Source organism: Leptodactylus fuscus, chromosome 1 (genome assembly GCF_031893055.1).
Source record: "Leptodactylus fuscus isolate aLepFus1 chromosome 1, aLepFus1.hap2, whole genome shotgun sequence".
In the NCBI taxonomy this organism is placed as follows: Eukaryota; Metazoa; Chordata; class Amphibia; order Anura; family Leptodactylidae; genus Leptodactylus; species Leptodactylus fuscus.
This window is the reverse complement of record NC_134265.1, coordinates 258,117,283-258,373,429: the sequence shown is the minus strand read 5'-3', so window position 1 is coordinate 258,373,429 and position 256,147 is coordinate 258,117,283. Positions and strand designations below refer to the sequence as shown.

The 256,147-nt window shown below is 41.0% G+C and overlaps 2 protein-coding genes and 1 long non-coding RNA gene across 5 annotated transcripts; all 3 read right to left on the bottom strand.

Moving 5' to 3' along the window:
* Window positions 1–5,158: 5,158 nt before the first annotated feature.
* Window positions 5,159–9,841, bottom strand: LOC142195492 (uncharacterized). The gene is made up of 2 exons (XR_012715093.1): window positions 9,492–9,841; window positions 5,159–5,965 (listed from the first exon to the last, which is right to left on the bottom strand). It is a non-coding gene; the product is annotated as an uncharacterized LOC142195492 (long non-coding RNA).
* Window positions 9,842–19,984: 10,143 nt separating this feature from the next.
* FABP2 (fatty acid binding protein 2) lies at window positions 19,985–22,962 on the bottom strand. Its single transcript, XM_075265320.1, has 4 exons — window positions 22,833–22,962; window positions 22,482–22,654; window positions 20,972–21,079; window positions 19,985–20,147 (listed from the first exon to the last, which is right to left on the bottom strand). Exons 1-4 carry the CDS (start codon window positions 22,897–22,899, stop codon window positions 20,097–20,099), a joined length of 399 nt encoding a protein of 132 aa, XP_075121421.1. The 5' UTR covers window positions 22,900–22,962; the 3' UTR covers window positions 19,985–20,096.
* A 34,456-nt stretch (window positions 22,963–57,418) lies between these two features.
* Window positions 57,419–198,104, bottom strand: PDE5A (phosphodiesterase 5A). Of its 3 annotated transcripts, none has more exons than XM_075286121.1 (21): window positions 197,826–198,104; window positions 167,490–168,063; window positions 149,433–149,522; window positions 123,377–123,448; window positions 117,033–117,122; window positions 108,537–108,674; window positions 105,122–105,189; window positions 100,661–100,769; window positions 96,427–96,511; window positions 93,576–93,751; window positions 90,793–90,852; window positions 86,967–87,113; window positions 86,399–86,524; window positions 84,728–84,822; window positions 78,981–79,068; window positions 75,553–75,653; window positions 75,167–75,244; window positions 71,264–71,327; window positions 60,896–60,970; window positions 59,968–60,051; window positions 57,419–58,004 (listed from the first exon to the last, which is right to left on the bottom strand). In XM_075286121.1, exons 1-21 carry the CDS (start codon window positions 197,948–197,950, stop codon window positions 57,855–57,857), a joined length of 2,595 nt encoding a protein of 864 aa, XP_075142222.1. In that variant the 5' UTR covers window positions 197,951–198,104; the 3' UTR covers window positions 57,419–57,854. The 3 variants fall into 3 exon arrangements, with proteins under 3 accessions (XP_075142222.1, XP_075142230.1, XP_075142215.1); XM_075286129.1 differs by having other exon boundaries at window positions 90,802–90,852; XM_075286114.1 differs by lacking the exon at window positions 197,826–198,104 and adding an exon at window positions 197,255–197,315.
* Between the last annotated feature and the right edge of the window lie 58,043 nt (window positions 198,105–256,147).

The window sequence follows — 256,147 nt, the reverse complement described above, 5'->3', positions numbered from 1 at the left end:
CGCAAATTTGAACTAAGCAACTAATGTACTGATAACTTGTCAAAGCCAAATTACAGGCTATAGAAATTTATTAAAGAGGACCTTTCACCACTTTTGGGCACATGCAGTGTTATATACTGCCAGAAAGCCGACAGTGCGCTGATTTCGGCGCACTGTCGGCTTTCCCGATCTGTGCCCGGTGTAAAGAGCTTACGGTGCCGGTACCGTAGTGCTCTATGGTCAGAAGAGCGTTTCTGACCATTAGCCAGAGATGTCCTTCTGCCTCGCGGCGCCTATCGCGCTGTGCTGTGGAGCGGGGAGGAACGCCCCCTCCCTCTGCTCGCACAGCTCGTCCATAGACGAGAACTATCAGGTGCGTGAGGGGGGAGTTCCTCCCCGCTCCACAGCACAGCGCGATTGGCGCCGCGAGGCAGAAGGACGTCTCTGGCTAATGGTCAGAAACGCTCTTCTGACCATAGAGCACTACGGTACTGGCACCGTAAGCTCTTTACACCGGGCACAGATCGGGAAAGCCAACAGTGCGCTGAAATCAGCGCACTGTCGGCTTTCTGGCAGTATATAACACTGCATGTGCCCAAAAGTGGTGAAAGGTCCTCTTTAAGTGTTAAAGCACATGTCTGTATTACATCTGTTCTGTATAAAGTGCAACACAATATTATAGAGGTGCATGAACCATCTACTGTATCTTCATATGACTCAAATTTTATAAGGTTTGCTTTGTTGGACTTTGTACAGAGATTTTCCTAAAAAATGCCGCCCTTAGGGTGTACTATCTGGCTTTTGATGGTAATATGTGAAGTTCATAAATCTCCATAAGGAACCTTATAGCTTACAGGCTGCCTGCAGAAGCCTCTATTGTGTGCATGAGCCCTAAGGCTTCATTCAGATGAGGATGTTATGATTTTACTTAGTTCTTTGTATTTCCAAATAAAACACAACTAGAAAAGATAATTCTACTTAGGCTGGGTTCACAGCTGCGCTCAGTGACCGTTCAGGGACTCCATCCCCCGTTCTGCTTTAAAAAAAAAAAAAAAAAAAAAAAGAAAAGACCTGAAGGACTTATATCTGAATTTTTAGAGCCGAAACTTGGCAGAACCCATTATAGTGTTATGGGATCTGCGGATAATTACTCTTAAAGCCGGGGCCGGACAGGACAGAAATGCTGCGATTTGCCTGCGGCGGAAACACCATGGGAAAAAGCGCAGTGTTTTACAGTAAGGACAAAGAGGATGGGGTTCCAGTGAATCACATGCCCAGTTTGCATTAAAAACCGCGGTGTGATTTCCACATCCAGCACAGTTTGGGAAATCCCAGCATGTCAATTATATCTATGGAAATGCTGGTGGTTTCCCCATAGGTATAATTGTAACAGAAAATCCACGGAGGAAAACTCTGCGCTTTCTGTCTAAAGCGCTGTGGGAAGAATTGTGATGCTTTGCCTATTTGAAGAGTGACCTGGCTGCAACCTTTCTAGTTCATCCCAAAGTGGTTCAGTTGGGTTAAGGTCATGGCTCTGTGCAGGAGTCCATTTCTTCCACACCAAACTTGTTCTGAGATTATGAACGTTTCCCTTCACTTGAGCTAAGGCGTCTAGGCCAATCCCCGAATAACAAACCCATAATCATTATTTCTTCTCCACCTACCAGCCTTTACAGTTGGCACAATGTAGTCAGACAGGTAATGTTGTTCTGACATCTGCCAAACCCAGACTTGTTCCTCAGAATGCTAGATATGATTTGTCACTCAACAGAACACTTTTGGAGAACGAGGTTTGAATAGTACAAAAATAGTCCTCCGCTCTGCTACTTCACTCTGGAGTTCCCAAACGCCGGTTATCTATGTCAGCCAACACAAAAAGTTCTAAGTTGAAGGCAGGCTGCCCCTCTAATAGCTCAAGTTACAGCTAAAGATAAATGTATTCCATTTATGATGTATTTCCGACCACTCACTGACTCTTGGGTGGTGACCACCAATGTAACCCTAAAAACATGAATACAGGATCAGATTAAACATTCAGGCTGGAAATGATGTATCGTGCAGCAATGTAGTTTCATAATTCTATACGTGGTAATTTCATCTACTGCGGAACCTCTGAAACATATAGTGACTATGCTATACACCACTACATTGCCCGTATACCCCACTATTATCTTTTATTATGTGCTATTCTCCAGCTTATTTGTGAACGTAACTGATTTGCCACGAACTACAGATCTACAAGTTTCATCTGAACCAAAGGTACAGTAGAGTTCTTGAGAGATGCGGAATTGTGAATATTCTTTGACTATATTGTATAGACCCTTTCCAATGGATTCCAGGGAGACTCTGCAATTACCACTCAAATTATTTGGATCCAATATTTGTGCAGTGGTTGAGCCCTAACCTAGCTAATCTAATGTGCCCAATTAGCATGTAGTTATGTCTTAAGTCAATATGTAACTTATTGTTGACTACACGAAGAGGTTGTATACAGTAAGTGCTTCCCCTGCTGACTTATCATAAGCTGTTCAGAGGCTGCTTTTGGGTAGTGAACCTCTTGGTGACAAACAGTTCACTGGTAGATATGCCTGTATGATGCACTGGACATTTCGCCCAGTGACACACTTTGAGAAGGTGGCACTTCCTTGGACTGAGAGCAGGATGGTAATTTTGATGAATTGTCTACCATCTAAACTACTATAGCCTAGCTGCTAGGTGCAGAGATTGTGAGGGCAGGCACACAGCAGGAAGGATACTCTGCTGACAAGCACAAGCAGCTCTGTTTCCTTGTCCATCATTTACACCAGTGTTTTCCAACCTTTTCAGGGCACCTGTTAGGAATTGCTGACATGGGTGGTGGCACCTTCAATACATTCCTGTCTCTGTCCAGACAGTCTCCAGGCACTTAGCAGGAGAAAACTTGGTGTCACAGTGCCCATTACATGTCCTGCCTTTGACGGTCAAAAACTGTTGCCTTCATTTGCAGTGGTGTCATGATTGAGAAACCTGATATGGATTAGAATTTTATGCGTTAGCAATGAATCCTTGTTCTGTTCAGGATCCAACAGTCAGGCTTGAGTATGGAAGCCTTGTAGTGAGAGGTACAATCCTATCTTTGCTATGGAGTATCACACTGCCCTGACTGCTGGTTTGCTGTTTTCCGGGGCCATCTCATATAACCGTTTGTCACCCCAATGGTAAGAGGAAAACTACCAGTTTTGACTGGCATTTTTCAGGAGGATTATGCATTTTTCACCTTCCCTGTACTAAATTATATATATATATATATATATATATATATATATACACACACACACACACACATTCCTGCATACAATATGGGTCTGGAAGCATACAAACTCTGCACACTGCATACTAGCCAGGCACCTTCTCTGCATCTCAGCGTATTGATCTGCAGTGAAGGCACTGGGCTACTATACATAAGATGGCGGTTTCTGCTTCCAACCCTATGCTGTGTACAGAACGTGCCCTGGAAGTAGTTCCGTACAGTGGAGCGCCAGGGACAGCTGAGTTTGCGTTTTTATTTATTTTACACTTCCTGCTTGTAACGGTAACAATTCTTGGAGCCATGCTGTTCACTTACCATGCAGACTGCAGTAGTGCACATCGTATGGTAGGTGAGTAGCATGGCATTATTACTTGTAGCCACACAATCTCAGTATCGCTGATCTGCAGGGGTCCTTGCAGTGGGCCCTAGCCATCCCAGTCCGACACTGCATACAGCAGGGGTTACTCAAAAATGTCTCTGCCACTTTCATGGCCCGTGTAATTGCCATATTTATCAGCAATTGGGGAATTATGGGACCGGCGGTGATGGCAGCTTTGGCAATTTACAAGTGTATAGGTCCTACAGCCACTGCTGTAACATCTGTGCGCAAATGTGCCACAAGATACCATGTAGAACCTACTCATCTATATATCATTTTGTATTCAGACTAGGAGTGGCCCAACAGAGCACTAGAGCTTTCGTTAAAATGCAATTTTCCCTAATAAACTTATCCTCTTGCTCTAATATTGTAATTATTTACATATATCATTACATATATACAGCATGATTTTATTTATTTTTTTAATTTGTGTCACCTTCCCTGACCCCTGGATCAGCACTGAAAATCCTGTACAATCCCTTTAACTGTGAACTTACAAATTATGCTTACCGCATTATCTCTAGGATCATCCAGAGCCTTTGGGGTCTTTTTGTATCCGTTTACATGTTTGTGCAAGGCAATGATCTCTTAACTCTTTAGAGCACTCTCCCACAATATTTCTAACACACAATCACACATTACAGTCAACTAAACTCCAGCCAGGCCAGGCAATTCATGTGTTTTATTGCAAGCACGCCTGATATCATTTACAAAGTACTTCATTACTTGCATCGGATGTCCTTGACAAGAATGGTGCCACAGGATATATCGCTATACCGGGCCACAAAGGTTTTTCACTTCTCTAAGGATTGATTAACATCTGCGTTGGAATTCCATTCGGGAAAGTCCGCATGGAGACCCCTCGAACGGAATACCAAACTCAATTGCAAGCGCTGGTACAGTAAAAGCACACGTACCCCATAGACTATAATGGAGTCCATGTACTTGCTGCCAGATCTCCGCACAGAACATTCGGACAATCTACTTTCCTGTCCGCATAATTTGTGCGGGCAGCACATGGACCCTATTATAGTCTATGGGGTCCGTGTGCTTTTACTGCACAGCGCCTGCAATTGCATTAAGTATTCTGTTCGGGGGGGGGGAGGAGAATACCAATGCAGTTGTGAACAAGAGGTAAGTGAAACAACATTCCCAGAAATGATATCTGTACAGCTGAAATGAATCGGCATTTCACTAAATAGGAAATTGCACCGGTGGCCCCAAGATTGGATGTGGCTACAGCAGCAGTAAGTATATTTTGTGGCGCTACCCTTAATGTGTTATGACGGATTTTGTTCAGAGTTGAATAATTCTGAGACTACGGTGGTCAATAATGGCAATATTTTGTGTTTAATATAGGGAAACCACTTCTTATATTTATGTGGACATATCTACAGCTGAACTAGAGTCAGAAAAACCATGTTCTAGTTTTATATAATGGTGGTGAGCATGGGGTCTTTATCTATAAAGAAAAACATAAAAGCCAAAATCAAAGTCACAGACAGTTAATATAATAGAATAATTTTATATTTTAATAGTAGTTATGTAATTCAATATTAATATTCTTTTATATCCTTCACACAATATCTGTAAATTTATCTTGTATTTTTATTGTATAACCTTACTTTTTATGTAATTATTTAACAATTACACTCCATCATTCTTGTCAAGCAATAATGCCAGGTTTTTTTCTGTGGCCTACAATAATTTATAACCCAAAGACAAATATAGTAAGAAATACAAAGTCATCACAGAGATTCTTAATGAGAACCTTTTTGGTCATTTTACAGTGCAATTCTCAAAACTTTAAGAAAAAAATACCAGCCATTACAATCAAAAACCGCAGCTATCAAACAAACATTCATGGCATGTGTTACAGATATGCCATAGATGCCTCAGATGATACCCCATTACGTTCTGCCAGTCTGTTGTGGGCTCACTGCCAGGAAGTTCTTTGAATAAAGTTCCTTCAGGTCAAACTGGATCATACTGGGAATTAAGGTAAGAAAGTTGTTCACTTTGCTGGAGTCTTCCTACAGTGATGCACACACTTTACAAGGGGACTTAGAAGTAATGACGGATACACTTTGAAAGAACAAATGAATTATGACTTTTGGTTTTCTTAGTTCTCGTGATTCTGAACAACATGAGAAAATAAATATTTCATAACAGGAAGGAAAAGCAACTCTTAGTTTGAGAAGCCATCTTTACAAAATCTGCATGTTCAGTTGAGGAAGCCTTGTAGAAATCAGGGTCATACTTTCTTCAGAGTTTCAGGCAAGTAGAAGACAACTTCTATTAGAAAGTTCCTGAGAGTCCTGCAGAAACAAAATTCAGTACTGAATTAACTTCAAGTCTCCTTATCAGTAATCCAACTCAAGACTGATCTGCTCATACTCTTATTCTGAGCTTGATCTAAACAACATTGTGTAAAACCAGTTTATCCTGCTTTTCAGTTCCAAGGTGCATTAGTAATGAAGACATTATCTAAGGCACAAATGTCTGTTTAAGGCTCAGTTCACAACTGCACCAGATTATCCATTGCAGAACCTGCCGAAAGTCGTTGGAGAGAAAAGCCCCGCAAGAAGGACTTTCAATTTGAAACCAGAAGACCCCTTTATAGTCAACGGGGTCCACTGATGTCCAGGTGTAACCCATTTTAGCAGTCCAGTGCACAAGTGAACCTAGTCGAAGGCTAAGGACCATGTTGCTGCTTTTTTTTGTTGCAGATTTTGCTATGATTTTTTTTTTTGAGCCAAAGCCAGGAGTGGAGTCAACAGGAATGGGAAATGTATAGGAAGAACTTGTTCTTCTCTCTTCTGCTGCTGCTTCTTTTGAGATTTTTTTTGTGTCAAAGCAAAGACTGGTTTTAGTAGAAGGGAGAAGTATAAGTGCTTACGTCATAATTTCCATTCCAGGGTTTGTCTATAAAAAAAATAAAAATGCAGCTTTTCAGGATAGGTTGTAATGTTTTTCTCGCCATGATATGACTTATAGTGTACATGTTGTAGTCTGTAGTTTGCATTCCTCTCTGAAGTGGTATATGGAGACTAGATGCTCACAGTAAGTACAGGAGAATCTGTACTAGAATTACCTCTCACTCAGCAATGGCCCTGGGATCATTCAAGACATGTATAGAATTACTGACTTGATGCAATAAAGGAGAATCACTTCATGAGAAATTCCAGTATTGCATGTGTTATTAAGTTTTAGTATTTTTTGGTGGTGTTTTTTCTGCATTTATTTTCCAGGCATTTTGGTCCTAATTAATTTCCAAATTAATTTGAAAACATCTGTAAAGAACAGTAATCTGCCCATTCATTTCTATGGCCCACACTTGTCTTTTCACAGTCTGATGTATTGACCGTGAGCACAACTCAGGAAAGTCCTATTCCTGTCTATCTTGTGGGCCAAGCTCACTGGCCCCAATTAATGGGGCCGCAGAAGCATTGGCATTGTATGTGCAGCACACAGAGGACACCATAGTCGTGTGCATGTTGCCTTAGGAGGGGGAGGGAAGCAGTTTGTTGTTGCAGATTTTGCGGCGGTATTTTGAGCCAATGTCTAGACTTAGGGTTGGTTCACACTAGCTCTTGTATTCCGTCCGCATGGAGACCCCCCCCCCCTCGAACGGAATACCAATGCTAATGCAAGCGTTGTGCAGTTAAGCACACGGAGCCCACATACTATAATGGGCTCCGTGTGCTTGCCGCGCCATTATAGTCTATGGGCTCCATGTGCTTTGCAAGCACATTACTTGCGATTGCATTCCGTCCGGGGGGTCTCCATACAGGCGGAATACAAGCGCTAGTGTGAACCAACCCTTATTCTTATTATAATGGGAGATATGAAGGAAGCACTTATACGTTTCCTCTCTGTTAAATTTGTTCTTGGCTTTGGCTAAAAAAAAAAAAAATCCAAGCAAAATCTGCAACAAAAATACATTCAGCCTTATGCTAAGGCCCCATTTTGTTAAAGTGTAGCAAAAACATAATGAAAAACTTATGAGGCCTTATCCTTGGGCCCCACATAGCGAGCCACAGCAAAAAAAAAAAAAAAACAAAAAAAAACAAAACATGGTGGAAATGCATCACATTTTTTTCCACAGAAACTTTCCAAGAAGGTTTTCTTCTGCGGACTTTCTGCCCCTATACAGAAAATGCCAGCATTACCATAAGTATAATTGTCATGCTGCGCTTTTTAAAAACTTGAGCATTTTTGGAAATTCAGCTTTTTAACTTCAGATTTTTTTTCTGCAATGTGTGGATGGGATTGGCCAGAAACCCATTCACTTTGCAGGTAATGTCAAACACAGCATATTATTGCCACAGGCGTAAATTCAGCATTTTCACAATGTAGAGTTCTATCCATAAAGTGTTTTCCAAGCAATATAACCAAATTTAGAGGGTGTTGAAGCAAGTTTTGAAGTTACCCACCATTAAGAGGATTCTCACCTAGAATACCCATTTTTTCCGCCATGTTGGAATGGCAGGTTGAACATGTGCCCCTATTGATAGAGGATAATTTCAACACTTGCTGCAACCTCTATAAATTTGTAGACAAAAGTTAAAGGGTTTGTCCAGGTAAATAGGACAACCCTTTTAATGTTTAAATCATTCGGGAGCATTGAATAATAAAAAAAAAAAAAAAAAAAAACCTACTCACCTGTCTCCGATGCTCCAGTGTCCTCCCGCTCGCCCCGATTCTTCTGCTTTCCCGGGTGTCTACTGAAGTTCCGCTGAAGCCAGTCAGCAAAGGGCCTGAATGTCACTACCTGTAACATCACAGATCCTCTATCTGAGGCTACCAATTGGCCTCAGTGGAACTCTGGAAGAGACCCACCGAAGCAGAAAAGCCAGGACAAGCAGGAAGAACACCGAAGCATCGGAGACATACAAGTATGCATTATTTATTTTTTTATTCAATGCCCTGGCTGATTTAAACATTAAAAGGGTTGCCCATTTTTGCCTGGACAACCCCTTTAAACAGTTTTGTAAATATAAATAATTCAAAGTTTTAACGATTTTAACCATCTCACTGATGACAGTCTTGTCTAGATCAGTTGCCAATGAAGACAACCATGAATGCAGGAACTTTCAGCAGTCTGGCACTGGTCAAAAATCCAGCCATGATTTTGTTATTACAGCAGAATTCTCTGCTCATGCAGGAACAAAGAAGCCGTCAGGGACACTACATGTGCCAAAGATTACCTGGTCACAATAAGGAAATCACATGGCTGGGTTTTTTACAAGTGCTATGGTCGTATCCATTGATGCTGCAGATCCACCAGCTCAAGCACAACCCATGATCAACTGCCATCCCCTAGAAAAGCAGTGACGGAGCCAGTGAGTCTGAGTGTACACTGCACCTACAGTGCCTATGAATATATATATATATATATATATATATATATATATATATATATATATATATATATATACACACACACACACACACACATATGTATAATATATGACCAAAAAAAAAAATCACATACTCTAGGTTCACACTTGTGCTCAGATTTCAGTTCTTCGAATCTATGTGTGGATCCAAAAAATGGAAACCTAATGTGCTTACAAAGAGGGGTTTCCGCCCCCAAAAACGCAGAGAGGGCATTTTTCAATCAGATACAGGAATCTGCGCACTGATGTGAACTCTGCCTAATACAGACATGTAATGAAATCAATGACAGATGTGAACACTGCCAAACCAGTGGGCGAATCCATGGGGAGGTTACTCTACGAGGTTCCTATGCTGACACTCAATAAAGCTTCTGTTATAGACGCAGCATCCTGTATAAGAACCCCATAAAACAGAATACACACGGGGCGATCAGGCACTCACCGGTTCAGGGCAGCAGGTAGATGAACACTAACAGGACTAGGTCAAATAGGAAGAAGACCCAGAGATCGAACCAATACGAGTGGCAGGACAATGTCTGCAGGCAGCCCTGGGCTTCTTTCCTGCGCTCTGCCAAGTCTGCGGGCACCGAACTTTGCCCGCCTTCACTTTGTTGCTGTGACCGCTGTCGAGTCTCCATGCTGCGCTGCGCCAATGTATCACCGGGCGTCGGTCGAGTAGTGAGGACGTATGCAGGGAGTGATCACGTGACAGGATTCAGTTACGTAGTCTCTATGGTGAAACTGGGAGCGCCGCACGTATTGGGCGCGGCGTCGCCTGAGGCAGGAACCGATGGGAGCCCTCACTATGGAAACCTTCCGCCTCCTTCCTTTGAGTTACATAAAATGCGCTGGTTCTGAACATGCGCGGTGTGTCCCGGGCGGCGCTGACTGGAATGTTCTGTAGTCACTGCTCAGGCGGCCCGGCTCTTGTAATAAGACTTCTATACCAGATCCTTTACCCCCTTCCAGACCAGTCAAATTTTAGGGTTTTTTTTGTATGTATGGTTTTGAACGCTGCAACATTTTTATCATATATGTTATTAAACTAATTTCTGTGTCTTTTTCAGTGACACATAGGGCTTTAATTTTTTTTTTATATCTGGGAAAATATAGGCAAAATAGGAGGGAAATCATGTCTGTTTTTCACTTTTTTTTGTTTAATAACAAAGTGCTACAAAAAAACTTTATAAGGGTCAGTTCACATGTGCACTGTCTGCACGGGTTTTGACACAGAGAGACAACTGAGCCGATACAGGAAGGTGCTGCCGCTAGGCGGAAGATGCGGCCCAGCGCACCGCGGTTTCCGCCTGAAGATAGGACATGTCATTTCTTTTCTCCACTAGCAGCAGCCCGCCGCTAGTGGAAAAAAGAAGCCCGGCGGTCTGCATAGACCACCACTGTAAAGGGGCGGATTTTGAAAATCCACCCCTTTGTTCACGTGTGAACTGACCCTAAAATAGTTTTTCCTCTCCATTATTTTATTTAAATTTTTTTTTAAAAAAACTTTTCAATCCTTACTTTTATTTTTTTTTAAATGTTTTCAGATTGTGTCCCCATAAGGTCATAAGAGACCATCTGATCACTGTTTCTTTTGTGTTGGAGACTGATTTCCCCTGCAACTGCGGCTGGTACATTTAGCCTCCTGCACGTTATTATACACCTTATAGAGCTGATCTGGATCCTGTAGAAACCGATGAGCCCGGCGGATCACGTGACCGCCAGGTCAGAGGGCGGCTGCATCATGGCGGCGCCCATAGCTGTGTATACAGTGCTCATTGAGCGCTGTATACACAGTGATCAAGAAGGCAGGGAAGATAATAAACCTTCCCTGCCTTCTCTCTTGGAGCTCTGGCTGAAGTTACAGCCGGCTCCCTGTATCAGCAGCTGCACAATCTCTGTTTGGATGTAGCGGCACGTCCTGTCAGAACAAGGCAACCACCTTCCAGATGTTTATAGTCTATGGGCGGTCGGGAGGTGGTTAAGCTAACTCAATGTCACTCTTTTATTATGCCAGGAGGCTGGGGAAGGTGAAAAAAAAAAATAATAATAATTAAAAAACACTCGCCAGTCCCTAGTGCTTCAGTGTCCCCCATTGCTGTTCAAACCTGCTCACCTGAGGGCTTGTTCCGACAGAGGTCCTTACCGCACATGACCGCCAGGTCTGGTTTTAGACAAAATATGGCACTGGGCAAAATTAAAAGCGAGGCCTTAAATCCTGACATACCAACAACACCGTCATATTTAGTCATTTAAGAAGTCAGCTCTGCACTTCCAATGCATTGATATAGTCTTAAAAGATTAGGGAAAAAAATTGTAAACATATAACTTATATAGTTGTGAAAGCACCATTTGTGTACCGCTATACTGAGGAGAATTATTACTAATATGCAGAAAATTATCAGACAATACACATCATATAAAGACCACTAATATCTCTATATTAGGCCCAGGTAGCACACTACCTCCACACGGTGACTACATCCATGAGTTAGTCGTGCAATGCACATACTTCTAACAAGCACCAGATCAAGTAAAGGGGTTTTTCTGCCTGATTTTTTTTATACTTATAACCTATCCACAGGATAGGACATACGTATGTTAGTATTTAATCTGTCAGGGTTTCAGACCCAATCCCCACACAGATCAGCTGTTTTAGCAGCTTCTGGGTGCCAGTCGCTCCTTGTGGACAGGATGCTGCACCGCTACTATTCAAGTAATAGGAGCTGCGCTGCAATTACCCAAAACCACCACGATACAGTAGATGGGGCTGCTGTGCTCCTCCTATTGCTTGAATAGTAGTGGTGCAGCATCCTGTCCATTACTAGTTTTCAGCACATGGAGGCCACTAGAACATTCGGTCCCCGACAGATCACATACTGATGTCCTATCCTGTAGATAGGTCATCAGTATCAGAAATCAGTTTTTGGCTGGGAAAACTCCTTTAAAATAGTGATCTAATAATACCCTTTTCTTCCTCCTGTAATAATATCAGAAACCCTTATGAGTTATTATACTGCCCTCTTATAAATCAATCCCCCATACTCATAATAGTTTCTTCTTAGAAATAATACTCTCCTAGTAAACCCTAGCTTTATTACTAATAGATAATCCTTATAAATAGCTCTCTTATTAACAGGTATTAGTTTTCATAAGTCCAGGATAAACATTACCGTATATACTCGAGTATAAGCCAAATTTTTAAGCACAGTTTTTGTGCTGAAAAAGCCCCCCTCGGCTTATACTCGAGTCAAGCAAAAAAAAAAAAATTATTTATTTTTTTGCTAGTGGTCTATGACCAGCCGCAATAGTAATGTATAGAATCTCCTATATAATAGTGAAAAAAAAAAGCTTTAAAAAATATAATAAAAAAATAAAAGTTCTAAATCCCTCCTTTCCCTAGAATACATATAAAAGTAGAAAATTACTGTGAAACACATACACATTATGTATCCCTGTGTCTGAAAGTGTCCGGTCTACTGTATATAGGGTATCTGCAGTGCTCCTGTTCAGTCGGGAAGGGGTTAATAGGAGCACTGCAGATACCCTATATTCAGCCAGACTGAATTCCAAGTGGGGTAAAAAAAAAAACAGTCCTCAAGCTCAGGGAAGGGGCAGACAGACAACCAAAACACCCCTCCCCTTTCCCAGCACCCAGCAATGACTGCACCCAAAAACCATTTTAATTTTTGAAAATTTCCAGTAGCTGCTGCATTTCCGCCCCCTCGGCTTATACTCAAGTCAATAAGTTTTCCCAGTTTTTTGTGGTAAAATTAGGGGGGGTCGGCTTATACTTGAGTATATACAGTATTTATAAGGAGAGATATGCTTTTTATTAGCAGGATCTATTTTTTAAAAAAGCTAGGGGGACTATTACCCCTCCCCCCATTAATAATAGTTCCCCCACTATATTTTTGTATATGTATTTATAAGGCGAGAGTATTATTAATAAGGCTAGGGGGTATGTATAAAAAGTACTATTAGCTAATCCCTAGCTATCCCTGCCTGTACATCTGTCCCTGTCTCACAGTCAGATAGTTCACAGTCTCATATGACCCAGATCTTAAATCCACTATTCGTATAAATTGGAGGTCACCTGATTTAGCCAGACAATTACTTTTTCAGATTTTTTTCCGATGCCTCCGTTGTTGTAGTTCCTGTCCCACCTCCCCTGCACAGTTATTGGTGCAAAAAAAGCGCCAGGGAATGTGGGAGGGGATACGAATTTTTAGTGCGTTTGCCTCGTGGTATTCGATTGGAATCAAATACCTCGAACGGCCTGATATTCTATCGAATATCAATTCGATTGAACGCTGTTCGCTCATCTCTAATGACTACTTCTTGAAGCTCATCAAGAGAATGCCAAGAGTGTGCAAAGCAGTAATCAAAGCAAAAGGTGGCTACTTTGAAGAACCTAGAATATAAGAAATATTTTCAGTTATTTCACACTTTTTTGTTAAGTATATAATTCCACATGTGACAATTCATAGTTTTGATGCCTTCAGTGTGAATCTACAATTGTCATAGTCATGAAAATACAGAAAACTCTTTGAATGAGAAAGTGTGTCCAAACTTTTGGTCTGTACTGTACATCACCTGTGATGTCCTGTTCCTTTCCTGAGGCTGCTGAAAAGATTGAATCACCCCCTTTCCCAACTTTAGATAGTGTTTAAAAATTATTCTATAGTTCCACCCCATTCTAATTTTTGGGAGGTGGGGAGTAAAAGAAAAGAAAAAAATGGCATTGGTGGGAAGAGGTTAAATAACTTTAACGAAAGTTATGTTTTATATATTTTTCGACCTTGGTCAATGATATGTTTATGTAAGTAACATTTGTAAACTTTTCCTAGGCCCAGTTTACATTTGCGTTCAGTATTCCGTTCGAGGAGTCTGCTTGGGGAGCCCTCGAAGGGAAACCTATACATATTAAAAAGCGGTTAGCAAAGAAACCACACAGGCCCTTTAGACTGTGGTTTCCACTCGGTGTCCGCACGAATCATTCAGAGAGAAAAGTACTGCAAGCAGCACTTATGTTTCATGCAGAAACCACACTGACTCCATTATAGTCTATGGGGTGCTTGTGGTTTCTTAGCTGACTGCTTTTTGATGCGTATAGGTTTCCGTTCGGGGAGTCTGCTTGGGGAATACTGAACACAGGTGTGAACCGGGCCTTAATTGACTCGACAGAATATGTGTAAGATGCTGTGCATCTAATAAATCATACAATATAATAATTCGATAATGTAACATTTAATAATTCATTATTTTTATTTTGGTGTTGGTAACTTTTTTCCAATGTCCAATGTTACCCAAAACTTACCAATGATCCTGACTCCCCAGCCCTACATTATACACAGTATAAATTATGGCATAACCTCACACCACAATTTGTATAAGTAAAGAGTACAGTGTGTGCATGGGGGGTAACGCTTATTCGTGTTCATAGTTTGTATGTATTTCATCATTGTCACCAATGGACGATGTATGCCATACTACGGCATACGCTGGCACCTTCTGTCATTGGTATACATTTGTAACCAGAGTGCAATGTTTGAAGATCCAGAAGCATTTGGGCTTATGCGTTGTAGTCTCTATTAATACAGCACACATTCAGCATGGTCCTGCACTGCACTGTGCATTTGAATAGGATTCTGGTTCAGTTGTTGCTTACTGGTGCTATTTTCTGAGCAGATTTCCTACAGCTTTGGGTTTTTACCAATTTTACTGCAATTTATTGAGCTAAAGTCAAGGCTGGATTGAAAAAAATGGTAAATATATTCTCTTCTAAACCAGGATCAAGGGTGACTAATTGAATACAAAAGCAGAAAAGTGTCCCCTACAAAACTAAAATAAAATATAACTTTTATTAGATAAATTTAAAATCTTTGTGTAAGGCAGACATATTACCTATGGAAGTGAGCACCTATATATATATATACTCCACTATGAAACTGTAACTGTCATGAAATGATGTCACTTGCTCCTAGACAAAGGTATACCTAAATTTGTATGCATTTCTCTATTGATTGAGAGAATGTACAGGTTTGTAAATACAAAGGAGCTATTACTTTCAACTGACAGTCAGAAACAAAGCGGATGACGGTGAGCTGCTGTTATTGTAAGGCAGCACCACCAAGTGGAATGGAATAGGCTAGTACTCCTATACAACAAGTGCTGCCCAATATATGGTAGCCAGCCACAGCACTAGTCCGTTCCAGCCCTATTCCAACTCCACGGTCAAGGTACCGAAAGTATACAGGAGTGGCTGTGTTTGATATATAACAGCCGTTTTTACTCCTAAAGTAGCATAGTTCGTCTCAACGCGTTTCGTTAAATCCTCATCAGGAGACTATCAAAACCCTGCCTACCGGGTTCTAACCCTGCCTATCGGGTACTAACACCAGGATGATGGTGTGCGGTGAAAACCGCAGTTCACGGGACCCATGTGGTAGGTGCCGCTACTTTCATGTAGGGGACACTTTTCTGCTTAAATATATTCTCTTCTGTTAAATCCACTCCTTCCTTTTTATTTGATGACCTATTCTTGTAGGGCGCTGAGTTTTCCGCGGCCAGCTGTTGATTGCTGGGGCCCCCATAATAGCAGACGGGGAAAGCCTATTGTGCATATTGTTAATGGAGAAGGGCTCGGCAAGTCCAACAGATGCCAGTCCAGGGGAGGTGATTAAAAATAATTCATCTCTCCTGGGCTTCTGACGAACCTGGCATCCTCTCTGGGGCTCAGGGACTGTGACTGAGGTTACATGGGGCCCAGTTGCATAATGTTGCCAGCGCACGACACGTGACATCTTAGGCCCAATCACAGGTCCCAGAAGTGACGTCTTGGGTGCGTCATCTCACTTGCAGGCAAAAGAGGACTTAAGAAGATGCTGAAGAGAGCTGGATAGAGTGAGGATGCCCACGAGAATGAGGTAAGGTGAGTTTAAGTGTTTGTTACTTTTATTCACCTCCTCTGGGCCTCTACTTATTATATTCTGTGGGTCTGAAGAGACCCCAGAATATAATAGCACTGGAGAATATTATACTGAGTGGGGATCACTGTAGAGCACATTATACTGAGTGGAGGCCACTGTGGAGCACATTATACTCTGTAGGGGCCCACTGTGGAGCACATTATACTGTGTGGGCCCCTTTATTGTTCACGTCACACGCCATCTGTTTTATAGCCCCGTGCACTATTATTACAGGCTGTAATTACATTGCATGGTGTTTGCACAGTATGTCACAGTACTCACAAAAGCACCACAGTATCTTCAAACAGTTCATCAGAAGGGCCCCAAGTATTGGATCAGATCAACTGTTTCCCACAGTACGCAGTTCCCAGTACTATTTACATGCCCGTCGCTGAGCTGCTCAATCACCATATTCTTCATTCTTCATATAACTTCAGTTGTGGGTACTACAGCTGTATCCCTTACAAGTATCTTAGATACCGCTACAGCACCTGTAACCATCACTATCAAGAATTGTAGGAAGGGGGTAGGGGGCCCCCGGATAAAAGTTTGCAGCGGGGCCCACATGACTTTAGTTACACCACTGCAGATTACGTTTGGATCCTGAGTGTGTCTAAAATCAGGGATGGGAAAGTCCTCCAAGCATGACATTTTTGTTCTGCGAGTACTTTGAAAAAACAACGTATACCCACCAGTCCCCATTAAAGTCAGTGGGGTCCCTTGAGATCTGTTTGTCATTAGACAAATCTGTCTTTATTTTTTAACCTTTTCTTCTAAACAAGGTAGATGTGAATGGACCCTTATTTGTAAGAATCCATCAAGACTGGCAGGTTTCCACATTAAGTTAAAAAAAAAAAATTTTTATGTGTAAACTGGAATAAAGAGTCATCCTTAGAGTTGCACTGTGGCATCGAATAGGTAATGATAGCTTACAATAAGACCATATGAAAGAAGCTTTAAGAATTGTTACAGCCGGCTTAGAGGTTGATATTGGGTCATAATGTCTAATAATTAAATAAAAAAAATAGTAATTCTTACAAATAAATGTATAATCAATCAAATATTTTTACTATTAGAACTATTATAAATCCTCGTTTTATGAGACAGCACCAATTGGGTATGTAATTATTAATACTGAGCACTAGATGGCATCCTCTGTCCACATACAAGTATATGGAACTCCCATCATCTGGTGTCAGAGGGAACTTGAACTCCATATTATCCAATATTCTGGATTTTCACAAGCAAATGTGGTATAACAGTGAGTGAGAGTTTTACTTATACTGTAAGCAGGGCAATAATATCTCCTTCCATCAAGCCCAGAAGATAAAGCAGGGAACAAAAAAATACCAGAGTGGAAAACTGCTGTTAATACCGGCACTACTCTGCCGCTTTGAGGATGACTAAGCTTACTCCTTGAAGGAATTGTTCAAGTTTGGAAAACCAAACTGCTTACAGCCTGAAAAAGCCCTGTTCTAGGGTTGTATATGGCATTGAAGTATAGCCATCTAATGGAGATTACCTGCAATATTAGGACAGACTATGGAGTGTAGCGCTTCGGTCTTCTGAGAAACAACCCCTTTTTCTCTACATTAGATAGTCCCTTTAAATAAAAGAACATTAAAGGGATTCTACCACTAAAATGCTGTTTTTTCTGCTTTAGATGTCGGCGCAGGCGTCTGAAGTTGGACCGAGACGGAAGCCAGAAGAGGCGGGGTTGCAGCTGAAGATGGAGGTAGCTCTCGGGCAGCAGTGGAGACGCCCCCATTGCTGTTTGAGCGCTGGGGCCTGCCCTCATTGCTGCGGAGAACTCATTTGCATACCGGTTAAAATGGGTATTTCTAAGGAACGGCGCCGCGGAGACCACGTCTAAAGGTAACAGACGAATAGCCTTTCTTAACGCTATTCCGACGTGGTAATTAGAAAAAAAAATAAAAATGTTGCTTTAGTGGTAGAATCCCTTTAATGGGAACCTGTTTACCGGTTTCAGGCCCCTAAACCAACAGCTTGCTGCTGGGGTATAAAGCTCCAAATCTGGTCATCTCTGTGTCATTCGTCACTCTGCTTTAACTTAAATATATCAGAAATGAGTCTCAGTCTGAGAGTACCTCTTCATAAAGGCCAGCTGAATGCTTGGGAGCCCCAAACCTGGTGAACCCCTACAGCAGGAGTGACATGGTGTAAGTTGTGTATTTGCCTATAAAGATTATATCTGTGCCAAAAAAAAATATTTGGCTAAAGAAAGTCTTATATTCGCTGGTCTCGCTACTGATTTGCCTGACCCCTCTGGATATAACAGAACTTTAGTGCGTCTTCACTTTAGTACTAATACACTAACTCAGGATGCTGGCAGTATATTATTAACAGCCATACACTATGTTGGGCCTTGTGGTAGACAGTACTGGTAATTTCCCAGCCAATCAATCATGTTTTCATTAACTATTTGAGTTGACGATATTTTGTGGATTTTTAGTGTTATACTATACCGTGTGAGCCCTTTATCAGCAGAACTAAGTACATTTTTTTTAAATCAAATTTTTGTTGCCAATACCATTACACTATTGTTTGTAATAGATCTGGTGTATGAAGCCCCATGGCTGTATTCAGGATGTGTGATATGAATCGTGAATATGATGGCGATAGCTCCACATTGGCTCATAGACTTTTCTTCCTTATGGATTAAATTATTGGCATTCTCCAATTCATACTGTGTAATGAAAGTGTCCCACTCCTGTTTCCACAATATTACAATAGTGGGAAGGGGGCTGTAAAGAAAATGTGGATGGGGGACTGAAATGGTAGGGGGCGCTACACAAGTTTGATATCATTTTCATGTACTTTTATGGAGACAGTATTGTTAACACACCAAAGAGTACCAATGGGTATAAGAATACAGTAACAATCTGCTGGATTATCTGTGGCCAGTTTTGGGCCACGGTTTTTTAGTTCTTGCAAAGTGGATGGGATTCTAGCAAATTCCAGTCACACTTTACAGGAAAATAGGTGCAGCGGGAATGCTGGGTTTTCCAAAACCATTCCAGTCAATGATACCTATGGAAACACCAGCAGTTTCCCCTATAGGTATAATTGAAACCATGACCATGAAGTCTTCCTTCTTTCTCTTCCGTTTTTTTTCTCCTTAGCTGCTATGGACTCCTAGTATATCTTCTCAGCATATATGTGTCTACGTCTGTAATATATCACTGTGTATTATCCTGTATCTGTATTACTATGCTGCTGTAACATACTGAAATTTCCCCAATGTGGAACTATTAAAGGATTATCTTATACAAAGTCCACAGAGGAAATTTTTGCCAACTTTCTGTGAAAAGCGTTGTGGGGAAAAACAGATCTCTGCCTCCCCCCCCCCCCCCCCAGATCGCTTTTTTGCTGCAGCTCGCTACACAAAAACTATTGAGGAGCTCCCTCTTATATTGGAGTTCTGTTATAAAACGAGACGCTTAGGCTACAGATGATAAAAAAAAAAAAAAAAAAAAAAGTCAGCTGAGAGAACTCCTGCACAGAGGACTTTTCTGTCCTCCAATTTTATATGGTGAACCCCATAATAGTCCATGGAGGAATAATCTTTCAGGCAGAAACCCTGCAGACCTCCTCAGTTTATGGGGGCCACGGGTCTCTGCGGATTGGGTTTAAATTCCCCCTCCAGAAGAATGGACTCCCGAGCACAAGTGTGAACCTAGCGTCAGCAATGCATCTGACAGTGATGTGCAGAGTTTGTGCAGCCCATTATGAAAACTCTGATGCTGAAGTCCTTAGCATATAGGGTAATAGGAATCCGTTAGGGTCAGTGCACAGAGTTTTTTGGTGCTGATTTTGACACACACACACACACACGATTTCAACCACTTTGTGAAGGTTTCAGGATGACCCTCACTTTACAGTAAATGTATAAGCTGCAGGGTACTGAACTATATCTTAATTGATTAAGAAAATAGCAAACCCAGGGTCATTTAGATAACTATCTTTAATATATACAATGGATGAACCAATAAAGAGACATTTTGCTGTGTTATGTATAGTGGGCAGTATTGAGTTTTTCCAATAGCTTTAGATACAGTTTAGGCTCTCTTGAAGATTCTCTTGGCTTCAGTTCCCTCATAGAGGTAGGTCTAAAAGAGATTAGAGAAGCATGAGTGTCACTGTCAGAAAACATGGAATTTATATACAATGGTTACATCAAGTAATCATGTAGACAAGTTATTGGAAAGCTCAAATTAGGCATTTAAGAGTCAGTCCAATAGACATTGAATAAGGCTGCAGTTCCCATGCTTGACTGCGCTCCACTAAGCTCAGGCATACTGTTAAGAAGAACAGCCAACGCTGGGTTCACACCAGCATTCGGGTCTCCGCATTAGGTTTCTGTCTTCTGCTGGCAGAAGACGGAAACTTGTCAGACCGAGTTTGTCTGTAAGCGACAGTGAGTGTTTTATGCTCTCCACAGCAAAACTAACACACATATGTTGGCGCTATATAAATAAAAAATATATATATATATATATATATATATATATATATATTTTAAACCAGACATGGTCCTGCATGTCTGGTTAAATAAAAAATAATTTCGCCACAGAGAGCATAAAACGCTCACAGCTGGACTCGGTCTGACACGTTTCAGTCTTCTGCACGCAGAAGACGGAAACCTCAGAACGGACATCGAACACTGGTGTGAGCCCAGCATAACACAGAACCCACCCTTCCTTTTTAGTAATCATTTGGGCACCCAGTAATCTCCTAGGCGATAAGTGTTGATTTTGGGAAAACCCTTTAAGTAATGCACAGGAAGTGGCTAATGTAAAGGATCAGCTTCAATGTTGTGGCACAACAGGGAAGGAGAAAAAAAAAAAAAATAAGTTATGGATTTGGGCGGCAGGGATTATAAAGGCAAAAAAGTAATATATCTGCAGTAGGGATTAGGAAAAACCCAACTCACCTGCACAAGTTCATCGCCAACTATTACTCTGTGTGTTTTCAGTTCTTTGCCGTTGTCTTTCCTAACAAATGTTCCTACAAGTTTGTCTCCTTCCAGTGCCCAGGAGCCCTGATTGTGAGAAAAATTATTCAGAAGTCAGTCATACAGCCCCAAATAGCTAAATCACATTTAACAACTAAAGTAACATTACTACATACACACAAGATAGGAATATTTATACAACATAAATACAAAGATTTATGTAAACTGCATCTTGATTGGCATGTCATTCTAACTATGACAAAGTTGTTCTGTCTTTTTTTTTTTTTTTGGTCCAGTGGCTGGTTGGTATAACAGAGTTTTCTCAAGTGACAATATTAATTGGTTCTGAGACAATCATTGGTCTCAAGTTATAACACTATGGAAAACTAGTAATTAGTTCTAAAGACTGCAGAAGGTCACCAAAAACATCAGATATCTGTCTCTACACATACAAGTCATACAGAGCTGCTGTAAGCTGTAAGTGACAATCTATAGTAGTGATAGATTAAGAGTCCTGAAAGGTGTTCACATTGCCTATGAAAAATGACATTGGGATACTCTCACCTAGGGTCTAAAGTAGCAGCTCATACTGGCACAGGTAAAGAGAAGGACATAACATGTAGTACTGCTCTACAGTATGGAGAGGTGCTACCAGTCAGCCAATCACTGTATGCACTTCACTAATAGCAGTGAAATGAACTTGCTGACCTGAGCCCACAGCCAAGCTTTGTATGGAGAGCCTGGCAACAAGTGGTCCAGTCTGAATCCATGGTAGTAGTACAATCGTATGGATCAGTACCCATATTTTTAGAATATAATGAAAATGGGGTTTTCTGTCTTATAAACGCGTAACAAATATAGTATATATGGTCTTAATAGGATTGATTATAATAAACGAGGCGCAGTGCAGGGAACTGCAGAGAAGATCAATTTCAGGTGAAAGGGAATGACTGCAGTTCCGAGCACAGCTGGACAGATAGTGTTCTGCTGCACAGGAAAACCTTAGAAGGAACAACTTGCAGGGGTTAAACCACACTGGGTCCCATTGATTTCCTAAATTGAGTTCTAGAAGTCTAACATCTACTATAAAGTGGTGACATATCTAAAAGTTTTGCCTTTAATTTTGTAAGATGGGAATACTGCATCAACAATTGCCATTTACACTAAGGTCCCACACAGTGAATTGATGCAAAAAAAAAAAACAAACAAAAGAAAAACAAAAACACACACAACACAGCTTTCTGCCCCATTATACCTATACTGAACACCAGTGTTTCTGTAGGTATAATTGACATGCTGCAATTTACAAAGCATCAAGTGTTGGCACTCACAGCTTTTGTGCTGCAGATTTTTTTCTGCAGTGTGTGAATGGGATTAGCCAGAGTCCCATCCACAGCATGAATCTCCTTACAGGCTCCCTTTAGAACACCATGGGCTATATGGAGAATCTGTGTGAATTCTATCTAAGTAGGTTTAGGTGTCCACTTACTGAGAGTTCTGTTCCATCAGCCAGAGAGTACTCAAAGGTAACTCCAAGGGTGAAGTTGATCTCAATGCTTCTGAATGTGCTAGATTCCTTTACGCTAAACTTGTCTCCATCTTGCTGGATTGTGATCTTCAGGTTATCATGTGCAGCTAGTTTTCTTTTCATTACATTAACACCTGCAAAAGAACATGATAAATGTCAACAGAAAACTGAAGAGAGTATTCCTTTCAGCCAGCCTGGATGTCGGACCTGTTCTATGTATATGTGTTATCATGTGGCTTTTCTCATTGCATAGTAAGGCACCTGCAAGTTCATGATTTTAAGTGAAAGAATGGAGAAGAATAAGTAACTTACCCATAACTTCCATGAATTTCTCATAGTTTTCACTCCTGTCAACTTTCCAGTTTCCATTGAAGGCCATGGTGGTGACTGATTGTGAGGTCTAGGATGCACAGACTGTTCAACCTGAGATGCAGATCTGTGCGTCTGTGTCCAATTTATTTCTTTCTGTTATCTATAGGTCGCTCACCATGTGATGTGGCTGGCTAAAGTCTGATTTCAGGTCAAGATGTTAGCTAATTGATCCTCCGCCTACTAAAGGACTCACCTCATTATTGCTAAACTTTGCCCCATTCTCAATGAATTGATTTCTGAGTCGTGCATACTATGTTGATTGAGCGAATAAGCCGTGAAAGATTTATGACTGCACAGAGCATTTAGTGCAGACAAGTAGTTTTTTTCATGTTTCACTGTGAGCAAAATAATAAAGAAGATTTTTTTTTCCATGTAAATGATACAAGCATATTGGGCACATTTAGCAATGTTTGCGCCTTTCTTGCTCCTTTTTGCCCTTACGTCAGATATATGAAGTATTTGCGCCTTTTTCTACATGAGAAATCTTATCCTCCACTTTATGATTTTGGTGAGAAAGGTAGGCATGGCTGCTCCAGTGAACGTGTGTTGGCCGGATTTATAATTTGCACCTTTTTTTTTTAAACAAAAAAGCGCATAAAAAGACGCAAAATCACTCTACTCTGGGAGTCATGTACAAAACAGTGCAGACTATAGGACACAATTGCACAAGCAGAAGACACACACAAAACTATGCAAAGTTAGCAGACTTAATATTTACATCAATTTTAAAAATCGTATTAAATTACTTGTGTCAGATCATAAAATACATTGCTGACTCAACTGCATGGCTGCAGAGCAGAGGTGTAGCTAGCAATGGTCAGAGGGTCTTCTGAATGGATTTGATGCCATCCAGGGGAGATGTATAAAAAACAAAATTACAAAATACTTATACTCACCTTTCCTGGGTTGAGCATCTACTCCAGGGCTCTATCTGCTGGTAACTGAGGTCACGCAAGTGGTCACATCGGGTGCGCTGGCGTAATGACGTCATCGTGCCCCATGTGACCGCTGGAGCACAAGACTTCAGTCAGAAGACAGAAGAGGATCCCGCAGACCACAGAATGGAGCGAGGATGTCCCAGAGAGGTGAGGTAAGGTGAGTATATGTGTTTGTTATTTAATCACTTCTTCTTGGCCTCTACTTATTATACTGTGGGGTCTGAGTAGGAGGGGTGCATATAATATTGTGTGGGGGCTTCTGCCGAGCACATAATACTGTGTAGGGGCCACTGTGGAGCATATGACACTGTGTGGGGCCACTCCTGAGCACATAATACTGTGTAAGGGCCACTGCTAAGAACATGATACTGTGTGGGGGTCACTGCTGAGCGTATAATATTGTGTGGAAGTCACTTCGAGTATATAATACTGTGTGGGGGCCTGTCTTCATGGCTCCCTCTTACATTTGACTGTATTGAGGAATCTGTAAAAATGGGCGAAAATAGAACATGACCTATTTTTTGACAGTCCATTAAAACAGACCGCAAAAATTTGGTCATGAAGATAGGGCATTCGCACATAGTGAATTTAATGCAGCCGAGCAAAGTCCTTTTTAAAAATGACCTTCACGCAGCTGTTTATCACTGTTGTGTGAATATAGGGTTATTTTCGCATGACTAGCTCATATAAGGAAACTCTGTATCCTGCTCTGAGCCATAATCAACCATGGTATTAAAGAGGTTACCAAGTTTTTTAGGGTACAACATCAACAACATCAGTTTTAGATTGGCAGGTATCTAACTACCATACTTTTAACCCCTTCCCACCACAACCATGTTTGGACATTGTTACAGAGCCCCATTTTTCAAATCTGACATGTCAATTTATATTACCCAAGTAATTTCGAAAATGATTTTTCATGACACATGGCACTTTATTTTATTGGCCGTTGTGGTTGAGATTTTTTAGTGCTTATTTGAAACAGATTCAGTTATGAAGAGTCTTTTAAAGGCATATAAATTAGAAACCCCCATACATCACCCTATTTCAAAAGTGCCCCTCTCAAGCTATTCAAGACATTTTTTTTTTTTTTTTTTTTTTTTTTTTTTTGGGGGGGGGGGGGGGGCACATGGTGGCTCAGTGGTCAGCACTGCAGCCTTGGAGCGCTGGAGTACTTGGCTCAAATCCTGCCAAGGGCAAAAAACCAAGGAGTTTGTATGTTCTCCCCGTGTTTGCATGGATTTCCATCCCATACTCCAAAGACATACTGATAGGGAAAAAATGTACATTGTGAGCTCTATGTGGGGCTCACAATCTACATTAAGAAAAAAAAAAAAAGAGACAACATTTTGGAAGTTTGTTTGTTCTTTAAGCGTCTCATAAGAATGAAAAATGGATGTTAAAGAGGACCTTTCATGTCCTCAGGCACATGCTGTTTTATAAACCGCTAGAAAGCTGACAGTACACGGAATTCAACGGCCTTCCCGTTATGTGCCCTGGGGAAGAGATATCGGTGCTGCTACCAATAACTCTTCACTGTCAGAAGGGTGTTCCTGTCAGTCTAGCTGGGCTGTGAGGAACAACCCCCCTGAAAGTACTCATCCATAGCGCTGTACTGTCAGAGGTGGCGTTCCTTACCACCCAACGATGACGTTAAGCTTTGAGGCATGCCCCCCCCATCCCGACTGTACTCTTCTATAGACCAGTACTGGGGGGCGTTCGTGACGTGAAAGCTAAAGAGTGCTACTTTTGGTGGAATCATTTTTAGGCACCATCTCTTGCTCTTACTGTGTCAAAGGCAGAGGAGAGGTCAAGGAGGAGGAGGACAGAGTAATGGCGCTTGGCTTGTGCTAGTACAATCGAAACTCAGAAAAAGTGGCTTTTGACAACAACTCCTCAGGGAGCAATTGTGGACTCTGAGAGACAATAAATGATGAACCCCAGAGATATTACACCATTTTAGAAGCTACATGGGGTATATTGATTATTTTGACTAATACCAAAATGTCATTTTCAGTAGATGTTGCACAAGCCAAGCGCCATTACTCTGTCCTCCTCCTCCTTGACCTCTCCTCTGCCTTTGACACAGTTGACAACTACCTCTTGTTAGAAATTCTCTCATCCCTTGCTGTCTCAGACCTGGCCCTTTCCTGGATCTCCTCATACCTCACCGACCGCACATTCAGCATACCATCTCCTCACCAGGCCCTCTCTCTGTAGGTGTCCCCCAAGGCTCCGTCCTAGGACTCCACCTGTTCTCCATCTACACCCTTGGCCTGGGCCAACTCATAGAATCTCATGGTTTTCAATACTATTGTTATGCCGATGACACCCAAATATACATCTCTGGACCAGACATTACCTCTCTGTTGGCCAGAGTTCCAGAATGTTTAGCGCCGTAGCCTTCTTCTTCTCCTCCCGCTTTCTCAAACTCAATATGGAGAAAATGGAGTTCATCATCTTCGCCCCACCCCATATGGCCCCTCCACCTGACCCATCTATCAAAGTTAACGGAACCACACTTACCCCTGTCCCACAGGCCCGATGCCTTGGGATAACCCTGGACTCCGACCCATCCTTCAAGTCACACGTTCAAACCCTCAACACTTCCTGCCACCTCCAACTCAAGAACATCCATCGAATCCGGTCCTTCCTCACCCCTGAAACTACTAAGACGCTCGTCCATGCCCTCCCGCTTAGATTACTGCAACACCCTTCTCCATTGACTCCCAGCTAACACCCTCGCCCCCCTCCAGTCCACCTTAAAGGGGTTGTCCCATCAGAAGGATAGTATCTATACTGCTTGTTAATGTGGATGTAGGACTTTTCCTAAATACACTGCTTCAGCAAAACTGCTTTGTTTGTCCACTATCTTACTTTATTCAATTCATTGTTGACACAGCCCTTGACTTATCTGCTCAAAAGTCAAGTGATGTATCTGCTGCTCTCAGGGGGGAGGGAGGAGGGGCTAAGTGCACGGGAGCGAGCCTGTGTATCTAGCTATTCCTGTGTCTACACCATGTGACCTAGCTTCCTGCTATCAGATAGAAGAGAGGATCTACTTTCATTTCTGAACGTCTGCTGTTCTCCCAGTTATCAGGCTAGCTAATTCAATTGTGTTCATTATGGCAGAGACAGGCAGTCTCTATGTAACACAGAATGGAGTTGCTGCTGCCTGTACTTCATAGTCCAATATGGGTGGGCGGAGCTACACACAAATTTGGGGGCGGAGCTAAACAGCAGGTTGTATGTAAAACCTCGCCCATGAAATGATGCAAGAAACCAGGAAGAAAGAAGATTTTACAGCAGTGAAGACTGGTGAGTATGCGATGTGGGAATACCCCTTTAAACTGCGCTTCTCGCTTAATTCACCTCACCCTACGATCTTCATCGCCTGCTCCCCTCTGCCAGTCCCTCCACTGCCTACCCATAGCCAAGTGAATTGAGTTCAAGCTACTAACGTTAACATACAAAGCGATCCACAACCTGCCCTCTCCATATATCTCCGAACTAATCTCCCGCTACCTGCATGCAAGTCACCTTAGATCCTCCAATGACCTCCTACTCCGCTCTGCTCTCATCCGCTCCTCACACAACCATCTCCAAGATTTCCCCCATGCATCCCCCATACTCTGGAACTCCTTACTAAGACACATAAGACTGATCACCACATTCAGAGGATTCAAGAAGGCCCTGAAGACTCACCTATTCAGGAAGGCCTACAACCTCCAATAACACTATCACCACACCACCATCTGAACTGTCTCCCCCTCTCCTTCTGTCTCTATCCCCCTTCCCTCATAGATTGTAAGCCCTTGCGGGCAGGGCCCTCTACCCCACCGTGCCAGTCGGTCACTGTTAGTATTATATCTACCTGTATACTTTGTGTACTGTATGTAAAGCACAATGGAATTAATGGTGCTATATAAATAAACAATAATAATAATAGTATAAATTGATATTTTAAATAAATACACCGGATCTGTGCCCACCATGTGCCCAGATTTTGTCAGCAGAGTTAACCACTCCAAAAACTGTTGTATGTTCACACAGACTTTTTTGGCAGCGGATTTTAACGCGGAATCTGCCTGCCAAAATGGCTCCCGTTGACTTCAATGGGAACCGCTCGACCTTTTTTTCTGCTAGCTAGTAGCAGAAAAAAGAAGCGAGATGACCTATCTTGCCGCAGATTCCGCGGCTGACTCAGGCGCGAGACTCCGAGGCGCGAGACTCCTTCCCGATTAGGTCCATTCATTCGGGCCTAATCTGGAGCGGAATGCCGCAACGGGATACCGATGCACTGCATCGGCATTCCATCGTGGCTAGCCGCACGGTATGCTCACACATGGAATCCATTTTCCGCCATCTGAACGTATGTTTCATATCTGCGGCGGTAATCCGTTCGGGGGAGTCCCCATGCGGACTTTCCCAAACGGATTACCGAAGCAGACAGGGGCGTAACTACCGGTTTAGGAGTGGTGGCAGCTGCCACAGGGCTCGGGACATTAGGAGGCCCTGCGACAGCTGCTGCCGGTGTGTTTTTGTTTGTTTTTTAAATAGGCCATTACAGGCTGCAGTAACTCCAGCCGGTAACGGGCCCTATTTGCATACCTATCCTGGTTCCTGCCCACGGCCGCCTGAGGAGGCTGCTGTGGCAGGAGCGGGGGGATGGGTAAGTAAGGCCACGGGCCCCATAACAGTATTACTATGCTTGGGAGGCTTGAGACCAACTTGAGTGATGTCCCTGACGTCGCGACGCAGGCCCGGATCACATGACGTGCCATACGTCATTGAAGATGGCCGATATCAACAGGGATCGCATCGGAGCCATGGATAGGTAAGTAACAGTGTTTTTAAGTTTGTATCCTCCCCTGGGTCCCCGATTATTATACTCTGAGGTCAAAAAAGACCCCAGAGTATAATAATTGCACATGTTTGTCCATAATGGGGCAATAATAATGTGTGCAGGGGCCACTATGGGGTAATAATAGTGTGTGCAGGCAGGGCCGCCATCAGGAATTTTGGGGCCCCATACAGCCCAAGTGTCTGGGCCCCCCTTCCCCCCGCCCCGCCATTTTAAAACTACTTTATTTTGGGACATACCAATTATGTATTACCTCCCAACTTTTGAAGAGGAGAAAGAGGGAGAAAATGTGCGGCGCGACAAAATTTAGCCCCGCCTACTTTTCTGTTGACTCCGCCCATTCTCATTCATTTTTCATGTGCTCCAACACAGTATAATCCTCCTACAGTCACCCGTAAATTATATGCCTCCCCTCCATCTCTCCCCCAGTTTCATATACACCCTTCCTCTGCCCCCAGTTTCATGTCCCCCCTCTCCATCTCTGTCCCCAGTTTCATGCTGTTCTCCCCCTTTCAACTGCACAGTTTCATGTCCCCCCGTCTCTGCCCCATTGTCATGCCGTTCCCCCCCCTAATCTGCCCCAGTGTCATGCCATTCTCCCCCCTTCATCTTCCTCAGTGTCATGCCATTCTGCCACAGTGTCATGCCATTTCCTCCCCCTTCATCTGCCCCAATGTCATGCCGTTCCCCCCTTCATCTGCCCCAGTGTCGTGCTATTACCCCCCTTCATCTGCCCCAGTGTCATGCCGTTCCCCCTCTTCATCTGCCCCAGTGTCATGCCATTCTCTCCCCACCCCCTTCATCTGCCCCAGTGTCATGCCGTTCTCTCCCCACCCCCTTCATCTGCCCCAGTGTCATGCCGTTCTCTACCCACCCCTTCATCTGCCCCAGTGTCATGCCGTTCTCTCCCCACCCCCTTCATCTGCCCCAGTGTCATGCCGTTCTCTTCCCACCCCTTCATCTGCCCCAGTGTCATGCCATTCTCCCCCCCTTCATCTGCCCCAGTGTCATGCCATTCTCCCCCCCTTCATCTGCCCCAGTGTCATGCTATTCTCCCCCCCTTCATCTGCCCCAGTGTCATGCCGTTCTCTCCCCACCCCCTTCATCTGCCCCAGTGTCATGCCATTCTCTCCCCACCCCCTTCATCTTCCACAGTGTCATGCCGTTCTCTCCCCACCCCCTTCATCTGCCCCAGTGTCATGCCGTTCTCTCCCCACCCCCTTCATCTGCCCCAGTGTCATGCCATTCTCCCCCCCTTCATCTGCCCCAGTGTCATGCCATTCTCCCCCCCCTTCATCTGCCCCAGTGTCATGCTATTCTCCCCCCCTTCATCTGCCCCAGTGTCATGCCGTTCTCTCCCCACCCCCTTCATCTGCCCTAGTGTCATGCCGTTCTCTCCCCACCCCCTTCATCTGCCCCAGTGTCATGCCGTTCCCCCTCTTCATCTGCCCCAGTGTCATGCCGTTCTCTCCCCACCCCCTTCATCTGCCCCAGTGTCATGCCGTTCTCTCCCCACCCCCTTCATCTGCCCCAGTGTCATGCCGTTCTCTACCCACCCCTTCATCTGCCCCAGTGTCATGCCGTTCTCTCCCCACCCCCTTCATCTGCCCCAGTGTCATGCCGTTCTCTCCCCACCCCTTCATCTGCCCCAGTGTCATGCCATTCTCCCCCCCTTCATCTGCCCCAGTGTCATGCTATTCCCCCCCTTCATCTGCCCCAGTGTCATGCCGTTCTCTCCCCACCCCCTTCATCTGCCCCAGTGTCATGCCATTCTCTCCCCACCCCCTTCATCTTCCACAGTGTCATGCCGTTCTCTCCCCACCCCCTTCATCTGCCCCAGTGTCATGCCGTTCTCTCCCCACCCCCTTCATCTGCCCCAGTGTCATGCCATTCTCCCCCCCCTTCATCTGCCCCAGTGTCATGCCATTCTCCCCCCCTTCATCTGCCCCAGTGTCATGCTATTCTCCCCCCCTTCATCTGCCCCAGTGTCATGCCGTTCTCTCCCCACCCCCTTCATCTGCCCCAGTGTCATGCCGTTCTCTCCCCACCCCCTTCATCTGCCCCAGTGTCATGCCATTCTCCCCCCCTTCATCTGCCCCAGTGTCATGCCATTCTCCCCCCCTTCATCTGCCCCAGTGTCATGCTATTCTCCCCCCCTTCATCTGCCCCAGTGTCATGCCGTTCTCTCCCCACCCCCTTCATCTGCCCCAGTGTCATGCCATTCTCTCCCCACCCCCTTCATCTTCCACAGTGTCATGCCGTTCTCTCCCCACCCCCTTCATCTTCCACAGTGTCATGCCGTTCTCTCCCCACCCCCTTCATCTGCCCCAGTGTCATGCCATTCTCCCCCCCCCTTCATCTGCCCCAGTGTCATGCCATTCTCTCCCCCTTCATCTGCCCCAGTGTCATGCTATTCTCCCCCCCTTCATCTGCCCCAGTGTCATGCCGTTCTCTCCCCACCCCCTTCATCTGCCCCAGTGTCATGCCATTCTCTCCCCACCCCCTTCATCTTCCACAGTGTCATGCCGTTCCCCCCCTCCCCTTCATTTGCCCCCCAGTTTCATGGGCCCCTTCATTATGTTCCATCTTAATGTTAAACACAAAACAAACACTTACACTTACCTCTTCCATCGCTCCCCCGATGCTCCTCTCTCTGTTCATTCCACTGACATAATTGTAGGCGTGATGTGATGACGTCATCGCGCCTACACACGCCGAAGCCGGGCATCAGCGTTTAAAGCAGGAGCTGAGCTGTCACAGCTCCTGCTTTAATCACGTATCTATTCAGCTCAGCAGCGTCCGACGGACGCCGATGAGCTGAAATCAGGACCGGCAAGTGCTGGGGCGGGCAAGTGCCGGGGGCCCCCCAGAGGCTCTGTGGGCCCCGGCACTTGCCCGACTATGCCCTGCGCTGATGCCGGCCCTGAATGACTGCTGCGGGCACAAGGGGGCCGGCACACGGTGGCGGGCCAAAACCGGGCCCCCTCCATTTTTCAATTTTGCCGGGCCCCTGACGCCAGTACCAGTAGTACTGGCCTATCGGCGGCCCTGTGTGCAGGGGCCACTATGGGGCAATAATAGTGTGTGCAAGGGCCTCTATGGGGCAATATTAGTGTGTGCAGGGGCCACTGTGGGGCAATAATAATGTAATAGTGTGTGCAGGAGCCACTATGGGACATAATAGTGTGTGCAGGGGCCACTATGGGACAAAATAGTGCATGCAGGAATGCGCGGGGGGAGGGGGGCGTTCGGTCGGGGTCGTTGACGTCGGTCAGGGGGGCCCTATGTCAAAAGTTTGCCATGGGGCAATTCCTAATTACGCCACTGGACACAGACGTGAACTAGGCCATAAGTACACAGGCCAGATACAACAGCTTTTGGAGTGTTTGTTGACACAAGCTGGGCACAACATATTGTGAACTGAAATGGCGTATTTCTGGAAAAATTGCAATTTTCAATAACAGCTGTGGATTCATGTCTGGAAAATAAATTAATGCAACACTCAGGGGGTTAAAATGCTTATTATTCTCTTTGATAAATTGCTTAAGGGGTGTAGTTTACAAAATGGGATTACATCCCCCCGGAAGGGACATTTTGGAAAGGAATTTATTAAGAGGATGAGTAAGATATAGTTTTCCAGATGTGAATACACAATGGATTGTGAAAAGTGAATATGCAAGGTGTGCAGAGCACTTTAGGTACCAAAATACACACTATTTACCTACTAGATCAAAGGAAGGTTGGGGGTATCCTGCGAGGTAAATTCTGACATATCTTCCCTTGTAAAGCATATACATTCTTTATATATTCCCCTCCCACTGCAGCCAATGTTACACCCAAAGAATGTGATCTTTTAATTTTTTGTTCTCACATTCTACAAGCTAAAACTTTTATTTCACGTTGAAGTAGCCATACATGGATTTGTTTTTTTGTGAGATGAGATTAATTTCTCAGTGACACCATTTTGGGGTTCCTTTCAGTAGCATAACTAGGAATGGCGGGCCCCGTGGCGAACTTTTGACATGAGCTCCCCCCTCAACCGACACCAAAGACCCCGACCGAAAACCCCCTGCATTCCTGGGCGCACTATTATGCCCCATAGTGGCCCCTGCACACAGTATTATACCCTTAGTGGCCCCTTCACCCAGTATTATGCCCCATTGTGGACACCCATGAACAATTATTATACTCTGGGGTCTCGGAGACCCAGGAGGGATACAAACACTGTTACTTACCTATCCCTGCGCTCCCCACTGATGGCAGCCATCTTCAATGATGTCCTGGACGTCTTGTGACCCAGGGGGCCTGTGTCGCAACGCAAAGGACGTAGGTCCCAGTCATGTGACATCAGGGACGTCCCACAAGTAGGCCCGAAGCCTGCCCGGAGCCCAGAGAAGTAAGTAACACTGTTTTTTTTATGTTCGCTTACCTCTCCTGCGTCTCTGATCATTATACTCGGGGGTCTTTTCAGACCCGCGAGTATAATAATAGTGTTTGTGGGGCCCACAGCGTCACTTACTGATCCTCACCCCTGGCAAGATCAGTAAGTATATAGGGCCCGTTATAGGCTGGAGTAACTCCAGCCGGTAACAGCCTATTTAAAAAAAACCCCAAAAAACGCAGCAGTAGCGGCTGTCGCCGAGCCCCCTAATGCCCCGGGCCCTCTGGCAGCTGCTACCCCGGTAGTTACGCCCCTGGTTCCTATGACTTAAATTTCATAATTTATTTCTGGGGGGAAAACTAAAAAAAAAATTAACTCTGCTATTGGTTTTAATGTTTAAAACTGTTAGACATTCACTGCATGGCATAAATAACTTGTTACCCCTACTCTATAGGCTGGTACAATTACAGCAAAGTTTAATCCATATATTATTTTTTATGCTTTACTAATTTTGCAGAATAACAGGCAGGCATAACATTTATATTTTTCTGGTGACGTAGGTAGCATATTTTTATGGGACAAAGCACTTTTTATCCGTACCATTTTAGGGTACATAAGACGTTTTGATCACTTTTTATTCCATATTTTTTGACGCAAGATGGCAGAAGGCATAATTTATGGTGTTTATTTTTTCCACCATTCAACAAGCAGGTTAAGTAATCTTTTATTGCATGGATTGTTATATGGATATGCATTTTATTCTATTTTTATGTATTATTTATTTATTTCATATTTGTGAACTTCTTAACCATTTTTTTTATTACTTTTTTTTTAATTTCACTATGGAGGTAGCAGTAATCTGACCACCATTATACAAGACAATACTAATGTATTGCAGTGCAAGCATTTTTAACCCTTGAGTTTATTTAGTTTCCAGAAATGAATGAGCAGCTGGTAATAAAAAATTAAAAATGTACTTTTTCCATAGATATGTAATTTCAGTGCCTGATATGTAGTGTCCAGCTTGTGTCAGAAGCGACACACAGTCCAAAAACTGTTAAGTGGGGATCCCGGGCACAACAGCTTTTGGAGCCTTTATCTCTGATACAAGCCAGGCACAACATATTATGCGCTGAAATGATGGATTCCTGGCAAAATCGCAATTTTCACCTTTCACAATTGGCTGCATATTCATTTATGGATAATAAATTACAGCAACACTTGGGGGTTGAAAACGCTCACTGTACTCCTGGATAGATTCCTTCAGGGGTGTAGTTTCCAAAATGGGGTCACATGTAAGGGGATTCCAATTTACTGTTGTTTCAGCTCTGAAAAAGTGCAATGGTGTCCAAAAACCAAACCATCCAAGTCTGTGCTCCACTTTGGGGGTCACTTCAGGTTTATTTTTCCTCATAAGCTCAAAATCTGGAGTGTCCCCTGATATACGCTCGCCCAGCTTATACATTTCCTTCCTGACGCAGCCAGTTGTTTTCTAATGATTTGGAAATTTTTTGGGGGGGGGGTTTGTCTTCACATTGTACAAGCTATATTTTCTTTATTTTTCTGCTTATGTAGCCATATAAGGGCTCGTTGTTTGCAGGATGAGATACATTTTGTCATGACACCATTTTTGGGTGCCTACAACTTATGAAATACATTTTATTAATTTTTCTTGCTGGATTTAAAAAAACAAACAAAAAAAAACCCATCAATTCTGGCATTACGTTTTACCTTTTACATTTTTCGCCATACAGCATAAGTAAAATTTTACCTTTATTCTGCGGGTCGGTACGATTGCAGCAATACCATTTACATAGTTTTTTTATGCGTTAATAATTCGGTCGAAAAAAAAAAAACTCATTTGGGGACATAAATCAGTGATTTTTGCATTGCCATATTCTGAGATGTGTAACATTTAAATTTTTTGGTTGCCAGAGTTGGTTGAAGGCTTATCTTTTTGAGGGACAACACGTGCTTTTTATTGGTACTGTTTTGGGGTACATATGACTTTTTGATAACTTTTTATAGCATATTTTGTAAAGTGAGATGGCGAAAAATCATTATTTCCGGCAGGTTTTTTCCGTTTCTTTTTTCTTTTTCACTGTGTACATTATATTTTGTTTCAGTTTTATTGGACGCAGCAATACCAAATATGCATTGTTTTTATAACTTTTTAGGGGTTTTTAAATAATTTATTTTCTGTAGAAATAGGGAATTTTGGGGGCTTTAAAACTTGAATAATTTTTTTCATAGACTTTTTTTAAATTTTTTTCATGTGTCCCTTTAGGACACCTGAACGAGCGATACTCTGATCACTGATTCAGTACTATAGACTGCAAGACACGAGCATACATATGTCTTGCAATCTATAGAGGAAGTCAGCCTATGCAGACGCATACACTAACTTCCTGAGGTCCTGGCAGGATCAACCAGGTAATGGGGGGGCAGCCTGGGGTCACTGGCCAGTCCCTGGGCTGCAGAGTATAGATATTAGCATCCCTATCTCGTTGGGGGTGGGGTGGGGGGCTGGCAACATGGCAGAAGGACCCCTTGGATGACCGTGGCATCCATGGGGTTAAAACCTCCTATAGGAGATCAGCTCTGACCGGAGGTTATGGAGAAGGGTGTTAAGTCAGTAGCAGCTAACAGCTGTCTGGGTCCGCTGCTGCTACCACTGAACTTATTCTCCCACAATATGTATTAGGGCCCGTGTACACGGAGTTAGCGCGAGCATATTTTAACATAACACACGTGTATCGAATACACGTGTTAAAATAACACTCCCATTGACTTCAATGAAATTTTTTACACATGTAAAAAACACGTCAAAAAATGTGTTGCGTTTTTTGACGCGTTTTTTACACGTGTACAAACTTTAATTGAAGTCAATGGGAGTGTTATTTTAACACGTGTATTCTATACACGTGTATTATGCTAAAATGCGCTCGCGTTAACTCCGTGTGCACGGGCCCTTAGAATTAGATCCCGCCCTTGAAGTCAAATGGCACCCCATGAAGGTATGAAAGCAGCAGGGAATGAAGGTGGGTCTGCCTTATCACTACCCCTAGATGCTGCTTTCATGTTTTGACCGTGGAATCAAAGGGGTTAACACCCATGATCGGAGCCATCTCTGACTGTGGGTGATACAGCAGGGTTTTATATGTATGTTGAGTTGAGTAAACACTGCAGCTAATCTGCAGTAATCCTGGCAGATGAACCTGTGCCGATCTAAAATTGTTGTCCCGACATCCAATTTAAAAAGCTGGATGAACCATTAAGATGGCCAAGTTGACAATTTAGATGTAAGAATGACATGTAAGCTTTATTAGTATCATAGTCTTTTCTATCAGGTTTATACTGCAATACTTCTGCTCATAACTATAGCAGGATGATCTCAAGTGTTAGGGATAAGGGAGCGTTCACACTACCGTCGGTGTCCGACAGGTAGTGTCCGCTCCTAGTGTCCGCTCAAAATCTGTCACGGACATTAGGAGCGGACACTAGCTGTGTCCGTGACACCTGTCATTCATTTCAATGGGCATCGGGTGCGTTCTTTTGCACTCCGTGCCCGTCCTTCCCTGTCCGCAAGTGAAGATGTCCGACTTCTCAAGCGGACAGAAGAACCCTGGTTTTTCTGTCCGCTTGAGAAGTCGGACATCTTCACTTGCGGACAGGGAAGGACGGGCACAGAGTGCAAAACAACGCACCCGATGCCCATTGAGATGAATGACAGGTGTCACGGACACAGCTAGTGTCCGCTCCTAGTGTCTGTGCCAGATTTTGAGCGGACACTAGGAGCGGACACTACCTGTCGGACACCGACGGTAGTGTGAACGCTCCCTTATTCAGATGACTGTAATATGTCTGTGTGATACCGACCATATTAAAGTCCAAATCCTCTCCAGACCTTGGATCTTATGACCTGATAACTAGCTGCATCATAGATCCCTTCTCCACCATACACCTGCACACTTGGCTTAGCTTAGCATGCGTATGTTTTTGATGGGAAGGGGGAGAAAGCAGCTGCCAGATAGTCTAGCGGTTCTACGTCTCCCAGAGAACAAAAGCATTGAGCATGTTGAAATCCAACAGCCTGATCCTTTTTTCACCCGACATCTCCCATCAGTAGAAAGTTGGAAGGCTACCAGGCACATAAATGGTCAACCAGCCCCATAGTCAATCCAATATGTATGACCAGCATCAGTATGTGGTCAGTAGTTAGCATGGTCAAACAATCTTGTAGCTGTAAGGTATATCAATTACATAGTTCACTTAAAGTTAAGAGAGATTATAAGATTAACGCTGCAAGATAAGACGCACCTAATAAAAATGTTATTTTGTATGGAGCCAAATTATCTATCCATTTCTATCCAACATACCTATTGAACATTGATCCTTCTGATAATTAGTTCTCTTTATCACAATGAGACTGTCTCTATTTGAAGGCCATAGTGATACAACCTTTAGTGTTATCAGGTATTATAAATGTGGTGCAGCGAGATATTCTCCTACAAGGACAGTGAACTTTGAAATTTGATAAAACTGACTAGAGTTCAAGATTGGAAAAGATTTGTGAAAGGATCATACCATTGTTACCACATAGGTATATGATTAACTCAATGAAATCATCTTCACTGGATTTTTTAAAATATTTTTATTCAACTTTGCTGCTCAGGTAAAATTGACATTGCTTCTATGATAGACGTAGAGATCAGATTGTACAGAACAGATCATCAGTACTGTCATTGGTTATTGTGATTAGAGATGAGCGAACACTGTTCAGATAAGCCGTTCCGAACAGCACGCTCCCATAGAAATGAATGGAAGCACCTGTGACGTACACTTTGCCGGCGGCCGGTCGCCGTGCCAGGTGCTTCCATTCATTTCTATGGGAGCGTGCTGTTCGGAACGGCTGATCTGAACAGTGTTCGCTCATCTCTAATTGTGATGCATCTACATACCAAATACACTAAAGGTTTGTCTCCCAATGTTTATAACTGTTATACCGCTGATATAGGGTTCTGAGCTCTACAATGCTGGCTGTACAGTTCACACACTGAAGAGTTTTTATGGCTGTCTCTGCAGAATCTACGTGTAAGGAACACAATGGTGGTCAGTGATTTTCTCCAGTTGTCAAAATGCTAAGTGTAAAAAACAGCTAATTCTGTTAAAGGGGTTTTCCGGCCCCAAATCATTTTTTTTATACTGATGTCATTTTAACAGGATAGGTCAACAGTATGTGGTCTGTCGGGGTCTGGCACCCAGACCCCACACAGGACAGCTGTTCCAACAGTCTGTGCTTGCTAGCAGCTGCTAGTGGACAGGAAGTGCGTGCAGTAGCTCCATCTGCAGCATAGTGGTGCTTCTGGGGAATTGCAGCGCCCATCCTATTATTTGAATAGGAGTGGTGCTACATGTACTCCCCATTCACTAGCAGCTTTCGGCACCCGGAGGCAGCTGCAACAAGTATGAGATCTGGGTGTTGGACGCCCACAGATCACATACTGGTGACCTTAAAAATAGATCATCAGTATGAAAACTGATTTTAGGATAAAGCCCCACATAGCACCCCACAGTAAAAAAGCACTGCAGTAAAAACTGCGTCGTTAACGCATTGCAGTTTTTCCCATAGCGCTATTCACAGAAAGTTTGCAGGTTTCCTCTGTAGACTTTCTGCTTCAATTATACCTATAGGGAACCCGCTGGCATTTCCGAATGTATATTTACCAAGCTCTGATTTCCAAAACTGCAATGGCTTTGGAAATCACAGCATATCTGCTGCACGTATTTTCCTGCAAAGTGGGGATGGGATTCACTTTGTGACTGTAAAACGTCAGGGTTTTTTTGCGGCATATTTCCTCTGAGGTAAACCACGGCGTTTATGCCATGTGGGGCCCTGGCCTAAATCTGGAAAATCCCTATACATAAAAATATTAACTGGCTCATACCTGTTCCGAAAAAGAAAACGTAGTATGGTCTTGGAAAAATGCCACAGCAGTGTACCACTGAAAACCCATGTGTTCCTCTGCAAACTGGAAGTGGCAAAAAATCACACAAAATTAGGCAGTCTTCACTGAGGTTCCCTTGCAGGTTTCTCTGTGCCCTTTCCATCGCAACTTTCAGAGTGGGCCTTGCATATGTGACCCGCAGCATTAATTGACATGTTGTCTGTTTAAAGATTTGCAGCGCAGGTTTTATTCAAAGCATGTGGATGAGAATTGTTTACTTTAAGGGCTAGTTCACACGTGAGTATAAGGGGAGGTTTTTGACAGCGGATTTCGCGTCCAAAACCTCCCCTTATAATGGTGGTCTATGGAGACCGCCGGGCTTCTGTTCTCCGCTAGCGGCGAGCTGCTGCTAGCGGCGAAAAGAAAGGACATGTCCTTTCTTCAGGCGGAAGCCACGCGGGCTCAGCCGCGCGGCTTCCGCCCCCGGCAGCTCCCTCCTATGTCGGCTCATTCATTTGAGCCGACAGCAGAGGGTTAAGCCGTGACAGCGATGGTCGCGGCGGGCGGGTTTTGACAAGAGAGAGACGTGGCTCGCCGCGTCTCTCTCTCTGTCAAAACCCGCGCGGGCAGTTCACGTGTGAACTAGCCCTAATTCACTATGCTACTTCTGTAGATCACCATGGGTTAGCTGCGAGTACTGCTCATGTAGCCATGGACTATTCTAGTAGAGCCCGGACAACCCTTTCCAAACAGAGCTACAGTGTGAAGGTTGCAGAGATTGCAGTTTAGTTGCAAATTCCTGTCCCTTTCACGTGGGGAGAAGTTTATGTGGGGATTTAAAATGCGAACATACCTGAAAGCAGACGTAACTGTACATCACTGGAAGCCTCTCCTGCTGCCCCATCTAGGCAATGCGTTTGTCTACTCTCCTAGCTGCTTGGGGTTTTTGTTGTCATTTTTTAAACTTCTGTGACATACATTTTAATGTATCAAAACCACATAAACACCCAAAAAGAGCAATGTTTGTAGTGCATTTCATATTTTCTAGATAAAGCGGCTGCCAAATAAAATCAGTGGTCCTTCAAAAGCAAGAGGAGAAAAGCAGAAGACTTTCACACTGAAAAGAAGAAGAGGAGAAAGAGGAATTAAGAAGTAAAATGGAGAGATTTATTGAAGTCAGAAAAGAAAGAATGGAGCAGTAAGGAGGAAGGAGAGATCTGGTGATGCAGAAAAGGAGGTGAGGAAAGCAGGATTTGGCATAACACAAGGTGGCTGTATGATAGGCAGTGCTATGTGTTTATTGAGTGGCTGCTACTGTATTTTGTGACTGGCTTTGCCATGCTACTGTTAAACAAATGTATGGTACCATAATATTAACCATATAGTAATGTCATCCACATAGGTTCACCTACCTAATTAAGTAAAGTGTGTCTATAATATATCGTAGCTAATGCCCCATTGTATTATATCCATTAAATAGTGTATATGTAAAAGTGTCAAACACTTAGCTGTTCACACACAATAATATAAAACTAGTAGTGCAAGCACTACAACGTGGTATCCATACTGAGGTTCCACCATAATTTGCCCTGGGGCATGTAGACTTCTATTTAGCCCCCGGGGCAGTGTTCTCGTTAAAATCCTCTACAAAAATTGGCTTTGTGGAACCTGTGGCAGAAAGCTGAGGTAGCCATGACTGGATGCCGGTACAGTGCACCGGCATCCAGTTGCGCACTTTGCTCCAGATTAGGCCCAAATGAATGGGCCTAGTTGGAAGGGAGTGCCTCAGGTGGATGTCGCGAGGTGACTCCGCCTGAAACAATGAGCATGTTGCTTCTTTTTTCCGTGACCCGGAACAAACGGCTCCCAGAAAAAAGAACTGACCGGCTCCCATTGATTTCAATGGGAGCCGTCTTTTTGGTCAGGATTTTGAGGCGTATACCCTGTGTGAACTTACCCTAAGGAAGAAGACTACCTCAAATTATTCTCGAAATTCTGCTTTGTGAAAATACCCTTAAATATCTGTCAGGAAGTGTGTTTGTCATCATTGGAAGGACATGTACTGTATGCGGGAAGGCTTAAAAACACACACACACACGTATCCGTACTATAAATATTCACTTCTTTATTTACATCAGTCAGAAAATAGTACAAATACAATATACAAGACTGGCTATAAGTAGACTGCTCTAACAACATTACTAGTATATGCGTGAGTGTACAGACTCAGGCTGTAAATTCAACCAGAAACTCGAGAAACCTATATAAAAGTGACAAAAATAAGTGACTGTGCAAATCATTTCAGGAGTAACATATAATATAAACTGACAAAACAGAAATGTGACCATTATTATAACATATTATTAAATAATTCACCATCTGAAACTATGTACATATTGGAAGATTTAAAAAAAAAAGTTAATAGATGAGAAAAGTGGCGCTAGAACGGTTGGCAACCAATCAGAATTCAGCACGCTTCTTAGTCTTACAGAAAATGAAACCTCCTCTATGTTTCATGTGCTTTCTTATGTTCTCAAAACTGTGCATTACTGTATAGTTCAAAGGTAAACAAAGGAATGTATTATTAGATTTGACAAAAAACAAGAACATTCAACAGAATTCTGGATAAACTGGGAAGTCTGGCTTCTTCTAGAACATTACGCTGCTTCTCTGGGAATGTGTAACTTAGGTTTAGTGAACGCTTCTCTGGCGTGAGCTCACACTTTGTAACATTGCATTTGTCTTTATGCAAAATACAGCAACTTCTGTCCGGATCAGAGCTCAGACGTAGAGTCACAGGGTACAGACACAGGTTGTGGCCGTGTTGCTCAATGGTTGTAGGCCAATGTGGAAAAAGCTGTAGTTTTTACCCATGGCCATCGTGTGGCCCAATGACTTTGGACAACAGCAGTTGCTCTGGATTTGTGTCCTTACCCTGATAACATCCTCTTCCCCCATTCAATAAACTCTATCTACAGTAGTTCCAGAGAACCCATTTAATACAGTAGTTCATAACAAAGGCTTCCAAACTACAGTACTAGACAGCCATAGGTTGGAGACAACAGATTTCTAATATAGACTTCTTAGGTATTAACATTTTTAAACATTCTTCCTTTTTATTCATAAAAAGCAAACAAGAATAAATCAACACATCTAATGAAACTGACCATATTGTGCAATTTCTGGGAATATTGTGCAAATTCAGCATGATATTTCTTTAAAAATATCCACATTAAGGAATGAAAATCTCATGTGACAGTACACTGTAAAGCCACCGCTAACATGCTTCATAAAAGCTCTGGTAATATAGGATCAGTAAACTGGGAGAATTGGCCGATATCCACACCTTACCTGACATTATAGCATTTTACCAGTTTTGTAAGGAACTGGGAAGAAAAGTCAGCACAGGTCTAGAGTGGGATAATAATGTACAGAATCTAAATTTACATACACCATGTAGAAAGTTGGCTGGATAGATTTACAAACATCCTGTTATAAGACTATGAAAGGAGATTAACTGCACTATTAGAAGAATGTAGGTAGTATCTTAAGTATGGGAAAAGGATTATTTGATGGTTTAGTTTAAAATATTGAGTTTAACCCTTTGCCACTGGGACAATATTCACACTTTTGACATGAAAAAAATACCACAAGTAAAGATGTAGACACTGAAAACCAACTACAAATACAAATTATATATGGAAAAATTCATAATTGCCAGATATCACTATGTCTATACGGCATACAATGTGCTCACAATATCATCAAAACTAAAGAGATCATAAATATCAGCAATAGAGACTTATATACCTATAGTAGAAGTATGTGCAGGTAGCCCTGATATTACTTGATACACACATGAAGTAGAATTTTTTATCCTGCTTGAGGGTCCATTCACATGGAGGAAAATGGTGTGGAATTTCAGCGCTGAAAAAAAAAAAGCCTCCCATTGACTTCAATGGGTTCCTTTTTCTGCTAGGATTTTTTCAGCGCTGAAATTCTACACCATTTTCCTTCACGTCAATGGACCCTAAGGGAGCCTGCACACGGAGTTTACGCTCGCTCATTCTGAACGTAAAACTCGTTCAGATTGAGCGGTGTAAAAAACAGGCTATATTCAAGATTTCAGGCTGAACCACATCTACAGCTGTCCAAAGAGGCTTTAAAAAAAAAAAAAAAAAAAAAAAAAAAAGGAAAAAAAACGGACGCTCTTTAAGACTGGAGTTTAAGGGTGCATTCACACTGAGTAAACGCTAGCTTATTCTGAACGTAAAACACGTTCAGAATAAGCGGCGTCTAAAGCAGCTCCATTCATTTCTATGGGAGCGGGGATACGAGCGCTCCCCATAGAAATGAATGGGCTGCTTCTTTCACTCCGTGCAGTCCCATTGAAGTGAATGGGGAGTGCCGGCGTATACGGCAAGCTCTGCTCATGTCGGAGCGTACACGCCGGCACTCCCCATTCACTTCAATGGGACTGCACGGAGTGAAAGAAGCAGCCCATTCATTTCTATGGGGAGCGCTCGTATCCCCGCTCCCATAGAAATGAATGGAGCTGCTTTAGACGCCGCTTATTCTGAACGTGTTTTACGTTCAGAATAAGCTAGCGTTTACTCAGTGTGAATGCACCCTAAGACTGCAATAGAAGTTACACATGGCTAAGCTGCAGCTATTATTGTGCCATAAGGAATTATTATGACATACTGTTTGTACATAAATTGCTACAAGATTGTCTAAAAATAAAGCTACAATAAAATCATAATGTGATCAAATTCACCTTTATTCCGCTCAGTCTGGGCCATGTAATCATATGTCTCTTTATAAGTACATGTAAATTTCACATCTAAATATATGCAATATGTGCAGCAGAACGTCATGTACCAACTATGACAACTATTCATGATAAATCTGCATTGAGGCCATCAGAAGAAAGGCTTTCAGCGCAACAATCATTGTGAAACCTGGATCTTTATTTCCTAATACCAGTAATTCCAGGAGTCAGTACAGTTTGTAAGTCTGTCAGCTTGTTCTCTGCTGGACTTGTAACCTTTGACCCTGGGGTTACAGTGCACATTGCTGCTGTCTCCTTTTATACTCCTTGAGCCTAATCGAAACACTTCTCCCACAAAAAAAGTGTTTCAGTCCCACTAGTGAATAGTAATTTATACTAGTATATATATATATATATATATATATATATATATATATAGTAGTAATGCACTAATGTTTTACTACAGTATTGCCACAAGTTTGCGTTGTATAAAAGTAAATGAGTAACAATAGAAAACAAAACCAGGGAATCACCTTTTATATGGACTTATCTTAGCAAAAAAAAATGCATTGCACCTAATGATAGTGAATATTTGCCCTGACTTCTGTATTTAGTAATATTGTAGGCTACTGGATGCACAACATCAAGATCACAAATATTGTGCACCTAGTTGCAAGTGAATGCAATTGGCAGGGTTGATTTTCTGCTGTTTGTGGTAATGGGATCTTGTGGACCCCATAACCCCCATTCACTATCATCAGGGTGAGATTGTAGGTTATCCAGTTTTTAAATATGAGCCAAATAAAAGATGCTTCAGTACAAAACATTTCCTAATATATAGCCAGTTAATTCAGCAATGTTTATCTGCTTTATTTTCAGGTCATTGACCACAGCTGTGACGATTTGTTTACAAACTCATTACCCCTCCCCGTAAGCATTTCAGCCAGCAAATGAAATGTCAGACCTCAGATGTGGGAGAGATTTAATACCTGGTCAGATATGCGGTACTGCACGGACTGAAGATGAAATTAACACCACACAGGGAGGGAGTTTGCACATAGGCAGTATGGGTATCCTGTTATTTCAGTCCAGGAGATAGCGAGGAGAAAGGAAGGATACACAGAGATTGAGAGCAGGAAATGAATCATGGGAAATGTAGTTTTACCCAAAGGATCACTGCATGTAAATAACAGTGATACAAGGAGCAGCAAGTAAAATAAAGCCAAGCAAAAGGACATACAAGGGAACTGCAAGTACTTAGCACTGTTATGAATGTATTTGCAGGTCATTTTTGGAAGTTGGAAAATCCATTTAAGACAAAAGTTGCTGTTTAGCCCTAGTTTGAAATGAAATGGGAGTAAGGTCTCATTCATGCATCCATGAATGTGTAAGGTCTATGCTATTCATGGACTGCTCATTTGTGGGTGGTGTACTGTCCATGGGTGATCTGCTTTTCATGTCTTTTAAAAGCAGATCAACTTTTCTTTATCTTAATAAATTGATAATACACAAATGTTATCTTTTTTTATGGACCTATAGACATTCATTGGCCTGATGTATCAGTGGAAAAAGGGAATGCTTCTGTTTCCATTATTGAGACGCTGATGTCTGAATAAACACATGAAAATGAATGGATACGTATTGGTGTCCTATGAACAGTACGAGTGAGAAGAGATAGTAGTTGTTAACCCCTAAACCACTCTAAACAACTTGGGACTAAAAAGAGATGTCATCAGGAATATTCTAATTAACAATTACAACACCAAAATCAAGTGAGAGCACCATCAATTCTGAACACCAGTCAGCATATAAATGTGAAATCTTCAGCAGAGATTACATTGGCATGTAAAGGAACAACATGCCCGGTCTGCCATCAGCACGTCTAAAAGTAGATCGGGTTGCCCAATCTGCATGAAGCAATACTGGTACACACATTGGCACAGATTTACTAATACTGTCTAAAAGCTAGACAGTGCAGATAGACAGATACAGATAGGCAGATACACTAGACAATCTTAAACTGCACCAGATTTATTATAGTTCTGATGCTGTTTGATAAATTTGGAGTATTCTTAGGGCCCGTTCCCATGAAGTAACGCTGCGCTCATTCTGACACGTAAACACATGTCAAAGTGAGCGCGTCAAAACAGAATCCCATTGACTTCAATGGGTTTTGTTTAATGCGCGTAACACATTGATATCAATGGGTTAAAAAGCCTCCCATTGATTTCAATGTGTAGCGTGCGTAAGACGGACCCATTGAAGTCAATAGGATTCTATTTTCAAGCGCTCACTCTGACACGTGTTTACTTGTCAGAATGAGCACACTGTTACTCCATGGGAACGGGCCCTTAGACAGTCTAGTCTAAGTTTACACCTCCTTTTAATTGGCTTTGTAGCACAGAGGTGCAAGTCAGACACACCCCTTTCCCACAAAGCCACACCCTTTTCCCCTCAAGGCCATGATTCCTTTTCAGTTACGTTGGAAAAGTGTTTAAAACACTTGATAAATGTGGCACAGGGAATGCTACAGTTTATTGGTACAAAACACGCTAGAATTCTGGCATATTTTGCTTAATAAAAACACCCCCACTGCACTGCACTTGGTATGGTCTTTCCAGATTTTTGCTGTACAGCCTATTTCTGGACCATTTTACTCAAAGCTTCTAGGATCAGTTACAAGATTTTAAGGTTACGACTAAACAGATGTTATATGAAAAAATGTCACAGACAGTTGTACAAGTCACTTACTTTTGGCAGTTCACAGTAAGGCTGGGATCACTCTTGCATCCATTTTAAAAGAAAAAACATGGCACAGAAAACGTTTGCAAACAGATGCTATAAAAAAGGCATCCATTTTCGGGTAGGTCATCGCCAAGTTTCCTAGCCTTACATAGACTTCAATTGATTTTACAGGACAGAAAAGAAAGCATACTGCTATACTTGTTTGACCTGCAAAAACATGGACAGAGGAACATAGTTTTTACATTTAATGATTGGAGTCTATGTAAAACGGAGGCCATTTCTTTCCATGACATTTATTTGCAAACTCATTTGGCACATTTTTCTTCTGGTGACGGGACCCCAGCCTACAGTGAGTGCAGTTTTGCAACATGGCAATTAAATGGTACCATTTTGTACATGTAGAAACACCATTACTAGCAGCATCTTACAGGAATACTGAGGAATTAATAAACTGCAATTCTGTCATGTTATGTAACATAATAATAATGCTTATTAATACCAGGAGTATTCAGAACAGAACAGTGGGAAAAATGTCACAATCTCCACAGTTGTCCCAAGATCCTCTCAGCAAGCGATCGACATCTTTCTGCAGGCTTAGACTGCTGTGAGAGGAAAATTTCCTTGTCTACCCAGTTCTTTTTTCTACTTACAGCTTAAAGAGATTGTCCAGGCTAAACAATTATTATTATGGTTTATTTATATAGCACCATTAATTCCATGGTGCTTTACATTTGGGGATATTTTCTAATTAGGCTAGGGAGCTGAAAAAAAACAAAAAAACATTCTCACCTGTCCTCAATGTTCCAGTGTCACGTGACTGCTGAGGCCAATCAGTGGCCTCAGGAAAGGATCCCCGATTCCCTTCTTGAGGCCACTGATTGGTGTCAGTTGTCACATACAGCACGTACTTCCAATGGTAGACACAAGAGAGCTGCAGGACCGGACAATGTGGGGAGAAGCCAGAGCACTGGGGACAGGCGAGTTTGGTTCTCTTTTATTTTTTTTCCAAGTCTCCCGGCCTAATTCATAGATAAAATTTTAGGATGGACAATCCCTTTAAGGAAGTGCTGTGAGAGGGGCCGCACGGTGGCTCAGTGGTTAGCACTGCAGCCTTGCAGCACTGGGTCCTGGTGTTCAAATCCTGCCAAGGGCAAAAAACGCAAGGAGTTTGTATGTTCTCCCCGTGTTTGCATGGATTTCCATCCCATATTCCAAAAAATACATAGTGATAGGGGAAAATGTACATTGTGATTCCTATATGGGGCTCACAATCTACATAAAAAAAGAAATGCTGTGTATGCAAATCTCTGCTTTCAAGATACTGTACAAAAAACATCAGAAATAATTTTTAATACATAGTGAATATTAAAGTAGCCCTTTAGAATCTAGTAGGATTATCATGTGTGTCCAGCGACACCTTATACTACTGCTGATGTAGATATAACTAAACAAACATAATAGAGGGATATAACTACTGGTTAAGTAACTCAGCATAGGGCACATTACAGTCTGCTATATTATTCCACCATGTAAAAATGAGGGAAATTTGACTGGTCCCATTATAGTATGTGGGATCCACTAGAATCTGACTCAATCTGTTAAAATGGAAACCTACATGCCAACGTGAACATAGCCTAATACTTATGTGCTGTGTACCCCAAATCAGTAATCTATAACTACAAGAGAACCTATATCCAACAATTATACCCAGTGACATTAAATACTTAAATGGAATTTCATACAATCCTAGATTTGTAGTGCTGGCAGTGTCTAAAGCTATCATGCGGTTTTATAACAGAAGCATTGCACCACATTGATTATGTTTATTGCTTGCTGACACAATCTATTAAGTCATTTCATCATAGTCTTGTAGTTGAGGAATCTTCAAAGGACAGCAATTTTAGGCCACAGTTATGACGTATCAGATGCAAGCAAAGTGCACGCTAGTTCTAAAGACATAGTCACTGTATTTCTCCTGTATGATTCTAGCTCATGCAGCAAGATACCAAATGTAACGGCATCCTAAGAGACCTCCCAGTCCAGAGAGAGAAAGTATTCCCAAATGCTGTTCATGTATGCAGTCTAAGGCTTCATGCACACAGTGTGCTAACCGTTTTCTTCGCATCTGGCACACTGACCCATTCATTTCTATGGCCTAATACACACGACTGCATATTTTCACAGTCCGGTGTATGGGGCCATGAGAGGAACTCAGGACTGGTCCTATTCCTGTCCATTTTATGGACTGTGCTCATTAGCCCAAATGAATGGGGAAGTGGAAGCCTGGTTGTCACATGGATTGTATCCGTGTGCCGCCCCTGTGCATGTCGCCTAAGACCTTATTCACACACAAGTGAAAAAAAAAAATCACATCACATGGCTGTCTTAAAAAAACAAAAACAAAACAAAACACTGATAGCCTATGAGTATATTCACATGTTAATTGTTTTAAAGTGTAACTCTATCTTTCTGGTTCCCATGTAGACCCAAATGACAGATACCCTAACACTAGACTGAGGAAGGGTGTGTCAAGTAGCTGTATATCTAGTTTTATACCACCTAGAAAAGTGCTTTTGGCGACGTTTGAAAGCTGAGAGTTTCTGCTTTCATATGCTACCAATATGTTTCAGCATATAAAAATCACATTCTTGACCACTTTTAACTAGTTTTGTTTCTGTTATGGTTAGAGCAGCACTTTTCTAGATAGTATAAAACCAGAGATACAGCTATTTGAGGTGACACCCTCTTTGGCATTTGCTAGATCTGTACAGATAGATACAGTAGGTTACACTAGGTTCATACTAGTGTTGACTCTCTGTTGCTTGGGGCCACGGGAATGAAGAGGTGGACCACTACAACAGTGGTAACACATGGAGTCTGACAGATCCCACTGACTAGTTTGAAACTTCTATACAGGACTTTTGACACTGATTTTTTTTTTTTACACCAATTTTCAACGGAGACTACGCTGCAGATGTAAATGGGACCTTAGTAAAGTATATTTCAAAAATGTTCAGCAAACCATTCCTATACAACAGCAAAATAAAAGACGTTAATTGACAGTTACACTTTAATGGACCTTAACAAAGAACCGTCATGTTCTATATTTGTCTATTTTGACAGTCCCGTGGATTCAATAAAAGACACGTGGCAAAATCATCAGAAAACTGCTGCAGCCTTTTCACAAACCTCTTGTTTATTGTGCCAGTCGGTTCGTTTAGTAAACCTAGTGTACGGTATGCCAATCTTCATAAATTTGCCCCACTGGGTCTAATTTTAACAATCATGACTCAGATGACAATTTGTTTTATGGGCCATTAGAAACAGACCATTTTGTCCGTTTTTCACACTATTTTGACACATCAAACACAGAACAATCCTGTGAATAAGGCCTTAGTAAAGGTCACAATTTCTGATAACGACTTTGTAGGGGGAATCATCTATAAAATTGTGTGGATAGAGGGACATGTAGACGCCACAGTGTAACAGAATAGTGTTGGTTTGCAATTTTACTGAGAATTATTAGTTTTTTATACTGACTGTTGATGGCTACATTGTTTGTCAGGTAAAGAGCACTTTTACCTGCAAAAACTACATGGTCAAAAGAATCACCCAAAAAGGAGTAAAATTGCATGGCGGCTACACCTCAGCCACACTATGCCCACTACACGGGTCTTTCCTGGCAGTAGTAAGCACACTGATTATTAGACTTGATATAAAATATAATGAATAATAAATGACAATTGATGATAATTCAGAAGCACAAACATCTTCTCTAGCCAGTATCAGACTACTCAGCCGGTATTCATATCATTAGACTTTTGATGGCATGAGTAGTGCAATGTCCCAAATGAATCATGTAGTAACAGGCCACCGCGCTTCTTTTGCATTTTCCCTAGTACTTTATGATAGGTAACGTAATGAATTATTTAAATAGGAACTAGTAAGTGTTAGCCAGTTTTCGGCACCCTGTAGACAACAGTAGTTTTTATCTGCAACTGCAGATCTACACTTGCAAATAAATGCACGGACACATTAATTTCTATGTGCCCAGACATATGACCACAATTTGTGTTTCCATGCCACAGTCAAAGTCTGCAAATTATGAAGTAGTCCTATTTTTGGCCGCATTTGCGGAATAGCCCAGTGTAGAGGATCATACAAGTCTTTTTGCAGATCTGTGATTGTGGATGACATGCGGACATATTTTTTATGGATTGCAGATCAGTATTTGCAGACAGTAAAAACCACTACTGTTGTGCATATGAGGCCTTATAGTAGGTATTTAAGGAGATTGGAAGTTTAAGCTTTTGGGAATATTTTGTGCAAGACAAAACTTATACTTGCTGGGTTATTTAACACAAAACATATGTTAATTTTAAAATAAACTTTTATTAATGCTATGAACAAATAATATATTATATACAAAGTCAGGGATGTCATAACTAATACAAGGTTTTATACATTATTTACTTTATTATTTACACTATTTCCTACCATTTGGTGCCCCTCTAGGTGTATTTTTCTCATTAAAATTGAGGGTTTTTTGAAGCAATATAAGAGAATGACAACAACTCAGGAGCATGGGATGATGAGAGAGGTAGAGGAGGGGAAGAACACCACTGGGGAAGGAGGGTAAAACAATGGGGAGTGAGGCAAAGGAACTAGTTCCTGATGCAACAGGGCCACTAGGTGTATTTGTGATGACTATTAAAGCATGCCACCTTGAGGCACAATACAGTAACTACAGGCTATACTATTTCAAATTGATAGTAATACAGCCAGCATACTGCCAAATGCATTATGAGTTACATTTTTTACAGGTCAGCTAAAGTTATAAGCCTATTTTTGGAATAAAACATTCTGTAAAATATAGATTTTATATTCTGCAGAACTTCAGACAAACACTGAACTGACCACAAACAATTTACACTTAAAAGGGGCTCTCTGGCTAAATTTAAAAAAAAAAAATAATAATAATAGTAATAAAACAACAACAAAAAAAAAAAACAAACAGAATAAAGGCAGGAGACAGTGGAAACTAAAAAAAAAAAAAAAAAAAGATACCAACTTCCAAATGTCTTCCCTTCAATTGCTGGCCGTTGGTTCCCTGCTGTTTTCAAGTTCTTGCTGGATAGGAAGTAGGGACCACTGACACCAATTATTGACTACAGGTCACTGCTATGTAATTGGTTCCAGAGGTCACCTAACCACAAATGTACGGTCAATGCTTCCGGTCTGAGGGTCCATTCACACGGAGGAAAATGGTGAGGAATTTGGTGTGGAATTTCAGCACTGAAAAAAAAAGCCTCCCATTGACTTCAATCGGTTCCTTTTTCTGCTATGGGAGGCTTTTTTTCAGCGCTGAAATACCACACCAAATTCCTCACCATTTTCCTCCATGTGAATGGACCCTGACAAGGACCGAAACCAGAGAGGGAAACAGACTGCAAGTGCGGGAACAGGACATGATTAAAAGCTGAGTAATTTTTTTTTTTTTTTTATTTGTTATAGTTTCTACTTTCTTTTGTGCTTGTTTTTTTTTTTATTTCAATTATTTATTTAGACATTCCTGTTAACTCTATAAACAAAATTATCATTTAAATCTTCAGAAATAATACAATAATAATAATAATAAATAATAATAATACAAATGTGCCCTTTCCAAGAGAAACATATGCTGTAGTACCTGTGTGAAGTAGTACCTGCTCAGCTATACAAGTTAAAGTTATGTTTCAAGGCCTATTATGAAATAAGTAATCTATTCAGAATAGGGTAAAATAAAACCAATTCTCTATATAATTAGCTCAGTAGGGAGACATTTATGCAAACACTGCTCCATAAACTTCTAAAAGGAAAGTGCCCACTATAAATCCTGAAACTTTAATTCTCCTGGAGAGTGGAACCCATTGTCTATTCTATGACTTTGTCGTAAAGAGGATTCCTGAAAGCTTTCTCATATATTTCAATCCATAATAATTGCTTAAATATTTGTAACAATCGGGGGATCATAGACCAAACTTATAAGGCTTTGAACTACTACTAAGGCTTTATTCACATGCCCGAGTGTTTATCGGCCATGGAAAACTGACAACTCATTTACGTTTAGATGGCTGTTAAAAACTAACCCATTCACTTCACCGGGTCATTGGCAGGACAAAGATAGAACATGTTTGTTTGGTTTTTTTACCAAAAAATTGATCAGTCAAAAAAAAATGGACATGTGATTACATTCATTCTCTTTCTCTTTTTTTTTTTTTTTAAATGGCCATGTGACAGCTGCACATGGTTGGTTTTCACTGTTGTGTGAATAAGCCCTTAGAGCGTTGTCTAAATAGCCCTCCTGGTATTTACTCTTGAATTGGTCCCAGAGTTAATGGCAGCTGACCAAGCAGGTCAGGAGATACCATTATGAGGCACTGGTGGCCAGAAACAGAATGGTCAAGTACAATCTGAGGATGCAGTGGGCAGCGTATGTGCATGGTGGGTAAACAAGCTGGACACATAGCAGAGATATGATAATCAGGAAAATCTGGTGTTCAGCAACAGGTAGTCAGTCAGTAGACAAGCTGGAGGTCAGAACAGGTAGCAGGTACCTGGGGCTGGGGTCAGCAATGAGAAGTCAAGGTGTATGTATCTCAGCAGAAAAAAATCAGGTACACCAACTATAGTCAACTGAGAGACACAAAAAAGACAATGAGAAACTGGAACACCATACAGCACAAACTAGTGAAGCAGATCATAATACATACAGATCGGTGGAGATTGGCTCTCCGGATTTGGGTGCATGTACTGGTCCTCTAAAAGGCGGGTAGGAAGTGCACATACACCTAATGGCAGACTCAGCAGCTGAAGGAAGTGCTTATGCATAGCAGGGCAGAGAAGCAGGAGCTGTACAGCATATAGCAAAGGCAAGCTGACAGCTGTTCCTGGCTGGGGAGAGGGTAAAATGCTGTTGGCACAGATCATCAGTGTTACAATGTTATTACAATGAGCCAATAAACAGATACTAGATGAACAATATAAACGGCCTCAATAATGCAGATACAGTACCTTCAAGTGGCTGGGGTCAAACCTTGTCTTTTTGCCCATTCTTCCATATAGATTCAGATGATAGCTGTGATACAATATGAAAATATACATTCACACAGTCTTTTCCTAGTGCTATTTTCTAGCTCATTGGAGCACCTTGCGCTTTTTAAGAATGCGCCATATTTTTCTATCATTTCATTTAGTAGGGAAATAGTTATACTGATAGTTCCTAGTACAATTACTTTGAATAGATATTCCAATAGTCGTAGCAATTTTGGCTGGTGCAGTTTTTAATTTGAGTCAGCACCTGTACCTAACTACTAGCAATACCTAAATAATATAGTATTCTCTGTTTGTAGTCACCCATACTTCACCTTTAAACATCATTGCACTACTTATCTTGTCTGATCCAGAGTTATAGCCTCTTTAACACTTCAGAGCTGTAATCACAATTCTGCAAGGTTCAAAGCTGAAATCTTCCAGCACTCTATGCTGACAACATGTGCCCCAAGATTACTCACTTGAACTGTATTCTGTAACTAGTCTATAATGAACAGTAGATGTGGAATGTTGCTTGGCCAGTATTTAGATATATTTATGTCACAACATTTTTGCATTCTCTCACTACAGTAGATGAATAGTGTAAAAACTGAAGAAACTTCTCTAGACAGGATTAGAAATATGACAAACTTATCAATTCTGTGCGAAATTTTGACCAATGCTTCTAAAATACTGTCAATTTTGCCTCTAGCACTTATAAAACACAGCATACGATGAATTTCCCTTGGTGTACTGATTGGTAATAGAAACTGAAAAGACTACATTTGGGGATACTTTTCTTTTACAGGTAAACAGTTATTTTTTTTAATTTTTTTCTGTTCTAAAGAAAATAGTTTTTTTTTTTTACTTTACGATTAAAATTTCTGAAACCTTTTAGAAATGTAAAAGATAAAGCAATTTCAAATTACCTCAATATCCTAGAATATTTTATGCGATTAATAGACATTCCGGTATAAAAAATAAAAACCCTTAACATCGCCACAAAGATAAAACAAAGTACTGGAATTGATGCATATAGGGTGGCCTATATGCATCGGTCATTCTGTTACCTTTATGTCCGTTCTTGTGAAGGATCAGAACAACAGACTTGAATTGTCACAGTCTGAATTTACCCCTATAAGCTATTGTTGTGGTCATTATTGGCATACAGTTTGCGTGTCAAAGTGCAATCTTCCTGCCCAGAAATGTTTAATCTATATTGAACCATTTGGTGCAATCGACATTGCCACGCCAGCCAGGGCACCTGGTTTCAGCTGTGGTTGACCCACCCAGCACCACCCTCAAACATAAAAATTTACATGTATCAATATGTGACGACCACGCGCAAAACAGTACTCTAGAAGACTTGGCCATGTCCCAGGTGGTCAGAATAGCATATTTACATGTGGATTGAAAACTAATTTTCTCTCCAGCAAGATTATACTTTGACATGAAAAAAGGTGTGTTCACTACACAACTAACTAGTTCATTGTGCCACTGCAACAGCATGTAAGTAATTTAGAAGCTATTTTAGTGGTGATGGAATGTGATATAAATAATAATATCCACGAGTGAATTGGTAAAACTTTTAAGTCATCATCTCAAATATGGGTCAAAACCAAGACTGACAACCCAGAGAGTACCATCATACCAGTAAAACATACATTCCTATTGGTATAGGAATGTAGCTTCAGTATAATTCCAACTGGAAGTATATACTTTGGGGTTTATGAAATGAAGTCTGTCAGAAAAACTACAGAACCCTTAGAAACTGACAGCAACATTAGGGCTAAATTATTACTGTAATACTTCATACACACCTTAACATTATACACAATATGGGCAATAAACCAGGATATGAGGCATGTAACATGGGCAATTACAGATCAACATTACATATTTAACTTCTATATGTTTGCTTAAGTGGTCGAACTGTCCGAGTGGCCACAATAACATATGTGAACATGCGACTTCACATATAAACAATCAAAATTAAACTGCAAAGCTGACATTTTGTATATTTGATTAACGTAACAAATGGTTTTCTGAGCTTATAAAAATATCTAAAAGAAAAAGTACCTACATGTGTCTGAATGTTAACCAGGTACCGTCACCATAATAGTTATTCATCATTTTCTTTTAATTATATTAAGTCTGTACTACACCTTTGTTTTGATGCTGCTAGGGCTTATTGTGGGAGGAATTACCATGTAAAGAACATGGTTCCTGGTTCACAGTTCATGTTATGTTTTTTCACATGGTTCCACTACCTCCTAATAGACATTGCCTCTGTGTTCAGCAGACACTACCTCTATGCATAACTGCACTTTTTGACAAGGTGTAATATTGTGATAACTGCTGTAATGACTTGCTTTAACACACAATACAGATCATTTACTGGAAAAAAGCTCTGCTGTTCTGTTTCCCACTGATTCTGTACGATCTGCTACACCACATGAGGCAGGGAGGAATGGAAAGATCCAGGGAGCAGTGGAGATAAAAAGCATCTGATGTATGATGTGACGTGCCCTACATCGGGCAATGGTAGAAGGAAGATGCATGAGGACATCCTGCCTTCAGATTATGAGTTGTATAAAAATCACAAAGGGTACCACTCCTTTCTAGTGGTGGCTAAAACATAGCTTTTATTTCTAAAGGGTTAAAATAAGGCATTATGTCCCCTCCCATTAAAAACAGATAGAACTCCATATGAACACCTAGTCCCTTTTCAAATGTCAAAAAGGGGGTAGAGAGATCCCACTAGAATCTGGGCTGATATAGTAAAGAGTAATGTGTAACATGGTTCAGCCTCAGATAGCAAAGGTAAAAGTAAAAACCGCTATTCCTGCGACCTAGATGGTAGGTTGCAGTACTGCAATGAGTCGGACTCATTGCAGTACTGTATGTTGGAGCTTTGAATATGGGGGAATGGAGTGGGTGACCCTTTGCTATCTGAGGCTGAACCGTGTTACACATTACTCTTTGCTATATCAGCCCAGATTCTAGTGGGATCTCTCTACCCCCTTTTTCTATATATTGATTGACATTTGAAAAGGGACTAGGTGTTCATATGGAATCCTATCTGTTTTTAATGGGGGGGGGGGTACATAATGCCTTGTTTTAACCCTTTAGAAATAAAAGCTATGTTTTAGCCTGTTACCACTAGAAAGGAGGGGTACCCTTTGTGATTTTTGTATAAGTTTTGGTACTACTAACCCAGTGTATACAAATTATGAGTTGCATAAGCAAGAGTTAAATTTAGATTATCTTACAAAGACATTTCAGCACATTATCCATTAACTACTTTTGCTACATGTAACACATTTAGACATCATTTTTAAAATCAAAGATCCTAGATCAAAGAAGTCTAACAAATAAGACTATAAGTGCAGGATAGGACTACTATTACTGATGTTATCATTTATCTGATAATCCTTGTGAGCAGTGAAGTCGAAACCCATTCAGACAGTAGTGATGTATGTCACCTGACTCAGTAAAAGGAAAAGAAAAAACAAGTTCATTCAAACAATCCATTACATAAAAAAAAAAAAATATATATATATATATATATATATATATATATATATATATATATATATATATATAAAACAATGTGAAGTGCTCTCGGTTAATGTTCTGTGACATGTATCACTATATCACTATATGTACACAGCAGCCTTTGCTTTATTAGGTCACTGAGTTCCTATGTGAATTGCTGTTTTTAAAGTCCACAGTTAAAATTAAGTCGATAGTCATATAAATTACAAAATGTATTAACAAAACAAATTAACAATGGAGTCCTTTAAAAATCACTGCACGAGTTGTGACAATGACTTGTAATCTTCTTAGCCAACAACATCTGAAAAAATCACATTATCATTTTGTGTTGCATCGCTTCAATATTAGCACACGTTAATTTAGTACGTGAAACGTTATGCTGTATATGTTCTAGTAATTCTGTGGTGTGCTGTGTTATATTAGGTAGGTGTCCTTCATTTAAAATGGCACCCATGCATTAAGGCACTAGTCAATATAAAAAGAATTCTAGCCCAAAAGCCTCCAGTGGGTAAATGTAATGTTAATCAGAAAATATATTGCTTCTCTAGAAAATACTCCATTTACATGTTCTTATTTCCTTAAACGAAAATGTGAAATTAATAAATACAACAGTGGCAAAATATATTTTGGTTTCCAAACAGTGTAATACTATTCTGTACCACAAGATTCTTTGATGTTGGTGTTGCTTATTCAATGTCACAGTTCGTTTTTGGCTGGTTGCCGTCTCCATTTAGCAGAGTCTTCTCTTGCTGATCTGCTAACAATTGCCACATCTGTCTGTTCCTTAAGCAGCCCTCTAGTAGTGGATAGCAAGATTCAGACACCTCTGCTAAGACCTAAGACGAAGTTCAACAAATGTGTTACTAAGTTCAGTGGATCCATGGTCACAACAAGCAATAAGGCTCATTCATTTCCTGGAATGGGAAAAATTAGGTCCAGGAGATAAATTGGCATAAAATAAAAAGCCTTTCCAGTGCTATCACTCTAGTGGTCCATGCCAGTTTTTCTTGATATTCTGCCGTGGGGACATGACATCTGCCTACTTGATTTCTGCTGCCAATTAGTAGCCTACATGTAGAATGTGAGGCTGCAGAGGGTGGTCACTGGCTGCTATAGTCATATTGGTAGATGACTGTCAACACTACAGGAAAATCAACAATAACCAGCAAGGACCACTGGAGCAGTAGGGGATTTGCATTATGTATTGAGCCGCTGGCTGCCCAGATTCGCTCCAATCCGGACATTTTGGGAGTTATCGTTAAGGACAGAGACTTCAAAATTAGTCTTTTTGTAGAGTCTACAGTATAAGGAAGGATTTATTAAGGGGCTTTAGGACGATAGTGCGATAGTGGGGGTCATATATATCTTAGGGGTAATTAGGGGGCATTATGAATACAAAGGGGGGAGAGGTTATTTATATAAGTGCCCATTAGGGTGCATCATTTATATAAGTGGTTATTAGGGGTGCAGTATTTATGTCAGGGGGAATCAAGGGCATAATACAAGAGGGAAATTAATTTAATTGAGGTGGCACTTGGGCTTTATTACACCTTAGGTACATCCAATGTGGTGGGCCATACCAAAAAAGTGTCACAGGAAAAAACGCGGTGGTAATGCATCGTGGTTTTTCCCGCAACACTTTTCATAGGAGGTCCGCAAAGTTTTCCTCAGTGGACTTTCTGCTTCTTTTATACCTATAGGGAAACCGCCAGCGTTCAGGTATAACTGACATAATTGATGCAATGGTTTTATAAGTTGACGTAGGTCTGATGCACATATCTTTCCACAATGTGTGGATGGGATTCACTACTGTACTTTTTTTCTCTGCCATGTGGGACCCCTGTTTTCCAGCTCATTTTTATTGATGCTCTATCCTCAGAAAAGATCATTAATAGAGATGAGCAAACAGTAAAATATTCGATATTCTTTTCGAATAGCCCCTCAATATTCGACTATTCGAACGAATATCGAACCCCATTATAGTCTATGGGGAAAAAATGCTCGTTTCAGGGGATCCCACTCTTCGACTCAGGAGAGTCACCAAGTCCACTATAACACCCCAGGAAATTATGCCAACACCCTGGAATGCAACTGGGACAGCAGGGGAAGCATGTCTGGGGGCATCTAACATGCCCAAGTCACTGTATTACGTCGGGATCCCTGTCAGCTTGCGATATGCGGAAGCTGACTTTTTCCCATAGGAAAGCATTGACCAGCGTTGATTGGCTGAATGCCAACAGTGTTCGCACATCTCTAATCATCAATAAAAAATAAGTGAATCCCCCACTGATAGGTTGTATGGAGGGTTCCATGTATTGGACACCCACTTTTTTTTTACCTTTTGATTAGGAAACGCCTGGGGCATTATTAATAAGGGGTGCTATTTAAAGGGAGTACACAGGGAAATTACTCATTTAAAGATGCACTTGGGGGTATTATTCATTATATTTTAGAATTGGGAGTAGCAGCAGGATATATGTGCAGGTGAGGACAATGTGGGCCGGGTGCCTGGGAAAGTAAGGAGCCAAAGATGTCTGTGCTGCAAACTGTACAGAAGGGAAGTCAGAGACGTCACCTGTGAGTCACTAAATGTAACTGCACTGTATTCACCTAAATCGTCTGTAGAGCCCTGTGTAGAGCCGATATATACGACTATACCATCACTGTATAGTGATAATATTGATATACCTATGTATGTACCCCCCTCCCCCGTGCTGAACCCATGCTACCTAAAATGTGATTGAGAATTTGATAGAAATTGCACTTGGAAAAGGAGAAATAATGCCTGTGTGTACCTACCTCATAGAGCTCTAAACATATTGCATCAATAAATCCAACCTGCATGCTGGGTATTTTATCTTTCTTCTCTCTGTTCATCAGATCCTAAAAACATAGAAAATATAATTCTAATAAATATGTATTAGGACAAACACCTTTCTTATGACTGTTTCTTGATGCGAAGCTTTTTGCTATAGGTGTAGCTGCTGGGTCTTCTAATAATCAGTTGCTATTTCTATAGAAAGTTACTAACACCTGAACATTTGTAATATGCAATATTACATGGCAACATTCATAACACATGCATCTGCCAAAACTCCAATACAAGAGATGCTCCTTGCAGCAGCTCTCCACTATGGTTAATAGATGGACAAGTGGGGATGTTTCCTCTATTACCTCCATATGATTTATGGGCAGAGATAGACCTTTAAAGAGAACCTTTCACCACCTGGGGCACATGCGGTTTTATATACCACTAGAAAGCTGACAGAGCGCTGAATTCAGCACACTATTGGCTTTCACATTCTGTGCTCCCGGTGAAGAGCTATTGGTTTCGGTACTGTAGCTCTTCACTGTCACAAGGGAGTTTCTGACAGTCAGTCAGGAACGCCCTTCCTTACAACAGCTTCATTGCTGGGCGGTAAGCAACGTCCCCTCTCACAGTATAGAGCTATAGATGCTGCTGTGAGGCAGGGCATTCCTTACTGACTGTCAGAAACACCATACTGACAGTGAAGAGCTACGATACTGGCACCAATAGCTCTTCACCGGAGGCACAGAACGTGAAAGCTGATAGTGCGCTGACTTTCTAGCAGTGTATTACACGGCATGTGCCCCAAGTGGTGAAAGGTCCTCTTTAAACAAATTGTAAGCTGCAGAAAGAGTCAATATTTCAGTTTTTATTGTAGCCCAATTAACGATATATATATGCAGTGGACTTTATACTTACAATTGGCTCAATTTTTAGTTCCCGTCTCTCTTTATCTCCTTGGTCATAAAATTCTGTGGCAACAAGTTCAGCTATCTGCAAACAACATATAAAAGAATTTACTGAACACAATGTCAAACCTCTCTCTTGTACTGAATACACAGTATTGGAAAAATGATATAGTTGAACCTGATAATTAAGATAGCATTATAAGAGATAACATTAGAGAAAGCATTAAACCAGAACCCAGCATTTCAACAACTACTGTAACAAAATGTATAGGGCAAAGTAGAGGTTAAAACTTATTTTTCTGAATTCCATGTGTTATACAGTACATGGAAATGTGAAATGTCTCTCAAGCTCCTATGTAGCAGGTATGGAGGGCCAAAACTGATAGTAGATTCCCTTTAATTATATGACATAGCCCTTAGGGTCCTAGACTTCTTACACTGGACAATTAAGACAAGAATGTAATGACCTCCAAGTTAATAACAGAGAACAGAGAGACATTTACAGTGAACTCTTTAGTGTCACGTGACAATAATCAAATCATTATCCAGTCAACTGGGCAGTTTCCTGTTGTTGCTACATGAGGACATTTATCAGTGATGAGAGAGTACGTTCATGCCTTGTCTCTCTGAATGGGAATCATATGGCTTATTGTAAGTGATATATACAGAATCTGCCAATATTTACACTGGGTCTATCCGTGCAACTGGTAATTGTAATTGTTCCAATAGGCCGGATTAAGCCTTTATGCGGGACTTTTAATGTTTGCAGTATGTGTTTTAATTAACATGATTATTAAAAGTTGTGTTTTATAGTTTGTTGTTCTATTGGATTCTCAATATTTACACTACCCTGCAAAGCCTTTACAAGACAGAACCGTCATACACTAAGGGGTTTTCAAGCAAAGTAAAAAACTAAAGAGGCTGGGTTGGGCTAGAATAATAATAAAAAGATACGATACTCAGCTAACCCTAGTCTGCTGTCACATGCCCAGGCCAGAAGTGAAATGGTTCAGCTGACTGCTCAGCCATCACATGTTGGGTGCTGGAGACATTTACCGATAAACATCATGTAACTACTGAGACCAGACATTGGTCACAGCGGTCACCTAAGCCAGCTTTGCTTACAAACCATCCAGTAGCAGGCATGGAACAAGCTAGGTCTACAAGACAAGCTTTGGCTATATGACATTAATGGGATAACCACAGGATAGGTCATCAGTATGTGATCTGTGGGGGTTCATCACCTGGACCCCATGAAATTCAGCTGTTGCAGCATCCTCATGGTGCCGGAAGCTGCTATAGTGAACAGGCAGCACTGCTCATATACAGTCCTGTCCACTGAATAGTGGTGCTTCTGGAAATTGCAGAACTGCTCCTATCATTTGAATAGGAGAGGTTCTGAACGTGCTCCCTGTCCATTGGCAGCTATTTTTGTTTTTTAATTCCTACAGAGACTGAACAGCTGATCGGTTTGGATTCTGGGTGTCCGACCCACAATGATCATATACAGACTACCTATTCTATGGATAGGGCAGCAGTATGAAAAAAATTTAATTGGAAGGCCAGAAAGCCCTGCGGCCGTCGCAACACCTTGCTCCCTTCTCCCTCCATGCATGACCCCAGCCTCCCTTCTCCACCCAACAACCCCCCCCCTCCCCGGCGATCCTGGCCTGCACCTCCCCCTGTGACCACAGCCCCCACTCCCCTGCGACCCTAGCCTACATCTTCCCCCGGGAATGGTATAGTTTTCTGGTGTAACACACCCTACTCATATCTGAAAGACCAAAGTGTCTGGCCCTGGCCTGCCTAGATTTCCAACCAGCCTACTTTTTGAAATATGGTACTGTGAAGGTTATAATCATGTAATGTATGAAAAAACATTGTTATCCTTTAAAGCTGAATGCTAGATATAGTTGCTTATGCTTGAAACTGCTATAATGTTATATGATAAGATGGCACCTGTATCCAAGATGGGTGCAAGAAAAACAAATGCTTGGATTGCTGCCACAAGACAGCGCCCCAAGGTCAACGAGCAGAAGCAGGACCAGCTGGCTATATATGGCACTGCATAAACGTTTTCTGTTTGATTGAGATGTACCATTCCAATCAGGAATGAATATGAAAACTTATGTTGTTGTTATATCACTTCCTTTCTCCGATACTGTTTAACTCTGTGTTCTCAATAAAAAGTGTGTCAGTATACATTTTAGCTGAGAAAAGAATGAATGCCAACACAGAGTGGTGTGATTTCTTGACTGTCGGCCCTCAGCCTTATTAATTAGGACGACGACAGTTACCCGAGATAATGGTCAATTAGTCATAAACGCGACTATGACCTTAACAGTACAATATGAAAAATGTCACAATCCTTTTAGGAAAAAAAGGCCAAAAAACGGCATGATAAATAAACCCCATTTTGTGCATCAGAGAGGAGATCCATGCTCCAAGGGGAGCATATAATGGTATAATAAAGCTGCCAATAGAGATGAGCGAACACTGTTCGGATCAGCCGTTCTGAACAGCACGCTCCCATAGAAATGAATGGAAGCACCTGTCACGGCGACCGGCCGCCGGCAAAGTGTACGTGCCAGGTGCTTCCATTCATTTCTATGGGAGCGTGCTGTTCGGAACGGCTGATCCGAACAGTGTTCACTCATCTCTAGCTGCCAATCATCCAGTAACCAAGGACAAGGTGTTTTTTTTTTTATTGAAGTGCTTCTTAAAATAAAACTATCAACATTAATACCATGCAAAGAATTCCTAATGTTCCCTTCTCCCATGTAGTGGGTCTTATTTTTACTGTATATAAATATGTTAAAGGCACAATGATGTTTTCTCTTGACCTTATAAAACTGAGCCTTATAATTCAGATAATTACAACCATCATTGCAGCTTTCCTCCTCCATTATTATCTTTTTCCCAGGAATTCTGTCTTCTTGGCCAGAGGCCCAGCACTCCATCTGCTGCCATGTCATCCATACGATTACAAAACTGCTCTTTTTTATGGATTTTGGTATTTTAAAGTTATCTACATGTACTTTACATACTTTACCGCAATCAGAAACGTTATTAATGATTATTATATTTTATATATTATATTTTGGAAGTTAGTTTATTTTACAGTATGGCAACATAAAAGTATAAGATGAATAAAGCGGTCAATTATCAGTGAAGAAGAAACTCCTTTTTACAATTAGGGTCTACACAAAAAAAACAGGAAGTGAACTTCCCTATAAAAATATTATAATTAAAGGGGTGTTCAAGTTAATTTTCTTTAACCCCTATGGAGGCTTAATAATAAACAGTTCATACTTTCCTGTCCATTTGGTCGTGGATCCAGCAAAAAGTCTCCATCTTCCTGACTTTTGGCCTGAACAAGAGTGTGTCAGCCAATCAGTGACTGAGCAGCGATGCCGTGTTCAACTGGAGTATCAGTGCTCAGCTACCGAATGACTGACATGCTCGTGCACAAACAGCAATCAAAGACCAGGAACCTGAACAAGGACTCTCTGCTGGGCACCCATCTAAATAGACAGGTGAATACGCACTATTTATTATTTTAAGCCTCACAAGGGGTTAAAAAAATTAAAAGGTACACTACAACTAATAGCTATATACTGTAAAACATGCAGCTGAAAAAAAGAATAAGAGGAAGCAACACTCTATAATAAATACATAGGGGTATCACGCTACCACCATATTAAATATAAATCCTATATACATCTATTAGAACAGGAACATAAATATTGGTTATTGTCAGGGTCTGGGGTTGCTAGGTGGGGTGGCATAGACACACAAGTCTAGTTTCTTCAGTCCAAAACAAAGGTAGAGTTTATTTTCACTCAAAAAGATAGTGCAGCAATAAAAGGAAACAATACAAAAATAAATACCTGCCCGGCTAGGCTCTAACTAAACATAGAATAGGTTATCTCACCTAGAAATCCAAGTGATAGTAGAATCATTCAGGACACAGCTCCAAAAATATGACCTCTCTGTCAGCTCTCCAGCCAAGCTCTGCCAAAGTGTTGCTGCTGGAGCTGGCTTCTTAAGCTCCCTTGATGAGCAGACTCTCCGAAGCTGAGTCGCTGGTGGATCATCCCCAAAGTGTGGACTGGAGGAAGGTGGAATGACAGGTCCCACTTCCAACCTACCTACCATTCCTAAAAATCCAGCCCAGTACTGAGCATTTACAAAAATGCTCAGCAGACGAAAGTTGTCTGCTGAGAACAAACATTCCTGGAGTTTTCTCATCTCACCCACCTGAGTAGTCTGGGTAAGATGTACGCCCCCTCCATTACCTGACCTGCCATTGGCTTACACTATACACACATACAATATATATTAGTCCATTTAAGATTAAAACTATGCTTTATATTGAACAAACTTAATGATATAATTGTACAGAAAATTGGCAGCTAAAAGCAAATAGCCTTATAAAATATGCAACTAACTTTTAAACAGGATGAAATGAACAAAACACATACATTTATCACTAGCCGTTACACTCCTAAAGGATAATTCAGTGCTTTACATTATCTAGAAGTAGCAAACATACTTTACCACATTTAAAAGTTTTTTTTCATCATATGGTTTCTATTTAGAAGTTACTTTATGCGTGATAATATAAAATAGTTTACGACGACCACATGGTCCTGCTCAGCAGTTCATGTTGTTTAAAAGGTGCACTTTCTTTATGTGTTCTGTAAGTCAATGTCAGGGAAAGTGGTTGAGGACCACTAAATTTCTCCAAGATTCCTAGGTCTTATCCACGGAAAGCTGTATGAGACATACGAGGGGTGATCCAAAAGTAATGATAATCAATAATAAACACAATGAATATAGTAAAAATAATAATTTATTTTTCTACATAGTCTCCTAACAAGTCTATACATGTAGTCCATCTCTTTTCTAAACTTAGAAATCCCTTAGAAAAAAATTCTTGATCTTGACCCTCAAAAAAATCCCCAACAGCGGTTATCACATCGCTATCGTTGTCAAATTTCTTGCCCCGGATGTGTTCCTTGAGCCGAGGAAAGAGAAAGAAGTCACTGGGGGCTAGATCTGGCAAATAGGGGGGTGTTCCACCAGTTCAAAGCCCACTTCTTGGACAGCAGCCACGGCAACTGCACCTTTGTGAGCCGGCGCGTTGTCTTGGTGAAACAGCACTCCAGCCTGCAGTTTGCCGCGCCTTTTCTCCTTGATAGCCTCCCGCAATCTTCTTATTTGTTTTGCGTAGTAGGAGCCCATAATAGTGGCTCCCTTCTCCAAATAGTCCACCATAATAATTCCTTCAGCGTGCCAAAAAACGGACATCATAACCTTCCCTGTTGAGCTTGACACTTTGAATTTCTTCGGTGTTGGTTCGTTGGCTCGTTTCCATGTCATCGATTGTTGTTTAGTTTCAGGATCAAAGTGGTGGATCCAAGTCTTGTCCATGGTCACAAAACGTGACAAAAAATTCTCCTGGTCTGCTTGGAACTTTTCGAAATTTGCTCTTGAAATGTCAACTCATTTCTTCTTTTGCGCATCGGTTAACATTCTCGGCACGCAACGTGCGGAGACCTTTCTCATATGCAATTCGTTCGCAAGGATTCTTTGAATACTGCCATATGAGATCCCTGTGACCTCAGCTACATGCCTGATGGTCACTCTTCGATCTGCCAATACAACTTCTTCAACTTTTTTAACGTTATCTTCAGTGAGGGACATGGATGGGCGTCCTTCACGATGTTCATCTTCCGTCGATGTTCTTCCCAGCTTAAACTCCTTGGCCCAGCGTGCAACTGTGGAATATGGAGGAGAAGAGTCCCCCAATGTTTCCACCAAGTCGCTGTGTATGTCTTTGGTAGACATTTTTGGTTCAAGCAGAGGTATTTGATGACATCTCTGGTTTCGCTTTTTTCCATTTTGATGTTCACTCCTCGGTAGAGATGAGCGAACACTGTTCGGAACAGCTGTTCCGAACAGCACGCTCCCATAGAAATGAATGGACGTAGCTGGCACGCGGGGAGTTAAGCGACCGGCCGCCGGTAAAGTGTACGTGTCAGGAGCATATAATGGTATAATAAAGCTGCTAATAGAGATGAGCAAACACTGTTCGGATCAGCCGTTCCGAACAGCACGCTCCCAAAGAAATGAATGGAAGCACCTGGCACGGCGACCGGCCGCCGGCAAAGTGTATGTGCCAGGTGCTTCCATTCATTTCTATGGGAGCGTGCTGTTCGGAACGGCTGATCCGAACAGTGTTCGCTCATCTCTACTCCTCGGCAGTTCGTATTCAAATGAATGTAGCTCCCGGGAATTGTGGCCTATTTAAGTGATTTTTTTTCCTGAACTAGTGGGTACCTAAGCGAGTAGAGGACATTTTATTTTTATTTTTGTGTGCACTAGAAATAACCGATTGTCATTACTTTTGGATCACCTCTCGTAAGTATCTTTATCAAAGGTTAGTTGTGCAGAGGATAATTGGGGATTTCAGTGGACGGTGTGGCAACTAGGGCATATTACTCCTTGGTTGTCCAGTAAAGGTCTTCAATGTACCTCAGTCCCGGTTTTGCAGCTCAGCTCATTACTAGGTTATAAATCTGTGCAGAGTGTGACCCTCCAAGGATGGGAGACTATAGGACAAATTCATCAATTCCTCTACTACAGAAAACTGGCCTAGAGGGATGACATTAAGTATAGGTTCCCAGGTTGTAGAATTGCCGTTTTATGTTGTTGCAGTTTGCTAATAAATTGCTCATTGCAGTTTGCTGATAAAGCCCGGTCTGTTATCTCTCTATGTAAACAAACAGATTATACTGAGTCCATTCTGTACAAGCATCTGCATATTATCTGATCTGCCTAAGTATTTGTGACCCGTTCAGCCGGGGGTGGGGGGGAAGTGGGGGAAGAGAAATAGAGGACGTGAGAAGCAGACACTGCAGGTACCCTGTTGAAACACTGAGGTGGGAAAACCGGGAAAACCCCTTTAATAAATGTGTCCCATCTGAGGCTCTACATTGTGGAAAAGCTGCTTTTCTGTTGTAGATTTTACTTTTGTTTTTCAGCCAAAGCTAAGAGGAAAAAGGAATGGAAAATATAAAGGAAGCTCTTATACTTCTCCTGTATGCTAAATTCTCCTGTATGCTAAAATCTGCAACAAAAAAGCAGCTTTTCTGCAATGTGAGGCCTTAGCTTAAAGGGATTCTACCACTGAAACACTTTTTTTTCTAGTTACCACATCGGAATAGCCTTTAAAAAGGCTATTCGTCTCTTACCTGTGGAAGTGCTCTCCGCCGCGCCGTTCGTTCAAAATACTGGTTTGTACCGGTATGCTAATGAGTTCTCTCGCAGCGATGGGGGCTTCCCCATCGCAGGAGCAGCGATGGGGGCGTCCCCATCGCAGGAGCAGCGATGGGGGCGTCCCCATTGCAGCTTGAAAACCGACCGCAGTGCCGCCTCTCTGGTCTTCTGTATCCTCCGCTTGCCTCTTCAGCGTCTGTCGGACGCCTGCACAGTATGCTCTCTGTTCGGCGAAGATTGCCGAACGTACTGCGCATGCGCGAAAGTGCGGTGCCCGCACTATGGCTGGGACCGCAATTTCGCGCATGCGCAGTACGTTCGGCAATCTTCACCGAACAGAGCGTACTGCGCAGGCGTCCGACAGTACGCTGAAGAAGCAAGGGGAGGACACCGAAGACCAGAGAGGCGGCGCTGCGGTCGGTTTTCGAGCTGCAATGGGGACGCCCCCATCGCTGCTCCTGTGATGGGGACGCCCCCATCGCTGCGAGAGAACTAATTAGCATACCGGTACAAACCGGTATTTTGAACGAACGGCGCGGCGGAGAGCACTTCCACAGGTAAGAGACGAATAGCCTTTTTAAAGGCTTTTCCGACGTGGTAACTAGAAAGAAATGTGTTTTAGTGGTAGAATCCCTTTAAGAGATTGTGACTAAAGCTTGCTACTGGATTTGCTATGTGGTTGACATATCTTAAATCTCTTGTTTACTGATCTGAGTGGTGAGTAGTATACTACTTGAATTGTAAAGATTGTGTTAGTTTGTTAGCTGAGAAGGAGTTAATGTAAGACAATATTTTTCTATGCTGCAAAATAAATGAACAGCAAAACCCTGCATTTGTATCCACTTTGCCTACTGTTTCAGAGTTAATCCTCAGCAGCCCTGCAGTGAAAATGACCTTTGCTTTTTGTCTGGATTTTAATCTATTGCTCATTAAATTCCCTATTCATATACATTATCCCTACATATACTTTTGTTGGTTTGGTTTGGTATTAAACATTGAAATAAAATCAACTGGTTCCATTAGGTTTACCTCTACATGCAGTCTGACTTGTGATCTAGCAGCATAGTTGTATATGTGTAACAGACCTCAGAGTTCCCACAATGCACTGCTCCCTGTGTCTGAACTGCTAAAAGCATTATATTATTAAAAGATTCAAGATAAAAATGACACAAAAAAACTTACTGAAAATATATTGCAAATATATATTGTAACATATAATCTAATTTATTATTGATATAATTTAAAGAGGTTTTGCAGCAGCATACAAATGGCTGGCATTAAGCTGCAAGTACAAAAAACAGAACTAATACTTACCTAAGCCACTATCTCACTGCCACCCTTTCACTGGTGCTCAGGTCCCCATTGTGCTGTAATTCCCTCAATTTGCAGGTAATGGCTGACAATGCCTCTCAGCCAATCACTGGCTGCAGGGGTGATTGGCTGGGATATTCTCAGTTGTCCCTTGGCATGTTGGGATGGCAGAATGAAGGAAGCACAATGATGGTACCCAGGTCTTCACAACAGTGGCAGTGGGGGGGGATCAGTGATGGTGAGCATGAGACGTTTACAGCCAATGCCAGCCATTTGTATGTTGCTGGAAAATCCCTCTAAGGGCCCATTCACATGGAGTAACGTGCCACATGATGTGGCACGTATATGGCGTGTGAGACTGTGCGCACTGTAAAAGCTGCCATTGATTTCAATGGGAGCCTGGATCGTATACGCCGAGTTATTTTGCAAAATCATGGCCGCAAAATAACGCGGCGTATACGATCTAGGCTCCCATTGAAATCAATGGGAGCTTTTACGGCGCACAGTCTCACACGCCGTATATGTGCCACATCACGCGGCACGTTACTCCATGTGAATGGACCCTAATGTTATCTTGCACATAGTATTTTTGCTTTGTTAGTACTGCTCAGTGACACAATACTGTAAAGAGTAGACCACTTACAGTAATGGCTGTAAGTGGTGGCATCCCTGAAATTTTTCCAGAAAATAAAGTATTTCTACCAGAAAATTATTGCAATTACACAAGTTTTGTAATACACATGTTCATTTCCTTTGTGTGTATTGGAACAACAACAAAAAAAAAAAAAAAACAGAGGAAAAAAAAGCCAAAAATGACAATTTCACACAAAAGTCCAAAAATGGGCCAGACAAAATTACTAAGGCCCTCAACTCGATATTTGGTTGCATACCCTTTAGAAAAAAAATAACTGAAATCAATTTTGGACCACTCTTCTTTTGCAAACTGTTCCAGGTTCTGACATTTTCCCAGAAAGATTTTGGCTTACTCACATTTTTGCAAACTGCAGTCTAGCGTTTTATCGTCTGTGTCAGCAGTGGGGTCCTCCTGGGTCTCCTGCCATAGCATTTCATTTCATTCAAACGTCGACAGATAGTTTGTGCTGACACTAATGCCCCCTGAGCCTGCAGGACAGCTTGAATTTCTTTCATTGATTGGGGCTGCTTATCTACCATCCGGACTATCCTGCATTGCAACCTTTCATCAAATTTTTCTCTTCCGTCCATGTCCACGGAGATTAGCTACAGTGCCATGAGTTGTAAACGTCTTTATTATTTTGTGCACCGTGGACAAAGGAACTTCAAGATCTCTGGAGATGGATTTGTAACCTTGACATTGTTATTTTTCCCACAATTTTGGTTCTCAAGTTCTCAAACAGTTCTTTTCTCCTCTTTTTGTTCTCCTTGCTGGCACACATAGACTAACAATGCAAAGATAGAGTCAACATCGCTCCTTTTTATCTGGTTTCAGGTGTAATTTTTAAATTGCCCACACCTGTTACTTGCCACAGGTGAGTTTGAACGAGCATCACAAGCTTCAAACAAAGTTATTTACCAACAATTTTGAAAAAGTACCAACGATTTTGACCAGCTAATTTTTGGAGTTTTGTGTGAAATTATGTCCAATTTGCTTTTTTGTTGCATTGTTCCAATACACACAAAGAAAATAAAACGTGAATAACAAAACAATGTAATTGCAATAATTTTCTGGGGTGCCAACACTTACGTCCATGATTGTATACTAAACACATGAACATAAAGGCATTTTACTGTGAAAGATACAAACCCTCTGTTGAACTGGCCACGGCTTTGTTATTGCAGACAGGTCACATGCAGTCATCAACATAGCTCTACAGGAAAGACAGGAATATTCAGGTTCAACATGTTTAAAGATAAGTATATCACTGATGAAATTAATGTAAATGTCAGCCTTTTATTAAGGATAAAGAAAATAATCCCTTCGGAATCAGGCCGTTTTTCAGTTTGCATTACTGTTATTTCTTCCCTGCATTCCATTTTAAATGATAACTTTTTTAATATTTTCATTCACATAACTGCATAAGGATTTATTTTTTTGTTGGACAAATTGTAATTCATAATGGTCCCATTTAATATTCTGTATTATGTATGGGGGAGCTAGAAAAAAATTCAGTATGCACTGGAATTTAAAAACCCTACAACTGCACAATTTTTAGCACTGGTTTAGTTTTTACAGCATTTACTGCGAGGTGAAAATGTCAGATTGCCTGTATTCCATGGATCTGTACAATCACTGAAATTTTTTTAATGATTTTTTTAATACCCCCAAATCCTGAAAAAAATTGAATTTTTTGTTATCACAATATTAAATGAAGTTTTTATTGTTTTGGGGAAACATTCAATGATTTAAATGTTCGCTTTTAGAAGTGAATTGGCAAAAAAAAATGGCTATACAGTCTTGCTGATAAATCTTGTGACTTGCGGAAACAGCATAATGCCAATTCATTTTTATGAGGGTTACAGAAACAGTCAGTGTGCTAGGCTGTTTCTGAAAAGCTGACCACAGCTGACAGTATGCATTTGGTGGTCAGTGAGGCAGAGGCTAGCAGAGATGGGATTTGGGGGGGAGCCACTGTAAAGGTAGATAAGGGTCCCACCTACTGTGGATATGACATAAATGTTAATTGTGGTACAACCCCTTTAATTTATGCAAACTTGATTAAATTACGTGTGTATCTGTAAGAATTTGCATTAGTGTCCTATTTCTAGATTCCAGACTTGTTTCAAACAAAAACAAAGGTGCCAAAAATCAAGCTGACACTAATGTAGGATCGCCACCTACGATGGAAATTATTGGCAATTATCGAGACACACTAAACATCTCAGTACCAATGCTTTCCGGCTGATGTTTTGGTCACTTTTGAATGTTGGTTGTGCTTTCACACTTGTGGTAGCATGAGGCGGACTCTACAACCCACACAAGTGGCTCATGTAGTGCAGCTCATCCAGGATGGCACATCAATGCGAGCTGTGGCAAGAAGGTTTTCTGTGTCTGTCAGCGTAGTGTTCAGAGACTGGAGGCAGGCCGTAGGAGGACAACAACCCAGCAGCAGGAACGCTACCTCCACCTCTGTGCAAGGAGGAACAGGAGGAGCACTGCCAGAGCCCTGCAAAATGACCTCCAGCAGGCAACAAATGTGCATGTGTCTGCGCAAACAGTTAGAAACTGACTCCATGAGGATGGTATTAGGGCCTGACGTCCACAGATGGGGGTTGTGCTCACAGCCCAACACCGTGTAGGATGCTTGGCATTTGCCACAGAACACCAGGATTGGCAACGTTGCCACTGGCGCCCTCTGTTCTTCACAGATGAAACCAGATTCACATTGAGCACATGTGACAGACGTGACAGAGTCTGGAGATGCCGTGGAGAGCGATCTGCTGCCAGCAACATTCTTCAGCATGACTAGTTTGGCAGTGGGTCAGTAATGGTATGGGGTGGCAGAACAAAGTATTCAATTAGAATATTTCATTCACTCAGATCTAGGATTTGTTATTTGAGTGTTCCCTTTATTTTTTGAGCAGTGTAATATTATACTAAAGGGTCTCTTTCATGATCTCTCTCATTCATGATCTCTGTAAGCAAAAGAGTCTGGGATATCGGTGCCAGAGCCCTGTAGAGGTGAAACCACTGTTTAATCACCTCCCCTGGGCCTCCGCTCATTATACAGTATTGTGGGGTCATTAAACCCTGGATAACCCCAAAAATTAAAAAATAAAATTTTAGCCTGGATGACCCCTTTAGTTTTATATATTTTGCATAAAGAAACAGAAATGGATTCAAAGAACTGGTGGTACAGTGGGGAAAAAAAGTATTTAGTCAGTCACCAATAGTGCAAGTTCCACCACTTAAAAAGATGAGAGGCATCTGTAATTTACATCATAGGTAGACCTCAACTATGAGAGACAAAATGAGAAAACAAATCCAGAAAATCACATTGTCTGATTTTGTAAGAATTTATTTGCATATTATGGTGGAAAATAAGTATTTGGTCACCTACAAACAATCAAGATTTCTGGCTCTCACATACCTGTAACTTCTTCTTTAAGAGTCTCCTCTTTCCTCCACTCATTACCTGTAGTAATGGCACCTGTTTAAACTTGTTATCAGTATAAAAAGACACCTGTGCACACCCTCAAACAGTCAGACTCCAAACTCCACTATGGTGAAGACCAAAGAGCTGTCAAAGGACACCAGAAACAAAATTGTAGCCCTGCTGGGAAGACTGAATCTGCAATAGGCAACCAGCTTGGATTGAAGAAATCAACTGTGGGAGCAATAATTAGAAAATGGAAGACATACAAGACCACTGATAATCTCCCTCGATCTGGGGCTCCACGCAAAATCTCACCCCGTGGGGTCAAAATGATCACAAGAACGGTGAGCAAAAATCCCAGAACCACGCGGGGGGACCTAGTGAATGAACTGCAGAGAGCTGGGACCAATGTAAGAAAGCCTACCATCAGTAACACACTACGCCGCCAGGGGCTCAGATCCTGCAGTGCCAGACGTGTCCCACTGCTTAAGCCAGTACATGTCCAGGCCCGTCTGAAGTTTGCTAGAGAGCATTTGGATGATCCAGAAGAGTATTGGGAGAATGTCCTATGGTCTGATGAAACCAAACTGGAACTGTTTGGTAGAAACACAACTTTTCGTGTTTGGAGGAAAAAGAATACTGAGTTGCATCCATCAAACACCATACCTACTGTAAAGCATGGGGGTGGAAACATCATGCTTTGGGGCTGTTTCTCTGCAAAGGGGCCAGGACGACTGATCCGGGTGCATGAAAGAATGAATGGGGCCATGTATCGTGAGATTTTGAGTGCAAACCTCCTTCCATCAGCAAGGGCATTGAAGATGAAACGTGGCTGGGTCTTTCAACATGACAATGATCCAAAGCACACCGCCAGGGCAACGAAGGAGTGGCTTTGTAAGAAGCATTTCAAGGTCCTGGAGTGGCCTAGCCAGTCTCCAGATCTCAACCCTATAGAAAACCTTTGGAGGGAGTTGAAAGTCCGTGTTGCTAAGCGACAGCCCCAAAACATCACTGCTCTAGAGGAGATCTGCATGGAGGAATGGGCCAACATACCAACAACAGTGTGTGCCAACCTTGTGAAGACTTACAGAAAACGTTTGACCTCTGTCATTGCCAACAAAGGATATATAACAAAGTATTGAGATGACATTTTGTTACTCACCAAATACTTATTTTCCACCATAATTTGCAAATAAATTCTTACAAAATCAGACAATGTGATTTTCTGGATTTGTTTTCTCATTTTGTCTCTCATAGTTGAGGTCTACCTATGATGTAAATTACAGACGCCTCTCATCTTTATAAGTGGTGGAACTTGCACTATTGGTGTCTGACTAAATACTTTTTTGCCCCACTGTATATCTAGAAACGGTGGGGCTTTCAAATGCATATAACTATAAAACATATTTTCTTTATTTTATTCCTTTATAAATGCTCTGTCAGTCCATAATCAAATAATAATGGAAAATGGCAATGCTTACAAAATGACATTTGGTTGAATTAGCACAAAGTAAAACTGAGAATTATTCTGCTCTTGAAACTACCATCTACTCTTGTCATTAAGGGGTTACATATTACTGCTGCAATACGGAAGTTTAGAGTCAAATACTTACAAAAACAGTTCTTTTTGTGCTGAATCGTCCCACCTGAAATTCTTCTTTTTAACCAGATCAAAAAAATCTCCTCTTCTCCTGCAAGAATAGTCAAGAATATTATTTTCACACTGAAAAGGAATAATTTACAGCAAGGCCTGAGTGATATTGTTATTGTTTAAGCAAGGCAAGTGCCTCTAGCAACATTATGGTGGATACCCATATGAAACTTGAAGCCAAGGCTGTAAGATAGATTGTTCATGACGCACACAAGTACTAGGTGCTGCCAAGTAAAATAACTTAGCTATTCCTTTTTTGGTCAGTTAAACTGTGCAATGACTGAAAGCGAATAAATCAAATATGGGCCACAATAGCAAGACAATCCTTGGATGATCATTTGGACTTACTTTATATAAAGAGCCAAATCTGTAGCAAGGATAGACTGCTTTATCATCTTCAGTGCAGACTTGTAGTCCTGAACAGAAAGACCGCTCAAAATCTGATTACCCTGAGAATGAGAAGACATCCACCAATTCCATGTCAGTCATAGCCACATCCAAATACATTTACATTTTTAGAACTTTTGCTATATGCTTATGTTACCTCTATAAGCCATATAAAGGCTTGTTTTTTTCTTGGATGGATTTTAGGTTTTCTGCAGCAACTTTTTCAGCTACATATAATTTATTGCTTGAATTTTATTTTTTTTTGCCGTTTGAATAATGTGTTAATGGGTTGTTTCAATTGTGTTGGTACAAAATATCTATTTTTTTTGCTATTTTAAAACAAATAAAATACTTTGTTACATAAAAATGTGTTTGACCTTTTTTATTTTATTAAATCTTAAATTCACCTTTCTTGTCCCATTATGGAGCAAAAAGATGCAATGTTTTGATTGTTTTTTATAAAGCTCTGGAATGCTTACTACTCCACAGCATTATTGCCTGTCATTGTACAACTAAGGGAGGGTTCACACCTGCTCCTGATCTCTGCTTTAGACAATTTGGAAACTGGACAAGGGATGGAAAACCGGCGGTCACATTTCAAAATCATTCACTTGAATGGTTTTGCAAACTGACTGCCCATGTGCATCTTCTGCCTCTCCGCAGCAAAACTATATATTTTTAACCGTACACAAAGTCGGACATGCAGGACTTTGTGTCTGGTTAAAAAAAACGGTTTCCCAGCAGAGAGGCAAAAGACGCACACAGGCGGTCACTTTGCAAACCCATTCAAGTGAAGGATTGGAAAACTGACCGCTGGGTTTCCGTCCAGTTTCTCGGGGCAGAAGACAGAAACCTACCGGATTGGCTAAAGCGGAGACCAGGCACAGATGTAAACCTGCCCTAATGCCCCACAGGCTTTCACCGATAAGAGACCTGGTAATCTTTGCTAGGCCTCTGACACCTTAAAGGGCCTCGTACACATGGCGTAAAAATTTTCTGCAGTGTGTTTCTTTTGGCGCAGCTAACCGTGACGGAATGTCAATGCAGTGCATCAGCATTTCATTGCGGAATCCCGTTCCTGTTTAGGCCCGGATGGATGGGACTAAACAGGAGCATGTCTTGAGCCACGGACGGAATCCGCGGCTAGGTAGGTCATGCCGTTTCTTTTTTCCGCTACTAGCTAGGAGGGAAAAAAAAGCGAGCAGCTCCCATTGAAGTCAATGGAAGCCATTTTTGCAGGTGGATTTTGAGGTGGATTCCGCGTCGAAATCCATCTGCAAAAAACTCTGTGTGAAAAACACTAAATGTTATTAACTGCAGCAAGCCTATGGTTGCGCCTGCAGCAGGAACCTACCTGTATATATATATACCATTGTGTAGATATTGTCCCCACCCTATTTAGAAAGTTTGGTGCTCATGAAGGACATTTTTATGTCGTTACCAGCATAAACCCATGGGCCCCATAGACTATAATATGGCCCGCCGGGTTTCTGCCTGAAATTGGCAGAGAGAAAAGTCCTGCCTGCATGCTATAACATACATTGTGTCAAACATTTCATTTCCCTTCAAATCCTGTCTATCTAATATCAAAGCTTACAATCTGACACTGAAGTCTGTTATCCATTGAATGCTTGTTTTAAATGCTACAAGTGATAGCAAGCCAGTTCTTTCTGTTTTGCACTAGATTTACCAAGCCTTACTTGCTTTTTGCCATTTTATTTAGGGTGTCCAAATTTCCCGACCTAGAAATAGTTCCAGTTATCATAGCTAAAAAAATGCCCCAAATTACATGTGGGACTGACTCTGTCAGTCCCTCTACATTCACAAATTAAACTCTGGGCCCCCACTCTTATTATCTTTGTGGGTCTCTGTGTCCAGACTTCCAGTGATCAGATACTTATCTTCAATCCGCCACTGACTTCCCCATAACATCTGCTTGTGCTATACAGAAAATCATATATGATAATAAATGATCTTGGTCTAACTAACACACATTTCAGTATACCATGTATAATACAGAGATAAATATTAGGGTTAAATTCACACATAACACACAAAAATTTATTTTAAACCTTACTAAATTCAAGCGATCTACAGGATACTTATGAGGTATTAAAATAGCATGCTATACAGGTAGTATACAACCTCTAAGCTCCTTCTGAGAAGGATATGCAGAAGGTACTTAAAAGTTGGCCATAGAGATTAGATGAAAATCCACAATCCAAATCCACCTATTTTAGCAGGACTTTTCTCTCCGCATATTTTAATCGGAATGGGGGATGGAGTCCCTGAACGGTCACACAATGCTAGTGTGACTATAGCCTTACCTAGGAACTGAAGGTTTTACAAATGAAACCTGTCAACAATGTACAGACAACTGCAACATTGAAAAACCATGTCAAAACTGCATATGCTGTTATAAGGTGCAGTTTTGATTCTCTTTTATCCACACTTTAAACTCTATGTAAATATATAACCTAAGAAGAACATTGCTCTTGTCTTCCAAAAATAGCACCACACCTGTTTATGGATTACGTCTAGTATTGCAGCTCCTACCTATTCAGACTGAGTTTCTTGGACCGGAACCTGAGGCGGAGACTGCCTCAGGTTCCGGACCAAGAGCCGGGTAGCCGCGACTGAAAGCCGGTGCACTGCACAGGCATCCAGCCACGCACTCTGCTTCGGATTATGCCCTATGATTAGACCTAGTCCGAAGGAAGGTGTGTCTTCAGGCCGAATTGCGAGTCGACTCGGCCTGAAGAATGAGCACCTCGCTTCTTTTTTCTGGGAGCCGGAAGAAACGGCTCCCGGAAAAAAGACCTAAGCGGCTCCCATTGATTTCAGTGAGAGCCGTCTTTTTGGTCAGGATTTTGAGGCGGATACGGTTTCAAAATCCTGACCAAAAATCTCCACATGAACTTACACTGAAAGTGAATAAGACTGAGCTCCTCCGAAGACACAACTTTTAAGAATGAGTTCCACTGTTTGTTAGAAAGCACTCGTATTTTTCTGGTCCTGTACAACCACTCCAATTACTTATAGGATGTTTTATACAGATCATTCCTTATCAAGAATATATTCTTTTCCCATGAGTTATAATTATTATTCTGTCTATTGTAAGGGAAAGATTCTCAGTAATTTAATGGAGTTTATTGGGTGGCGTTTGTGGAAATGTTGATTGGTGGGCTTTGACTGATGGTTTCCATAGTGTTGTTATTGACCAATCACTTCCAGGACGAACATGTAAGGAAAGAAACATACTGCAAAATATATGAATTGTGTCAGATCCTATTGATAGTGAAATTCCTTTTTTTAATAACTCTAGAAGTAAAAGGTAAATAGAACAAATCACCTTGTACAGGTACATTATACTCCCTCTTTTCACTAACCTGGCTGTTCAGAATCATGAGGCACTGGTCAAAGTGGTGATTCTCCATAATAGAATGGCAATAGAGCTGGGCTAAAGGATGCTCACTCCTGGAAAAAAAAATTCATGGCTGAAAGTATTTTAACATGAATATACTTTTATTAGCTAGCAAGGCATAAGAAACATTGTATAAAACATATATTGTGTTGTACATTTCATTTCCTTTCCTTTATTTTCACACATTCATTTTAAGCCTTACTGAAGTTAAGATGTCTAAAAGATGCTTGTTAGGAATTAAAATCTGAGCAGGATATGTAGACGGTACTTAAATGGTGGCCATTAGATTAAGGTCAGCCAAATCCACCAGTTTTAGCAGGACAAGCCGACCATCTAATATATATGGGGATGTCCTGACTCTACTCCAATATTTGCCTTGCAGTTAAACCTGACTGACTTTTTAAGTCTCGTGGAGGTAAGTCACCACCATAGGTGTCCAAAAATCTGGAAGAGCCATTTGCTAGTAGGGGATTTGCTTTTGAAATAGTGGTTGCGTGGCCTTTAAGAAGGAATGTAGTCTGTTCTTGCAGATCTTTGAGAATTTTATAGTTACAGGTAATGACAGATCTTTAACATTATACTACCATCTTTGCAGCCACAAAAGCCATGTGCATATGATACAGTACATCTATTGTGTAACCCTATTACAATATACAGTATTTTATATAAAACAAAAGTGAGATGTTTTCTTAATACAGCTAGACCCAAGTTAGATATACACTTAGTGCCAAAATTCCATGATGATGCATTTCATAATACCTCACATTACATGATATAACTTTACAGCTTGGAGCTCAATATCCCCTGTATGGTGATCAAGAGAAATTCTGGCTGCAACCAAGACTGCTGGAAGGTGTACTCTATTCAGATGTATTATTTCGTTCAATGGGAGCTGTAAAATATCTGTATGCTAAGTAAATTCCCACTAGCCGACATTCAGATTTTCATAATTTAACCCTTTTCACACTGGATTATAAAATAAAAATACATTATTATACTCTCATACACCCATAATTTTCTAAAAGTTGGCACCTGATACATTGTGAAAATGCCACCCTATATTTTACACTCATGTAATTTTGCAACATAAAAAAAAGTCCAATCCAAGCAGAACTAGAAACCCCCTAAAATTACAGAAGAAGATATGAAGAGTTCATACACGTCCTATATGTCCATGTCTGCATGCAGGGCAATTTCACATAACCACCAAAACTGAAGAAACTCTGTTATTAGATACTGGCAAAAATGTCACAAAGTTGACAAATGGCCAGATTAGATACACGCGAAGATTATATATGTGTAGCTGCTAATCTTTATATTCCTTAATATGACTTCTTCCCCCCCAAATGTGACTCTCCCTGATTGGTAAGAGGGGTGTTTACTGTATTCCTATATCTCCCCCCAGGGTTTACTGGACAAATTACAATACGCCAGTTGTCCTTACCAAAAATGAAGCCAAAGTGGAAAAACAATGTGTGAAAAAGTCCACCTCATGAGTCGACAGCTTGTAGAACCATCTTCAGCAGTAATAATTTGAAGTATTACTGTAGGACTTTGTCAGTCTCTCGCTTTGTACAAATTTTGCTCTCTCTTCTTTACAGCATTGCTTCAGGTCATTGAGGTCCCACCACAGGATTTCAATTGGGTTGAGGTCTGGACATTGACTGCGCCATTGCAATACCGTGATTCTCTTCTTTCAGCCATTCTTTTGTAGATATTTTGATATGATTGGGACCATGTCCCATTGCATGACCCATACTTAGCCAAGCTTGAGTGGTTCCATTGATGGTCTCACATTTGATTCAACAATACTTTGGTATTCAGAGGAGTTGACTCAGTGACCACAAAGTTCCAATGGTGCAAAACAAGCCCAAATCACCAACAATCCACCACTGTTTGGTGTTAAGCCAAATATCTCATTTGACCATTGTAGCTAATTTGTATACAGACTTCTGAGGTAATTTTTTTTAGGAAAATGGGTAAATTTTAACATAACGAGAAAGCTAAAAAGGATTTTTCATACCCTTACTGGCAGTGCTGTGGGTTCAGTGGTGAAATTTCTGGCGATAGGTTCCCTTTAATCCCTTGTAGTCAATTTTTTCACTATAATTGTTTTGCTGATGAAACCATAGGTATCAGTGGCGGTTAGTCACTTTAAATCAATAATGACAAAGTAGCAGAAATGAACAACACAATTATTATTATTATTCTATTTTTCAAACTAGGCTTTTTAAAGGGGTTGTCACACATCCCTCTGATGGACTAGCATCACTGAAGAGGAAAGTAGAGACTAATGAGAAACCAGAAAGAGTCAGAACATGGGGATCATGAGTTGAGTATGACTTTATTTTTGTATGCTATTCTGGGCTGGGCTACCAATGTTTTATCTTGGTTGAATATTACACTAACCATTATGCACTTGTTGCCAAAAAATATGCACCTAAGTAGGAGGAGCTGGAATGAAGTAAAACTTTATATGTGTGAATATAATCATGTATGCAAGTGATTACAATACAACAGCGAAAGGATAGTTAACTGGGGAAAATTGTACAATGAGTTCCTAGTACTCTGTTGGCCACCTCTAGCCAGGAAACAAGATGAGATATAGGTAGTCATGAAGATATATAGATTCTATATGGTATATGCTCACAGATGTTGCATCTGGGCCTGTAGATGCAGATAAACTTGTAGGCTGCCAAAGCTGGAATCACATATGATCCCATAAATGTTTGATCTGGCAAACGGGCAGGCCAAGGAAGTATTGCAACCTGGCTGAAACATTTCTGGGAAAACAATGCTGTGTGAGTGAGCATTATCCTGCTGAAAAATGCCAAATGGAAGCCATGCCATGTAACCATTGCTCCCAACAACTCCTAACAACTAGGCTACAACAACCTACAAGGTGAACAATTCATTGAAGTAACCAGTCCAGTGAAGCACCCCATCTCAAAGCCTGTCAACTGGACAAAATGTCTTGGAGTGTGATATAGAGGCATGTCTAGATGTCAATTATCTCTAACTAAGAGATACTAGCCAAAAGTAGCCCATGAAATTCTTTTTATAGGGTAGTGGGGGAAGCACTTTTTTTACGCCCTCTTGTGGCAAGACCCAGTGTTTAATCAGACCACGCCTGTAATCATCAGCATTTCTGCCACAACTGCAGGCCGAGTATTGTAGCAATAAGACATTTCTATATGGGTAGATTTTTTTGTTTTCTTTTTGTCAACGAGTGTTTTTCATTCTATAAGCAAGGTTCACTTACTTAATAGGAACATTGAAGGATTTTTAAGTGTTTTGCTATTTTTTTTTTTACATTAACAGTTCTATTATCCATCTGCCTATCAATAACACAGCATGACAATTTTTCATGCAGTAATAATAACAAACGAAAGTTACATCTTGTACAGCTACCATGCATGTGACCTGCTCCAGCACTGACAGATGTCTGGAGTAGGTCAGCAAGTTCTATTCCAAACCGCAATGACTATAACTTTTTATTTGACTCTAAGGCAATTTTATGGTTTACAGTTATTTTGCATTGGTTGTCATAGATTTGGTTGTGTAACCTCACACTCTTACCTAACGGGATGTTTCGGTGGATTTTTCTTGGTTTAATTACAAGAGAGAGAAGTCCTGTTCAACCACAGGAAATGGGTTGATTCAGAATATAACTTACATGCTTTTCAGAACTGGAAGCCTGAGCGCAAACCATTTAACAGACCTATATAGTGTGGTACAAATAACATTTGCTGTTTCGTAGGAAGGTGGAAAATTCAAAAACAAGGTGTAGCTATAATTCAAAAATTACATTTAATGCTTCCATAATGTTTTCATATGTTCTATAAAAGTAAGTTTTAAGCCTTTTATTCATAACTGAAGCATATAGTAGTAGTACAGTCATGACTGAGGTGCTTAATAAGGGAACGTGTCAGTGCAACAAAGTCTATTAAGTCTATGGAAAGTGATGGAAGATAAAAGGAAACTTCATCAACACTGGTGTCATAAAAACCTCTGGGTCCATCTGTTTTCTTCTCTGCACCCGAATCTCAATTCTCTGCCAGCTATAATTTACATTAGAAACTGAGTTTGTCAGGCTGCAGAGGCCCCAAGTCCCAATTAGCCCTGCCACCTTTCAGGAAAAATGGCGGGGGCTTCATAAAAAAAGAGTTTGTCCAAAAAATTTCAACTTTTTAATGTCAGAATGCTAGTGTAAGGGAATAAAGAATTCTCTTCAACCCTATTCTGCCATGGTCATTGGGGCGCTCCATGGAACTCACGGACTTCGAACCTGGTCAGGTGATTGGGTGCCACACATCATGCAGGTCAATGCCAAACGATGCCTCGCTTGGTGTAAGGAGCGTAAACATTGGACGATTGAACAGTAGAAAAACGTTGTGTGGAGTGACGAATCACGGTGCACAATGTGGCGATCCAATGGCAGGGTGGAGGTATGGCGAATGCCCGGTGAACGCCATCTGCCAGCGTGTGTAGTGCCAACAGTAAAATTCTGAGGTGGTGGTGTTATGGTGTGGTCGTGTTTTTCATGGAGGGGGCTTGCACCCCTTGTTGTTTTGCGTGGCACTATCACAGCACAGGCCTACATTGATGTTTTAAACACCTTCTTGCTTCCCACTGTTGAAGAGCAATTCGGGGATGGCGATTGCATCTTTCAACACGATTGAGCACCTGTTCATACTGCACGGCCTGTGGCGGAGTGGTTACACGGCAATAACATCTCTGTAATAGACTGGCCTGCACAGAGTCCTGACTTGAATCCTATAGAACACCTTTGGGATGTTTCGGAACGCCGACTTCGTGTCAGCCCTCACCAACCTACATCGATACCTCTCCTCAGTGCAGCACTCTGTGAAGAATGGGCTGCCATTCCCCAAGAAACCTTCCAGCACCCGTTTGAACGTATGCCTGCGAGAGTGGAAGCTGTCATCAAGGCTAAGGGTGGGCCAACAGCATATTGAATTCCAGCATTACCAATGGAGGGCGCCGTGAACTTGTAAGTCATTTTCAGCCAGGTGTCCGCATACTTTTGATCACATAGTGTATTTTAAAGTGAGGATTTTGTCAAATGAGGTATCTTTGTACTTTTTTAAGCCCCTTGTGCGTTTTGTAAATGTTGTTAGTATATCCATTAAACGGAACTGCTAAGGCCTCACTCACATCTGCGTTGGTAATCCGTTCAGGGGAGTCCACATGGGAACCTTCCCCCCGCTGAATCCAATACCAAACGCACGGGCAAGCGGTGTGCCGTGAAAGCACACGGACCCTATAGACTATAATGGGGTCCGTGTGCTCTCCGCGCGTTGTCCGCACGGAACATGCGGACAGAAAAGTAGATTGTGATCTACTTTCATGTCCGCATGATTCGTGCGCGCAGCGTGCGGAAAGCACACGGACCCCATTATAGTCTATGTGGTCTGTATGCTTTCACTGCACACCGCTTGCTAGTGCGTTTGGTAATCCGTTCAGGGGGTCCCCATGCGGACTTCCTGAACAGATTACCAAATGCAGATCTGAACTAAGGGTTAGTGGATCACAGAATGACCTAGCAGAATCCTTTACTAGGCAAAATGAATCAGATCCATGGCCTGAACCACCTTTACTCATACAGAACTTATATAGGACTGCATTCACATAGGTGATACATATTTTTACGTGCTAAGAAATAATAATGATGAAGATTAGATTTGCTCTTACCTCTGAATGAAAGAGTTGTTAACCCCTCTGTGGTCCAAATCATGGCTTAACGTGGCAATCATCAAGGATAAAATCTCTAGGTCATTAAGTTTATTCTATAGGAAGAAATACAAGTATTAAAAGGAGTCTAAATACCTCTCTCAAGGATATTCAATTATTACACAGTATATTACAATATACTTTTGTTATGTATGTCCATTTAGTAGTTTTGGAGAAAAACAACTTTGAAGTATTATCCAGTTAAGGCAGCTAGTGCACTGGGGCGGGCCTTCAGTCCTGTAAGCACTGCTTTGCACAAGGTGGTGCAGGCAGGAAATGTTAGGGGTCTATGCAGCAAGAACCTTGCTCCAGGAAGCAGAAGGCCCGACCCCAGTGGACCAACTGCCTCATTTACATAACATTTCAAAGTGTTTTTTCTCCAAATCTGAAAAATGACATAGATAACAAAGGGATGTTGTTTATCACTGTAATGTTCTATGTATTATGCGGGTGGCAGCTGAAAATGCTTAGGGGAGGTGATGCAGGTAAAACCTTTCATTATGTTCAGATGATCAAACTGAACCACATTACACACATTGCTATTAGTTTAGATATTACAGAACGGAGCACAAAGAACAAATATGTGACTATGGAACAGTCTTTATAGCATGCCTTGTATGAGACAGTGTCTGAAATTGTCAGTGAAGTGTGCAGAATATGTTGGTGCTATATATGAGTAAGCAAAATAAATATTATAAATTATCTCCTGAAAGAATGCCTGGTGAGGGGGAAAGTATCTAGTGAACTGTGACTATAAATTTTTAAACAAGAAACTGTATTTTGAAGTATTCTGCACTCAGCTTACCAGTTGGTGGTAAATCCCATTTAAGGCTAACGCCCCATGTTGCATAAATGTAGCATTTTTGCTGCTGTGGATAAAATGCTGCATTTTACAGTATCTACAAAGTGAATGAGATAATGTCTAATCCCATCCACTGCAGAAAAAAAATTGCTCGGAAAAGTTTTCTGAAAATTGCAGCATGTCAATTATACCTCTGATAAAACTCACTCTGCTAAAATCTGTTACGCATAAAGACAAAGGCAGAGGCCCCACACTACAGAAAAGCTGCCTTTTTTGTAGCAGATTTTGCTGCATTTTTTGAGCCAAATCCAGAAGTGGTTACAAAAGGAATTGAAAATATAAAGGGAAGCACTAACACTTTTCCCGTCTACCAAATCCGTCCCTGACTTTGGCTGAAAAACACAAAAAAATCGGCAACAAAAAAGTAGCTTTTCTGCAACATGTGGCATTAGTCTAAGGTTGAGGCCACATATTATGGAAGAGTTGTGTTTTGCTGAAGATTTTGCAGTTTATTTGGCTTTGGCAAAAAAAAAAAAAAAAAAGTCTTCTCTCCACATGTACTCACTAAAATTCACTAACAGGGCTCACCTCTTTTTAATGTTAAACTTTGCATAAACCAATGGTACCAATGTCTATATGAGGAACAACACATATGGTCAATGGGAGTCTTATTTTTACACCTGTATTTTTTACACGTGCATTTTGCCAAAATTAGCACGCATTTACTCCGTGTGAATGGACCCTAAATCTGTTGTTGCATTTTGCATTTCTTTTAACCATTTATTGACTATAGATAGATAGATAGACTTCATGTGGGTTTAGTCCAATACCTGAATTTTGCCAGTCCTGAGGGCAGCAAACATGCATTGTGCGGTGTTGAAGGCATGCCTCCAGTTGTGATAGGCTACATTCTTCCTGTAGTTTTTCTTTACACTTAGAATCCATCTGCACAGAGTCTGTAATTAAAGGCAAAGTAATAAGTGTACAACCTAACAGACCCAAAAAGAGGTAGCACCTGAAACTACAGTGACAGCAAAGTGAATCACTGCAATAATTCAGTAGGGGGTCTTTTAAGGATTTAAGGATCTTACAGTATCTTTAGATACTGTCACAATACAATGAGTGTAGCTTCAGATCCTAAAAGTACCATATGTTATAGGAAGATTGGGTCTAGAAAGTTGACTCCTGTAGGGCTCATGCTGGAACTCTATTTTTCAGCCCACCTAGCATCAGGAAGATGAATGGCATAAAATTTAAGAACAAAGTATTATTTGAGAGAACATACAGGTTTCTCTATGGCTAGGTAAAGTGGCCAGAATAAACAGGCAGCTGCAATGAAATATCTTTGAAATAGTTTAAAATGGGTCTGGCAAAGGATGGTTTTCAGAGATGCCTTACCTCATATTTCATTTGGAAGGTCTGCACAAGGTTGAGGTCTGTGAACATTCGACTTGTAGCTAATGTGGTTTCCATGTCAGTAAGCTCAAAGTCACTGAAGTAGAAGTCTGTTAATTTAAGTGATTGTGCAGATGGCACGACAGATCCCTGTGAAAGACAAGAAACATCGATTAGCTGGAGGCGCATCAGAAATCTCACAGGTGAGCACCATGTAAGAGGTCACTGAAAAATTACCAGGACCTTGTGCTAAACATGCAGTTAACTTTAAGAGCAGACATGGTTACTATGGGGCTCAGAAGACATGGCTCATCTATGCAGAATAGCCTATTTACATAAAATGGTAATCTAACAGTAGCTTTCATTTTACACTTATCAGTCCAAAATGCCTCCCAAACCAATAAAATTGCGGTGGAAGGGCCATTAATAGAAGCAGAAACAAACTGATAAAGCAACGCAGAGAGAATCATCTTTTTATGAATATGCAAATCAGACAGCATATGCAACAGGAGTGGTCCGATATACCTACAGACAATGGCTGAAAATATCAATCATAGCTAAAGGGGTGTCATTTAACAGCGATTCAGGAGGAGAGTGCAGATCACTTGCACCTGCCAAATTTAGCAAATGAAGCCTCACTCCTAAAACACTTGCAGACTGATTTGTATTTCCATAAAAAGATGATTATCTCTGCATTGTTTCATCATTTCTTCTGTTATTAAAGGCCCCTACATGACAAAGTTAATGGTTTTAGAAGCATTTTGGAGCTGATAGCCTGCCTTCAATACATTGCTTTTTGCAAGACAAGTCATAGCTATTGGTGGATTTATTTAGTCGGCAATAAAAATACTGAAAGATAACTGCACCTACCATAGCTTACACTCATCCCCAGTTACTGAATAAAGTACTCTACTTATCATGACCAAATACTAAACATACTACTTTCCCATCAACAATAGATTTTATTTAGCATATCCCACTAGTTTTGACTGGAACTGGCAAAAATCTAATAGCTATTGAGACCTGAAGACAGTTCCACAATGAGAAGACGCTATAATGAAATAAAAGCGTTTAACCAAACATGCATTGTACTAAGGAAGTGTATTCGATACCTACAGCCAGCTTTGCATTATGAAGCCCATTAAAGGAGTCTCTTTCCATTACATATTACAGTCACTGTTTAAAATGGGCCGGAACGTGCCAGAAATCAGTTCTGGAATAATTATAAATTGTCTTTCATTGTTTCGGTATAAAGACCCCACAAACACCACTGTTATTATACCCGGGGGTCTTTTCAGACTCCCGAGTATAATGATCAGAGGACTAGTAGAGGTGAGGGAACATAAAAAACACTGTTACTTACCTCTCCTGGCTCCGGAAGGCTTCGGGCCTACTTGGTGACGTCACAGACCTCACAATGGCTGGGCTTGCGTCCTTATGAGTCAAGACGCAAGCCTGATTCAAGTGACGTCTCTTCCATCATTGAAGATGGCCGACATCAGCCGGGAGTGTGCCTGAGTCCAGGAGAGGTAAGTAACAATGTTTTTTATGCTTGTATCCTCTCCTGGGTCTCTGAATATTATACTCTAGGGTCTGAAAAGACCCCAGAGTATAACAATTGTACATGGTTGGTCCACAATAGGGCATAATACTCTGTGCAAGGGCCACTGTCGGGTGGGGGGTTTTGGTCAGAAAGAGGGGGTATTAGAATTTTTTCTCAATTTAAGCACTGACTACAGTGCAGTCTTTCACAAATCTGGTTAATTCAGAACGTAGAGAAGTATGGCTGCAATGCTATCCTCCAGTAAATGCCACAGCAACAGCCCATGTAAAATGAGAGCATATTGTTTAGGTGACCATGAACATAGGATAACATGGATGAGCGAGTTATCAATACAGTTTCTCCATTATGAACCAGCTGCGTATACAGCTTTCAGCCCCAGGATACAGACTGCTTGGTATTTCTGTAAAAGGATTTCTACATGATATCACACAGAGGATTCTGCTCTTAAATTCACATTTGTACACTAGGAGTTTGCTCTCCAGATTTTTCCTAAGCTAAATAATTAAAGAAAAGGAAAGTATTTGAAGATTGTTTAGAAAGAGATCTATTCTTGGTACTGTGACAGGGATCTCAGCTCACTTTTAGCTCCGACAGACAGTACATATTTCCCTTCCAGCTGTCATAGACTTGTGAGGAGTTAGCTGTGTAAATCCTCAGGCTATTCCTTTTCAGGAACTGTCTAGCTGTACCCACTATGTAAACTATGTAAGGTAATTTATCTAACTTTAGATCTATACGATACAAAGTGTAGTCAACAATCTTTCCGGCACTCCATATGTCTTTGCGGTTACCAAGAGTCTCGCTTGTGTTATGGTTTTTAAAAAATACCTTCCAAGCATTTTAAGATGATTTTTTTGTTGTTGTTGCTGTAAAACTGCATATAACACAATGGTACTATATAGCCAGTGTGTTGAATTATTTTTACCTATATTTATTCTCACAGAATTTATTTTCCATTTCAATACCATGCTATTCCAATGGTTACTAATGTATATTTGGGGCAGATTGAGTAAAATGGCCTAAAAGCAAAACAGTCTTATTTGCCCATTACAACCAGTCACAGGGCAATTTTCACTTTTTAGGATCCAAAATTACAATTGCCCTGAGATTGGTTACTATGGGCAAATAATACAGTTTTGCTTTTAGCCCTATACCTAAGTCTATACACAAGGCAGAAAGCTGAAACTGTTATCACAAAAGGTTTGTTCACTGTATATAAAAGCTTAAATAGGCTTTCAAGAATTTAGTACAGACTGATGGCGGTCCACTTTACATTTTACATGAGCTGCTACTGCGGCATTTGCTGGAGTATAGTATTGCAGCTATAGTTTTCTCCGTTCTGAAGAATCCACAGAGTTCAGACAAGCTTTGCAGCTTCTTCAGTGCTAACCAAACTCAGCATTGGGCTGTGTACAATATCCGCACCTCTTATCACATTCACTTGAATGAGCCTGGCATTCGAACAGTGCCCACCTTGTCTCTGTTAAGCCTCCTCTACTGGATCATGTAATGGGTAGGGAAGGTTGAGGGTTTACATGCCATGATATTGCATGCTACTTGAGTCAAATTCCAAATAGTGATATTAACAATATGTAAGCCGCCAAGATAATGGATTTCAGTAGTTGATCTCCGCAGAAAGGTATGTGATATTCTAAGTATAGGATTAGTCCAATTGTTCTGACTATTGTCTTTTAGGTAGTAGTCGTCTTTGCAACAGATTACTTATGGACGGTAATCTTGATAATCTATAGATGATCTTAGTGTCGGATCAATAACCTCTATAATAATGTGGACCCTAACTAATACTGCTCTGCTGTATGCCACTATGTGTTCACTGTGTAGTCTGCAGCAAATTTCCAGAAAAAAAATTATAGAAACCTTTTTCAAGAACATTACTTAAAAGCCAAATGTTTTGAGAAATATTAATACAATTGTTTGCAACCACAATAAAATTTGGATCACAAAACAGATCTTTCATAGCTTATAAACCCATGCAGGGACATGAGCACCACAAAGCCATTACATTTATTTACCTTCTTGGCATATTATTTTAGGTGAAAAAAACAAAAGTGGGGCCAGCAGCATCAAAAACAGGCAATCTTGGATGGAGCAATGGCATAGACTTGGCATTGCACAAATCTCTCATATTTCATTAACTTATGCCAAGAATATCATACAAAACATTTGACATTTATATAGAAATACAAATGAAATACGAATGAATGGTCGTAATATATTTAGTAAGAGAAATAAAATTGATTTTACCGCTGTTACCTGCAGCTCCATGGTTTCCTCTTCAGCAGCAGATGCATGATATGAGAGGATCTGCAATCCAAAACACACTATTTTAATAATCTTATAGATATATAAACCTTTAGGGCTCCATGCCCACAGCAGAATGCAGTCAAGAAAACCCAGTCCATACATCACTTGAATTGGACTACCTGAGAAAAACGCTGAGGAAAACACGTTGCCACCATGAATCTTTCTGCAGCGCTTTTTTGCTGCAGTCTGCTATGTGGGGCCTTAGCCTTGAGGCCGGGGTCCCACAAGATGGAAACAATGCGGAAAAAATTGCGCCGTTTTACAGTACAGGCAAAGTGGATGGGATTCTAGCGAATCCCATGCCCACTTTGCGGTAAAAACTACCATACGGACACGCCACGATTTCCAAAACTGGCGCGGTTTTGGAAATCACAGCATGTCAATTATAACTATGGAAACATTCACAAACTTTCTGTTTAAAGTGCTGCAGGAAGAACTGCAATGCGTTCCTGCTGCGGTTTTTCCCGCAGCACATTACTGTGGGACATCCCGTGTGGCCTTAGCCTAAAGAGGTTTTTTGGGCTAGAAATATTGATGACCTATCCCAAGGATTGATCATCAATATGAGATCCACATCTGACACCATCAACCTATTGTTTTTAGCAGCTGCCACAAAGAGAATGGGTCAGGAAGCAAATGGCAATGTTCTCTGTGTAATGGCTGAACCAATTCACTGCAGCTTAACAGGTAATATATCATTTGCATTAGACTTCAAAGTTGTTTTTCTTCCATTAGACTCCTTTTAACTTCCATTAAAGTAAAGAGAACTAATCTACTGTAATTTGGTCTGGCCACTACACAGAAAATAGAGCTATCTGCTTTCTGCTCCATTTCCAGTGTATAAGCTGCTGATAGACCCCCACTGATCTTATTTTAATGACCTATCCTTAGGATAGGTTGTCAATATTTTTAGCTCAGAAATCCCATTTAAAGGATATTAGATTCTACATTAGACACAGATTATAGTAATAATAAAATACAGACACTACATGATGTTTAGCAGCTCACCCTAGCACAAGTAAAGAGCAGGAAGAACCTGTAGTACTGTACTGTGATGTGCTGTAGAGAGCTGCTATTAGACAGCCATTTGGCGCATGTACTTTAGTGATCCAGGTGTTTTAGCAGAGAACTGACCATGGTGATTGGATACCTGATCTACTAGAGATTTACATTGTCTGTAGCACTGTATGCTGAATGTGACCTTGGAAAGACCATTGTACTTTGAGAGACCACAAGTTCATGACTTAAAGGGGTTGTCCCATAACAAGGATCCTATCTATACAGCTAGTTTATGTGGGTATAAGACTTTTTCTAAATGCATTGCTTTATCAAAATTGCTTTGTTTGGCCGTTATCTTAATTTATTCACTTCATTGTTTACACTGCGTTTCTATGGCCACGGGGCTTATCTGCTCAGTCCCCAAGTGACATCCCCAGGTGAGCTGTCTGCTCTCAGGGGGGGAAGGAGGAGCTGAGTGCTGGGAGCAGCTCTGATCTGTGTATGTCTCTGCCACAGACAACGGAGCTCCTCAGATAGGGGAGGGGGGAGGTGAGAGCTCCGGGATTTCTGAACTCTGCTCTTCCACTTATCAGTCGGTTTAATTGAATTTGGCTGATAAGGGCTGAGATAGGGAGTCTGGTACCTCTGTATGTATTACAAACTGACTCAAATCCAGCTCAGCTACATAAGCCTCTACATCAGCTTCATACTGTGGTAATTCATTTACAATCAATCCCTCATTACTGACTGCAAACATAGCCGATAGCAGAGCAAGTGAAACCCCGCCCACCAATGTGCCGAGAAAACCAGGAAGTGAAGAGTGCATACAGCCTGCAGGTTGGTGAACAAGCGTGATGGGAATATCCCTTTAAAGGGATATTCCCATGAACATAATCATATTTATATTTGTAGATAGTTAAAAGTTAAATAATTTTGTAAATATAAGTAGTTAAAAATTCTGCAGAGTTTTAAAGATTTACTACAAATATGTTAGTAGCGATATATGTTGTCTTGATGAGTTGCCATTGGATACGACCATGAAGAAACTTTCTGTGGTCTGGGACTTGTCTAGAACCCAGCAATGATTTTCTTATTGTACCTGGGTTATCAGGCAGGGACACTACATGTATGAGAAGATATACCGGCCACAACAAGGAAATCATAGTTGATTTTCTGACCTTAGAAAGGTCCTGCATTCATGATCGTATCCACTGGCAACTACTTAGAGAAAATATAGAAAATATTTCGAGAAAATCTTTAAAACTCTTCAAAATTTTAAATTACTTACATTTGCAAAAATGTTTAACTTTTAATTATCTACAAATTTAAAAATGGTTATGTACATGGGAATACCCCTTTAACCCTCTCACCAGTCATATGAACTGTAAACCTTTTTGGAAATACAAAACAATTTTCATATTTTTGTTGAAAGCTGTTTTCTGGTATTTACCATCCCTGCTGGGGATCCTTGCTATCTAATTAAGAAACGCTGTACCCTACCAGTTTAATATCAGGCATCGGAGAAAGTAGTTTCTGTCACAAACAACAGATGGGTGTCTGGAATATTTATTAAAGCCAACTTTCTATTGAGCAGAGCAAGAGAAGTGTAAATCCTTGAGGAGGGTGCTTGAAAGTGAGTGTTTGACAATAATTATTTAATGCTTGAACAAGATGTTAGAACAGCAGTGGGCTGCCAAGAAACAATCCTTTTATTGTGGACTCACCTCTAATGTCACCATCTGTTTGGCCATGGCTCTCTCCACAACTTCATACATCTGGGTGTTCTGGATCCCCAAGCCACAGAAAATTGCAAAGGCTTCCAGAAATTGCTCATCGTTTCTGTTGAAGGCCTTGATTTTGCCAGAGTTTTCATCCACCTTGTTTACTAGCTGGCAAACTCCTATGATAAATACATCACTGGGGACATTAATACATTCAAGAAAGCTGCTTTGGAAATAAGTAAAACCGTGGTCTGTCAGTAAGGTACACAGATATGAATTAATATGTATTTGTTAATTAATCTGGCACAGTTACTTGTGCTGTGACGTTTGCCAAATATGTAGGGATGGATTTCAAGAAAGGAACAAGAAAGCTCATAGTCATGATTTAGGCAGGGCTGGATTTGGAATGAAAACGGTCCTGGCAAAAGAAAGAACAGGAGCCTGAGTTATGATCAAGACGTACAGTCCTTTTTAACCTCATGATATCATTCTCTGATGGAGCTTGTAATGGTGTCTAGTTGTGATACTTCTGTAAGCCAAACAATATAGTGGTAGTGAGACCAATTACATCTATATGAAATATAATCATTGGACACTGGGGTAAGGAAATAATGTATGGTAAATGAAGAATATGAACTGTATCCTATGCCACTAGGCTCCAAAAAAACTAGTCACTTTGTCACTAGGCTCCAAAAACAAAGAATACATGCTGCCACTTTCATCTACTAGTATATTTTGGAATTAAAGGGGTATTCACATGAATATAATCTCATTTAAAGAGGACCTTTCATGTCATCAGGCACATGTGGTTTTATACACCGCAAGAAAGCCTCCAGTGCGCTGAACTCAGCGCACTGACGGCTTTCCCATTATGTGCCCCGGTGCCGTTACTAATAGGTCTTCACTGTCAGAAGGGCGTTCCTGACAGTCTAGCTGGGCTGTGAGGAACACCCCTCCTGACAGTACTGTCCATAGCGCTGTACTGTCAGAGCCTAGCAATGACGCTAAGTGGTGAGGAACACCCCCCGACAGTACGCGCCCATAGACTAGTACTGGGGTGCGTTCCTTACAGCTCAGTGTCATGGCTGGGTGGTAAGGAACACCCCCTCTCCCAGTACAGAGCTACGGACAGTACTATCAGCAGGGGCATTCCTCACAGCCCAGCTAGACTGTTAGGAGCGCCCTTCTGACAGTGAAGAGCCATCAGTAATGGCACCGATAGCTCTTGCCCAAGCACATAACAGGAAAGCTGACAGTGTGCTGAATTCAGCACGGCATATAAAACCACATGGCAACAATAATGAAATCATGATTCTGTGTTCTGACAAGTCCCAGGCCATAAAAAAGTTCCTACATTCCTGTTCATATCCACTGGAAACCGATCAAGACAAAAGACTGTCATCACTAAGATAGTAAAAAAAAAAAAAAAACTGCAACATTTTTAATTATTTATATTTACAAAAATATTTCACTTTTAATTGTAAACAAATTTACCTCTGGTTTGTTTCATAGGAAAACCCCTTTAAGAAAAAAAAATCTTATGCACTGATGTATTTCCTGTATCCTTTTGTATTAATCTCTAGTGCTGCTTATTAACAAACCACACGCAGAATTTGTCAGGACTAAATACAACACACCTATTACAACTGCTACCACTATTTTGTACTGGGTGTGCAAACCAGACCATCAGGAGGTGAGTTTCAAACCGTTGTAGTGGTGTAATGGTGTATTGGGGGTAAGGCAGACAAGCTGATCGCTACCATATACCATGTGTACATTTGAACACATGCATGACTTATAACTTTGGTAACCAAGGACAAACAAGTATCTCAGTTACCATACAAGCTTTGGCAACAGTGAGGTATGAAAGCAGTAGACTGGTGCATGAGAGATTAACATGAATCTTCCTGCTCCTCGCTGCAAACCTTAGAATAGGGGTGATGGCATATAAAATAGTAAGTGCTGCCTCCAGTTAGAAACAATTTTTCATAAATAAACAGTACATTTGAAGATAATAAACTTTGTAATATATCTTATTACGGATATCTGTTTCCTGCACCACTTATTAAACTGTTCTCCTGCTCCTTATCTTCAATTAGACTGGTGGTTTACATATTCAGCTTCACATGCAGAGCTCTATGGAGAAGGGAGGGGGTGAGTAGAAGGTTAGTGCCTGTTGGTTAATTGATTTATTGCCTCATTCTGTGCGTTACTTTTTTGATCTTCTGCACTGTGGAACAGTTTTCTGCCTCACCGCTATTTCCATCATGGTTGTTTTGTGTATGATTTGTTTTGCTTGTGCATTTATACTCGTAATTTGTTATTTTAGTAATTTGTTGTTGTTGGCCTCTTTCTTTGTAGTTTAATATGTAGAAAGTAACTAAACCTGAAAAATGTATTAAAGAAAATATATTTCTTTAATAAGGCATATTACAAACTGAATGTGTGTTAATGTGTATTTATTTATGCAAAGTTGTATATAACTGGTGGAACACTTTAAGATTTTGCTGTAGATGTTGTGCATGGTTGCTTGTTTTCTGTTTGTGCATAGCACTGTAAAGCAGGTCACAGAATCATACCATATTCAGCCAGTTCAGCCCTTCATAGATTTTATTTTACTATGAAAGTACATAACAAATATCACATTTTGCCATGATCGATCATATCATCTTATTATCTGACCTTTGAAACTTTTCCAGTCTGGTTACAAAAGTGCACAAAAAAAATCATACTGTACCAAATATAGCTTAAATCACATTTTCATACACGCTTACTTTTTATTTTGTTTGAACAAAAAAAAAAATATTTTCTAAAAATACTGCAATTTATAAATGCAAGCTTATTAAATAAGTACCTATCACTTTATTCTTCTTTCCATTCTTAATAGGTGTGCAAAGCAGACTTTCAATTTGCTTGCTGTTATTTTCTTCATTTTCGTTCTGTCAAGAAAGTAGAATTTTCAGGCTATAGGATACCACTCCACCTATATCCAAAGTAACACAAAGTACCCATGCAATATATTTCTGTTTTATTTTCTCGCATACACAAATGTACAATCGTTAAATTAGAAGTCACTTTTATTTAGTAACGTAGTTGCCATTACTGAAATGGATTACGGTTTCATAGTTCATGCACACAATAATAACATACCCCTTGGTTCACATGATATTGGTGTATACGTACAGCATATGCCCCAAACGATAAACATACAATAACCATATCTTATGGAGTCAATGTTACCAGTGGGCAGATATCCATTGGTATACACTCTTCTGGTACAGAAATGTACAGATATAATGTATACTGCGTAGTACACTATTATTATTTTTTAACATAGGGATCTATACTGTACATTTTCCTGGGTATGACAGACAATGGTACTAATAATCCATATCTATCCTTAAGACATGCCATAAATGTCAGATCGGTGTTGGTCTGACTCGTAGCACCCCTACTGCTCAGCTGTTTGAAGGGGCCGCAGTGCTACTGTGAGCTTGAAAAGACCTTTTAGTATCAGTGAGCAGCTGGGTAACAACACAACAGCAAATGGCTTTGTAATGTCTAAAATGAAAAGGCTGCTTCCTGTGGAAAACTTAGAAAACATCTGGTCCAATAGACAAATACTGGGGTTAATGTTTCCAACTATATTTCGGTTTATTGATGGAAACACTCTTGACCTTAATCACAGAATGAGTGAGTATATATGCAATAATATTTATGACATAAATCTATATGACATGGTCACAGATAATACAATGCCCACTGAAGATTTTTTTTTTAAAGCAGAATCTTAGAGATTGCAGGCACTTATTAAAATGACAAAGGAAACCTCCATCCGGTCCTGGGTAGGGTGTCTAAGGGTTGTAAATATTTATTCAGCTTTCATAACTGACTAAAGCGGATACTCACAGCCAGACCAAATGTTCCAATATTAACAGAATGGAAAATCATTTTATATTTATACAATTATGCACAACTAAATGTGAATGTTTAATTTGTGAGGATGCTTGGATTTAAGACAAGTACAATCTGCTAGGGATTAGGTTTGTCCAAAAAGTACTTTTCCCAAGAGACTAGTAATAATAGTTATTGTTCAACACAGTAAATTCCTTGTACAGTAACTGAAACAGCCAATAACATGGGCCCCAAATGACTCTCCTCACTGTATGAATTATTCTCCATCACAACACACACTAACCACCATAACAATTTCACAAAAGTGGCAACAAATTCTTACATTCGTAATAAGTGACAGATGTGATCTTCAGCATCTGTTAAACTCTGGTCACACAATATGCCTTACTATTAGTACTAGAATACAATATGTCACTCTGAAGAGAATCAAACTCTCTTCTTTTCTGTATTCTGCTGCAAGTACTGACCATACAGGCTGCAATGCAAGCTTAGAATCTTACCAATCACTTGTAATGTGAGATTTGTGCAGGAAAACTCTGTGTGATTTTGCAAGTGTAATCTTCCAAGGATAAAAGATTACCTCTTTGTACATGGGAAACAAATTTATCAGGCCTTGCACAATATTTGATAATATTGGCATATCTTTAAATATAATACTTCTGTCTGGGGAGTGTTAGGGGGCGTTCACACGAGAGCTTTTTGGACCGGATTTTGAGGCCTCAGAATCCAGTCCAAAAAACGGGTACCTCGCCCGCACAGGAATGCGTGTAACCGGCCGAACACCAAGGGGTTAAATACGTCGAATATTCGATGCGTTTAACCCCTTGGTGTTCGGCCGATTACACGCATTCCTATGTGAGCGAGGTAATCGATCGAAATCCTATTCGCTCAACACTATTAGCCGCGACTGGATGCCGATGCAGTGCATACAGTACACCGACATACAGTCACGGCGTTCCACTCCGGATTAGGTCCAAATGAATTGACAGTCTTGTTTTTTGGGGGGAGAGATTATTTTATACACAATTTTCAATATAATCTATTTTTGTTTTTTTCATTTATTTTTATTGTTTATTTCTCAAAGCTAATAGGAGTTTTACATATTTTTACACTATGCTTCCCCACTGTAACTGGGTCTGAGGTCTCCTACTACCAACATTCTGATGATCATGGGACCACCGAGACCAATGGAGGCAGAGGAGCTGTTTTTAACAGGGTCTGACAGGTAAACAGAAGCATAATAATAAGGAATATTAATGGATTTAATTGGTATCGTAAACAGAGCCTTATAACACTGTTATAGCTCAGGATTAGTGAAACAAAGTAAAATAAAGTATCTGACTCAACCACTTATGTATATTTTCATTATATGTAAACTGTAAAATATATGCATTGAAGTCAAATGTGTAGTTATTAGTAATTACAAAATTAAATAAAAATAAAATCTAAAAATTGTGCATATAATCTATGTTCATAAATCTATAAAGCATTCTTCTATTGATAAATACAGCATCAAAAAGTACTTATACTCTATATTATATTTTCTTTTTCGTCATTCAGTCTTTTGTGAGTACCCTTTTTGCTGTCTACAGTGTTGGCCAAAAGTATTGGCACCCCTGCAATTCTGTCAGATAATACTCGTTTTCTTCCAAAAAATGATTGCAAGCACAAACTCTTTGGTATTAATATCTTCATTTATTTTGCTTGCAATAAAAAAACACAAAAGAGAATGAAAAAAAAAGTCAAATCATTGATCATTTTACACTAAACTACAAAAATGGGCCAGACAAAAGTACTGGCACCCTCAGCCTAATACTTGGTAGCACAACCTTTAGACAAAATAACTGCGAACAACCACTTCCGGTAACCATCAATGAGTTTCTTACAATGCTCTGCTGGAATTTTAGACCATTCTTCTTTGGCAAACTGCTCCAGGTCCCTGAGATGTGAAGGGGGCCTTCTCCAAACTGCCATTGAGATCTCTCCACAGGTGTTCTATGGGATTCAGGTCTGGACTCATTGCTGGCCACTTTAGAAGTCTCCAGTGCTTTCTCTCAAACCATTTTCTAGTGCTTTTTGAAAAGTGTTTTGGGTCATTGTCCTGCTGGAAGACCCATGACCTCTGAGGGAGACCCAGCTTTCTCACACTGGGCCCTACATTATGCTGCAAAATTTGTTGGTAGTCTTCAGACTTCATAATGCCATGCACACGGTCAAGCAGTCCAGTGCCAGAGGCAACAAAGCAACCCCAAAACATCAGGGAACCTCCGCCATGTTTGACTGTAGGGACCGTGTTCTTTTCTTTGAAGGCCTCTTTTTCTTCCTGGAAACTCTATGTTGATGCCTTTTCCCAAAAAGCTCTACTTTTGTCTCATCTGACCAGAGAACATTTTTGGCTTTCTCAGGTAAGTTTTGTCAAACTCCAGCCTGGCTTTTTTATGTCTCTGGGTAAGAAGTGGGGTCTTCCTGGGTATCCTACCATACAGTCCCTTTTCATTCAGACGCCGACGGATAGTACGGGTTGACACTGTTGTACCCTCGGACTGCAGGGCAGCTTGAACTTGTTTGGATGTTAATCGAGGTTCTTTATCCACCATCCGCACAATCTTGCGTTGAAATCTCTCATCAATTTTTCTTTTCCATCCACATCTAGGGAGGTTAGCCACAGTGCCATGGGCTTTAAACTTCTTGATGACACTGCACACGGTAGACACAGGAACATTAAGGTCTTTGGAGATGGACTTGGACACAGGACAGAGGTTGAGTCAACTTTAATTCATTTCAACTGGCTGCAAGTGTGATTTAGTTATTGCCACCACCTGTTAGGTGCCTCAGGTAAGTAACAGGTGCTGTTAATTAAACAAATTAGAGAAGCATCACATGATTTTTCAAACAGTGCCAATACTTTTGTCCACCCCCTTTTTTATGTTTGGTGTGGAATTATATCCGATTTGGCTTTTTGACAATTTTTTTGTGGTTTTCCAATGAAGACAAATTAAATGAAAATAATAATACCAAAGCATTTGTGATTGCAATCATTTTCTGGAAGAAAATGAGTGTTATCTGGCAGAATTGCAGGGGTGCCAATAGTTTTGGCCAACACTGTATATCACTAACCACTTTTTACAAAATTTTTTTTGCTGAAGTAAATCTTGAATTAAAATTTTACTTACTGTCCATGAAAATCTTTTGTCCTTACTCACACTTGGTATATTAAGTGGTTCCATGGTGCTTGCCACAAACTGGGCATACATATAATTAATTTTGCTTACATCATAATCCCTGCAAAACAATATATATATTAGTAAAAACAACAAATATATAAAATAAAAAAGAGTGAATGTCCTCAACTCTTCTCAAGCTGAGGCCATGAGTTACAGAAAAGCTGCTTTTTTGTTACAGATTTTACTGCGACTTTATTTTTTAGCTAAAGCCAGAAGCGACTACAAAAGGAATGGGAAATATAAATGAAACACTTATACTATTCCCTTCCCTTCCCCATGTTTTACAGTCACAGACAGCAAAGTGGATGGGATTTTAGCCAATGCCATCCCTACTTTACGGGAAAATATCTGGTGTGGACACGCAGCAGAAATCCCTGTTCTACACCCAGAGTCCAAAGTAATAGGAAAGTAATCAAGGAGTGAGATAGAAGTTGTATTACATTAACAAACAAGTTCCATTAGTGTAATTGCGGATTGGCAGAGGTTTTCTGAAATTCTAAGGTTAAGGCTCCACATTGTGGAAAAGCAGCTTCTTTTGTTGCAGATTTTGTGGCGATTTTTTTTTTTTTTTTTTTTTTTTGAGCCAAAGCCAAGAATGACTACAAAAGGAATGGGGAATATATAGGAAGTTCTTATACTTCTACCTTCTGCTCAATCTACTCCTGGCTTTGGCTCAAAAAATCGCAGCAAAATCTGCAACAAAAAAAGCTGTGTTTCCGTCCAGTGGGGTCTTAGCCTCATATGGGATTCTGCTGCAGATTTTTAGAGCCATCCTGTATATAGAGCCAAAATTATTACCCAAAATGAGGTAGGCTAATGTTTTTTCCCCTTTTCTCATAATCATTTTCAATAAAAAGAAAATGATTTAAAGCAAATATGTCATAGATTTTTATAGTCTCTTCTCCTGAGCGTTCAGTGCGCATTCCTACTCCGCCGGTGTCCGCCTATTGCCTGTCTGCAGGGAAACCGTTTTTTTAGCCAGACACAAAGTCCTGTATGTCCGACTTTGTGTCTAGCTAAAAAAAAAAAAAAAATAGTTTCCCCGCGGACGGGCCACAGGCGGACTCCAGTGGTCACCTTTACAAACCCATTCAAGTGAATGAGTTTTAAAGCTGACCGCCAGGTTTCCGTCCTCCGTCCAGTTTCTCGGGGCTGAAGACAAAAACCCGGCAGAACTCACCGGACACCAAGCGCAAGTGTGAACGACACTTTACTCTTAGCTACTTGAAGCCTCAGGAGTTCAGTTATACCTAGAGCAGACATTTATCACTCGCAACTTCCTTGCCTCTTGCCAGGACCAAAATGGACCCGAGGGCAAGGTCAACTATGAAGCAAGGGTTGCCCAAAATTGGGAACATGAAAAAATGAGAGGGGGAGATCAAGTCTCTTGGGAAAATGGATGAACTAGTAGGAAGAGTAGGTCAGGTGGAAATTTAAAGCTTCGGGTGGGGGGTGAACAGGAAAGTGAAGAGGAACCCCCTCCCCCCCATACTAGATTACTCAAGATTGAGCCATTGTTTAGTTGACTTGTGGTGGCACCAGTCCCAAATTCTTTACTCTACATAGTGTAGCTTTCATTTGCTGAGTAGGGCCTCATGCACATTTACTGAGTTCTTGTTGTGCCTTTCTATGCTTTTTGCTCCTATTAAAGCTTGGAGAAAACACTTGCGATTCCACAGCTAGAACTAATATTCTGCAATGTGGGGACTTAACTGGATAAATGACATGTTACGCTGGAAGGTTTGTAACAAACTCTTTATCAGTCTGTTCAGCTCCTCCTGCTCTATATACTCTATGCTGCCTGCCTGGACTGTATTTGCAATGCAACAGGTTCTATTTAAATGCCACAGTCCAGTATTTTGGAAGAAGTTTCAAACAGTACATGCCATGAAGTTGAAATATATCTGGGGAAACTTGGTGGCTCAGTGGTTAGCCCTACAGACTTGCAACACTGGAGTCCTGAGTTCAAAGACAATATCTGCAAGGAGTTTGTATGAAAAATATAGATTGTGAAACCTATATAGAGCTCACAATCTACATAAAAAAGGGAAGTTGAAATATCTTGTTATGAAGATCTAAGAAATAGGTTTTCTTTGACAAGGACCTTCAAGAGATTTCAGAGGCTTCACTCAGCAATATTGCTGCCCTAGATAACTTGCGTCAGTATTTCTATGTCCTCCCCTCTCTGCTTATCTTGCATTTTTAACAAAACCTCCAGTGAATAGTCTTGAGATGTTGTTGAATAGCTAATAATTGGTGGCAATTACCCTGCGTCAGCAGAAAATCTCCACATTCCCAATAATTGGGCTTTGCAGAAGCTGGTAATGATACAACATTTCTCTACTTCAAAGAGTAAATTTTGTTTTTCTTTAACAATGAAATTTGCACATCCGTCCGTGCAGGACTTTTTCCTCCAACGATGTCTCAGACTCTGCTAAAGATGTGGACATAGAGATGCTTTGACCCAGTCATCAACTAATCCCTCATCCTTATGATTAGTAGCTACATAGTACATAGCAATTTATGGGAGGGAATAACTAACAACATATGGTTATACAGTGAACTACAAAAGACAGTATGTGCTCCTGCTCCTTCTAGGGCTGGCATAAGTTAAACATAAGCTTATAGATAGCTATGTAGGAAATTTTACTGCTCTGAATCAGAAAAAACAACAGAGCTCTAACATTCAAACAGGACATTAACAACAGGATTAACACTTTGGATAACATGATGCTAAAACACAATCAAAGCATAATATGGTCTATTAGTTGCTGCTGTTAAGGGTTAAGGATGTTGCACAATTTCTGATGCAATTTCCCCATGTCTGTAAACTAAGAAGAGAATAATACATAACCTTTATGTGTATTTTTTTTTATCACTGTGATTAATATATGAAATTCACCAGAAGGTGTCACTGTTGCACAGATACAATATAACAAAGCGACATTATGTCAATTGCAGTGCAAAGGTTAGTGAAATCACACACTGCAAGAGGCTAGAGGTCATTTTCAACAGACGATTCATCAAGCCTTCCAATATCACATTTCTGTTTCTAGTAGCAGTTACGCTATATTTATAAGATACTAACAAACAGTTTACATGTACAAAAAAAACTAAAAAACTAATTGTGAGGAAGCCACTCGTTTTACTTAAAGAAAACAAGTGACATCTTCTGTAACAAATGTGTTAGATGTAATTCTACTCAGCCCAACCACTACCAAATGAAACAATATACCACGTAGTAGCATCTGGATCTAGACCTACAGTCATTATCCCAGCACTCAGCACTGACTCCAGGGAATGTCATTCTATTAAATCATAAGGAATTCTCCCAAACTTTAAGTGTCCAAGAGGAATGGAATGCAAATTAACTCTTATCGAGAATAAGAGTGACGTTTAACCATGAACACAACTATTCTCCGACCCAAAGGATAAAGATAAAGATGTGGGACCTCCACCACTCCAGAAGACAGGGGGCCCCCTGCATAGCCTTCTGAGTGGAGCAGGTGTTGCGCTGCTACCACGGCTCCAAATAAACAAGGGTATAAGGGATCCCATTCTCGTAAGCCAACCAATTAGATCTCAAACGATCCACAACCCACCTCTTCTTCTGAGGATAGGGAATAAGATGTATTTCTGGGCAAACCTCTTTAATTTGCATAGCTGTTTTCCTAGGGTGCAATGCAATTCCTTATTTTAACTGGCAGTCTCCTCAAGAAGAAACAAAACCGAGAGTAAGTGAGGCACAAGCAACAATGGACAAAGTCCCCCCCAAAGTGAAGCTGAATGATAACACTCAGTTCACAATTAAAGGGGCTCTATCACTAGGAAAAGTCATTTTTAACTAATCACACCTTTGCATAGCCTTTAGAAAGTCTATTCCACACCTACCTTTTGTATGTAGATTGCCTCAGTGGTTTCTGAATAAGTCCGTTTATATTCATATGCTAATTAGACTAGTGCACGATAGATGGTGCACACCTCTCTCTGCTGTTTTCTATGGGAACTGCTGCTGCTGCTGCTGATGACTCGCTTCCTGTTTGCTTCACACACATAGAAGATAATGGGAGAGAGGAGGCTGCTGGGAACTTCCTGAGCTGGCTGGAGGCTCATTAGCATATGAATAAAAACGGACTTATTCAGAGACCACTGAGGCAATCTACATACAAAAGGTAGGTGTGGAATAGACTTTCTAAAGCCTATGCAAGCATGTGATTAGATAAAAATGACTTTTCCCAGTGATAGAGCCCCTTTAAAGGAGTTTCCAGTTTCAATGTTACTTGTATACTGAAAAGTTATTCAATGTGACATCACAAAAAAGGGGCCTATATCCTTAAGTAGCAAACTAGGTCACGTCCTCAACAGTTTAAAACAATTAGGTTATTATAATTAGATTAATTTCATAATTACCTCTTTATGGCATCAGCAGATTTTTGTAGCTCATCAGACTCCATATGAAACACACTGGAAAATGTATCCTACCAAGAAATAAATATTCCAACTTATACGTATTGCGTAATTCATCATTTAGAGATTGTACCAGGAAGGGAAAAACATCTGCTTTCTCTGAGAAACAATGCCACACCTGCCCGTGACTTTTATTCAGTAGTGCAGCTCAGTTCCACTGAAGTGAACAGAGCCTAACAAAAAAACAGACAGAAACCATGGCCAGGTAGGTTGCTGTTTTCTGGGTGAAAGCACACATGTTGTTCTGCCCTGGTACAACTACTGTTACATAGGATAAAACACAATAATAATATATTGTACAAACAAATGAACAGAAGAGATTACATTAAACAGTATCCACATGGCCTTCAGAAGACCCTTGCTGTTTCTTCCTAACCTGACCAAATAAGTCATAAATTACTGGCTGTTCTTCTACTGCCTATGCTGTACAAATCCACATGATGTCTATCTATGAAAGCACATGACCATCAAAGTTATTGTTTGTCTTGTGTGTTGTTGTTTTTTTTTTTATTATTGTTAGTTTCTGTATTCCTTATATACCTTTTGTGTACAACTGTCTACACAGCTTCTACTTATGATGTCTAAATCAGACTATTGTCATTAGAATCTCTCAGTGGTGCAGCCTGAGGCTATGGCCTAATGTACACAAGGCCATGTGATTGCCGTTTTTTTCTTTTTTATTGGATGTCACAAAGCTGTTTTCAGATCAATGTAAGTCAATGGGTATATTCACACGTCTGTTAAAAAGTAGGACATCCTATTTTTGGGTGTCTTCACAGGCGGACAGACACAATACAAGCTTATGGGTCCTTTTTTAACATTCATCAAAAGGAATGACAGCTGTTAAAACAGATCAGGGGATGAGTCAAATAAAAAGACCATCAGTTTTTTAGGCTGAGGCCCCACATAGCGTAAACGCAGCTTTTTTTGTTCCAGATTTGTCTGTTTTTTTGAGCCAAAGCAAAGAGTGGATTGAGCAGAAGGTAGAAATATAAGAACTTCCTATATATTTCCCATTCCTTTTCTAGCCACTCTTGGCTTTGGCTCAAAAAACTTTAAGGGCCCCTTCACACGGCGTAAGCGCGCCACTCATTTAGACATGTATACACGTGTCCGAGCGCGGCGCTTCAAAACAGAGCCCATTGATTTCAAAAGGAAGCGCGTGTATATGCTGAATATGGGCTCTGTTTTGAAGCGCCGTGCTCGGACACATGTATACGTGTCTAAATGAGCGGCGCACTTACGCTATTTGAAGGGGCCCTAACAAAATCTGCAACAAAAAAAAAATTGTGTTTCTGCAAAGTGGGGACTCAGCCTTAACTCGGGGCCCCATGTGGTGTAAACGCCGTGTTTTGGTTGTATTTTTTTTCCGCGGACTGCTACATGGAGCCTCTTTCTTAAGCAGATATTTTAAAATGGATGACAAATGGACATTAAAAAAAAGGACAGACAGAGGTTAAATATAACAGTGGTATAAAATATGTTACACATTTTGTCCAATGTTTGCACACATAAGGCTAAAGATAGAAAATTAAAGCATTCTCAGCGAATCGTGCAAATTGTTTAATGCCTTATACACGATAGTGAAATACGGCCATCATATGGCACTTTTGAAATCCATGAATGTCTATGTGTGTGTTCTTATGTTCTCAGGTTTTAATGGACAGTGAGAATCGTCTATCAAAAAAACGGACATGACCTATACTTGTTCATTTTGATGGTTTACAAAAATGACATGCAAATGTACCCAAGGGTTTAAATGCCATATGATGGCAGTTCAAAAAAAAAAAAAAAAAAAAGGAAGTCACATGGCCAAGTTTCACTGTGAATAAGGCCAGAAACAGTCCGATATTTCAGTTATTCAAGGATGCTTGGTATGTGAAACATGGAGCAGTCGTGTGAATAAGGCCTAAGGTTAACTTGTTCTTTTAGATTTCAACTTAAAGAGTACTTCTAAATCTAAAGCTGTTAAAAATTCTTATTTGTGGGGGCACATGCATTGGCACTGTGCATAAGCTAGAATGACAAGTCACAAGACTCTAAAGAGAGCTAAAGTATCCAGCAATCTAAAGAGATTCAGTGAGCACTAGTACTTAATAGCTCAGAGCCATGAGCACAGTGCCATAATTTGTTTGCAGAATGGCCGCTTGATTTTGACAGAAAGCTGACTTTTTTATTCCTATACCAATGAGGTAAGAATGTATCAGGAGCGTGTTCTGAGGTGGATGAGTATTGCGGCAATATCTTCCTCTTGCTTGAGCGGAGGTGGGGGAAGCTCCGATTATGTTCTGGAGGGAGAGGAGGGGGGGGGGGTTATTGAGTGCAGGAAGATGCACTCTTGTCTCATTTGCATAGGAATAAACTATGAATAGCGTTTTTTGTCAAAATGAATCATCCATTCTGCAAACAAATTATAACATTGTTCTCAAAGCTCTGAGCACTATAAGGTACTAGGGCTGGTTTCTTAATTTTGTTGGTGCTGGTGACAGAATGTGTGAATTTACTCATAGACAGATAGCAAGATCCGCCCAGCGATGGCGCTCAGTGGTGAGGAACTCTCTCCCCACACCCCCTTCAGTACTAGTCTTTGGGCGTTCTTCACAGCTCAGCGTCACAGCTCATCAGAGCTACATACAGGAGGGGCGTTCCCAGCTAGACTGTCAGGAACGCCTTTCTGACTGTGAAGATCAATCGGTAACAGCACCAATAACTCCTCTCCCAGGGCACATAACAGGAAAGCCGACAGTGCGCAGACTGTTAGTTTTATAGTGGTATATAAACCCGCATGTGGCCGATGACGCGAAAGGCCCTCTTTAATGCTGATAATTTGCTATTATTATTCACTAGTCAGAAGAAACTCTGATAGAGGAAAGGCTAAACTAAAGTTTTTATAATGCAAACATATTAAATGACTACATGTGCATGGGTTTTGTCCTGCTCACCTTATCAGACACTGTCCGCTACTGGTGCTCCATTTATTTTGCCATCCATTGGATGGGGGAACCTCATATGGAAACAGAATTCTCTAAATTAAGCTCAGCTGATGTTTTGTAATACCTCCCTGATTAAGGGTATTTTATGATGAATTACATAAGGTTCCAGTATAAAGGTTCTTTGCTATTTTGCTAAGCAAAGCAGAAATGCTGCCAGCAAGTTAACATGTTTATGCAAGCATCTTCACACATAGGATCCATCTATACTGGGGACCAGCCAAATAGCATCTCTAATGGTCTACTAAGGTAATTGTAAAAAGAGCATCAATGCAGGAATACTACTAAGGAATGACGCTATAGCTTATAGAATACAATAAAATATTAGTGTAACATTTACTGTTATTCATTCCATACTGTTTACTCACGGGACAGTCCTCATCCACAATGAAGATAGTACATCTCTGAGCTTGCATGAAGGATAGAATAGTTGCCGCAATCTTCTTTAAGATAACCTCCAATGACTGCTGCTCTTCAAAAATCAATGTTGCAAGATCAAGGAGAACCTAAAGTTTCAATACAAAGAGCAACATATCAAAACACTAACTAGTATAAACCAAAGCATGACTGGATTTAAGCATGACTTGTTTTTTTAAGCTAGCACATCTTTCCCCCATTTTTGAATATTTTTACGCCATTCACCTTGACTTCTAACTCTTCCTTTATCTGATCATGTAAGCAAAGTCACCATAACCACCTGATACAGAAACAGGACAGCGACAGCATCTATAACATAAAGCCAACACAGTTCTCCAAAAAAATAAATCAGAAGAAGCTCTGATCTCTGTATTGACCTAAGATGCAACCATATGTGCCAAACTGCACCAAAATTGTGGCGCAAGCTAAGTCTACCAATAGTCGGGGGCACAGTCAGTTATGATGCAGTGGGCTCCCAAACAGCACAATTGCTACAGTATTGCATTAACATAAGGCTATCAGATCATTACTGCAGCGATCAAGATGTTCAAGGAACTCCCTGTATCATAACTGACTATGATTATTATTTTTATTTATTTATACAGCACCATTATTTCCATAGCGCTTTACATTTGAGGGTTTACATATGGTACACAAAATATACAGTACAAAAACTATAATACTAACAATGACCAACTGGAACAGTGGGATAGAGGGCCCTGCCTGCAAGGACTTACAATCTATGAGGGAAGAGGGATAGAGACAGAAGGTGAGAGGAGAGACTGTTCAGATGGTCGTGTGGTGGCAGTAGTGTTATTGGAGGTCTTCATGGCCTTCTTGAAGCCTGTGATTGTGGGGGTCAGTCTTATGTGTCTTGGTAAGGAGTTCCAGAGTATGGGACATGCACGGGAAAAATCTTGGAGACGGTTGTGTGAAGAGTGGATAAGAGCAGAGCGGAGTAGGAGGTAAGTGAGTGAGTGAGTGATGCAGTGAGTCCTATGCACACTCCATTATGTGACGAGACCCTAACAGAAAACACTCCTTTTGCCTGAGACTATACCTATTGGGTCAGATTTATCAATCCCTCTACGCCCATTGTATCCTGAGACTGCTTGAGACAGATAAGAAATAAAGACAGAAATACCTGTACTTTAAGGCATTTTTTCTTTAATGAAGTATATTGTAAAATTTGTTCTTCCTGTAACTATTGATGTATAAAAATAAATATAAGGTTACTTTGATGTAACAAAAAAAGGTGTAAAAGATTTTTTTTTTGCCTACCAAATGAGGAACCACCACATCTAAAGTTAGACAAGAGAATCTAAAAATGAACCAGATTTATCATTCTGTATTGGCCACTATTATAAATTTCACACATTTTTATATTATCCGTCTAAGCTGACTCTGTCTACAATTTAGAAGTGGTAAGTAAATCTGAGCCAATGTATTTTATCTTATGTTATGTTGTTTACTTTAGAAAACCAAATCTTTTCATATATTCTCTTAGGGAATGGGAGTTTTGCCATCTTAGATATTTACACATAACTGCATGGTATAGTCTGGCTATATAGAATTGGGTCTGCTGAGTTTCCAACTAGTTTCCACCCTAAAAAGGTGAAAAAATGCAGAGAGAGACATCCTGCTTGCAAAACTTTTTTTCTCCTCATTTTTTAAGAAATTTGAGGACAGAAACCCTGAAAGGAAATCAAGCACTAGTGTGAACCTAGCCTTATTGTCAAAATGCACCAAGTAGCGACTGTGTATACTGGACAGTGTTACATGAGATATATAAAAACAATGAATAGCTCACTTTTTTCGAGCATTATGTACTGTATAATTCCATGCAAGTAGCGACTGTACTCCCCAGCTTACATATGAGATCTTGGGGAGAGGAATATAGTAGCTGCAGCCTTCTGGCCTGAAAATGAACTTCCATCTTTTCTTATCATATCATTTCAATTAGGATCCATAGTTCACAATCCAAATGAGACAGATAAATGAAGAATCTGCATACCCTATATGCAAAACTCCATTTTATGAAAATTTACAATAAGCCTTGTGCAAATGATAAGCTATTCAGAAATTCTGATGTACAAAGCTAGTCTAATTCATACAATAAACATTCTATGATAGAAGTGAAATGAAGTTATGGGGCATATTTATAAGCACTGATACAATTGGTAACAAGTAACAAAAATATATTCATTTGGGTGTAATCTGTTCAATAAATGTGAAAATATTGAACGACTAATGAAATAGTAACTACTTACTAAACACTGAAGCATATTTTTAGAAAATTATCATGGTCTGACAATTTTATTTTGTTAGCTGTGCACCAAATTTATAAAAAGTTGCTCAATGTTTTGTCATGGCACAAGTCTGTGCATACTCTTACACCATCAGCACTCATCGGACAGGATCTTAAAAGATGCCCCTTTATCCCCTTTTTGTTCCATAATTGTGGATCCATTTGCCAAGGTACTTAAAGCCCTGTGCTATACAGTTACATGGCTGCATGGCCTCAGGAGTGAGGCCTTGCATGATGACATTGGTTTCAGCTCTTTATCCCAATGGTCAATCCTGACAACAGACCCTAATGAGTTTACAAAAGAAGAGGAGGGTCCCTTCTGTCCTTCATCTGATATCCCTGCACTACAACGTCAGAATACCAATGGCTGTCATGGCTACCGGGAGCCTAACAGGTTTTAGGTTTTAACAGCAATCAAAACACTGGATTGCATTTTGATATCACTTATTGAGACTTACAACATAATTTACAGAAAGTGAAATAAAACTTCGTGTTTGCATGCATTTCAATCACATATTCCAAAGACATACTGATAGGGAAAAAATGTACATTGTGAGCTATATGTGGGGCTCACAATCTACATTTAAAAAAAAAAAAAAAAGTGAAATAAAAATTTAAAATAAAAAAAACTTGAAAAACTTGAAATAAAAAAAAAAATAGCAAAAAATATTTTTTTTCATCCCCCAAAAATAAATAGACAATAACTAATAAGTCCATTGCACCCCAAAATGTTAACACAGAAGGCAGAAACCTGTCATGACGAATCCGGCCATGAGCGCCGGTGAGCGTTTTATGTTCTCCGCGGAGAAACGTTTTTTTTTTTAAACCGGACACAGAGTACTGCATATCCGACTCTGTGTCCAGTTAAAAAAAAACGGTTTCACCGCGGAGAGCATAAAACACTCACCGGCGCTCACGGCCGGACACTTTTCAAACCCATTCAAATGAATGGGTTTGAAAGATGCCTGCAAGTTTCCATCTCCTGCCCCTGTTTTGTGCAGGAAACGGAAACCTGCAGAAAGGAGACCGGGCACAGATGTGAACGAGCCCTAAGAAAGCAGTGACACAAAAACAATTAATTAATTTATTTAAAACTGCGGTTTTTATTTTGCAATAAAAAGGTGCATAACAGATTGTCTCTGAAGGGATTTGCAAGGGGAACAGCAAAGTTGTGCTGAAAAAAAATTCATCCATATGTAGCTTGGTTTTAAGACATATCAGACAATACATGTAGGAAATGCCAATACGGCTAGCATCAGCATTCACAACATCTCATCGGCTCATAAGTTCACTGCACTCCCACGACTTTGAATGTTTCAATTGTTAGTTATGTCTCCTAATACAAATGTATTGGCTGTAAAATCTGTAACTGACTGCCACTTTCTGAAGTATATTTAGCCAAAAGTGTACAACAGTTATCTTAGTATTTTGCAAAGTTACTGCTAACTTACAGATTCAATTTTCCAGAAACTTTATATTGGACTATGCTATGTGACACTGACTGAAGGTATAATAATATGCACATACCTATGTAGATAACACTAATTTATAAAGTCACCACTCACAGGGTTGTTTCACCACAGACATCTCCTGTAATATTAAAGGGATTTTCAGGCTAAAAATATTGATGCCCTATCTTAAGGGTAGGTCATCAACATCAAATGAGTGGGAGTCCGACACCCAGCTTGCTAAGCTTGATAAGCTGTTCTTAGCATTGATACACAGGTATGGTAGAGGACACAGACAGCTCTGTTCTCTGTGCAGTGGCCAGATTAGGTATTGCGGATCAGCTCTTATTCATTTGAATGGGAGTTAAGCCTAAGTGACTAATTTCTGCCACCACAGAAGAGAACAGAGCTGTCTGCTTGCTGCTGCATTCTCAGTATATCAGCTTCTAAGGAAAGCTTATCAATGAAAATGTCAGGTATCAGACCTCACAGATCAGATATTAGTGAGGCATCCTTAGGACAGGCCAATATTTTCAGACTAGAAAGCTCTTAAAAATACATGAATTGCTTGCCCTACAGTAGGTTACAATCCCTGGCTATGCAGCTGAAAGGTGGACATGCATGCTCAGATATCATTGCCCAATGGTCAGTTTGCATGACACCATACTTTCTGTAATGAGTAACGCTAGGTTCACAACTGTATCAGGGTTTCCGTTCGGGGGGTTAACTTGGGGACCTCCCAAATGGAAACATAATCCGCTTAAAAAAGGGGGTTAACCGCGGACCCCATAGACTATAATGGAGTCATCTGGGTTTCCATCTGAAAAGGTCAAAAAATGCAGAGAAAAGTGCTTTTCTCTACACATTTTTTAAGCGGATTCAGGGACAGAGTTCAATTGCTGTGTGAACCCAGCCTAAGTCATGTAATACCATGGGCACCTCCTCAGAATCTTTCCAGCAGAAATTAAAGAGAATGCCTGATTGACAGCAGCATGTCTGTCAGTGAAGGTGTCCCACACAGTGCTACACTGTCTACCAATAAGTACATTGTATTTGGACACCTGTGGTAGAATAGAATAACAACATTTCTTCATATTCAATAGTTGGTAGAACCCAGCAGATGCTTCCTTACGGATGGTATTGATCGGCACAATACTCCCGGATGCCTGTTGACACTCCTGGTGTATGTGAGCAGTTTCTCTGGCCAGCACCCATCAGTCTCTATCTCACAGTTTCGGGGGTCTGCCGACTCGGGGCACATTCCGACAATCACTGTTCACCTTCTACTTCGTAATCACATAGGCCACTGTCGATTTTGGTTAATTCAGTTTGCTTGCTACCAGTATGTCCCTTAAGGATCAACCATTTCTGTGGTACCCGACAATTACCTCTTTCTCGAAATTGGACAACTCTGTACTTTGTGGTATCTTGCATGCAACTAATGCCAATGCTGTTTTCTACATGATAATTAATGGCGGAAGGCGTGACACTGCAGATATCTTCATTTGCATGGGTGTCCAAATACTTATTGGTAGACAGTGTAAAATGGTGCACATTCCCTCCCTCCTCAGGATGAACTGACAAAACGAAAAGAATTAAAGAGGGCAGAGGTAGTCACATGCTCTTTCGCCTCCCCAGAGGAAAGATGGTAAAGCAAATTCCAAATGCAGAGGGTTGGCCTCACTGAAGGACTCTCCCCTTAAGATTTTACAATGGTGGGTAATTTCAAATATGAAGTAACTTACCGTATATACTCGAGTATAAGCCGAATTTTTCAGCCCAGATTTTGTGCTGAAAAAGCCCCCCTCGGCTTATACTCGAGTCAGCAAAAAAAAAAAAAAAATTAATTAATTAATTTATTTATTTTTTTTAGGAGGGGGGGGGGGGGTCTATGACCAGCCACAATATTAATGTATAGAATCTCCCAGAAAATAGTGCAAAAGAAAAAAAAAAGGTTTAAAAAAAAATAAAAAAATTAAAGTTCTAAATCACTCCTTTGCCTAGAATACATACAAAAGTAGAAATTCACTGTGTAACACATACACATTAGGTATCCCTGTGTCTGAGAGTGCCCGGTCTACTGAATATAGGGGCTCTGCAGTGTTCCTGTTCCATCAGGAAGGGGTTAATAGGAGCACTGCAGATACCCTATATTCAGCCAGACTGAATTCCAAGTGGGGGGAAGAAAAAACCCAGTCCTCAAGCTCAGGGAAGGGGCAGAGAGACAACCAAAACACCCCCTCCCCTTTCCCAGCACCCAGCATCTACTGTACCCAAAAACTCCGACCATTTTAATTTTTGAAATTTTCCAGTAACTGCTGCATTTCCCCCCTAGGCTTATACTCGAGTCAATAAGTTTTCCAATTTTTTTGTGGTAAAATTAGGGGGGTCGGCTTATATTCGGGTTGGCTTATACTCGAGTATATACGGTAATTTGCCCAGTCTGATTTCTTCTCTACTTTAGTTAAAGAGGAAGGGAATTTCACTGGAATTCCTGGTATCCAAGTGCTAACTGAGTTAGATATAGACTCTGCTTTAATATTTATCAATGGGATAAGAATCCAGAAGGATGTCACAGCCTGGACCCTGAAAAACTTGTGCTTACTAAGGATGAGTGTACATGTCCCAATAAGTAAAAGTGTTGTTGTCCCTTTAATTATGCCTGTCAAATACAGCTAGCTGACTCTTTTCACTGATAAGCCAGGCTCACTTTGGCAAGATGTCAGCTCTAAAAATCAGTTTAAAGGGATCCTATCTTTTAAACACAATTTTTTTCTCCCTAACATGTCAGAATAGCCTTAAGAAAGGCTATTCGTCTCCTACCTTTCCATTTCTTCTCTGCGTCTCCGTTCACCTGCAATCCCAGTTTTTCTCGGTATGCAAATGAGCTCTCTCGCAGCACTGGGGACGGGCCCCAGTGGTCAAACAGCAATGGGGGGGAGTCCCCATTGCTGCCAGAGAGCTCTCCAGCGCCACCTCCATCTTCTTCTGCAACGAGGTCTTCACCGCATCTTCTTCCGGCGGCGTATTCTTACTTCTAGGCCTCAGGCCTAGGGCAAGCCGACTGCGAATGCCCACGGCCACAAGAAAAATGGCAGCTTCCACAATATTGTAAGCGACCATTTCCTCGTGGCCGGCGGGCACGCGCAGTCGGCTTGCCCGAGACCTAGAAGTAAGAAGATGCCGCCAGAAGAAGATGCGGTTAAGACCTTGTCACAGAAGAAGATGGAGGCGGCGCTGGAGAGCTCTCTGGCAGCATTGGGGACCCCCGTTGCTGTTTGAGCGCTGGGGCCTGCCCCCCAGTGCTGCGAGAGAGCTCATTTGTATACCGAGAAAGACCAGGATTGCAGGCAAACAGAGGCACGGAGAAGAAAAGGAAAGGTAGGAGATGAATAGCCTTTCTTAAAGCTATTACGACATGTTAGGGAGAAAAAATTGTGTTTAAAAGATAGGATCCCTTTAACCCATAGTTTATTAGGGTGGTCAAAGTAAGTTCAGGATCAGCAAAGTCCTTTGCTGAAATAGTCCAAGAAGACCTATCACTCAGATGGTGAACTGGCAAACCTGAAATCCTCAAGAACACCCCTAAAAAGCTTCTCCAAAGAGTCCATTCCTGTGAGAAGTTTTCTGAACAAAGGCTCAGTCAGATGAGAACTAGAGTCATATTTCCTTCCTGTTTATATAGAACAACATGTGGTCCTAAATGTAATGACCACAGCCTCACTTTCTCAGAAAAATGTACTTTTCAGTGGAGATTCCCTCAGTATGTAATGAGGCAAGCATTTTTATATGGTCTGAGAGACCTGGCTTAGGAAAAGATCTCCACTAAGAAAGAAAACAAGCGACAGATAAAAATGTATTTCCAGTATTAAAAAAAAGTTTAATGGCTTAATAAGGCCATTGCTATAGATTCTACTGGTCTCCATATTTTGCTGAATTCCAACTAGATGCCCCATAAAATATAGTTTACATTAATCTTTCTTTCTTTGGCTTTGGGTAAGAGGACAGCCATCTACTACTGTAGCAACAGAAACCTTCCATACACCCCATCCTATGAAAGCCTTTATATTCAGTGATAGTAGTCTTTATTACAGCACAAAGTCAGAAGACAGCGGCCCAATCAAGTGTAAGAAATACTTGATTTTGTTGAGGTAGACCCAAGAAGAAGAAGGTCATACTATCTGTTTGCTTACTTAGGTTTAAGTTTTGCAGGAGTTGCTAAAAGGGTAATCCAGAATTATAAAATATAACTGCTTTCTTTCAGAATGACACCATTTGTGACTGAGCTGTGGAATGATTGTGTTAAAGTAAAAAGTAGTGGCAAGTCAATACATCTAAAAAAGCCGTAGAAAACGGCATTAGTTGCCCTTGCTTTATTTGTGTACTTTAGACGATGAATGTGATCAAGCAGGTATAATTTTTAGATGATGTCACTCAGCTGCACTGTGACATACAATATACAGTTTGTTTAGTACAAATTGAAATATCAGTGATATTGTTACAGCATCTAGTGTGTAGTTAACAAAACAACACATGGAAGTCATATGGACACTGATAGGTTGAAATAAATTTATCCTCTTTATACTGAAAGTTGATATAGACTCATGCACGTGGAGGATATAAGAAAATGTAAGGCCATGAAAGTGTGTCTATGAAGAGGTATTGGCAAATAATTCTAAGTAAAGTGTTACCTGGTTCCGCCTGTTCTCAAGCAGCGATGTCTCATACAACTGTGCATTGTGTAAAACAATCCCACAAAATGCCAAGTAAGCGGCAAAGTCCTGAAACAAACAAAAAAAAAAAAATCAAAGGAAAGATTTATGACCTATTAAACATATGTTAATTTTGCACTCGATTACCTGACTGGTAATGACTACAACATATTTTCACTTACATGACTGGCCTCAATCTTATTTGTATTTTCATAGTAGACATATGTAGCATCCAATGCGTTGACAACAATGTTCCCTGCAAAACTGTGTAGACATTTGCAATTTATTTGAAGCCACATCAATCTGTTGTTAAAACCAAATATTGGCGCTGGTTTCTAGTCTCAATATGGTCAGGTTTCCACTGCTTTATTTGGCATAAAAAAGGCAACCCAACAGAAACCTAGTGCACCCAAATACAAGTGAAAATATTTGTTAGGATCTGTTCCAAGGCAGATTCGACAAATCGTTTAAAGGGATTCTACCATTAAAACACATTTTTTTGTCGTTGACACATAGGAATAGCCTTAAGAAAGGCTATTCTTCTCCTACCTTTAGATGTCTTCTCCGTGCCACAGTTCCGTAAAAATCACGGTTTTCATCAGTATGCAAATGAGTTCTCTCGCAGCACAGAACCGACTGCGCTTACACAGTAAGAAAGCGGCCATTTTCTTGTGGCCTGTGGGCATGTGCAGTAGGCTCTGCCCGAGGCCTACAAATTTTACCACCTGTGCCAGAAGACGACGCGTGAAGAGGACGTTCCTGAAGAAGATGGAAGTGTCGCTGGAGAGTTCTCTTGCAGCATTGGGGACACCCCCAGTGCTGTTTGAGCGCTGGAGCCCGCTTCCAGTGCTGCAAGAGAACTCATTTGCATACCGACAAAAAACGGGATTTCTACCGAACGGCGGCATGTGTTTTAATGGTAGAATCCCTTTAAACTTCGATTGAAATTGGGAACCACGGCAGTGTTGTGAATAGAGCCTTAGGAAATATGACTCCTGCATCTACAGTACAGACCAAAAGTTTGGACACACCTTCTCATTTAAAGAGTTTTCAGTATTTTCATGGCTATGGAAATTGTAGATTCACACTGAAGGCATCAAAACTATGAATTATCACATGTGGAATTATATACTTAACAAAAAAGTGTTGATTTGCTTCAAGAGGTAGTCACCGGAAATGGTTTTCACTTCACAGGTGTGCCCTGTCAGGTTTAATAAGTGGGATTTCTTGCCTTATAAATGGGGTTGGGACCATCAGTTGTGTTGAGCAGAAGTCAGGTGGATACGCAGCTGATAGTCCTACTGAATAGACTGTTAGCATTTGTATTATGGCAAGAAAAAAGCAGCTAAGTAAAGAAAAACGAGTGGCCATCATTACTTTAAGAAATGAAGGTCAGTTAGTACGAAAAATTGGGAAAACTTTGAAAGTGTCCCCAAGTGCAGTTGCAAAAACCATCAAGCGTTACAAAGAAATTGGCTCACATGAGGACCGCCGCAGGAAAGGAAGACCAAGAGTCACCTCTGCTGCGGAGGATAAGTTCATCCGAGTCACCAGCCTCAGAAATCGCAAGTTAACAGCAGCTCAGATTAGAGACCAGGTCAATGCCACACAGAGTTCTAGCAGCAGACACATCTCTACAACAACAGTTAAGAAGAGACTTTGTGCAGCAGGCCTTCATGGTAAAATCGCTGATAGTAAACCACTGCTAAGGACAGGCAACAAGCAGAAGGGACTTGTTTGGGCTAAAGAACACAAGGAATGGACATTAGACCAGTAAAAATCTGTGCTTTGTTCTGATAAGTCCAAATTTGAGATCTTTGGTTCTAACCTCCGTGTCTTTGTGCGACACAGAAAAGGTGAACGGATGGACTCTACATGCCTGGTTCCCACCGTGAAGCATGGGGGAGGAGGTGTGATGGTGTGGGGGTGCTTTGCTGGTGACACTCTTGGGGATTTATTCAAAATCAAAGGCATACGGAACCAGCATGGCTACCACAGGATCTTGCAGCGGCATGCTATTCCGTCTGGTTTGCGTTTAGTTGGACCATCATTTATTTTTCAACAGGACAATGACCCCAAACACACCTCCAGGCTGTGTAAGGACTATTTGACTAAGAAGGAGAGTGATGGGGTGCTACGCCAAATGACCTGGCCTCCACAGTCACCAGACCTGAACCCAATCGAGATGGTTTGGGTTGAGCTGGACCGCAGAGTGAAGGCAAATGGGCCAACAAGTGCTAAGCATCTCTGGGAACTCCTTCAAGACTATTGGAAGACCATTTCAGGTGACTACCTCTTGAAGCTCATCAAGAGAATGCCAAGAGTGTGCAAAGCACTAATCAAAGCAAAAGGTGGCTACTTTGAAGAACCTAGAATACAAGACAGATTTTCAGTTGTTTCACACTTTTTTGTTAAGTATATAATTCCACATGTGTTAATTCATAGTTTTGATGCCTTCAGTGTGTAGCTACAATTTTCATAGTCATGAAAATACAGAAAACTCTTTGAATGAGAAGGTGTGTCCAAACTTTTGGTCTGTACTGTATATGCAATGCATTTGCGAAATGTTTGCACAATAGATTTTCAGTAGCCTGGATTCACTGTAGTTAGCTATGCTACTCGTGGTACCTTTCAGTTTCAGAGGATTGTTTTTTAGCTTAAAAATATTGCAACTGGTATCTGTTACTTTTCTAATTATTTTCCCTTAGGGCTTCAAAAATGTCAGAAAAATGCAGGAATATAACAAAATAATAAAACTTTCCAAAACTTGCTTATGAAAACACAAAGTTATGAAAATTCATGCCATATTTTTACAAGTATTTAAAAATCCTGAAAAACATTATGTGAAGGAGTCATCTACAGGAATTCCACCTCAAATCCCTCTCTACTATACACCACTGTGCATCCTAAAACAATGGAGCAAGTGTAGTCTCATGTTGCAGATTCTGTGAGTGGTATTTTTTTTTTTCTTGGAAACAATGGGAGGTAGATTCCACCTAAAATTTGGAGCTGATTTTAAGGTGCAATCAACTTCTAGATCTGCTCCAAATTCCTCTATGTGAGCTTGCTCTGATAATAGGCCATCAGTTTAAAAGTCCAGGAAATAACTCTTTACGTTAAGGCCCCACCTAGTGAAATGTGGAAAAACTATGGCAGAAATGCATCACAGTTTTTCTTGCGTGTTTTTCATTGTGCTTTCCTCTGCAGACTTTATGCCAGCGCTTCGAAAGGTATAATTGCCATGATTTTCCAAAACGCAGGCTGAAGGTGAAAAAAAAAATACTCAACTGTCCTCCATGCTTTGGTGTTCACTCGATACGTTCCGGTCCTTCTGCTCTGACGGCTTCTCACAGGCTCTTCCTGAGTTCTGCTGAGGTTGCTGATAGGCCTCAGCGGTAATGTGCCTCCTGAGACCAGTCAGTGGCCTCAGCAAGAGACCTGTGATATCACAGGTAGTAACACTGCAAGCCCTTTGCTGAGGCCACCAATTGTCCTCAGGAGTCACATGTGGCTGGGACTTCCTCCACATGACAGTAAAGGACCGAGAAGATTGCAGAAAGGCCACCCTTTGGAATCGGTGACAGAAAACTGAGCTGGAGATTAGCATAATGCAGCAGAGTTTATTGGGATTTTATTTATTTTGCTTACCATCATATTCCACAACTAGGGTTCATAATCTAAATTCAGTATACGAATACTGAATTTAGTATGTCTTGAGAGTATGGGAGGAAATCAGAGTACCTAAAAGAAACACATGCAAACACCAAGAGAAGATAGCCTCAGTTTTCTGCCACCAATTTTCTCCAAATTGAGATGTTGCCCTTGCCTGAATATGAACCTAGGACTAAAGCGCTGCAAGGCTACACTGAGTGCTTACGACTGATATACCATGCTGTCCCATGTGAAAACGGCAGTAAAATCAGGCAAGATGCTTCTTTTTAGAAGCATCTGTCACTACCTCCCACTAGAAACAATGAGAGACATAAGATTTTTGAATACTGTCTCACAATCCTCTGTTAAAATAAGGATAAATACAGTACATTTTATCCAATTTAGGCAATAAAATCCTGCGCCTTTGGCTGTAAAGTGTTAAAATTCAATCATATTTATGGCATCCTTTTCTGTAGCAGTCATAATGAATATGATAGATCTGTTATGTTCAGTTTTGTAACAGGTCTTAAAGGGGTTGTCCCATCACAAGGATCCTATCTATACTGCTTGTTAATGTGAATGTAAGACTTTTCCTAAATACATTGCTTCAGCAAAACTGCTTTGTTTGTCCACTATCTTACTTTATTCATTTTTTTTTACACATCCCTTGACTTATCTGGTCATAAGCCAAGTGATGTATCTGCTGCTCTGAGGGGGGAGGGAAGAGGGGCTAAGTGTACGGGAGCGGGCCTGGAGGGGGGGTATTTTACACTTTGGGGGGGAGGGAAGGGGCCACCAATACAGACCCGGCATCCGCTGGAATAGAGAGGCGGACGCCGGGGAGTGTAGACGCCGGCACAGGTGAAGCCAGCGATGCTGCTATTCTGGAGGGGAAGGGGGGGCGGAGTAGTGGAATAGCAGCATCGGTCCTGCCGCTGCTGGCTTCACCTGTGCCGGCGTCTACACTCCCCGGCATCCGCCTCTCTATTACAGCGGATGCCGGGTCTGTATTACATTGTGAAGGCTGTACGTCCGATGCCTAGTGCATCGGCAGCACACACGCAGGGCCAGCGGGATAGAAGCGACGACTTCTCGCCGCTGGCTTTGCATATGTAACCCCACCCACCTGACGCAACAAAGCCGGAAGACAGAAGAATTTGCTGCAGCGAAGACTAGCGAGTATGCGACGTGGGACAACCCATTTAAAGCTAAGGCCCTACATTGCAGAAATTTGCTTTTTTGTTGCCGATTTTGCTGCAATTTTGAGCCAAACCAAGGAGTGACTACATAAGGCAATGTTTCCAAATCTCTTTAGACACCCCTGGAAAAAAATTTCACCACATAATTTTTAACAAAACACAAAAAACTTGGGTTGGGTATCTCTGACATAAAGAGTGGGAGACATAAAGGAAACTCTTATATATCTCAATGTACTCCTGACTGTGGCTAAACCCTACCCAAAAAATGCAGCAAAGCCTTTAAAAAAAAAAAAAAAAAAAAAGCCAGCAGCTTTTCCGCAACGTGAGACCTTAACCTTAAAGGGTGCATTCACACTTCGGATACGCTGACTGATTCTGAATGTTAAAACACGTTCAGAATCAGCGCCTATAAAGCAGATCCCATTCATTTCAATGGGAGCCGGCATACGAGTGCTCCCCATTGAAATGAATGGGCTGCTTTTTTCTCTACGAGCGCTCCCATTGAAGTGAATGGAAAGTGTTTAGAAGCGGTCGCGTGTGCGGCTCGGAATGAGCCGAGCGCTTACGCCGTGTGAAGGGGCCCTATATAGAGAAAAAAGCAGCCCATTCATTTCAATGGGGAGCGCTCGTATGCCGGCTCCTATTGAAATGAATGGGATCTGCTTTATACGCGCTGATTCTGAACGTGTTTTATCGTTCAGAATCAGTCAGCGTATCCGAAGTGTGAATACACCCTAAGGCTGAGTTCACACGCAGTTTTTTTGGTCAGGATTTTGAGGTGAAGACAGCTCCCATTGAGATCAATGGGAGCTGGTCAGTTCTTTTTTGCGGGAGCTGTTTGTTCCGGCTCCTGGAAAACAGAAGTGACATGCTCATTCTTCAGGCCGAGTCACCTCGCGAATCCGCCTGTACACACTCCCTCCTGCCGACTAGGCCCATTCATTGGGCCTAATCCGGAGCGGAGTGCACGACCGGATGCTGATGCACTGCACTGGCATCAAGTCGCAGCGTCCCTTTTTTGGCCATCGCCTCAGTTTCCGGAACGAAAAACCCCGTGTGAACCCACCCAAAGAGTTTTTACAATCTCAGGATTTTGCCTGCTCTTCTATTTCTTCTCCTGGCTTCAGGTGGGTAGGTTTAGCCTGTGTCATATACATCAGTGTGTTCTGAGACTAAACTGCACACTGTTATCTCGGGATTTACATAGAGACTTAACAGAGGGCACTGATCAAGGCAATGTTCTAGTCAATATCAGGGTTCACTTGCACTTTCCAGAGCTCACAGGCTGCTCTATTAGCCGTCAATCAGTGAAGACAAAAGAACAGAGATGCTTGGGAACAGGGACTTACTTTGGTAGCCCATTAGCTACTTGTAAGGCTATATTCACATTTTGACATTTTGGCATATATTTTGGTAAAGAGAACATGTACATTCAAATACATGCAGAATAAATAATGACATGGCATACATTACCTTCTCGTCTTGCTCGGTAAATGTTGCATTGCTGTCAGATTTCTTGTTGATGGCCTGAGCCACTCCAACCACCTGAATCAGTCATGGAACAAATAAATCATTAGCACTTGAATATACAGCAAAAAAGAAATGACACAAAAATAGCACATAAAAAACATAAAGGAAACATAAAAGCTATATGATTTACATAACAAATGTATGCAAACTACTCTTCACTGGACAATGACACTCCTTCCTTCAAAAAAAGCAAGTAGCAGCTGAGTGGACATCAAAGGCAGGAAAATATGGCACAAATCTGTTTCTAGTGTGTATGGAAGAAAAGGTCAGGAATTCTGACTACTGTATCAATAAACAAGTTCAATGTGAAAGAGCAAAATTCAGCCTGTAAGGCTCATTAATACAATGCAATCTACACTAAGAGATGAATTGCAGACGCATGATGTCACTGCCACCTACAATTACCTTTAATTGATTTTGTTATTAATGCCACATGGTTTTGCTGGTAAACTGCATGGCTGGTAACAAGTAATAATGGAGCTGTGCACTCTGAGGATAAGGACACACGCTCAAACCCAAACCACAAGTGGATCATAAAAGGTGAGAACCTATAAAGAACAAATGCTACTACTCCTCTTTTTTCAATCCAGTCCTAGTTTTGTCTTCTAAAACCATATCAAAAGAATTTATACATCGCTTTGTTACTGAAGAACTGTGTCTGGCTTTTAATTGCAGTAATAAATATCACATGTTACTATGCATTTTACCTGTATGCTAACCACCAGCACAATAGGGTTTTCCAGTTAATGGCCTTATAGCATACAGGTGACATGGTATATTAACATGTGCTAGACATTACTGCAATTAAATACAGCTTGCAGTTTTTTTGGGGGTGGTTTCGGTGCTGAAATTCCACACCAAATTCCTCACCATGGAATGGACCCCTTCAGTAAAAAAAAAGTACCATGCAAACCTAGCCTAAAAATGCTGTGGAAAATCTAACAAGATGGTCTGTATTCCAATAATTAGTCAATAAATACATTGTATATGCTGATCTTAAAGGGGGTGTCCCATCTCAAGCATCCTATCTATACTGCTAGCTTATGTGGATTTAAGACTTTTCCTAAATACATTAAGCAAAGCTGCTTTGCTTGGCCGCTGAGATTATTCACTTCATTGTTTACAATGCGTTTCCATAACCACGGACCTGGGGATGATCTTATCTCTCCGCCCAAGACAAGTGACGTAGCACCCTGCTCTCAGGGGGGAGGGTGGAGCTGAGTGCTCCGTGCTTGTATTTCTGAGCTCTTTATCTCTCCACCCAGGAAAAGGGATGTAGCTCCCTGCTCTCAGGAGGGGAGAGGGAGCTGAGTGCTCGGAGCAGCTTGTATTTCTGAGCTCTTTGTCTCTCCACCCAGGACAAGTGACGTAGATCCCTGCTCTCAGGGATGGGAGGGGGAGCTGAGTGCTTGAAGCTTGTATTTTTTAGCTCTTTATCTCCGGCTCTTCCAGTTATAAGTCAGTTAATTGAATTTTGCTGATAAGGGCTGAGACAGAGAGTCCGTTAAACAAAGACCTAAGAGTGAGTATATTGCAAGCTGACTCTTGGTCCTGTAGCATGTAAGTTTGGAATTCTCATCACCTAACAAATCCAGCTCTGCTATATCAGCTTCAAACCATCCCTCATTACTGACTGCAAACATGTACTGCTATGAAGAGAGACGGCAGAGCTGGCTTTGTCCGTGAGATAGCAAGTGAAACCCCGTCCACCGAGAAAACCAGGAAGTGAACAGAGAACACAGCCTGCATGGTGGTGAACAGGCGAGTTGGGAATACCCCTTTAAATTTTAGTCATAGCGGGACAGATTTAAATGTGTCTGAGCCCAGAGTGTGACATAGCATGCTCCAAATGTTTTTGCACTTCTGGCACAAAATATTGCATTGAGTTTTAAGTATTTTTTTGGTCTCCTTCAGTTATGGGGTATGGTTTAGGGAGAGTTCACACTACCGCTGTAAATCTTCATTGCTGTCTTGTGTCATAGGATGACAGTAACAGACATTAAACTGTCTCAGAGAACGGTCACAGACTGATTCTGTGTCCGTTCCCATTGACACTAATGTAAACAACGAGATGGAAGCTAGCGTTCGTCATGTTTGTTTTCTTTTGTAAGGGAAGATAAAGTTGTGCATGCGTTATTTTCACTTCCACTTACATCATGTACCCATCACTTCTAACCACACACAGAATACATTTTTTGTGTGTAAAAAAAAAATGCACTTTTTACAAAAGGTTTCCACAATTTTGGCCACCAGTGTGAATATATTGGTTATATCTGGTGTTCCCATTCAATGGGAGAGTGGATGTGTCCCATCCAGCAGGGATATTCCTACATTTACAGTAAGGATGAATTCACAAGGGTAATACCTGCTTCATTCACAGGATCAGTGGGAGTCCCAGCAGTTAGACCCCAATAAATCAATTATTTATCCTCTATCCCATAGATAAAAGATATATTTTCTTTGTGGCATAACCCCTTTAATAACCCCTTTTATTATTATTTAGAGCACCGTGGGGCTTAATGAGGGATGAAAAACAAAATAATGCTATGTCTGCTGAAGATTTAGAGGATGCATAGGAAAGACTTGTCTGAACATACAAGAACTTCAGTATTAGATTTTGTAATGTACCAAAGTAAGAAACCATTTTTTCTCACGTACCTAAAGGTGTTAACTAGATAACATCTGCATAAGACGTGTTGCTCTGGAGATAATAAACGTGATCTTTCTCTCATTAGTTCTGAATTATTTGGAGGTGATTTGCTGCTACAGTGTGATAAGAGGGCACATCTCCCATCATATTCACACATTTCATTAGCTTCATTTTTTCAACTATTTTTTCAGCAGTCTTAATTCTTTCCCTCCAGAGAATTGAAAACTCATCTAATAAAAGTAAGAATACAGCTACTTTAGCAAAGTTTGCTGGAAAAAAAGTCAGTTCCACTATTCTCTTTATTGTTTCTTCCCAAGCAAACCAGGATGAATTGTTGTCTGCACTTCTTAGGCTAAGGCTCCACAGGACATCCCGCAGCGATAAAGCGTTGTGGGAAAAAAAGTGGCAACAACGCATCACGGTTTTTCCCGCAGCGCTTTAAACAGAAAGTTTGCAGAATTTTCCTCTGCAGACTTTATATTACAATTAAACCTATGGGGAAACCGCCGGCATTTCCGTAGGTATAATTGACATGCTGCAATTTCCAAAACCGCGCCTGTTTTAGAAATCGCGGAATGTGGCATGGGCAAAGAGTGTTTACTTAGGCTTCACACCTGAGCTGGGTTCTTCATTGTTCGGCTCCGCCAGGGAGAACCCAAACAATGGAGAGCCATAATTGACTATTATAGGGTCTGCTGGGTTTCCGCCATTTTTATACTGAAAACTGTGGAGAGAAAAATACTCCATGCAGGACTTTTCTCTCCACCGATTTTCAGTGGTTTCTGCAGTAAAGACTCTAATGCAAATGTGAACCAAGCTTTATCCTACTAATATTATAAGTGTGAAAGTTTGTGTGTTTGGATGTTTGGATGTTTGTGAGTTTGGATGTTTGTTCCTCAATCACGCTAAAACGCCTGGACGGATTTGCGTGCAATTTTCCACAAACATAGTTTTCCCTTAGGATTGAGTCACAGGCTACTTTTGGTGCCACTAAACAACATGGCTTCCTAGCAGGAGACTCACAAAAGCAGGACTCCTAGCCCCAGCTATAGACTCACACACACTGCCTGGCATTTCCTGCCTCAACCTGCCTGCACACTCCTTACTGTCACCTCAGGAGTAGCCCTCACTCTACTCACTCACATTTACATATAGCTTTCCACTATATAACACATCACATTGTCTGTATCACGACATACACAATACAACACATCACATTGTCTGACACAATACAACACATCACATTGTATCACGACATACACAATACAACACATCACATTGTCTGACACAATACAACACATCACATTGTCTGGCACAATACAACACATCACATTGTCTGTATCACGACATACACAATACAACACATCATATTGTCTGACACAATACAACACATCACATTGTCTGACACAATACAACACATCACATTGTATCACGACATACACAATACAACACATCACATTGTCTGACACAATACAACACATCACATTGTCTGGCACAATACAACACATCACATTGTCTGTATCACGACATACACAATACAACACATCATATTTTCTGACACAATACAACACATCACATTGTCTGACACAATACAACACATCACATTGTCTGACATAATACAACACATCACATTGTCTGTATCACGACATACACAATACAACACATCACATTGTCTGTATCACGACATACACAATACAACACATCACATTGTCTGTATCACTAGATACACAATACAACACATCACATTGTCTGTATCACTAGATACACAATATAACACATCACATTGTCTGTATCACGACATACACAATACAACACATCACATTGTCTGTATCACGACATACACAATACAACACATTACATTGTCTGTATCACGACATACACAATACAACACATCACATTGTCTGTATCACTAGATACACAATATAACACATCACATTTGCTAGCCCACCAAACTTTTTAAAGCACTTTTACAGTTTCACACGTCTGTGTCCGCCCAATTCTCAAATCACCGCAGATGAAGTCGCGGGTAAAAGCTAGTACTATTAGAGATGAGCGAACAGTGTTCTATCGAACTCATGTTCGATCGGATATTAGGCTGTTCGGCATGTTCGAATCGAATCGAACACCGCGTGGTAAAGTGCGCCATTACTCGATTCCCCTCCCACCTTCCCTGGCGCCTTTTTTGCTCCAATAACAGCGCAGGGTAGGTGGGACAGGAACTACGACACCGGTGACGTTGAAAAAAGTAGGCAAAACCCATTGGCTGCCGAATACATGTGACCTCTAATTTAAAAGAACAGCGCCGCCCAGGTTCGCGTCATTCTGAGCTTGCAATTCACCGAGGACGGAGGTTTCCGTCCAGCTAGCTAGGGCTTAGATTCTGGGTAGGCAGGGACAGGCTAGGATAGGAAGGAGAAGACAACCAACAGCTCTTGTAAGAGCTAAATTCCAGGGAGAAGCTTGTCAGTGTAACGTGGCACTGACGGGCTCAATCGCCGCAACCCAGCTTTCCCAGGATCCTGAATGGAATACACTGTCAGTGTATTCCCGTATACCCGATATATACCCCGATATCCGTTCCAACGGTGTGCCCCCCCACCTTCACCCCAGAAATACCCTGCAAGTCCCCTAGCAATAGAATTGGGGCTATATACACCCACAATTTTTACTACTGGTATACAGTGCCATTGTCTGACTGGGAATTCAAAGAATATATTGGGAATACAAATACCCTCATTTCTTGCTACTGCCATATAGTGCCAGTGTCTGACTGGGAATTCAAAGAATATATTGGGGTTACGTGCACCCACAATTTTTACTACTGGTATACAGTGCCATTGTCTGACTGGGAATTCAAAGAATATATTGGGAATACAAATACCCTCATTTCTTGCTACTGCCATATAGTGCCAGTTTCTGACTGGTAATTCAAAGAATATATTGTGGTTACGTGCACCCACAATTTTTACTACTGGTATACAGTGCCATTGTCTGACTGGGAATTCAAAGAATATATTGGGAATACAAATACCCTCATTTCTTGCTACTGCCATATAGTGCCAGTGTCTGACTGGGAATTCAAAGAATATATTGGGGTTACGTGCACCCACAATTTTTACTACTGGTATACAGTGCCATTGTCTGACTGGGAATTCAAAGAATATATTGGGAATACAAATACCCTCATTTCTTGCTACTGCCATATAGTGCCAGTGTCTGACTGGGAATTCAAAGAATATATTGGGGTTACGTGCACCCACAATTTTTACTACTGGTATACAGTGCCATTGTCTGACTGGGAATTCAAAGAATATATTGGGAATACAAATACCCTCATTTCTTGCTACTGCCATATAGTGCCAGTGTCTGACTGGTAATTCAAAGAATATATTGGGGTTACGTGCACCCACAATTTTTACTACTGGTATACAGTGCCATTGTCTGACTGGGAATTCAAAGAATATATTGGGAATACAAATACCCTCATTTCTTGCTACTGCCATATAGTGCCAGTGTCTGACTGGGAATTCAAAGAATATATTGGGGTTACGTGCACCCACAATTTTTACTACTGGTATACAGTGCCATTGTCTGACTGGGAATTCAAAGAATATATTGGGGTTATAAATACCCTCATTTCTTGCTACTGCCATATAGTGCCAGTTTCTGACTGGTAATTCAAAGAATATATTGGGGTTACGTGCACCCACAATTTTTACTACTGGTATACAGTGCCATTGTCTGACTGGGAATTCAAAGAGTATATTGGGAATACAAATACCCTCATTTCTTGCTACTGCCATATAGTGCCAGTTTCTGACTGGTAATTCAAAGAATATATTGGGGTTACGTGCACCCACAATTTTTACTACTGGTATACAGTGCCATTGTCTGACTGGGAATTCAAAGAATATATTGGGGTTATAAATACCCTCATTTCTTGCTACTGCCATATAGTGCCAGTTTCTGACTGGTAATTCAAAGAATATATTGGGGTTACGTGCACCCACAATTTTTACTACTGGTATACAGTGCCATTGTTTGACTGGGAATTCAAAGAGTATATTGGGAATACAAATACCCTCATTTCTTGCTACTGCCATATAGTGCCAGTTTCTGACTGGTAATTCAAAGAATATATTGGGGTTACGTGCACCCACAATTTTTACTACTGGTATACAGTGCCATTGTCTGACTGGGAATTCAAAGAGTATATTGGGAATACAAATACCCTCATTTCTTGCTACTGCCATATAGTGCCAGTTTCTGACTGGTAATTCAAAGAATATATTGGGGTTACGTGCACCCACAATTTTTACTACTGGTATACAGTGCCATTGTCTGACTGGGAATTCAAAGAATATATTGGGGTTATAAATACCCTCATTTCTTGCTACTGCCATATAGTGCCAGTTTCTGACTGGTAATTCAAAGAATATATTGGGGTTACGTGCACCCACAATTTTTACTACTGGTATACAGTGCCATTGTCTGACTGGGAATTCAAAGAGTATATTGGGAATACAAATACCCTCATTTCTTGCTACTGCCATATAGTGCCAGTTTCTGACTGGTAATTCAAAGAATATATTGGGGTTACGTGCACCCACAATTTTTACTACTGGTATACAGTGCCATTGTCTGACTGGGAATTCAAAGAATATATTGGGGTTATAAATACCCTCATTTCTTGCTACTGCCATATAGTGCCAGTTTCTGACTGGTAATTCAAAGAATATATTGGGGTTACGTGCACCCACAATTTTTACTACTGGTATACAGTGCCATTGTCTGACTGGGAATTCAAAGAGTATATTGGGAATACAAATACCCTCATTTCTTGCTACTGCCATATAGTGCCAGTTTCTGACTGGTAATTCAAAGAATATATTGGGGTTACGTGCACCCACAATTTTTACTACTGGTATACAGTGCCATTGTCTGACTGGGAATTCAAAGAATATATTGGGGTTATAAATACCCTCATTTCTTGCTACTGCCATATAGTGCCAGTTTCTGACTGGTAATTCAAAGAATATATTGGGGTTACGTGCACCCACAATTTTTACTACTGGTATACAGTGCCATTGTCTGACTGGGAATTCAAAGAGTATATTGGGAATACAAATACCCTCATTTCTTGCTACTGCCATATAGTGCCAGTTTCTGACTGGGAATTCAAAGAATATATTGGGGTTACGTGCACCCACAATTTTTACTACTGGTATACAGTGCCATTGTCTGACTGGGAATTCAAAGAATATATTGGGGTTATAAATACCCTCATTTCTTGCTACTGCCATATAGTGCCAGTTTCTGACTGGTAATTCAAAGAATATATTGGGGTTACGTGCACCCACAATTTTTACTACTGGTATACAGTGCCATTGTCTGACTGGGAATTCAAAGAGTATATTGGGAATACAAATACTCTCATTTCTTGCTACTGCCATATAGTGCCAGTTTCTGACTGGGAATTCAAAGAATATATTGGGGTTACGTGCACCCACAATTTTTACTACTGGTATACAGTGCCATTGTCTGACTGGGAATTCAAAGAATATATTGGGGTTATAAATACCCTCATTTCTTGCTACTGCCATATAGTGCCAGTTTCTGACTGGTAATTCAAAGAATATATTGGGGTTACGTGCACCCACAATTTTTACTACTGGTATAGAGTGCCATTGTCTGACTGGGAATTCAAAGAGTATATTGGGAATACAAATACCCTCATTTCTTGCTACTGCCATATAGTGCCAGTTTCTGACTGGGAATTCAAAGAATATATTGGGGTTACGTGCACCCACAATTTTTACTACTGGTATACAGTGCCATTGTCTGACTGGGAATTCAAAGAGTATATTGGGAATACAAATACCCTCATTTCTTGCTACTGCCATATAGTGCCAGTTTCTGACTGGTAATTCAAAGAATATATTGGGGTTACGTGCACCCACAATTTTTACTACTGGTATACAGTGCCATTGTCTGACTGGGAATTCAAAGAGTATATTGGGAATACAAATACCCTCATTTCTTGCTACTGCCATATAGTGCCAGTTTCTGACTGGTAATTCAAAGAATATATTGGGGTTACGTGCACCCACAATTTTTACTACTGGTATACAGTGCCATTGTCTGACTGGGAATTCAAAGAATATATTGGGGTTATAAATACCCTCATTTCTTGCTACTGCCATATAGTGCCAGTTTCTGACTGGTAATTCAAAGAATATATTGGGGTTACGTGCACCCACAATTTTTACTACTGGTATACAGTGCCATTGTCTGACTGGGAATTCAAAGAGTATATTGGGAATACAAATACCCTCATTTCTTGCTACTGCCATATAGTGCCAGTTTCTGACTGGTAATTCAAAGAATATATTGGGGTTACGTGCACCCACAATTTTTACTACTGGTATACAGTGCCATTGTCTGACTGGGAATTTAAAGAGTATATTGGGAATACAAATACCCTCATTTCTTGCTACTGCCATATAGTGCCAGTGTCTGACTGGGAATTCAAAGAATATATTGGGGTTACGTGCACCCACAATTTTTACTACTGGTATACAGTGCCAATTTCTAACTAGGAATTCAAAATGCGCAAGGCTCCCGGAAAGGGACGTGGACGAGGCCGTGGGCGAGGTCGGGGGAATGGTTCTGGGGAGCAAGGTAGCAGTGAAGCCACAGGGCGTCCCGTGCCTACTCCTGTGGGGCAGCAAGCATTGCGCCACTCCACAGTGCCAGGGTTGCTTGCCACATTAACTAAACTGCAGGGTACAAACCTTAGTAGGCCCGAGAACCAGGAACAGGTCTTGCAATGGCTGTCAGAGAACGCTTACAGCACATTGTCCAGCAGCCAGTCAGACTCTGCCTCCTCTCCTCCTATTACCCAACAGTCTTGTCTTCCTTCCTCCCAAAATTCCGAAGCTTTACAGAACAATAACCCAAACTGTCCCTGCTCCCCAGAGCTGTTCTCCGCTCCTTTCATTGTCCCTCAACCTGCCTCTCCACGTCACGATTCCACGAACCTAACAGAGGAGCATCTGTGTCCAGATGCTCAAACACTAGAGTCTCCTCCATCTCCGTTCGATTTGGTGGTGGATGACCAGCAACCCACCCTCATCGACGATGATGTGACGCAGTTGCCGTCAGGGCATCCAGTTGACCGGCGCATTGTGCGGGAGGAGGAGATGAGACAGGAGTTGGAAGAGGAAGTGGTGGATGATGAGGACACTGACCCGACCTGGACAGGGGGGATGTCAAGCGGGGAAAGTAGTGTGGATGTTGAGGCAGGTGCAGCACCAAAAAGGGTAGCTAGAGGCAGAGGCAGAGGTCAGCAGCTTAGGCGAAGCCAGGCCACACCCGGAATCTCCCAAGATGTTCCAGTTCGTACCCAGCCCCGAAAAACTCCCACCTCGAGGGCACGTTTCTCGAAGGTGTGGAGTTTTTTCAAGGAATGCGCCGAGGACAGATATAGTGTTGTCTGCACAATTTGCCTCTCGAAATTGATTAGGGGCTCTGAGAAGAGCAACCTGTCCACCACTTCAATGCGCCGTCATTTGGAATCCAAGCACTGGAATCAGTGGCAGGCAGCAACGGCAGGACAAAGGCCGCCTGCCGTTCACGCCACTGCCACTGCCTCTGCCACTGCCTCTGCCTCTGCCACTGCTGACTGTGCTGGCGATGCACTCCAGAGGACGAGCCAGGACACCACTTCATCTGCCTCCGCCACTTTGTTGACTTCTACCTCATCCTCCCCTGGTCCTGTCTTATCTCCTTCTCCTGCACCATCAAAGGCACCATCAGGCGTTTCTTTACAACAACCCACCATCTCTCAGACATTGGAGCGGCGGCAGAAATACACTGCTAACCACCCACACGCGCAAGCCTTGAACGCCAACATCGCTAAACTGCTGGCCCAGGAGATGTTGGCGTTCCGGCTTGTTGAAACTCCCGCCTTCCTGGACCTGATGGCAACTGCGGCACCTCGCTATGCCGTCCCTAGCCGTCACTACTTCTCCCGGTGTGCCGTCCCCGCCTTGCACCAGCACGTGTCACTCAACATCAGGCGGGCCCTTAGTTCCGCGCTTTGCACAAAGGTCCACTTGACCACCGACGCGTGGACAAGTGCATGCGGACAGGGACGCTACATTTCACTGACGGCACACTGGGTGAATGTAGTTGAGGCTGGGACTGCTTCCCAAACTGGCCCGGTGTACCTCGTCTCCCCGCCTAACATTCCTGGCAGGGACACGAGAAGAACACCCCCCTCCTCCTCCTCCTCTACCGCCTCCTCCTCCGCCACCGCCTCCTCCTCCGCCACCGCCTCCTCCTCCGCTGTTAGATTGACCCCAGCTACGAGTTGGAAACGTTGCAGCACTGGCGTTGGTAGACGTCAGCAGGCTGTGCTGAAGCTGATCAGCTTGGGGGACAGACAGCACACTGCCTCCGAGGTGAGGGATGCCCTCCTCGATGAGACGGCAATATGGTTTGAGCCGCTGCACCTGGGCCCAGGCATGGTCGTTTGTGATAACGGCCGGAACCTGGTAGCAGCTCTGGAGCTTGCCGGACTCCAACATGTTCCATGCCTGGCCCACGTCTTCAACCTAGTGGTGCAACGTTTCCTAAAGAGCTACCCCAATGTTCCAGAGCTACTGGTGAAAGTGCGGCGCATGTGCGCCCACTTTCGCAAGTCGACAGTAGCCGCTGCTAGCTTAAAATCTCTCCAGCAACGCCTGCATGTGCCACAACACCGGCTTTTGTGCGACGTCCCCACACGCTGGAACTCAACGTTTCAGATGTTGAATAGAGTGGTTGAGCAGCAGAGACCTTTGATGGAATACCAGCTACAAAACCCTAGGGTGCCACAAAGTCAGCTGCCTCAGTTTCACATCCATGAGTGGCCATGGATGAGAGACCTTTGTGACATCCTACGGGTCTTTGAGGAGTCCACAAGGAGGGTGAGCTCTGAGGATGCGATGGTGAGCCTTACAATCCCGCTCTTGTGTGTTCTGAGAGAATCCCTGATTGACATCAGGGATAACTCAGATCACACAGAGGAGTTAGGGATAGCATCCGATCCGTCACAGCTGGAGAGTAGGTCCACACATCTGTCCGCTTCACTGCGTTTAATGGAGGAGGAGGAGGAGGAGGAAGAAGAGTTGTCCGATGATGTGATGGTGATACAGGAGGCTTCCGGGCAACTTCGAATCGTCCCATTGTTGCAGCGCGGATGGGTAGACATGGAGGATGAGGAGGAAATGGAGATTGAACTTTCCGGTGGGGCCAGAGGAGTCATGCCAACTAACACTGTGGCAGACATGGCTGAGTTCATGTTGGGGTGCTTTACAACCGACAAGCGTATTGTCAAAATCATGGAGGACAACCAGTACTGGATCTTTGCTATCCTTGACCCCCGGTATAAAAACAACATCTCGTCTTTTATTCCGGTAGAGGGGAGGGCCAATCGCATCAATGCTTGCCACAGGCAATTGGTGCAGAATATGATGGAGATGTTTCCAGCATGTGACGTTGGCGGCAGGGAGGGAAGTTCCTCCAGTAGGCAACCAAGTTCTCACCGGTCCACACAAACGAGGGGCACACTGTCTAAGGTCTGGGACACCTTGATGGCACCCCCTCGCCAAAGTGCCGCCACGGAGGGTCCTAGTGTCACCAGGCGTGAGAAGTATAGGCGCATGTTGCGGGAATACCTTTCCGACCACAGCCCTGTCCTCTCCGACCCCTCTGCGCCCTACACGTATTGGGTGTCGAAGTTGGACCTGTGGCTTGAACTTGCCCTATATGCCTTGGAGGTGCTGTCCTGTCCTGCCGCCAGCGTCCTATCTGAGAGGGTGTTCAGTGCAGCCGGTGGCATCATCACTGACAAGCGCACCCGTCTGTCAGCTGAGAGTGCCGACCGGCTCACTTTGATAAAAATGAACCACCACTGGATAGAGCCTTCATTTTTGTGCCCACCTGTGTAAAGCACCCCAACATGAAACTCCATGTCTGTACTCAACCTCTCCAATTCCTCCGCATCCTCATACTCATCCACCATAAGCGTTGCACAATTCTGCTAATACTAGGCTCCCTCCAACATGATTTCCCCCAACTCTGCTGGTTAGAGGCTCCCTCCACCCTGATTTCCACCAACTCTGCTGGTTAGAGGCTCCCTCCACCCTGCTTTCCCACAACTCTGCTGGTTAGAGGCTCCTTCCACCATGAATTTGCCAAAACTGGGCTGTTTAGAGGCTCCCTCCACCATGAATTGGTCCAAACTGGGCTGGTTAGAGGCTCCCTCCACCATTAATTGGTCCAAACTGGGCTGGTTAGAGGCTCCCTCCACCATGAATTTGCCCAAACTGGGCTGTTTAGAGGCTCCCTCCACCATGAATTTGCCCAAACTGGGCTGTTTAGAGGCTCCCTCCACCATGAATTGGTCCAAACTGGGTTTTTTAGAGGCTCCCTCCACCATGAATTGGTCCAAACTGGGCTGGTTAGAGGCTCCCTCCACCATGAATTGATCCAAACTGGGGTGGTTAGAGGCTCCCTCCACCATTAATTGGTCCAAACTGGGCTGGTTAGAGGCTCCCTCCACCATTAATTGGTCCAAACTGGGCTGGTTAGAGGCTCCCTCCACCATTAATTGGTCCAAACTGGGCTGGTTAGAGGCTCCCTCCACCATGAATTTGCCCAAACTGGGCTGTTTAGAGGCTCCCTCCACCATGAATTTGCCCAAACTGGGCTGGTTAGAGGCTCCCTCCACCATGAATTGGTCCAAACTGGGGTTTTTAGAGGCTCCCTCCACCATGAATTGGTCCAAACTTGGCTGTTTAGAGGCTCCCTCCACCATGAATTGGTCCAAACTGGGGTGGTTAGAGGCTCCCTCCACCATTAATTGGTCCAAACTGGGCTGGTTAGAGGCTCCCTCCACCATTAATTGGTCCAAACTGGGCTGGTTAGAGGCTCCCTCCACCATGAATTGGTCCAAACTGGGTTTTTTAGAGGCTCCCTCCACCATGAATTTGCCCAAACTGGGCTGTTTAGAGGCTCCCTCCACCATGAATTGGTCCAAACTGGGCTGGTTAGAGGCTCCCTCCACCATGAATTTCCCAAAACTTGGCTGTTTAGAGGCTCCCTCCACCATTAATTGGTCCAAACTGGGCTGGTTAGAGGCTCCCTCCACCATGAATTGGTCCAAACTGGGGTTTTTAGAGGCTCCCTCCACCATGAATTGGTCCAAACTTGGCTGTTTAGAGGCTCCCTCCACCATGAATTGGTCCAAACTGGGGTGGTTAGAGGCTCCCTCCACCATTAATTGGTCCAAACTGGGCTGGTTAGAGGCTCCCTCCACCATTAATTGGTCCAAACTGGGCTGGTTAGAGGCTCCCTCCACCATGAATTTGCCCAAACTGGGCTGTTTAGAGGCTCCCTCCACCATGAATTTGCCCAAACTGGGCTGGTTAGAGGCTCCCTCCACCATGAATTGGTCCAAACGGGTTTTTAGAGGCTCCCTTCACCATGAATTGGTCCAAACTTGGCTGTTTAGAGGCTCCCTCCACCATGAATTGGTCCAAACTGGGGTGGTTAGAGGCTCCCTCCACCATTAATTGGTCCAAACTGGGCTGGTTAGAGGCTCCCTCCACCATGAATTTGCCCAAACTGGGCTGTTTAGAGGCTCCCTCCACCATGAATTTGCCCAAACTGGGCTGGTTAGAGGCTCCCTCCACCATGAATTGGTCCAAACTGGGGTTTTTAGAGGCTCCCTCCACCATGAATTGGTCCAAACTTGGCTGTTTAGAGGCTCCCTCCACCATTAATTGGTCCAAACTGGGCTGGTTAGAGGCTCCCTCCACCATGAATTGGTCCAAACTGGGTTTTTTAGAGGCTCCCTCCACCATGAATTTGCCCAAACTGGGCTGTTTAGAGGCTCCCTCCACCATGAATTTGCCCAAACTGGGCTGGTTAGAGGCTCCCTCCACCATGAATTGGTCCAAACTGGGGTTTTTAGAGGCTCCCTCCACCATGAATTGGTCCAAACTTGGCTGTTTAGAGGCTCCCTCCACCATTAATTGGTCCAAACTGGGCTGGTTAGAGGCTCCCTCCACCATGAATTGGTCCAAACTGGGTTTTTTAGAGGCTCCCTCCACCATGAATTTGCCCAAACTGGGCTGTTTAGAGGCTCCCTCCACCATGAATTGGTCCAAACTGGGGTGGTTAGAGGCTCCCTCCACCATTAATTGGTCCAAACTGGGCTGGTTAGAGGCTCCCTCCACCATTAATTGGTCCAAACTGGGCTGGTTAGAGGCTCCCTCCACCATGAATTTGCCCAAACTGGGCTGGTTAGAGGCTCCCTCCACCATGAATTGGTCCAAACTGGGTTTTTTAGAGGCTCCCTCCACCATGAATTTGCCCAAACTGGGCTGGTTAGAGGCTCCCTCCACCATGAATTGGTCCAAACTGGGGTTTTTAGAGGCTCCCTCCACCATGAATTTGCCCAAACTCTGCTGGTTAGAGGCTCAATCCACCCTGATTTTCAAAACAAATGTTGGTGCCAACCTCAACTTACTACAAGGGCCAAATTCACTGCTGGTGACAAGCTCTCCTCACTGCAAGTGCCAAATACACATGTTTCAAGGTGTTTTCCTACTGTCAGAGAGGTGGTATTGAGTGTGTAAAGTGTGTAGTTGTTAGGCTGTGATGTTGGGGTAATAGAGGGTCTTTGGTGTGTTAGATGCCCCCAGACATGCTTCCCCTGCTGTCCCAGTGTCATTCCAGAGGTGTTGGCATCATTTCCTGGGGTGTCATAGTGGACTTGGTGACCCTCCAGACACGGATTTGGGTTTCCCCCTTAACGAGTATCTGTTCCCCATAGACTATAATGGGGTTCGAAACCCGTTCGAACACACGAACATTGAGCGGCTGTTCGAATCGAATTTCGAACCTCGAACATTTTAGTGTTCGCTCATCTCTAAGTACTATATATTCTAGCAAATCCCATGCCCACTTTGTGGTACAATCTGCTATGTGGACATGCTGAGATTTCCAAAATCAGCGCAGTTTTTGGAAATTGCAGCATGTCAATTATATCTACAGAAACACCAGCGGTTTCACCATAGGTATAGTTGTAATAGAAAGTCTGCATAGGAAAACTCAGTGAACTTTCTGTTTAAAGCGATGCAGGACGTCCCGTGGGGCCTTAGCTTAAATGTACTGCAGCAGAACAGTGCAAACAATGAAAAGGCTGCAGCGTTCGCTAAAGTGCTGTGGTCCTTTTGAATAGTGGATGCAACATCTGTGTTGGCCAGAATATTGCTTTTCTTATGTATGTTTCTATTTGGTAGTTCTCTGTTTATTTCTTTACCTGGTTGGTATTGGCCCCATGTGAGTCTCCATGTGAGTCCCCATGTTGCAGAAACGCACTTTTTTTTTGTTGCAGATTTTGCTGCGTTTTTCTGAGCCAAAGTCAGTAGTGGATTGAGCAGAAGGGAGAAGTATAAGTATTCCTATTTATTTCCCAATCCTTTTGTAGGGAATGTTGGCTTTGGCTCAAAAAAAAAAAAAAGTAAAATCTGCAACAAAACAAGCTTCAACAAGCAAAGGGATATTTGGGACATTAACCACCAGCTGCTAGTTTAATGTCCCAAATGTACTTGACAGGCACATTCAAGCTTTCATTTTTGGTGTTTCAACATTTGTTCTGTCCACAAACTTAACAATAATGTTTAGAAGGTTTGTAAAGACAAATTACATATAACCAGTACACATTGGACACAAATATGAGGAGGACTAAAATATGAAGATATTTTAAAAACCTAATAACTGGTTTACTTTCTTGTTATAACATGTTGCATTCTAAACAATTACAGTCATTTCAGCTCTGCAGTGTTGTAGTTTCCCTTACTCATTACGGCACTTGGGTTAGTTCAGTTCAAACCCTGTTTTTGTAAAGCTTTTTTCTTTTCCTTTTTGAGGATAAGCAGTTGACAGCAGTAGAAGGCAGATGATAATTTAGTGGCTGATTCGTTGAATTAAAGTCCAAATACAGAAATGTGTCAGCTGAACACTGCAGCGAAGCTGATGAAAACCTTATGGTCAAATTAAATCTTCTTAGACGCTGCATTTGCCTCATTTTCCAAAATAAATTTTGACTTGCTGTTCCTTATTTTCATGCACATAAAATCACATGGACTTCCTGAGACATTATATATTTTAAGTTGCTACATTCTTTCTATACTTCCTGGAGCTTGTTATGTTTGCTTTAGCGAAGCTCATGCCTCATATCTGTCAGTCCTATTTGTAGATGAAGGTTGATAACACACCATAGTCTTACAAGGAGACACACTAGAGGGACTCTAACAGGATGTTGTACAAATCGGAACTGTGCTTTGCTCCAATTCAGAAACTATGTAGACAGCATGGTACATGTTCATTAATCTTGGCTCATGTTCTATATAATATTTTGACTATTCCAGCTTTGGGAAAACACAAGCTTGGAACTCTTCAGAAATGAAAATCATAGGGGATAAATGTGTGGATTGGATACAGTAGGTTCCCAAATGACATAATTTCAGCCATCCTAAAATAAGAGATAAAAAGCAGTTCTGCTTTTACTTCATGCATTTTAAATGTCTGTACTTCTTTCCTTTTCCCAAGTATCACTAAAGAATCCGTGAAAATAAGAAAAGGTGTTGAATTGTGGAAATCAACCACAGGAAAATGGCCGAACAGACATGCACAGTCATCGCTTTTGGAAGATGCCGCGATGGGAGCGCAAGAGAAGAGGTGGAGGTGGTGGAGAAGACAGAGGTGTCACTGGAGAGTTTTCAAGCAGCACCGAGGACACCCCAGTGCTGTTTGAGTGCTGAGAACGCCCCCAGTGCTGCAAGAAAACTCATGTACATAAGGAAGAAAGAAGATATTTCTCAGGAACAACGTCACAGATCAGAATAATAAAGGTAAGAGAAGAATAGCCTTTGTTAAGGCGATTCCTACATGTACTTAGTCATTCTGACTTTATGGCCATGAATACACAGTGTTTTGTCTGTGAAGAATGCTGCAGAAAACGTAATTAATTTCCGCTGCGGTCTTTTCCGCAGTGTTTTTCAGCTGCAGCTCACTATAAGGGTCCATTCACATGGAGGAAAATTACACTTTATTTGGCTCTGAATTTTCAGTGCTGAAAAAAAAGCCTCCTATTGATTTCAATGGGTTCTGATAGCTTTTTTTTCCACTAGCGGAATTTTCCACTAGCAGAATTTTCAGCGTAAAAAAAAGCGCCTCCCATTGATTTCAATGGGTTCTGCCAGCGGAATTTTCATTAGTGGGAAAAAAAGCTAGCGGCACCCATTGAAGTCAATGGGAGGCTTTTTTTTCAGCGCTGAAAATTCAGCGCCAAGTAAAGCGCCATTTTCCTCCATGAGAATGGACCCTTAGGGCCTTAGCCTAAAAAGCAGTCATAATTACTGCATGTTTTGCTATAATTTAAAGATTCAGTAACATGCAAACCACACCTCGACAGTCCAATCCCCACCAACCAAATACTGGAGAATATCTCCAAAGTGAGTCCACATGGGCAAATTTCCACAACAGGTTTTGCCACAAATCTGCTTAAGGCCCCGTTCCCAAAGTAACGCGCCGCTCATTTACACACTTAAACACGTGTCAGAGCGAAGCGCTTCAAAAAAGATCCCATTGACTTCAACGGGTGCTGGTCTTACGGGCACTACACATTGAAATCAATGGGTTATAAAGCCTCCCATTGATTTCAATATGTAGCGCGCGTAAGCCGACACCCATTGAAGTCAATAGGATCTGTTTTGAAGTGCCTCGCTCTGACACGTGTTTACATGTCTAAATGAGCGGCGTGTTACTCCGTGGGAATGGGGCCTAAAAATTTACCTGTGTGTTGTACACTGTGGATTGGCCACCTACAAATACAAAGGTAATATCCATAGGGTATCTAATATATAAGAACTAAAGTTCTATTCAGACAACTGTAATGCAAGACAGCCATGAAAAGTGGATATTTTTCACATCTGATTTTCAACTGGGGAACTCATGTTTTCAGAGATCTTTCACAAACTTGAGCCTATGGAAGCATCAGTTAAAACAGACTGTCCAAAAATGGTCATGTGACTAGCTCAATTGAAATTAAGTGATTTTAAAGGCATGGGCGAAATAAATATGGCACGTGAATTTTAATATTGTTTGTGTCAATACAGCCCATTCTCACACTTAGTCATTCCTTTTGTGGAAAGTTTCTGTGGAAAGTAGACAGCCTGGAGGCACCTAAGGGTAAGTTCACACGAGGTTTTTTGGATTGGAACCTGAAGCGGAGGCCGCCTCAGGTTCCGATCCAAAAACTGGGTAGCTGCGACTGAAAGCAGGTGCACTGCAGAGGCATCCAGCCGCGCACTCTGCTCCGGATTAGGCCCAATGAATGGGCCTACTCCAGAGAAGGGTATGTCTTCAGGCTGAGTCGCGAGGCAACTTGGCCTGAAGAATGAGCACCTTGCTTCTTTTTCCAGGAACTGGAAGACACGGCTCCCGGAAAAAAGACCTGAGTGGCTCCCATTGATTTCAATGGGAGCCGTATTTTTGGTCAGGGTTTTCAGGCAATTACGGACTCAAAATCCTGACTAAAAATCTCTGTGTAAACTTACCCTAATAGTTGGATTAGAGCTGGTAAGCCACTTATGTGCATATATTGTGCAATACACACACAAAAAACACATATGGGAACAAACAAGTATCACAAAGGATAAAACCAATAAGAATAGGACTAGGTGTTTAAGGGTCCATTCACACAGAGTAAACGTGCGCTCATTTTGGCAGAATATACGTGCAAAGAATACACATGTAAAAATAAGACTCGTGTATTCTGCCATAATGAGCGCGCGTTTACTCCGTGTGAATGGTCCCTAACATATCACAGTTCCATATCCGGTGCTACAGATTTTGCATCTTTTTAGCAATCCACCGGCTTTCACAGTCTTTGGAGATAAAATAAACAATAAAGTATCAGCTGGAAAGATCATTGGACTCCCATAAGAATGTTACTAATATTTCTGAAGGCAAATATCGGTCATGCAATAATCAGATTAGGTATGTCTAGGCTGTCTCCTTTGTTGTAACCTCTAGATGGTAAACACTGTAAATATTTCAGAGAAGTCCTTTTATCACAATGCATTTAAGCCAAAAACACAGCGCACCAAGAGATAAAATGATAGGTATGAAAATATTTCAGTTAATCTGTCATACCATAATACTTGAGTCAATGGTCACAATCCATTTGGTTGAATATGTTACACAGGTCTATACCATTTATCAGAAAAGGGCTCTTTCTGTGTGGCCTGGGGTAATCTGACCACAAGAAATCATGCAAGGACCAGGGTCCAATCTGCCACCTGCCTTCCAGAGTCCCCCACTCAGTAAGTGTGAATGCCTGCCTTACAGTCACCAGAGCAGTGAGGAGGAGGGAAGCAAAGTGGTGAGAGATGTATCCAGATCACTGCTCACTCTTAGTACATTATACTGTGTTTGGCGGCACTGAGGGCAGTCTTGTACTGTGTGGGGGCTCTAAGATGGGAATTATACTGTGTGGGAGCATAACAGGGCAGTATCGTATCTGTGTTAGTATAACGAGCCACTATGCTGTTTGAAGGCCATAAAGAACTTTATACTGTGCGGGGGACACTAAAGAGCAGTATTCTGTGAGGGTGGCCACAACAGGCATTATAATGTGTGATGGGAACTAAGGAGCTATTAGGGAACTAAAGCGGCATTATAGTGTGTGGTTTTATAATGGGGTATTATTCTTTGTGGCTGGAATAAAAGTGAAGTATACTTGGGGGGGGGGGGCATAAGAGGGCATTATATTGTAACATAAAATGTTTACAATATAAATATTGGAGCATGACCTGTAAAGAGGGAATATAGCCTGCAAAAATTTTCCAGTGGTTCAATTTTATTTCCCTCCAAGAAATCATTTTGCAAAAATTGACAAGTATGCCCACCTTTGATGGGACGCTTCCCAGCTTCATGCCCACGCATTTTAAGAACACTTGAGAGACCACCTTAGTCATTAAGGGCATGCACATTTTCAGGGTCACCTAATACTATAAAGGCGTCATTTTGAATAGATGAACTGGCTGTTGTGCTCAGGTCACAGCCATAGAATCGAACTTGGGGACTTTGGACAAGGAAAAGCAAATAAATTACTCTTGTACATGCTCAAGAATGGAGAGAATAAACCAGAACTGAAGGAGCTGGATGCTGATTCCCTGGTCATCAAGTAAAGTCAGGTGAACAAGGCTCCCAAGATGCGAACATCCATCAACCATGCTAATGGTTGCATCAGTCCTTACATAAGCTCCCTCTGCCACACTGAGATTCTCATTAAAAAAACAGAAATGTGAGTTGCTCAAAAGTAAAGGTTTCTTTAAAAAAAAAAAAAAAAAAAAAAAAAACTTAAGCAGAATCTCATGGCTCAGTAGTAAAAGTGAAATGTACACAAATAAATCAAACTTTCTGTAAAAAATAAAAAAAAAATGTCACACTACGAATAAAGTCCAATTTGCAGGCAGCGTGTTATGTAGCAGGCAGAGCTAAACTGATTGACGTATACCTTTGCAGGTAAAGATTCAGTATAGGACCTTATACATATGTCCACAATTCATGTACATATGCTGCCCGCATTCCTCATGCACGGCATGTTTATCCATTTATTTCAATGTATTATTTCAGTTGTATTCACCGTTTTTTTTGATGGATTTTGGATTTTGTGAAAGTCTATGGGTCTGTGAAAAAGAAAAATGTCATCCGTGTGCCATCCATTTTAACAGATGCAGAGACATTGAAAAGTATGTAAGAAATGCCAAAATAAAGTCAGTTTTTAATAGACATGAGCGGGCCTACTCAGTGACTGACAGTATTACATAGGATACAGGGTGCAGAACTTACTAGAATCAAGTTTAAAATAATGGACTTACGACGGACAGCAAGCATCCGTTATTTTTTAACATTAATGTCTATGGCTAACATACATCTGTAGTGGCAGTATAAAAACAGACACTAAGGGCGGGTTCACACCAGCGCCCCATCTCCGTTTTGCAGGTTTCTGTTTCCTACCCGAGAAACTGGACAGGAGACGGAAACCTGCAGTCAGTTTTCAAACCCATTCATTTGACTGGGTTTGGAAAGTGTCCAGGCGTGAGCGGCTGTGATCGTTTTGTGCTCTCTGCGGAGAAACCGTTTTTTTTTTAACCGAACAGAAAGTTGGACATGCAGGACTTTGTGTCTGGTTAAAAAAAAACAAAAAAACAGTTTCGCCACAGAGAGCACAAAACACTCACAGGCGCTCACAGCCGGACACTGTCTGCCAAGTTTCCGTCTTCTGTTGGCAGAAGACGGAAAACTGAAAGCGGAGGCCGGAGCGCAGATGTGAACCCGGCCTAACTGATGCTAATGTGTCCATTTTTTAAACATTTTAAACATAAACAATATTGTTCGTTAATGTCCATTATGATGGGTGTCTGATTTTTTTTTTTTGGGACACTATCAGAACCGGCGTCTAACAGTGTGAAAGCCCCCTTAAAAGGACAGCTGTCAGTAAGTAGAGCTTCCCAAAGGACTTCTAAGCCCAGAGTGATGAGAAACTGAAAAGAAAACAAAATGCAAATTTTACTAATAATTTTCAAAAGTATTGCATTCAGTTACACCTAACAATATAACAGGTTCCATAGGAGATTCCTAATAAAGAGTAACTTACAATTTCAAAAGTGGGTCAATGCAAATCTTTGTTACTAATCTGTATGAAAACAATCTAATTGTAAAATATCACCTTTATACTGTATGTATGGAGTTACCAGAGGACTATTCTGATAATATATACTGTACATATTAATTTGATTGAATGATGTGAGAAGGTGACAGGCAGAGTGCTGGAATCATGGTATATATTCCCCAGGTTTCTGACATATGTGTGGTCCAGGGTGGGTCTTAGTAGGCCTCAGCCCTGGGTGTGGGTCCTGGGCTCATTAATGGGCATTTCAGGGCAGATCCTGGGATTTAGAGGAGGTTCCTGGCTCTGTCCTGACACTGTGAGTCTGGTGAGACTGTATTGTGCTCTTTTTGTTGATTTGTGTGGCTGGTAGAAAGCCACCCGTACAGTTAGTATTTATTGTTTAATTATTGCTCAGATGAGCAGGGTTTTGTTGCTAATTTTTTTGCCTGAAGTTAAGGATGTATTTTATTTTATGTATTTTTCTTATTTTTTGTGCCTGAAGTGAAGGTTTATTCATTTAGCAGTTTCTTTCTAAATAAACCTATTTACATCAGATTTTTTGTCCCTGTCTCTGACTGGTTGGGTTCGCACCATTGCTGATATCGAGCTACTTTCCCCACAATGATTAATAGAAGTTACTTACATCTAAGGGGGCGTTCACACTACCGTCGGTGTCCGACAGGTAGTGTCCGCTCCTAGTGTCCGCTCAAAATCTGTCACGGACATTAGAAGCGGACACTAGCTGTGTCCGTGACACCTGTCATTCATTTCAATGGGCATCGGGTGCGTTCTTTTGCACTGCAGGGTTCTTCTGTCCGCTTGAGAAGTCGGACATCTTCACTTGCAGACAGGGAAGGAAGGGCACGGAGTGCAAAAGAACGCACCCAATGCCGATTGAAATGAATGACAGGTGTCACGGACACAGCTAGTGTCCGCTCCTAATGTCCGTGACCGTGACAGATTTTGAGCGGACACTAGGTGCGGACACTACCTGTTGGACACCGACGGTAGTGTGAATGCTCCCTAAGACTACTCCTTGTAAAAGAACAATACATGGTAACCATTGTAAGAAAATAATATCACCCACTGAGAGTCATATAGCTGAATGTTATTGCTGCTTACACAAATATATATTCAAACGCTATCTTTAGCTTTTATTCATAAAGGGCTATTACTTTCCATACTGTAAACACAAGGGTTATAAAGCAAACATAAACCGATAACAATACAGGAACAAAGAACATGATAAGAGGAAGAGGGCCTTACTTGCTAGAGCTTTCAATTTAAAGGAAAAATGCACAATTGTGAAACCAGAGTCAAACATAAAGGTCATCCATAATGGACCAGGAAGGAGTAACACAACTGTAGATTTGCGATTCTCAACCAGAGTTCCTAAATTTCCTGGGTGCTTTGTAACAATACAGGGGCGTGGATGAAAAAGACATTGAGGAAAAAGTGCGTGCACCTGTGTAAGGTTCTGTGGCGCTTAATGTATTGGATAACCCTATATGTAGCAGTATCACACAGATGTCCCGCCTAGAGTACAGTTCACACCACAATGCCTACTACATCAAGCTTTGGCAAGCACTTACACACATACACACACACACACACACACACACACGCACACAAAGCTAGCTTAGGTGAGTAAAGGACCGACCTTTTTCATGAGCGTAATATGCCCTGTAGCCCGGTTTGCTGCAAAATAAAGCCGCGAGTGCTACCGCAAAACACGGGCAATCCTCTGTGAGCTATTGTAGAACTTTTCATTCATACAGTATTTAAGCTTTGCATGTGTTAAGCTGGTCACTCATTTAACAGGACTATTTAACTAATTCTTACCCTCAACAGAAAAGTAGATTGTGAAGTACTTTCCTGTCCGCATGTTCCCTGCGGAGATCTCGCGGCAAGCACACGGACCCCATTATAGTCTATGGGGATCCGAGTGCTTTCACTGCACACCGCTTGCAAATGCGTTTGGTAGTCCGTTCTGGGGGTCCCCATGTGGACTCTCCCAAACGGATTACCGACGAAGATGTGAACGAGGCCTTAGGTCATCAACGAAAGATCTGTGAGGGTCCATGGATCAGCTGCTTGAAGAAGCAGGGCAATTCCTGGGCATGTGATGTAACCTTCATCAGGCACATGGCCTAATTACAGCTCAGTCCCTTTCAAGTGAATAGGCTAAGATGAGATACTAAGCACAGCCTTGGAACAAATGTATTGCACAGAGTTTGGTAAGCAATAAAGGGGCTGCAAAGGTCACCCAAATGCTGCAGCTTCTTTAAAGGGATTCTACCATTAAAACACTTTTTATTTCTGGTTGACACGTAGGAATAGCCTTACGAAAGGCTATTCTTCTCCTACCTTTAGATGTCTTCTCCGCGCCACCATTTGGTATAAATCCCGGTTTTCATCGGTATGCAAATGAGTTATCTCGCAGCACTGGGGGCGGGCCCCAGCACTGAAACAGCACTGGGGGCGTCCCCAATGCTGTGAGAGAACTCTCCAGCGCCGCCTCCATCTTCTTTAGGAACATCCTCTTCAAGCGTCTTCTTCCGGTGCAGGTGGTCAAACTTGTAGGCCTTGGGTCTCAGGCAGAGCCGACTGCGTATGTTTGCAGCCAAAAAAAAAATGGCCACTTACACAGTACGTAAGTGGCCATTTTCTTGTGGCCCATGGGCATGCGCAGTCAGCTCTGCCTGTGGCCCGAAGCCTACAAGTTTGACCACCTACACTGGAAGAAGATGCATGAAGAGGACGTTCCTGAAGAAGATGGAGGTGGCGCTGGAGAGTACGCTCGCAGCATTGGGGACAACTCCAGTGCTGTTTGAGCACTGGGCCCATCCGCAGTGCTGCGAGAGAACTCATTTGAATACCAACGAAAACTGGGATTTATACGGAACGGCGGCGCAGAGAAGAATCTAAAGGCAGGAGAAGAATAGCCTTTCTTAAGGCTATTCCTACCTGTCAACCAGAAAAAAAAGTGTTTTAATGGTAGAATCCCTTTAATCACCTGATTGAGCTGGGGTCCACCTGTCAGACTACTGCTGATCATTAATAGATAACCTATCCTAAGGATAGGCCATCAATTATTTAAACTAGAAAAGTCCTTTAAACAGTTAACCACGACTTTTATATTTGCTTCTTAGAAACAAGTTAACGACTTTTTACAGCTCCCAGATCTTCTAGAACCACATGTTCACATACTAAAATCCAACAAGCCCCCATACATAGTGGCTTTCTTACTGGCTTAAACAACATTAGTGTGATGTATATGACCAGCTTAATAAACAGAAGTTTATATAAAGTGACAAAAGAGAACCCAGTGAACTGCACTTAGTGGTGTTCTGATGAGTGACAATGCCCATTAGGTATTATTTGTCACAAACCGCTGTGGTACTGTAAGGGTTACTGCAATAAAATTATTCTTCAAATTCATCCATAAGTAAAAGACACTCTTTATATTCTAAACAGCGGGCAGTGTGTCTGCCTTGTTAGACTATATGCTCAGGAAATGGGAATATTTAGGGTAAAATTGCCTGGCTTACCTCTTCTCTGTGGTTCTTAATTGGCATACAAAGAATACTTTGTGTTTTGTACCCAGTAATTTGGTCGACTTCCGCATTGAATCTGGAATCCTGAAAAAGAGAAAACAACATTGTCTAATTAGATAAATGATTAGAAATGATTTATCATTAGGAAAATCTGATGAGACGACAGACATTCCAACCTAAATACTCAACAGCAGCAGCAAGCTAAGCATTTCAGCTCAGGAAAACACTGCAGAGTACATCATCTCTGGTATACAGAGTCTTGTCAATCCTACCAAAAGGTGGACAAACCAGACCTGAAAGACTGAATCAATGACAAGTATGTGAAGGGATATCCCAAAAACATCTAAAAGAAATCAATGAAGAACTGGGCACTAAGACCTCAGCTTCAGAGTTAGCTGGTTCTAGCCTCAGCTTTCAATGGACAGGACTGTGGCAGACTGCTCAAATGCGTTGCTGCTCCATTCAATGTTATAGAGCCACCACAGATAGTCAGCATTCGGCTATGTCTTGCAATCCCAAGAGATAAATGCAGCAGAGACACATCTGTGTGACCACCGCTTCATTCAGATAGAGATACAAGGAATCCCTGGTTTTGTGACAAGTTAGTCCTAGCAGTCAGACATCATCAGATATTTATCTCTTATCCTCTGCATACGGCATAACTGTCTCACTTAGCAAATCCCTTTGAAGGCATACTCATAGAATAGACCATAAATGTCTAACGGATGTGGGGCCCTAAGGGTCTGGGGTCCACCAATCCCTACCCTGGCTCTCTCCATTCAATTCTATGAGACAGCTGAATCTGCTGATTTACACAACACACATACTGCACAAGTGAATGGAGAATGTGCACATACATGTCATCACCTTTCTATACCTGGATGCTGCCTCACCAAGCAGGCCAGAGGACCTTTTTTTCTTAATATACAGTAGGTGCAGGTTCCCTGTGGTAAGACATACAGTATATCAGACAATTATGTCACATATCCCGTGCCTAAAATCAGTAACAAATGTTACTGTTAAGTCTTCAATATAAGCTATAAGTCTTCTGGGACAGATGTATTTACAATAAAAACAAAGAAAAAGAAAGGTCTGCTACAGATTCTCTTAAAGAAAGACTAACAAACAGAAAATGGCAATAAGATCTAATTTTATCATAATGGTAGTGTAATAGTGCTGTGCTTCATTCTCAAAGTATATATTTGGCAGAGTAGAAATCAATATGTAATAAGCGTATGAACCTTATATGACCCTACACGGCCATGATTAAGTCCCTTATTGTTGTTGTCACTTCCAGTTATTGGACCATTCAGTTGTACAGATGATGTAGAAATAATATTGCTACAGTAACAAAGGACAAACACAAGGATCAGCGTGTGCAGGACACCAATGTAGTTGTAATGCACAGTGGAGGACGCCTTTAGCTTCCCTCTCTACCATTAAGTAACCATCAAGCTGCAGGCACTTCAGGCCTACGAGCTGCCCTAAGATATCTATGTCCAGGCAAAGGCGGGTGCAATGATGTCAATGTATTGTGCCTTCCACCAGCTTTGTAGGCCACAGGATTGTGGCATCAAGCCTACAGGAAAGTGGCATCAACTCCTCAGTGCATTGGTTGATGGGTGAGTATAACGCTTTTTTTTTTTTACACACTATAGGGGCATTTTAATACTTGAGGGCAACTGGGGAAATTATGAATTCAAGGGGCATTGGGAGCAATAGTTATGTAATGGAGCATAACTAATACAAGGGGGCCTGCTTTATAGGAGGGGGAATTGAGGCAGCCACGCCGACTCTGTCATGTCACCAACTTCCCTCTACTTGGGTCGCTGGTCTCCTAAATAAATTAGAGTCAATCATTTGACTGGAAGTTGAACGTCAGTCAACGAGACAGAGGAACAAGAGTTCCGGCCTCCCCAGATGTCCTATGCAAATGTGCTCTGGTAAGCTTTATTACTCCCTAGATACCCTGTTTCCCCAAAAATAAGACATCCTCCAAAAGTAAGGCATGGGGGGAGGTTTTGTTAAATTGCCTAATATAAGGCACCCCCGAAAATAAGACATCCCCAAAAACACTGCAGCCGGGAGAACACTGTGCACGATGTTCCGTGTGCACAGGTATTCCGGCTGCTGCCTCTGCTGTGATACCACTGTTCCTGCTGCTGTAAGATGAGCTGGGAAAGCATCGTATGCTGCGGGGAGTCCACTCTCCCAGCTCATCCCACAGCAGCCGGAACAGTGGTATCACAGCAGAGGAGGCAGCCAGCTTTCCTGTGCACACGGAGCACAGCGTTCAGCCGGCTGCAATGCCCACTAAGTGAGGCTCTCCGACACAACCGCTGGAAGCCTCGCTAATCTCTGCTAAGCCCCGCCAACCACTTCCACCACCGTGACCAACAGCAGCACCAGCGCTGCTATGAAGATGGGAAAGGTAACTAGCATACCTTCCCACCACCACCTCTTGCACCACCTACAACCGCCAGTCATGCCGGTCCCCCGCTCCAGCCGCTCCATAAGACATCCCCCGAAAATAAGACAGGTCATATATTTTGGAAGAGAATTTAATATAAGACACTGTCTTATTTTCGGGGAAACAGGGTACCTCTTTACATTAGGGGGCAATATTTCTATAGTAGAACATCAGGGGACATAAAAGGGTATTATTAATAACTGGGCAGTTTTAATTTTAGGTGGCCTTTAGGGGCATTATTGATTTAAAGGTGTACACAGAGGGCACATGATACATTATTAATTGAGTGTCACTATTAATTAAAGGTTAAGGGGATATTGTCACTCCTTAGGGAGAGACCACCATATAGGTGTGAGGAGACTTGTTAAGCCTCAGTATTGCAAACCAATAGAAGGTGCTCACTGAAATGTGCAAGCCTGTCTTATGACAGGATTCTACATCGAGCTGAAGAGATCCAAGTAGATCGAAACAGCTGTCCTCGATTGAGAGACTATACCTGGTATTAATCCCAGCGTCATTGCTAAACAAAGGCCTCTTGGAAGGTCAGGCATGATGCTAAAGGGAGCAGCCATTATTGGGTTATTTCACTGGAATCCTGTCATAAGACAGGCTTGCACATTCCAGTGAGCACCCTCTATTGGTTTGCAATACTGAGGCAGCAACTGTCTTCCTAATTACATCATGGAAGGCAGATTTGCATATTCTTCCCATAGTTCCTTGCAAAGTGGAGTGCTAAAGGCTTAACAAGTCTCCACACACCTATATGGTGGTCTATCCCTAAGGAGTGACAATATCCCCTTAACCCTGTCTAAGCCTCTCACCTCTACCAGGTTATAGTCCTCTCTACATCGAGCTGAAGAGATCCAAGTAGATTGAAACAGCTGTCCTCGATTGAGAGACTATACCTGGTAATAATCCCAGCGTCATTGCAAAACAAAAGCCTCTTGGAAGGTCGGGCATGATGCTAAAGGGAGCAGCCATTATTGGGTAATTTCACTGGAATCCAGTCATAAGACAGGCTTGCACATTCCAGTGAGCGCCCTCTATTGGTTTGCAATACTGAGGCAGCAACTGTCTTCCTAATTACATCATGGAAGGCAGATTTGCATATTCTTCCCATATTAAGTAAAGGACACAGGAGCACTATGAAATTAAAAAGGCACATGGACTCCAAGTAATTTTTATATTCTATATTTTATAACCCGGGTAGCAGTGGGATGTGGACTTTGTGTAAGTGAGATCAGGTGCCTGGAAAAGTCAAAGATGTCTGTGCCAAACTTTACAGAGACAACATACATCTAGAAGAAGTGGTTATGATGGTCCAGACGGAAGAGACAAGAACTGTAACAAATTACAGTCAGGATTGTAACCTGAAAGTTACAACATTTTTCCTATAATCTGTTCACCTAAATGATCCGTAAATTACTGTAGAGATGGTATCTACTACTATACAGTCACTGCATGAAGATGATATCATTTTGGAATATCATTTTGGAAATCGCAGCATGTCAATTATATCTATGGATATATCTATGGGGTCTTAGCCTCAAGGGTTTTCTGACCCCCCACATAAATTATAGATGTGGGTGATGATAGGAGATGATGTGAATCGTCCAACCATCCACACCCCAAGCTACAGAAATCACTGGCCTCAGCATTTACATGCAGTATTCAGGAACATTGCTGCAGCTCTTGACTACAGCACCAAATTTCATTATCAAGAACATTTCTGTCCAATTTTGAAGAGGCATAACCTTAAAGAGAACCTTTCACCACTTTTGGGCACATGCAGTGTTATATACTGCTGGAAAGCTGACAGTGCGCTGAATTCAGCGCACTGTCGGCTTTCCCGATCTGTGCCCGGTGTAAAGAGCTTACGGTGCCGGTACCGTAGTGCTCTATGGTCAGAAGGGCGTTTCTGACCATTAGCCAGAGACGTCCTTCTGCCTCGCAGCGCCTATCGCGCTGTGCTGTGGATCGGGGAGGAACGCCCCCTCCCTCTGCTCACAGCGTTCGTCCATAGACGAGTATTATCAGGGAGGGAGGGGGCGTTCCTCCCTGCTCCACAGCACAGCGCGATAGGCGCTGCGAGGCAGAAGGACGTCTCTGGCTAATGGTCAGAAACGCCCTTCTGACCATAGAGCACTACGGTACCGGCACCGTAAGCTCTTTACACCGGGCACAGATCGGGATGTGCATGTGCATGTGCCCAAAAGTGGTGAAAGGTCCTCTTTAAAGCAACCTTATCAGGTGATTTATGCTGCCTGTCTTGAGAACAGCATATAACAGGGGGAGTGAAGCTGTATTCCATGATACAGAAGTGATAAATAAACCTGAAGTAAGATTTTTGGAAGAATTCCTAAAAGAGACAGTGAGAGTGGATCCAGCAGGAAGAAGTATTCCTTTCTAATTCACTCTGGTTTTGGCCCTCAAAACTGCAGCAAAAACTGCAATAATGATTTTTCAGAGAGTGCTGTGCAAAACTACCTTAGGCTAAGACCCCACATGGCATCCGCAGTAAAAAAAGTGCTGCGGGAAAAAACGCGGTGGCAACGCATTACCATTATTATCGCAGTGTTTTAGACAGAAAGTTCGCAGAAGTTTCCTCTGCAGACCTTCTGTTTCAGTTATACCTATGGGGAAACTGCTGGCATTTCTGTGGGTATAATTGACATGCTGCGATTTCAAAAACCCTGCCGGTTTTGAAAGTCGTCACATGTCCACAACGTGGTTTTTACCAGAAAGTGGGCATGGGATTCGCTAGAATTCCATCCACTTTGCTCTGACTGTAAAACGCCTCGATTTACAGAAGCGACCTGCCCTTTCTTGCCGCAGATTCGTCCACGGTGCTACACTCCCTCCCGACTAGACCCATTCATTTGGGCTTAATCCGGAGCAGAATGCCGCGACAGTCGTGGCTAGCCGCGGGAGGTGTTTTTTGGTCCAGATTCTGAGGTGGTTTCCTGCATCAAAATCCCGTCCATAAAACCCCATGTGAATTCAGCCAAAGGGTGAATTCACACTGAGTAAACGCTAGCTTATTCTGAACGTAAAACACGTTCAGAATAAGCGGCGTCTAAAGCAGCTCCATTCATTTCTATGGGAGCGGGGATACGAGCGCTCCCCATAGAAATGAATGGGCTGCTTCTTTCACTCCGTGCAGTCCCATTGAAGTGAATGGGGAGTGCCGGCGTGTACGCTCCGGCATGAGCAGAGCTTGCCGTATACGCCGGCACTCCCCATTCACTTCAATGGGACTGCACGGAGTGAAAGAAGCAGCCCATTCATTTCTATGGGGAGCGCTCGTATCCCCGCTCCCATAGAAATGAATGGAGCTGCTTTAGACGCCGCTTATTCTGAACGTGTTTTACGTTCAGAATAAGCTAGCGTTTACTCAGTGTGAATGCACCCTAAAAGTGAATGGAGTACTGATCACACCATCACACTGGCTCTCCTTTGTTTCCCTGACCTCCTGAGCACTAGGGGGCTGTGTTCTGAGGATAAAAGGCAAGTGTTCATAATTTTAACTATATAAAGACTGTGTTTTCCACACAGATTTATATGTAACAGACAAAAATGAAAAACATGCTTTTGGTGCATTTTTTTAACTTTTTTTTTTTATTTTTTTTTTACTCTTCCAGTACAAGTAAAATGAATGAGATTCTGGCTAATTCAATCCACACATTGCACAAAAAACTACTACAGTCAAGCTGTGTTTTGAGAAATGCAGCATGTAAATGAAGATAGGGAAGAAAAAATGCTCTGAAAAATGCAGCAAAAAGCAGTGAAAAAAACTTGAAGCGTTTTGGCTGCATTTTGTTCTGCAGCATTTGATTTTTTTATTAACTGCGATTCGCTATGCTAAGGTCCTACATTGCTAAAATGCTGCCATTTGCATGATGCAAAAACACAGGAAAAAAGCATTCTGTTTTACAGTATCTGTAACGTGAATGAGATTCTGGCTAATCCCATCTACGGTATATATTTCAGGAAAAATGCATTGTAAAAGCTGCATTTTTGAAAAATGCAGCAAGTCAATTTTACCTATAGAAAAACAGCAAGTGAGAAATGCAGCAAAAATGCAATGAAAACGCTGCAATTTTAGCTATTTCCCACGAGGCTAAGGTCCCATGAATTTCACTATGTTAGACCCTAGCCTTAAAAATAGCAAGTTCACAAGGGCACATGTAGTGAATTCCAGGGAGAAAAAAAAAATCACAGAAAAAAAATTAAGTGAAACTACAGTGGAAAGCATAATCCCAAAAATGTGTTTTTGGCTATGGCCCTACGTAGTGCGCTGCAGCAAAAAAAAAAAAAGCCTATAGGGAAATCTCCAGCATTTTCGTACTTATAATTGACGTGCTGCGATTTCAAAAACTGCAATGTGTGGATGGGATTCACTCCATTTTCAAAAACACATGTCACATGCTCATGTCAGTTTTATCTGCAAAAATATTACATTTTACCCATAGACTCATACACTGTCTAGCAATAAGTATTTGGACACGTGTGGTCGGAGCGGCACGAGTGGAAATTACAGCCTCATCCCTTCGGGCATGCTTTCCACAAGTCCTTGTATGACGGCTAGCGGTATTTTATTCCATTCAGCTCGGAGAAGACAGGTAAGTTCTTTCTCCAATTTTGGTTGGCTGCTGCAACCCTTAGTTCGGCGATCCAACTCGTCCCAGAGGTGCTCGATAGGGTTCAAGTCTGGGCTCTGGGCAGTTAGGCAGTTAACCTGATTGTCACTTACCAAGCCATAGAAAACCTGGCATTTTCATCCTGGAAGTAACATTGGTCCAAGCCATAGAACTGCCATAATGTAGGAAGCACACCATTATCTAAAATAGTACAATAGGTGTCGGCGTTGAGTTTACAATGCACTGGGACCAAGGGTTCCAGTCCATACCAGGAGGAACACCCTGGTATGACCACACGTAGCAGGCCACAACAAAAAAGCTCTGTGGGAAAAACCGCAGTGGCAATGAGTCATGATTTTTCCTGCAGCGCTTTTCACAGAAAGTCTGCAGAGGAAGTGTCAGGAAGCCACTTTCTGCATCAATATAGGGAAACCTATAGGGAAACCGCCGTGTTTCCATGGGTATAATTGACACGCTGCGATTTCCAAAACGGCAACAGATTTGGAAATTACAGCATTTCCGCTGGGCGTATTTTTCTGCAATGTGTGGGTGGAATATTCTAGCATCCCATCCACTTTGCAATGACTGTAAATAGCTACACTTTTTGCCATGTTGTTTATGCCACAATGTCTACACCAAGTGGGGCCTCAGTCTTTCATGGCCAAATGCACACCTGAGGGTAGTCCGATATCACAGATCTCATATAGACATAAGTCTATTGAGGGATCCATGAACTCGGCCCACCAAATGGCATATTAAAACAACAGTTGTGTAAATCCATTGATGTCTATGGGGCCGTGTGCTGGCCGTTAAAATAATCCTAAACATTAGGCCTTAAGGAACTTTAATAATTATAACAGTTTTTTTTGCCAGAGTTTCCCTATAAAAAAAAAACTGCTAACTTTCACAATTCTATCAAATAACCTCCAGTTTTACAGTATAAGGTCAAATTATTTGTATCTCTTTTTCTAGTATTTAGCTGTATATCATGTTGCTAATATATCTTAATATCCAGATGACAAGAAATAATGCATAAAACCAGTAACTATATAATAGCATAATAGCAACAAATTATTCAAAATACACAAGATGCAAAATAATGTTCAAGTTTTTTTTGTGAAAGAAAGCACCGAGCTCACTAAATGCACATGATTCTATGTTGAGGGAATTATACATTCTTGAGAATGTCAGTGCAGCAAATTGTGCCATTTTATACAGGGATAATGAAAGTGAAATTACACGGAGAAGTACTCATCCGCACTTTCTGAAAGTGGAGGAAGCCATGAAGCCATGACACTTTTACAGCTTACTTAGTTAAAGCCCACGGTATAAATAATTTAGATTTTGTCAGACAAACACATGCTTTGCTCAAAGACAAAAAACAGAGACTCCGTCATCCTTCTCATGGGAAATCACTGGTGGGAGTAGATAGAATTGTATATGTAGGCTATATAACAAGTAATCTTCAGTTAACCATGCTCTAAAAACTCTTAGTAACTAAACAACTACAGGTTGTAAACAATGGAGTAGAATAGGTCATTCATTTTTAGTCTTTGATAACCCCTTTAAATACAAATATATTTATTTATTTATTTATTTATTTATTTATGTATGTATGTATGTCCTGGAGTTAGGAAATAGTCCTACAAGCATTTTCCAATTATGATTTTGTAAAAACTGATTTGAATATTCTCTTTTTTTTTTTTTTTTTTTAAATGTAGATTGTGAGCCCCATATAGGGATTACAATATACAATTTTTCTTCCTATTAGTATGGATTTGTAAAATGGGAGGAAATCCACGCAAACACGGGGAAAACACACAAGCTCCTTGCAGATGTTGTTCCTGGCTGGATTCGAACCCAGGACTCCAACGCTTCAAGGCTGCAGTGTTAAACACTGAGCCGCCGTGTAGCCCCCAATATTCTCTTTTTGTATAATACAAAGAACATGTTGTATAAAATCAAAAAAAGGGCCCACAGGCCCACCATAAATGACACACATTAGAACAAACACAACATAAAGCCCCATGCTCACAGGCAAATACAGTTCAGAAAATCTAGACCACATATTACCATACATGTAAATATTTTAAAAATTACGGGTGCCAGAATATAGCAACTTTTTTGCAAAATTTAGGATTTTTTAAGGGGTTAAAATGTAAATAAAACCATATAAATTTGGTATCCCCGGAATCATACCGAAACACAGAATACAGGGGACATGTCATTTTGGCTGCACAGTGAACGCCGTAAAACCGAAGCCTGTAAGAAAGTCGCAGAGATTTATTTTTTCTTCAAATCCAACCCATTCTGAACACATGTCAGAGCGAGGTGCTTCAAAATAGATAATATTGACTTCAATGGGTGCCGGCTTACACGTGCTACAGATTGAAATCAATGGGTTATAAAGCCTCCCATTGATTTCAATGTGTAGCACGCGTAAGCCGGCACCCATTGAAGTCAATGGGATCTGTTTTGAAGTGCCTCGCTCTGACACGTGTTTATGTGTCTAAATGAGCGACGCATTACTCCGTGGGAACGGAGCCTAAAGAGCTGTTGAAGGAAACCAGAAACAAAATTGTAGCCCTGAACGAGCTGAGAAGACTGAATCTGCAATAGGCAAGTATCTTGGTGTGAAGAAATCAACTGTGGGAGCAATAATTAGAAAATGGAAGGCATTCAAGACCACTGATAATTTCCCTCGATCTGGGACTCCACGCAAGATCTCACCCCGTGGGGTCAAAATGATCACAAGAACGGTGAGCAAAAATCCCAGATTCCCACAGGGGACCAAGTGAATGACCTGCAGAGAGCTGGGACCAACATAACAAAGGCTACCATCAGTAATGCACTACGCCACCAGGGACTCAGATCCTGCAGTGCCAGACATGCCCCCCCCCCCCCCCCCCCCCGGTGCTTAAGCCAGTAAATGTCCAGGCCCATCTAAAGTTTGCTAGAGAGCAGTCAGCCAGGAAAAGGATGAGGATTAACCTTATATTATTTTGCCATATACAGTGCATCCTGCTCCTAGTTTTGAAGGGACACAAAAATGCAGCCTTTTTCTCCATCCAATCAAAAATGTATGCCATTTTACTTTTGACAATGAAGGCAAATGCAACAGTATCTGGTTGTATTCTGAAGTAGCAGAGTTTTTCTTTGCGGTATACAGGAAAAGACAAATTGCTTTCATTTTCTCCTTGACCAGCATAGGCACTAGCAAAGCTACACCGAAAGTATCCATAAGCCCTATTCGCCAGATGAGTGTCCTTTTGGCTTCATTTCAGCCGGAGCATGTCAGGATACCTTTTTCACATTTTGGGGTTTGTTTGTTTTTTACTGTATTGTATTGTTTTACTGTACTGTTAGCTTTAGTGATTTTAACTAGAAAGGCATTATGACAACTGGATTATATGAAATGAGAATAATTCAATTTAATGTTATTTACCTTTTAAGTGGAAAATATGACTGAGCTCCTGCTGTCCAGGCGTGGAGTATTACTCACTTTCTGCACTCTGGGGGTTGAGGCCACTGAGGAGCAGAACGGAATAATCACTCTGAAATCAGCTTGATGTAAATCCTGATGGGCCAATTACATATGGTTCATTGGAACCAAAAAGCTTAGGCGTTAATGAGCCGATCCATGACTTGCACACCTGCAGAGCAATATACCCCTGAGACGACTGGAACTAACAAGCTCCATTTACACATCAAGCCTCCTAATGTAACACTGAAGCTGCTTAGACATACACTACGCAACATTAAAATTGCAACGTCAAGAAGGATTTATGGAAATCACAGGATCGATAAACATGTTAATGATGAAAATAGTAAAAACTTGAGAGAATATTCAAAACATCTTGAATTTTTCAGTAGTGAGTATAAGGGCTAGTTCACATGTAGGCAAAGGGGCGGATTTTGACAGCGGATTTCGCTTCAAAATCCGCCCCTTTACAATGGTGGTCTATGTAGACCACCGGGCTTTTTTTTTCCGCTAGCGGCGGGCTGCCGCTAGCGGAGAAAAGAAAGGACATGCCCTTTCTTCAGGCGGAAGCCGCGCGGCTTCTGCCCCCGGCAGCTCCCTCCTATGTCAGCTCATTCATTTGAGCCAACAGCGGAGGGGAAAGCCGCGACCGCGATGGTCGCGGCAGGCGGGTTTTGACAAGAGAGGCGCGGCTCACTGCATCTCTCGTGGTGTCAAAACCCGCGCGGGCAGTTCACGTGTGAACTGACCCTAAGAGCCATGCGCAGAAATATACACACTTCTACAAATAAATCATCATGATTGGCTGCTGGAAGTTCCCTTTAGAATTACCGACCAATAATTCTAGATTTGCTTGATGGGAGACAAGTTTGGAGAAGCTTCAGGCCATGCTAGCACATTTGAGCCATGCACAAGAAATAAATGGCCTGATGTCCTGTTGAAAAATGGCTCCTAGGACACTTTAGAGAAATGGCCGTACCACTGGTTTAATGAAGTATACAGATGGCAAGACCAACCCTCTGGAGACAAAAACCCACCAACACCTCCCTACAGAGAGTGGAGTATGTTCCTCTCTGAGAAGACTCCCTACTTAAAGGGATTGTCTGGGATAAACTCAAATTCTTCCCCTAAACTAAATCCCTTCCCCCGCATAACTTCTAATTTACTTGTATTAAAAAAAAGTGTATAATTACCTATATCCCTGGGGCAGTCATGTGACCGCTCCAGGGATACTTTCTGATAATCCAGTGATGTTCTGTTTCACCGCTTCCGAAACAGAATATCACCAGTACTCACCTCCCTTCCCCCAACCCCATCAATCAATTACATATCTTTCTGTGTCCAGGACAGCTCCTCATCTCCTCCTCTCTTGAAGCGCCTGTGCAGTCTGGAGGTGACTGCAAGACATGCGCAGAAGAAATTGCACTCTTTCTCTACTGTGTAGGCCTCACAGGTACTTCCAGTCTATGTGCAGCCTCTCCAGCCTGTGCACAGTGAAGAAGAAAGGAGGAACCATCTCACAGATCGGAAGCTAGGTAAGTATGATGCAGTGGGGGAGAGGGCTTAGTTACTTGAGAAGGGCTAGCAGTGGGCAGGATATCTTAGTATACCTTAGCTAGGGACACAGGGAGGGAGGGGAGGGCCTAGTAGTGGACAGGATAGCTTAGTGTAGCTTAGCTAGGGAGACAGGGAGGGAGGTGTAATGCAGTGAGGTGGGGGGGAGCAGTGACAGAGGTAGTGTGGAAGGTACACAGGAAGTTACATAGTAGGAAGGTACACCAAGTAAACAAATGCAGAAGATAAAACAGACACCTAGAAATCTCTCAAAACACTACTAAAAGAATATGGGTGTAATTTTAACCCATTAATAGCACTAACAGACCTTATTTTTTAAAAAAAAGGAGATTTTTTTTGCCTGGAAAACTACTTTAATATAGTACAAATGCCCAATTGGGCAAGGAAGAAGAGTAGAGGAAATGCATGCAAACTCAATCCCAGGTTAGTGAAAAGTGACAAATAATCACAAGTCACCTGCACACGTCTATCATTCTGCACTATCACTAATTTGGACACATTCACTTTAGAGGAGAATCCAAGTGACTGAATGGGAATAAATAACACTCAGTGTCCAGTGCTATCTTCTTCCAACCTCAGCCTCAGGCAAAAAAGCCAATTAACTCCCCCCAAATCTTACCACCTTATAGAAACTTATAGAAGAATGGTGAATAAAGACACTAAAAACCTACAGCTATTGTCAGATAATGATACAGATTTTTAGTGGAAGACATTTATCTATGTCCCTGATGGCTAACCTATGACACGCGTGTCAGGGGTGACACACTGAGATGTTTTCGCTGACACATAGCAAGCTGGCAGCATCCAGAGGTGGGGCAACTCTCCTGCTTCCTGCTGAGAGTATAGTGCGAACAGCGGCCATCTTACCTCCTTTAGTGAAGGCTGTTACGCTGGGTTCACACCAGCGTCCAGTCTCCGTTCTGAGTTTTCCGTCTTCTGCAGGCAGAAGAAGGAAACCTGTCAGACTGTGTCCGGCCGTGAGCGCTGGTGAGCGTTTTATGCTGTCCGCAGCAAACCATGTCCTATGAGGAGCGGCTAAAAGAACTGGGATTGTTTAGTTTGCAGAAGAGAAGGCTGAGGGGAGATTTAATAGCAGTCTACAAATATCTGAAAGGTAGTCACAGTGCAGAGGGATCTACCCTATTCTCATTAGCACAAGGAAGTACAAGAAGCAATGGGATGAAACTAAAGGGAAAGAGATACAGATTAGACATTAGGAAAAACTTTCTGACAGTGAGGGTAGTGAGAGAGTGGAATAGGCTGCCACGGGAGGTGGTGGGCGCTCCATCAATGGAAATCTTCAAGAGGAATCTGGATAAACATATAGCTGGGATGATTTAGGAAAACGGTTTCACCGCGGAGAGCACAAAACGCTCACCAGCGCTCACCGCTGGACACTTTTCAAACCCATTCATTTGAATGGGTTTGAAAAATTCCGGCAGGTTTCCGTCTACTGCCCAGTTTCGGGCAGGAAATGGAAACCTGAAAGTGGAGACTCCGGGCGCAGATGTGAACGAGCCCTGAGTTGTTAGGTAGTTAATCCAGAGCTTCCACCCGCAGTAAATTTATTGTGGACTTGCACTCAGACAGCTGGAAACACTAGAACTGTGTCCCACAGTTGCCCTGTCAGTGGTAGACGGCTGGACCAAGGTCCATTCCAGTAACTACAGGGGAATAGGAGAGTCATCTCAGGGTGTGTGCTCCTTACACCCCAGCTATTATCTTGAAGCAGTTACCAAAATCTCACTCTGCTACCAGGGTACCGACCATAGTTACCGCTTATCAATACTGGGGGAAAGAGAACAACCCATCAAAGATAGTTTAAAGGGTTGGCCACTTTCAGACCAATATTGAGAGACAAATGTTATGGTTTGTATAATAAAAAGTTGTACAATTTTCCAATATACTTTCTGTATCAATTCCTCACAGTTTTCTAGATCTCTGCTTGCTGTCATTCATTCTGTTACATCTAGTGGGTAAAAGTCTGACCATGGTCATGTGATGTACGGTCCATGGTCATGTGATGAGCACACAGGTGCACAGCTGATTACCAGGCAGATGTCTGATTACTGTGCTGTGACTATAACGAGCGGCACCTGTGTACTCATCACATGACCATGGACCATAAATCACATGACCATGGACTGTAAATAACATGACCATGGAGCGTAAATCACATGACCATGGTCAGACTTTTATCCTCTAGAAGTAACAGAATGAATGACAGCAAGCTGAGATCAGAAAACTGTGAGGAATTGATACAGAAAGTATATTGGAAAATTGTAAAACTTTTTATTATATAAGCCATAACATTTGTCTCCAAAATTTTGGTCTGGAAGTGGCCAACCCCTTTAACTAGGTCAAATCTCATTGTTCTGCCAGTGTACCCCACCACAGTCACTGTGATCTGAATACTTATGACCATGTGATACTTCAGTATTTATTTTTTAATACATTTTCAAAAATTTCTACATTTCTGGGGTTTTTTTTTTTTGTCAAGATGGGGTGCTGAGTATACATTAATGAGAAATAAATGAACTTTTTTGCTTTTATCAAATGGCTACAATAAAACAAAGAGTGAAAAATTTAAAGGGGTCTGGATACTTCCCGTACCCACTGTAAGTACCATCAACTCTCATCTAAGATTTCCTACATTCTCAAAAAACATTGTTGCCAATATCAAGACATTGAATGGACTGTCAAGTTTGGTGGTGGAAGCCTGATAATATGGGATTGTTTCACAAATCTTAGATAGGGCCTAGCCCCAAATAGAAGAATTCAAAACACGATCATTAAAATGCAATAAGAGGGGCAAGAATTTGCATGATGATCTGGTTAGGGTAGATACAGGCTCTCTCACAAAAGTACCACCTCAGACCATTCTTGCCCCAAGCACAATACTCTTCCTCTTTCCATTCAGTCCAACAGATACCTTTGTGCCTTACACAGGTGCAGTCTGTGATCCATTAGCTTCCCACTGATTCCGCTGCATCGTATATATAGGACTCTGAACCACATGGCACAAATCACATTTACTATGCAGCTTCCAAACCGCTTCTACTCTGACATATAGATACTTGTCTGTTGTCCCTAGCTGACTCTCTATATTCACAGACTACATCTATGTGACTAGCTGTCTTTCTCTTTCTAGTTGTCTTATTTCTCTCCTTTGCTATGCTAATTGGGTCCTATTCTCCTCTATGTTGTTATTACTTCAGCGTATCCTTGATATGTTACTTATGTCACTTTCATTTGCTGCTACTTCTATTCTTTTATCCTGTATTGTGTTCTTTATTTTTTATAATTTTACTTTAAATGCCATATGTCTTATATTTGGATCGGGCCTTAAGACGCAACTCGGTTTCAGAGGAGGAAAATAGGGAAAACAATTTTGAAGCAAGAAATGGTAAAATATTTAATAAATGGGAGTTGTAGTTTTGCAACAAATACAAAGTGACATTGACAGGTGGCCCGGCAGCTGTACGGGGATGCATAGGGTGGGGTTTTTTGCAAAGCCAGATGTACTTTTTATTTGTACAATTTTGGGAATGTCTATTGCTTAGATCACTTTTCATTCAAATCAGGGACGAAACAGTGAAAAAACCCCCAGCAGTTTGGCACTTTTGATTTTCTTTACTGCTACGACATTCACCCTAAGGGTAAAACATTTTATAAGTTTGTAGACCAGACATTTTCGTTCACAGGGATACCTAATGTGTATGTGTTTCACAGTAATTTTCTACTTTTATATGTATTCTAGGGAAAAAGGTGATTTAGAACTTTTAATCTTTTTTTTTTTTACTATTTTATTAGTTCCCCTACGGAGCTTGAATCATTTGATTGCAAATGTAATCTCCCATAGACTGCAAAAACAAGTATATTGCAGTCTATGGCAGATTTTGTACATTACTATTGCGGCTGGTCACAGACCAGCCGAAAATAGTAATTTTACTATGACAAGCCTGGGAGTTGGATCGCGGGCATTAGGTCCAGGTCTCTGCTGTACATTACAGTGCTGGCCCAGTAGCTATGGTGACAGCTCTGAAGTAGAGCAGCCGCCAACATTTTTACAGACCCAGCATCCGCTGTAATAGCACGGCAAACGCCGGGAAGTGTTCGCGTCGCCGTTACAAGCCCAAGGACCACAGAATCGCCCCACTCCTGCCGCTGAAGCCAGCAGTGGCAGGAGTGGGGCAATGCTGCGACCCCACTGTATGTGCCCCTCCGACAACCCTCCCCCACATTCAGACTATAAGACGCACCCACATTTTCTTGCCAAATTTGGAGGAAAAAAAGTACGTCTTATTGTACGAAAAATACAGTACATCATGCGATAGCGTTTTCCTTATAATTTCTTCACAGATCATGCTTGACAAGGTCTTTACAGATTCAAAACATTGCTGTATTATTGATCTGTTCACCCTGATACTGAGCAGAATGCTCTGATACGCATGGTCTATTAAATGAAACAAAGAAGTGTGTATGAATGGTTGGATAAGTTCAAAGAAGGTCACGCACGTATCAATCTTGAAGAAGGAGCCAGATACCTGTTCATGTCCATGATATGTACTGATGAACAAAAGGGTAACAATGTTTAGAACTTTTGACTTTCAGGCTCCATATCTCACCATCCATGATTAGTTATGCAGATTCTTGTCAAGTAACTGCATTGTTACTGTTTTGCTCCTAAAAATTGAAAATTTTAATTTTCATTATTTTGTCAGTAAATCCACCTTTGGCTTTCAACACTACCTGAATCCTTCTGGGCAAGCTCTTGATCAGATTCAAGAATGTCTCAAGTGAAATCTGATCCCAGGTCTCTTCTACACGTTTCCATTGTTGACACATACTGGTCAAATACATCTTTTTTCCTGAACTCTACCCACAAGTGTTTAAATTGGGATGAGGTCTATCAAAACTGATAGAACTTTTGATAAGACGACTTGTTAACTGCGATATAAGTCCTCCTCTTGGCTTTTGAATAGATCGTTGGACTTCATTTCATATTCTTCCAACTGTCGTGGCTCTCACATGATGCAGTTTGGCCATTTTGTTGGCAGAGAGACCGCTATTAATGAGTTGGATGATGTTTCTCTTTAATTGGGAAATCTTCTTCAAGGATGATTCTCAATTTGAACCAGTGATCTTTCACTTGATAAGCTGAGCTATTAGGGAATGTGAGAACAGGTTGTAATTTGTAGTATATAAAAATAAAAAAATGTATTTCACCACCAGGAGCAATGCAGTAACAATGCAAGAATCTGTATAACTAATCATATGTTAAATAGCTGTAAGTCAGATTTATGTATGAGAAAGCCAAGAATATTGTCTATAAAATGATGGTAGTTTCATGTTCCAAGCTGTAGTAGATGGTGAGATATGGAGCCTGAAAGTCAAAACTTCAAAACATTGTTACCCTTTTTGCTCGAAAGTACCTATCACCTTTTTGGTCCTCTGAAACAAGCCCTGCAAGGATGGGAAGTCACAACTGATGAAGAGGTAAAAATAGCAGTGCATTTGCATGTCTCAGTACAGACTAAAAAAAAAAAATTAATGAGAGAATACAAAAGCTTGTTGAGATTATTTTGAAAAATAATGTACTTGTTTTCCTGAAAATTGATTAAAATAAATTTTACAACCAGATACAGAGTGTTGACAATTTTTTGACCCTTGTATATATAATAAAGCTAAATTCACAATTGTGCTAATTCAATTTCATGACCTTTTAATGGTTAAAATAGCTCAACACAGATCCATAACCATAATGGATCCATTATAATCCTGTAGGGACAAATTGAGAGCCTACATGTTTTATTTCCAATCTTACCACTTTTATTGCTAAACTATACAGTGACTTGTGTTTGACTGCAATATAATTACTTTACCTTATAAGCATCCTTTATATTCAAGGGTTGTCCATACTCTGCCACGTAGCCCACAATTCCTTTATTCCACTCCAAGCGGATGCAGTTATTAGAAGCCTCCTCCAACGTTGTGCCTTCTGCTACATCAAAAAGCCTACTAACCAGAAACTTCTCATTGGAACTGTCCTCACAGACTAAAAAAAGGGAGTAGCGATCTGCCGATATCAACTCATGAATGTGCAGAAAGATTTTATGACACAGGGCAGTGACGTCTAAATGGCTTGAAATATCTTTCACCAGTTCCAGAAGCCGCGAACACTGATCACTTGCGCTATTTAGACTGGGAGCTTGTAGAGGCATCTGTTCCTTCTTTTCAGAATCTGCAAGAAATGTCAGTGTACCCACAGAGTCCTTAACGACGATGGGCCGGAGAGGCCTATCAAATTCAGAAGCAGAGATCTTTCTCACTGGTGCCGCTTGGTTGGTGTTCTCTGAAGAAGAGGCCTGCTGGTTATTATCAGTATTGCTTTTCCCTCCTTCCTTTGTTGCTGGTATTGTGTGCACTCTTTCAGCAAACCATGCATTGACCATTTCTCTGAAAAGCGGACATAAAGACATAAATATTTTAGTGAGGCAAGTACATAAATGACGAGAAATGAACTCTGAAGTGTGTCAGCAGTAGATGCAGCATTAAATATTTACAATGATCACTGACCATGTCACTCTTAACCTTCTCTAACCTTCCCAATATACTGTAGAATTTACTTTTATCATATACCGTGTCTGTCAGGTTGCTTCTAAAGTCACGTCAGGTAATGGTCATTAAACACTGAACGTATTAGCCTGTTGCGTTTTCTGTTTGCATAGTTTTAGCCAAATTAGAGGGCACTGAATGATTCCCTTTCATTGGCCTACTGTCATGTTCTCTATCTTACACGAAGCCTTTGTTTTCATACAATGAAATTTTACATGCCGTGTAACTAGATTCTTGTCTTGATGTTGAATATTTCTAGCTAAATTTCTTTCATTGTAATTTGGAGATATATCTGTGTTATGAAGACTGATGGAATAAAAAGACCTCATGGCCCATCTAATCTGCACTTAGATTATTTGAGTTTTTATTTTGTTCAGACAAAACCCCTGATTTGGGGGGGGGGGGAAACTTAATCTAGATCTGACCTAAATCGAAATCATGATCAAATGAACATTTTACCTCGAATATGATGAATATACAATTATTTTAGAGCACGCCAGTATTTACATGCCACAACCCCTATTTATATGTTACGTCATGCCACTGCATATTGGTTTTGGATATTCACAGGGTCCAGTTAGTGACATATCTTTTACTGAATGTCAGTGTGAGACAGGATGGCATAGATACAAGTTCACATCAAATAATTCAGCAGACTTTCCATTATGGTTACTTTGCGGTTAATTGCGCTTCAACCATCCCTGGCAGCAAAATGGAGTGGAGGGATCAATATTTATTTTGGTATTCTAAGGTAGATAGATAAATATTAGCTAATAGTTTGCTTCTGCTGCACACAGAGCACACATAAGAAATCAACTTTGCTGAAGACACACTTCATATATACACACAAAGGTCAGCTGCCCACATACTTAGCAGCTCTTATGCACACACACTACATACATACAGTACATTGCAAAAGTATTCATACTTCTTGAACTTTTGTCACCTTGAAACCACAAACTTAAATGTATTTTATTGTGATTTTAAGAGATGGAGCAACACAAAGTAGCAGATAATTGTGAAGTAGAATGAAAATTACACGTTGTTTTCGAAATTCTAATCAAATAAAAATCTGAAAAGTATGATGTTTTGATTTGATTAATATTTTGAAAACCATGTATCATTTATATTCCACTTCATAATTATCTGCTACTTTGTGTTAGTCTATCACTTAAAATCTCAATAAAATACATGTAAGTTTGCGGTTGTAAGGTGACAAAATGTGAAAAAGTTCAAGGGGTATGAATACTTTTGAAAGCCACTGTACACACAGCTTTACCAAACCGACGTGCTATCTCAGATTTTGGTTGTTGTCATGCCGTATCAGACAGCACCAGGTATGTCCAAGCTGAAAGTCTATCTGTGGCTGAAGGTGGGTGCGTCAATGGTGAAGCAGAAACCCATCTGCTCCATGCTTTATAGTGTGGAAGTATTATAGGATGGGTATTATACTGCAGGATATTCACAAGGAGGGGTTATTATATTGTAGGTTCCACAAGGGTGGCACTTTACTTTGAGGGGCCTAAAGGGGGATATGTAATGTGGAAACAAGGGAACATTATAGTTTGTAGGGACCCCAAGGAGGACATAATATTGTGTGGACCAACAGGTGGGTATTGTGTGGGAGCCACTACAGGGAGTTATATTGTGTGGGAGCCATAAGGGGCCATGATACTGTGAGTAAACTCGTGGGATTAGGGGCAAAGATGGGGTTAGAGGTGTAATTTATGCCACTGATCAAATGCTTATGATATCATGAAAGGTCCTTCAAACTATAACCATTCATGCCTATTAAAGCAGACCTCCAGTTATAAACTTTTCATAAATATATATGACCAACATGCCACAGCATTGCTTTCAATGAGCAAAGGATGCCCAAGAAGGTTCTGTCTGGCACCCCTGCACTAGGTGACCGGGTTGTCTAGTCCACAATTGGAGACTATATGGCCCATAATCAGTTGCCTCCACAAGGCAGCAGCCATCTTGAATGGACAGAGGAGGATGATATCAGGGCACCTCCCCAGACTCTATCTTTATGCCATCCTGGAACATGAGGACTTGCCTCTGGAACCAGAGACTGCATCTACTGAGTTGCCTCTGTTACAGTCCCAGTCTCACTGTTTGGCCTTTTCAACTTCTGAATAAACATGACTTTCAGTCACTTGTATCTGAAGGTACTGAGACACGTGAAACAAAAATCTCAAGAAATCACAAGAGCCTATATTTCCCAGTTGGAGGCCACAGTCTTCTCTCAGTCTAATGTGGTCAGAGACAGTCACCACCACCTGGAGGATCTTGACAATAGGGGGAGGCGCAACAATATTACAGTCAAAAGCCCACCTGAAGCTACCCGTGAGGAGGACCTCCACACCACCCGGGAAGCCATCTTCAATTTTCTTTTACAACAACCACCCTCTCACAATACTAAATTAGATTTGTGCATAGGGTCCTGTGCCTCAAAGGCAAAAGTGCCAATCCACAGGCGTTCTATGCTGTGTTCATGACTTTACACTCAAGGAAACTATTATGGCTAAAGCACGACAAGCAAGAGACTTTGAATTTGATCCAGCTAGGAAGTAATGTACTACCTGTACTAGACTATTTCCCCTTGTTTCACAGAACTCCTCCATTTTATATAACCCGCTTCTGCTAGAAGGACTGTCATCTTCCATGGACCACCCCTGGTCCAGGGCTGGCCTGTTTAGATTGTCTGATATGGTTGACCCCCTGACCCTGGAGCTCAGACTCTTTGACTATGTCACCACAGTACTGCACATTCCAAACAGAGTGGTTCCATTATCGACAAATTGCCCACTTCACATTTACGCTTTTTAGATCTCAGAATCTCTGATCTCAGTTCCCCCCACTTCCTATATGAAGCTATGTCGTGCAGGTACCTCAAACACTTGATCACTACTATCCATCAACTCCTACCCTCTCCTGAGGGTTGGGCATCTCCTGTTCATAGATACATGACTAACTGAGAGGAAGCCCTAGGACGTCCAATTTCCCCTGCTCAATGGCAGATTATTTGATATCATGCAAATCTTTAATGTGTATGACGTCTAAGGACCTGGAATACATACTCTTAATTCATAGGTATCATACTCCTGCCCTCCTACACTCCCTGAATCCTACAATTACCTCGGTTTGTTGGACATGTAAACCTGCTGTGGGTATGCTTTATCACATATTCTGGGACTGTCCCTTTATACGGGACTTCTGGAGGGGGCTCAAGGATATCACTGATAGCCTTTTTCTTCAGGGAGTGCCCCTGGATCCCCTCATCCATTTTATTAATTTGCCTCTGAGGCAGATGGGCAAGAACTCAAACTGTTTCTAGATCTTCACAGATATAGTGGAGTGTTACTGTAGTTTTGCCAACCATAGCTACTGGAGGGTTTTTTCTTTTACTAAAATAATAGTTTTGATCTGGTTCTTTAAAGGGGTATTTCCATGTACATAACTATTTTTAAATTTGTAGCTAACACTGGGCAACAAATTTCAACTTCTTTTCTGGTTCTTTAATGAAAGCAACTGTTTCTGGTACATTTCAGTGTGCTGAATACAAAAATGATCATGAAAATGCTGTCCTGGTTCCTATTTTTGTGGTATGCAACATTTATCATTCCATATGAACAGAAAGTTTGTGTTCAACAATTTCTTTCTTTACACTTTCATTCTTATGCTTTTTTCTTGTATGAACATTCTGGAGTCTCTCTAATGGTGGTACAGCAATAGTCTGCAAGCATGTTGGGATTCCAGTAGCCCTGCTAACGATTTTCCATTGTAGCTATTTGTTGGTGAAATCGTTTTCCATGTTCGTTGCTTACAGATCCTAGGTTGTCTGGGAAGAAGTCCAAGTGAGAATGTAGGAAGCGTAGTTTTAAAGACATGTGACATCCCATGTCTCTAAAATTTGCCACCATGGTTTCAACAATTTCCACATAGTTGGATGCTTTCCTGTTTCCAAGAAATTCATTAACACATTTTTTTAAAGCACACCATGCCTCCTTTTCCACTCCTGCCAGAAGTTCAGTGAAATGTTCACTTTCTGTAACCTTCAAATCTGTGGACCAATAAATACACCTTCCTTGAGCTTTGCTTCACTCAGATATGGAAACACTTGTCTAAGGCAATGAAACGACTCACTGTCATGATGAAGGGCCTTTAAAAAATCTTCATGAGCCCGAGTTTTATGTGTAATGGTGGCAGCAAGATCATTTTCCTGTCAACAAGGGGTTCATGCAGCACATTCGTTGCTTCTCATTTGCCAATCTTTCACAACATAATGCTTGCTGTCTGCACGGCTATCCCATTCACAAAGAAAGCACGAAAACTTGGTGTATCCCAGCTGCATACCCAGTAAGAGTGCCTCTACCTCCAAGTCACCACAGATTTTCCACTTGTAGAAACTATACTGGATACATTCCAAAGGATGCTTCAGTGTAGCATATGTCTCTTTTGTCTGTGCTGCATGGGCCATTGGAATTGAAGGTTTTTCATTCCCAAGTACTCCTTTCAGGCTCACCTTTGAGGCATCTATGAACAGTCTTCACTCATCTGGATTATGATCTATTCCAAGTGCTGCCACCAAGCCATTAATGTTTTTGCAAAAGCAAACTCTTCCAATCATTGCAAAAAAATATACAAAAGGTTGGTGCCACTGATGATATGAAGTGACCTTGACTCCAGTAGCAAGTAGGTTCCATCCTTGAAGACGTGGGCTTAGGAGTTCTGCTTTAGCTTTGCTAAGATCAAAGTCTCAAACAAGGTCATCAAGTTCCTGTTGTGTAACAAGATGGACTTCTGAGCTACTGGGAATACAAAAGTATTCATCCTGCTCCATTGGATGTTCTACAACATCTGCTGCTTCTTCCTCAATGGTCCAGTTGACAGGGGGCTGTGGTACAGGCATCTCTGGTCCATGGGGAACTGGACGATGGAAGGTTTAGATAAACAACCATTTTCCTCTTTGACACTGTCATGTCTTGAGCACTTGGTGTAGCACAAAAGTAACAGTCAGTGGTGTGATCTTTTGGTTCTCACCATACCATTGGCACTGCGAATGGCATAGACATTCGTTTCCGATTCATCCATTCCCTCAGGTGCACTGCATAGGTATTACAACAGACATGAGGTGCCCATGCTTTATCTTGATCACCAACCTTGCAACCAAAATAGAGTTCATAGGCTTTTCAGATCATGGCATGACCCCTTTATGTCTCTCCTGATATGTTATATTGAGCCAGCCTCTGGACCTGGTACATTTTATCTATGTCTTTATTATAATAGAAAAAAGTTGATATAAAAACAACACTCAATGCATAAAACATTACAAACCAATAAACTGAATGATATTAGTGTGGTTTAGGAACTAATGTATGTGCATAAGCTATTTATTTTCCAAAGTACATTAAGTCTACAGAGTTTATTAGGTTTATCCTCTGCTTTTTGAGCAAACCTATAATAAAAACTTGAGCTCTGCACTGGTGTCCAAGGGCATAGCGTCCAAACTGTATTACATAATGACAGAGTTATTTCAGGTTGTCCACTTCTCATGGGGATATGAAAGGACAAATGCACTAATCATAAAAACTCTGGACTTCTCCCTAAAAGATGACTTCACCCTGTACACAGTTTCTGTGGGAAGAGTTACGTACAGAGATAATCTGACATCATTTAATTTGTTGGCTTTTCAGACTGTGGCTTCTTCTTCAGTCAAATAAAGTATTATATTTATTTAGATTTGAGGAAAAAAAGCAAATTATAAAATAGGAAAAAAAGGAATTGTTTTTTCCCCATTTTCTTTTTTTTTTAATATATTTTTGGAGTGATCAATGCAGAAGGCAATTGGGAAGAGAAGAAGTAGCTTAGAAATGTAGAAAGGCATTTTTCTTTAATATAAAATCTATACAAGATTTCTTTCTTTGCCTGCACTACTGAACTATGCAAAGTTTGTCAAAACAATAGTGACCGTTAAAAGGTGACGTCAAAGATTTTTTTTTTAAGGTCAAATGAGGTAATAAAATAACAAATTAAATGATACTGACTTGTCAGCACCCCCACTTCTCCAGTGTCACCACAGGTTTTTGTTCGCACATGTGATCACTGCAGCCAATCCATGTCTTCATTTTTAATTCTACATTAGAAACCGAAGTTTGAATTGATACAATGACATTAATGGTTTTAATTTGGATCCATATTCAACACTCTAAAGTGTTGTAACTATTTCTTGTATGTCCTACTGGCAAAAATGCACATCATTCTCAGAGACCCAACTCTTATGTATTATATTGGCATGTATTCATTTAAATGGCCAGCATGCAACAATAGATTTCTCCTTTGACTAGGGCCTATCCCTGTTATGAATGTCCATTGTTCTTATCCATCACAGGAAGAGAGCAATGGACTTTTACAGCGAGAATAACAGAAGCCGATGCATCCTTCTTCTGAGTCTGTTCCCACTGACTCTAATGTAAACAACATGATAGAAGGTTTCATCAGTCATGTTTATTTACATTTGTACAAGTATTAAAGTAAAAAACATGATAGAAAAGTCTTCTGTCTTTTTTTTTTTTAACCTAATATTGAATACAGAGAGATACCAGATAGAGGGGGCTCTGTCTACATTCTACAACTAATCCTATGACGGATGAGAGCAACAGACTTTAATAACAGTAGTGTGAACCCATCCTTATTAAGTGCAATAAATACTGTTTTCCAGTATGGAAAGTTATCAAATTATTCCCTATAGTCACAAGAGCTCTCTGACAATAACCTGTGAGGCTGTGACAAATTCTGTTCCCTATTATACTTTCTCAGGTGGTTCCACATGACAGTACACTTTAACCATTGCATGGTTCTAAATAATTTTTGCCTGGTTTATTTGTTCAGGCAATTTCTGTAACAGCTGTTCAGTCACTGTCATTTTTTTTTTCTGTCCAAATACCAAAATAAAAAGTCACATTTGTCTAAGACAGGAAATAAATGATCATTTGCTAAAGCTGCGATAATATGTTGTTTGTGCTTGTCAGCTTTTTTTAGAATACGTTCCCTGTGGTTACACATAGAAGAAGGTTATTTAAAGTTATTTACACATAGAAAAAAAATGTGAACACTGCAATAAATGTTTAGTCCTCAAACAAGGGAGCATTATTCATGCACATTAGACATAAAAAGGATTTAAGTCTAGGCACAGCATAGGGCAATACAATTTAGGAACATACGGTTGTGTGGAAAGATGGATTTAGCCTGCAATGACTTTGTAAAATTACAATTTTAAAAATGGAGTAATCTAGGTTAGAAGACACAGGAAGCTGGCACAGATAAGAGAATACAAATATATAGACCTAGCTTTGTACTATGAGTGCTAGCATATTTTATTCCTGTGGTGTGCTGTTGAGGAGCAACCACTGCTTACATTGTTTCATGTATGTAAGTGACCATATATATACTTAGAGATCAAACTTATAGCCACCAATACATAAACAGTTCCTTTTGTCCACAGCCATAATCATTGAAATCACCTACAAAAAAATCTGATTTTACTATGTTTATATTGCAGTTATCCAAAAAGTGACTAAAACACAATCGTTTATTTAGATCAGATTTTACAAAGAAAAAATATCCAGATCTTTGCAAACTATTTATGTTGTTTAAGAGCAAAGATTTAAAACTAAAAAGACGCCGTGTCGCGTAATACATAAATAAAAAAATCAGGAGATATTGTAAATGGATTGTGCCTACTTTTCACAGAAAGCCAGGTCTCTACCCCTGTGACTGCACAATTATTTTGAATTGCTGCTAGATCTTCTGTGTACTTGCAAGACACCCGGACACTTATGTGTGGTCTGAAGGTACCGTATTTTTTGGACTATAAGACGCACTGGACTATAAGACACACCTTAGGTTTTAGAGGAGGAAAAGAGGGAAAAAAAATTTTGAAGCAAAAAAATGGTAAAATATTTAATATATGGGAGTTGTAGTTTTGCAACAGCTGCAAGGCCATATTGACAGGTGACCCTGCAGCTGTACGGGGATGCATAGAGCGTTTTTTTTGCGGGGCCAGATGTACTTATTAGTTATACCATTTTGGGGAATGTCTATTTCTTAGATCACCTTTTATTTAAATCAGAGGCAAAACGGTGAAAAAAAACAGCGGTTTGAAAAATATCAGTAGACCGGGCATTTTCGGACACAGGGATTCCTAATGTGTATGTGTTTCACAGTCATTTTCTACTTTTATATGTATTCTAGGGAAAGGAGGTGATTTAGAAGTGTTATTAATTTTATTTTTTTAAAGCTTTTTTTTTTTTTTTTTTTTTCTTCATTATTTTATTGCCCTTTCCCCCTAGGTGGCTTGAACCTGCAATCATTTGATTGCAAGTCCCATAGATGGCAATACAAGTGTATTGCCGTCTATGGGAGATTCTCTACATTACTATTACGGCTGGTCGTAGACCAACACAATAGTAATATAGCTATGACAGGCCTGGGAGCCTTCCGTTGGCGGATGCCAGGAAGGGTTTTAGACACTGGCACAGGTGCCAGGGCCTGCAGCATTGCCACACTCCTGCCGCTGCAGGAAGCCAGCAGTGGCAGGAACATGGCGATGCTCCACATTCAGACTATAAGACGCACCCTCATTTTCCCCAAAAATTTTGGGGGATAAAAGTGCGTCTTACAGTCCGAAAAATACGGTAGTTATGAGGTCACATAAGAAGTAAAGTACAGAGTACAGTTAGGCCATTACTAAATCATTTTGGCATAGCTATAAAACTGACTAAAATTGGTCTCTATTACGTATTGAGTGACTGTGCAAGGGGTACTAGTATGACAGGCCACAAGGAGACTTACGACAAGTTGAAGGTATTACATGGATTTTGGAAGAGGGAGGCTAGGAAAGATCATGTATACAACTATTACCAGGAAGTTTTACACATCAGAACTTTGTGAAAGTGTGGCAAAGATGTGATACCTTGGTTAGTTTATCAAAGGACATGTGGAAGACTCTTTGAGGCAGATTTACTAATACTGTAAAATTAAGACAAACTAAATGCAAAATAAAGGCTAGTTCACACGGGAATTCCACGTGTGCACTTTCTATCGTGGCTGCCGCGACGAGATGCCGATGCATTGCACAGCATCCCGTTGCGGATTTCCACTCTGGATTGAATGGGCCTAGTCTGGAGGGTGCTGTTGTGAGGCAGACGCCGCGGCTGAATCAGCCGCAGAGTCCGCCTGAAGAAAGGGCAGCTCGCTAGCGGTCTACATAGACCTCTATTGTGAGGAGGCGGATTTTGAGGTAGATTCTGCGCCAAAATTTGCCCCCTCTTGCCTCGGGTGAATGAGCCCTAAGGGTCTATTTAAATATCTTGCATCAGTTCTTGCTTCCTTCAGGTATAGTTAGAAAATGCCAGAGGAGGGGATATGAGATTTTCTATTGGATCCATTATGGCATCCAGCACATCGGTTGTTGTACCATATGGCACCAGACCGAAACAGGAGAAAGATAAAAAAAAATGTTATCTGCAACATCACGTCATCACTTTCAAATCATCACAACCTGTAACTTTTACCGGCCCAACAGTCCCTACCCCTTTTTCTATGCGGTTTAGGGGCTTCTAGAGGGCTTGTGATGAAGGATATTTGGGGCATTTTTTTGTGGTTAATGGACAATAGTGCTGATGCAAGATACCGAACTATCAGCTGTGATCATGAGATCTCACCACCTACCAAAGGAACTGCCACATGTTATCGTGATAGCTGCATATATCCCCCACCTTTGCAAAAAAAATGTTTTTTTGCCTGTTATATCTACATGCTGTGACCCCCCCTCCTCATGTCCTCCAACCACGGTCGGGCTGTATTATTAGCATCACTCCGCACAGAGAACTAAATGATCCTGCAATGTGTCTGTGTTTCTTTCCTTTTTAGTTGCTATGATTCCTAGGATTTCTCTATCTGCCATGAGCTTGTATGTGTTTCTCTCTTGTTATATACTACTGTACCATCTATGAAACTGTATCACTGAAATTTCCCCATTGTGGGACTATTAAAGGATTATCTTATCTTATCTAATGTTCTGCCTGTCTCCTAGACAGGTCCAGTACAATGTCTCATTACAATCAATGGAACAAGATGTGGTGACCATACACATTACACTTCAGTTGGCAATTTTAGAGAAGGACTGGTTAAAAAAATATTGCAAATGACCATTCATTTGGTTGAAAATAAAAGTGTAAGTGATTAGCAGAAGGCGGCCAGTCATTTGCCATTCTAAATCACTTTTATTAATTTTTTTAATGAACTATCTTCTTGACCAGGCAGTTTAGTTATTTAACTAGCTTTCCTACCATTGATCAATCAGACACTTTATGACCAATTTTAATCTAATGTGTATGGATAGCCATTGGAAGGAGATTTTAGGGCCAAAAACATGTGACATGCTCCTTTTATACCTACTTCATATCCAATTTTTCTGGTTGGAGTGCCAGGTTTGGATCCCTATTAATCCAATAAATAATGAAATGACATATTCTAAGGTTAAGAAATCAATATCATAGCACCAGAAAAACAAAGTTGGCATAAACGAAAGGTGTTTGCAACTTTCAGTAAGATGTGCACACTCAATAACACAGTTTGCACCACTGTGATAAATTTGGGTGATTCTGTCTTAAAATAGAATCTTGACTTTATTCAATATTATGGACAATTCTGGAGTTTAATCTCAATTTTCTTCTTTTTGCTTAAAGAACTAGAAAAATTCAGCAAGCTGGCACAGTGAGAAGTAGTCAGATATATCTGATACAGGCTTCCTCATCCTGACAGCCAACTATTGACTACAGTGAAGAAACTTTAGATCATAGCTGGCAGCAGAAGAAAGCCTGGGAAAAGTCATTTTTAACTAATCACATCCTTGCATAGGCTTTAGAAAGGCTATGCCACACCTACCTTTAGTATGTAAATTGCCTCAGAATAAGTCCGTTTTTATTCATATGCTAATTAGACTGCTGCACGATGCATCGTGCACCCTCTCTGCTATTCTTTCATAAGGCTGTGTACAGAACAGGCTGCTGCTGCTGATGATGACTTCCTGCTTCCTGTTTGCACACACACATAGGAGATAATAGCAGAAAGGAAGCTGCTGGGAACTTCCTGTGCTGGCTGGAAGCTAATTAGCATATGAATAAAAACGGACTTATTCAAAAACCACTGAGGCAATTTACATACAGAAGGTAGGTGTGAAATAGCATTTCTAAAGCCTATGCAAGGATGTGATTAGTTAAAAATGACTTTTCCCAATGATAAAGCCCCTTTAAAAGTGATAAAAATTGATGTCAAGAATGGATATTGAAAACTGAAGGAAACTAATGACAACGTAAGACAATTGATGGTTCTGCAGTAGAAACTTGCTATAACGCCTCATGGCAACTGACATATCTAGGCATTAGTTTCAGTGCCAACATTCATCATTTGAGGGATAAAATATATGATACTTAAGTAGAAATTGTATGATATATTTGGAGCATCTTTAGATTATCTAGTCTAATGTAAGATGAACATTTTTGTAATGGCCATCATGTTATTCATGTGAATAATCCCTTCCGTGGATTTGAACAAACTGACATAACAATTTTTCATGTAATGCCACTGATGTGTGCATAAGGCCTAAGTTTACCCCACCTATCAGATGGCTTCTTTTTCTGGCAAAGGTTTTGCAGGACTTTACCTCATATTTTGCTCCACCATTTTCTGTAATCCCACCCTTCAGTAGAAATTGTCTAAAATGGTTAATAAATGTTATCTGAAGCATGTTCACCAGAAATTTGTGCAAATTTCAACAGTATTCTAGTGTAGTTTCAATAGAAAATCTGCCCCATATACAGTACAAGGTGTTGCTGTATAAGCCTATGGTTAAATTGCTATGCTTGATTTCTATATATGCAAGCACCTGGAGCTATTGCAATATGTTTTATCCCTGGGGCCACCATCAGAAATGATAATATTTAATATACTACAAATGACTACAATATGTCTCTAACTTCTTGTAGTACAATTATTAATTTCTTATTCATCGTGCGGTAACACAGATGGGTCTGTATCCCCTTCTTTAATTAATTCCTCCAAGGAATGGCCCACCTCCGTAGCAATGAGGCAGTTAATTAGCATAATTGATGTATAAGAAACCCCCCTTTCACTACTTCCTTGTGTTTTTATTTCTCCTCACGGTTTATCTTTTATAACAGCATATCTTTTTAAGGATCCAATGGATCGCAGAGCTGATATTTTTCTTGTGTCCTTGCCAGCCTTATCTAAACCCACCATGGCAGTCATTCCTGTGTCCAAAGCATTAAAATTATAGTTAAGTCAGTTGGGAAAACAAGTCCAAGATTTTGTTCCAAAGGAAAAGTTAATGGAGCAAATTTATTCCCTTAAACTTGCTGCAGAAAATATTGCTGGAATATTTTGATAATAATGGCACCATTCTGGCCCCAGAGGCCTGGTATCCTCTATTATTACAAATTTCGAATGAGCATTGACCTCTTCCTCAGTATCAAGATCTGTTGATCTAGAAAGGCCTATTCCATCCAGAGTTGAGCAAACTCCATTCATCAGCTTGGTTTGTGAAGGGTCAAGACTTAAGTATACAGGGTTACCTACATCAGTAATTCATACCCCACTGTCAGCCCGTAAGGACTCTACAAATAAGACATCCTAAAATATGGTCTAAAATCCCTTCCTGGCTCAGTGATTCAGAATTTCATTCATTAGAAGCGTTGTACAATTTCTTCAAGATGGCCTTCAATAAGGTCTTAAATGCATTGCTCTCAAAGTATTTCAGCCATTAACGCCATCACTGGTGGAAAATTTTCTGGTCATCCCTTAGTGTCAATTACATCTGCTAAAAGGCTGGGAGAACTACAGGCCTTATCATCCTAAGACAAAAGAACAAATATGTTTCCAGACCTTAGATGTTAAAAGAGCTTTTCTTGACTTTCCTGGATAAAACCTGGATAAAACCAAAAATTTCAGAAAAGAGGAAAATGTATTTGTACTTTTTCAGGCACTAGTAAATGGATGAAATCCTCTAAGGGAGCCTTCATACGGAGTAAACGCGAGTGTATTTTTGCAAAATACATGTGTAAAAATATGCCTGTAAAATGTCATTGAAGTCAATGGGAGTCTTATTTTTACACGTGTATTTTGCAAAAATACACACGCGTTTCCCCCCGTGTGAAGGCTCCCTAAAGATACATTGGCCAGATGGATCAAATCTACTATTCTGAAGGTCTACAGTTCAGCAAATCTATCTTTGCCAGTTATGCCAAGGGCACATTCCACAGCAACGTCATGGACTGAAAACGCACAAGTCTCTATCTTGGATATTTGTACATTGCTTCCTGAGCTCTTTCTATACCGTCATCAAGCATTATCATCTGGACATCCACACTGAAGGTCCAGCCTTTGGCACCGCAGTACTTAATACAGTTTCCAAATGATGATCTTTCCCCTTAGGTAGCTAGGGGTTTAGCTAGCTAAATTGGGTTTTGCCTGAAATTTTACTTTCTTTGACTCCAAGGCAACACAGTATACCCTCTCAACTTAATATAAAGGAAAATAAACTTGTCAAATAAAACACATGGAAGTAAAAGAAAGGGAGGGTTCTTATACCATCAATTAAGCTAATTAACTGTCTTATTGCTACATAGGTGGGCCTGTCCAAGATGGAATTAAAGGAGGGGATATAGACCCATCTGTGCTGCCTTGGACTCAAAGAAAGTCAAATTTCAGGTAAAACCCAATTTTGTGTATATCTATAAAATCAGTAGATTTTCAATGGTCCTTAGATTTTAAAGGTCAGTATGATATATGATCGGTGGTGATACAATTATAGACAAAAGCAACTATGTCAACAAGGAACGTCCTTGTACATTAATAATGCTAACTTCTCTATATGTATAACCCACTGGCAATCTTTTCAAACAGATTGCATAGTGTAGACATCTGTAGACTCTAACTGAGCTCAAGTTAATGAACATATGGCCAAATTTATACAGCAGAAACTCTCCTTACTTAAAAAAAAGAAATGTATCTATGCAATAAATCAAAAGTCTGCAATGTTTTTTTTTTCTTTTTATCACTAGCTGCCCCTTCAAAGTGGACAAAGCGCTCTGCTTCCAGCTCTGTGTACTGTGTCCATAAGTAGCAATGCTGGCTACTCGTATCAGATAATGGACAGGTTTCCCCCTTCACACTCCCCCACCAATCTAATATTAATGACCTATTAGAAGTATAGATCGGCAACAATTTTTGCCTGGAAAACCCCTTTAACCCCTTCAGGACCAAGGATAATTAATGCTCCAATGCTCAGCCCCAGTTAGCACTTTTGGTATGCATTGCTTAACACAACAGTATCTTTTTAGGAACTTTGTATATCTCGACTATTTTAACCATGTTTTTTTCAGGACACATAAGATTTAAAATAAGTAGCCTTATTTGTTAAATAAGTTGAATATTTTTGTCAAATAAATTATGTAAAATGTGAAAAAATATCAATTTTGCTTCTTTTACCTAAAGGAAAAATAGTTTTTATATGTACTATTGCACATAAACATATTAAAAATAGATTTTCTAGTTCTAATTACAAGGGCTACACATTGATATAGCTTTCTAAACAAAAAACTAGACATCAAATGGTTTTATATTCAGCATGTCTTATTTTATAGATGGCCATGTGTAATTAACCAGTAATTTAGTATAGGACAGGACTGTAAACTGCTTTAGATATCACTAACTAGGCTCCTTGCTGAGAAAGGAGACTTAGGGAAAAAAGGTGAAGGGAAGGGCTGGCAAGGAAGCAATTTCTGTTATTACAACGTTAATCAGTTCAATGGGATAACTTTGCTGTGATTACTACAGAGTAACATTTTAGTGATCAAAGTAATGATAAAAATCAGCATCTCTACATGTCTGTCAGCCATACCATTCCAGCATTCCAAAGTCCACCTCATTCTACTTAACGTGCTTCTGATTGGGTGATCACCTGAACCAAATCTTCTCTTATCAAACGGCAACTTAGATACAGTAACCTTAGCAAGGATATATATACCGTATTTTTCGGACTACAAGACGCACTGGACCATAAGACGCAGTAAGGTTTTAGAAGAGGAAAATAGGTGAAAAAAATTTTGAAGCAAAAAAATTTGTAAAAATAATAATAATAATATAATATTTCCCCCCCTCCCACCGGTGTTCGCTTACCTGCACAGCTGCAGCTCCCAGTTCTTCCGGTCCCTTGTCCTTCACATGTCTTCAGAGTGCCCTGCGACCCCCCCCCCCCCCGCCTTTTTAGACTAGTATTGCAGAGATGCAGGGAGTAGGCGGGGCTTGGTGCAGCTGAAGAGTGTGAGCGGGGAGACACGAGTTCATCACTCACGTCTCCCCTCCCAGTACCCGCCCACACTCTCCTAAGCGCCGCCTTCTCTATAATACTAGTCTAGGGAGGCAGGGGCGGGGCGCAGAGCGCTCTGAAGCCACGTGAAGGACAGAGGACCGGACCAGCAGAGAGCAGCGACAAGCACTTCTGAGCAGGTAAGTTGAGCGAAGTTCACGAGTAGATAGATATTACTGTACATTGACTTGTCTAGTAGATAGATGAGTCAATGTACAGTAGTATCTATCTACTCGTGAACTTGCCTCGTCGTCCTCACAGATGTCAGGAAGGGGCATGATAAACAAGTACAAGCGCCGCAGGCTTTCTTCTAACTTGCCTGCGCCGCCTGTACCCTCTATCTGTAGCCATTCTCTGCTTTGCACGGACAGGATAGGGACGGGACACAGATGTACTGTATTTCCACCGCTGCATTCGGACTATAACATGCACCATATTTGGAGGAAAAAAAGTGCGTCTTATAGTCCGAGAAATATGGTATATATATATATATATATATATATATATATATATATATATATAGTTCTTTAAAAAATTAAGAGACACCTACACAGTTTTCTAAAAATCAGCGACTCTAAAAGTCTGTCAGCCATACCATTCCAGCATCAGTTGAATTCCAACCAAAGTCCACCTCATTCTGCTTAACATGCTTCTGATTGGGTGATCACCTGAACTAAATCTTATTTAACAAGGGAAAGCATAAAAAACACTGCTGCGGTCTTCACAATCCTCTTGCAATAGGACAAACTGGATGGCAAAGCAAGTGCTAGGAATAGCCCAAAAGTAATTTGAATGAAAAAATTTTAACCATGCCAAAAGAGTTGAGTGTGGAAAAGAAGGGTTCAATTCTGGCTTTACTAGCAAAGGGATACAGTGAGCGTCATGTTGTCTCCATCCTTAAAATTACGAAGACTACAGTCCATTACAACAAGATCAAGCAGCAGACATTGGAGACAACAAAGCTACAGACTGGCAGAGGGCGAAAGCAACTCTCCAATGACCGGGATGACCATCATCTTATTTGATTGTCGCTCAGCAACCGCAGGACGACATCAAGTGATCTACAAAAGGAATGGCAAATGGCAGCTGGGGTGAAGTGCATGGCAAAAACAGGCTCCTAGAGGCAGAGCTCAAGTCACACAAAGCTAGAAAAAAGCCTTTCATTAATGAGAAGCACTGCTTCAATTTTTGTGCCAGGAGTGGCATAAGATCACCCAAAAGCAGTGTGAAAGACTGGTGGAAAGCATGCCAAGATGCATGAAAGCTGAGATTAAAAATCATGGCTATTCCACCAAATATTGATTTCTGAACTCTTCCTGAGTTAAAACATTAGCATTGTTGTTTCTAAATGAATATGAATATGCCACCTCCATATAACACAGGTGGCATGTTTAAAGACCCAAAATTCTCTGTAACAGTACAGCGACTGTTGGGAAAGGGTTAAACTTGAACTAAGAATAACCACATGCAAGAAAAACAGTGATCATATAATATAAATATTTTCTTTCTAGAAAAAACGAAAATAAATATTCAGATGATTATGTATGAGTAACACTTTGGTAAGCATAATTCCAATAACTTTGTGAAACTGGGAAGAATTTAAAACTGAAAACTTTTAAAGCGTAAAATATGAGAATAGGTTAAAGCTACAGTAATTCAGTAACTCATTGAAAAAATAAAGCAGTTATTCCATACATTTTTCAAAATCATAAAACCATGAAAACGTAATTGTATAAAAATCTATGAAATAAGGTCCCAAAAGGATAAAAAGTTATTTGATATGGGCATTCATCTTTAAATGCCATTTAAAGGAAATGTGTTGCCATTTTAAAAAATATACTAAAGCAGAAAGTGAAATATATCACTAATCTGTTTGTATTTTCTGATTGTATATTTTTTTTAATCTATTTTCTGTCCATGATTATGGGGGCTGCCATCTTGCCTGAGCTTATCCTCTGCTCTGTTAACAACATTTAGTGATATGCTTTACCACTTGCCAATAAGCAGCAATAGACTGGAACTGACTTACTAGCATCTATGTGAGAGGTGTTTTTAGACTTGATTTGTGCAGAGAGGGGAAGTAGATAAGTTTCGCTATAATCTGTTGTCAGTAGTGGATGCAATGGATGGCATACTAGTTTTATCCATAGCAGCGTTATGTTCCAAAGTATAAAAAAAAATAAATTGCTAGATTTTTTTACATACCCAATTGCAAAAGGTGTGTAAAATGTAAAGAAAAAAAAAGAATACAATGATTTGGAAATCTCATAACCAAATATTTTAAAATCGATGGCAGTAACACATCTCAAAAAAGTTGAAACAGGGTTAACAAAGAGCTGGAAAAGTAAGTGGTTCTAAAGATACATGACTTTGTATGAAAAGAGCATTTTAGAGAAGCAGAGTGGCTCAGAAGCAAAGACAGTCAGAGGTTAACCAATCTGTGAAAAACAGCATCTACAACTGTGGAAAAATTCAGAAAAATATTCTTCAATGTAAAATTAGAAAGACTTTGAATATTTCTTTATCTACAGAATGTAATATCATAATAAGACTCAGAGAATTTGGAGAAATCCAAGTACACAAGAGACATAACCAATGGGCAGTACTGGATGCTCATGATTCACGGGTCCTTAAGTAGCAATGCATTGAAAACAGGTATGACTCTGTAATGTAAATCACTGCACGGATTCAGGAATACTTTGATAGTTTTGTATTCAGAAGAATCAAAACATTTAATTTTTTTTAAGGAAACCATGGATGCCATGTTTAATGAGGCCTCAAAAGGAGAGAGATCATCCAGCTTGCTATTAGGGCACAGTTCTAAAGGCTACATCTCTGATGGTATGAGGTTGCATAAGTGCATATGGAAATGGCAGATTACACATCTTGAAACGCACTATGTCAATGCTGAGCACTATGTAGAGGTTTTAAAACAACATATGCTCCCATAAGACAAATCTTTCAGAGGAGGCCTTGCTTATTTCAGCAAGACAATGCTAAACTATACAGTAAAACCCATCACTCATTGCTTAACAGAAGAGTATGGGTGCTAAACAGGCAAGCCTGCAGTTCTTTCACTAATAGAAAACATTTGCCGCATTATAAATGGAAAAAAACACAATAAAGTTGACGCAGAACTGTTGAACAGTTAGAATTCCATATCAGACAAGAATGGGACAACATTCCTCTCTCAAAACACCAGCAATTGGTCTTCTGAATTCCCACACGTCTACAGACTGTTGTTAAAAGATGCTACATACCCTGTTTCCCCAAAAATAAGACAGTGTCTTATATTAAATTCTCTTCCAAAATATATGACCTGTCTTATTTTTGGTGGATGTCTTATACAGAGGCTGGAGCGGGGGACTTCCTTAGCGGAGCGACAGCATGACTGCCGGTTGTAGGTGGTCCAGGAGGTGAAGGGGGATGTCTTATTTTTGGGGAAACAGGGTAATGGTAGACATGGCCCTGTACCAACTTTTTGAGATGTGTTACTACTATCAATTTCTAAATGAGTTAATTTTTTCAAATGAAATGGAAAAACATCTAACTTTCCACTTCTGTGTTCTATGCACTATTGTGAGCAAACTATGGTTATATGAGAACTACAAATTTTAATGTTTTTATTTTCTTTACATTTACAACTTTTTTGGAACTGGGGTTGTAAAAATTTTTAAACAACAGCTATTTCTGAAAAGGTCAGTCTCTCCACCTAAAACAAAAACTAATATCACTAATTTTAACATCTCATGTTAACAAGGTTTTCTATCTACTATGATTGTGCTACCCAGCTTCAATCTTCCTTACATGCACACAAATTCATTTTACAACACAATCTACCATATCTGTGTTTTAACTTCAGCAAGCTATAAACATTGAAGGTGAAGTGTGACCTACATGTACTATGTTAAAACAGCTTGCATACCTCCTGATAGCAGTGCCCTCCAATGGGATTGCTGACATGAAAAGTGCTGCATGTAGGGTGAAAATTTTACTTTTACTAAATAAACTTCTGATAAACTGCTGAGATTGCTGTAAACGTTTTGTATAATCAAATTTATATTACAAGTTTAAACTAAAATAGTTAAAAGCAACTTTTAACTCACTATAGCAGTGGTTCTTAACCTTGTTTGAGGTACCAAACTCACCAGTTTCATATACACATTCACCGAACCCTTCTTTAGTGATAAATCAAATATGATTTTATTCCAAATTCAAGACATAGGTATATGTTTTTTTACTGGTACACAAAATGAACTGTGCATATGGCCTAGGGTTCGATCGAACCCCGGTTAAGAACCACTGCACTATAGGAACAATGATACAAAGTAGTAGTAGTAATAATAATAATAGTAATCTACTATCTAAAAACAGAAATTGTGAAACAAACAAAACAAAAATGTTATAGCATCGAAGTGAACAAGACTTTGATATCTAGCGATTGAATACCAATGACTACTATACACCATGCCTATACACCATAAACATGTCACAAAACCAGTCATATGACACAGTTTAGTACTTTTATTAGCACTGGGGCCAGGAGTCAAATCCCGTCAATCTAATATTGAAGGCCTAGTGATAGGCAATCAATATTCTAATCTTTGAAAATTCCTGTCAATTGAGGCAATTGGGGAAATTCTACCGTATGTTCTTCTGCAACTTGTGGTGGAAAAAACACCAGCAATCAGGAGTTAAGTACCATTAGATTTTAATAGTGTTAGCATTTGGGGATGAAGCTATACCTAATATGTACCTAAACTTCCAATACCGACCAGTTTATTTTTTCGACACTCCAAGCCTGATTCATACACTATTTATTGGCTGACAACTTCTGATAAACTTTTGTGTATAGAAAAGAAACTTTTAAGTAGCAAAGCAAGAAACCTTAGAAACAAACTATTTTGACCAAAATGCTGAGAAATGGGACAGATTTGTGCCAGTTGATTTAGACAAACCAGACTTAGGCTGGGGTCCCATGATGCAGAAACTGAGGGAGGGGGAGGGGGGGGGGTTGTTGCAGATTTTGCTGTGTTTTTGGAGCCAAAGCCAAGAATGGCTACAAAAGGAATGGGAAATATAAATTAAGTACTACAACCTTCTGATCAATCCACCCCTGGCTTTGGCTCAAAAAATGTAGCAAAATCTGCAACAAAAAAAACTGCATTTCCACAACGTGGAGCCTTAGCCTAAGACCCCATATAATGAAACACAACTAAAAAACAAAGCGAAAATGTGTGGCATTTTTTCACATTGTTTTTCATGACAATTTTTTTTCTGTAATGTGTGTGAATAGCTGGTGCTGTAAAATACAGCATTGCACAAAAGTTGCTTTATTGTTGCACATTTTGTTGAAATGTTTTAAGCTGAAGTCAAGAGTAGCCTGAAAATGAAATGGAAATATAAAGGAAGTAGTTAGGCTACATGTACACAACTGTAGTGTTTTTTACTGTCTGCAAATACTGATCCGCAAAAAACATGTCACTATGTCATCCGCAAAGACTTTTACGATCCCCTACAAATGCTTGTGCCAAAAATGCAGACAAAAATAACACATGCTTCATAATTTGCGGCCCCTGTATATGGCACGGACACACAACAGCAAAAAATATTATCTTCTGTTTGGTCCTCTTTTTCTGTTTACTAAAAAATACAGTAAAATCTATAACAACAAAAAAACAAACAACTTTTCTGCAACATGGGGCCTTAGCCTTCATATGACCAAGTCATGATAAGGAAAAACAGTCCATGTTGCAAGCTGTATTTTCTGGACTGAACTGGGCTGCATCATAGTGAGATATAATGCAATGAGCTTCTGAATGGCCAACACACCATTGTACATAAAGCTGCCTCTCTAACTCACAATAACACAGTAAATTCAATTTATACAGTCATGTGAAAGTGGCCTCAGGTTAACAAGATAGTAACAATATCTAGAAACAGACAAAAGAAGTACATATTGGCTAGAGATGGCAGGACTCACTACTAGAGATGAGCGAACTGGGCTCTCTCAGGGTCCTCTTCAGTGGTCTTCCAGCCTCTTTTGCCCTCCTGGGTGATGTTACAGGTGATTGGACCTCAGTGATCTCCGTTGACCCGTGACTTAACCCAGGAAGCAGAGAAGACCACCTGAAGGGCCCAGGAGAGTTAAGGCAAGAATTTATTAAGGTAGTGTCAAATGGGCTAATCACATGTCTGGGTTTTTTTTGAGGAACTGTTTTTAACAACCATCAATAAAATTGACATACTCTATGATTATCTGTCAAAACAGACATGTGAATAGACTCATAGACATTCATAGGTGTCATCAAACAGCCATTATTCCGACTGTGAACAAGTCCCTTCCGTGGACTTGAATGTATAGACACAACCATTTTTTATGGAAGTTAGATGGGATAACTATCTGAATGGTGGGATTTGAACAACAGGACCTCACCTATCATGAGAAAGAAGAGTCCTGTGAGAAAAAGAACGCTGATACTTAATTCATCTCTGTTGAAGAGAAGCTAAGTGCAGTACACGGCTGTCTCCTGCAGTCCCATGAAATTGAAAAAAATGATAGCAGGCATACCTGACCTGTGGCTCCACTCATAGGTGGCACATGGGAAATTCAGTCTCATGATCGGTTGGGGGTTCCAGGTGTCAGACAGTTTTCCCCTATCCTGTAATATTCCTTGAACCTAAATTGATGAACATATTTTTTACCTAGTCTGTAGAAAACTTGGATAATAAAAGGCACAAGAGCATTACATAAGCATCACTACAACATTCTTTCATAATGCAGGAATCTTTATAGAAAGACAGAGATTTTCCTCTTTCACAATTAAATTAAAGCTCCTGTCAGCACCAATTTCAATCAACAGTTATAAACTGCTACCCCGAGAATGACTCACGGATTTCCTTTTAGGACACTATATTACACAGTTTTAGTTATTCAAAAGAAGAGTCTATATATGTGTGTGTGCGTGTATATATATTGTACATACACATATTTCCATATGTCAAGAGGTCATAATAAGGGGCTATAAGTATAGCTCTGGACATACTGCTTCTTAATATGGAGCCACACTGCCTCCTTACACGCACAACAAGTCTCCTTCTAGTACAGATATACTCACTGTCAGATGCAGTGTTTCCAGTGGAAAATGTCTCCATTCATACAGAACTGGATTCTTACAAAAAAAAAAAAAAAAAAACTAAAAGAAAAACTTGTATTTGCTCCTGTATGAAATTGGAGTCATATGTACAATAAATGCCCTATATACCTCTAGAATTGTGACTATGTAGAAATAGCTATGCCCAAACCTTTAAATCATAAACTGTAAATCTACATGCACATGATCAGAACTTGCATGCAGAAAATCTGCAGCAAATTCTACATGTAAGTGCACGCAAATCGATGCCAAAACTGCACCAACTTGTGTGGATTTTGGTACATGTTTTTACTGACATGAGGATTTCAGTACTTGTTTTAAATATGCAGATTCTGAAGTCATAAAAAAATAATAATAATTGAAATTGACATGCTGCTGATTTTAAAATTTGCTGCATAGGTTAATTTCCACATAGAAAAAAAAATTACAGCCTGCAGACTTGTGTGGAATAATATGGCATGTGTTTGTAGTTTAATCCATAGCAGAAATCATTTTAACACTTTCCCTGCCATGGACTAATGTTATACGTTGCAACAACTCAATATCCAAAGATACACGTAATACGTCCTTGCTATTAAAGTAAATATCACAGGATCTATAAGGGGTATAAAAAATAATAATAATACATTTTATTTATAAAGTGCCAACATAATCCTAGATTGATTTTAAAGGGAAAGAGATACACTAAAGACACTTATTGTCTCTCTGATTCATTCTCGCCTTGACTACTGTAACTCCTTACTAATCGGTCTTCCCCTCACTAAACTCTCCGCTCTACAATCTATTCTGAATGCAGCGGCCAGGCTCATCTATCAGGCTAGACACTACAGTGATGCCTCTGGTCTGTGCCAGTCACTACATTGGCTGCCTATTCATTATAGAATAAAATATAAAGTTATCACCCTCATCCACAAGGCTCTCCATAATGCCTCACCTCCCTACATTTCCTCCCTCATCTCTGTCTATCGCCCAACCTGTGTTCTCCGTTCACTCAATGACCTAACACTTACATCCTCTATTATCAGAACCTCCCAAGGTCGTATACAAGACTTCTCCCGAGCTGCACCATTTCTCTGGAATGCTCTACCCTGGACAATCAGATTAACTCCCAATTTCTACAGTTTCAAACGCAAACTAAAGACACATCTTTTCAGACAAGCCTATCACAATTTCTAACGTAAACCCTTAACCCTCCTCTGTCCCTGCTCCCACATTACCCCACATGATATGATGTCTTTTCAGGCTAACTTCATAGGTCCAAGCTCCATCCACATGTTAAAGGACACGACTGTCAACGGCTCATAAAGTCTTATGTTTATGTAATGACAGTCACCTCTATTACAAAAGTGTCTGACCTCTGCATAAGCAATGCCACCCCTGCTACCTCTTGTGTCACCCCCTCTACCTCATAGATTGTAAGCTCTTGCGAGCAGGGCCCTCAGTCCCATTGTGTGAAATGATTTTCTTTATAATGTATCTTTCTGTCTGTATTTGGACCCTACAAATTGTACAGCGCTGCGGAAAATGTTGGTGCTATATAAATAAAATTTATTATTATTGTTATTATCATTATTATTATTATTAAAGGGGAAAAATCTCATTTCTAAAATGACAGCTAGTGCAGATCCAGAGTAAGGGTCAGTTCACATGTGAACTGCCCGCGCGGGTTTTGACACCGAGAGAGACGCGGTGAGCCGCGTCTTTCTCTTGTCAAAACCCGCCTGCCGCGACCATCGCGGTCGCGGCTTTCCCCTCCGCTGTCGGCTCAAATGAATGAGCCGACATAGGAGGGAGCTGCCGGGTGCGGAAGCCGCGCGGCTCTTGAAGAAAGGGCATGTCCTTTCTTTTCTCCGCTAGCTACATAGACCACCATTGTAAAGGGGTGGATTTTGAAGCGAAATCCGCTGTCAAAATCCGCCCCTTTGTTCACGTGTGAACTAGCCCTAAGAGGTAACATAGATCTGAAGGATTATGTTGCTAACCCTTATAGATCTGGTGATATTGGGAGGAAAAGTGTCCCCTCCACCTGCTTCAGTAACCAATTGAGACAAATGTAATCCTAAGGGCTAGTTCACACGGGGACATGGACGCTGATTTTGACAGCTGATTTCGCGGCCAAATCAGCCTCCATAAAATGTAGCCCTATGTGAATTGCTAGCTTTTTTTTTCTGCTACCTTTTTTTATTGCTAGCTTTTTTTGCTAGCAGAAAAAGAAGCGACATGACCTTTCTTCAGGCGTTTAACGCCTGAAAAAATGAATTGGAGTCTATGGGGCGCTGAAAAAACCGCTAGCGGTTTTTGGTCGCTTATTTTTGCAGCTGTTTTGGCAAAAACAGCGAAAAAAAAAAAAGCTTAAAAAAAACAGTGACTGAAAAAGCGTCAAAAACAGTGTCAAAAACAGCGTCCAATGCAAAAAACAGTGTCCAAAAAAAGCGACGCTGAAAAATCAGTGACAAAATCAGCTAGGCTTTTTTCACGTGTGAATTAAGCCTTGGAGATCACATTAGAATTATACCAGATTGCTTATACTAAAATACTATGTAATAATGCCCTTACTTGAATTATTTACAGGGACATGACTAGCTGAACATAAGGATTGCCCGTGTTCAATAAATGTATCAAAGATGACATGACAACATGTCCATATCATTATACAGCATACATAAATATAGAAATTGAACCAAAGTAAGAAAACAAATGAAAGTAAGTACCACAACGGTTATAATAAACAAGGTAAAATATCCCACAAGTTACACAGTACACATAGTCATAAATGAAGTCATGCTACTATGATTCTATAAACACCAAAATATACCCACGTCAGTGAAATATCACAAAAATAACTCCCAGATGGCCATCGTCATTACTAAAAAATGTTTATCCTTATACTGGTCTATTGCTTAGATATCACAGCACTTCGAATTACTCTACAAAGTATATACTCCAAATTACTGTATACCTCTGACTGGAGCTCTGAATCACACCCCTTGCCTGCTCCTGTCTGATACTGCCCACCTGACAGTACAGACACTAAGAAACATATCAGGTACCAAAACTAACTGCACTGAATGCACGGGAATGGTGAGAGCTAGAGAGAAAACGTCCGACTGCAGAGAAATCGGTGGAGAAACGCCTATTACTAGATGCTAAGAACTGGAGTTGGTGGAGGTCCTCTTCAAGGCTAAGGTCCAGATAGTGAAACGCAGCGCGCACCAATACATTTTGATTGCATTTTCCCACAGTTTTCCTCTGTGGACTTTCTGCCCCTATTATACCTATATGGAAAACTCCAGCATTTCCAAAAGGTAAAATTGACATGCCTCGGTTTTCAAAGACACGGGCATTTTTGAAAACACAACTTTTTCCGCCGCAGATTTTTTTCTGCAATGTGTGGATGGAATTAGCCAGAATCCCATCCACTTTGCAGTTACTGTAAAACACTGTGTTTTTCTCACGTGGGGCTTCAACTTGCTGCGAAAAAATATGCAGAAAATGTTTGCGTTTTCCACTGCACTTTTAATTTTTTTCAACCTCACTCCTTCCCATTAAGTATATGGGAAAACACAGCTTTTTCACGACATTTTTTCCCTGCAATATGTGGATGAGATAAAACACTGGTACTCTGGCAGAATTTTTTTTTTGCTATGTTTCCACAACAGTCGGAAACCGTCGCTGTTTTTCTGCAAAGTGTGGTCTTGGCGTAAAAGCAGATGTTTGTTCCTTCTGTTCTGGTGATTTTATGAAGATATGTGAAGACCTGTAGGCCTAAGTGATATGTATGAACTCTACACCTGTTGAACTCTTATTTTTGGGAGGTGAGGTGCAAATAACTTTTCGCTTGGGTTATATTTTTAGCAACTGATCTAATTTTAGATGTTTTTTTAATAAAAAGTACACTTTAAATCAAAATTGCCTGAAGGTGCATGTTTATATACAAGGTTGCAATGTAGCAGGTGTCTACTTTCAGAAAATATATTTTATGAGTTTAGTATGTTTTTTTTTTTAATGTTGTAATTTAGGTTTCGTTTATACATCTCAAAAATGTGAAAACTGTCCGCTCAGCTTGTAGTGCAAAATATCCGAAAACCTCTGGCAAAGGGTTAAACTGACAAGGAACCTCAAGAAGATAAACCCCATTCTATGCAGTTTGCAGTTTCCATGTGGGAATTATGACAAGACGTTAGACATCTCTTCTTTTCCGAGATCCATATTTCAAATCTGCAGTGGAAAATTTACAAGCCACATGAATGCCAATGTGAATTCCCATTAAAACAATGGGAGACAGATCTCAGGTAGTTTACAGATTTCAGCATAGTATATAATTCCAAATCCCTTGGAAAATATCTGTAAACATTAACAAAGATCTCTCTAGACTTAGAATGATAATAGTGCAATGCTATGGTGCAAGTTTTTCTATGTGTACTTCTAGTATCTTTCTACTGTTTCTATATTGGGCTAAAAGAAGACAAGGGTGCCAAGTCAATAAATAATAGTTATTATGACAATTATCGATCAATCTATTCAGGATTCCCAAACATGATCTTCTCTTTCATAAGACAAGGATGTGTTGTCTGATGAACGGGAAGAGGTCTTCCTTATGTTTTCGAGGTAGCTCAGCAGCCTGGTGCAGATGGTTTTAGGGAAGCAGGTGGTTAAGAGCACTGCTTTACTAATGTTAGTCAATAATTAATCTGATCTAACAATCTTTCTGGATCATCTGAGCTTTCAGCCGGCATGCTACACAGACATGCAAACTGATCCGTGCATGCTCAGGGGCTGCAGATGTGCAATGAACAGAAGCTTTTGTGGAACAATTTAAAAACCATTATATCCAAAACCTGTCACTGCCTCCTAGCACCTTATCGATTCCTCTGAAATCTGAGTGCTCAGATAGGATGCTTGCTGACTAGACCACATAGCAGGGGTTTTACATCTAACCATACCATATCAATTTGCTGGATGTAGGGTAATAGCCTCCTAAGAACAGTTACTAAAAAGTTATTTCTTAAAATAAGAATTCTGCAGTACAGTGACTTATAGCGTCAAACCAGATATATATAATCAAAAGTGACAATTACAATGTTTATTATATGAAATTGATCAGATACAGTCCGATAACATTCCTACGATCCCGAGGGCTAGTATTTTATATTTAATATTACTTTTTTTTTCACTTTTCTGAATCTCATTGTGACATTCACACTGCAACCAGATTTCCAGAACTGTTGAGTCTTTGTAACGTGACCTATAACCACTCAAACTATCCAAAGTCTCCATCTGTTTAGCACAAACTTCAGCACAAATACATGGTGTAGACACTGTAACTTTTTACAATGTTACTTTGTTGTAAGATAGCCCATATATCCAGTGGTAGTAGGTGGCGACGTATCTGTTTTCCACCTCGCTCACCTATCACCACTGGTTGTATGGACCATCTTACAATGTGGACATTATATGGATATACATTATTCATGGATCACAGATTGCGGATGTATTTTTGAATTTCTATATATACCGGTACAAAGTGTAATGGCATGATAGTTGCTGTGTCTATACCGTGTATTTTTGCTGTTGGTTCTCAGTACACCATCAAGTGTGCAGAAAATTCTATGACTTGTCCTGTATATGGGACACTTGGATGCTCTGAAGCTGCTATGTTCTAGTAAAGTGACTACAAGACGGTTTATCGTTAGTTAGCAACATACGGTGGGATCTTTTATCATTTCCACAATGGCAACTATACCACAAGCTTTTCATTCCACAGTTCTTTAAATCCCATGTAGTGACCACAGTCTTGGCCCCCAGTGACTGTACCGGACATCGACTGTGTGAGCAGATAACATTTGTCCCCAACTAACGTCTCGACCATTTCAATGCAGTGGTGTAAATATCTCTAAATGTGGATGAATCTTTGTCGAATTCTCTGAGAAAACAATGTGAGCCCAGATGCCAGGCTCTCGCTCCCTTCACTGTGCGTTGCAGGAAGTACCTGCATGGAATGGGTTAATGTTCTGCATAGTTCTTGCATAGCCTGAAGCCAACAACTTGGCAGCAAAAAAGTTTTATTTTGCAGGGACATAAACAAGGGAGAGTATAGGTTATTTGTTTTCTTGTAGTCTCCTCATGCATGCTCGCTTATATGAGGATTGGGAGACAAGGCACAGCCAGGCTCTCACTTTCCTCTCCTTATTAGGACACAATCCTGTACACTCCATACACTCCAGTGTCACCACCACCACAAGTAAGTGATCTCCCAATACACAGCTCATCCCCATGTTACATGCAGCTATGTATGTGCATTGTCTTAGGTGAGTGCGAGCTATGGCGTGTAATAAGAGAAGGGACGAGCAGCACAAAACTTCAGTCACACTCTTTGTTTCCCCGCCTGAGCCCTCAGTACTCACAGTCGCGGGGCACTTACTGTAGGGTGCAGTGCACATGCGCGGAGCTGTCGCTGGAGTTACCACACGGAGCAGAAGCTGAGCCCAGTTTCTTAGCCCCCGGCTCAGGGGCAGCAGCGCTGACTGAAGCGTCGTGTACAAGTTTCCCCCGCGGCCACATGACGCCGCCCGGCTGGAGAGCTCCTATACAGTGCTATGTTATCAGAGACTATAGGAGGACAGCGCTCAGCTGAGGCTTCCCACAACTTCCTAAAGGCATCCACCCCGGCAGACGGAAGTAACTGCACTGACATGTCCCCACTGACCACTGCACTGCATGGGCTCCTGGGCGTCAGTCATTGTTACGTCTGTCATATGGTGTATGCCCCTGCGCCCCCTCTCTCACCTGTGGTATCAGGTAAAGTTGTAGTGCCCACAATCCCTGGTCCAGTGTGCAGGGCGCCCGTCATTACCTCAGTACCAGTACTCACTGATGATGCTGTCCAACGTGCAGTGTGTATACAGCTGGCAGCATTGCCCCTTGTGGATGGACCATGCCCATGTGCCTGTACTCTAGCGCCAGCCAAGTGATGCCACCCTGCCCCTCCTTACCTGGTAGCTTTCCTAACAAAGTACGAATGCGTGAAGTCCCAGTGATCGTCCAGCCAGGACTCTATGCCCTCATGATCCTGAGGTTGCGGGCTGCAGCTGCCCTCCATGGTGTGTGGCTGATCCATGATGAGGAGGAGGAGGTGGGAGGAGGATACACAACAGACAAGGCACACAAGTCACTCCACAAGCAGCTGTCTGTACAAAGGAGGTGCCCGTGTGTCCTGTGCTGGGATAACACTAGGACTGGCACTTATTCAATGAGCCCCTCAGTGCTCACTGTCAGGCTGGGCATCATTTATCTCTATAGGCTTGAGTGACAGGCAGGAGCAGCCTGCTGGAAAGAGACAGCTGTCTTTGGGAGTGTGTCTCCCTCCTCCTCCTCCTCCTTCTGCTCTACTGTTCTCCTTGTACCTTCACTGGTCACTGGACAGGGAACTCCAGGTGAGAACAGAAGGATTCAGTGCAACCTCACTGCTGCCCACTACTGGACAAACGGTAAACAGGTACATTGCAAGGCATACACTTATTTGCTTCCTCTAGGACTAGCTATTTAGTACATTAGATGTTTGATAGCGACATATAGAGGCTGAATGAAGAGAGTCACAAATGTAACATGGTGGTGGCCAGAAATGACAGATACAGAAATGACAGTGACCTCATTTCCTCAGGGCCCATCCACAAAAGGTTGCACAGAAACATTTATTTTACACATAGAATTAAGGAGGTGTTCCCTTACCCCTCTATTTGTACCACGTTTTATAAATCTGCACACACCTTTTCCTTCTTCTTGGTGACCTTCTCTCCTTTTTATATTTATCTGCCAACTTTGTTTCATTCAATTACATACGATACTAACTTACCAGTGTACTTTATAATTTAACCTACCTATGCTTGTATTAATACTGAGATGTACTGGGCTTCTTTTGTGAATTTAGCTATGTACTGTATATCTGTGTCAATACTTTACTTTTAATATTAAACAGAACATGTCCCAAGTATTTTTCTGCAGCGACTGAAAGGGATTCTATTATTAAAATGGTATTTTCTCACTAACACGTAGGAATAGCCTTAAGAAAGGCTATTTTTCTCCTACCTTTAGATGTCTACTCCGCGCACCCAGTCAGCTCTCCAATGGGGCCTTGGCAGAGCCGACTGCACATGCCCGCGGCCATATTTTTGTGGCCACAAAAAAATGGCCGCAGTCGGCTCTGCCCGAGGCCCTATGGCAGAGCTGGCTGCGCATGCATAGAAGTTTGAACAGAGCGCCAGAAGAAGACGTGGAGAAAGGCCATTCCAGACGAAGATGGAGGTGGCACTGGAGATTTCTCTCGCAGTATTGGAGACACCCCCCCAGTGCTGTTTGAGCGCTGGGGACCACCCCAGTGCTGCAAGAGAACTCATTTGCATAACGCATAAAACCGGGATTTCTACCGAACGGGTGCGCGGAGAAGACATCTAAAGGTAAGAGAAGAATAGCATTTCTTAAGGCTATTCCTATGTGTTAGTGAGAAAAAATACCATTTAATGATAGAATCCCTTTAACATAAAAACTACGTATAGTCTCTGTTCAGATCCCCAGTCTGCAACATTCAAAGTCAGGTAATATGTAGCTAGTGATCCATCAATGTTCCACAGAATCATAGTATATTGCCTGGGGTTTGAGGACAGTTTTCAAAAGTTTAACAATCACAAATACAACTTAAATGATAAAATAAAGAAAACTAATAATATAGAAAAATCTAGCTTTTTAGGCTAAGGCTACATGCACAAGAACATTATAAAAAAACATCCATGAAACAGATGCAACTTCTATTTTTTCGTAGCCGCTTTGCATCCATTAGGCAGTCATTTTCTTGGATTCTATAGACTTGAGTCTGTAGGCAGATTTTCAGGATGTACAGAGTTCATACATAAGAACTATGGAGATGCTATTAAAAGTTAATGTGTGGCCCAGGTAGCATAGCTGTGTGGCTGCTGTATCTCCTGGAACAACCAGATCTTGCCTAAGACTGGGTTCATGATATTGTTGTTAATGTCCATTGCTGTCTTCTGTCATAGGGTGACAGCAACAGACATTAACTGTTGCTGAGAATGGACACGGTTTCCATTGACACTAATGTCACGCTATCTTCCCTTAGGTTTGTTTACTTTTGTAACAAAAGAAAAAGTTGTGCGGGCAGGACTTTTTCTTCATTTAACAAAGTAAAGCACAGTGGCTCAATGGTTAGCACTGTTCTATTGCCTTGTCACTGTGGTCCTGGATTTGAATCCTGCCAAAGACAACATCTTTATGAAGTCTGTATGTTCTCTCTGTGTTTGTGTTTGTTTCCTCCCACACTCTAAAGACATACTGATAGGGAATTTAGATTGGGAGCTTTACTTCTGACAGAGAGTGATGACAATGAGTGTAAACCAATGTAAAATGTTCTGGTGCTATATAAACAAGCAAAAAAAATAAACTAGGACTTTTAACATTTAAAAGCCAAGATTGATACCAACATTATATTAGATTAATTGTATGATTCTAGCCATGCCAATCATTGAAAGTCATGACATGTTGCATATGCACATCACAGTGAAAGGGTAAAAGGAGGATTCCTCCTTATAATGGCTTCTCACGTATAGAAACATGTTAAAGATGGGGCCACACGGTGGCTCAGTGGTTAGCACTGCAGCCTTACAGTCCTGGTGTTAAAATCCTGCCAAGGGCAAAAAACCATCTGCAAGGACTTTGTACGTTCTTCCCGTGTTTACATGGATTTCCATCCCATATTCAAAAGTCATACTGATAGGAAAAAAAAATGTACATTGTGAGCTCTATGTGGGGCTCACAATCTACATTTAAAAAAAAGAAAAAAAAGAACACACAGGTTGGGATCTGTGGGTTTACAGGGCTGCATATCAGTAATTTGGAACTGCAGACATACAGCTTATAAAGCCTCCCATTAATTTCAATGTGTAGTGTGCATAAGCCGGCACCCATTGAAGTCAATGCGATCTGTTTTGAAGTGCCTCGCTCTGACATGTGTATACGTGTCTAAATGAGTGGCGTGTTACTCCGTGGGAACGGAGCATTATAGTGTCATTGATTTCAGTGACAGTTAACCATGCAAGATGAGAAAAATTCCAATGGAATCAGTGCTTCTGAAACAGTGAGATTTTTGGATTACTTGTATGGCAGGGGCACACAAAGTATACTTGCAGAAGTTTAGCCTCCATGTACTCATATAGTAGCAGAATAGTGGATGATATTTTGCTAAATATTATCCACAAGCTGTCACTAAGGCTCCACTTAGTGGAAATGTAACATATTTGGCTGCTGCGGAAATCTTCCAGAAAAAAAGCTGCACTTTAGAGTACCAGCGAAATGAATGAAATTTCATTAATCTCATCCACAGATTATGGAAAAAAAAGAGCTATGGAAAATTTCCGGTTATTTATGCTGCTGCGGAACCATGAGCATCTTCCCTGTATATTGAATAAAGGAAGAAAAAGCAGTTAAAAACCACAATTTTTCACTTTGTATTTTTTTCCTGCAGAGGTTTTTTTTAGTTGATTTTCATTATGTAGGGCTTTAGTTTAAAACTGCAAAGTTTGATAGCAGCTAAAGAGCCTCAGGGATTCCTACAAGTGTCCTGCAGCAAAAACGACACAATTTCAGGTGGTTTTGTGGTAGTGGTTTTAAGTGTGTTAATTGTGTGTGTCCTAGACTTATGCTGTGTTCACACATCAGTATGCCATCGGTCCATTTGAATTCAGTTTGACACTTCAAAATGGACTGATACACATACTGATTGCATACTGACATCTTTTTACGCGGTTAGCAAACGTTCTCAGTCCCCTAGAGGACAGATAAGGGGATTAAAAGTAGCAATTGTAAACAAAGTAAAGATAAGGAGATATAATAAATGTCCTTATGTCCTCCTTATCTCTACTCTGTTTACAATTGCTACTTTTAATCCCCTTATCTGTCCTCTAGGGGCCAGAGAACGTTTGCTAGCCGCGTAAAAAGATGTCAGTATGCAATCAGTATGTGTATCAGTCCATTTTGAAGTGTCAAACTGAATTCAAAGGGACGGATGTGTGAACATACCCTTACTTTAAGGTTAAGGCCTACCAGGATGTCCCACTGCAAAAAAGCACTGCAGGAAATACTGCGGCAGCAACGCATCGTGGTGCTTCCCGCAGCGCTTTAAATTTTTCCCTGCCAAGGACGTAGCTCTACGTCCTCCCAGGGTGGCACTTCTGTAGCCGAGGATGTAGCTACTACGTCCTTACTACTAATGCCCATATCTCTGGACTGAATGTGGCTATCTTAATTGTTTTTGTGACAGACTTTTTGTGACTTTTTGTAACAGCGGCGTTTACGAGCGCTCCCATTGAAGTGAATGGGAAGTGTTCGGCAGTCTGCCGTAATGCCGGCGTGTACGGCTCTCATACACGCCCGGCGTTACGTAGTCTGAATGCATCCTAATACGAGCTTCTGTTAGCCAGCATGCTTTGGATTGTAACAGTGTTATTGATTAATCATTACATTGAGATAACTAGTAGTTATATTGTTATTGGGTAAGGTTAGTTAAGTACTTACTTACTTTGCCCTGGTCTGAGGAAAACATTACTTTGTTAGGAATGCCACTAAATATCTGACTCTTATTGATCTCTCCTAGGCTGTTGTAGGTCCTAACACATGAAATGACTTTATTACTGACAGTCTAGTGCACCACGACGCTGCTTACGTTATGTTCATCATAATTGTCTTATGTGAGAACATGCTGCACTTTTCACTTCACCCCTGGCAACTATATAAATATTTCCTGTGTTATTTTGGGTTTGAATAAATATGTGAGGGACTTTTCTTTTCCCTTGAAATGTTATTAGACATTTTACAACTCTATCATTACTCACACTTAAAGAACAGAACATAGTTCTACGGCTTGGAGTAGGTATTTGCTGGAGTTCCTCCATCCTTATCCAGGTAACTTACCTCCTCTGAGAGGACACGAAAGTGTAGGTAGTATTTCCTGAGTAATTATTGAAATATTTGTAGGTTAAGAGGTGACAGAAATTGTGAGCGCAAAGTAAGAGTTATTGCTTATAAAATCCAATAGTGATGTTTCTAGTTTTTTAATCTTTGTGTAAACCAACACTTTTATAGTATAATCTTTGTCGAGCTCCATCATAACATAGCAAAACTTTTAAACATTTTTGGTGAGTGGGAATTAATCATGTAGTGTAATGATAATTGTACAGGAAATTTAAAGGAGCCCTCCGGGCAAAATATAAGACTTACAAAATGAATTTTTGGCCCCACAAGGACCCCAAGGATGCTAGTAGTTTGTTTGTTTGTTGAGCAAAATAAACAGTAAGGGCTCATTCACATCGGCGCCCCGGTCTCCTTTATGCAGGTTTCCATTTCCTTCCCGAAAATGGACAGGAAATGGAAACCTGCAGTCACTTTTCAAATCCATTCATTTGAATAGGTTTGAAAAGTGTCCGACCGTGAGCACTGGTGAGCGTTTTATGCTCTCCGCGGCGAAACCGGCTTTTTTTTAACCAGACACAAAGTCACAGCTTACAATGTAAGCGGCCATTTTCTTGTGGCCCAGGCACGCGCAGTCAGCTATGCCCGAGGCCTAGAATATTGAAAACCCAGGACGGAAGAAGACGCGCAGAGAGGCGGGTTCCTGTAGAAGATGGAGGCGTCGCTGGAGAGTTCTCTCGCAGCATTGGGGACGCCTCCAGTGCTGTTTGAGCTCTGGGGCCCGCCCCAGTGCTGCGAGAGAACTCATTTGCATACCGAAGAAAACCTGGTTTTCTACTGAACGGCGGCGTGGAGAAGACATCTAAAGGTAGGAGACGAATAGCCTTTCTTAAGGCTATTCCAACGTGTTATCGAGAAAAAAGGGGCATTCCAATAATTGGATCCCTTTAATATATTTACTACTGTTCATCTGTTCTCTGACTTGCTCAAGTAAAATTTCCTCAGATGAATCCTCCAGGTCATGTTCAAACCATTGATGTGCATAATAAGTAAAGACTTGCATTGTTTCTTGTTCTCTGAGGCCTCCTACTATTCTCTGTCTGTGTCCTCTGATGGTTCGCTCATATTGAAATGCGACATGTAGTTTGGTGTTTGAAATAGAGAGAATTTTGATGGAGTTGTAAGCTTTTAGGTTGGTTGGCAATAAAAATTTAAAAAAAAGAAATCCAGGGAAAAAACAGGACAAGAAAGTATGAGGAACTTTAGAAATAGTAGTAATACCAAGGGTCACTTGATAAAGAAAAATCAATTGATTCTTAATGGGGTGTCTAATGACAAAAAGTACTTAATTGTTCTTCAGCTTTAAATGTTTAACGTCCTCCTATAGAACAACATACTTGGTACATTGGGAAAGGGTATTTACATATGGGATGACCTACTGTTTTTTCAGCTTAAGTAATCAATATATACTCTGTGGGGGACCAATCCCGGGAACCCACACGATCATCAAAATGTAAGAGGTATCGCAGATGTCTCAGTATTTGAAACAATCAAGTACTACAGTGAAAGGTGTGTTGCAGCCCCTTTCTTCTGATCAGTGGGGGGTAACAATGGTCCGACTCCCACCAACCGATTTCCTCCCATTCTACAAAGACATCCGTATATGGGGCTCACAATCTACTTTAAAAAACAAAACAAAAAAACCCATAACATACTCACCTGCTCTCAGTGCTCCGATGTCCTTCTAGTGTGGTTCTTCTGCCTGGTTGTTTTCTTTTGTGGATGTCGTCACAAAAGGGGATTTCCACCAGAAGAAAACAACTGAGCTACAGGACCGGGCCACGCTGGGAGGTACCAGAGTACCAGGCACAGGTGAGTATGTTTTTTGGAGGGGTTTTCACCTCCCCAAAACTGATTAAAAAATAAATTTTAGCCTTGAACCCCTTTCTGGAAAAGAACATTGTGGGCTTTTCCTGGCATCTTTTAGCTATGGAGGATTTATTAGATAGGGTGAGCATGAGCACCATTTATTTCAATGTAAAGTCATATATCTTTTAACCACCATGTTTACTATTATAGACTATTAGTTTTATATGAAAACATTTAGAATTGTTTCTGACTAGAGATGAGCGAACAGTGTTCTATCGAACTCATGTTCGATCGGATATTAGGCTGTTCGGCATGTTCGAATCGAACACCGCGTGGTAAAGTGCGCCATTACTCGATTCCCCTCCCACCTTCCCTGGCGCCTTTTTTGCTCCAATAACAGCGCAGGGTAGGTGGGACAGGAACTACGACACCGGTGACGTTGAGAAAAGTAGGCAAAACCCATTGGCTGCCGAAAACATGTGACCTCTAATTTAAAAGAACAGCGCCGCCCAGGTTCGCGTCATTCTGAGCTTGCAATTCACCGAGGACGGAGGTTTCCGTCCAGCTAGCTAGGGCTTAGATTCTGGGTAGGCAGGGACAGGCTAGGATAGGAAGGAGAAGACAACCACAACAGCTCTTGTAAGAGCTAAATTCCAGGGAGAAGCTTGTCAGTGTAACATGGCACTGACGGGCTCAATCGCCGCAACCCAGCTTTCCCAGGATCCTGAATGGAATACACTGTCAGTGTATTCCCGTATACCCGATATATACCCCCGATACCCGTTCCAACGGTGTGCCCCCCCACCTTCACCCCAGAAATACCCTGCAAGTCCCCTAGCAATAGAATTGGGGCTATATACACCCACTATTTTTGCTACTGCCATATAGTGCCATTGTCTGACTGGGAATTCAAAGAATATATTGGGGTTACGTGCACCCACAATTTTTACTACTGGTATACAGTGCCAGTTTCTGACTGGGAATTCAAAGAATATATTGGGGTTATAAATACCCTCATTTCTTGCTACTGCCATATAGTGCCAGTTTCTGACTGGTAATTCAAAGAATATATTGGGGTTATAAATACCCTCATTTCTTGCTACTGGTATATAGTGCCATTGTCTGACTGGGAATTCAAAGAATATATTGGGGTTACGTGCACCCACAATTTTTACTACTGGTATACAGTGCCAGTTTCTGACTGGGAATTCAAAGAATATATTGGGGTTACAAATACTCTCATTTCTTGCTACTGCCATATAGTGCCAGTTTCTGACTGGTAATTCAAAGAATATATTGGGGTTACGTGCACCCACAATTTTTACTACTGGTATACAGTGCCATTGTCTGACTGGGAATTCAAAGAATATATTGGGGTTATAAATACCCTCATTTCTTGCTACTGCCATATAGTGCCAGTTTCTGACTGGGAATTCAAAGAATATATTGGGGTTACGTGCACCCACAATTTTTACTACTGGTATACAGTGCCATTGTCTGACTGGGAAATCAAAGAATATATTGGGGTTATAAATACCCTCATTTCTTGCTACTGGTATATAGTGCCATTGTCTGACTGGGAATTCAAAGAATATATTGGGGTTACGTGCACCCACAATTTTTACTACTGGTATACAGTGCCAGTTTCTGACTGGGAATTCAAAGAATATATTGGGGTTACAAATACCCTCATTTCTTGCTACTGCCATATAGTGCCAGTTTCTGACTGGTAATTCAAAGAATATATTGGGGTTACGTGCACCCATAATTTTTACTACTGGTATACAGGGCCAGTTTCTGACTGGGAATTCAAAGAATATATTGGGGTTACAAATACCCTCATTTCTTGCTACTGCCATATAGTGCCAGTTTCTGACTGGTAATTCAAAGAATATATTGGGGTTATAAATACCCTCATTTCTTGCTACTGGTATATAGTGCCATTGTCTGACTGGGAATTCAAAGAATATATTGGGGTTACGTGCACCCACAATTTTTACTACTGGTATACAGTGCCAGTTTCTGACTGGGAATTCAAAGAATATATTGGGGTTACAAATACCCTCATTTCTTGCTACTGCCATATAGTGCCAGTTTCTGACTGGTAATTCAAAGAATATATTGGGGTTACGTGCACCCACAATTTTTACTACTGGTATACAGTGCCAGTTTCTGACTGGGAATTCAAAGAATATATTGGGGTTACAAATACCCTCATTTCTTGCTACTGCCATATAGTGCCAGTTTCTGACTGGTAATTCAAAGAATATATTGGGGTTATAAATACCCTCATTTCTTGCTACTGGTATATAGTGCCATTGTCTGACTGGGAATTCAAAGAATATATTGGGGTTACGTGCACCCACAATTTTTACTACTGGTATACAGTGCCAGTTTCTGACTGGGAATTCAAAGAATATATTCGGGTTACAAATACCCTCATTTCTTGCTACTGCCATATAGTGCCAGTTTCTGACTGGTAATTCAAAGAATATATTGGGGTTACGTGCACCCACAATTTTTACTACTGGTATACAGTGCCATTGTCTGACTGGGAATTCAAAAAATATATTGGGGTTATAAATACCCTCATTTCTTGCTACTGCCATATAGTGCCAGTTTCTGACTGGGAATTCAAAGAATATATTGGGGTTATAAATACCCTCATTTCTTGCTACTGGTATATAGTGCCATTGTCTGACTGGGAATTCAAAGAATATATTGGGGTTACGTGCACCCACAATTTTTACTACTGGTATACAGTGCCAGTTTCTGACTGGGAATTCAAAGAATATATTGGGGTTACAAATACCCTCATTTCTTGCTACTGCCATATAGTGCCAGTTTCTGACTGGTAATTCAAAGAATATATTGGGGTTACGTGCACCCACAATTTTTACTACTGGTATACAGTGCCATTGTCTGACTGGGAATTCAAAGAATATATTGGGGTTATAAATACCCTCATTTCTTGCTACTGCCATATAGTGCCAGTTTCTGACTGGGAATTCAAAGAATATATTGGGGTTACGTGCACCCACAATTTTTACTACTGGTATACAGTGCCATTGTCTGACTGGGAATTCAAAGAATATATTGGGGTTATAAATACCCTAATTTCTTGCTACTGGTATATAGTGCCATTGTCTGACTGGGAATTCAAAGAATATATTGGGGTTACGTACACCCACAATTTTTACTACTGGTATACAGTGCCAGTTTCTGACTGGGAATTCAAAGAATATATTGGGGTTACAAATACCCTCATTTCTTGCTACTGCCATATAGTGCCAGTTTCTGACTGGTAATTCAAAGAATATATTGGGGTTACGTGCACCCACAATTTTTACTACTGGTATACAGTGCCAGTTTCTGACTGGGAATTCAAAGAATATATTGGGGTTACAAATACTCTCATTTCTTGCTACTGCCATATAGTGCCAGTTTCTGACTGGTAATTCAAAGAATATATTGGGGTTATAAATACCCTCATTTCTTGCTACTGGTATATAGTGCCATTGTCTGACTGGGAATTCAAAGAATATATTGGGGTTACGTGCACCCACAATTTTTACTACTGGTATACAGTGCCAGTTTCTGACTGGGAATTCAAAGAATATATTGGGGTTACAAATACCCTCATTTCTTGCTACTGCCATATAGTGCCAGTTTCTGACTGGTAATTCAAAGAATATATTGGGGTTACGTGCACCCACAATTTTTACTACTGGTATACAGTGCCATTGTCTGACTGGGAATTCAAAGAATATATTGGGGTTATAAATACCCTCATTTCTTGCTACTGCCATATAGTGCCAGTTTCTGACTGGTAATTCAAAGAATATATTGGGGTTATAAATACCCTCATTTCTTGCTACTGGTATATAGTGCCATTGTCTGACTGGGAATTCAAAGAATATATTGGGGTTACGTGCACCCACAATTTTTGCTACTGGTATATAGTGCCAATTTCTAACTGGGAATTCAAAATGCGCAAGGCTCCCGGAAAGGGACGTGGACGAGGCCGTGGGCGAGGTCGGGGGAATGGTTCTGGGGAGCAAGGTAGCAGTGAAGCCACAGGGCGTCCCGTGCCTACTCCTGTGGGGCAGCAAGCATTGCGCCACTCCACAGTGCCATGGTTGCTTGCCACATTAACTAAACTGCAGGGTACAAACCTTAGTAGGCCCGAGAACCAGGAACAGGTCTTGCAATGGCTGTCAGAGAACGCTTACAGCACATTGTCCAGCAGCCAGTCAGACTCTGCCTCCTCTCCTCCTATTACCCAACAGTCTTGTCCTCCTTCCTCCCAAAATTCCCAAGCTTCACAGAACAATAACCCCAACTGTCCCTGCTCCCCAGAGCTGTTCTCCGCTCCTTTCATTGTCCCTCAACCTGCCTCTCCACGTCACGATTCCACGAACCTAACAGAGGAGCATCTGTGTCCAGATGCTCAAACACTAGAGTCTCCTCCATCTCCGTTCGATTTGGTGGTGGATGACCAGCAACCCACCCTCATCGACGATGATGTGACGCAGTTGCCGTCAGGGCATCCAGTTGACCGGCGCATTGTGCGGGAGGAGGAGATGAGACAGGAGTTGGAAGAGGAAGTGGTGGATGATGAGGACACTGACCCGACCTGGACAGGGGGGATGTCAAGCGGGGAAAGTAGTGTGGATGTTGAGGCAAGTGCAGCACCAAATAGGGTAGCTAGAGGCAGAGGCAGAGGTCAGCAGCTTAGGCGAAGCCAGGCCACACCCGGAATCTCCCAAGATGTTCCAGTTCGTACCCAGCCCCGAAAAACTCCCACCTCGAGGGCACGTTTCTCGAAGGTGTGGAGTTTTTTCAAGGAATGCGCCGAGGACAGATATAGTGTTATCTGCACAATTTGCCTCTCGAAATTGATTAGGGGCTCTGAGAAGAGCAACCTGTCCACCACTTCAATGCGCCGTCATTTGGAATCCAAGCACTGGAATCAGTGGCAGGCAGCAACGGCAGGACAAAGGCCGCCTGCCGTTCACGCCACTGCCACTGCCTCTGCCACTGCCTCTGCCACTGCCACTGCTGACTGTGCTGGCGATGCACTCCAGAGGACGAGCCAGGACACCACTTCATCTGCCTCCGCCACTTTGTTGACTTCTCCCTCATCCTCCCCTGTTCCTGTCTTATCTCCTTCTCCTGCACCATCAAAGGCACCATCAGGCGCTTCTTTACAACAACCCACCATCTCTCAGACATTGGAGCGGCGGCAGAAATACACTGCTAACCACCCACACGCGCAAGCCTTGAACGCCAACATCGCTAAACTGCTGGCCCAGGAGATGTTGGCGTTCCGGCTTGTTGAAACTCCCGCCTTCCTGGACCTGATGGCAACTGCGGCACCTCGCTATGCCGTCCCTAGCCGTCACTACTTCTCCCGGTGTGCCGTCCCCGCCTTGCACCAGCACGTGTCACTCAACATCAGGCGGGCCCTTAGTTCCGCGCTTTGCACAAAGGTCCACTTGACCACCGACGCGTGGACAAGTGCATGTGGACAGGGACGCTACATTTCACTGACGGCACACTGGGTGAATGTAGTTGAGGCTGGGACTGCTTCCCAAACTGGCCCGGTGTACCTCGTCTCCCCGCCTAACATTCCTGGCAGGGACACGAGAAGAACACCCCCCTCCTCCTCCTCCTCTACCGCCTCCTCCTCCGCCACCGCCTCCTCCTCCGCCACCGCCTCCTCCTCCGCTGTTAGATTGACCCCAGCTACGAGTTGGAAACGTTGCAGCACTGGCGTTGGTAGACGTCAGCAGGCTGTGCTGAAGCTGATCAGCTTGGGGGACAGACAGCACACTGCCTCCGAGGTGAGGGATGCCCTCCTCGATGAGACGGCAATATGGTTTGAGCCGCTGCACCTGGGCCCAGGCATGGTCGTTTGTGATAACGGCCGGAACCTGGTAGCAGCTCTGGAGCTTGCCGGACTCCAACATGTTCCATGCCTGGCCCACGTCTTCAACCTAGTGGTGCAACGTTTCCTAAAGAGCTACCCCAATGTTCCAGAGCTACTGGTGAAAGTGCGGCGCATGTGCGCCCATTTTCGCAAGTCGACAGTAGCCGCTGCTAGCTTAAAATCTCTCCAGCAACGCCTGCATGTGCCACAACACCGGCTTTTGTGCGACGTCCCCACACGCTGGAACTCAACGTTTCAGATGTTGAATAGAGTGGTTGAGCAGCAGAGACCTTTGATGGAATACCAGCTACAAAACCCTAGGGTGCCACAAAGTCAGCTGCCTCAGTTTCTCATCCATGAGTGGCCATGGATGAGAGACCTTTGTGACATCCTACGGGTGTTTGAGGAGTCCACAAGGAGGGTGAGCTCTGAGGATGCGATGGTGAGCCTTACAATCCCGCTCTTGTGTGTTCTGAGAGAATCCCTGATTGACATCAGGGATAACTCAGATCACACAGAGGAGTCAGGGATAGCATCCGATCCGTCACAGCTGGAGAGTAGGTCCACACATCTGTCCGCTTCATCGCGTTTAATGGAGGAGGAGGAGGAGGAGGAGGAGGAAGAAGAGTTGTCCGATGATGTGATGGTGATACAGGAGGCTTCCGGGCAACTTCGAATCATCCCATTGTTGCAGCGCGGATGGGTAGACATGGAGGATGAGGAGGAAATGGAGATTGAACTTTCCGGTGGGGCCAGAGGAGTCATGCCAACTAACACTGTGGCAGACATGGCTGAGTTCATGTTGGGGTGCTTTACAACCGACAAGCGTATTGTCAAAATCATGGAGGACAACCAGTACTGGATCTTTGCTATCCTTGACCCCCGGTATAAAAACAACATCTCGTCTTTTATTCCGGTAGAGGGGAGGGCCAATCGCATCAATGCTTGCCACAGGCAATTGGTGCAGAATATGATGGAGATGTTTCCAGCATGTGACGTTGGCGGCAGGGAGGACAGTTCCTCCAGTAGGCGACCAAGTTCTCACCGGTCCACACAAACGAGGGGCACACTGTCTAAGGTCTGGGACACCTTGATGGCACCCCCTCGCCAAAGTGCCGCCACAGAGGGTCCTAGTGTCACCAGGCGTGAGAAGTATAGGCGCATGTTGCGGGAATACCTTTCCGACCACAGCCCTGTCCTCTCCGACCCCTCTGCGCCCTACACGTATTGGGTGTCGAAGTTGGACCTGTGGCTTGAACTTGCCCTATATGCCTTGGAGGTGCTGTCCTGTCCTGCCGCCAGCGTCCTATCTGAGAGGGTGTTCAGTGCAGCCGGTGGCATTATCACTGACAAGCGCACCCGTCTGTCAGCTGAGAGTGCCGACCGGCTCACTTTGATAAAAATGAACCACCACTGGATAGAGCCTTCATTTTTGTGCCCACCTGTGTAAAGCACCCCAACATGAAACTCCATGTCTGTACTCAACCTCTCCAATTCCTCCGCATCCTCATACTCATCCACCATAAGCGTTGCACAATTCTGCTAATACTAGGCTCCCTCCAACATGATTTCCCCCAACTCTGCTGGTTAGAGGCTCCCTCCACCCTGATTTCCACCAACTCTGCTGGTTAGAGGCTCCCTCCACCCTGCTTTCCCACAACTCTGCTGGTTAGAGGCTCCCTCCACCATGAATTGGTCCAAACTGGGGTTTTTAGAGGCTCCCTCCACCATGAATTGGTCCAAACTGGGGTTTTTAGAGGCTCCCTCCACCATGAATTTGCCCAAACTGGGCTGTTTAGAGGCTCCCTCCACCATGAATTGGTCCAAATTGGGGTTTTTAGAGGCTCCCTCCACCATGAATTTGCCCAAACTGGGCTGGTTAGAGGCTCCCTCCACCATGAATTGGTCCAAACTGGGCTGGTTAGAGGCTCCCTCCACCATGAATTGGTCCAAATTGGGGTTTTTAGAGGCTCCCTCCACCATGAATTGGTCCAAACTGAGCTGTTTAGAGGCTCCCTCCACCATGAATTGGTCCAAACTGGGGTTTTTAGAGGCTCCCTCCACCATGAATTGGTCCAAACTGGGCTGGTTAGAGGCTCCCTCCACCATGAATTGGTCCAAACTGGGTTTTTTAGAGGCTCCCTCCACCATGAATTGGTCCAAACTGGGGTTTTTAGAGGCTCCCTCCACCATGAATTGGTCCAAACTGGGGTTTTTAGAGGCTCCCTCCACCATGAATTGGTCCAAACTGGGGTTTTTAGAGGCTCCCTCCACCATGAGTTTGCCCAAACTGGGCTGTTTAGAGGCTCCCTCCACCATGAATTGGTCCAAACTGGGTTTTTTAGAGGCTCCCTCCACCATGAATTGGTCCAAACTGGGGTTTTTAGAGGGTCCCTCCACCATGAATTGGTCCAAACTGGGGTTTTTAGAGGCTCCCTCCACCATGAATTTGCCCAAACTGGGCTGTTTAGAGGCTCCCTCCACCATGAATTGGTCCAAACTGGGCTGGTTAGAGGCTCCCTCCACCATGAATTGGTCCAAATTGGGGTTTTTAGAGGCTCCCTCCACCATGAATTGGTCCAAACTGGGCTGTTTAGAGGCTCCCTCCACCATGAATTGGTCCAAACTGGGGTTTTTAGAGGCTCCCTCCACCATGAATTGGTCCAAACTGGGCTGGTTAGAGGCTCCCTCCACCATGAATTGGTCCAAACTGGGTTTTTTAGAGGCTCCCTCCACCATGAATTGGTCCAAACTGGGGTTTTTAGAGGCTCCCTCCACCATGAATTTGCCCAAACTGGGCTGTTTAGAGGCTCCCTCCACCATGAATTGGTCCAAACTGGGGTTTTTAGAGGCTCCCTCCACCATGAATTGGTCCAAACTGGGCTGGTTAGAGGCTCCCTCCACCATGAATTTGCCCAAACTGGGCTGGTTAGAGGCTCCCTCCACCATGAATTGGTCCAAACGGGGGTTTTTAGAGGCTCCCTCCACCATGAATTGGTCCAAACTGGGCTGGTTAGAGGCTCCCTCCACCATGAATTTGCCCAAACTGGGCTGTTTAGAGGCTCCCTCCACCATGAATTGGTCCAAACTGGGCTGTTTAGAGGCTCCCTCCACCATGAATTGGTCCAAACTGTGTTTTTTAGAGGCTCCCTCCACCATGAATTGGTCCAAACTGGGGTTTTTAGAGGCTCCCTCCACCATGAATTGGTCCAAACTGGGGTTTTTAGAGGCTCCCTCCACCATGAATTTGCCCAAACTCTGCTGGTTAGAGGCTCAATCCACCCTGATTTTCAAAACAAATGTTGGTGCCAACCTCAACTTACTACAAGGGCCAAATTCACTGCTGGTGACAAGCTCTCCTCACTGCAAGTGCCAAATACACATGTTTCAAGGTGTTTTCCTACTGTCAGAGAGGTGGTATTGAGTGTGTAAAGTGTGTAGTTGTTAGGCTGTGATGTTGGGGTAATAGAGGGTCTTTGGTGTGTTAGATGCCCCCAGACATGCTTCCCCTGCTGTCCCAGTGTCATTCCAGAGGTGTTGGCATCATTTCCTGTGGTGTCATAGTGGACTTGGTGACCCTCCAGACACGGATTTGGGTTTCCCCCTTAACGAGTATATGTTCCCCATAGACTATAATGGGGTTCGAAACCCGTTCGAACACACGAACAGTGAGCGGCTGTTCGATTCGAATTTCGAACCTCGAACATTTTAGTGTTCGCTCATCTCTATGTCTGACTTTTTTAAAAACCAGATAATTTACAGATTTAATTCTCTAATATAGGCAATATATATATTGGCAATAGAAAATTGTGATGTTATTGTGATATTAGATAATAGAAACTCTGGTGCAGTTCTTCCCACCATAGCTGATATCTTCATAATCTCCATGGACAGGGAGGTCACACTACCGTTGCTAAAGTCCGTTGCTGTTTTCTGTCATAGGTCACAGACTGATTCTGTGTCCCCATTGACGCTAATGAAAACAACATTTGTTTACTTTTTAACGCAAGATAAAGTACTGAATGCAGGACTGACATGATGCTGACGCTAAGTTCACAGTTGCGCCTGTTATCTGTTCACTTGCAAACCCTTAAAAAAACGGTTTGGTACAAAAAGGATTACAAACAGCTACACAGCGGATACCCGAATGGGTCTTTTTGGACGGATTAGTCAATGGGTGTCCATTTAAAGGGGCTCTATCATTGGGAAAAGGCACTTTTAGGTAAGCACATCCTTGCATAGCCTTTAGAAAGGCTATTCCACACATACCGTTTGTATGTAAATTGCCTCAGCAGATTTTGAATAAGTCTGTTTTAATTCATATGTTATTGAGCTTAGACCGTGCAGCGGAAGTGTCTCTGTGCACTGTCTGCTCTATGTGTATGTATAGCAGAGGCTGTTGTGCTGAGGTGTGAAATAGCCTTTCTAAAGGCTTTGCAAAGGTGTGCTTATCTAAAAATGATTTTTCCAAATGATAGAGCCCCTTTAAACAAACAGACTGTTTGTGTCTGTTTTTGTTTTTTTTTTCTGTTGCCCTTCTTCATTGGGAGCATACACAAAGGGAAAAACAGATTGCAAAACAGACATAAACAGATTACTATTTGTTTGTAATCCATTTAGAATTCAGTTTCCATAGATCTCATTGTTAAATTAAAAAAACGATTGATTGTTGTCCGTCTGGTATGCTTATTTATTGAAAATAGTAAAAGTCTGACTTTTTCTTCTGCTCTAAAAGAGTGGATAGCAGACAGAAATGCTCCAAAAGCACACCTACGGATAGTTTTTGCAACCTATTGAAATCAATGGATTTTAAAATGAACTGTTTAAAATCAGCTTTTGAGCATTTGAAAATGGTTTCAGAAACTGATATGAACCCAGCGTAAGTTAAGTGATCAGGTAGAGTGCTCTGCCTGATCATTTAGAAAGGGGTCAGGGGATCTGGCACTGACTTTGGAAATTGACACAGAGGGACTTTTTTGTGCTGAAAAGTGAAACTTAAAATGCCACAATATGTCATGTTTACCTTTTTCTGCTGCTAAAACCACCATTATGGCTGCAGCACATATTACATCTGTCTTTGAGGCTGTAAAGTAAGGAGCAGTCTGCACCTTCCCCTATTCATTATATTTACCACTGGTTTGTCTAAATGTAATTATACCAGGAGTAACTGTACAATGGCAAATAAATAGCTAAGAAAAACTCTAGTGAACATGTAAGAGATCCAGGAACACTGAATTGCATATGTAGGGCAAGTACATGCAGGCATAATGCAGCTAAAAAGATCCATGACCCAGGAAAAGTGCAATCTATAAGCACAGTCAGGAAAGCTGCTTACTGTCTGTGAATAATATCTCATCTGTCATCACAAATGCAGCCAGAAGTAGATAGAAGGCTTTTCTTACATTGCAAGCTATGAGATTTGCATATTGTTCAGTGCAAAGAGAAAGAGGTTTGCAGACCTATGTAGAGTCTGTGAGGAGAATCATCCCTCCCCTCTCCATTTACTGTGTGAAGAGAGAACAGAGCCCCCTCTTTCCACTCACTGTGAAGCCATCTTTCATCTATGGATGGGACTTCACTAGTATCAGGGATTGAACTGCAAATTAGCTAGAAGAGACACACCTAGTGGCAATAACGTTAGAGAGGTTTTCAGACAGAAAGCAGCAACATATTAATCAAAATGCATTACTATTACTTTGTCCACCATCACATGTTCTATTAAATGAGACTAAGTTGTCTGAAAAATTGGTCACCATTTAAGTGAACACTTGATAAATGTTATGCAAGGCATGTAAGCCTTTTTTTTTTTTTTTTTTTGCAATGGCATACTTGCTAGAATTCTTGCTCAACACTCAGTCAGTGATGCTCAATATATTCGTTCAGATAGGAGAGTCCTCAACAAGAATGCTGTGAATCATTTGCTATACTTCCTTATATTGCAGATGAATGTTATACTGACAGTACTGATTTACAATAACGTTAAATACAAAGAGACAGCGAATCCCTGGCGTATGACATGAAAAGGCTTCCTTTTGTAATGACTTTCTTATTTATTTGTCGTAAATTACAAGTGCGTTGTATGATTTACACAATGATAAATAAATAAGCATAAAGTAGGAACCTTTGTTCGCAGAAATGGTTTTTTTTATGAGCCTTATGTGTTCTACTATAGAAAATAGAACAAGGAAATGTAGAAGTTTTTATAATACATTATATACCTTTGTAACAAAGACTATGCACTTTCATAATGTAATAACTACAACAAAAATAAAATGAAACTGAAAACGTGTAAACCTTTAATTTACTCTGATTGCAAGTCTCCACTAAAAGTGCTGTTATGCATTATAGAAAATTACAAATGATGGATGGATGTGCCCAGAATAGCTCACACACAAATTGTACAGGTACCATCAAGTACATACAGTGTGCCAGATTTATTATTTGTTTTTAGACATTGTTCTTCACTAGGAGTAGTTGTAAAATGCACCAAATCTACTAAAAATGCATACCATTTTCAACCTCTAAAGTCGTGTTTGCAAAGATGCTAGACTGAGAAAAATTAAGGGAAAATCTGCTAGTCCTACATCCTCCTTGTAGGAGACAATCTTTGAGGAGACATGTAGGAGACAAGCTTTTAAAACACTTTCCAGCAGAGAATGGTCTGTGTCAATTATTTCCTGCTGACCTAGATAGAATGCTCAAAACAGGTTAATTCTTTGGAAAACTACTGTCTGATCGCTGGGAGTAAAGCCATATTCTTCCCAAGCCACGAGTACTAAATATTTGAAGCCAAATTATATGTCTGATAGTGATCATAAAGAAAAATGTATTATGTTGCTATGAAAAGACAATTAGGTTTAAAGACTGATAAAGAAGAAAATGATTTCTGCAAGCATATTATAAGAAGACTAATCTAGATAACCTGTAGGCTATATTGTATAATAGCTATTTTAAAGAAGATAGCAAATCATATTGTCATTGTTTCCATGCATTTAAATCAATAAATATTTTAATGCTTTTTTCATGTTAGTTTTAAGTAGCATATTAGAAAAAAATAGACATTCATAAGTTATACAAAATATATGTAATAAATATGTATCGTCTCTGCCTGTTCAAGTCTCTGCGCCACCCTCTGCTCGCACACTGTGGTGCAAGAGGCGTGTTCATTTTAATTCCTTAATTAGAGTTTTTTGTTTTGAACACTGCTCTGTTACCTCATCTGTAATTGAATTTCCACCACACCCATCTCCTGCACTTTGTTTCCCTGTTATCATTAAATAGTTAATCTTAGCCTTAACTGTGTGATTGACAGCCTGTCTACCAATCGGGTCTGGTGCAGGTCCTGGACTTCCTATATACAGGTCGTCAGCCCACACAGGTTTGCTGGCTATTTTGACTCTGTCCTGTGACTTTGTTCTCGCTAGCTTCCTACTTCTCTTACTATTGCATTACTGAGCTCTGACCTTTGGCTTCCCTTGTGACTACTCTTTTGGATTACATTTTTGTACTGCTTTTGTCTCTCTGGCCTTGACCTTTGGCTTGCTGACTCTTCTTCTGTGTTGTTTGTCTTGTTCTGTGTACACTTATTTAGAGAAGAGATTGCTGCCCAGTTGCTCCTGTCATTAGGACAGTTGTAGTAATTAGGTAGAGACACGGACTGGGTTGAGTGTAGGGCTTACCGTCTCTGTCTTTCCCTTCTTCCATTGTTCCCGCAGCAGCACTAGGTAATTGCCCAACTAGAAATTCTTTACAAAATACTTATAGCCAAATAATTTAAGGAAATGTGATGCAGTGCTACTCTCAGATGTTTTACTATGCGCTATGACAAATGATGTATAAAAATGTACATCTACCTTAATGTTGAGTAGCTCTGCACTAGCTTTGTTTTACTTATAGTGTATTGAGACTCATATCCTATTTTATGTAGAGCTTCACATGTGAATTTTTATGCAAACTTTGCTTATAATATTTCAATAACATACAGAACCATATCCTGAATTCCATTGGATTTCAGAAAGTGTGAATATGACAATTTGGCATATTCCATGGATAGAGAGAAATGTAATTTTATCCTATACATTGTGTTTTTTAACAAAAAGTGTCATTCCTACAGTCCAACAAGGCACTGCACTATGGCTTCTAATCTAACATAATATTTCCTGCAGTCATGTGTAACTCTTCCATCTGCTCCCATTATCTTGCAAAACTGTACACAGTAGAAGAGAAGACAAAACAGTAGTATGACATGACAGGAAGAGCGTTGCTGCATAGTGCTTATCGATCTAATGAGGCAGTAGCAACATTTTAGGTTGACTTAAAAGGATTACCTAGCTCCTAAAAATGAGGCTAAAGAAGAACTAAAAAATAGTAGTCTACTTAGACTAGATTCATATCAGATGCAAGGGTGGTAAATTATCCTGCACTTTTCCTCACAATCCTTGCACATCATCAGGTATTTATGGCGATGGTCTATTATAAGACCATCAGTTTTATTTTTGTTCATACATTCTGACTTAATAACAGTAATGTGCTAATCTTCATTCACTATTTTCCTCTTATATATATAAAAAAAAACAAAAAAAAACTTGCAAGTCTTCAGTAGGTGATACCTTTTTTAATGGCTAACTCATATTTTCCTCTTAATGCAGTTAAATAGTATTGTGCTAAAACAAGTATTCTTTTTCAACCAAAAAACCCCCCCAGGTATTCTTAATGCAGACACATATTACATATTCACAAATATGCCATTAAAGGGATTTTTATCATTAGAATCCCTTTTTTCAGTACTACCACGTCGGAATAGCCTTAAGAAACCTTTAGAATTGTCAGCCATTTTTCTGTGTCCACTACATGAGCGTACTGCGCATGCACAGTACGCTCGTGTAGTTCTAGGGAGTTCAGAGCATACTGAGCATGCTTAGTAGCTCTGTACCGGCATCCAACAAGTAAGTGATGCAAGTATAGGGCTACAGAGTATGCTCAGTATGTTCTGTACTTCGAAGAACAGTATGCTTATGTAGCGGCCACAGAAAAATGGCCGACATGTCTTGTCGCCCATTTTTTTGTGGCCGCTACACGAGTGCAGTCTCACCGGAAGAAAACAACTGGAGGATGTGACAGAGAGGCGCAGCTGTAGAAGAGGAAGGTCGTGAAAGGAGAGTCTTCAGACAACACAGGGGACATGCCCTCTGTGCTGTCTGGAGAGTCATTTGCATACGGAGAAAACTGGAATATTACAGAAACGGCGGTGCTGAGAAGAATTCTAAAGGTAGGGGAAGAATAGCCATAAATATCTGAGTCTGGAATATCCCTTTAAGTCGTCAGATTCCTTTCTTTCATAGAGGACCATTGTTGTCAGCATAAATGAGATACCCCTATTACCCTCTTTCCTCCAATCCCCTTTGGTGAACAGTAGAGGTCTAATCCTGCTTTGGCTTAACAAAAATTTTTAAAAAACAGTATGAAAACTGGATAAAACATCCAACTACATCATATTGTTAGCCTGTTGTAATGCTAATTATTATTATGTTTTTTAATTTTATTTAGTTATTTTTTTACATAGTCACAAAAGTACATAGTTCACATAAACATAATGTAGAAACTGTAATGCTAATTACATCAGGACAAAACATCATTCTGAGCAGTGAATTGTCAGTTGATATACAGTACATGGTAGATATGAATATGCTAATTAGCTTAAATTGCTTCATTGTTAGATGATGCACATGGAGTTAGAGGAATTATACATTTTGAATGGAACTTAATTTTTTTAAATTCACAAAACAACATAATTGGTGCCTTTGGTATTTTGTACTCTATACATAATGCAAGATTACAGTAAGTACTACTAATAAGGCGGAAAATATTTTACATGCCTTATTTAGAATAATGCGGACTATTAAAACCTACAGTACATTGCTTTTTTATCTAGTGTTCAGTTTATTGCAAGGTAATATATTAATTTAGTATTTAAAAATAAAATATGAAAATTTAATAGAGAACACTTGAGTTGTACTGTAAATTCAAGATTTTTCCATATAATATGTGTTGAAAGCATTCAATATTTGTAGTAATAAATATGAAGTTTATACTTACATTAAGTAATCTTATAAGAAATTATTGAAATAAGTTTTTTTTCATTATGTGCAATAGAAGCTATAAATACGACATAGGGTAATAAAACTTACCTGTTTAGTGCTCCATTGGCTTCCTTTCTTCTGTAATTATTTGAGTGTTTTAGCCCACTAAGTCAAGAGAAATCTTAAGAGAAAACCTGGGTGTTTTTGATGATCCACACAAAAACAATATATAGAAAGCAAATCCAGTCATGTGCCACTGCTTATGTGAACACACACATTAGCCAACTTACTGAAGAAGCATCTAATTAATCTGGATATTTTTGACAGGTCAGTGAACACAGTGCTATCCTAGCTCATTTCCACATATATACTTGCATTAACCGTTTGCAGTCCCTCGTTGACATTAAATGTGCTTAAGTGTCTTGTTCTGATTTTCAAGACAGTGTTTTCTTGTAATTTTGTAAGAGAAAAAATTTGTTGAAATTTCATAGCTTGATATTTAATATCATACAAACTTAATTTTCTTTGGTAGTTTATACCAATTTTAACAAATTAGGTAACCCACATACAATATGTATCTAATATTAATTTTAGTTAAAGGGATTCTATCATTAAAATGCAATTTTTTTGTCCCTAACACGTAGGAATAGCCATAATAAAGTCTATTCTTCTCCTACCTTTAGATTTTTTCTTCGCTCCACCGTTTGGTAGAAATCCTGGTTTTATTCTGTATGCAAATGAGTTCTCTCTCAGCACTGGGGGCAGTCCCCAGCGCTCAAACAGCAATGGAGGTGTCCCCAATGCTGCGAGAGTACTCTCCAGTGCCGCTTCTATTTTCGCCTGGAACCGCCTCTCCCACCGTCTTTATCCGGCGCTGGCTTCAAACTTCTAGGCATGAGCAGTTGGCTCTGCCATCAGGCCTCAGTAATTTTCCTGTTGCCTCTGCCCGAGGCCTGACGACAAAGCTGACTGCGCATGCCTAGAAGTTTGAAACCAGCGCCAGAAGAAGACGCAGGGAGAGGCCATTCCAGGCGTTCCTGGAGAGTTCTTTGGGGGTGTCCTCAATGCTACAAGATAATCATTTGCATACAGAAGAAAACTGGGATTTCTACCAAACGGCGACGCAGAGAAGACATCTAAAGGTAGTAGAAGAATAGCCTTTCTTAAGGCTATTCCTATTTGTTAGGGACAAAAAATAGCATTTTAATGATAGAATCCCTTTAAGGTCATGGAGGTTGAGAAATCTTGCCCTTTCTTCCACTACTGGTCTCCATTGCTCCTGGGGGGGGGGGTTCTGTTGTGTTCTGTGATACTTCCTCATGTTCTGTAAGTACAGTCGTGGCCAAATGTTTTGAGACTGACACAAATTTTGTTTTTTACAAAGTTTGCTTCAGTGTTTTAGAATGTTTAGTCAGGTAACTTTTATTGATGAATACATTGAGTTTTTACAAAGACTCAATTTAGGTGTAATCAAATTTTGTTGAGTATTTTATTTTTTAAAACAAAACAGAACAAGAATAAGACATAACTTACAAGGAAAAACAAACTGGAGTCATGCCGTGAACCAGTACATAGGCCCAGTACACCCAAATCAAATCAAAGACTGGCATATCAGGAGAGAATTAGTAAAAACAGAAAACAAAACAACCAACCAAAAATAAAACATAAAACACTAAGGAGGCAGAGACACGGAGCAAAGACTCAATTTGAAGTACTAACCCTTATTTTTCAAGATTTCCGCAATTCTCCCTGGCATGCTGGAAATCAACTACTGAGCCAAATCTCAATTAATGGCAACCCATTCTTGCCTAGTCAGCGCTTGGAATTTCTTTTTGTATTTCCACCAACTTTTTCAGAATTGACCACAGATTTTTCAATGGGATTGAGATCTACAATTTTCATGGCCATTGACCCAAAACTTCAATTATCTCTTCACCGTATTTATCACTTTTACCTTGTGATATGATGCTTCACAATGCTGTAAAAAAGATTGTACCTCACAAAATTGCTCCTGGAAGGTTGAAAGAAGTTGCTCTTGGAGGATGCTTAGATACCATTATTTATGGAAGTGTTCTTAGCCACAATTATGAGTAACACAAGCAACTGGTCAGAAGAAAATAGACTCTTTTTATACCCACTGTGAGAAGCTGCAGACTCATCGGCCGTGATTTTGCAGCCACAAAATCATGGCCACAAAATAATGCGGCGTATATGATCCAGGCTCCCATTGAAATCAATGGGAGCTTTTACTGTGAGCAAAATCTCACACGCCGTATACGTGCCACATCACGCGGCACGTTACTCCGTGTGAATGGACCCTAAAAATCAGACTCCCATTGACTTCAATGCCATTTTATACACGTGTATTTTGACAAAATCAGCTCGCGTTGACATCGTGTGAAGGCAGCCTAAGACTCAAAACTACAGATACAACTGGCTACAATACTAAGGGGTTAAAAAGACTTACAAACCCTTTCAAAGTGAAAATCATAACAATATGAAAAGGTAAGGGGTGTGCATCCCCTATTTAGACTGTGCAATCTTCTTTTCCACTGTAGAATATTCCTGTATGATGGGATTCTGTCAATATGGGCAGCCAACTGTGTGCTTTTTTGTGCAAGAGCAGTGTTCACTTGAAAAATCAATACAGTAAATGTGTTTCTCTGTTAATGAAATGAGTATTTAGCTATTGTCATATATGGGTCAACACTTGGCCTACAAAGCAAAGGTGGCTCTAGGAACCTTGGAGGAAGATGTAAATCTTGGACTACTGGAACATTCCGTGACTAATGTAGGTTAGCTTAAAAATTTTTGCAAGGAATTTTATTTTTGATGTTATTGTTTTCTTCTTTTGTAAGTACTTACTGTAGGATCCAGTTACACTAGATAATACCACTTTTCAGGTTTATATAGCGTATGTACATTCTAATCCTCCCAACATATAGGTCTAATGCCCATAGACTATCATGAAAAGGAAAGCTATTCCATAAATTTCTTTTCGGCATATGTTTGACTGGTATACTTTGTTATAGTTTTTCTTCATCTCTATTGCAGTGCATGTTGAACTGTACTTTTTAATACTGATAGTAGATGTAACTGTATAGAGTACATTTGCTTAGGCCTGGCTCACATAATTAGGTGAACATTTAACACGTTTTCCCCTGTAATGTGAATCTAGTCTTAGTTTGTATGTATAAATATAATGATCCGTCACTCGGTATTCAATAAGTTAGGTGCTCAGAAAAGGCATCTCACCGCCTTAGTTTGTATGTAGGCATTATTTTTATTTAATAATGATTGTAGTACACATCTCTATGTGTATTGAACTGCAATGCTGCAATTATTGCAACAGAACAATGTGTAACTCATAGATGTAATCTGATCAATTTATGTAACTGATCTCAGCACCAACTAGTCTGACCTCTAGATGAAGTCATACAATAACTCTTTTTCTGACGTCATGTCAAGCAAAATTAAGCAAAGTGTACAACCTATATCTGTTACCTTGAATGAGGGATAGATTTTAGCATAATAAAAAAAATTAACTTTTTTCACAATATTTTAAATATATACATGCATTTACGTATTTGTTCCTTATATTAAAGTCATTTTCAATCTCTCTACCTTACAGTTAACTCATTTTAGAAATATTTAAAGCTTGGTCTACATTCACATTTGCATTAGAGTCTCCATTTGGAGATTCTGTCGCAGTGTGTGCCATACAGAAAAAATGCTGCTGTTAAGTCTGAGAACATGAAGAAATACTAATTTTTCCTTCCACTAAGTGCCTATAGTATTGAACAAAGGACTTTGAATCCAAGATGGAGCTTATTTCCTGTTTGCCATGCTTCTGGTGGAATTCTTTAGGTCAGAGGAGGTGGTGCCCAGCCGGATGTCAGAGGTCTGAAGCCAATGAGAGATGGACAACACTCAGGAATGCCAAAGATTCATTAACTCCTCCTTGCTTTGTCTCTTAAGTGTGTGTGAGCTTTGAATAAACGTCAGCAATGCTGTTGGGAAGGGCTGAGAACAGCATTTAGCTGGTGTGATACAGAAACTCAGTGTCTGTCTCATTCTTAGCAATTGTGCACAAACATGCTCATTTAATTTGGACTGACTGATTGATCCAGGATATAGTCAATACGACTACGACACTGCAAGTCTGACTTTTTGTCAGTTTCAGTTTAAGAAACCGATGGATCCCATATAGTTAATGGGGTTCGTTGGGTTCCGTATGTGACCGCTGTTGTAGTGGTCTGCTTATCAGATGTTCTGGTCCGACACACCAGAATAAGGGATAGGCCGACACCATTTCTGTGTATTTCTTACATTACAAATACATACCACTCTGGCAGATTGACTAATGTTACCACCAATATAAACAAAATCATATTGATAGATTAATTTATCTATCTGTCTGTTTGTGTGTCTCTCTGTTGTATGCTGAAAGAGCGTCCTTTTGAACAGTAGATCAAAAAACACTGAAGAACATCCCAGATCCCAGTAGACTACATATAATAATAAATCAAACTACAAGTATGTCACAATTCCCAAGACTCAAAGGAAGTTTTAAATGTGGTCATAAAGGATGCAAGTGCTGCCAGAACATCAGCCACAAACAAACAGTCAACACCAACATTACTGGAGAAAAAATCCAGATTAAATTCAAATTAAAACATCTCTAATCTGAAGTATGCGTCACTGTACATGTGGCTTGCAGTATGTAGGATGCACCATGCAGCAACTCTGGTCAACAACCACAGGTACAACGTCTATAAAGGATATATATTCCACATAGAAAGATGCCATTCAAATCTGTTCAGTTTAATGTTCCACTATTCGATCGGATTCCAAACACAAACCCAGAAAAATGTCTTCAACTACGGAAAAGATAAATGTTTTGGCTGTTTAGGTTAAATACCATCTTGCCATACATATTAATGAGGCATTGGAGAATAATTTCTGCTAAGTAATCTGTTGATAGTTTACTTCCAACTATTTGTGTAATTTTTATGGCATAAATGTATGTATATGAAATATTGGAAAGTGATTTTTATTAAAGGGTGTTAGGATTGTGCAGAGACTGCGGCCATGATATGGACGTCGCTCTGTTCCTCTGCAAGATCCAGGGTTGCAGGGGTTAATCTGCCTTGCAGCAGCCGGGCGTGGTCGACTGGGTGATCGACATAGGAGTCGACCAATAGATGCTCGGATTGGGCAGCTGGGCTATTTGCTGGTGACCGCCCCTTGCCTCAGGCAGCATGCTGCCTTGTATGTGTGGTGCAACTCTGTAGGGGCAGCTAGCAATACTTCCCAGGCAGGGTGACTGGGAGTGGGCTTGGCAGTAGTTGCCTGGGTGGTTGGGTGGAACTAACACACACAGGGTTTACTTGGTCTCAGTTTGTTTATTTGTGCGGCTGCTCTGACTGCATGCCTCTGTGAATGTTAACAGAGCACACCTGGTCATTTAATTTAGCTGGCAGTGACAGGAAATGTTAGCCGGTGTTCACACCAGGTTGGTTAGTAGTCAGTGGCCCAGAGGGCTCCGTAGGGTTTTCATTTGTTTGTTTTTTTCAATAAACCCTGCTGACCATAACAAAGGGGTATTTCCATGACGCTTGTTCACTAACCTGCAGGCTGTTGTGCTCTCTTCACTTACTGCTTTTCTCGGCACATAGGTGGGCGGGGTTTCACATGCACGGGATTGGTTGTAAATGAATTACCACAGTGTGAAGCTGATGTAGCAGAGCTGGATTTGAGTCAGTTTACATTAATTACATACAGAGGTAACGGACTCCTTATCTCAGCCCTTATCAGCCAAATTCAATTAAACCGAATGATAAGAGCTCAGAAATCCCATAGCTCTCACCTCCCCTATTTGTGTCATTTAAGTAGCGCAGCATCTCAAACAGCTCAGAGCTGCTCCCAGCCCCTCCCTCTCCCCTGAGAGCAGGCAGCTACATCACTTGACAAATGAGCAGATAATCCCAAGGGCCATAGAAATGCAGTGTAAACAATGAAGTGAATAAATTAAGATAGTGACCAAACAAAGCAGTTTTGATAAAGCAATGCATTTAGGAAAAGTCTTAAATCCACATAAACTAGCAGTATAGATAGGATGCTTGTGATGGGACAACCCCTTTAAGGCATTTGTGTGATGCAAGTGCACACTTTTATCTATTTATTATTATTTTGTCTTTCTTGATATAAATGTACGTGTATGTATTTTTTTCTGCATAAATGTATATATGATTTTTTTTTTACAACAATGTATATGGTTTGTTACATTATCACTGTTATATTTTAGGTAATGCATCTACATTCATCATCAATTTTTATTCAGTTTGTCTTTCCTCCTAACACAGGCACATAATATGCACGTTTCCTTCAGTTCCGTCCCTTACAACACATTGCCATCTGTTTTTACTATGTCATCTGTCCTTAATATGCATATTTCCTTATACCACTCTGCCCCTTACAGTGCACTGACATCTGTCGATACCATTGTCTGCTTCCATGCTCCCTGTCTCCCCTTAATCTGGCAAGTCCTGCAGGACCCCTAGCCACTCATCCATCATTTTCCGGCATTTTACATTATTAGCACATTAGCCCATTTTATAAGACGTTCATACACATAAGCTCATTTTCACATAGCTGCAGAACCAATCGTCTTTGCTGAACCAGACACCAACAAACAGCTTGCAATGGTGGACTCTTCAAATAATGCCGGAGTATAGCATACTCTTCTGCTCTCCATCACTCACTAGAGCTGATTGGCCACAGGAGAGCGAGTGTCCATAGCTAATAGTCCAACCCTATGCACAACCTTAAGGAGCAGAGCTACACACATATAATGGCACAGCACTTTTAGCTCTCCTATATGTCAATTGGTCAATTCAAGGCTCCACATAATGATGGATGCAGAAATGTCTGTAAGTGCTTAAGTTTTCCTTTTTTTTCTTTTGCTTCCATTTTCTGTTCTCATCCTATTATACTAGTTCAGTTGAATGCACTGAGGTTTGTGTGTTTTTCCTGTCATTTGCTCATGGCTCCAATCTCATCCCCCATATGGGTGGTCATTCCACCGTTTACATGGGGGCTATCTGGTGCCATTTAATTCATTTACTTTGTGAATTTTATGCTATATGTTCTGTATACTCTTTGTTGGCTTCAAGAAGGGGTCTATATACCCCGAAATGTGATGTAAAGTCTCTAGAAATGAAACAAGATTACACCTCATAACATTGTCAACAAATTCTTGTGTGGCTCCTATTCTGGTGGTTTTGTACCTTAAGCATTTGTGTTGAGATCAGTCCTGTCCTTCCTCACCAGATGGATCTATGACAAACGTATCTGGTGGTATCAAGCATGGCTGCAACCATCCATTTGGGCAACAGTTGATGCATTTTTGCTTTGTATCCTGAGTAACAATTTACACAGTGGACAGGTTCTGTTTTTTTTTCACCATGTGCCCAACCTATTTGTTATACATCATCCTAGACATACAATATGCTTAGCGTTACAGTGCCATATATCAGATGATATATGTCATTGGGCTTTTCAGACCTGTTGACACCACTGAGGCACAGTCACAAGAATCAGCGATGATACCGGGGTGCATAACATTAGCCAGAGGCCCAAAGAAGACGCTGATGGACCACCAGACACACAGGAGAGGTGAGGCAAGTTGAGTTTAATAGTTTTATATTTTTACCACCTCCTCTGGGCCTCCACTTATTATACAATAGAGTATAATCCATTTAGAGTACAAATGGGTGGAGAACCCGAAACGTTCTGAAAATTAGGGTTGAATCTGGTTCTAACTGAATCAAAAATGCAATGTTAGAATTGTCATTTATTTCTATTTTCTCCTTCCTTCTTTCTAAATAGTATTGAAATCTGTAATGTGGTTGCTTAGTTACAGGTCATATTTATAAGTCAGTCCCAAGACACAAGTCAGACATGTAATGTATCATGTAATTGGATTTGTTTACACGGTTTAGTGATGGGAAAAATAAATATGTATTATAATTTTCACTGTGTTATAACCATTATATTGTAAATTCAATAGAAATATGTTGTTAGATATGTAGTACAGTATTATAGTACAGTTGAAAAGACATACAGTATGTCCATCAAGTTCAACCAGGGGATGGGAAAGGCCATAACTTAAGGAAATAAGTATTTTATACATTTCTATAAGAATCAATTCCCTTTTGCTCTAAAAAGGGATCTGAGCCATTTTTTTTTTAATGTGTCAGGTGTTGCTGCTGTAACCAGTTCCTGGGGTCGGCTATTCCACAGATCCACACAGTGAAGAAGCCTTCTTGCCTCTGAAGATTAAACTTGTTTTTCTCCAGATGAAGTGAAGTGTTGCCTTTTCATTTGAGGGTATCTTACATGGAACAGATTTTCCCCATATTTCTTATATAGGCCATTTATATATTTATACAGTTTTATAATGTCTCCCCTTAACCCCTTCCCACTGATGACATTTTTCGATTTCCATTTTTGACTCCCTGCCTTCCAAATCCAATAACTTTTTTATTTTTCTAATCACAGAGGGATTATTGTTTGTGGGATAAATTCATCTTCATCATGATATATTTTTTATTCTGTACAATGTACCGATAAGCTGGAAAAATGTTTCAGAATGGGGTGGAATTGGAGAAATAGTGCATTTGTCCCACTTTTTTATGGGCTTCGTTTTTATGGCACTCACTGTGCAGCCAAAATGACGTTACCTATATTCTATGTTTTCTGCAAAATCCAAAACTATCCGAAAAAATATATAGGGTGTCTTTTTTTTTGTACAGGGCCAGTTGTACTTTTTAGTTATAACATTTTAGGGAATGTCTATTGCTTTGAACACTTTTTATTAAAACGTTTATCAGAGACAAAACAGCAAAAAAAAAAAAACAACTTTTCGGCAATTTTGATTTTTTTTTGCCACTATGGAAAAAATATTTTTTATTTTTATATATTATATAAAATATATATATTATATTTATATTTTTATTTTATTTTTTAGAAGTTCATAGACCATGCATTTTTGGACACAGGGATATGTAATGTTTATATGTTTGACTGTATTTTTTTAGTTGTATATGTATTCTAGGGAAAGAGGACTAATTTGAACCTTTAGTTTTTTTACTGGTTTTTATATTTTTGTCAAACTTATTGTTTTAATATTTTATTAGCCCTTTAGGGAACTTGAACCTACAATTGGTTGATTGCAAGTCCATAAACTTGTTGCAGTCTATGGGAGATATGCTAGATTACCATTGAGGATGGTCATAAGGCTCCGGCTGTCATTGAAACAAATTGGCTCCCGCAATCTCACCACAAAGGAGCCAGCCTACAATGATAAAAGTACGGGGTCATTCACAATTTTATAATGCAATGTCCGCGATCAGAATACATTACAGTGGAGACCAGGTAATTATGGCAGCCGCTCGGTGGCTCGCCATCTTTAAAGACCTGGATAACAGGAAGGGGTTAAATGCCTCTTATCAAGATTAAACAAATTTAACTCCTTTAGGCTACGGCCCCACATAGCAAAACGCAGCTAAAAAATGCAGTGGAAAAAAACACAGTGGAAATGCATTGCGTTTATTTTTGCAGTGTTTTCGCAGCATGTCAATTATATCTATGGAAACGCCGGTGGCCGGAAGAGAAAGTCTGCGGAGGAAAACTTTGTGAGCTTTTTCTTCAAAGCGCTGCGGAAAGAACCGCAATGTGACCACGTAGCTGTTCTTTCCGAAGCGCTTTAGCGCTGCGATTACGGCCCGTGGGGCCTTATTGTGTTTTTGCTAAGTTTTTCTCAGCAGATTTTTTCCTACTTTATTAAACCTATAAGGAACATGCCAGTGTTTCGGTTTGTATAATTGACATGCTGTGATTTTCAAAACCGCAGCGTTTTTGAATACGCAGTTTTTCCGTAACAGATTTTTTTCTGCAATGTGTGGATAGGATTAGGCAGCAGCTCATTCACTTTGTAGGTACTGTAAAATACAGCGTTTTTTTGCTGTTGTGTTTTCGCAGTCGCAGTATTAGGCTTTATCCTTAATCTCCACCACCCTTCCTTTTAGCCCTGTCTTTGCGAAACAGCGTAAAACCCTGAATGTTAACAGCCCAATCACATGTGGAATCTACCCATGTCTCAGCCACACCATCTACATCAATGTGTTCTTCCCAGACCAGAGCCTCAAGCTTCCTCAGTTTGTCTGCTACTCTTCGGCATTTGTGAACATACACTGTAACTAGTCATCCAAGTTCACACCTTCATATTCCAGAAATGTACATTCTTAAAGTTTTATGGCCAGATTACTTTACATTGTGTGGTTGTAACAAATGGATTTCAGTAGCAACTTTTCTAAAACCGCTACCACTTTCCACTTCCACAGTCACCACTGCAGTCTGTCTCCTAACCTATCTACCACTGTAATGTCTACCTGGCTCTTCCCCCTAGTTTCTAGTGTAAATTTTCCACCACCTCTGCTAGAATTCTCTCCCTAGCACAACAGTCCCCCATCCATTCAGGTGCAAGTTATTTGTGGAAAACAGCTTGTATTCTAGGAAACCAAAGGGTAAGTTCACACAGAAGGATCTGCTCTATTTGGTGTGGATTTTGTGGTTGGAGACTCCCTGCTGATTAGGGCCATTGAGCTGGGCCTAATCAGTATCAGAAAACTGCAACAAAATGCAGATGTCCTGAATCAGCACCCGAAAAAAGCGACAGAAAATGACGAATTTGTCTTAATTTTCTTGTGTGTGAACTTACCCAAACCCTTTTTTCATGCACCAAGATTTTAGCCATGTATTTAACTCCCTAAGCTACTGCTGCTTTTCCAGTGTTGCATATGACACAGGCAGTATTCCAGAGAATACAACCTTGGAGGTTCTTCTTTTCAGCTTGGAGCCTAGTTCTCTAAAGTTTTTAGGTATGTTCCCCTTTGAAAGGTGAAGGTATAAGTCCTATGTGGAAATGTTGAATTAGTTCTTCTTCGAAAAAAGGGGCCATTACAAAGTTATATGGCATGCTGCAGTGACCTATGGAGGCATACCCGCAGTTACGTTATATAGCAAATGGAAAAAAAGTTATCCAGATTTAACTGAGACAGATTCAATATTATTTTTTAATTGAAGAAATCCGTATAAAATAATACATTGCCACAGGCTGATCCGCTGAGGTTCTTCATAGACCACATCAAGCCATGCAAATTCTCTGAACCGCCTGAACCTAAGCCACGCAAAAGGTCTGCTAACATCTCAATGAATCTCCATCCATTCAGCTCCAATCCAACAGTTTCTGTCAAGATTGCGTGAGCCCCAACACCAGACCTCTCACCCAATGTCTTCCCAATATCCTACATGTTGACATCTCAACAGATAAGTATAAACAGTTTACTGGAAGCCTATGCACGGTTCAAATGTTTTTTAATCCTAATATTTTGAATAGAGTTCAATAGCCTTTAGTGCATATACAGTCGTAACTGTTTAATGACTTTTCCTGCTTGGATTATATTTATCTTAAGTGACCCATACATGTCCTAAATGCATTTAGCATAGGAATATTGCACAAAATATGTAGATATTTAGCTTTATTTCTTAAGCACTTGTAGTCATGTACAGTTGAATTTTTTTTATCACTAGAGCCCTATTGTACTACATATTGTTCACAATATGTTTACACATATGACCTTGAGGCTATTGCTGGTGAAGGTGTCTGGGAGTGGGACTTATCTCTCAGCTCTGTATAGAATTTATATATTAACTTCTACTGCTCTCTGATCAGCCAGATGCTGCTTTTTTCTGATGTGTGCTCCAGTGACCATAACACCTGATTAGATCATGCTTTGTATACAGCCATTGGCGGTGGTCATACACATATACCTTGACATTCATGCTAGTTCATGATAAAGAGTTTACACTATCCCTATTTGTGGATGACATCCTACTTACACTAATGCAATCTCTGATATTGCTCCCAAACCTTCATATTCTCCTGACTCAATATGGCCTATTATTGGTTTATAATGTAAATACTAGTAAAACAGGGATCCTTCTTTTAAATATTCCCCAACATCTCCTTGATAATCTTAAATTATAAGACTGGAAAAGCTAAGGAGGACATAAGGACATTTATTATAAGTCCTTATCTCTACTCTGTTTACAATTGCTACTTTTAATCCCCTTATCTGTCCTCTAGGGGACGGAGAACATTTGCATAAAAAGGTGTCAGTATACAATCAGTATGTGCATCAGTCCGTTTTGAAGTGTCAAACTGAATTCAAACGGACGGATGGCATACTGATGTGTGAACACAGCATAAGGGCTCGTTCACATCTGCGTTGCCCTCTCCGTTGTGCAGGTTTCCGTTTCCTGCATAAAACAGAGCAGGACACGGAAACCTGCAGGAGTCTCTCTCACCTATTCATTTGAATGGGTGAGAAAGCTGTCTGGCCGTGAGCGGCGGTGAGCGTTTTGCGCGTTTTATAATCCGGACACAGAGTCGGACATGCGGTCGCAGCGGAGAGCATAAAACGCTCACCGCCGCTCATGGCCGGACCTGGTCTGTGCTTTGCGTCTTCTGGCATGCAGAAGACGGAAAGCACAGAACGGAGGGCTGAACGCAGGTTTGAACCTAACGTCACCCAGCTTTTACCTACTGAATGTCCCCCCATACAAATTAGGCTGTAAAATTTGATTGCTTCTTTATGTTACTACAGCAGCCAGGTGTCAAAAACAGCTTGTGGAAGTGTCTTGCCCATCCATCATTTCTAAACCACATCCATTCTGGTGCACATTTTTCCAAAGTGTCTAGTCCTATTTTTCTGGGGGGTTTTCTGGTTCACACTGTTCATAAATATGTCGTAAATGTTGTGCATGAGTTTCTACTGCACGATCATAGACTGATTTTTATTCACTGCAAGTAAAAAATGACTCACAGCAAACAGAGTTATAGAATAGAATTTCACAACCTTTTCAAGCCAAGTAACCCATGTGAAAAAAATTCCAACTGAGGACCCACATGGACAATGTGGTGTCCATAATGTGAATGATCCTTCTCCTGGTATTAAGTGGGAAATCAAAACATAGCATGCCTAGCATGTCCTTTTGTTTGTGTGGGCACCTCTGATAGAAACACATAAAAGTTCTGAGGGTCTTTTAGTTTCTAATCAGTTTTTGACTCATCAGATCATAGATCAGAAGCTATTTGTCTATTCAGCACAGACTACCCGCTATACCCCTTTAATTTTGACCCAATGTCTTCTAATGCTTGCCACTGCTTAGCAGCCACTATGCCTATGACAATATCCCCCCAGGTGCTCAGAACCTGAGCATTCCTAAATCTGTCACTCCCAGAGACATTGTTATCAGCCATGGTACATACCCCCTGAGACTGTTTGACGTACCCCCTGGAATACATGTATCACAGGTTAAAAACCACTGATCTAGAAAACCATAAGGACTTGACACAGGAAGTATGTTGGAAAATTGTATAATTTTTCATTATACAAGCAATGGCATTTATTTGTTGAAACCAAATAAACCCTATAAATCTGATTTGCATATTTTTAAAACACTTTGTTAAAATGATGCTGTTACCAAGGATTCTTTTTTTGTTTCAACCACTCCCAATAGTTATACCTAAGGCACTCGCTCATACATTACAAAGACAAATTTTCTGTTTTATCTGCTCTAATACAGTCATGGCCATAAGTGTGGTACTCCCAAAATTTCTCCCAGAAAATTATTACAGTTACACATGTTTATTTCCTTTGTGTGTATTGGAACAACGCAAAAAAAGCTGAGAAAAAAAGGCAAATTGGACATAATTTCACATAAAACTCCAAAATGGGCCAGACAAAATTGTTGGCACCTTTTCAAAATTGAGGGTAAATAACTTTCTTTCAAGTATTTGATGCTCATTCAAAGTCACCTGTGGCAAGTAACAGGTGTGGGCAATATAAAAAAAAAAAATCACACCTAAAACCAGATAAAAAGGAAAAACGTTGACACAGTCTTTACATTGTATGTTTGTGTGTGCCACACTAAGCATAAAGAACGTAAAAAGGAGAAGAGAGCTGTGCGAGGACTGAGAACAAAAACTGTGGAAAAAGTCCATTACCAGAGATCTTGATGTTCCTTTGTCAGCGGTGCAAAATATACGGTAATCAAGAAGTTTACAACTCATGGCACTGTAGCTAATCTTCCTGGATGTAAACGGAAAAGAAAAATTTATGAAAATTTGCAATGCAGGATAGTTCAGATGGTGGATAAGCAGCCCCAATCAAGTTCTAAAGAAATTCAAGTTGTCCTGCAGGTTTAGGGAGCATCAGTGTCAGCACGAATTATCTGTCAACATTTGAATTAAATTAAACACTATGGCAGGAAACCCTGGAGGACCCCACTGCTAACACAGGGACATAAAAAAGCTAGACTGCATTTTGCCAAAATTGTTTTGTTTGTTTTAAATTCTTACTTTATTAAGATTTTCAGAATTTTTACAAGTATACAATCGCCATAGTCAGAAGTGAAAATAGCAAAGACATGTTCATCAATAAGTAATCAGAAACAAGGTTATAACATCATAGCATTCAAACAACATATCATAACCAGTGATGAACTGCAAAACCACTGTCTTAACAAGGTCCAAGACAGTCTGCAATAAGAAGATATGTTCATATAGCAAGGTTAGGTTCGACATATCAAAATAACAAAAATAATAAAAAGAAAAAAAACAGTAAAGAAGATTAGGGAGGGGTAAGAGATAGAGTAATGAGAGTAGTATAGGATATACAGGGGAAGGGGGGGAGTAAGTAAGGGTAATAGGAGAATATGCTCCAGGACGGGAGTTAGGTCACACAGGCATCTGAAACCGGTAATCAGTCCGAGGATAGGTTTGTGTTGGAGTGTTCCAACCAGGATTTCCAGGTACGAAGGAATCTATCGTGCGTTCCATTGGGCCAGCTCAACATCTCCTCAAATCTAGCCACTTGTGACACTTTTGCAGACCATTGTGGGATAGAAGGGAGATCGGGCTGTTGCCAAAATTGGGGAATCAAAGATTTAGCAATTTCAAGTAGATGTGTAGTTAGGTTCTTCCTACTTGGAGAATAGTCAGGGGAGGGTGAGGACAGAAGAACCATAGAAGGCGTCAGAACAACAGAAGAGTTCGTGATATTGTGAATTTGGGTTTGTATTTGATCCCAGAAATCGCGGATAAGGGGACAAGACCACCAGACATGGAGAAGGGTTCCAATCTCAGATTTACAGCGCCAACATTGGTCGGTATCTGCAAGATTATGAGAAAATAGCCACGATGGGGATCTGTACCAGCGGGAAAGGACTTTGAAATGCGATTCCTGGAGCTTTACACATTGAGAAAAACCATGTGAATTTTTTAGAATGGAGGATGCTTCTTCATCAGTAAATTTGAGGTCGAGTTCCCTTTCCCATTCAACAAGAAAAGAAGGTTTCTCCGAAGAAGAATTTTCGTTCAGAATTGATTTGCACTCAGCTAGTTTCCTTCCTGTTCTGGTGGGGGTCATCACTTTCTGCTCAAATTTAGTTAAGGGCCGAAAAATGGTTTTCCGCTGGGGAACCGATTCCGTGCACCATCTAAAATGGTCATAATGGAGAGAGTTTATAGGAGTGTCAGGTAGGTAACTTTTGAGTTGAGAGATAGACAATGGTGAGAAGTTGAAGTCGTAGAGTTCTGAAAATGAAAGATGGCTAAGTTTGGCCCAGAAATCCTCATAGCCCGTTATTGGAGGCGAAAGTAGTCTAGGAGTCAAATGAGCCGGGCACAGACGAGAGGGGGGTGGAGCGAGTTTTTTGTTCCATTTCAGCCACATCTCCCCCAGCCCTTTCAGAAGAACATCACAAGTGGGTTTCCTAAGATAATTCGGATTTGGAGTCCAAAGGTGAGCGAGGAGGTTATGGCCGTGTTGTAGTTCAGCAATCTCTCGAGTCACAGAGTCGCGGGCTGGAGCTGCTAATGAAAGCCATCTAGAAAGTAAATTCGCTTCATAATATAGTCTAAAGTCCAGTAATTGAATACCTCCTTGGGACTTCTTTTTAATAAGCTGACTGTGTGAGATTCTTGCCGGTTTGTGTCTCCAAAGATAACGTAAGAAGAGGGTCCTAACATTACTTAAGAACTTAGGCGGAAGGGCAATGGGGAGCATCTGAATCCTATATAATAGTTTGGGCAGGATGTATGTCTGAAGCAAATTACGTCTTCCAAACCAGGAGAGGAATGGTATGTCGAGTCTGTGGAGCTCAGTCTTGAGAGTGTGTAGGAGAGGAGCGAAGTTTTCATCAAATAGATTCCTTAGGTTACTAGTGAGTTTAATTCCAAGATAGGTGAGGTAGTCTCGTTTCCAAACAAAGGGAGAGGAACTTTGGGCGAGTTTCCTCTCAGCCGTCGGCAGAGTTATTACAAGAATTTCGGATTTTGAGACATTAGGTTTGTAGTTCGATATCTGACCATATTTTTCCATCAGAGACGTCAGAATCGGCAATTCGGTAAGAGGGTCAGAGGACAGGAACAAGACGTCGTCCGCAAAAGCCACACTATGCAACGTCCTAGTCCTCAGTTGAAAACCAAGAAGCTTTGGGTGGAGACGAACAGCTTGTAACAATGTTTCAAGTGTAAGAATGAACAATGAAGGGGACAAAGGACAGCCTTGTCTTGTGCCGTTTTTTATATTGAACGGTGCTGAAAGGGTACCATTAACACGCAGACGGGCATGGGGTTCTTTGTAGAGGGAGAAGACCATATTTATGAAATTCGGGGGGAAGCCAAAAGCACGGAGGGTATCCGACATAAATTGCCAATTGACTCTGTCAAAGGCCTTCTCGGCGTCTACACCGAGAAGGACCAATGACTTTTTGGAGGAGTGGGAAAAGGCTATGGAATGCAATAGTTTGTGGGCATTATCTTTCCCTTCTCTCCCTTTTACAAATCCAGTCTGTTCTTCATTGACAATTTTGGGTATGATAGAGCGAAGGCGCAGTGCCAGCAGTTTTGCCCAAAATTTAACATCTAAATTAATAGAGATGAGCGAACAGTGTTCTATCGAACTCATGTTCGATCGGATATTAGGCTGTTCGGCATGTTCGAATCGAATCGAACACCGCGTGGTAAAGTGCGCCATTACTCGATTCCCCTCCCACCTTCCCTGGCGCCTTTTTTGCTCCAATAACAGCGCAGGGTAGGTAAGACAGGAACTACGACACCGGTGACGTTGAAAAAAGTAGGCAAAACCCATTGGCTGCCGAAAACATGTGACCTCTAATTTAAAAGAACAGCGACGCCCAGCTTCGCGTCATTCTGAGCTTGCAATTCACCGAGGACGGAGGTTTCCGTCCAGCTAGCTAGGGCTTAGATTCTGGGTAGGCAGGGACAGGCTAGGATAGGAAGGAGAAGACAACCAACAGCTCTTATAAGAGCTAAATTCCAGGGAGAAGCTTGTCAGTGTAACGTGGCACTGACGGGCTCAATCGTCGCAACCCAGCTTTCCCAGGATCCTGAATGGAATACACTGTCAGTGTATTCCCGTATACCCGATATATACCCCGATACCCGTTCCAACGGTGTGCCCCCCCACCTTCACCCCAGAAATACCCTGCAAGTCCCCTAGCAATAGAATTGGGGCTATATACACCCACAATTTTTACTACTGGTATACAGTGCCATTGTCTGACTGGGAATTCAAAGAATATATTGGGAATACAAATACCCTCATTTCTTGCTACTGCCATATAGTGCCAGTGTCTGACTGGGAATTCAAAGAATATATTGGGGTTACGTGCACCCACAATTTTTACTACTGGTATACAGTGCCATTGTCTGACTGGGAATTCAAAGAATATATTGGGGTTATAAATACCCTCATTTCTTGCTACTGCCATATAGTGCCAGTTTCTGACTGGTAATTCAAAGAATATATTGGGGTTACGTGCACCCACAATTTTTACTACTGGTATACAGTGCCATTGTCTGACTGGGAATTCAAAGAGTATATTGGGAATACAAATACCCTCATTTCTTGCTACTGCCATATAGTGCCAGTGTCTGACTGGGAATTCAAAGAATATATTGGGGTTACGTGCACCCACAATTTTTACTACTGGTATACAGTGCCATTGTCTGACTGGGAATTCAAAGAATATATTGGGGTTATAAATACCCTCATTTCTTGCTACTGCCATATAGTGCCAGTTTCTGACTGGTAATTCAAAGAATATATTGGGGTTTCGTGCACCCACAATTTTTACTACTGGTATACAGTGCCATTGTCTGACTGGGAATTCAAAGAATATATTGGGGTTATAAATACCCTCATTTCTTGCTACTGCCATATAGTGCCAGTTTCTGACTGGTAATTCAAAGAATATATTGGGGTTACGTGCACCCACAATTTTTACTACTGGTATACAGTGCCATTGTCTGACTGGGAATTCAAAGAATATATTGGGGTTATAAATACCCTCATTTCTTGCTACTGCCATATAGTGCCAGTTTCTGACTGGTAATTCAAAGAATATATTGGGGTTACGTGCACCCACAATTTTTACTACTGGTATACAGTGCCATTGTCTGACTGGGAATTCAAAGAGTATATTGGGAATACAAATACCCTCATTTCTTGCTACTGCCATATAGTGCCAGTTTCTGACTGGGAATTCAAAGAATATATTGGGGTTACGTGCACCCACAATTTTTACTACTGGTATACAGTGCCATTGTCTGACTGGGAATTCAAAGAGTATATTGGGAATACAAATACCCTCATTTCTTGCTACTGCCATATAGTGCCAGTTTCTGACTGGGAATTCAAAGAATATATTGGGGTTACGTGCACCCACAATTTTTACTACTGGTATACAGTGCCATTGTCTGACTGGGAATTCAAAGAATATATTGGGGTTACGTGCACCCACAATTTTTACTACTGGTATACAGTGCCATTGTCTGACTGGGAATTCAAAGAGTATATTGGGAATACAAATACCCTCATTTCTTGCTACTGCCATATAGTGCCAGTGTCTGACTGGTAATTCAAAGAATATATTGGGGTTATGTGCACCCACAATTTTTACTACTGGTATACAGTGCCATTGTCTGACTGGGAATTCAAAGAGTATATTGGGGTTATAAATACCCTCATTTCTTGCTACTGCCATATAGTGCCAGTTTCTGACTGGTAATTCAAAGAATATATTGGGGTTACGTGCACCCACAATTTTTACTACTGGTATACAGTGCCATTGTCTGACTGGGAATTCAAAGAGTATATTGGGAATACAAATACCCTCATTTCTTGCTACTGCCATATAGTGCCAGTGTCTGACTGGGAATTCAAAGAATATATTGGGGTTACGTGCACCCACAATTTTTACTACTGGTATACAGTGCCATTGTCTGACTGGGAATTCAAAGAATATATTGGGGTTATAAATACCCTCATTTCTTGCTACTGCCATATAGTGCCAGTTTCTGACTGGTAATTCAAAGAATATATTGGGGTTACGTGCACCCACAATTTTTACTACTGGTATACAGTGCCATTGTCTGACTGGGAATTCAAAGAATATATTGGGGTTATAAATACCCTCATTTCTTGCTACTGCCATATAGTGCCAGTTTCTGACTGGTAATTCAAAGAATATATTGGGGTTACGTGCACCCACAATTTTTACTACTGGTATACAGTGCCATTGTCTGACTGGGAATTCAAAGAATATATTGGGGTTATAAATACCCTCATTTCTTGCTACTGCCATATAGTGCCAGTTTCTGACTGGTAATTCAAAGAATATATTGGGGTTACGTGCACCCACAATTTTTACTACTGGTATACAGTGCCATTGTCTGACTGGGAATTCAAAGAGTATATTGGGAATACAAATACCCTCATTTCTTGCTACTGCCATATAGTGCCAGTTTCTGACTGGGAATTCAAAGAATATATTGGGGTTACGTGCACCCACAATTTTTACTACTGGTATACAGTGCCATTGTCTGACTGGGAATTCAAAGAATATATTGGGGTTACGTGCACCCACAATTTTTACTACTGGTATACAGTGCCATTGTCTGACTGGGAATTCAAAGAGTATATTGGGAATACAAATACCCTCATTTCTTGCTACTGCCATATAGTGCCAGTGTCTGACTGGTAATTCAAAGAATATATTGGGGTTACGTGCACCCACAATTTTTACTACTGGTATACAGTGCCATTGTCTGACTGGGAATTCAAAGAATATATTGGGGTTATAAATACCCTCATTTCTTGCTACTGCCATATAGTGCCAGTTTCTGACTGGTAATTCAAAGAATATATTGGGGTTACGTGCACCCACAATTTTTACTACTGGTATACAGTGCCATTGTCTGACTGGGAATTCAAAGAGTATATTGGGAATACAAATACCCTCATTTCTTGCTACTGCCATATAGTGCCAGTGTCTGACTGGTAATTCAAAGAATATATTGGGGTTACATGCACCCACAATTTTTACTACTGGTATACAGTGCCATTGTCTGACTGGGAATTCAAAGAATATATTGGGGTTATAAATACCCTCATTTCTTGCTACTGCCATATAGTGCCAGTTTCTGACTGGTAATTCAAAGAATATATTGGGGTTACGTGCACCCACAATTTTTACTACTGGTATACAGTGCCATTGTCTGACTGGGAATTCAAAGAGTATATTGGGAATACAAATACCCTCATTTCTTGCTACTGCCATATAGTGCCAGTGTCTGACTGGTAATTCAAAGAATATATTGGGGTTACGTGCACCCACAATTTTTACTACTGGTATACAGTGCCATTGTCTGACTGGGAATTCAAAGAATATATTGGGGTTATAAATACCCTCATTTCTTGCTACTGCCATATAGTGCCAGTTTCTGACTGGTAATTCAAAGAATATATTGGGGTTACGTGCACCCACAATTTTTACTACTGGTATACAGTGCCATTGTCTGACTGGGAATTCAAAGAATATATTGGGGTTATAAATACCCTCATTTCTTGCTACTGCCATATAGTGCCAGTTTCTGACTGGTAATTCAAAGAATATATTGGGGTTACGTGCACCCACAATTTTTACTACTGGTATACAGTGCCATTGTCTGACTGGGAATTCAAAGAGTATATTGGGAATACAAATACCCTCATTTCTTGCTACTGCCATATAGTGCCAGTTTCTGACTGGGAATTCAAAGAATATATTGGGGTTACGTGCACCCACAATTTTTACTACTGGTATACAGTGCCATTGTCTGACTGGGAATTCAAAGAGTATATTGGGAATACAAATACCCTCATTTCTTGCTACTGCCATATAGTGCCAGTTTCTGACTGGGAATTCAAAGAATATATTGGGGTTACGTGCACCCACAATTTTTACTACTGGTATACAGTGCCATTGTCTGACTGGGAATTCAAAGAATATATTGGGGTTACGTGCACCCACAATTTTTACTACTGGTATACAGTGCCATTGTCTGACTGGGAATTCAAAGAGTATATTGGGAATACAAATACCCTCATTTCTTGCTACTGCCATATAGTGCCAGTGTCTGACTGGTAATTCAAAGAATATATTGGGGTTACGTGCACCCACAATTTTTACTACTGGTATACAGTGCCATTGTCTGACTGGGAATTCAAAGAATATATTGGGGTTATAAATACCCTCATTTCTTGCTACTGCCATATAGTGCCAGTTTCTGACTGGTAATTCAAAGAATATATTGGGGTTACGTGCACCCACAATTTTTACTACTGGTATACAGTGCCATTGTCTGACTGGGAATTCAAAGAGTATATTGGGAATACAAATACCCTCATTTCTTGCTACTGCCATATAGTGCCAGTGTCTGACTGGTAATTCAAAGAATATATTGGGGTTACATGCACCCACAATTTTTACTACTGGTATACAGTGCCATTGTCTGACTGGGAATTCAAAGAATATATTGGGGTTATAAATACCCTCATTTCTTGCTACTGCCATATAGTGCCAGTTTCTGACTGGTAATTCAAAGAATATATTGGGGTTACGTGCACCCACAATTTTTACTACTGGTATACAGTGCCATTGTCTGACTGGGAATTCAAAGAGTATATTGGGAATACAAATACCCTCATTTCTTGCTACTGCCATATAGTGCCAGTGTCTGACTGGTAATTCAAAGAATATATTGGGGTTACGTGCACCCACAATTTTTACTACTGGTATACAGTGCCATTGTCTGACTGGGAATTCAAAGAATATATTGGGGTTATAAATACCCTCATTTCTTGCTACTGCCATATAGTGCCAGTTTCTGACTGGTAATTCAAAGAATATATTGGGGTTACGTGCACCCACAATTTTTACTACTGGTATACAGTGCCATTGTCTGACTGGGAATTCAAAGAATATATTGGGGTTATAAATACCCTCATTTCTTGCTACTGCCATATAGTGCCAGTTTCTGACTGGTAATTCAAAGAATATATTGGGGTTACGTGCACCCACAATTTTTACTACTGGTATACAGTGCCATTGTCTGACTGGGAATTCAAAGAGTATATTGGGAATACAAATACCCTCATTTCTTGCTACTGCCATATAGTGCCAGTTTCTGACTGGGAATTCAAAGAATATATTGGGGTTACGTGCACCCACAATTTTTACTACTGGTATACAGTGCCATTGTCTGACTGGGAATTCAAAGAATATATTGGGGTTACGTGCACCCACAATTTTTACTACTGGTATACAGTGCCATTGTCTGACTGGGAATTCAAAGAATATATTGGGGTTATAAATACCCTCATTTCTTGCTACTGCCATATAGTGCCAGTTTCTGACTGGTAATTCAAAGAATATATTGGGGTTACGTGCACCCACAATTTTTACTACTGGTATACAGTGCCATTGTCTGACTGGGAATTCAAAGAGTATATTGGGAATACAAATACCCTCATTTCTTGCTACTGCCATATAGTGCCAGTTTCTGACTGGGAATTCAAAGAATATATTGGGGTTACGTGCACCCACAATTTTTACTACTGGTATACAGTGCCATTGTCTGACTGGGAATTCAAAGAGTATATTGGGAATACAAATACCCTCATTTCTTGCTACTGCCATATAGTGCCAGTTTCTGACTGGGAATTCAAAGAATATATTGGGGTTACGTGCACCCACAATTTTTACTACTGGTATACAGTGCCATTGTCTGACTGGGAATTCAAAGAGTATATTGGGAATACAAATACCCTCATTTCTTGCTACTGCCATATAGTGCCAGTTTCTGACTGGGAATTCAAAGAATATATTGGGGTTACGTGCACCCACAATTTTTACTACTGGTATACAGTGCCATTGTCTGACTGGGAATTCAAAGAATATATTGGGGTTATAAATACCCTCATTTCTTGCTACTGCCATATAGTGCCAGTTTCTGACTGGGAATTCAAAGAATATATTGGGGTTACGTGCACCCACAATTTTTACTACTGGTATACAGTGCCATTGTCTGACTGGGAATTCAAAGAGTATATTGGGAATACAAATACCCTCATTTCTTGCTACTGCCATATAGTGCCAGTTTCTGACTGGGAATTCAAAGAATATATTGGGGTTACGTGCACCCACAATTTTTACTACTGGTATACAGTGCCATTGTCTGACTGGGAATTCAAAGAGTATATTGGGGTTATAAATACCCTCATTTCTTGCTACTGCCATATAGTGCCAGTTTCTGACTGGTAATTCAAAGAATATATTGGGGTTACGTGCACCCACAATTTTTACTACTGGTATGCAGTGCCATTGTCTGACTGGGAATTCAAAGAGTATATTGGGAATACAAATACCCTCATTTCTTGCTACTGCCATATAGTGCCAGTGTCTGACTGGTAATTCAAAGAATATATTGGGGTTACGTGCACCCACAATTTTTACTACTGGTATACAGTGCCATTGTCTGACTGGGAATTCAAAGAATATATTGGGGTTATAAATACCCTCATTTCTTGCTACTGCCATATAGTGCCAGTTTCTGACTGGTAATTCAAAGAATATATTGGGGTTACGTGCACCCACAATTTTTACTACTGGTATACAGTGCCATTGTCTGACTGGGAATTCAAAGAATATATTGGGGTTATAAATACCCTCATTTCTTGCTACTGCCATATAGTGCCAGTTTCTGACTGGTAATTCAAAGAATATATTGGGGTTACGTGCACCCACAATTTTTACTACTGGTATACAGTGCCATTGTCTGACTGGGAATTCAAAGAGTATATTGGGAATACAAATACCCTCATTTCTTGCTACTGCCATATAGTGCCAGTTTCTGACTGGGAATTCAAAGAATATATTGGGGTTACGTGCACCCACAATTTTTACTACTGGTATACAGTGCCATTGTCTGACTGGGAATTCAAAGAATATATTGGGGTTACGTGCACCCACAATTTTTACTACTGGTATACAGTGCCATTGTCTGACTGGGAATTCAAAGAATATATTGGGGTTATAAATACCCTCATTTCTTGCTACTGCCATATAGTGCCAGTTTCTGACTGGTAATTCAAAGAATATATTGGGGTTACGTGCACCCACAATTTTTACTACTGGTATACAGTGCCATTGTCTGACTGGGAATTCAAAGAGTATATTGGGAATACAAATACCCTCATTTCTTGCTACTGCCATATAGTGCCAGTGTCTGACTGGTAATTCAAAGAATATATTGGGGTTACGTGCACCCACAATTTTTACTACTGGTATACAGTGCCATTGTCTGACTGGGAATTCAAAGAATATATTGGGGTTATAAATACCCTCATTTCTTGCTACTGCCATATAGTGCCAGTTTCTGACTGGTAATTCAAAGAATATATTGGGGTTACGTGCACCCACAATTTTTACTACTGGTATACAGTGCCATTGTCTGACTGGGAATTCAAAGAATATATTGGGGTTATAAATACCCTCATTTCTTGCTACTGCCATATAGTGCCAGTTTCTGACTGGTAATTCAAAGAATATATTGGGGTTACGTGCACCCACAATTTTTACTACTGGTATACAGTGCCATTGTCTGACTGGGAATTCAAAGAGTATATTGGGAATACAAATACCCTCATTTCTTGCTACTGCCATATAGTGCCAGTTTCTGACTGGGAATTCAAAGAATATATTGGGGTTACGTGCACCCACAATTTTTACTACTGGTATACAGTGCCATTGTCTGACTGGGAATTCAAAGAATATATTGGGGTTACGTGCACCCACAATTTTTACTACTGGTATACAGTGCCATTGTCTGACTGGGAATTCAAAGAATATATTGGGGTTATAAATACCCTCATTTCTTGCTACTGCCATATAGTGCCAGTTTCTGACTGGTAATTCAAAGAATATATTGGGGTTACGTGCACCCACAATTTTTACTACTGGTATACAGTGCCATTGTCTGACTGGGAATTCAAAGAGTATATTGGGAATACAAATACCCTCATTTCTTGCTACTGCCATATAGTGCCAGTTTCTGACTGGGAATTCAAAGAATATATTGGGGTTACGTGCACCCACAATTTTTACTACTGGTATACAGTGCCATTGTCTGACTGGGAATTCAAAGAGTATATTGGGAATACAAATACCCTCATTTCTTGCTACTGCCATATAGTGCCAGTTTCTGACTGGGAATTCAAAGAATATATTGGGGTTACGTGCACCCACAATTTTTACTACTGGTATACAGTGCCATTGTCTGACTGGGAATTCAAAGAATATATTGGGGTTACGTGCACCCACAATTTTTACTACTGGTATACAGTGCCATTGTCTGACTGGGAATTCAAAGAGTATATTGGGAATACAAATACCCTCATTTCTTGCTACTGCCATATAGTGCCAGTGTCTGACTGGTAATTCAAAGAATATATTGGGGTTACGTGCACCCACAATTTTTACTACTGGTATACAGTGCCATTGTCTGACTGGGAATTCAAAGAATATATTGGGGTTACGTGCACCCACAATTTTTACTACTGGTATACAGTGCCATTGTCTGACTGGGAATTCAAAGAATATATTGGGGTTATAAATACCCTCATTTCTTGCTACTGCCATATAGTGCCAGTTTCTGACTGGTAATTCAAAGAATATATTGGGGTTACGTGCACCCACAATTTTTACTACTGGTATACAGTGCCATTGTCTGACTGGGAATTCAAAGAGTATATTGGGAATACAAATACCCTCATTTCTTGCTACTGCCATATAGTGCCAGTTTCTGACTGGGAATTCAAAGAATATATTGGGGTTACGTGCACCCACAATTTTTACTACTGGTATACAGTGCCATTGTCTGACTGGGAATTCAAAGAGTATATTGGGAATACAAATACCCTCATTTCTTGCTACTGCCATATAGTGCCAGTTTCTGACTGGTAATTCAAAGAATATATTGGGGTTACGTGCACCCACAATTTTTACTACTGGTATACAGTGCCATTGTCTGACTGGGAATTCAAAGAATATATTGGGGTTATAAATACCCTCATTTCTTGCTACTGCCATATAGTGCCAGTTTCTGACTGGTAATTCAAAGAATATATTGGGGTTACGTGCACCCACAATTTTTACTACTGGTATACAGTGCCATTGTCTGACTGGGAATTCAAAGAGTATATTGGGAATACAAATACCCTCATTTCTTGCTACTGCCATATAGTGCCAGTTTCTGACTGGGAATTCAAAGAATATATTGGGGTTACGTGCACCCACAATTTTTACTACTGGTATACAGTGCCATTGTCTGACTGGGAATTCAAAGAATATATTGGGGTTACGTGCACCCACAATTTTTACTACTGGTATACAGTGCCATTGTCTGACTGGGAATTCAAAGAGTATATTGGGAATACAAATACCCTCATTTCTTGCTACTGCCATATAGTGCCAGTGTCTGACTGGTAATTCAAAGAATATATTGGGGTTACGTGCACCCACAATTTTTACTACTGGTATACAGTGCCATTGTCTGACTGGGAATTCAAAGAATATATTGGGGTTATAAATACCCTCATTTCTTGCTACTGCCATATAGTGCCAGTTTCTGACTGGTAATTCAAAGAATATATTGGGGTTACGTGCACCCACAATTTTTACTACTGGTATACAGTGCCATTGTCTGACTGGGAATTCAAAGAATATATTGGGGTTACGTGCACCCACAATTTTTACTACTGGTATACAGTGCCATTGTCTGACTGGGAATTCAAAGAATATATTGGGGTTATAAATACCCTCATTTCTTGCTACTGCCATATAGTGCCAGTTTCTGACTGGTAATTCAAAGAATATATTGGGGTTACGTGCACCCACAATTTTTACTACTGGTATACAGTGCCATTGTCTGACTGGGAATTCAAAGAATATATTGGGGTTATAAATACCCTCATTTCTTGCTACTGCCATATAGTGCCAGTTTCTGACTGGTAATTCAAAGAATATATTGGGGTTACGTGCACCCACAATTTTTACTACTGGTATACAGTGCCATTGTCTGACTGGGAATTCAAAGAGTATATTGGGAATACAAATACCCTCATTTCTTGCTACTGCCATATAGTGCCAGTTTCTGACTGGGAATTCAAAGAATATATTGGGGTTACGTGCACCCACAATTTTTACTACTGGTATACAGTGCCATTGTCTGACTGGGAATTCAAAGAGTATATTGGGAATACAAATACCCTCATTTCTTGCTACTGCCATATAGTGCCAGTTTCTGACTGGGAATTCAAAGAATATATTGGGGTTACGTGCACCCACAATTTTTACTACTGGTATACAGTGCCATTGTCTGACTGGGAATTCAAAGAATATATTGGGGTTACGTGCACCCACAATTTTTACTACTGGTATACAGTGCCATTGTCTGACTGGGAATTCAAAGAGTATATTGGGAATACAAATACCCTCATTTCTTGCTACTGCCATATAGTGCCAGTGTCTGACTGGTAATTCAAAGAATATATTGGGGTTACGTGCACCCACAATTTTTACTACTGGTATACAGTGCCATTGTCTGACTGGGAATTCAAAGAATATATTGGGGTTATAAATACCCTCATTTCTTGCTACTGCCATATAGTGCCAGTTTCTGACTGGTAATTCAAAGAATATATTGGGGTTACGTGCACCCACAATTTTTACTACTGGTATACAGTGCCATTGTCTGACTGGGAATTCAAAGAGTATATTGGGAATACAAATACCCTCATTTCTTGCTACTGCCATATAGTGCCAGTGTCTGACTGGTAATTCAAAGAATATATTGGGGTTACGTGCACCCACAATTTTTACTACTGGTATACAGTGCCATTGTCTGACTGGGAATTCAAAGAATATATTGGGGTTATAAATACCCTCATTTCTTGCTACTGCCATATAGTGCCAGTTTCTGACTGGTAATTCAAAGAATATATTGGGGTTACGTGCACCCACAATTTTTACTACTGGTATACAGTGCCATTGTCTGACTGGGAATTCAAAGAGTATATTGGGAATACAAATACCCTCATTTCTTGCTACTGCCATATAGTGCCAGTGTCTGACTGGTAATTCAAAGAATATATTGGGGTTACGTGCACCCACAATTTTTACTACTGGTATACAGTGCCATTGTCTGACTGGGAATTCAAAGAATATATTGGGGTTATAAATACCCTCATTTCTTGCTACTGCCATATAGTGCCAGTTTCTGACTGGTAATTCAAAGAATATATTGGGGTTACGTGCACCCACAATTTTTACTACTGGTATACAGTGCCATTGTCTGACTGGGAATTCAAAGAATATATTGGGGTTATAAATACCCTCATTTCTTGCTACTGCCATATAGTGCCAGTTTCTGACTGGTAATTCAAAGAATATATTGGGGTTACGTGCACCCACAATTTTTACTACTGGTATACAGTGCCATTGTCTGACTGGGAATTCAAAGAGTATATTGGGAATACAAATACCCTCATTTCTTGCTACTGCCATATAGTGCCAGTTTCTGACTGGGAATTCAAAGAATATATTGGGGTTACGTGCACCCACAATTTTTACTACTGGTATACAGTGCCATTGTCTGACTGGGAATTCAAAGAATATATTGGGGTTACGTGCACCCACAATTTTTACTACTGGTATACAGTGCCATTGTCTGACTGGGAATTCAAAGAATATATTGGGGTTATAAATACCCTCATTTCTTGCTACTGCCATATAGTGCCAGTTTCTGACTGGTAATTCAAAGAATATATTGGGGTTACGTGCACCCACAATTTTTACTACTGGTATACAGTGCCATTGTCTGACTGGGAATTCAAAGAGTATATTGGGAATACAAATACCCTCATTTCTTGCTACTGCCATATAGTGCCAGTTTCTGACTGGGAATTCAAAGAATATATTGGGGTTACGTGCACCCACAATTTTTACTACTGGTATACAGTGCCATTGTCTGACTGGGAATTCAAAGAATATATTGGGGTTATAAATACCCTCATTTCTTGCTACTGCCATATAGTGCCAGTTTCTGACTGGGAATTCAAAGAATATATTGGGGTTACGTGCACCCACAATTTTTACTACTGGTATACAGTGCCATTGTCTGACTGGGAATTCAAAGAGTATATTGGGAATACAAATACCCTCATTTCTTGCTACTGCCATATAGTGCCAGTTTCTGACTGGGAATTCAAAGAATATATTGGGGTTACGTGCACCCACAATTTTTACTACTGGTATACAGTGCCATTGTCTGACTGGGAATTCAAAGAATATATTGGGGTTACGTGCACCCACAATTTTTACTACTGGTATACAGTGCCATTGTCTGACTGGGAATTCAAAGAATATATTGGGGTTATAAATACCCTCATTTCTTGCTACTGCCATATAGTGCCAGTTTCTGACTGGTAATTCAAAGAATATATTGGGGTTACGTGCACCCACAATTTTTACTACTGGTATACAGTGCCATTGTCTGACTGGGAATTCAAAGAGTATATTGGGAATACAAATACCCTCATTTCTTGCTACTGCCATATAGTGCCAGTTTCTGACTGGGAATTCAAAGAATATATTGGGGTTACGTGCACCCACAATTTTTACTACTGGTATACAGTGCCATTGTCTGACTGGGAATTCAAAGAGTATATTGGGAATACAAATACCCTCATTTCTTGCTACTGCCATATAGTGCCAGTTTCTGACTGGGAATTCAAAGAATATATTGGGGTTACGTGCACCCACAATTTTAACTACTGGTATACAGTGCCATTGTCTGACTGGGAATTCAAAGAATATATTGGGGTTACGTGCACCCACAATTTTTACTACTGGTATACAGTGCCATTGTCTGACTGGAATTCAAGAGTATATTGGGAATACAAATACCCTCATTTCTTGCTACTGCCATATAGTGCAGTGTCTGACTGGTAATTCAAAGAATATATTGGGGTTACGTGATGCACCCACAATTTTTACTACTGGTATACAGTGCCATTGTCTGACTGGGAATTCAAAGAATATATTGGGGTTACGTGCACCCACAATTTTTACTACTGGTATACAGTGCCATTGTCTGACTGGGAATTCAAAGAATATATTGGGGTTATAAATACCCTCATTTCTTGCTACTGCCATATAGTGCCAGTTTCTGACTGGTAATTCAAAGAATATATTGGGGTTACGTGCACCCACAATTTTTACTACTGGTATACAGTGCCATTGTCTGACTGGGAATTCAAAGAGTATATTGGGAATACAAATACCCTCATTTCTTGCTACTGCCATATAGTGCCAGTTTCTGACTGGGAATTCAAAGAATATATTGGGGTTACGTGCACCCACAATTTTTACTACTGGTATACAGTGCCATTGTCTGACTGGGAATTCAAAGAGTATATTGGGAATACAAATACCCTCATTTCTTGCTACTGCCATATAGTGCCAGTTTCTGACTGGTAATTCAAAGAATATATTGGGGTTACGTGCACCCACAATTTTTACTACTGGTATACAGTGCCATTGTCTGACTGGGAATTCAAAGAATATATTGGGGTTATAAATACCCTCATTTCTTGCTACTGCCATATAGTGCCAGTTTCTGACTGGTAATTCAAAGAATATATTGGGGTTACGTGCACCCACAATTTTTACTACTGGTATACAGTGCCATTGTCTGACTGGGAATTCAAAGAGTATATTGGGAATACAAATACCCTCATTTCTTGCTACTGCCATATAGTGCCAGTTTCTGACTGGGAATTCAAAGAATATATTGGGGTTACGTGCACCCACAATTTTTACTACTGGTATACAGTGCCATTGTCTGACTGGGAATTCAAAGAGTATATTGGGAATACAAATACCCTCATTTCTTGCTACTGCCATATAGTGCCAGTTTCTGACTGGGAATTCAAAGAATATATTGGGGTTACGTGCACCCACAATTTTTACTACTGGTATACAGTGCCATTGTCTGACTGGGAATTCAAAGAATATATTGGGGTTACGTGCACCCACAATTTTTACTACTGGTATACAGTGCCATTGTCTGACTGGGAATTCAAAGAGTATATTGGGAATACAAATACCCTCATTTCTTGCTACTGCCATATAGTGCCAGTGTCTGACTGGTAATTCAAAGAATATATTGGGGTTACGTGCACCCACAATTTTTACTACTGGTATACAGTGCCATTGTCTGACTGGGAATTCAAAGAATATATTGGGGTTATAAATACCCTCATTTCTTGCTACTGCCATATAGTGCCAGTTTCTGACTGGTAATTCAAAGAATATATTGGGGTTACGTGCACCCACAATTTTTACTACTGGTATACAGTGCCATTGTCTGACTGGGAATTCAAAGAATATATTGGGGTTACGTGCACCCACAATTTTTACTACTGGTATACAGTGCCATTGTCTGACTGGGAATTCAAAGAATATATTGGGGTTATAAATACCCTCATTTCTTGCTACTGCCATATAGTGCCAGTTTCTGACTGGTAATTCAAAGAATATATTGGGGTTACGTGCACCCACAATTTTTACTACTGGTATACAGTGCCATTGTCTGACTGGGAATTCAAAGAATATATTGGGGTTATAAATACCCTCATTTCTTGCTACTGCCATATAGTGCCAGTTTCTGACTGGTAATTCAAAGAATATATTGGGGTTACGTGCACCCACAATTTTTACTACTGGTATACAGTGCCATTGTCTGACTGGGAATTCAAAGAATATATTGGGGTTATAAATACCCTCATTTCTTGCTACTGCCATATAGTGCCAGTTTCTGACTGGTAATTCAAAGAATATATTGGGGTTACGTGCACCCACAATTTTTACTACTGGTATACAGTGCCATTGTCTGACTGGGAATTCAAAGAGTATATTGGGAATACAAATACCCTCATTTCTTGCTACTGCCATATAGTGCCAGTTTCTGACTGGGAATTCAAAGAATATATTGGGGTTACGTGCACCCACAATTTTTACTACTGGTATACAGTGCCATTGTCTGACTGGGAATTCAAAGAGTATATTGGGAATACAAATACCCTCATTTCTTGCTACTGCCATATAGTGCCAGTTTCTGACTGGGAATTCAAAGAATATATTGGGGTTACGTGCACCCACAATTTTTACTACTGGTATACAGTGCCATTGTCTGACTGGGAATTCAAAGAATATATTGGGGTTACGTGCACCCACAATTTTTACTACTGGTATACAGTGCCATTGTCTGACTGGGAATTCAAAGAGTATATTGGGAATACAAATACCCTCATTTCTTGCTACTGCCATATAGTGCCAGTGTCTGACTGGTAATTCAAAGAATATATTGGGGTTACGTGCACCCACAATTTTTACTACTGGTATACAGTGCCATTGTCTGACTGGGAATTCAAAGAATATATTGGGGTTATAAATACCCTCATTTCTTGCTACTGCCATATAGTGCCAGTTTCTGACTGGTAATTCAAAGAATATATTGGGGTTACGTGCACCCACAATTTTTACTACTGGTATACAGTGCCATTGTCTGACTGGGAATTCAAAGAGTATATTGGGAATACAAATACCCTCATTTCTTGCTACTGCCATATAGTGCCAGTGTCTGACTGGTAATTCAAAGAATATATTGGGGTTACGTGCACCCACAATTTTTACTACTGGTATACAGTGCCATTGTCTGACTGGGAATTCAAAGAATATATTGGGGTTATAAATACCCTCATTTCTTGCTACTGCCATATAGTGCCAGTTTCTGACTGGTAATTCAAAGAATATATTGGGGTTACGTGCACCCACAATTTTTACTACTGGTATACAGTGCCATTGTCTGACTGGGAATTCAAAGAGTATATTGGGAATACAAATACCCTCATTTCTTGCTACTGCCATATAGTGCCAGTGTCTGACTGGTAATTCAAAGAATATATTGGGGTTACGTGCACCCACAATTTTTACTACTGGTATACAGTGCCATTGTCTGACTGGGAATTCAAAGAATATATTGGGGTTATAAATACCCTCATTTCTTGCTACTGCCATATAGTGCCAGTTTCTGACTGGTAATTCAAAGAATATATTGGGGTTACGTGCACCCACAATTTTTACTACTGGTATACAGTGCCATTGTCTGACTGGGAATTCAAAGAATATATTGGGGTTATAAATACCCTCATTTCTTGCTACTGCCATATAGTGCCAGTTTCTGACTGGTAATTCAAAGAATATATTGGGGTTACGTGCACCCACAATTTTTACTACTGGTATACAGTGCCATTGTCTGACTGGGAATTCAAAGAGTATATTGGGAATACAAATACCCTCATTTCTTGCTACTGCCATATAGTGCCAGTTTCTGACTGGGAATTCAAAGAATATATTGGGGTTACGTGCACCCACAATTTTTACTACTGGTATACAGTGCCATTGTCTGACTGGGAATTCAAAGAATATATTGGGGTTATAAATACCCTCATTTCTTGCTACTGCCATATAGTGCCAGTTTCTGACTGGTAATTCAAAGAATATATTGGGGTTACGTGCACCCACAATTTTTACTACTGGTATACAGTGCCATTGTCTGACTGGGAATTCAAAGAGTATATTGGGAATACAAATACCCTCATTTCTTGCTACTGCCATATAGTGCCAGTTTCTGACTGGGAATTCAAAGAATATATTGGGGTTACGTGCACCCACAATTTTTACTACTGGTATACAGTGCCATTGTCTGACTGGGAATTCAAAGAGTATATTGGGAATACAAATACCCTCATTTCTTGCTACTGCCATATAGTGCCAGTTTCTGACTGGGAATTCAAAGAATATATTGGGGTTACGTGCACCCACAATTTTTACTACTGGTATACAGTGCCATTGTCTGACTGGGAATTCAAAGAATATATTGGGGTTACGTGCACCCACAATTTTTACTACTGGTATACAGTGCCATTGTCTGACTGGGAATTCAAAGAGTATATTGGGAATACAAATACCCTCATTTCTTGCTACTGCCATATAGTGCCAGTGTCTGACTGGTAATTCAAAGAATATATTGGGGTTACGTGCACCCACAATTTTTACTACTGGTATACAGTGCCATTGTCTGACTGGGAATTCAAAGAATATATTGGGGTTATAAATACCCTCATTTCTTGCTACTGCCATATAGTGCCAGTTTCTGACTGGTAATTCAAAGAATATATTGGGGTTACGTGCACCCACAATTTTTACTACTGGTATACAGTGCCATTGTCTGACTGGGAATTCAAAGAATATATTGGGGTTACGTGCACCCACAATTTTTACTACTGGTATACAGTGCCATTGTCTGACTGGGAATTCAAAGAATATATTGGGGTTATAAATACCCTCATTTCTTGCTACTGCCATATAGTGCCAGTTTCTGACTGGTAATTCAAAGAATATATTGGGGTTACGTGCACCCACAATTTTTACTACTGGTATACAGTGCCATTGTCTGACTGGGAATTCAAAGAATATATTGGGGTTATAAATACCCTCATTTCTTGCTACTGCCATATAGTGCCAGTTTCTGACTGGTAATTCAAAGAATATATTGGGGTTACGTGCACCCACAATTTTTACTACTGGTATACAGTGCCATTGTCTGACTGGGAATTCAAAGAATATATTGGGGTTATAAATACCCTCATTTCTTGCTACTGCCATATAGTGCCAGTTTCTGACTGGTAATTCAAAGAATATATTGGGGTTACGTGCACCCACAATTTTACTACTGGTATACAGTGCCATTGTCTGACTGGGAATTCAAAGAGTATATTGGGAATACAAATACCCTCATTTA

Bases quoted from the DNA above. Each gene is read 5' to 3' on its own strand.
- FABP2 (XM_075265320.1), bottom strand. From the start codon at position 22,899: ATGGCCTTCAATGGAAACTGGAAAGTTGACAGGAGTGAAAACTATGAG. The intron at 22,655-22,832 runs GTAAGTTACTTA...GTTCTTTTGCAG, and splicing joins GAAATTCATGGAAGTTATGG to GTGTTAATGTAATGAAAAGA. The intron at 20,148-20,971 runs GTGAGTTGGGTT...AATCTCTTTTAG, and splicing joins TTGGCGATGAACTTGTGCAG to ACCTACCTCTATGAGGGAAC.
- PDE5A (XM_075286121.1), bottom strand. From the start codon at position 197,950: ATGGATCAGCCACACACCATGGAGGGCAGCTGCAGCCCGCAACCTCAG. The intron at 100,770-105,121 runs GTAATTATGAAA...ATTGTTTTGCAG, and splicing joins TCTGCTGATGCCATAAAGAG to GGATTATGATGTAAGCAAAA. The intron at 79,069-84,727 runs GTAAGAGCAAAT...TTTTTTTTCCAG, and splicing joins AACAACTCTTTCATTCAGAG to GAGTGAGCATCCTTTAGCCC.